At 42.4% G+C, this 288,358-nt stretch overlaps 3 protein-coding genes and 1 long non-coding RNA gene across 5 annotated transcripts in view; 2 read left to right on the forward strand and 2 right to left on the reverse strand.

Moving 5' to 3' along the window:
• Nucleotides 1-12,616: 12,616 nt before the first annotated feature.
• Nucleotides 12,617-14,370, reverse strand: LOC146439949 (uncharacterized). The gene is made up of 3 exons (XR_014850985.1): nt 14,117-14,370; nt 13,714-13,871; nt 12,617-13,441 (listed from the first exon to the last, which is right to left on the reverse strand). It is a non-coding gene; the product is annotated as an uncharacterized LOC146439949 (long non-coding RNA).
• A 178-nt stretch (nt 14,371-14,548) lies between these two features.
• Nucleotides 14,549-71,841, forward strand: SEC63 (SEC63 protein translocation regulator). The gene is made up of 21 exons (XM_085056215.1): nt 14,549-14,683; nt 31,277-31,376; nt 32,206-32,320; nt 35,950-36,062; nt 38,342-38,403; nt 41,716-41,774; nt 42,508-42,558; nt 45,106-45,214; nt 47,691-47,785; nt 50,358-50,490; nt 51,613-51,705; nt 57,270-57,424; nt 59,226-59,373; nt 61,162-61,244; nt 62,889-62,948; nt 63,174-63,332; nt 64,193-64,351; nt 65,166-65,267; nt 69,835-69,933; nt 70,768-70,872; nt 71,418-71,841. The coding sequence occupies exons 1-21, from the start codon at nt 14,560-14,562 to the stop codon at nt 71,559-71,561; spliced, it is 2,268 nt and encodes a 755-aa protein (XP_084912341.1). The 5' UTR covers nt 14,549-14,559; the 3' UTR covers nt 71,562-71,841.
• Nucleotides 71,842-86,399: 14,558 nt separating this feature from the next.
• Nucleotides 86,400-153,048, forward strand: SCML4 (Scm polycomb group protein like 4). Its single transcript, XM_085056216.1, has 10 exons — nt 86,400-86,554; nt 87,208-87,354; nt 109,117-109,322; nt 117,019-117,148; nt 119,707-119,907; nt 123,066-123,260; nt 137,550-137,816; nt 147,928-148,073; nt 152,407-152,579; nt 152,807-153,048. The coding sequence occupies exons 3-9, from the start codon at nt 109,122-109,124 to the stop codon at nt 152,530-152,532; spliced, it is 1,266 nt and encodes a 421-aa protein (XP_084912342.1). The 5' UTR covers nt 86,400-86,554; nt 87,208-87,354; nt 109,117-109,121; the 3' UTR covers nt 152,533-152,579; nt 152,807-153,048.
• A 36,329-nt stretch (nt 153,049-189,377) lies between these two features.
• Nucleotides 189,378-288,358, reverse strand: part of SOBP (sine oculis binding protein homolog) — a 113,675-nt gene continuing 14,694 nt past the window's right edge. Inside the window, exons 4-7 of one of the 2 annotated variants that reach the window (XM_085056217.1) lie at nt 278,930-279,081; nt 239,742-239,837; nt 204,206-206,160; nt 189,378-191,320 (exon numbers count right to left, since the gene is read on the reverse strand). In XM_085056217.1, the coding sequence (XP_084912343.1) occupies nt 204,208-206,160; nt 239,742-239,837; nt 278,930-279,081 (2,201 nt within the window). In that variant the 3' untranslated portion in view covers nt 189,378-191,320; nt 204,206-204,207. The remainder of the gene's footprint in view (nt 191,321-204,205; nt 206,161-239,741; nt 239,838-278,929; nt 279,082-288,358) is intronic. The other variant, XM_085056219.1, reaches the window with a different exon arrangement.

A 288,358-nucleotide genomic window follows, 5' to 3' on the forward strand; every position in this document is an offset into this window, starting at 1 on the left:
GTTCTAGTGCCCTGCTCCCTGCTAGTTTGTGCTTGGAAACAGATTGACTAACATAATAGAGTGATTTTGTAATCTGTCATAATACCATAAGCTACAGATCCACAGACTTTGACCCCTTGCAGGTATAATGAGCTCCTTTATTCAGCTGCACATGCTCTCTCGATGGGGGAGAGAGAGGGGGGCTTTTTTCTAATTATATATCCAAAGCATATGTTTTGCCCAGAAACAAAGCATTATATTCATTAGTGAAATCCTATAAGCTAGGTTCTTTTTATTAGCCAGTTAACTAATTGACAGTTAAGAACATGTATTAATATCATGGTGTAACCATGCAGTCACTTAATCTGACAGCTTTATTAAAATCATAGCATTGCTCCTCTAAGTTGCTAAAGTGAAGGGCTGTAGCATTTGCATTAGAAACCCTGGTGTTTGGAGATATAAAGCTCAGCTGTGAAAAAAAAAATCAACATAACACAGAAAGTCCCAGCCAAGTGTTGGTCTCTGTTAATCCTTTGTCAGAATTGGAGAAGAGCACTAAAAATCCTTGTATTGATCTTTAAAAATCTGCTCAATCAATTTAAAGTAGGTTTTAGGAGCCTTCAAAAACAGTTGTTAGTACATTTTCTTTTTCCCTTACGGCTTCAGAAAATTGCAGCAAAATGCAGAGCATTGCACATCTGAAAGAATAACGCAAAACTCTGGGTGCAGTTCAGGCAGGGTGTGTGTGTCACACCGGGGACAGGGGGAGCACAAGTACAGCCATGGATGTGGCACTGAACACAGCCCTTCCATTTGCTATGGTAGTTTAAAAAGGTAAGTGACCTGTAAATGGAAAAGCTCAGAAAATAAATACTGGTAATGGAATCAATGTCATCATGGTATGATGACATTGTACAAATCAATCTTACATCCTCACCTCACCAAAGTAATAACTCTCTAGAGTAGCCCATGTTTGAAAAGGTTGAGGTGGCAGATTTTTGTCACGAAGTGCAGTGCTTTCATGAGGAACGAGAATAAAAGCTCTACAGAAACACATTACTCCTTTTATTATGCTTGCATAGTCTCTGCATTTGGTTTACAGATCTTTATTACCTGGTGCCTGACATCTAAGATGGAGAATACAAAACAGCTCTGGGTTTGTCAGACTGATAGCTACAGGAAAAATAAAGGAAAAAAAATGGAAATCAGTGAAGAAAAAATAAATATGAAAACATATAACGGTATTTTTACAGATCTTTACTTCACACAGATTGACAGACATCATGGTGGAAAACCCAAAAAGCTTTAAAATGCTCCCCCACAGAGCAGCAAGGCTGCTCACTGTCTGGGCCTGCCTTCCCTGTTGCAGCTGTGAGGGTTGTGTTTGGCTGGGCTGGAGCTACTGTGTATTTACTGGCCTGGTGTGAATCACTCTGTGGTCAGGACCAACTGGAGTGGTGGCCTGGCATTATTCACAGCAATGATGTGCATGTTCCCAGCCCCACCAGGCTGGGATAAATCCTTCTGATTCAAACATTTTCCTGCACTCCCTGCCCTCTGTGCCTGAAATGCCCATGACCCTTATTTTAGCTCAGCAAGCAGAGGACCAGAGTCCAGCACCAAAGGCTATTCTTCTCCTGAGGCCCTGGGAAAAAAAGTAGTTTTTTGAAGCAAAGAAACCTCTCAACGAGAAGTGGGCTGAAGTCAGTGGGTACACATGAATACGAGCACATGTTGGTGCTTTCACTGGGCAGAGGCTAATAGGAGAGAGCACACGAGCCTTGCCACCTCCTGCAGTCCATTGCCCCTTTTCTCTGCTGTATCTAGTGCTGCTGTGATGTTCAGGAGTATGTCCTGGTCTAGTCCTTTTAGTATGCACCCATGGATCTTTTGTTCATCTCATTCCCTAATCAACTTGCTGAATCCATTTGACTCCCCCAGCTTTAATGTAGCTGCCATCAACACAAGTTCACTGCCATCAGCCTAAAGAATGACTGTTTTAAACCAATCTCCTACTGGTTTCCTCCAGTTTCCCCCATGCTGACATTTGTTGATGCAATATTTGTGAGTAGCTCTTCCACTTGGCTGTTGTTGCAAAAGCTTTGTAAACCTCCAGCATATCCTTTGCCAGCCACCTCCTCTGCACAATCCTAGCCTGCTTCCTTTCTCCCCATAAGATAATCTCCAGATGATCTCCTTGATTTTTTCAGTTGCCCTTCCCATCACTCCTCTAGTTCTATACCAAGGGAGGTGTCTACTCCAGCCACTGATGCCAAGTGTTGATCAGTTCAGCCAGGTAGGTACAATTTTAGAAGTCCCTTTTATTTTTGCCATGACATCTATTAGTTATTAATTGCTTTTTAATCCTAATGAAAAATAATTTTTGTCCTTTGTCTTCTGACATGTTCATCTAAACCCAGACACTGTTGCCCCTTAAAAATAAGCAATGGACAAAGTAAATCAGAGAACTGTAGTTAATTATAAGTCATTAATGAAAGCTGATAAAAACCTCTCTGGAAGCCAGCACAAGCCTCTGTGCATAATATTGATGACCAGTGACAGGACCCGAGGGAATGGCCTGATGTTGTGTCAGGGGAGGTTTAGGCTGGATATTAGAAAAAGGTTTTCTACCCAGAGGGTTGTTGGGCACTGCAACAGGCTCCCCAGGGAAGTGGTCACAGCACCAAGCCTGACAGAGTTCAAGAAGTGTTTGGACAATGCTGTCAGGCACATGGTGGAATTATTGGAGCTGTCCTGTGCAGGGCCACAAGTTGGAGTCTATGATCCTTGTGGACCCCCTCCAACTCAGGATATTGGTTCTAATTTATGATTCATGGCTTTCATGGTTTTACAACTATTTCTTGGACAAATCTTGCAGAGGTAACAGCCAGGCAATGGTGTCAATGTGAATTTTGCCTGATGACTGGTAGCATGATTTGAGATCATAATGAATGAAACGTCAAGGAAAGACTCTCTTAAACATTCAAACAACATTCATTAAAAAAGCTGAGGCATGGTGAACAGATGGCTGCTGTATATCAGAGCAGAATTGTGGGGAGGACCATAATATCACACTTCCCAAGCATTTTCTGAGCAGCAGAGGAGTAAGCAATACCTCTAATGCGAAATCGGAGGTAAAATGAATTAGGTGGTGATAACCCTTGAAAAAGAAAAGGTATTTTGTGAGTTTCTGAGCAAAGACCATTTGAGCTCTAAGCTTCATAATCAGCTTGGAAAATAGTTTAACCCACAGGAATCTTTGTGACTTACTTCTGTCTTCCCCAGTTTGCAAGGTCAACTATCAAAACAGATGTAGTTTGGAGAGTTTTGAGTGTCAAGAAGTGAGCATAATTTACAAATGATCTTTGATTTCTAAAGGCAGTGCTACTGCATCATTTTTAGGTCGTTTAACAATATAGCATAAAATAGTTAATTTAAACAAAAATGGGAAACTCAGAGGGAAAAAGGGGGGTACGGACTTCTCAGATAATCCACTTACTGCATCTTTGTTGTGCCTATCCTCATAATACCCCTGAGTCCCAGTTGCTGGATTTAACTGTAACACTTACCAACTTCCAGAGAGGCAGCAGCCGTGCTCCAGCTTTCACTGCTAATATTCCCGGCATTAGTGCCCTGTGAAGCCCTGTGGCAAAGCCTGCACCTCCTCAGGGTGCTGGCTGCTCGTGGCTGCTCCCTGTGTGCAGCTAGGTGAAAGGCAGAGAAAAAGGGAGCTAGGGAGAGAGAGAGAGAGAGAGAGAGAGATAGAGAGAGAGAGAGGGAAGGAAGGAAGGAAGGAAGGAAGGAAGGAAGGAAGGAAGGAAGGAAGGAAGGAAGGAAGGAAGGAAGGAAGGAAGGAAGGAAGGAAGGAAGGAAGGAAGGAAGGAAGGAAGGAAGGAAGGAAGGAAGGAAGGAAGGAAGGAAGGAAGGAAGGAAGGAAGGAAGGAAGGAAGGAAGGAAGGAAGGAAGGGAGGGAAAGCAGAAAAGAGAAATGAAAAGGGGAGAAAGGGCAGCATTTTGGCCCTAGGTCAGTGGAAACCCTCAGCTTCTAAAGCACTGCTCAGCTTCATTATCGCATCCTGACAGTTACTCCCTAGCATGCCACAGGAAAGAACAAAGTAGGCCAAAATGCCAACCAAATAGATTCCTGGTCTAACTCAACCACTGGATTTTTGCTAAGGGTAAGACTCCAGGAAATCACAGTCCAAATGTCACAGATGAATGTATGAGGTGCTTAAGCTCTTATCTTCCCACTTGCCTGGCTCTTTTGGCACTCCACTTTATTCAGGAGCACTGCGTGGTTTTGAGCTGCCACTAACCTCTACACTACTGAGATATAAGCTGCAAGCAATCTGCTCTAGGACCTTTTCCCCAAATTTGTCACCTCTCAGCAGAAATACCCTGCAATTTACTGTCATCTGAAACTACCCACTGCACGAAGTTCTGCAGTATTCAGCACACTGTCTAGGAAAGCTCCATTTTCCCATTGTCATGGTTTTGCCTGGAATACAGTTAATTTTCTTCACAGTAGCTGGTTTGAGGCTATGATTCGGATTTGTGCTGGAAAGAGAGCTGATAATTCAGGCATGTTTTAGCTAGTGCTGAGCAGTGCTTGCACAGAGTCAAGGCCTTTTCTGCCCCTCACCCCACCCCACCAGTGAGGGGCCTGCACAAGGAATTGGGAAGGAATACAGCCAGGACAACTGGCCTCAACTGACCACAGGGATATCCCATGTCATAGGGTGTCATGCTCAGCATATAAAGCTGGGGAAGAAGGAGAAAGGGGGGGACATTTGGAGTGATGGTGTTTGTCTTCCCAAGTCACTCTTACGTGTGATGGAGCCTTGCTCTCCTGCAGATGGCTGAACATCTGCCTGCCCATTGGAAACTGTGCATTAATTCCTTGTTTTGTTTGCATGTGTGACTCTTGCTTTACCTGCTAAATTGTCTTTATCCCATGCATTTTCTCCCTTCTGCTCTCTTGATTCTCTTCCCAATCCCACTGCAGGAGAGTGAGTGAGTGGCTGCTTGGGGCTGAACTGCCAGCTGAAACCAGCCCTTGTTCCATCACCGATGCATTTTTCCTGGGTAATTTTTACTGTAATGGGGTTAACATGCACAGAGCAACCATAGTAGTGATGACACACAGTATTATACAGCAATTGCTCACCACCTTCTAACCAAGGCCCAGCCAGCTTCCCTCCCATAGTGTGTTTCCCCTCATGAAAGTCTATTTTTGGTTCATGGTTCTTCAGGTCGGTCACATTAAACTTTTGACTGGAAGTAATTGGAAGAGTGGACCATCTTGTGTCATAGGACAGACACAGAGAAAGAACATTTTTTAAATAACTGGGTCAAACACAAAGACTTCTGTGTGACACTGCCTGCAGAGCAGACCAGGAGCAGAATCAAAGTAGGGATCTGTGAGGCCACCCAACATGGCTGGGCAGCCTGAAGTGGATCCCAGCCACACACAGTGCAGATCCTGCTGCCTTTTTGGTGTCTGTAGCTTTTCCATGGTGACAGGTTCTTCTGAAGCCTTCACAAAGAGCTGTTTTGTTAGCAATGCCCATTTCAATGAAATATGCCATACAAACCTATTATCTTCTCTCTCACCTAAACCCACTAAAAGCCTTCTTCTTTTGTTCCTTTGATGGCCCAGGCATGCTAGACTTACGTAATGCCATATTGCATTTTACTGGGAACTAGGATACCTACAAAACTGGCAAGTAATTGGAAATTCATCACCTTCTTATCAGACTTGTTTGGCAACATCATAAGCTGGAGAACGTCCCAGCATTGTATTGGATTGCCATTGTTGTAGAAGAAATAAGAAGAAATTTAGCACTAGCAGCTTAAACATTAATAGCCAGAGTGCACAAAGCCTACAGACTGTGGCACATGAATCATAACAACCATATTACAACATGCCAAATAGCTAACTGTGGAATTGGCCAAAACTGACCTAAGAGGATGTGAAATAGGATATAGAACTACTGTATACCGGATAAGAAGATGACCACTTAGTACTGAAAGAGCAAGATGCAAATGCAATCAATGCAACCCCAATGCAAAAGCAGAAGATACCAGACCTCAATATTATGGCATGAGGGGTGGGGAGTCTAGATTGCAAGGAAATAATTGCTCAGGGATACCTTTCTTTGGGGTCTCTCTTTGGAGGCACCCTGCTCAAGCTGTAGTGCTATTAATAAAAAGGGCTATATAGAAGAGTCTCTGTTCAGTTTCATGATTTGGTGAAAGCCTAGAGTTGAACCCTGATGGGTATAATTTCCATAGTAGTTTGGGGACCCAGATGGGAGTCTAGGCATCCACCACTAGATGATGGATGCTCTAGTCTCCAAATGTCCAGCTGCTGGCATCACCAGGGAACTTTGGGGACAGGAGGCACTAACTGATGAATGCTAAAATTCCACTTCTAAATTCTGGATATTCTGGCTTCAAGTGGGTTCAGGTTCTAGCTCAGAAGCATGGTCGAAGAGGTGTGCATGGCTTGATCAGAGTAAAGCACATAAATTTGGCATGCAGGCATGGGGAATGTACCCAGCATAGAGAAGGGGATGCCCTGAACTGAGGTATAATTTAGTGGAAGCTATTACAGCTTGTGGAGAATCTGGAGTGAACTAGACCAAAGTACAGGAATGTGAGCAGAGGCTGTAGGAACACCCTAGTGATACTGGGGATAGCCATGGTGGAATTTATCAAAAACACAGAGGAATGACCATACAGAACTTTAACTATGAGCTAGTGGCAAGAGTATTTGTTGATCAAGTCACCCCACATACACAGAAATATTTTAAAGAACATATGGCTGGGTGGCAAGGGAGGACATTTCAAAAGATCCTAAGTTTTATGGTTATGTTTATGTGGTGTTTATGTTCGATGGATTGGAAGAAACACATAGAGCTGAACTTGCAAAGAAAAGGAAACAGGAAAAGCAACAAGAAGCTAGTCTTTTAGTGGCAGTACTGGCAAAGAGTTTACAACTAAGAGGGTGAAGGAAGGGATTTCTTCCTTGAAGAGAGGGCAGAGATAGGTCACGTTGCAGATTTGAAAAAAGAATGAGAAGGTTTGTAAATAAATGGGAGGAAAGGTGTCATTACTGCAGGAAACTTGGTTACTGGCAAAGAAAATGCCCACTGTATCCAAGGGGGCCTCACAGGGAAATGGACATGGGAGATGTAAGACCGGAATCATGAAGCAATCTGCAAAGACTGAAGGAAAGGTTTCAGAATACTGTGAAAATTGGAGTCTATGGGATGTGGAAATTACTACAAAAGATAGGAAATAAAGGGAAGTGGGGAAGATTTTTAATAGCAGAAGTGTCCCTGTCTTTTTAATTAGGAAGCGATCTCCTTCAAACCCTGGAAGTACAATTACATCTATCACTTGGAATATCGATTTGACAGTCACGGGGGTCTGCATAACATCTGAAGCTCAGGAGCCCGACCTGGAGATGCCTAAACCCCTGGAAGTGGTGCCCAGGGAATTGCAGAGTCAATCGGGAACTGATGTGAGACTGCCGAAATACGCCTGAAAACAAAGGGAGGCGCGCCCTCTGCTGTGAGCAGCATCCCAGCCCGGGGAAGCAGGGAAAAGTCATCAAAAACAAGTAGATCAGCACCTTGCCCAAGGAATCTTGGAAGTATCTGAATTTCCATATAAAACCCCAGTGTTACCAGTTAGAAAAAAACAGATTGTATAAAGATGGGGATCCTGGGTTTCGATTTACTCCAGATTTGAGAGCCGCTAACTGGCATGTCATTGTCTCACACCCCTCAGTGCCAGATTCCTCTCCTGCACCCTTGCAAATCATGAATTGGGTTACATGTTTTACTGTGACTGATTGGACTGCAGCATTCTTCAGTATTGCCACAGATGAAGAAAGCCAGCCCTCGATTGCATTCACTTGGAAGAGACATCAGTTGATGTGATCTCATCTTTCATAGGGGTTTAATGGGTCTCCCACCATATTTTCGTGGGATATTAAAAGAAGATTTAAAGGATATTGAGTTACCTGGCAGATCAGTTTTAGTGCAATATGTAGATTATTTACCAATAGTTAGTAGAAATTGTAATGACTGTTTAAAAGATATTAAACATTTATGCACTGCCTTAGCAACCAAGGGCACATCTCCATCCAAGCTCCAGCTGTGTCAAATGGAAGTGAAATATCTTGGATTTGTTTTAAAGGAAGGACAGCAAGTAACAGATACAGAAAGAGTAAAACTTATAACTGGAATTCCTAGGCCAGTTAAAAAAACCCATATCCAGCTATGAGGGTTCTTAAGTGGGTTTTGCCAACCATGGATACCAGGATTAGGGGAAATAATGTAATCACTGAGGGAAACAACAAAAGATGAAGCAATAGAACCCATTACATGGGGGCCAGAATGGGGAAAAGCCTTCAGAGCTATAAAAGGGGCCTTGGCCTTGACTCCAGCTTTAGGACTTCCAGACTACACAAAGCATGTTGATCTGTATATACATATGAGAAAAAGAGTGGCTAATGGAGTGTTAATGGAGAAATTAGGACCTCATCAAAGACCTGTGGTGTATTATTCTGTCCAGCTGGATCTCGTGGCAATTGGGGCTCCAACATACATTAGATCCATGTCAGTGGCAGCTACAATAGTGGAAAAAACTCAGTCTTTAGTATTAAGGCACCCAGTTACAATCTATGTGCCACATGAAGTTGAATTGCTTCACAAGCACTATGCGACACAAGCCTTTTCTCCCCCATGTGCACATAAATATGAATTTAAATGTAGGTGTGTGACTCTACCTGGAAACACTACTATCAATAGCAAGAGAAGGGAAGGAGCACCACTGATGTTACACGGTAATTCAGACTATTAGTAAGGCATGAGCAGATCTCACAGACAAATCCCAGGTCTTGTTTTATTCACAGATGGATCATCCTACTGTTTACACAGGCAGCAAAAGCCTGGCTAGACAATTGTGGAACAGTGGCAGGTTCCAGATGCCACAGACCTTCCAGCAACAATTAGTGCTTAAGGGGTAGAGCTAATTGCATTAGCCTGAGCAGCAATGCCTGGGAAGCAGAAAGGGAGTAAGTATTTATCCACATCCAAGGTATGCTTTTGACCTATGCCATGCAATGGGCATTTCCTGGAGAGAATGGGGGTTTCCCACCTCCTCAGGAAAAAGTGTGACTAATGGAACAGAAATTTGGTACCTGTTGGACGCAATTCAACTTCCCAAAGAAATTGCTGTGGTTTGCTGTCCATTCTGTACAGAGAATGTCTCAACTGATGCAGCAGCAAAAGTTGCGGCTCGTCAGCCTATGCTGAACATTATGGCAGTTACTTCAGACACGAGCTCATGGCCTGATGTTGACCATCCAAAAGAATTATAAACAATCAGGTGTGACAAGGGAAGAAAAGGAACAGTGGGAAAAGTTGGAAGCAGTGCAAGACTAAGATGGCATATAAACAATAGGGGGAAACCTTAAGAAATAATGGATAACTGGATGGTTCCATGACGAAGCCCTTGGAAGAATGGAAGCAGTGACTAATCTAGTACAGCAAGTATGGGCAGATCTGGGTGTCTGTGCAGCTGATAAAAGAATTATTAATACCTGTCCCACCTGTCATAAATCCTTACACATAAAACCAAATTGTGAAATTGACCATGAGCATTTTTCCATTTCCAAGGATTGCAAATAGGTTATACAGATACCCCTGCAGTGTGTGGATATAAACACTGGTTAGTGATAGATTAATTTTGTTAGCTTCACAAGGGGAGGCATGCACAATTATCAATACCAGTTGTTGCATGTACATTGACCAGAGTGGAACGACTTCAGCCAATGTCCAAAACTGTGGGAACAAGTAGAACTAATACATAAAATATAACAGGACAATATTTCAGCAAGATTCCAAGAAGTATGGTCACTTCTTCACCAATACTTCACCAAGAAATATTGGGTCACCTCCTAGGTACCAGATTAGGAACTTGGGCAAAATGAATTCTTTATAGGTTATTCATTTTTATAATGATCTTTGAAATACTGTTTGTTTGTATTAAATGCTGTAACATTTGCTGCACTTAATACTTTAGGGTATTCTCCTCCCACATATCAGGAATGTTAATAAAAACAAAAGGAGGACTGTTGTGGAAAATGTTAGTTTCAACTTAGCACTGGCAGCTTAAACATTAATAGCTAGAGTATGCAAACCTTGTAGATTGTGGTATATGAGCTGTGACATCCATATTACAGCATGCCAAAAAGCTAATGACAGAACCAGAAAAAACAACCTAAGAGCACGTGGAAGAGGATACTGAACCACTGCATATTGTACAAGAAGATGACCACTTATAACTGTTTAGTAACAAAACAGCAAGAAAATCAATAAAAAGCAAGAAGACCCCAGACTCCAAGATTACCTTCAGTCCGAGCTGTCATGTGAGGGGTGACCTTAGATTATAAAGGAATAATTGCCAAGGGATTTCTTTCTTTGGGGCCCATCTTTGGAAGTGCCCAGTTTGAGCTGTAGCACTATTAATAAAAACGACTTAATAGAAGAGTCAGTTTTTGACTAACTGGTTTCGCCTAAGCCTAGAGTCGAACCCTGTTATGCTGCCTGCTATGCATAATTTCCACAGCACCATCTGCCGGCCAGTCATTACTCCTGGAGATCCCTGCTCACCAGCCGGTCAACTGTAGGAAGGCAGTCTATCACCTCACAGAAGACTAAGAATGTCACGACATGTGGGACACAAATTCCCACAGTGTGCAGCATACCTGCTAGGTTGTAATTTCCATTTTACAGTCATAAAATCTTCTGTTCTGTTTGGAAAGTAAATATCTATTAGAGCTGAATTGTTCCAAGTTTCACCACTCCTACCCACTAAAACAATCTGATTGTCATCTTTGGCACCATACAAGTTTTATCACTGCTTTTCTTCCACAGAGATTTTGGGACCTTGTCAAAGAGTACTTTCTTCTGCCTGTAATTTAGGCCTCTGTCTTGTATGGTTAGGGATTAAGGTAGGATTGAACTCAGTCAGCTGCATTTTTGCAACTAAGCCTGATAAAAGCCTGAAGGCGTGGTAGAGGCTGTCAGCAGCTGACAATCTCCCATGAGATCAGAAACACCAGCAGGGAACGTGCAGGAGAGGTGCTGGTGACTGCGAAACCACTGTGCAAATGACTGTGTGTGTAACGTGTGTGTAACACTGAGCAATTTGAACCTAATGTGGGGTGCTGAAGGGAAGCCAAGTGTTAGCAGAAGTGCACCATGAGATGCTAAGGGCAGCCCCCATGGCTGCAGAACCTACCTGTGCAGACCCTGCTCATGTGGAAGGGCTCATGACAACTGCTAGTAGCATGACAGAGCTGAGTTGCAAAAAAAGGCACTTCTGTGAGTTGACAGGTCCTTAAAGTATTTTGAGTGCATTTTGGGATGATCAAATTCCTCTAGGTTACAAATAGCTGTCTCATCAAGATACCCTGCAATGTTATCTTCACCTCTAGTGGACCACATTACTCTGTAAAGCCAGGGAGCTGGGGTTGTTTTTACCTGGGTGACCTTCCAGACAGGCCATGAGCAGGAAAAGCAACATTGCTTCTTCCTTTTCCCTGGGAAGTAAGGGATGACATTACTTGTTAAAAGGAAGTTGAGTGTGTAAGGAATGGCATTCAATTAGCCATTGGGATTTAGGCTAGAATGGTCTCTGCTCACTAGTGTTCAATTATGGGGCATCCGCCCATCTGGCTGGCAACACCTGCATACTGGAGCTGATGGTAGGAATTAGTTTTCTCAGGCCCTCCTTTCCAGTGGCTCCTGGCTAATAGCTGGAACAGGCTGGCAGGGAGAAAGCAGAGACAGGATAAGGCTGAAAGCAGACCCTTTGGATTCCCTCACTAGGTCAATTAATGCTATGGGCAACCAATCCCCTCACACACCAATGGGGCAAAGGAGCAATGTTGCCAACAACAGATATAAAAACCGTAACTGGGTTCCAAAACAATGGCATTAAGAAACTATCTGATGATCTGCAACATGAGCTATGCCTGCTCTCCTCCTGATCTAACTCCTGTGATCTGCTGAATACATTGACCAGAGATTTTCTACAGGGCACTTACTGATACTGCATCCTGCGAGGATTTTACAGTGCCTAGTAAGACCTTGGCTCACCCACTGCTGGTCCTTCAAGCTGGTGCGCTCACAAGCCTTCCTCATCTAACAGGCTGCTTTCACAAAACCTGCAGGAACATAATTGCCTGTGAAAGCTCTGTCCCTTTATCTGACTGAAGTAGCAAACTCAGCAAATGAACACAGCTGGAGGAAGAGCATTTCCTCTGCTTACAAAACCGGTCTGATTACATGTGTATGTTTTTACCTGTCGTGTCTTCTTTACTGTGCACAGTAGCTTTTCGCTGCCTCCCTGTAAAACATTAGGGATTAGAAACCCAGAGGGAGATGAGTTTTAATGCATTCAGGGATCTTCCAAAACATCTACTGCAAGAGTTTCTATCCCTGCAGGGAGTGTCCAATATTCAGGGTACATAGCAAAAGACATAGAAGGAAATAGCTTACACTTTGTCTATGAACCTTACAAGGATCTAACTGGAAGCAATTATAGAGAGAATCAATGAAAAAAATAGAATCTTTTACATAAAAATTTAATTAACACAAAATTCTTTCCAATAAAAACTAGAGATTTTATCCATTCATAGATTACCATATCATGGCACCAGGTCATTTGGTGCTAGTCATTTGTTGTGGCATTGTATTACCTTCTCTCCACTTCCTACATCAGTCTTTGTTAATGTTGGGACAGAACTTCTTTCTAAGGTATCCCTGATGCTTCCCTTGCATCATCACTTCTGTGTCACAGTTCCCAATAGCATGAACTTACAAGCAGTGAAGCTTGTGAGATTTGTCTAGGATCACAGTTAAGAGTGGCTGTGCACTGGACCATGAAGCTGTGGAGATGGGCATATTCCCACGAATGAACGTGATTGGCAATCTTGTCTGCCTCAAAGAGGCAACTTGCCATTAATGGTGTGAATAGGATCATGACAGTTCCTGCCTGTTGATTTCATACCTTTAGGGTCACAACTCCTTGTAGAGCATGATCATTCATGAAAATAAATTCAGAATTAGTGACATTTGAAATGTTTGCTCTCGTATGTCTGCTGAGGGTCCACCCTCTGAATTCTGAGAGCTCTATTATATCTGAAATACTTTCCTATTCCCAGACTCTTCTCAGTGAAAACAGAACAAGAGGCAACAGGCAGAAATTGATCCACAGGAAGTTCCAAAGAAACATGAGTCAGAACTTCTTTATGTGTGGTTGACTGAGCACTGAAACAGGTTGCCCAGAGAGGTTGTGGAGTCTCCCTCACTGGAGATATTCAAGAACCACATGGATGCAATCCTGTCCTGCTGAATGGATTCAGAAGGACCTTGATAGCCTGGAGAATTAAGTAGAGAGAAACCTAATGAGGTTCAACAAGGACACGTGTAGGATACTACATGTGGGGAGGAATAATGTCAAGCGCCAGAAGAGGCTGAGGGCTGACGTGCTAGAAAACAGCTCTGTGCAGGATGTGGGATTCTTGGTGGATGACAAGTTGACTATGAGCTGGCAGCGCCCTTGTGGCCAGGAGGGCCAATGGTATCCTGGGGTGCATTGGGAAAAGTGTGGCCAGCAGGCCAAGGGAGGTGATCCTGTCTCTCTACTCACCTCTAGTGAGGGCACATCTGGAGTGCTGTGTCCAGTTTTGGGCTTCTCAGTACCAGAGAGACAAAGAGCCACTGAAGAGAGTCCAGCAGAGGTCACAAAGATGAAGAGGGGTCTGGAGCATCTCTGAGGAGAGACTGTGGGAGCTGGGCCTGTTTAGTCTGGAGAAGACCGAGAGGGAATCTCATCAACGGATTTAAATATCTCAAAGGCATTTGACAAGAAGATGTGCCAGACTCTTTTCAGTGGTGCCCAGTGACAGAGTGAGGATGGCCACTAATTGAAACACAAGAAGTCCCACCTCAACATGAGGAAGAACTTCTTTACACGGAGGATGGCAGAGCACTGGAACAGGCTGCCCGGGCAGGTCGTGGACTCTCCCTCTCTGGAGACATTCCAAACCCACCTGGACGCGTTCCTGTCACCTGCTCCTTGGCAGGGAGATTGGAGGAGATCCAGAAATCCCTTCCAACCTTAACGAATCCGTGATTCTGTGCCACGCGCTCTGGGACAACCCCGCTGCAGCAAGGAAGTTAAACCAACCAGCCACAGCTGCGCGCCCACCCAGCCCGGCCGGCGCTGCGATTCCCTCCCTCCGAGCTCCCGGGATTCAGCGTTCCGCGAGGGGCGGGATTCGCGCCGAGCCAATCGGCGGCCGGCGGGGGGCTCTGGGCGGGCAGGCCGTGACGCCACCGGGCTATGGTGGCTGAGTAGTGACACGTCTCCTTGCGCGGCCTGGCAAGGGGCGGGCGGCCGAGCGAGCCTGGGATCTCGCGGGATCCCGGGGCGGCGACACCGGGGGGCCGCCGGCGGTAGCAGCGGCGGCGGGCACGGGCGGCCGGCGCGGCCATGGCGGGGCAGCAGTTCCAGTACGACGACAGCGGCAACACGTTCTTCTACTTCCTCACCAGCTTCGTGGGGCTCATCGTCATCCCCGCCACCTACTACCTGTGGCCGCGGGACCAGCACGCCGGTGAGCGGCCCAGCCCCGGGCACGGCCGGCTCCTCCGCCCGCTCCGCGGCACAGCGGGGCCGGGCCGGGCCCTCCGCCGAGCCGCCGCGGCCGGGGCGCCCGTCCGGCCCTGCCCTCGCCCCGGGGTGCCCCTGGAGGGGCGGCGGCCCCGGCTGGGCTCGCCGGCAGCCATTTAGCGGTACCTGGGCCGGGGGAGGGTCCGGGGGGCCGCCGCCCCCGAAGCGCGCCCGGCTCGGCGCCTCGGCTCCTGCAGAGTCATCGCTGCGCCGGGCTCTGGGGCTTTGTTTGGGCTTCGGCTTTTCCCTTGTGTCCCGGAGCGTTTTGGGGCGGATGACCTAAATTTTAATCGTGGGGAAAGAACAAGCTATTGAGTTGGGACCAAAGAGGAAAAGTTACTGGGCTTTGCTTTTATGTGCCGTAAGGTCACAGCGAGTGCGAAAATGGGGATTTAATTTTTTCCCATTGCGAATCTCGGTTAAATGTCCGAAGAGCTACATTTCTGTTCCACCCGTCGGGGTTATGCTTTGTGTCCCCGAACAGTGTTGCAAAGTTTCTTTGAATAGTTCAGAATCTCATTTCCAGAGTAATTTTCCTCTTTGTTTTCTCCGCGTCCCTCTATTCTTGGGAAGGAGAAGGCATTTTGGTATACAGGCTGCACAGGAACACATTTTCAGCAGCAATTCTGAGATTTAAAAGGCTGTAGAAATTGTGTTTAAAGGCTGGGTGGTAAGCGCTGAGTAAAACAGGGATGCTTGATGATGGTTCCCCTCGCAGAAGCCTACTGACCTCTTAAGAACACTTGTTCTTTGCAGAACAAAAATCCCTTTTGTTCCTTGCATCTTTTTATGTTCAGTATCTGGTGGTTGCTTAGTGGCTTTCATGCCATTTTAAATGGCTTGGCAGGCTCTGCTTAACTTAGTTTTATATGTAAAAGGAGTACTCAACAATGAAATCTTACTCCTGTACATTCTAGGAAGGACTAAGGTACAACAAATGTTGTTTTGGGGCTAAATCACAGCTGTTCAGAGCCTTGGTTGCTGACAGACGTGCCTGTGGTTTCTGACAGGGCCTTGGCTGGAGAACCTCTTTGGAGGGTTGGTCTCTGCCCTCCAGGTACTTACTACCTGTTGTGCAGCTGCGGAGTTAGTTCTCTCTGCTGGAAGGAAAGGGTTCTCTGCCTCCTCTTTCTGTGTCCTGACTGTTGCAAGAGGGAGGCGTTACTGTTGTTGAAGACGTTTTGTAATCTTTGGGTTGTTCTTGAGGAGCGGGGGATCAGAGAGAGAATATTGCTTCTGTAACCTTTTGCCAAACCTCAAGATTTTTGTTTTATTTTTATTCTGGTGAAGGGTGGGAGGCAGTGGGGGAGAAAATCACTTTTTCTCTTGAATAATAATGCTTTACTTCCTCCGTAGTTCTTAGAAGCTGCTTTTTGGGAAAATGATTGTGACTTGCTTGAGATGCTGTGCAGAATGATATGGCCAGCAGGGACACTCTGTGATGTTAACATCAGTTTCAAGGGGCTCACAGAAGCAGGAAAAGCTGTAGACATGCTGTCAAACTTGGAAGCACTTAACTCGCCTTACACAGCTGATCTTCAGCTATCCTTACAGAGTGGCAGAAAATGAAAACTTGACTTTGGAATATGGCTGTATGGATTTAATCCAGTTTCCAAATAGGCCCACCATTAAACATTACTAATTTCTTTCCCTGTAGCCAGCATTGTCCACTGTTTGGAGGGCCTGCTGCATATCATTCTGCAATCAGTGCTAGATTCTTACAAAGCTGTATCAAACCATACTTTCCAAAACAAAACACAGATTTTGTTGTGCTGTTGGTGCGAAAAATTGAGTCAACTAAGTGAAAATCACCAATGGAGATGAAAGAATGATTTCTGCTTCATAATTGTCTTAATGGATTTTAAAATGTGAATGTAGTCCAATTTTTAGCATATGCATTAATGGCATGCCTGCAGTCTCCTGATTGAATTCTGTTCTGCAGGCTCTTTTTAAACAAGTAGTTGAGATGTTGTGCAGATCATCATTTGCAACTAATGTTGATCTACTAAATAAGATCTTATGAAGTAAATCTGCTAAGAAGTAGAACATTGTGATATTTAAGTTTTTTAAGTATATGGCTCTTAGGTAAGTAATTTCCAGCAAAATCCTTTCAGTATTTTTCTCACAGCTTTTTGTAGGTATTCAACCGTAGCTGTTCCAGCATTTGAACAAGATTTCAGGAATAAATTAAAACCTTGTGATGATGAAAAATACTAATTGTTTAGCCGCTGCTTCTTGTTTTCAGAGTAATTCACTAGTTTAAAAAAACAACAAAACTGAAAACATGTATTTCAGAAGCTAAGAGAGGGCCTATGTCTTCAGAAAAGAAATCTTCTAACACTGCTAACTCCTGCTTCCTTTAATGAGTAGAAATATCTGGATATTGATATGAGACGTTCTTTTGATGCTAGTTTGGAGTGGGGTTTCCAGTACCGAAAGTACTGGAGAGAAACCCCAGGCACAGTACTGGGTCAAAGAGAATAAGCTCTCCGAAGACCTCTGTCCTCTCTATGTAGGACCAACTAACACTTTTGTTCTGGAGTTGTGTTTTGCCCTACCTGTGCTAGAGAGCCCAGCCTTTGTGGCCCTGGGTGGACTTGGTGAGATGCAGTTGACTTGTGAGCACTTTCAGCTCCGACTGCAGGAGAGCCTGCAGGGAGTGAAGAAGACTGGATCAGAAGGAGCTTTTGAAGCAAATCAGATGCCTGTCCTCCTCACTTCAAGACCCTTTTGCAATGCAAACCAGAGCATCCAAAAGACACAGAGCAGATTCCTTTTTTGGTAAAAACTAGGTTGGAAGATGAGCTTCAGCCACGTTGTTTTGTAAGAGCAGGCTAGAGCTAGTGTGAAGCAAGAGTGAAATGCTTATTGCAGGAAGGCCGAGCCATCAGTGCCTGCTCTTTACTTCTACAAATGCACTGCCATGGGTTGCTGGTGTGTGCTACAGTACAGAGTGCCAGTGGAGGGAGAAGAACAGCAAAAATCTGGGAATTCCTGATTGCCTGTAACATTTGAAGATTAGTTCTGTGCTGTAGTTTTGTAGTAGAGGCTCACAGAATAAATAAAAACCCCCAAAACTCAGTGTTTGTTTTTGCCATAGTGAAGATTGGGAACTTAGACTGTTATCTGTGTTGCTTTACTATTTCGAGGAAACTCAAAATGTGTTACCTAATGTCAGATTTGTAGTAGAGTCGTTTTTTTGGCAAGCCATTAAGACTTTGCTTTTAGTTCTTCTTAAAATAAACTTTTGGAAAGCCTTTTCAATACTACTGTCTGGAAGAACAGCATGATGTAACTTATGTCTCTAAAGTCCTGAGCAAAATTTGAGCTGCTTTTATTTCCTGAGTCTAAACCTGCTTTCTTCAGGCATTCTGAAAGAGCCTACATGAAGTGTTGCTGCAGCCTGCAGTAGGGGTTGATGCTAATATTTGGAAGGGTTTTGCTGTGGTGTGCTAAACACCTTGTGAACTGTCCTGTAATTTCATTACCTCAGCTTTGATAAACCAAACAAGCAGGTAATTGACTTTGTAAACTGGATTTGTCCAAATGACTTTACCTCCTTGGTGTTCACTCCAGAGCTAATAAGGCTCTTATAAAAGGTTAATTGTTCAGCTTTGTGTCTTGGACTGAAGTTTCATAATTGTGTTAAGGTAGCAGTGCTCTAACAGAAGTAAGTCTTGTGTTTCTCTCTCTTCCTTGTGCCAGATAGAGCACCTGAGCTGTGAATGGGAATGGAAGAAACTCATTTTAGCTAAAATTAATTTTTGGCCTTTGTTCTCCCTTTCTTCTGTGTTACTTTTAATGTGTATTAGCTTCTGTGTAAGATTTTGTGGGTGCCTGGGATGGTGCAGGATGTGACTGAGGGAAGAAGACTGGTTCTTTCAGTGTTGGTGATGGCTTCAGGTGATGGTCAATATGGCTTCAGGCTATATTTTTTATCCTTGACTTCTATCTTTAAAACACGTATGTGTGTATATATGTTTTATTGCTAGAAGAGTCATATTTTTTCTGGATTACCTCTTTTTTTGGAAAATACTGGTGTAAATATAGTTTAATTACTTTTTGAGTAGTAATTAAACTAACTCAAAATTTAGTTTTGAGGAAAAGCACTGCAAGGACTGCTTTTGAAACAAAAAATATGGCTGCTAAGAAGTTATTCTGGTGCAGATTCATTCTTAACTAAAAAGTATTTTCTACAATGGGAATTTTCAAGTTGTTTTTCAAAAAGTTAATTGTGAGAGTTGAAGAGAAGGTTTTTTTTTCTCAGCAGTTAGGTGTGGAGGAGTGCCCGTCAAAGTATCATCCTGTTGTTGGACTTGCTTTGAATCAGTTTCAGTGTAAGCTTGTGTAGATTAAATATCAGCATCTAGAAAGGCAACGGAGAGCAAGGGGTGAATTTAGTTGGATAATATGGCAGTTGTTGCACAATGCTGAGGTGTTTGCTGAACTTTGTGTACTTTTTGACTTATACCTGTGCTGCTGAATTGAGACACATAATTATAAAGCTGTTCTGAAACAGGTGGTCATAGATTGTGATGTGCTTTGTAGTCAAGGATGTGTATCTGGAAGCTTATTTCATCTTGAGTTTATTTAGGTCTGCATTAAATAAATTATCCTGTTTTAGGGCATTAGGTGTTCATAACTTGTTACAAAGCTGATGGAAAGAATGGAAGTATCTATCCTGAGCCTTTTACAGTAACTTGAACAAAACAAGATGTTGAAAACAGTTTGAAGAATAACAGCTGTAAATGCAGAGATAACATTAATACAAGTTTGCAGTCTTCTGTCTGAGAGAAAAGGGGCTGTAGGAGCTATTCTGTTTGGAATGTAGACCTTCCTTCTTGAAGTTTAAGAACATAAAAACCTACTGTAGGGGAGGAAAAAAGCCCAGACGAATGGCTGCATTTTTGTATATAGAAAAAAGTATTGGTATGAAATCGATAAAAGCTATTTAGTTGACATTCATTGTAATACAAATTCATACAAAGTCTATTTTTTGTTTTTAATTTATCTGTTTGGCTTTTGTTTGTTTCTGGTTGTTGTTGATGTTGCTGCTCCCCAGCCCAGCTGTATGTTGTCCTGTTGCTTGCTAACACTTTTCCCTTACACCCTTTCAAATATTTCTGTGTGAGCTATAGCTAAACTTTTCTTGAATAACACTGGGCTAATACGAAGAAACAAACAAAAAGCTTAAGAAAAAAAGATTGACAGCTATTTCCTGCTAATCTTTGAAGTTGCCAGCCTGTAGAAAGTAGCATGGGCAGTTAGAAAACCCTAGTACCTGCCAGCCTTTTTGCATTGAAGCTGGGCAAAGTACAGAAATATTTAAAAAACACAGCTTACCAGGTGACTATTAAAAGGGAGACTATAATGTCGTGTTGATACTTAATATTGTTTTGTTATTTTTTTACCGTTCTGATGATCTGAAGCAGTGGGGTTTTTTGTACACTTCTGTAGATAGTAGTTGGCACTCACATTCAAAACCTTGAGCAGAAGTCCTGAGAAAGTTCTTTGGTAAAGGTTTGTTGTATTAGGAACCACACTTCCCAGTGTATCTGCCCATTATGCTGGATATCTCTATGTAGTGGTGTCAATACGAAGATTTCTCTGTAATTTTTTGGTGCATTTTTCATCTGTGTGTGTTGAGGCTGACCTCAGAGATTCATTAATCCCCTGCTTTAAGATGCAAGTAGGAGAACTGAGGCTATGAAGTTTATTTGGCACTCCTAGGACAAACAATGAGTGTGCAACTTGGATGTGATTCAAGCCAGCGTGGAGAATGCAGGCACCACTTCTGTTTTATCTGTAATGGAGTAATGAGCATTTGTACCTCACAGCAGCTGGGGGAGAGGAAGCAGCATTGCTGCTGCTCCGTCTGGATAAAATTCTTTTGTGCTGCTTCTGATCCTCTGGTGTGAGATAAGATTGGTTGGAGTGGGTTAACAGTGATGCCTGTCCTTGCCCACAGCTCACTGAAATCTCATTAACCTCACTCCAAAGTATTTCGCAGCATTTTGGCATTTGTAGTGCAGAATAAAGTACAGGATGCTGGTAAAGGACAGGATAAAAGGACAGGATAAAACCACAGGATGCTATGCTCATTGCTTATGTGGTGGATAAGCACGGGTGTGAAAACTTGATATCTTTGAATATAAGCATTTTGTGCCCATATGTATGTGCTTATCCTTTCCTGTTATTATAACCTTTCATCATTGTGTCAGGAAGTGGGAGGAGAGCCAGTGAAACTCAGTTATGCATTTAAGGACTGTTATTACATATAAATTGAGATTTTTGAGAGATTGAGTGTACTATGGTTGATTTAAACCATTTCAAGTTCAGAAAAATACAGTTTATTAGGTGATTGTTAAAAGGCAGAATATAATGTAATGGCGATACTTAACTCAATTTTGATAATCTTTTTTACTATATTGCTGTTTTGAAGTGGTAGGGTTTTTTGAGAAACATTTGAAGAAGGGGCGAACATCATATGTCACTACTAATGCCTAGCAATTATCTCTAAAAATATTTTTCAAAACAAAGTGTTTGGACAGAGTTATCCAAACAATTCTGTTATTTGGAAAAAAAAAAGCCTATCTTTTAATGGAATTTTTTAAAGTATTGTAATCTTACTATAAGCACTGTAGCTTCCTAGCAGTAAAATAAAATTAATAGCCTTATATTAGGGATTAGTTGAGTAGCTTCAAGACTGTCCAGAACACAAAATGCTGAAAAGCTTTTTTGTGGCAAGTTAAAGATCAAGCCATTACAAGAACTTTCTATTTCATTACATGTACATAAAAATAAAGTAGTTTCTATTTTTGAAAGATTCATCTTGTGTTATGGAAGCTTATGAAAACAGTGTACTGAAGGTTTTATTGCACGCCTTGTTCATTTAATACTTGCTGCAAGGTTGTCTTGACTACTCACACAGATGACACTAAACTACCAGGATATACAGGCTATGCATTAGGGAATTAGATTCACTTATGGTTTCATGGGAAGCTAAACCATTCTTGGAGAAGAAGCAGGAATTTTGAGAGAGAGGCAATGTAAATTACAAGGAATGGAATCAATAGCGATTCCATAGTTTTGGGGTTTTTTGATTCATTGGTTGGGGTGTTTTAGTTTAGGTTTTTTTTTTTCTTTTTTTAATTAGTGTTTCAAATTCATGACTGTCAAGAAGGATTCAGATCTGCAGCAATTTGAACAGGTCTAGACTGGGGCTGCTGCTGCATCCTTGCCCCCTGTCGTGCTGCCTTCTCCCACTGTGGTGTTTGTAGGCCTTTCCCTCAAGTATTAGCCAGGATTTGACACTTGTATCTCCATTTCATTGTGAGGAGGGTTGTGCTGGCTAGAAATATCAAGAGCAGGGAAAGGCACAAAATAGGTACTTAGTTTCTTTCCTGAGCAAAAGGATTAGTGTCTGCAGCTGTTTTTAAATAAGTATACAATTAAGAAGATTGAAGAGGTGTTCTCAGATTTTCACCTAGTATTTCTCTTTTACAGAAATTGCTTACAAACATTTTAAATTCAGAAGATTCTTTTATTGTGGTTGGTTGGATGAACTGTTTGAAACTAGGATATTTGTAAGCATTGTGGCTTCTACAAAGGCTTACCAGTAAAGTTTCAAATACCCTGTTTTCTTTAGAAATAAAAGAATGGACATGCTGGGTCAGATCAGGTGGGGGTTTTTGTGTAGTATTACAGAAGGTAATGCCTCAAGGAAGAAATAACAGGACAAGCATGAATGGTGCTTCCTTTGCACGTTCTCCATTTTTCCAGTTGTTTCAAGTACAGTAACTCTTTTGGTATCACATCTCTACCATTCTGTGTGAGGGAGGTCACCAGATCTGCTGCCCACACTGCAGATAATCACTTTGGTTTTGCACCTGCTTCTGATGTTGCTTAACAATCCTTATTTGCTCTACTGGAAGAGGCAGTAAACATTCATGTCTGTCCTGGCTGTCACTTAGGTTTTTTACAGCCTTCCATTACCTCTTAGTGCACTTTACTCTCTCCCAGCTGGAAGATTTGTCGATTGTATTTTGGACATAAATCTTACACGTTTGATGGCTCTTGTTCACCTTAATTGAATGTTTTCTAATTGCTCCTCTTCAAGAGGTGGGGACTAGGACTGTGCATCATACTTGAGGCATGCACAACCTCAAGGTTGGACATACCTTAAGGTTATGTGGGTGGAGCAATAATCCCTTCCTTTTCTCATATGAATGCTTTAAACCCTTGCTCTGATTTTTATTAGTAATAAGCATTAATCTGAGGTTTACATAAAACAGTTTCTCACAACATCAAGATTGCATTCCAAAGAGGTAATGGTCAGCCTTGAGCTCATCCTTGTATATATAAAATCAGGATAGTCTCCACTGCTCTTTACATTTTCATACTCTTAATTTCATGTGCCGTTCAGTAGTGCACTTCCTTGATCTGTACAATTCCTCAGGATGCCCTTGTCCTTGTTACCCAGAATAAGTTAATATCATCTAGAAGCTTTATTTTACTTCTCACCCTTTTATTCAGATTACTGATTAGTGAAATGTGAGTGTTGTACTTCCAACACAGAGTCCTGTAGAGCTCCTGGCCATTTCCTTCTGCTCTGTGAGAATTGGCCATTCATTCTGTCTTCTAGTCACATCCTTATTTTTGTAATAGTTAGATGGTTGTCCTGAAACACTTCTAAAAGGAACCTTTCAAAAGCCTTTTGGAAACCACAGACTCTATCAGAAGAATATGTTCCATATGTTTACTTCCTTTAGAGTACTTTACCAAAGCTCCACTGATGATAAACGAATGTGTATGGCACTTATCCTTGTGTCTGCTAATTCTGTCCTTTCTTAGAGTTTCTTCAAGGTGTGCATCAGAACAGTACTGAATACAGGCATTTTTAGTGATTGGTGATATGCTAAGTGACTTCTGTCTGTTTTGGATTGAATGTGTTCTGGTTTCCTCCCCACACCAAACTGGTAAAATTAAGCTAATAATTAATAACGTGTAATCTTGGAGCCCAGCATTTTTGTTGGCTTCATCTGAAATTGCTAACCTTGACTCATGTGGGTGTTGTTGCATACTAAAATCTCCAGTTTTATGATGCCTCTCAGATTTTGTTGAAGTGTTGCAATATACCTGTAGGTCCATCCCTACTATAAATTTGATAATTTAGGTGACAGAGTTTAGAAGTTAGTATAGTTAGCTCCACTGATAGTTTTGTCAGTGCAAATGAGACAGTACACTAATAGGAAGGACAAGGTTGGGAAGTGGCTTGATTAGCAGTAGTATAATGTGGAACTGTACCCAGAGATGAGCATGGCTGACTGTAAACAGAAAGCTTGAGTAAGTAAACTCTGAAAAGATGGTAATTTTCAAGATGTTGAATCAACTTATGTTGCTGTTTTTTAAAGCTGTTAGTAACAAGTGCTATCTTTTGGTCAGCAAATATGTGTGGAATTGTGGGAATGAAAACATAGGTTACTTCTTGTTCCTTTTAAACTTAATCTAGTTGCTGCAAAACATGCTCTGGAGAAAAGCTGCTTCCTGTTAAGTCTTTTGCAGATCTCTGTAGTTTATGAACTGCTTGGGGTTTTAATACTTAACATGTTACTCAAAACACATGATATTTTTTGCTTATTTATATGAATATTTACTAGGCAGAAAAAATCTCTTTGAAAACAAGTAGGGTGAGATTATTCAGCTATAAATGTTTTAGTGGAGAGGCAACTTGGATATGACCTCTTTATAGATAAATAATGAGGGTAATGAGGACAATTCTTATAATAATAGACATTAAAGTTAGAAAGCATCTATTAGTTCATTTAATTCTTCACTGCTATGATCCTTTCAAAGTCCTGAAACATGCTTTCCATTTTTAATTTTTTAAAAATAATTTTAATGGAAACAATAGTGGTTATTTGAAGGCTTTTGGATTTTAGCAACTGCATTTTAGAACTCTTTAGAATCAATTTAATTTGCTTCATGCCTCTTAATTTGGGGTTTTATAGTAGAAGTCAATCCTATTATAATAAGATTTGAAGTTGCTTAGTACTTTAGAGGAGTTGCCGACTTTGAGTTTGCTGTGAGTTTGGATCCTGCCTCTTAGTCGCTGGCAAAGATGGGTTACTGCTTTTAAAACAGTTATTAGTGTTTGTCAGTGACTTTTTTGAAAGTAAGTGTATGTTTTTTTTCCTCATCCTGTGATTTTTTAAATTATTCTCAGATAACATACTTATATCCATGTGGAGTCATATTTTATAATTATCAAGGAAAATGTCAGAGTTAAGCAAGATGGCCTAGTGAAGCAGTAGGGTAGCCTTTTCATACTTCATCTGTTATCTGAGAAATGGTTCAGTGCTTGAGAATTTGTTCAGAGAGCCTCAGTTCAAGACCTTGGTAAACAAATTATTCATACAATTATTTAATTTCTGTTACTGTTGAAGTAGAAAAAAGCCCAGAAGTTCAGATTTTGCATATGTATGTGTATATGTATACATATACATAAATGTTGAAAGTAAATAGGAAGCTACTTAGTGTGCAGTTTAGATGATTAAAACTGTAGAACTCTGAATAAAATCCAGCAAACCCAGAAACTCCCAAGAGTGTTTCGACTGAACCTGTTGCACTCAGTTTTAACAGAACAGATTTAATGCTTAGAGCCATGGTACCTCTGGGCTGCAACCTTTACTCAAGACTTGCATGCTGTGTGTATTACTTGCATCTCTTGATGCTTTCCACAGGTACAAGTTTTCCATTCAGGTGTAGAGAGAGGATGGCACACTACAGATGAGTTTTGTGAAAGTCTGGTTTTAAAGTGATCTTGGCATAGAGCTGCAGAACTGTGTCGCTCTGTGTTCCTTCCTGAAAGAAGTAATTTTCTTTCAAAACCATTCTCCTTTGGATGAATTGTCTGCAACTTGTGGGCAGAATGTTTCATGTGCACCTCCTTGTATTTCTTTTTCTGACAGAGTCCACTGGAGCTGCATTTTAGACTATGTGACTTTGGTTTTCTTAGTAGCCAGAAGATAGAAAGAACACAGGAAGCTAGGACGTGTTTCTGTTCTTCCTTGCTGTTTGAGGTGGAATGATGGAAAACTGGAGGCTTCCATGCATTCTGGATATTAACTTTTTGTTTTCTTTTGGCTGTCCTAAAAATTGACTGATACTTTAAAACTTTTATATGCTTTAGTTGTAAGTACTGATGCCAATAGTCTTATCTGTGGTTTTGTTTTTTTTTTCCTAAAACTGACCTTTATTTGTTGCAGCTGAAACAAGATTCTGGAGATTAAAACTTTTCAGTATAATTGCAGCTGTACCTCTTTCTGTTCTCTCTCTTCTAGAATTGCCTGTCTCCAATAACAATAAATGTGTAATCTTCTCTTTTTCCTCAGTAGGATGAAAAAGAATCTCCCTTTAGTTTTTTGGGGGGTTTTTTGAAGCACTTTTTGGAACCTCCAAAACCTGAAACCAAAAGATTAGGTCTAGTTACGGATCATCTGTCAAACATTCCTAAGGGTTCGGTTGTATCCTGTTTCTTTAGAAACAAGCATGTAAAGTGGGTGAGCTTCAAACCCAAATTTAAGCCAAGCATGGCTAAGTTGTAGACACGGGTTGAATGTATTCTCTGGAAATGACAAATCAAACCTCTAAGTAGCCTCCTTCTGTGTTTGTATGTTTATGTTCTGTGTCCTCACCGGTTGTGTGATTAGTAAATGAACGGAGGAGACAATGAACTTTCTGAGACAGCTATGAGAAATTTTTGCCCCATGAGGATGATCAAACTGTAGAATAGGTTGTTCAGAGGTGCAGTGAGCTCTCTTTGAAGCTACTCAAAAGGCTTACAGCCAGACCTTGAGCAGCTGCCTTCTTGACCTTCCTCTGAGCAGCAGGGTTGGATTAGGTGATGTCCCGAGGTCTTTTCCACCCTTTCCAACCTGTTCAGTTGTTCTGTTTTACCCAAGAACTGTGTGGTCTGCAGAAAAAGCAGACACCTCTGGCTTAACGAACTGGATATTCAAGAGGCTTGCATAAGTTCTGACCAAGAGAAGTCGATTGTTTACTTAAATATTCTCTACTCACACCTGTGTTGTTGCCTTGACTACAAAAGAAGTGACTGCACCAATCAGGAAGGGAAGACCAACCTATGTCATCTACCTAAACTTTTGTAAGGCCTCTGACACAGTCATGAAAGAGATGGCACTCAGATTTTCTTTTGTATCAGTACTAGTTGTATTTCTTGATGTTGAAAAGTATATTAAGTTGTAGTTTTGGTTGGATATTCACATACATTTTATAAGTTATCATAATAGGCACTTGTGAGAACCCTAGTGAGGAAGAATTACATTGGTGAAAACCTTCTTGTGAATGTCAGGAACTTTGGATACATCCAGAACATTTACAGATTTTTTCAGATTATTTACAGAAAGGAGCTGGCAGTTTACATCCTCATCTGAGAGGGATGCTTTAACAATACCTTGATGCATGGGTTAGTGTTAGTGAGATTAACTCAAAAGCTCACAGGTGCATTGTGCCTTTGCTTTCCAAGGCTGTTTAATACCTATTCTAAAAACTGTAGGAGAGATTCACTATTGTGAAGGGTTTTGCCTATCGAATGTAAAGTGATTTTGACTAGAAGAAAGACATTTCCCCCACCGCACACGTACTTGTCTCCTGTTAATCCCATGTCAAAGGATGTTGTCTGAAGTGCTCTTACACTGTAATGGGGAGCCATGATCTGGACTGAGAAGAAGTAAGAGAACTCTTGTCTGCTTTTAAAACTCTGAACCTCTTTTCCTCACAAAATACAGATTCCAGAGCTAAAATCCAAAGAAGGTACAATTCATATTTCCCTGCAAAGCTTTACCTTGAGCAGTATGTAATGTATTTACTCCTGTGTTGTCAGGGTCTACAGGATATTGCAGGGCAGTATGCGATTTCTGTGGCATGGTAAATCCACTTGTGTGAAAAGGAAGCTTCTTGGAAGACAAAGGCAAAGCAAAAAAGATCTGATTTATCCACAACTTGCTCATTAATAAGTTGCTGCTTTTGTTAAGCACAGGAATTATCTGGTATTCTGGCCTTTGCAAGCCTTTCTTGTCTTTTTTTTTTCTTAATTTTATTATTTTCTTTTAAAAAATGCCTTTTTAAAAAAAAATTTGCTCTTTTCTTTTTTGTTCTCTCCTTTTGTTTTTTATCTTTTTCCTGCAGTCATTGTCTACCTAAGATAAGTATTTTCTCTGGTGCAATTGCATGCTTTATCTGTAAATAAACAGGAAGCCAGTTTTTCCTGGATACACTAGGAATATAGCTTTCTTAGTATGGTATTTTGCCAGTGGCTTTCTTCCTAAACTGGGAGTTATGCTGTCTGTATTGCTCCTTCTTTTTCCCAAGTAGCTGCCTGGTTTTGAATTCCACAGATTCACACATGTTAATGATGACATGTGACAGAGGAAGTGCCTCAGGATAGCTGCAAATAATTTTGAGTAGTCTGGACTTCAGCCTCAGTTTGGGTGGGATTTGATTCTTTCTTTATGTTCTGAACACATAACTGTAAACAATCATCTTTTCAGCACCCTGTTTCCTTTTGGGGTTGTTAGACAAATGAGACCATTGCCATTCCAAGATCAGAAAGAGATTAATAAGATACTTTTGCTTTGATACTGCTTCATCAACTGTAATTGGATTTGATCTAGAGTTGTTCAGATGCATGTGTAAAAAATGCAGTGGCTACTATAGCGTCATGCCTTAATTTGGTGTTTGGCTGAAGAGGTCCCCTTGTGCAGCATAGCTGTTCTGGGACTCCATTTGCCAGGTATTCATTTTTGCTCACACCACATGCCTCAGGTTGGTTTTTTTGTTTTTCTTTTGGTGCTATTGTCAGACTGGTCACAAAACGTGTCTTCTGCAGCTGTTACTGGAAAGCTGTTCCAAAACCTCAATTCAGTGTTCATTGTAAACCACATTTAGTGGTCAATTTTTATTTGACTCCATGCCAACTCTTCAGTTTATCTTGCTCAACTATGTTTTGTTTGTCCAAGGTGCCTTCCTCTAAGGCATTTTTGGAAGGTTTTTGGCATGATAAAGGTAGAGGGTACTGACAATTCTTGCAGGGAGGATGCAGGGTGAGAAAAGGAGAGGGTCGTCTGGTACTTGGTACTTGGACAGTTGGCAGGTTTGGGAAGTGTGGCATTGTGGCATAGGTCTTTCAAGTCAAGGTACAGCAGCTTGTTAAAACATCCTAGCAAAACCCCTAAAAGGCTTAGGTGTTGATCTGGGTCCATGTGGTTGAGCTGATGAACAGTTGGTTTCATCTTGTTTCTACACCAAACAACTGAATTGATTTGACAGAATTTGAAATAAGTGATTTAGGCTTCACATAAGCACATGTGTCCTCTGTGAGTCTTCTGATGCCTGATTTATTCAAGTATAGTCAGTAACCTTTTCATAAAAGCATCACAATATGGCTCAGAGTTGTCCAGTGACCATTTAAAACCTTCAGAATGCTTTCTTCCCTCTTTCTGCTGCAGAGGTTTTTAGTCCTCATAACCTAGTTGTCAGTGTAGTATTTAATGGCATGAGGTTTTGAGGTTTTTTTTCTTTAAATGCCAATTCTTTGTTTAGTTCTGTAGTTTTGCTTTAAATTTGTAGTTTAATTTTAAGTAACAATTATCTTCTGGTTGTGGTGGATCCAGTTTTGAACCAAGAGAGATCTCCCACAATTGTTGTCTTAAAATAAAAAAAGCAAAGACAAAATGCCAAATGAATTTGCATTCTACCAGTAGGGATTGAGTGTTGCATTTTCAATGTTTTCATTGTCTGCTGAATTTTTCCTTCACAGTGCTTTCTAAAGCCTTACATAAGTAAAAGTAAATGGGGTATTACTTAACCAAATTTTATTCCTATCCTTTTTTGTTTAGAAAGTTTTGTGTTTTAGGTATTGAACAATCTTTGCAGATCAGAAGAGCTGGAAAATACTTGTGTGGTTTATCTGTTGCACAAAACAGTGAGAGAAATTTGGAAGCTTATTTTGAAGTACAGCAAGAGTTGAATCAGATGCAAGGGATTGAATTATCCTTGATTATCTCTGTCTTTGGGAGTGATGGGACCACTAATATAATCTTCTCAGGAATTGCATCGAAGTGTTATATTGAGTTTTGGGGAAGCTGTACTCAATATAATTAGGTACTTCAGAACAAGCTGATAGACCTTTTTTCTAGTTCCAGTACCTTGTTGGTGCAAGCTTTAATAGTTGTCTACTTTACTAGTTCTTGGGTGGCCACATGTCATCAGTGTTCCCACTTGATTTCTGCCAAATCAGCTAGAGTTTGAAATACCATCCAGTGCTCATGTCTGATCTTCCTTAAATCTGAACCCATGGCTAATGTGTGCACAATGGTCATGTTTCTCCAGCCTCAAATATTTGGTGATTGCAAATTGAATTCTACATGTTTCATCTGAATTGTGTGCTTGCTTAGAAATTTGAGTAGATCAACACCATATCCCACCTTCCAACACCTTCAGAATAACTAAAAAGAGGTTCTCACTGTCTTCCACAATTACCTTTTAGAAATCAGCCAAATAAAAATGTTTTTGTGCATCAAAACTGCTGTTTTAGCTGAGTTCAACACCAGGCTGGATGGGGCTCTGAGCAACCTGGTCTAGTGAGTGGCATCCCTGCCCATAGCAGGGTGGTTGGAAGTAGATGATGAACCCAAACCATCCTGTGATTCCATGAGAGCATCACCTGGTCAAAAGTGCAAAGTTGAGATTTAAGACTTACTAGGATATGACTGACATATGACAGCTTTGGTGCCTTATCATGGTTAGTTTTACAGTATAAATACAATCTGCTTCCAGCCCCATCCTTTCCTAAAAGGACCATGACAGGAAATCTAATTGATTACTTTGTCATTAATGCAAATACTCCCTTGGCAAGGGCATGTATTACTGAGCAGCATGGCTTACAAGTAACTGTTATCCTAATCTTCCTTCCTTTTCCCATTCAATGGAAAATCCTAAATGAAGGCAGCTTTTAAAAGCAGATGTCACAAAGAAAAAGAAAATGCATCATGTTTTGAATTGAGGAAGGAGCTGTTGCTCTTGCTGTACTCTTTATTTGTATACAAACACTAGTTTGCCTGTTGGTTGCATTCTGTCTGTTTGTTTGTTTGTTTTTCCTGCATGCAGTAGCTGACACACTGAAATGGGAAACTTGTTAGAGTTGAGTGGCAGAAGCGAAGTTTACAGGTGCATGTTAGACAGGCAAAGGCTGGGTTCACACATGATGGTTACTGTGTGGCATATGGAAGACAGAACGGATTCCTTTTAGGTAGCAGAGAGTAATCTGACCGACTTGTTATGTTTATGCATGTGCAGCATCACTTCAATGGATAAAAAGTATTTCTTCTGGTAATGCTGGACCTTTTGTTAGTCCTCCAGCTGACCTTGTACTGCCTGCTTGGGGTGAGGTGAGCATGTTTGTTGTCCTGTGTTTTGTCAGCTTGGTTAATTACAATTTATTTCTCTATTTTTGTAGAACAAATTCGATTAAAGAATATAAGGAACGTATATGGAAGATGCTTGTGGTACCGCTTGCGACTGCTAAAACCACAGCAGAACATAATTCCTACAGTGAAGTACGTAGGTTCCATTTGCATGACTTTCCATTAAAGCAATTCTTTCTTTTTTTAAAATAAAAATATATTGGTTTGTAATCAAAGCAGCAGGAATTAGGTACTTTTGTGTCACTGAAGAGACATTTGCAGTGTGCTATATTTGAATATTTAATAGGTAATCATTGTTATCTAGTAGAACTTGAAATCAAGATGTATGCTGTTTGTCCTATACTAAAATCTGATAAATGAGACCAGTGAGCCTCAACTGTTTAAAAAAAAAAGTAAACATTGCGTTTATTTAAAAAAAAAGTTCTCTCTCTATAAAATTCCTTGTGCTAGTGCGATCTTTTGATTTAAAATTTGAAGTGTATTAAAAGTATGTGAACATTAAAAGTATGTGAACATATAAATTCAAATATTAAATAATAGTAATTTTGTATATTTGAAGGTGAAGGCTTTATATTCATAAGTTTTGTATTACTCCCACCCTCAAAATATTTTGCTCTCTGTTTTGCACCTCTGTCAGTTTTTTGTATTTAGGTCTTTTTAACACTGACATTGTCTAGTCTAGGATCCAGTTAAAATCATCCTTTAAAAATAGGAAATACTATTGTATACCTGCTGAGGACAGACAGTTAAAGAACAAGAGGAGACTTTATGGTAGTGGATTGTTTTTGTTAAAAGCTAGGAGGAAAGGGGGTATGAAAACTGAAGCACTAATACTTGCCTTAATGTTTCTCACTGTTTTATTACTGTTTCTAGAAGACTGATATCAAATGGCTTTTAATGTTATTAGAATCATGCTAGAGCTAGTGAATTTGTGTATTTAAAAATTGTTTCTTCCAAACAGGAAAATAGTCCTCCTTGCTGGCTGGGCATTATTTTTGTTTCTTGCATACAAAGTTTCCAAAACGGACAGAGAGTATCAAGAATACAACCCTTATGAAGTGTTACATTTGGATCCTGTAAGTAATACCATCTTCCACCAGTCTGTACTACTCTAACTGTGTATTCTGTGGCTAGATGTCTAAGTTGACTTGTTTTTTCCAACAAAGTAAGTTTAGTGAATGTGTCTTAGTGTTTTTGTTCTTTTTTGGCATGTGAAAGTTGCTACTGCATATTATAAAGTCAGTCCTTACATGTTTTTGCCTATATCTGTACCAATTTATAACTTTTGTATTTAGCTCCTTCAAAATTCTAGTAATGTAGGGAGGTGGGCTTTTTCAATCTATTTTGAATATTACTCTAATGTTGTTTTCCTCTCTTTGTACAGGAAAACAAAAAAAATCTGCTTTATATGCTCTGTGTAAATCTTCTCAATAGCTACTTTTAGGAATGCTGAAGAAACTGTATAAACAAGAATGTGAATTCATTTGATTTACAGTTTTTGTACAGAGCAATATTTTCCTTGTAAATGAAAGGTTTCACTGAAGGGCGTTGGTGATGCACATTTTGACATAGTACAGACTAGCTTGAATCTCAGTTGTATCTGTGAATGCAAACAACAAATTCTAAACAGTGATACCAACCCGTAGGTTTATTAAACTGGGATAAAAAGAGATATAGTGCTAATCTAGAAAACAAATGCAGTGCTTTGTTGATATTGAAGGACTGATTGAAAGTGGGTGCAAAAAATTACATGTCCTAAGGAAAGACCATCTGTACTTTTTTTAAACTCTTATTTAGTCCTGTCAAACTCTTAATCTTAACCACAATACTTCAAGCAGATTCTCTTCTTATGTTAATTATTTCCTGATCCAAAGCTTCTCCTCTGAATAACAGTACAGTCACCTTTTCAGTTCTGGAGTCTGAGGTATGTTTCACTCTCGAGTCTAAAGAAGTACACTGTGGATCCAGCTCAGCACAAGATTATGAATGAGCTTTGGATGTACCTGTTTTGATTAAACGTGATGTGTATTGTTAACGTGAGAGAGCTTAATATGTATGTGAACATTAGCAAATGCATCTCTTGCCATTATGTGATGTGACTTGTCAGCAGAGAAAAGCAGCACCTTGTGTTTTGAAAGCTGTTGTAAGGTGAATAGTCTGTAGCCTATTTCTGGCTAGGCAGGTAGAACACTTGCCTGTTATGTCTAGAGCCAAGTTACTACAATTGAACCCCTGCTCAGTTCCTCCATGACTTGAGTTCTCTCACTGATGCACAGGAGGGAGCAAAACAAATTTTTACTGTTGAATGGTATCTGATAATTCCATGCAGTTTAAATGTTCGTATATCTGGGTTAACTTTGATTAAAAAAATCAGGCTAGGGATTCGGTCATCAGAAGATTTTCCTTTGTTATCTTTGGGAAATTTCTACAAGTAACAACCCAGAGGGGAAGGAAAGGAATGTATGTAGGGAGTTACAGCTTTGTGTTTATTGGTGAAAACCTGCAACATTCTGAAGACACATGCAACTCTCCCAGGCAAAGAAACCAATTCTGGGATGTTCAAGAACTGAGGGATGGAACATGTTCTCAAAAGGACAAGATGAGTGAAAGCCAGAAATTTTAAAAGGGGGATGAAGAGATGGTTGTGAAGATAAATGGTTGAAGTAGGGCTCAAGATAAGAGTTCAACATCTCAGAGCCCGTCTCTCATATATTTCTTACTATCAGACAATATCTGTTAAATCTCCCTGAAAAGCTTCTAGTTTGGACTACATGAAAATTAACAGCTTTCTTCTGTTACCATTCAACTGGAACCTTGATAGTTGTTGCCAGCTGTGCTGATGAAGCGATACAGATGCTGAAGTGTAGTTAGATAGCCGAATGTTTACTGTTGTTAAAAAAACCCAAACCAGCCAAAATCCCCCGAACTTAAAAAAATACAAGGGTTGCAGATCCAAGCACTTTAAAGTTTTGATGCACAGTAATTAGTTTATTTTTTGCATTTGCACTATAGTCAAGATTTTTATTTTATTTTAGCCTATCAGTTTGTTAAAAGCTTTTTTTTCTCCAGAGAAGAATCACACCACCGACAGATGTACATAATGTACATACAGCTGATTTTTATATATAATATCAGCACTGTGTTTTGGACATAGAATAGCTCTTTTTCAAGTACATCACTTAAATTCACTAACACATAAGGCACTCAGATATGAATGATTTATTTAATAAGTATCAGTACTGCAGTTTTGGAGATGGGATCCAAGGCATAAATACAAAGCTCAATTGTGATTATAATTTTGATTTTTTGAGTAAGACAGCTGGGACATTCATGTTCCTTTTTTTGCAAGTATTTAATATAGGCATGCTCTGTGTTCCAAGCAGACTGACACCAGCTGCCCTAGGCTACTAAGCATTTCTGTAAGTCAGGCCTAACCTGTGTAGCCTAATTTGGAAAATTAAGAGTAAGCAATTAATGTAGATAGAAATCTTGCCATTAAGTTACCAGGTATCATATGCACTCTCTGTGTCAGTGAGAAAAAATCAGTTTTGTTTTTTTTATGTGCAGCATTCATGTAAACCATGAAAACACATCTCAACTCAACCAACTTGTGGGTTTTTTTTCTTCCTTTTTTTCCCCCTACTTTCTAGCTTCTGCTACTTATCTGGCATTCTTCACTTAGTCTTGCAACACCTGGATTTTGTGGAAGTCTACTTTATTACGGAGTAAATTCATCCTGTGCATTAAATAAGGCAGGCATGCTGTTGAAAAATAGTGTTGGAATATGATAGACTGTATAAAGCGAGATAAAGTAATGGCAAGTGAAGCCTCAGGGTAGTTTAATTTCTTGTTTAAATTTATTGAAACAGTACCGTCATCTGTAAATAACTTCTTGTGTGTTTACTATGCAGTTAAGATCAGCATGCTAAGCTTCTTTGGTGTAGAATGTTGAAAAGTCTTGTGGTAATTGTGTCAAAGTTAGCAGGTAACATATTAGAAAAAACTTTATCTGAACTTCCTATAAAGTTTTGTGTGTTTTCTTGAGTAGTGAAGTTCACAGTCTAAGCTGAAAGTTAATGCACAGGGGATTGTGTTGGTGCCATTTAAGAATGTACTGGAGTAGAATAAAAATCAGTCTTTCTCAGGTATAGGTAATGTATTCCCTTTGTTCAAGAAGTTTGAAATAATTTATGGTAGATTGATTGTAGTCAAAGGCATTCTTAAGTGGCAGGGAAGTCTGCTGCTCCTGGTGACTGACAGATTTATTTCTGCATACAAGCTGCAAGTGGACCATCAAACTTTATCTGTGAACTCTTGGTTAAATAGAATATTGTAAGTGAGAATTCCTTGTAAATATGTTTGAGATTTGTAAAACAGGTAGGAAGTCCTTCCTTTTCTTTTGTTCCTATGGATAGATAAGCAAAATAATCCGGAATAAAACAATATTCAGTCATCTAAATATCTTTTAGTTAGACTGTGACTTCTGTCTTCATTTGAAAACATAATAGTTGTAAGAATGTTATTAGAAAAATAATATAATAATGTTTTCATGAAATATATATATGTAGTTTCATGATCCTATGTTAGAACATAATTCTTCAGAGAATGGTTTATAAAAATACTATGCAATGTGTGTTAGGAGCATATATAAAAATGAATTTTATTTAAGGTATTTATTAATAAACACAAACCTTTCCTTTTGAAGGGAGCAAGTATATCGGAAATAAAGAAACAGTACCGTGCACTATCGCTAAAATACCATCCAGATAAAGGAGGAGATGAAGTTATGTTCATGAGGATTGCTAAGGCCTATGCAGCGTAAGTTTCTTTTTTGCCTGTAAAAAAGGGGAATTGTAATACTATGGGGAGAGCAGCCTTTACAATAAGAGCAAGGATGATCCAAGCAGGCAGGAAAAAGTGTGTTTAGATCTGGAACAAAAGTCAAAACTTGTCTTCATGCAGTGTGTGTTTGCTTTGTACAAGTTAGGAAGGTTAATATGTTTTGCATCTGTCAGAATACTGTAAGGTGTTAGATCTTTGTGTTAACTTTGATTTCAGCTAGGAAAGGTCTTTCCAGAATAACACACATTAAATCTTAAAGATGACAAAGAACAAAATGGGTGTTGTGGTTTTTAACCAACCAACTCTGTCATAGCAGTTTTGAAGTGATGCTTAGAAAACAAATAAACTATACATTTCACCTGGTTATAAAGCCAAAGAGTAAAAGACAGTATTTTAACTCTGTTCCATCTGTGAAGAGGATGCTCCATTCTGGTTCTGACTGTTTTTTCTCAGCTCGCCCTTGTCGCTTTCCATTTGTGCTTGCCCTGCAGTCTTGATTTTTTACTTGGTGACTGTTTCATATTTCCTATGTAGTTTTTAAAAGCTGAGCCCTTGAATCTGCTTTTCCTCTAGAGTATTTTTTGGTCTTATCTCTTGCAGCATTTTCTTTTTTTAGTATCTGAGCGATGTCTAATATTAGAATTTTGTATAAAGGAAATCAAAATACAGGAATTTCAATACACAGTTCAGTTACAATACCAGTGGGATTCCCATTACTGGTGTCTCTTAATACACTCACTGTCACAATGCTGGTGGGAAGGCATGTGTGGCTTGTAGCCCATTGTTCTCTTCAGAATTCTAGTTGTCTAGTTTTTATACGCTGTTGGACTGAGCCAGGTATTTACTCTCCCCATGCTGGTATCTCAAACTTGAGACATTCATACTTTTTTAATGTGCCCAAAGAGAAATGTTTATGCCACAAGTTGATCCACTCAGCTGTTGATTGGTTTTTTATGTAAAACAAAGGTCCCCTTTGTGCTGAGGTGGAGTCAGCTTCTTTGCAGCAGCTGTGCTGAGTCACTGTGTTCACTCAGAGCTTCACAGCATGTCACTCTTGCCCATCTGCCCTGAGACTTCTTCAGTTATTGAGGTTTATTGGGTCAGTCACATCATCTGAGAACCAAGGAAGTTAGTGATTTCTGCTGTGAAGTCAGTTGTGTGTGTGGTTAACCTTACTGATTGAGAGTACTGTTTGGGAAGAGGTGAGAAGGAGAACCAGCACCATACTGGCTTGAGCAGTTTGGAAATTATACTTTTGGTTTAAATACATCTCTATCACTTTGAAGATCTCTCCAGTAGAAGATTCTGCTATTGCTTTTTGAGCTCCTGAAACATGTAAGTTTTTTGCTTTGCAAGCCAGTACTCAAATACTTGGGGCTTCAGTTCAGTACTTCAAACACTAATGCAAGGGCTGTGGCAGAGGTGTATTGTGAGGTAAATGATGGTGAAATTCCTCAGCCATGCTGTCTTGAAAGAATATAAGAGCTACCCATTTGGTGAGTCTGCTTGCCGACAGATAGGAGACTTAGACACGATCAGGAGAGACCTGACTTTTTCACTGGGGTTCTTGCATGAGACAAAATCTTCCATATGATGAATGCCTGGTATTCTGTTTTCTAAAGCAGAATTCTTCCTTCTAGTAACAGGGATTCTGTTGAGGTGGCATAAAATTGCCAAGAAACCTGTCATTACTGAACAGACACAGAAACTGTAAGATTTAGGAGGTGGTATCTGATTTAGTAAGAGAGAAATAAGTTATGAAACTAGGGAGTTCCAGGAAAAAAACCCAAGAACAGCCAAACACAGGCTGTCAAAGGCTAAAGGTCTAGAATAAGATAAGGCCCATATGGACTGCTGATCTATCAGCTCATCTTTTATATGTACCCTCCTTCCAAAAACAATATAAGTTTCAACCTGTCTTTCAGAATTTACTCTACTGTAACCTGGCATCAAAAAGTACTGTGTGTTGGTGGGTATGCAGTCATTGTCAGGAAAGGGAGATGTGATTGTGCATGTGCATCTTCTGTGTCTGATTTCTTTTCCTGTCAGAGAGCTTAAAGAATTTGCTTGTGTATCAAGGAGGAATATGGCAGTGTTCTTTCCTGTTAGATTTCATACAAAAAAATAGCAGAAGCTGTTTAGCTTTCCAAACCACCTCTATAGGGTAGTAAGACTGTAATGTTTTAAAGTTTCTGTTTGTTAATGATTTAGATAAATGTCTTCTATATTAACTTAATCTCTCTTTTTGTAACTAGTCTAACTGATGAAGAGTCACGAAAAAACTGGGAAGAATTTGGTAATCCAGATGGACCACAAGGTAACAATTATGAATGACAGAAGTCCTGTAATCACTGTACATTGAGATGTGTAATACCTGATCAGTCAAGAAGCACTCAGAACTTTAAATGACTTTCTCCTGTGATTTGAAGCAATGCATCCAACCAATTCTTTTCTTGTGAAACTGGCTCGGGGGTGGGGTGGTGGCAGGGAAAGGCAGGAAAGAATTTGTTTTCACAGTTCTCAAACTTTTATGGTTAAAAGGGAAGGATTTTTTAAAATTAGTCAGCTTCAGTAAGTATCTAGAGAGGCTTGCCAATATTAATGGAGGTATAAGCAAAAAATACAATAGTACTTATCAGAATCTTGTCAATTTTAAACATTTCTTGGTATTTATGATCAAATACTAGACGTGTATTGAAAAGTTAACAACTAGCCATAGTGCAATAAAAACTCTTTGAAAAGATGTACATGGGGATATTGTTCCTGGGCAGATAGCTACATGAAAACAATCCTGATTATGGTGTGTTGAAGTTTTACAGTAAGTGATCCAAACAAAACCATTTAAGACTGAAAGTTAATAACTTTTTCCCTATTTGTATTTGTATGAGTTGCTTGTAAAACATCTTTGTGACTATTGTTTAAATGGCCTACTAAGGAAAAATGTTGCATATTTCTAGCTGATACTCATTACAGGCAAAATGGAAAGCTGCCATTTGCTGGGGCAAGTTATACACCATATCTGTGTGGAGTGACTTACGGCCAGCTTGGAATGGAATTTGTAACTTAATTCTGAAGATACAGGATGACATGAGGGAACTCTGTGCTGGACATTCTTCTGAATTATATCCATCCAACACAGGACATTAATTTTTAAAGGAAAAAACACCAACCCCAGCCCTTGAACTGGTGTTTCAAAGAAATGAAAAAGATACCTTCCCTCTTCCTTCAAAACACAAGCTTTGCCAACTAAATTACAGTCTGACAAAGGCATTTCTGATGGACAAAGGTGATGGATCAACTTCTTTAATCGCTGTGCTTTATAGCATAACAGATTTCTTTCAGCTCCTAGCTACTTTGCACAGCAAGTAAGAGGTGTCTGTCCCTCTTGCTGCAAAATACAGATAAAATCTTTCTTCAGAAATGCTGTTACAGTATTGGCAAAATGGTACTGTAAATTTTAATAGCTTTCCTAGGACCTTTCTTGATGGTAAATTGTTTTTCAAATCCATAAACTACTCACTTAGTGTTGCCAAGGCATAGGATTTGAAGTTAGGCAGTGTGTCAGTGTCCTTGGATGGACCTGAAGCTGTGACTTCAAAATAAAACTCAGCCAAAACTTGAGAATTAAACAGCATGAAGATCCTTGGTTGCTTAGTGATTGCTTTCACAAACCTAAGAGACTTTGGATTCCCAGAGGGCAAAATGAAATGATTTTTTGGCAGGGTAGCAGTTTGTACTGTCACTGTTAAGCCTCCTGCTCTTCTGAAAACCCTACCTCAGACTGCAGTGGAATTAAAATTCTATCGTTTATTTCTAGACTTCTCCTTATTGTTTGAGACATCTGAAGGGTGGGAGAAGTCCCTGAAATTTTCTCTCTCCATCTTCTTTTCTCTAACCTTGTTCCACATTGAAGTGTCAGGGGCTTTCTAATTTAGTGAAATTCATCTTCTCTTTATTTATACATCTGTGGTGTAAAAACCTGTACCCAAGCTATGTACTTTAATCTTCTAGTTCTGTATACACGAAGGATGGACACACTCCTCATAGAGGTATTTTCTGGAATAAGATGAAGCACATCTGGATTTAGAAATGTCCAACCAAGTTTGCTGTGGTACATCCTACCTTCTATGCCCAGCACAGAGGAACAGGGAGCAGCCTTCTTTATCTAGCTGAGGCAGTGTGAGGCCACAGACAGGCAAACAAGGTTTTTTTTGTATTTGCAAAACTTGCTCCTTTACTAAAAGTAAATGCAAAATCATTCAAGGAGTGTTTACAAGCAGGTGAGGGGGATCTGAAGCATACAAAGATAGTCTACTAAAAGTGCCTTACGATTAAAAGCCTCTTTCCTGTTGGCATTTGCTGGTGCTTCAGCTCAGTGAGTGTGAGTGGGGCAAGGAGACTCAGACCAGAAGAGAAAGAACTTTTTACTGAACTACTTCTGTTCCTGGCACAGTTTGAAGCTACAATCCTAAAGGTCAAAAATATTGTAATAAACTGAAATTTATTCCATCAGTAAAAGACAGATTTTTAGTAGCTTCTTCTAAAAATCCATAATCTTTAACATGTAATAGTCTGCAGACCTTCCTTCTCCAGAGCCAGGCATTTCCTGTAACTTAATGTGGTAAATTCACTGGGTGTTACCTGATTGAACTCCTAAGGTTGAGGTGTGGTCACAATTGTCACATGTTTGATTGGAGACTCAACGAATAGTAATTTTCAACATATGGAAGTCACATTAGATTTGTGCTGAACAACTGTTTGGCTGAATTGATGGCTGTCACAATCTGAGATAGCATCAGTGAAATGCCTAACTGCATAGGGATCCTACTCTGTCCTTATTTAAGGTATTGGCCCTCATGGATAACTGCTAGTACTGAGGAAAGCATGTTGTTTTTCTTTTGAGCTGTGGTCCTAGAAATCTATAAAGTCTTACTTTCTTTTCTCCCCCATGTTGGTTTCATAGAACTCTTAGTATTGGGATAGATAATGTTTGCAAAGTTTAATTTATTACCACCAGTATATGAAGACAAGCTATTTTATGCTATTCTCTGTTGGATCTGTATGCTGGAGATGTTAGAAAATCATGTCTTCTGTTTTCTGTAACCTAACTTCTTTTGAATTGAAAAGTGTTCCTTTTTCTTTCTTACCAATCATACAGAAATTTGAACTGACAGAGGGTTTTGTGATTACAGTTTACAGCTTAGAACATTTGCTTAGAGGGACAAACCAATAGAACTTCCCATAGAAGTCATTTGCTCAGACCATTTTCTTGCAGTTCATTTGTTTACTAAACTGTATGCATTTAAACTGCTGAAAACTGCAATGCAAAACTCATGAATCTTACAATCTGTGAAATATATATATCTTGCCTATATGTTGCTATGTTGCCTATATGTAAATCTTGCTGCAACATGTTAAGCTAAAAGATTTGGTATTTCAGGTGTTGGATTTAAGTAATTTTATTGCATACTTGAGTGTATTTCTAATTTATTGCTTGATTTTTCTTATTGAAGTGATAAACATGAGGATTTTCTTGTGGGTTGGTGGTTTTGCTTGTTTATTAGACATAATGTGGCTTTAAAATGTTTCTCAGTGTTTCACAGTGAACTTCTTTTCTTTCATCCTGCAGCTACAAGCTTTGGTATAGCTTTGCCAGCTTGGATTGTGGATCAGAAAAATTCAATTTTGGTGAGTCAGCTTACTTAGCTCAAGATTTCAAGGTGAACTTTCAAGTGTTTCTGAAAAAAAAATGCTTAATACTGCAAATTTTTAGTCAAAACACATAGTTAATACTTTGGTCCGAATGCACATCTTTGAAGCAAATTTCAGGAGTCAGAAGTATTAGAGTAGCTTAAATCTGGCCTTTGAGAGTGAAGTATGAATATCTTTGGACAGATCTCATTCCAATGATAATGAGGTTCTACTGTGGTCACTGCTGCTACAAAGTGTGTGTTTTTTCTTGCAAGGAAGCACATTTAGTGCTATGTTTCTCTAGTTCCATTTGGTTTGTTAGTGATGCTCTCATCATACAGTATCTAAATGTTTTTCCTGTTGCATTTGTTGCTGCAAGGTGTTTCTTTAACCACTTGATTTCTTTTAATCGTCTATCCACTGCATCACAGCTTAACTGCCAGCTTTTTAATTATTAAAGAAACTGACCTGTGACAGTGTGTGAATAATTTAAACTGATTCATACGTGAACCAAACTAAACTTATAAGCCTCCTTCTTTAAGCCTACCTAATTATATTACTTGTAAGTTGCACTTTAGAAGTAATGATAGCTATTATGCAAAAAGCTTGTGTTAATTTGTAGTAAGCTTGTGGTAGTATTATTTGACTGCATTTTAGAATAAAGTTCAAACAAGAGTGGTATTTAGTAGCCACAGTAACTAATGCAGTATGTTATGTATTTTTTCTGTAGGTTTTGTTTGTATATGGATTAGCATTTATGGTTATTCTTCCAGTTGTTGTGGTAAGTATTATCTGATTAATATTCTACCCTCTTTAACCAAACTGTAAACAAAGCTGTCTTAGACATAGAGTTGTTCATTCTTGCCTTTCATAGAGAGAGACAGAGTGCAAGGGGGCTTTTTTTTTAAAGGTGGTATTTTCTTTTCTTGTGAAAAAAGTGTAGCTGCTGTAGAGTCTCCAGAAAAATTCAGTGCCGTGTTAGAGAGGGGACGGCAGGGAAAATATTAGGTATCACAAATTTTACTAAGTACAGAGTTGATCTTGTACCTTTTTTCATTCATTTCAAGAAAATGAATGAGTTGATGAACTCAGGAGGATATTCAGTGGTGTTACAGTAGAGCCAAGGCCAAGATGGCTGTAGCTGGTGGTCCTAGAATGATTACTGCAGGTGGAACAGGTGGTTGATGTGGTTTTTCCTGGCTGCCTTTGTTTTCATAACTTCAGTTTTTATTGATCTACTGTACACCATGAGATGTCTGCCCTTGAGATTGCTTTGTGTGAGGAATCAATTGCTAGGTGAGTGTTACTTCAGGGCTCAGGTTTGCTCTACAGTATTGCTTTTGAACAATGTCCCTTATCCAATCAGAGTGCATTTACAGTATGGCATGAAGCAAGATTCAGAAAATTGACACCGGAAACCTCTCATGTTCTTGAGAAGAAGATTTTAATTTGAAAAAGTGTCCTGAAGTCTTGGCAGCTGTTTGCATCAGTGTGTGCAGAGACTGAGACATTATCTCTTCGAGTCTTTGTGTAATTGAAGATTTAGTTTAGAAGATTAAGTGTGCTGATTTCAATAAGTTGTTGAATAAGAGGTCTAAAGTCCAGGGTGCAAAATTTTTTCATGCCTTTTGTTTTAGGGTTCAGTTAATGTCTGTTGATGGTTTTTGTATACACATACTTTTAGTGATTTATACCAGGTTTATCATAGCTCAAGTGAAAGGAAAACAGCATTGCTGTTGGTACAAAGAAGTGTTCTGAGCACAGAAAAAATGGTCTGCCTCTTCTTGCCCCGTACCAGATGTAGACTTGTTCATTCAGGCTTGTCACTGTAAATTTCTTTTATAGTCAGTGAAGAGGAATAGTCATTTTATGGAGCAAGTTATTTTATCATTTTGTTTTAAAGTAGACATACAAGATAGTTCATGCCTTTAATGGGCCTGTTTCTCTTTCATGAATCAATAAAGAAGCTGAAGTTAAGTACAGTGTAGTCATCCTATGTTTGATGGGCATCTAAAATAAAGAGAGGCTACTTCCACTCTGAAAAGGAAAATACTGATAAGTCATTCTTTCCAGACCTCCACTGACCTAAATAATGTCCTGTACATGAGGCAAGAGACAGGAGCTGTATCTGCAGAGGCAGTTAAGGCAGCCTTTTTCGTGTAGATTTGTACTGGTTGTAGTTACATTTTTCCTCCAATACCTGTACTTGTACTGACACTTGATAGCTGTGAGATTGTTATCTAAATTTTTATGCAGAAAAACATTGTAGAAACTTGTGTACTATTTTGTGTCAGAGTTCATCTGTTCATGGAGGAATCAAACCTAATTTATTAAAAATTTTGTGGCAGCCAGTCCATGAGCATTTCCCAAATAATTAAGTAGATTCTGTAGCAGGGGAATTCACTATTAAATTAATTGTAGTAAGCATCACATACTACTTTACTGCTTGTTGCTCTTCAGTTATGGTAAGCTTCACAGTAGATTGAGGAGTATCTTTAATGTTTTTTCTCACGTTAAGTGAGCTTTGCTTACAGGGAGGAGTTTAATGAACAGATTGCCATTTATAACCTAGCACACCATTTTTCGAAAATATTTTGGAAAGTACAACCATTGTAGAGTTCCATAATTTGAATCAGTGGTGTAATGCTAATTAGGCAATTATCAGAGTGTTGCTGAAGGTTTGGAAAACATTTTCTGTCAGTCTGAAGGTGTATGGCTTAATTCTGAAAATTTACAGCAAGGGCCTCATGCCACTTCCAGATTCTTCTTTGAAAAGCATTTTCTGGTCAGGTGACTTAAATTACAGCTTTGCAAATTCTCCCATAGTGAAAGAAATTTCTTACTTGTTTTTGGTTTGGCCTTGGTCTGCAAATTTTCCCATAGTGAAAGAAATCTCTTACTTGTTCTTGGTTTGGCCTCGGTCTGCCTAATCTAGATTTGAATGCTGTGTTGCACTGTAAGGAGTTACCACCTATATAGAAAGCGGTAAGTTGAGTGGATTTACTGCTTAGTGGATTTATTAAAACAACACCAGAAATAAACAAGCAGTGTATATATATGCATGGGGGAATTCTCTAGGCTAGAGGTCATCTAAAAATGTTTAGCATTGGATTCTCTCAGATGAATTTATCAGTGTGCTTTTAAAATTTGTGTCAGCAAATTTTTTTTTTTTTTGTTTCCTCTCCCTTTTGAAATTCAGTTCACCTCAACATAGGTAAAATCTGTTGGGCTGAATTACCTGGTTGTTGACAGACATGAGGTTGTGCAGTATGGCTCTTTAGATGCTTCCTTGTAGCTGACATCAGTTTGTTCTTGTTGAATGATTCAGGGTTCCTGGTGGTACCGATCAATACGATACAGTGGAGATCAGATTCTCATTCGGACAACTCAAATATATACATATTTTGTCTATAAAACCCGGAACATGGACATGAAACGTAAGTAAAAGGTGTCTTGAACGGTAGATGTGTTCATCTGGAAGTGTCAGTCTGCTGATGTTAAAATACTCAATTAATAAGCTTTATTTAGGTTAAAGTAATGCTTCCGGTTCCTTTAGAATGTTTTTAAAACTTAACTCTGTTGCAGGTGAAAAATACTCTGTAAGCAGACTTCAATATTTGGGAGAAGGAATTGTATAGATCTATATGTATGTCTGTCTATACATTAAAAAGGAAAAGGGGTATTGTATGTTGGGAAGAACATGCTGACCTGCTTGTAGCCCTCAGTTGCCAGGTGGAGCCAACCTCGTTATGTGTGTTTTCTTCTGTTAGTGTACCAAAACAGGCTTTGGAAATTTTTTAGGGGCTTCATAAAATTTTTATATGTGTAAAGAATGAAATCGCACTTCTAGTTCTTAGATGTTAGAATAGAGCTAAATTTCTGTTTTAAAATTTTGCTGTCAATTTCATGTTATTTTGGTACTTATCTGTAACTTTCAATATACTTACGTCTCTTGTCTACTCCTTTATTTTAAAGGAATAAACCCCCTATTTTTCTGGGGAAAACTGTAGATATATTATTTTGGCACAAAATCATATCTTTCAGCTTGGGGGCTGACGTGGGACTGAAGAATTAGCACAGTGCTACTAAGTTCTAGATTGGATTTAACTAGATTGCATGCTCAGAGCAATAGAAAAGCAGAATAGAAGAACCCTCAAAACCTTTTAAAAATGGTTCATAAATATATTTTCTTACTCCTTTGAATTGACTGTTTTGCAGCTTTAAATTTGCTGGAAGATTGCTGAAATTTGCTCTTGATCCATCTTTTTCCTACTGAGCAGAAATGCTTCACAGATGATCCAAGAGTTGTAGGGGATAACAGTATGGAAAGATAGCCTTCTATTCACAGGACACATGGATTTGTGTGTGGGATTAGTTCAGACTGGTTTATACTCTTTCCTTTGTCATACTCCTGTGCTTTTCCCCCTCTCCAGCTAGGTGAGAAAAGAGGAATTGGGAGAGTAGGTGAGGCTTTAAAAGTTTAGGGAGAACATCTTCTATTGACAACAAGAGAAGATTATTTCATGCTGAACCTTGCTCAGAACCAAGCTTTGAGGTTTGCCTTGTCTCTCCTAAAGATTGGTTAAAAAGTTAACTCTAGGTTTAAGTGGCCTTGTTTAAGGACTTAACATTTCTAGGTAGTTCTAGCATCAGAGACAGGTCAATTTTTTCTACTGAGGTCTTTTGTGCAGTCTGAATGAAAACTGAGGTGCAGCTGAGGTGGCTTAGACAAACCACACAGTGATGAGGTAAGGCTTTTGCTTGGTTGTGAATTCCACTGTAGTGTGGTGTATCAGTGTCAAAGCTCAAGGCTTAAGCCTGAGCAAATGTAATCAAACCAGGGTAGGGAAATGATGAGACAAATCTGCATGACTTGCCTTGTTTTAAGGTATTTTTTTCAGGCTTCAGGACAAACAAACCTTTTAAATTTCCTTTCCTGGAAATTCACAGTTGTTGATCTTAAATAATGGGAAGATATTTATAGTGATCTGAAAGTCTTCAATATACTGTGCTGAGGAAGTGAATGGATAATCAAGCATGGAAATGAAAATTGTTGCTCAGGGAACTTGACTCATTGTTAGTAGTTTGAATTCACTGGGCACTGCAGGTAGGCAAAAGTAACTTTGACTTGCTCAGAAGAGAACTTGCTCAAAATTTATGAAGAAAGCTTGAGTAACTACAACCAAAAAAGTTATTTTAACTAGAGCAAGTGATGCTGTGAGCTCTCTCTGACTGTCTGTGGCTGAGGGGTCTGGTGTGTTCATGAGCAGAAAGATCACAATGGGACTAAAATATCCAGTTGTCTAGGGCTTTCATTTTAATTACACTACAGAATGTTTTGTGGTAACATGTATTTTTGTAATCACATTAAGAAAAGAGCAGTCCATCATCTTTGTGCAATTTGTTTGCAGGATTATTTATTGAACTACTTTTCTAATAATTAAAATAATTTTTTAGTGAATTTTCAATGCTGACTGAACAGAAAATGGAGCTGGAATTTTATCCTTCCTGTCTCCCTCATCCATACACAATGTGGTGCTGCTGCAGGCGCATGGATTGCTGAGAGGAAAGGTTCTGTGAGCATGCAGAAGTAGTCAAACTGCTGTGCAGTGATGTCTGCTGGTCCTAATGAAGTCTAATTATGTTTTTTTTCAAGACATTTAGTGTCAAATGCTGGACTTGATACCATGCAAAATTGAGCCTTGAACAATCTCTTTTGTCTTGTGCCAGGCATTGATTCTTTCCTCCTTTGCCCTGTGGCAGTAGTAACTGATCCATTAAGTAGAGAATATGGATATTCATGGCTGTTGGGGGAGGAACAAGAATAAGTTTTATGGCTGAAAACTCTGAAGGAATCAGTTGGTGGCTTAGGCTGTTGATGTTTTCTTCATCTGACTCCAATTATCTTTGCAGGGCTTATCATGGTTTTAGCAGGGGCATCTGAATTTGATCCGCAGTACAATAAAGATGCGACGAGCAGACCAGCAGACAACATCCAAATACCTCAGGTCAGTTATATCCAGAGATGTTTTAACTGACTCCTTCAAGGGAAGGGGGAGATGGTGCTGCTAGGTGACCAGCTGACAGAATTCAGGTTCTGTAGGCATTAACTTTGTAGAGAGGCAGCTGTATCCCATCAGAAATAGGCATTAGAAGTTAGACTTGATTTAAAGTTCTTTAAAATAAAAGATAACATTAATAATGCTAATGCTTATTTTAAGTGGAATTGGTTTAATATATAGGCTGCTGCATTGGGCTTTTGGGGAGGGTTAAGTAAATAGGAAATTAGAATGTTAGTCTTTACAAATTTTGAACATTGGCATAAGGAGGGGATAATTTTTTGGTGTTCTTTTAAAACATTAACACAGATCTGGTTGTGTTAAGAGTGAAATAAAATTATTACCTGATGTCTGAATTGGTAATGTCTTTTATATTGTAAAGATTCCACCATAAATATCTGTTCCCCTCTGGTTGCTTTTTATATTCATTTCCATTCAGTGTTTCCAACAGAGATGCAATAAATGCATACTGTGGCAAATAATTATTATTAGCAGGGTTGTAGGAAGTCTTATTTATCAGAAACCAGCACTTTGATTTTAAGAAGTTTAAAGCACAGTATATAAAATGCTCCAATGAAAATGTTTTGAGTTGGCAAAAAGAGGGGGAAATAGTCTCACAGATTTAACCTTTGCATGCACACAGTTGAATTTTCCTGTTTTAAACACGTCCTAAACATAAGAGCTATCTCAGTCTGCTTTATTTTACTTAATTGTCTTTGACTCTTTTACAAATTCTTTATCAGGTTGTGGACTTTATGAGTAGAAGATGGAATTGCAGTCAAGTGGGGTTTTCAGCAATGGGAGCAAAAGGCTGGAAAAGATCACCTTGATTAATGGTTTTTCACCCATGCTGTTGCCAGCATGGGCATTCTGCAAGCCCTTTTACATTTAATCATTCATTATTTAATAGGCAGTCAAGCCTTCTGTAACCATATCCTACTGGGAAGCAGTTCCAGGACTTGCTGTTCTAGTGATAGGAGTCTTGTTTGTGACCAATTTATATCCTTGGTTTTTATCATCACCGTTCTGGAGTCTAAATGATTCCTGCTGTGTATGTCCTTATGCATCTATAGACAGAAGCAATAGCCCATTAGTTACCTTTTTGTCTTTATTTTGCCAAACTAGAAAAGCTGCTCTTTCATTCCTCTCTTTCCCAAAAGGCTAGTTTTCCTCCTCCTGCTATGTGCTGAATGGGGTACTGTTCCCAGTTGATAGATTTTTAAATTTTACGTTGTTTTTTATCAGCTTAGAATTTTCCATGGTAGTCTGTGTTAGGTCTTAACAGTGCCTTAGTTGGTGACACTACTGTTCCTAAATTTCTGTAGGGAATGAATTTCAGCATCCTCTTTTCCACAGCTGTTTTATATGGTGGTTTAGTACTTTCCAGATTTCCCCATCTTAGATATCTCTGTTTTCCAGCTAACAGGCTCCCATCTTCGAGCTGCAGTTGTTGTTAGTATGCAAGTGCACGACTGCATTTTATGACAGATTTTGTTCCCTTTCTTAAGGTCCAATAATCAGTGGCATCTGTGGCTTTTTTTTCTGACTATATGGCAGTACAATTCTCTGAAGCATCAGTACAGGAGGGTGTTGCTAATAACTTTTGCTAGTGTATCCTGCCTTTGGGGCCATGATCATTGCACCCATTTTTCACAAAATTCTCTTTCCTAAGTTTTACTTGGTGTGGGGTTACACCAGGATGTGCTTAAAAGGAGCTTCTTCTCAGAAGATCTTTTTTTCAAGTGTGGGGACAGACTGGTCAAAGGTTGGTGTAGCTTAGCTGTAGATACCCAAAGTTCTCTTTTTGTCTTGAGATTTTGGAATTTCTATCTCTCCTCAGATAACTTTTTGACATAGAAAGTGAAGCTTCTGGGCCAAGTACCGATGCTTCTTTATCTGAGCTACTGTTACTCAGACCTGTTTGAACTGTGGGTCTTGGTCCTGTGGGGATCAAGAAAGGTCATCCTGAATAAAGAACACCAAGTTTTTTTCAAGTTGGTGAGGTTTACAAACAAGTTAAAATACTTGATTTTCAGCCTACCAGGGATTTCAGGCTTGTAAGCGTCCTTCCCCTGAAATTATTTCTAGGAAAGTTTGCTGTGTCTTAGATGGCTGAAAGGTCTCAAGGTGATGCTGTTGCTTGTGCATATTGAGTTTAATGTAAATGCCTTAGAAATATGGTTGAATCTAGTAAACCTTGGCAATAAAATCAGTTAATAAAAAAATTTAACCATCAATACAAATTTACCTAATTCTATATGAGACAAGTTTCTCGTGTGCAAATCTTTACAACCCCCTTGTTCCCACATTGAAACAAGGCATATAAAGACACTTTTTTACTTTTTACAGCTGTGCTTTGAATAAAAATGGCAAATGTTCACTTCTGCAGAAATTTCCAGGGAAAAGTTACTTAAACTCTTGCTTTTGTGAACATACCTTTTTTTTCTTTTTGGGCTGTTCTCCTGTATTTGCTTCTCTTTAACAACAAAATAGCTGTTTGTGTTTGACTATTTTATTTTAGCTAATCAGAGAAATTGGTGGCATAAATTTAAAGAAGAATGAGCCTCCTCTCACCTACCCTTACAGTCTGAAAGCCAGAGTTCTGCTGTTGACTCATCTTGCCCGGATGCAAGTTCCTGAAGCCCTTGAAGAAGGTAATGGCTTCTCTCCATATCGGATATTATTGGAAACAGAGCAAGGTGCTGCATGTTGCAGTGCTTTCAATTCTTGTCCTATAAAGAGTTGAATGGATCTCTGCTCAATGGTCTCTATGCAGGCTGCTTAGTTTTTCAACTTTAATGACCCTTTAGAACATTTACTTAGCATTTCCTCACTCTCCTGACAGTCCTGCGATACTGATATTTTACTTTTTAATGCTTTTGGCTGCAAATACGGCTTTAGATAAATTGTTTTTGATCTTTTGTAATAGAATAAAAAGTTAAGCATGTGAAGTATATTTGCTTTTCAGAGCAAAGAAATCCAAAACCAGCAAAATGCTCTCTCTGTAGCATTTCCATGTGTATTTATTTTTGGAGGTTTATAGCCCACTATGTGAAGTAAAGATGACAAGATTAGAACTTTAAATATCAGTTACTGGTGGGCTTCAGTTTGTGTTTAGGAATTTTTCATAATTGTAAATATTCAAACTGAAAAGTTTCTAAATGCCTTTCTTAAGTTTCAACCATGAAAGCCATGGTTTTAGGCTGACCAGCAAAGTTGAGATGTTCCACATATTAATGGAAATAAAAAAAAACCCACCCAGACCAGCAAACGAGGGGAAATGCTTTGCTTCAAATTTTTCAGTTTCTTTCGAAAGAAAAATAACCAGTTTTAAAACAAGTAATGAAAAATGTGTAATCTTTCCTTTAACTTAGTTACTGTTTGTACTTAGAACTTCACAGAACTGCATTCAAAAGAAGTTGATACTTTACAAATAATTTTTTTTGCAGAACTGATGTTTCACTTAAAAATCCTGGTTTTAACCTGTGATTACCTAAAGAATTCATGCCATTTTAATATGACTAATAAAATTGTCTATACAATCCTGTTGCTTCTTTTTAGGTACAAAAGTTGTTTCCTCTTAGCACTTGCATTTACCTGCTTTTTTTAAGAGATGTTGCAGATGGATGTGTCAGCGAGAATAAATTGGCATTTTTGGTAATACAAGAATGAGTGGAAGTGAGGACCATGCCATTAAATGGTCCAGTTCATGTGAACTGTCTGATTGTTTTTCCTAAAAGTAGTACAGCATAATTGCAGCCAGTTATATCTTTCAGATCAGCAGTTTATCCTTAAGAAGAGTCCTGCACTACTTCAGGAAATGATTAATGTGATCTGCCAACTAATAATAATGGCTCGAAGCAGAGAAGGTAAGAAAACAAACTGTAATTAAAACCAGTAAATATGTTTCTTCATTGTGATACTTTATCAAGTCTTTGGTTCTTGTGTGAAACATAACCTGTGATATTTAGAAATGACTAAATGTGCTTTTGCTCTTTTTACTGTAATGAGAGAGTTCTCTATTTTGAGGATTGAAATGCTGCTGCTGCTGCCAAGCTCTGCTCTGAAATCTTGAGAATGTGTGTCCTGCTTGTAATTTTTGCAATTAAAGTTTCTCCTTAACCTTTTCTTGAAGATGTGGTTCATTTTCAGTAGCAAAGCATTTAGTATAAGACTTGTGTTCTTTCCATTTGCACTTTTACAGTTTTTTCTCTCCTCTTATAAGTACCTCTTGTTTTTGACATAATTTCTTTGCCATTCTTTGTATGTTGCTCGTATTTCTCCATTTCAGAATTCTATGCTCTTTGGCCTGCTAGGAAGTTTTATTCTGAACTTGTAGGGGCAGGTGCTTAGCTGTAATTGCCATAGAAATTATAATTTAATTGAAATATTATATTTAAGCTTTTTTATTTTCACTGTAAAAAGACAATTACACAGAAGATGGTTCCTTGCAGTGTAAGGAGGCAAAGACTTGGATATAATTTCTTTGTTGCACCAAACATAGTCAAGGCTTTTTTTTTATGCCAAGCTGGTGATCATTGTGTTTACTATAAAACAATACTTACTTAGTCCATCTTTACTGGACCAAAACTCCTTTAATGAGCATTGATAATGTCCTAGTAGGAATGGTTTTGGGAAAAATATTTCCCAGAACTATTGCAAGTGGTACTGGAAATGATGTTCCATAACAAAACAAAATGTGAGAGGGAATATGAACAGATAAGGATGATGTGTGCTATCTTAGATTATTTTTTTAAAATTTGGATAATATTCTATGAAAAATACCTGAACCTCTGAGATACTGTAAAATACTTCAAGGCTCTGAAAAATGTGTTTTAAGATGGCCTAGATGGCCTATGTATACATTAGTCAACTAGCAAATAGTTGTTTTCTCTTGTGCAAAATGAAACCAAAATAACACAGGCAGAGTCTTTTTTTATGCAACAGAACTAGAAGTCTTTGAAAAATAAGAAAAACCTATAGTTCTTCATGTAAAAGCTGAAATAAGGTGCTGAACAGAGTTCATTATATACTTTGCATCTTTAATGACCTTCAAGTAGCTATATTCTTCTTCTCTGGTTCTGAATATACACAGAATGTGAATATACACACTTTCTTAATTTGAAAGCAAAACAATTATTTATAGATGCAGTGTTTTTAATAAACTGCTTTGAAGTCCCGGAAAATTTAGATTTTACCTTAATTTAACATTAAAAAAAGGAAACAGTAGTTTGAAATAGAGTGGTGTAAATTAATTTTCCATTAGTATGTGAGGTGGTTAGTTATAAACCAAATCTGAACAACATCGTCTACTAACAATTTCTAGAGATTATCATTATCTCTTCCAGCCTCAATCATTTTCTGACAGTGGAAGAGAATTTATAGCTGTCATTATGTATGGTAGAAATTACTTCTGTAGATTTGGAAAAAAAGTAGGAACATGTCATAGGTATAATTGAGGACTTGTCTGGTATTTCTCTAACAGCTTTTCTCAAAATTATTTCCAAAGTTTGAAAGTGTCAGTGCCCAGAAATTTGTACCAAACAACTAGACATTTCCTCTTGCTTCCATACCATTGCTCTCAGCACATGCACATGGTATTAAAGAGAAGGCGGTACCCAACAGTTGCCCATTAACAGCCAACAATAATGAAATTGGGGATTTCAAGGTAAACAGTTTCAGAATTTTAGTCTAAAGTGGTCTTTAGTCTAAAGTGAAGTCACTGCTTTTACGACTTACTACTTAGCAAATGTAATACATTGACCCTATTTTTGATGACTGTGTGTGGAGAGAGCTGTGTCGCTCTGCCGACTGCTGGGAAACAACTGGACATTGTAAAGGTGGCATTGGCTTGGTTTTGTATGGTTTATTTGTGTTTTTTTAAGATGAATACAACTGAAGTTAGGTATTGAAATTTTTGAGAGAATGTTTTGCGTAAGTGTATGTTTGTCGGCGTAATTTTAATGGGCTTAAAACTTAACTACAGTTGTTTTTGGGGTTAGTTCTAATTTTCATGTAAATCAACCTTGACACAGTACATAAAATGATCACGTGCTGCAATTAGCCATAGATTTGCAGCAGTCCTGAACTGTGAAAGTACAAAGGTGATGGCATGTGTTAATACTATCTAAAGAACTATTTTGGGGACAAATTGTACTTTGTGAAACCTAAATTTATGGTGGGATGAGTAATCTCATTTTGTGCTGCATTCATGCATTTCAGAGATTCTGAAATATTTTTGTTATTATTATAAGTTTAAAAATGTCTGCAGACATTTATATTACCTTGTAATCAGGTCTTTTGAAGAAAGACACTTGGGATGAGTCTTCACGATCTTAGCACTTAGCTTTGCTTTGTGGCATCCCTTACTTGCATCCATTGTTTTGTGGCAATTTAACTGATAGCTGAGAACCAGCAGGTTGTAAATTATTTTCATGGCTTCCTTGAAATCATCCTTAATTATGATAAGTAGATAGCTGCCTTGCCAAGTGAGGTGTTTGCTGCCAAAATCATGGAATGTGCGCCAGTAAGTGTTTGCAGAAGCAAGGCATCAGTTCAGCTGTCCAGTCAAATTGCATTCCTTAATTCAGGTTGGAAGCTGCAGTGTAATGAAGAGGAGGTTTGTGGCTTGACCCAGGTGTATGCCAGTCCTTCACAAGTAACTAAAATTTGCATTTAATTTTGTGATTGACTAATTTAATGTCATATGTTGGGTTAAACTGAAAGAGAGTGGTTTTAGATAAGAATGAAATTCCTTGCTGGTGAGGGTGGGGAGGCACTGGTGTGGGTTTCCAGAGAGGCTGTGGATGCCCCACCTTGGAAGTGTTCAAGGCCGGGTTGGATGAGGCTTTGAGCAATGTGGACTAGTGGAGGAAGATGTCCCTTCTCAGGGCAGGGGGTTGGAACTAGATGATATTTGAGATCAACGCAAACCATTTTATGATTCTATCTTTTTGGTCTATTTTATAACCTTAGATTAAAGGTCGTCTTGTATTGTGCAATTTGACAGTCAGAAGCTGTCAAAATGTGTAGAGCAACGACATTAATTTTATGGCAGGGGCATTTGGGGGATGTTAAAAGCTATGCTGTCCTCAGGTCCACTCTCGGGGAATATAAAAACCTGTGTTCTTTTCAGGAAACCAAAATAATATTTTCCAACTTTAAAATATTTTTCTACTGTCATATGGATGATGAGTCAATCCTTTAAGAAAGAGAATACTTTCTACTTTGGCTAGTGCTATGTGGTCTCAAAGCTCTAGGTGAATTTCCTGCAAAAGACAGTTTGTCAGAGATTATTTAGGATTCTTTTATTGACTTGGTTTGCAGTGTGTTTTTTTAACTTAAAAAAATCCTGTAACTTACCTTAGCAGCAGCCAAAAAAATTACAGGGGAGGTGGAAGCTGGGTGAGGTGGAAAGTAAATGTGGTGTTATTTGGTTGGGACATTAATCATTATTACTTTTTCATTAAAAGTTGAAGTTACATCTTTCTTAGTTACCTGTCTGTCTAGCCAGGTAGTTCCCTTTGTGTGTTATATTTCTCTTTGCATTGCACATAATTGTCACATGTCCTTCCACGTAATTTGATTTGATAGCTGAGTATATTTATAGCTTGGTGTAATTAGCAAAGAAATAGGCAATTTGAAGGGGAGAGAGGCAGAGGGAACAGGGTGATCTTCTATGTGCATTTAACATGCCCTCATAGCTGCTTATAAATCTGCAGCAAGGTGTGGGGAGTGGTGTAAAGGAAGGAGAAAACATACTGAAGACACCAAATTCATGGGGGTTTTTGGGTCAAACTTACTACCTTTCTATATTTCTTCTGTTAAATGTTTTACAATTAATTTAAAATCGCTTTTTTGTCAAAATACAAGGTAAGTGTTTAGCAGTTGTAGCTTTGGTACCCTTTTGTTGAGGTGCAGGCTGTAGCTTGTGTGCCTTCTCAGCCAGGTATCAGCAAACCTGCTTTTATCTGCATCTCTCGCTGCCTTGATAGCATGGCAAGCTGGATCACACAGCCCTGAGAGAGAGGCCATAGTCCTTCTGACCATCAGTGTGATCAATCTGTGATCAATCAATTGAGAGATACCTCTGTACCCCTGTTGTTGTGTCCTAAATACACATATTTGTATACATATATGAGCATATCCATATATGTACCAAAAGATATTTGTGTTCATACTTACATTTATATGTTTACATGCAGAATATATGTGTAACAGTCAAGGTAGTCAAAGGCTGATTGTTTCTCAGAAAAGATTTTAAAGTGTAGGAGAAAGCATAGCGATTCTTCAATGTAATTACATAATACCTGTTTTAAATGGCCTTCACTTCTTTTTTATGCCACACAGAAGTTCAGAAAAAGATTTAAGTAGCTTAAGCTCCTTTTGGCTCTTTGAAGAGGATCTAACTTATTTTTTTGTTTCATGGTAAAGTGTATACAGAGTGACCCAAGCATTGCCAGTTCTGGACTTGCAGCAGCTCTTTAGCTGTGGGAGAATTCTGAAATGAGTTCTCTAAACAGGTTTTATGAGAAGTTTTATTTATGAATGAATGGTTGTCAAATGAAGTTATGTTGCAGTTTGTGTCTGCTTTGCTTTTTCATTTCTTTGCAGATGTGATGAAGAGTGTTAAATTACTAAGTGGGATTTTTTTTTCCTTTTGTTCTATTCTGGCTAAGACTTTTTCTCCTTGTCTATTTTACAATCATTTTAATTATGAGACTGTAGGCCTTTTTGTACTTTAAAATGTGAAAAGAATTATAGGTAATTTCTAAAAGAAAAGTCAAATAGGTGTTTGCTCTGATATCCCTTTTAACCATTAGGTTTATTTATAAAAAGTCATGCTTTTGATATTTTTACAGCACTTCTTACTGCCTTCTAACATAATGTAATATGCTCTGCTTAGCTTCAATTACAAATACAGGTTTTTTTCTTGCATGTAGTAGGCTTCTACCTATATGTTCGTTTCTCAAGATGAAAATGTTATAAACAATATATTATGTTGTAAAAGATTAATGATTAACTATATTAAATGATACACTAAACATGTTATACAGACACATACATAAAACATACAAATATAAAATAAGTTTGTTTTGATGCTGCACTTTTTAAACTGAATTGGTGACGTTTCTGTCTGTAATAACTGCATAGATACGTTGTGCAGTTGTTCCCTGAGACAATGTTAGATGGAAGTCTTTTCCTTCCTTAGTGTTCAGCTGTGGCACCCTAAATAGAGGGAATAAAATGTCTGCTGGTCTGTGTGACTGGAGTGAGAGTAAAAAGGCTGCCTAGTTAATTATACTGAACATTTTAAGATTTTTTCTTTTGCTTGGTGGACTGGAAGTAAAGTTTTCTGTAACACAAGTATATATTGGAAAAGTGTAAGAAGAAAAAAATTTAAAATTATGTCATTTGTTTCATTCTCCCCAAGAAAGGGAGTTCCGTGCTCCATCTTTGGGATCTTTGGAAAATTGCATGAGGCTTTCCCAGATGACCGTCCAGGGACTTCAGCAGTTCAAGTCTCCCCTTTTACAGCTGCCTCACATTGAAGAGGACAATCTTAGGAGAGTTTCCAATCATAAAAAGGTATAAAAATACAAATGATACTTGGTAACTCTTTAAAATGCTATCTGCTACTTCTTTTACCTATTTGTGGCTAAGGAAGCAAGGTCATGAACTAAGAGAATAAAAATAGATTTATTTTTCAGGAATTCAGTACAATACTTCCTAGATGTTCTGTCTACTTTTGGTTTTTTTAAAGTCCATCTCAGTTAGGAGGTGGGAATTATGATCAGAGATCTGGTAAGTGTAAATAAGTGTAAAAGATCAGTCTGTATTGACCTAACAGACAATAGAAACAGTTTCTCTCTTATTGCAATGTACTATCTCCTATTTAATATTCTTCCAGAATATGTCTGGAATATCCTACTGGGACTTTTTTTTCTGGGGATGGGTGTGGGGGGTCTTGTTTGGCTTTACATCATTCTTAATCTACTTTGATAGAAAATGTATTTGGAAGCTTACACAGAGGAGATCATAAAAGAAAAAAATAAGGTTACTGTGGGAAGTAGTTCAGGTTTTGTGATCCTTTGTGTGAAAGACTGTCTTATAAAGCTTTTGCTGTGTAACTGTAGTTGGGTAAGTGTTGGTATTTGTAGAATTTAAGGACTGAAAGTAACAGTCTTGTCTGAATATCTGCATGTGTTTCTTCACTTTGTTCAGCTGTCTTTGTGTTCAAACCTGCTTGTTTGTTTGTTTGAGTCTAGTCTATCTTCTGGGAATGCCTGGTTCGAAACAGCACTTGCCTTCTACTAGAAGCTATTGACTTTTCTGATAGTTTTATTACAGTGGTTAATTTGAATCGATCTTGAAAATACTCTTTTTATCTGATGGAAATTTTGTTTGGTTTTAACTACAGCCTTAGGGGGTGTTTAAATGCTTCTGTGTTAGTGTGAAGACTAAGAATTCTTAGGTACTGCTTTTTTTTAATCTCCTCAGAAGATGCTTGGTCATCAAATATTCAAGTAGTCATATCCTTTGGATAAAGTAAAAGATTCTCTTGTAGGTATCATTAAAGACTTTTTAATCCAGTCTTAAACCACAGGGAACATATGAAAAAATAAGCAATTTTAGATGTATTTTTTGACATGTGCATTGTAACTAAGTAAAAAAATTAAGAATTTGGCTATGTTATAATCCCACCTGTGTTTCCCTGAAAGGGGGAAGAAACCAGTTTATTACGTTAGTTTGTACAGGATTCACATGCATTGAGATCTTCAAAAATACAGTGCCCTATATGGGCAGTATGATTAATCTACCTGGATGCATGAAATTGTTTTTAATAAAGTACACACATTTATAATGGTGAGGTAATCAAGTGTTCAGATCTTTCCTTGTTTTATCCTTTTAGTTGTGCTCTGCAAATCTTAGAATGAGTGAATTTAGTTTTGTTTGCAGTTCAGTACAAAAAACCCCCTAGACTTGGATTTGGTTGTTTCTGCTAATGTAAATCTGAAAGACCTGAAGTACTCTATGTAGATAAAAAATAAATAAAATCCCCTATTAGTAAGATTTCTTGGCTCAACTTTCTGAAATAACAATTTTATAAGAAACTATAAAGTGCCATTTTTAAGGGGTTATATACTAAGGAACACACCAGTGTTTAAGGCAGTGCTATTTAATAGGTTTGAGTGCAGCCTCTTTGGTTTATTGTTTCTCAAAACATATGTTTGCTAGCTTCCTAAAGTGTGGGGTTTTTTTTTAAGAAGAAATGGTGTGTATGTATTTAGTAACATGTGAGGATACCACTGATGTACTATCAAGAGTTTATTTGTGGACTATGTTCTGTGCTACCATGTGACTTCCTTTCTTCTTTTTTCTGTTTCAGTATAAAATCAAAAGTATTCCGGATTTGGTGAGTTTGAAAGGCTCAGATCGTCGCAATTTACTGCACTTCCTAGAAGATAAGAAATATGAAGAAGTTATGGCTGTCCTTGGCAGCTTTCCATATGTCACTATGGATATAAAACCACAGGGTGAGTGAGAGGTCCTTTTGTTCTGTGTATGTCACTCTTCTGACTTTCTGATAGTCTGCTGGCAGTAAGCTTTTGGAGGATGCTGCAACACAACTCACTGCTATTTATGTGACCTGGAAATTACATATTCTTTGGAGTGGTGGGTTCTTTTACATGAGATTTATAGTCTGAGGAGATAAAGTACATTGAAACATTCCATTCCATTCCCAAGCCAGTAGTAGTTTCTCATGCAGGAGCTTATCTGATATTTTGTCTTTTGATTTTAATATTTCATGAGCAATGTGGAATTCTGGTTGAAATACCACTTTTATTAGCTATCTTAAACAGTTACACTTATTTCAGAATTTATGCTCAGCTTTCTCCATTGTGGAGAGTCCTTTGTGAGATTTTTGAGTTGGAGACCTTGATGACTAAATATTTATGGGTTCCTTTGTGATAATCCTTGTATAGTTTTTATATCTGTCAGAATTTGTCTGTGCTATGCTTAGCTACCTTTTGTATGCACTGTTTCAATGAATGTATAATGCTCTCCCTCTCTGAAGGTTAGGTATATTGTTAAGCAGTTTCTGTTAGACAGCCTTGCAGTGGGAAGTGAACTGGTTCTGTGGTCTTTTTTTTTCTGGAAGATCAGTGCTAGTAAATGGGTGATATTTGAAAGGTTGTTCTAATTCTTGTTTCTAGTTTATATTGTCGTTGTGATAGAAATGATCACATTCAAAATGTGATATGCTGTGTTTGGGTAGCCTGATCGTAATTTGGTTTATGTGTAGTCCCCTGTGAGAAGCAAATGTTAGAAGAAATACCTGTTAAGGAAGCAAATGTGTGCTAATCTTGGTGTTTCTAAATGTTATTTGTGGTTTTTGTGGGTTTTTGTAACAACCAACCAAACAGAAGACTTTATCTTATTGTAGCACAGGATTGTACACAGTCCTGTTAATCTGCTTAACATTCAGTCTTGGAGTACTCTCCCGTATTTTGGCAAACAAACTTTTGCTGCCTGTAGTCTTCATTTGTCACACTGCTGGACTCAAGTGTGGTGTGGAGGATTACACCATGCATATGCTTTTCTGTTTAGCTCAGTGTTGCCATTATATAAAATGTATATGTAAGACTAGTGAATAGTAAAACTGCTTTCTCAGGGAGGGACTGGAGGGGAATAAATAAAATGTCTACACTGGGTTAAACTCTATTCCTCTCCTACCTGGGACATTATCCAGTTTATAGGCTGGAGATATAAACTCCTCAGTGGCTCTCCTGTGGGGTTTGTTTGATGTTTTAGTTAAACTAATCATTGCTGTTCTTTTATTTTTCTTTGCCTTCTCCTTAAAAAATAATTAAATGCATGATTGTTAATGTGGCATTGAAATTGAGTTGTTAATCATACGAAAGTCAGGAAAATGAAAATTATGATTCCCAGAACAAATATAACAGAGTCCCTCTGGTCATGTGTGGTATTTTGTGTTTCTGAAGTTTTATGCTTTAATATATAATGCATGGTATTACAGGGTTATGGTTCCCACAGCAGCCATAACTTTGAATTTTCTAACTTTCATGCAATTAAAATTTCAAACTCAATGTTGCAGTTTTATAGTCTGCTGAATTACCAGCCCTCATCCTCATAGTACATTTGAAGTTGTAGGAGACTTATTAAATAACATTTTGAAATTATTTTTTGTTAAAAATTCTGGCATTTGTATATTTACGTTTAGAATTAGCAGAAGCAATGTTTAATGGAGAAAAGGAGTTTAAAGAAATCTAATGGACGTGTTCCCTTTCTTTTTACACTAGTTTTGGATGATGAAGACAGCAACAACATTACAGTAGGTTCACTTGTCACTGTTCTGGTCACACTAACAAGACAGACCATGGCAGTAAGTATTAAGAATACTTGTTCTTTCAGGGTAACTGCAGGTATATTCTAGTAGACAGGCATTTCTGGTTGTTTTGTAAACATAATTTTAAGGTTAAGATTTGAAGTTGAGAACCTGTGCTCTTAATCCATCCTTATAGTTTTGTTTCTGAATGAGAAAGTTTTCCTCGAATAAGACCAAAGTTCAGTCTGACCCATTGCTGTTGTCTAGGGAACAGTAAAAGAATATGGCAAGTGATACTGCTCTGAGGTTTGTAAATAACAGGAAAAGAGACATCAGAAACTTGGTTCTTGAACTAAAATAAAATATTCACTCAAGTCCTCAGGACAGTGTTTGATTTCACTTTATGTGGGCTCATAATGTTATAAATCTCTTGGGTGTTTTAGACACTTTTATGAAAGAAATGCAGTCCAGCAGAATGCGGAATATGCATAATATAAAGGAGAGGTACACCAGTGTCAGATGAAGCAAGTGGACTGCTGAATAGGGAACAGTGACATAACCAAACCAATACTACACTCTGGTAGTTAAATTTCTGACTTGTGCTTAAATTTCTGACTTGTGCTTTTTGAAGTGGAGTACTGCCTTTCTTTGAACAAAAAACCTTATTGCACAGAACCTAAACAAACTTTGACATGTTAAAGACTACAGTGTCAATTTTTCCATCTGTACTAATGACATAATTATCTAAGTAAACAGAAGGTCTGAGTTACACCTCTAAGGTAAGGCACACAAGCCTGAGTATTACAGGTGAGATCAGACTGTTGTAGCCAATGCAGCAGAAAATCTGTATATGTAAGTGCCATGTGCTCATGCTGTGGTAGCTGAGGGTGCAGCAGGTAGAAGGTAAAAGCACTGTATCACTATGCTGGAATTGCAAAATGAAGGAAAATGAAAACTATGAGGATATTGAACTGTACTTAGAAACTTAAATGTCTAACAGAATATAGAAAATTCATTTGAGATCTTTCCTGTGGCAGTCTAGGCAGTCTGGCATAGAAATACACGACAGCAGAACTAGAGCTAGCCTTTTGTATGATGCACTTTTTTTGTGGTGGTATTTCCTATTTGCCATCTTTATATTAGACATCTCCTTTGTGACTGTTCTGTTTGGATGGGGTTTTTTTAATGGTATATAGTGTCCTTTTAAAAAGAAATGCATTAAAAAATCCATCTACATAGAGATGTCCTAGTCTACAGAATACTAACATTGTGTTGTGTCTTAATGTTTCACATTTCTGTTTTGATTTGTTGTTTTGTGTCCCTGAGTAGCAGAGCAGCTGTTGAAGTTTTTAGTGCTCTGACAACTGGAGCAGAATTAGCATTTTACTATTGCTTGCTTTTGTGATATAGGATTTCTGTGCTTTATAAAATAAATAGATTCTTTGGAACAAGATGACATGCTGCTACTAAATTTCTTTATAATACTAGGGATGGAAAAATGTGAGACCAAATGTTTGAAATAGTGTTTAATTTTGATCTGTTAATCCCCTGTTGTGTCTGTCACTGATAAAAGAATTTGCCATAATAAGTAAAACATTCAGACCTGATTAAGGTGATTTAGTTTAAGTTTGAATATGAAATAATAATTTACTCTTTTGGTACAGAGAGGCATTAGTAGTTTTCACATCTTTCTCTAACCAGGAAGTGTTTGAAAAGGAACAGTCTATATGTGCAGCTGAAGAGCAACCAACAGAAGATGGGGTAAGTGAAGAGTGAATGTTCCTCTAGCTAATTAAAGAGAACTTTCTTTCAGATCTTGAATTGCTAATTGTGCACTTCTCAAGCATTTTTCTCAGAAATGCCTACTGAAGTGTCCTTTGAGCTGTGCTTTCTAATTTTGGTTCTCAGCTTAAAATGTTTAAAGTACAGTTAAATGACTGAAATTTTATGAACAGAATAAATATTTTAAATACTGCTTTCCTGCAGCAAGGAGATGCCAGCAAAGTTAAGAGCAAAGGATGGCAACAAAAGAATAAAGGAACCAAGAAAGCTTCAAAATCAAAGAAAAAGAAGCCATTGAAAAAGAAACCCGTGCCACCTTCATTGCAACCACCGAAACAGCAGAAGCAAAAACAAGCTAATGGGGTAGCTCATAGATTCAATGATACAGTTTTATTCAGTTTATCACTTGTAATCTGATGGGAGGTTTTGTATCTGTCTCTTATATTTCAGTTTATGCTTTTGTGAAGTGTGTCTTCTGAAATAGCATTTGTTTTCTTTACATTTAAAAATTACCAGTGGAGCAATTAGAGAACCACCATGCTAATGTTTGCAGTAGCCTGCTGAATGTTCTGTTCAATTATTTTAGAAATTTGGCTTCACAGACCTTATTATTGTTCTTGTTATGCTGCCTTTTGGGAGGTGAATTGTTCTGTAACTTCTACTTTTTTTTTTTAAGATAAAAACGGAAATGAGACTTTATTCTGATAAATTAAGTAGCTTTAGTAATATTATGTTCCTGTTGCATGGTGTTTTCTCCACCTCATGGGCTATGTCATAGTTACTTTCTTAAGTTCTCTGTAATTTTCTTAAGACTTTATGAAGTTTATTCCCAGAGTCATGGAACGGTTTGGGTTGAAAGGAACCTTAAAGATCATTTAGTTCAACCCCTCTGCCATGGGCAGGGATGCTGCTCACTGGATCAGTTTGCCCAAAGCCCCATCCAATCTGGCTTTGAACACTTGCAGGGATGGGACATCCAGTCTGGGAATCAAATACTGCTTTTTCTGTTCCTATTGTGAGTGCCATATGGAGAAGGAAAGTTGCTTCCTTCCTTCTCTTAGCAAATGAGTTGAAAAGGATTAATCTTCACCGTAAACATAACTCTGTGACACAAGAAGAGCATGGATGGTGTGACCTGAAGGCAGGTGCTGTGAATTCTGTGTATTGCAGTAATGCAGACAAACTAAGTTAGAGGTGTTGGGTTTTTTTTTCTTTCCCAATAGGAAGTTGTTGTGAAGGAAGAGGACGAGGAGGTCTCTGATAAAGGAAGTGAATCTGAAGAAGAAGAAACAAACAGGGACTCTCAAAGTGAAAAAGATGATGGAAGTGACAGAGACTCTGACAGAGAACAAGATGAGAAGCAAAACAAAGATGATGAAGCTGTAAGCCTTACTTTTTCTTGAAGGGTAATGTTGCCTCTGGGGCTGAGAGAAAATGCATTTTAATCCTCTAGCATCCCCTCAGGCTAGGCAACAGTAGGATGAAGGAGTAATAGCAGTACTCCAGAGGTTTTCAGACCTCCTTCTGGTGTAAGAGCTTTGTCATTGCAAGTTTGTTTCAGAGCGAGTAGCGAAGATTCTTTGCAGCATAGTTGGAAGACATAGAAATGACATGAGAAAAATGGCTAAACTTCAGGAGAAAACTGCAGTATTTCTTTCAGCTTAATTTGATTACTAGCTGCTGCAGAATTTTGACTTAAAGTCTCTCCCTTGAAATGTGTTCTTCACAGGCAGTGGCTGATGCATGCTGCGTAGTGCATACTAAGCATGCAGTAGGTGAACAAACTTGTACAGGGGCTTACTGAACTCTAGTAAATGTTAAGTTAGTTGTTTGAAACTGTAATTGTAATTGAGAGTGAGACCTTGTGGTAGATGATTTCTCTACCACACGTCTTACAGAACAAAACATGAGTGACAGCTGAAAGTCCCATACAGGGTGAGATGAAGCTTCTGATCAGAAAAGAATCATCAAACTTGTAATCAGGACTCTTATAGCTCAGGTAGAGAGCTTATAGGTAGTGCTGTAGAATTGAATTTTGAAGAATGTGTACAAGCCCCACAGATCTGCTCTTTCCCTTTATAATGTTTAGTATAACACAAGAACTTGTCACACATACCGTTTTCATGGACCATTTTCTGTCTTTTTAATGCAAAAGATGGCTGGTGCACAGTAATTCTTTAACCTTATCTTTGACAGGAGTGGCAAGAATTACAGCAAAGTATACAGAGAAAGGAACGAGCCCTTCTTGAAACGAAGTCAAAGATAACACATCCTGTTTACAGTCTCTTTTTTCCTGAGGTCAGTCATAAAAAATGTGACAGTTGTGAAACATGAATATTTATAATAATACAAATTAATTTATCTTTTTATATTTTTACCGTAAATACTGGACTTTTAAAAAAGCTTAATGAATGGAAAAAGGATCTGGTATTAATTTTATTAAGTCTTAACTGATAAAATTAAACATTTTCAGATGCTTTTCTAAAAACTTCTACATTATTCTTTCTACTCAGTTCCCAGAGGCTTGCCGATATGTCTGAAACTTAAGGTGAAGTGTTGGGGTGTTTTTAACTCTAACTGCAAGTGCCTATGACTGGGGGGAGTCCTGACCCCTCCTGTGCTATGAGTAATGGCAGGAGAGTTTGGGAGTCATTCGGATCAGCAGATGGTTTTGGCTTACTGGTTGACTTCGAGTCTCAGCGCAGCAACATAGTGGCAGCATGGTGTGCAGCTATGGAAGATAGGGGTGGTTGGCAAAGCTGTCTCTTTCTACCACAGTGTAGTCTGGAAGTGACAGAAGCCAACTGTAGAACAGTCTTTCCTATAGAGCTCAATAATACAAGTTCAGGTGTGGATGAGTATCAGAGGGAAGGGATGTGATTGAGAGTGGTGACTCAGTATAGGCTGAGGTGTCTTTACAGCAGCCTTTGGTGTCAAAAGTATGTTCTGATATATCAGTTGTTACTTGCCCTAACAGCTAGCCACTTAATATTTGTCTGAGAATCCCTTAACAGCAGTGGAACCTTGAAAAAGATGGGATTTTTCCAGGTGGAGAGTTTGTGTTCTGAGCAGACAAGTTAGGTCCTTGGAGGTGCCCAGATTGGAGCCAGGAGGAAGGAGTATTTGGTCATACTTTCTTTCCAGGCCAGTTGTTCAGAGGTTTCCTTTGCTTCCTTGCAGTCTGAGTAAAGAGCTAATCTAATCTCTTCTGTGTTGCTCTGCTATCTCCAGTAACGGGGATGGGATGCAAGGCTTATGCTTCCCCTTGTGGTTTAAAGAAGGCAATTAAGATGGGAAAGAAGAGGAAAACATGAATTAAAAAGGAAGATACTGTGTATATTTTCCCCCTCTTCTCAGTCTCCAGGGCCCTTTATTTCTATACTCTGTACAGCTTGTTGCCTGTGCAAACATATTCCATTGTCCACATGCTTGTGAACACATTGTCCCTGCTGGTTTTACCTGCTATCAGCATTAAAAAGCAAATTGTAGGAAGCAAGACTTGTTGCTAAGGACCCAGAGAGGACATGAGGCAAATAAATTGTCTTCCTGAAGGCCTTAGCTGACACCTAGTTTTGTAATGGCTGAACTTACAGCTGTATTTTCCTGACAGTTAGGTACGCTTCCATCTCTCAGTACAGCTTCCAGCAGTACACCAGCATAATGTATAAAGGTGTACTGGCATTCTGCTCTTCTGACTGCCTTAGATCATGTCAAATGTGCTGCAGAATCTTAATACCTCCTTGCTGCGAAGGCAGCTGGCTTTGGTCACCAGTTGAAGCTCACAGACAGCAACTAAGTGCTGTGCCTGGTGCCTCAGGGGTGCTGACTATTTGTATTTCTCTTTCACTGCACTAAGGGTACCAGTAAGTGCTTGTACTTACTCTGTATAAAGCTGCATAAGCTTCACCTGTGTGTAACCAAGTTACATACTGGTTTTATGATAAAACCTACATACAGATCATTGCTAAAAAGAAATCTAGGGCTGAACTGAATGCTTGAACTTGAAAGATACACACATATCCTGTCATGGTAGTGCAGTTGTAAATTTTCCAACTTTTCTTCACTGATTTTGTGAAAGTTGAATGCAGCTGTACTTGGAGCATGTTCAGATAGAGCTGATCTGCAACATCTGAAGAACAAAATCAAGCGTACTCTGATTTGGTTTTATTCATCTGTTATTTAGAGTATTATGTATACTGTGGTCATAGCCAGTTCAGAGATACAGCATTTTATCTCTAATTTTATATTTCAGAATTTACAAATGTTTGAGTGTAGCTGAGCCTAATATACTTGTTCTTAGGAGGCAGCCTTTGTGCTGTTTCATCCAAGTTTTGGGCCAGTTGATTACTCTGCCAGAGATGTGTCTTTAATCTATGCAGGTTCCTAAATAATTATCTTCTGCTTCTGCATCCATGGATCCAGAAACTGCACAGATTGTAGTTTTGACATTTTTTAGGTAGAAACTGGCCTTGGTGTTCCAATTTCATGAACATACTGGTTCCCTGGCATGCCAAACCTTGCACCCATCTGTTAAAAGGCATTTTGCCCACTTGCCTGTTAGTTTGCCAGATTCTCAAAGGCATAAACTTTAAATTCCACCCAATAAGCGAAAGGAAAATGACACTCCTGCACAGTTGTCCTTTCTGTAAAAAAGTGATGGCACTTTGGGGTCAGGAGCTTTTACTTCCAAAGAGTTTACTCTGTAGATTCCTTTGAGCATTAGATCAATGAATGTCATTTGCCCTGGTATTTCTTCTCCCCTTGGCTCTTATTTTTACCAGTTTTTGTGAAAATCCACTTGATGGTTTTGATCTTTGTCTATGTTTCCAGCACTCTCCATGGCAAGGAATTTTTTTTTTTAAAGAATAATGTATAGTAAATCAGCACAGTGTTTTTGTAAAATCAAAAATAACATATTGATACAACTGCAGGTCCTTTTTATTATGGTCACAGTTGTTACAGGCCCAAAATGGTGATTAACCATTTCTGTAAAGGATCTTTACAGAAATGTAAAGATAGCTCTTGTTCATCTGTACTATTTATACTGTTCATCTTTCTATTCCTAGAGGCCTCTTGGCTAGGAAATAAACACTTTGACTAGATAAAAGTCATCTTTGCTACAGCTGTCAAGAAGATTGACAATATATTTACTGTTGAAACTTACAGATAAAATAACTTATGCCTTGTAATCACATGGGATGGTTTTCCCTAAAGCAAATCACTTGGAATAGTTTTAAGAAGGATTTAGAATTCTACATATTCTGATCTTAAATAGTATGCGAATAGGTTTTTGTCCTGTTCTCTGTGCCTGTTCCAGAAACACGAGGGAATGCTGTTGCTTCACTATGATGCTTTTGCTTTTATACACTTTAAAATGGGTATTTAACATGTTGACTTAGTTTTACATTTCTCTGTTCTGGGACTCAGGAGGGCTGATTGGTATTTTAATTGTTGGTGTGAGTGTCTTGTAAATAGTTAAATATTTCCGTGAGATTGTGATCGTTGTTACTAGTATAATTAGCCACTTCAAAAGAGAAAAGGAGTTAATTTGGCTTTTGTAATTTTTCAACATGCATTATTTAAGTTTCAGATCAGCAATCACTGACTTAATGTTAAAAAAATCTAAAACTATTGAACTTTTAACTCTTACAGTAAAACCAAAAATTCTTCTAATTCTACATGTTAACAGTATTTGCTTTCCAGCACTGGAATGTAAAAGTTGCTCAGTGGTGGTATTAAAAGTCTACTGTATCTTTCATTTAGTCCTTCTAATCTGTCAGACTAAAAATTAAACTAAACAACCACTTTTTATGGGACACTGAAGCAACTGCCTGTTTGTTTTTGGTGTAAATGTATAAAAATTGTCTCCCTGGTTTGGAGCTTTTACTTGTAACTGTAATAAGATGCAATTTTAGGGTTCCAGTCTGTTATAAACATGATCAGTTACCAAACTGTCAGGGGTAGATAAAAGTTTTTTTGGAATAAAGTTCAACATTTGGGTTGTCTAAAAAGAATGTGTGTATTCCCCTTTTCTTCCTGAAGGGTAAGATTATGAACTGTCTTTCCTGTTTGAGAATGGTTGTGTCTGTGCTGCTGAACTGACCCACAGTCTTAAAATTCTGACTGCACTTGAAGGAAAAACCCAGTATTTTTGTGCAGCGTTGCTGTCTTTTATGAAATACCACACTAATTTAATTTAGGAACTCTGCTTTAGCATCTGCAATGGCAAGATCTTGAGACCTGTAGCTATTTGGAAACCTGTGTGTGATAGGGGGCTGTTTTGGTGCATCCTTTACAAATGTAAATCAATAGTGACTGATACTGAGTCACTTCCTTGAAGTGAAATCTCAGTATGTTCAAATGTCATTTCACTTTTTGGAGGGGGGAGCAGTGGGACAGAGCACACTTGCCTGAAAACGACTTTTCTGCAAAGAGTTCTTTATCTGTCTTTACACTTTCCTTGCTTTATATGTGGAGCTTTTTATCCAGGCTGGATTTCTGTTGAAGGACCTAAGGTTGTTTTATGTTGCGTGAAGTTGCTCGTTAATCCTCAGTGGACACAGATCTTCAGGATGGTTCCATCTCCCACGTGGTAGCTGAAGTTGAATACATGGGATGAAGCCTTTGGAGAACAGCAGTTACTTGTGATAACCTGTTTGCTTTCAGGGTGTAGTATACACTGTATTTTATTCATGCACATCCAAGAGTTTAAAAACACCGCCGAACACAAACCACCTCCTTTCTGTCTGTATTACAAAGACCAGTGAATCCTAATGACCTGTTATAAAGTGTAGGGGCATCTTTTTCTATGACTTCAATAATCCTGGTGCTTTCTTTCTTTTGTCTTTTTCTCTCTTTATGAAAGGAAAAACAAGAATGGTGGTGGCTGTATATTGCAGATCGGAAGGAGCAGATGTTAATATGTATGCCATATCACGTTTGTACACTAAAAGATAAAGAAGAGGTAAAGTACTTGGAGAGTTTTCTCTTTGGGGTATTACAAAACTCTGTTGAAGTGTCTATGGTGTGCAAATACACATAGATTTAAATTTTTTTATACTTAGCTTTTAAGGTGGAAAACAAATTTTACTCTCCTGATAAAAGTAGAGAAATGCCTTTTAACTGTGAAAATTGATAGTGGAGGAAGAAAAAGTAATTTAAAACAACTTTCAAGTTTCTTTGAGGAATATGGTCTTTTTTTTCCCTCTGATATCAAAAGATGAGGAAAACCAGTATTTATACACAATGAAATTCTTAATGTTATTCAAATTTGTTAGAAATATTAAGTGTTCTCTTTTTGTAAAGCAGAGACTATGACAAATTAATTAGCTTTGGCTCATAAGAACTTTACTAACTTTTGTCTGTGTTCTTCTTCTGAAAAATGAAGACTTCATGTATTTGTTCTTCCAACGTAGATGTTATTCAAATAACAGCGGGGTTAAGATAATACTTTCAGCAGACTAAATATTTTAACCTGTTTAGGTTTTTGAGGTTTAGCACAACAGGGTGAGTTTGTGTACTTAATGTGGTAACTTGGCCTAATTCAGAAAAAAAAAAAATCAATGATTGAGTGACTCAATGATTATTCGTCTTTCATGGCAGGTATTGCGTTTGGGTATTGTGACTCTTTTGCAGGTATTTCATTACAATGAGATTTTCAGAGAAGTGTCCCTAGTAAGACACAGAAACTTTCTATTATTTTGTAGTCATGTTTATTGTTCGTTGGAGGACTCAGGTAGTTGTTTCAATGTGTCATTTGAAAGCAGTAAAAACTTATGGTGTGAAATCCCTTTTGTAGGTAGAGCTGAAGTTCCCAGCACCAGGCAAGCCTGGAAACTATCAGTACACAGTTTATTTAAGATCTGATTCATATATGGGATTGGACCAGATTAAACCATTGAAGGTGAGGTTTGACTGTGTTATACATTTGTAGTACATTGAAAGCTACTTCAAATGGTTATTAAAATGCCACAAGTCCTATTTATAAGAATTCAACCTATCCTACTTTTAAAAGAAGTGGGAAGGATGGACTTGTAAGTGGTTTCTGCCTAATGTTAGTAGTCGTAGTTTTGTGATGGATTAAAGGGAACTAAAATTCATGGTGCTTTCCCGTGCATGGGTTTTTTAATTCATGTTTTTCTAATGTTTATTCAGCTTTTGCAGTATGGTTGGCTGTGGCTTTTTACACCTTGAGGTTTTCCATGCCATTTCCCTGCCCTTCCTTAGTCATAGATTCATCCAGTTAATGAGAAAAATCTGTCATGCCTTGTTTCTGGAAGCACTTCTTGGTTTTGTTTTTCATCTGGGGAGTAGGATGGGATTTGTTTTGTTACTTGGTTGGGTTTTTTAACTGTCCTTTTCTGGGTTGCTTGTTTGTTTTCCCAAATTGCTGTTTATTGTCTGTAACCCTTTTTTCCCCCTCTCTTCTTTTTCCTTATCCAATTACAGCTGGAAGTTCATGAAGCAAAACCAGTGCCAGAAAATCACCCACAATGGGATACAGCAATAGAAGGTGATGAGGACCAGGAAGACAGTGAGGGCTTTGAAGACAGTTTCGAGGAGGAAGAGGAAGAGGAGGAAGATGATGATTAAACACACTATTGATTGACTACAATATCTGCACACACTGCAAGCTCTTGGTCTGACTGTGGAACTTGTACAATTAACCAAGAAACACAGTACAGAAGCTTTGAGAAGGCTGAGTTTAAATTTTCTTTACCAATTAAGAGTGCATTATGTAACTTCTCAGTGGAGGTGAAACAAATCTGTTGCCATTGATACACCTTGGAATATGCTTATGGCTCATTATAGCCTTCAAAGTGCAGGATGGTGCATTTGTTTCAATTGAAAATAAAAGCTTTTTTATTATAAATGTCTGAAAGTGTGGGCTATGTATTGTCTGATCAGTTTAGGGTCCAATTTAAATAAAAGGTACTATTAGCTAGGAGCAAACTTTCAATCAATTTTTCTGCATTAGGAATTTATTTTAGAAAATGTTTTGGTATATTTGACATTACAAATCTCTGTTGATTGAAACAACATTTGCTCAACTTTCAAACTTGATTGGTTCTGTGGTATTCATTAACTATTTTGCTGTGATACTGCTCACATCATTCATAGCTTTAAGAATCTGTTTTACTTAACTTGATCATTACAAATTGGCATCATATCCATTGCCACATTCCATATCTTCTGGAGGGCTGCTTTTTTAGGACTGTTGCCTTTTTATGCCCAAGATTATAATGGAAATCATAAACTTTCTTGACTCTGCCATAGGATACTTATTAATGGCTTAAAACATTTTTAAGCCTTTATTTCATCAGATCAGCAGGAGATCTGAGTCTTTTGATAAACAGAATGTGTGTAAGTAATTTTGGGACCACATGTTATGTAAGTTAGTGGCTTTTGTGTAATACCTTTATAAAAGGTACATGCTGAAAGCCGAAGTATATTCTTAATTCTGAATCTACCTGACACCGTCAGAAACATTTTAAGGGTAAAATACAACATGCAGAGAGGGCATGTTTTGTATCAATTTTGAATTCCCATCAATAAACTGGACAATTTGATGGCTGTTTGCATTTGTAATAGTGTGCATCTTTGTCTGAGGTTGTTGGTTTGTTTCTTTTTTTTTGTACCCCAGTCTTCTGCAAGGCTGTAAACAAGACAGTGATTCTGTTCCTACTCCTGTTAAAGAAAAAAAATCAAGTGTAATTAGAGAATAAATTCAGGGAGGAGAGAATCAGGGCTATTAGTGTATTCTGTGAGACTTCATAAAAGCCATGGATGGATTCTTCCTCTTCTTCCTCTCAGTAAAACAAAGGAAATGTTGCATTTCTATACTTCAGAAATACCTGCAAGTGTTCTGCAAGTAGGAATAGATGTATTTCTATTCCTGTGTATTGAAATATGAAAATACAATGCTGCAAGATGTGACAAATTCTCATACTGGAAAATTTCCATCCTATAAAAATTGCCCAAAGCCAGAATAGGTGCACACTAATTTGTGACTTTGTTTGTTAGAAAGGGTTGTCACTTGAAATGCAAATTTATATTGTTATATTCTTTGTAATTACAATAGATGCAAATAAAATTTGAAGAAGTTCTAATGAGATTATGGTATCTTTCAAAGTACTTCTGAAGTGCACATTGTGCAGAAAAAGCTTGTAAACCATAAGCAGTGTCAGGTGTTAAACTCAAGAATGAAGACTAGGTTTAAATTAAATAGCTTGTACACCTGAAGCCTTTTAACTCCAGTTTTAACTTGCAAAATACAGTGGAGAAATAAAGACAACAACGCTCTAGTTTCATTCCATAGGCTTTTGAGCCAAATATTGCACCGCTGAGAGAAATGATACTAAAGAGTCTGGTGACTCTTCCTCAAGCAAGTAGGCCAAGTGAACACTAAGATGACATTGTTCTGCCAGAGAAACTCGTAGTGAAAGTCTGCACTTGTTAAAAGTAGGGGAGTGGTGATAGTCAGGAGGTGTAGTTTGTAATTAGAGCATTTGGGTGGGTTGGGCTGTGCTCTGACCACTGATCCCTGAATTTTGCTGTTAACAGTCAAGATATATACTGGTAAGGTGTGAATACGTTGAAATGATTTTAAAAAGAAAAAAACCAGAATCATGTCCCTGGTCTGAATACTGAACTGGTTTCTTCTTCAAGATTGAAGGTGACAGCTGGGGTAACACTTCGAGTCTGCAAACCAGGGATAATTCTGTTGAGCCAACAAAGGCTAAATCTAATACTTCAAAGGTGTGTCTCTTGTATAGTCAAGGTAACTTAATAGAAAATGTGAGGAGAAAAATTGTGGTGGTATTGGAAATCTTGATAATGTGAAGAAGGCATGCTGATACTTTTTGTCATAGAAATCTCAGCTGTGTAGCTTTTTGCACTCACTGTTGTATAAGCCTCATTTTTTGATAGGGTTTAGGAATCAATGTAGCCACTTTTCTACCTAAGTCTTCTGAAACTCCAGGCTAGTAACTGAAGGACAAAAAAACAGTTCAAGAAATGAAATCTGCTTTTCTGCTGTGCTGTCCATGTGCAATAGTGACCCAAGCATAATTGGGAAGCAGCTACTGTTCTTTCAGCCTAAATAGATTTATTTCTGCCCTTTTGCTGTTGTGCTATTTTTGTAGCCCCTTGTTCAAGGCCAGAGGAGGTAACTGCCCCACTGTCCTCCCAACCAGAGATGCTGGAAGTGCCTTCAGGGCTTGCAGCACTTCCAAGGGGTAAAAATGGGACTTTGCTGGAACAGGCAGGAGGGTGAGGCAGTGTGACTAGTTCAGCTCAAGGATGGATATAGTGACTGCACTTAGTAAAGGGAAGCACCATGGTCTAGACCTAGGGCAGATAAATGCTGCTTGTTGAAGTAAGTAAGTGTAGGTACAAGGGAGAAGTTATAAAAACGAGATTTTTCTTTAGTGTTTTGTGGAATATTATTTAAGCGTCTGTCTCCCCACTTCTGCCAACCAAACGTTGGCAGTGTTTGATTAATATGAAATGAAGTAACTGAATAGTGGTGTCTGTGAGTGGGAAAAGCCTTGAGCTGTAGGGGAAGAGCAGGTGCTTTTCCCAAGGAGCAGCCGCAGTTCCCGGCCGCGCTCAGCAGGGGGAGGCAGGGGCATGGATATCTTCGGGAAACCCTGGGATTCTTCCCGGGGATACCTAGCGTATTTTGAGCTGTAGGTTTGGTTTTGTGCACCCCCTTTTTGGAGGGGAAGTGGGCTTAGATAGAAGTTTCTTTTATATTTTTTTTTTCTATTAATCTATATATATTTTTCTGTGGTTTGTTTCCCCCCAAACCCCTTGCTGACTATTTAAAACCTCTGAAGGTAACCCATTTTAATATTGGAATGATGATATTATTACATTGTTTTAAAATGAAAAAGTGGCAGAGAAAGAAAAGCAGAGCTTCCTTTTTTAGCGGCAATTGGGGTGTTAATGTGTCCATTTTGAGCTTTAAACATTGCTTTATATTAGTTATTGGGAAAATGTTTGTATGAGATGGTTGTTGTGAAGGTATCTCCACTTCAGCTGTGTTTTAGGCTTTGCAGGGTGAGGTCCATGAGGTGGTTGCATCATGGGGATGCCCCTACCTTGAAGAGCTGATTTGTGGGGTACCTGGGGTGCCTTGTGGGTACCCACAGCACGCAGTGATCGCTTGAGTTTTCAATTATGTGCAGACAAACATGTAAAAATGCCACTGGCAGCAGCAACTTTAAAATCTCTCTTCTTAGGGTTTGTCAAAGGCTTGACAGAGCACCCAAGTGCTGGATTAAAGCAGGTGTTTGCTGAGAACACAGAGAAAGGAGAACTTTGGGTTGTTCATGTTCAGTATTGAGCTCTAACCAGATTTGTTCACACTGTATCTATTGAAATTCATGGTAGCAGTTCATTTCTTTCATGCAATGATCTTTTGTTTTAAGATGCAGTTTGAGCCAACACAGACACTATTGAGTTGGTAGAAATAATTTTTTGCCAAAATTGTTTATCATTCAGTTAAATAACAGAACTATTACCGGCAATGTTTAAATGAAACCTATTAATAAATCTAATTTGCACAATAGATTGTAAAGCTAATGATAATATTTTTAAGCCAAATTGCATAAACTCTACCTAGAATTTGATTTCTAATGTGTGCTGAAGCAGGAAGCACTGAATAATTTTCAACCTGTCACTGTGTGTAAGCCTTACACATATATCTTCTCACTATTAAACAGGGAAGATGTTACATTTATATTGCATGTGTGGAACTTAACAGCACAAGGGAGATTGCATGGACCACCTTGAGCAATTGTTTTTAATTCATCCACCTTCACTTTAAAATAAGGTGGGAGTGCTTTTCTTTTAATGTACACAGATAGATGCTTCATGTCATGGAGACACTCGGGGAGAAACCCTAGAAGAGCTGGATATCTTGTGGGTATCTCCTGCAGGGTAGTCCCTGAGCTGGGAGGATGCTGGTGCCTCTGGGGCATTCCTGATACCACATGGGTCAGTGAGGATCACCCAGGCATTGCTTTTGGCTTTGCTGGGGCACAGCTATTAGATGCTCCAAAGTCCAGGCTGGTATGAGACCACCTTTAACACAAGGTAGCTGAAAATGCAATGCTGCCTTTGCTGTGAAAGGTTGTCCTGGTTTTTAGACATGGTTTGCCTTTGCTGTGAAAGGTTGTCCTGGTTTTTAGGCATGGTTTTCCTTCGCTGGAGTTGTTCATGTGTATGTCAAAGATACAGCATCTTTTGCAGCCTTTCATACCCTGTGCCACTGAACTCCATCAACCCACTCTGCCCTCTCTGATAGATGCACACCCCAAATGCAAGCAGGGACCAGAATGAGGCCATACTCACCAACATGCCAGGCTGATGCTTCCTGCAGCTGGAAAACAGCATAGCAATGACACCGAGACTTTGCCTTCCACCTCCAAGCATCCAAACAGAGACATCCAGATTTATTTGCGTGTCATCCTCCCATTGAGGAGACACCTGCAGAGCAGGAGGTGTGAAAGGCCAGTGGTGAATTGTTTACTGGGTGTTTTATTTTTTCCTTCCTAGCACACAGCCCTTTCTTTGTGCCCAGATCACAGCTATGGAATTTGTGCTTCCTTAATATATGCACATGCAGTAAATTAAACTCAAATTGAATGACCAATTTCATCGCCGCTGAAGCTCCGTTAATTACTATGTGTAAATCACATAGGCTGAGATTAGGTTATAATGGCTGTAAAATAGACACAGGCCATGACAGGGTGGTGAGATCTGGAGGCCCAGGTGACAATCCATTTGGCCCCTTGAAATGAATGACAGAAATGACACAGCTCTTGCTTAATTTTGCAGCCAGATGTTGGTCCACCCATGTGGCCCAGCTGTGCAGGTCCCTCTGGATCAATTCAGATTCCAGGGAGCCTGTTGTTCTCTTGGCCTCATGTTCAAGGCAATGGGTGTCAGCCTTCCATCTCAAGGCAACTTGAGCAACCTCATTTACATCATTAGCTCTCTTAAACATCCCAGGGCAGAAGGGACTGCTGCACACAGGTACTTCTTCCTGAAGCTATGAGGATTTACTCTTTGCAGTTAACTTCCCCACATAAGGTTTTATTTTGGTTGTATCTTTTTATGGTTCCCTCCTGATGTAGATTTGTTAGGTGTATTTGATCTCTTTTTTTATTATTTTTTTTGCCTCCTCCATTCAATCGGGACTGAGGAGCTCATTCAGCAGATGAAAAACTGCCCCATTGTATTTTACATTCAAATTCATATTTAATCTGTAGTATGTACACTAAAAGGTACTGGTTATTTGAGATATGGAGATGACTATACATGGGCTCTTCGTTCTTCTTCTGTCCCACCTCTCAGCAAGCTTATAAGACTTGGAGATAATCAGGGAGAGCAGCTGGGGCTGGACCTCGCAGTGGGGAGAAAGTGGTCTGTGGCACCTGCTTGTCCCCCAGCCCATCCCCATCCTGAGAACCAGTCACAGGAGGGGTCAGGCTCTTTTAGATGAAGAACTTCTCTCCCCTTTGTTGTTCTTTTCAGGTATCCATGGAAGTCAGGATGATGGTCACCACCGTGTGAAGGGTTGTCTCTTGGAAAGAGGGTGTGGGACAGGGGTGGCTGGGTGCTGCTGCCATGGTGTGTGGTGACTCCAGAGCTGGCTCTGTCAGGCACACAGCAACAGGCAGGGTGCTGCACTGAGCACTGGGGGAGCAATGAGACAAGGAGAGAGAGGGATGGGTGGCAAGGCCAGGGGGATCAGCTTTGTTATGAGCTCAAGAGAAGGAGGCTTAAAAGAGAAATACCAGGAGGAAAGCAGCTTAGTTTGTCCAGCCCATTGCCTCCTTGCAATGTCAATGCTGACGTTATCCCTGCATACTGTGCCTCTAGCTTCTTCTGCCAAATCTGATGTCTTGAGTGGTGCCTGTGGGATGTCACTGGGGTGTCAGTGCCAGGCAGCAGCCATGGGTCAGCTCCAGCTGCCCACACACTCCTGGACAGCACTGCCCAGCACAGCATCTTCCACACTCGCCGCTAAAAGCCAATTAAAACAAAAAATAGAGCGATATTCTTCAAGCCCCAGTGTCTCCTAAAAGGGAAGCACGGACCTCTTGGTCAAATGTGAGCCGGGGAGACTCGCAGGAGTGACAGCAATTAATCACCATGCTGCTTTGAGTCTTTATGTAAGTGCTCAGTGTTAAACATTACAACGGCACTGATGTGGAAGCTGACACCAGCCTTTGTAAGCCAGGTCTCTGTAGATGCGAGGTTGCAGGCTAGGCAATAATAAAATAGTTCAGCTCGTTAGACACAGGCAAGGCTTTTTGGTATGCACATCATGCTAGCCTCAAAAATGATGTATGTGTCAAAATAGCAGAGGAAGGAAAATAGGAGAAAAACCCTAAATTTAAGCCTTTAATTTGAAAGATATCACTACTAAAATTAGATTAGTTTTGTAATAACCACAATATGATTTCTGAAGTTTAGCATGCAAGCAATTAATCAGCTAGCTCAGAATACAACTGGGAAGTATGTTTTGGTTCTAGGGTTATTTTTCACCCTTTTTTTCTGTTGGCAGCTATTCCACATCTGAAAAAAAAGTGACTTCTCTGGAATACAGCAGAGGTCACTTGAGGAGTTTAAATCTATTTTGCTAGTTCAGCTAACTGCTCACCTGTGACAGGAACCAACAAGTCTCTGCAGAGTTACTTGTGGATGGAGGACAACAGAGCCTGTCCTGGGATTCTGAATTTCACATGACTTTTGGGTGCTTTAGGGCTAAACTATACTAAAGTACTTCCCTACCCTTCAGTGAAACAAAGTCCAGATACAGGTTATCCTCAGAAGCTAACTGAGTGCTGAAATTTTGATCTATTTCTGATCTCTGCTGGTGTTATTTTTTTGTTAGAGGAAGTTGGTGTGTGGCTAAGAGATGGTGTCAGTTTCCTCAGTGAGGCGAAGGTCTGTCGGCACCACAGCTGCCTGGGTGGCTGCACAGCTGCATTTCAGCCCTGCTGCCTGCTCTGCTCACAGGCTGTGCCTCTCCCAGCCACCCCGACCTCCAGGCTGTTTGTGGAGAAGGGTGTCTATATTTCCTCCTGGGGACATGCACGATGTACCCTGAGCAGAAAATGGCCTTTGCAGCCAGGGTCGGAGGTGGTGCTTTGACCAAGGAGGGACACCTGTCCCATGTGCCCACACGTCAGGCTTTTGGCAAGTGAAGTGCAGCATTCCTGTTCTGAAATCCATGCTCATCACTGATGTGCCCCCTTCCACCCAGGCTCTCCTTCCCTCCTCCAAGAGCTGTGAAATTTGAGCCCTTGGTTGAACAGGCTCTAAACTGTCCTGAGGTTTGGCTCCCGGGGAAGGTCTGTACCTCCTCAGTTGTACAAGCAGATGCTGTGTGGGGAAGTTTCTTGACTGAGTTTGTATGCAAACAACATACAGCTCCTGACTGCTGATGGCTATCCAACTCCCTGGCAAATTAAAATCTATAAACTATGCTGGCATATGTAATTTAAAAAATAGCTAAGCTATAGTATGGCTATGCATGCGTATTGACTAAAAATAGCACTTGCCAAGAGAAAAACAGAGATAATTACAGTGAATTTGGATTGCAACTGATTTTATTTTTTTATTGAATTAGGAAAAGAAGTATGCAAACATAGCTTATATAGAGACACATATTTTTACTGCTCTTTTTGCTGTGGAGGAAAATAAAATCTGCTGGACTTGTACATTTGATAAAATTTTATTATATTAAATTTTTCCTGATGGCTTTCTCTTTGATGAGCTTTGCTTGAAGGTGGCAGCTGAGCCCATCCTGCTAATGAGATGCAGTGCTCCTCTGGCAGGAGGCAGGAGATGGCACCATCACACCTTGTCTTTCCTGTCTCTCTGGTGTGCGAGCAAGTGTTTAGTCTGGGGAAGAACAGCTTTCCGTGTGGCATGGCTGTGCAGTGGCTGCTGGGGGGGACTGTGGTTTCCTCTTTGCAGGAGTCTTTATGGCTACTAAACAACAAACTTTTGGGACTGAATCCTTGACTGGGAATGGCTTTCTTGGCCTTCAGTCTCCTCAGGTGTGACATGCATTGTCCATTAACATCACCCTACCTACATCTTTAACACTATTTCTTTCAGAAGTTCTATGCTAATTTGCTCTCAGGAGTGTCTTTTTTTTTTTTTTGGGGGGGGGGGAAGAGGGGATGGGGGAGAGGGGTGGTGTGGTTTCATAACATCTGCTTTCCTAGTGCCAGACCAGTTTTCCAAGCCTAAAGGAAGGCAGGAAGCTGGAGAGGGCGTGATCCTGCCCTTACTTGAGGGGACAGAGCTCACACAAGGGCGTGGCATGCACTGTGGCAGCTGCTGGGGAGGGAGAACACCCCTCTCCACCCACCTCCTCCGCTGAACAAATTTCTTCTCTTTTAATCACATCCTTGCAGCAAGGGCATCTCAGCAGCTCGGGTTTTGCATCTCTAAGGCAGGGCCAGGCACACAGGGAAGCAGAGCACGGGCATCTGTGCTGCCCTCCTGCTGAATGGGGGCTGACCAAAGAAATCCAGTGGTACCTCACACAGCAATGGGGCTTGCTGGCCAGAGCCTCTTGCTGCAGAGCAGGGAGCTGCCGGCAGCTGCCAGGCTGGAGGTGTTTAATTGGTTAAGTGCCTGGGGAGGATCTGGGATGGAAATGACTGTAGAAACAGCAGAGTAATCCAAGGAACAAAAACCCTCACCTGGAGGATTTTTTTTAATTACTGTTCAGACCCAGTTATCTCTAGTGCAGAAAGGGAGGCTCTTTGAGACAAATTATTTGAGAGAGATGCTCACAGATGCATCCATGCAGGGCGATCCCTCTGCTACCTCTGCCCCTCCACAGGGGGTTGTGCTGGGTTGCCCACAGCACAGGGGAAGCTGTGCCCAGCTGCTGAATGGCTGATCCCCCGGGGGACATGAACAATAGGGGAAGTGAGACCAAGGTTGGAGGGGAGAACAGGGCTCCTAAATATTTGCAGATAAGCAAGTCAGTGTTTCACAACCTAGGCAGCACCGATGGGAGCTCCTTGCTCTGGAGCTGGAGGCTCATCACTGTTTGAGCATCACTGCTGACACTGGCCAGAGAGAGGTGGTCCATGGGCAATCACCTCAGTTGTATAAATAAACGTATAACAAATGACCATCTGTGTCAAGCACCTTAAACTCAGGAATGAACAAGGTTTCTTTGTTTCTTAGCTTCAGCAGGTTGCTTTGAAGCTCCAGAGTTTTGGCTGCTTTGGTTGTTTCACTTTGTTCTACATACCTGCTCTGGGTGCAGGGGATTTTACCCAGGCACTTGCTCTTTTGGTTGTGGTTCCTCTCTTGCTTGAAAAAAGCTCGAAAGGGAAGGAGAAGGCACGATTTTGGCAGCTCAAGGGATTATTTCTTTTATCACTAAGGATTCTGTGTGATTTTATTGCCTTTTTGAGCTCTTTAACACAGCAATAAACGAGCCGTTAAAATATTTTAAAATCAATAAGTGTAATAAAGAACCAGGCAAATTACAAAGCTGCTCCTGATGTTTAGTGATTTGGGAAATAATCATGTCCTCAAGCGAGCAGTGAGTTGGGGTAGGGAGGTAGCTGGGGTGACCTTGCAGGGGCTGCTGCGCCAGGGATGGAGGAGGCAGAGCGGATCAGGAGCTCACCCCGGGGCAAAGGGGGCTGTGGGGTGGGCAGTGGGCACAGGCTGGGCTGGGTAGGGGTCTGAGCAGGATGGGAATCCTGTATCCTGCCACCCCTTGCCCGTCCTGGCTGCTGTCAGCCTCATACCTGGGCTTTCTCTTTGCCTCAGGCATGTGCTTAATTTTCAGCTCATCCTCCCGAGCTGACCGCTGGAGCGCATCTGAAGTCTCCGCGGCTTTACTCGCATTTAGCAAGGAGCCTAAACAAAAGGTGACCTCCAGCGCCGGGCTGGGCAGGGGGTGACCATCGGGTGGTCCTGGCAGCCTGGGGAATTTCTTGCTTGTCCCAGCGCTGCCATCCCACCTCGCCTCCTTTGCCGGGCAAGCTGGAAGGAGCCGGGGTGGGAGTCGCAGCTCATGTTACCGCTGTTTTCAGAGGTTCACGCGTCTAAATGACTTCTCAGCAGCTGTCCTCCCTGGAGACCCGCTTTCTTGAAAGATGATACTGCTCTGGTAATTAAGGTAATTGTTTAAATTCATTCCCTTAAACCAGACCCCATCATAACTTAACCAACTGTATCTGTGCAAGCGTGGCGGGGTTGAAGAGGGTCGGGGCGGATGTCACGGGATTGATTCATCATCCGGAAAGATTTATAGGTAAAAATCTTGTTAAACTGAAATGCCTAATAAAGATGCAGGGGAAAATCACATACAGGGCATAACCTGGGCAGGCAGCTGCCCCAAAAGACCTGCTGATATCTCCTGTGCTGTGGTGACTGACAGGGTGAATGTCACCCCCGCAGCCAGGTGGAAAGACATGCTCCAAGCCCCACCCCCGCCCCGCTCATCTTCTCCTCAAATAGCAGATTGGGCTGCACTCACTTATGTCGTTTTGGGATATTTAATTTCCTTTCTCACTTACCCTGAATGCTTTCTGATTTCATGGAAGTCTGAAGGTAATTGAATGTAATTGTTTAAAGAATCAAATTATTTAAATTATAGGGTAATGTTTGAAATAAAATGACGATCTGTGGGAGTTTATTAATGTTGGTGGTGGATGGAGAGTGGCAGAGTGATGTGTGCCACCATGCCCAGCACAGGGCTATAGGGCTGGCTGTACGAGGGAGCCACAGGCTGGGGAGGGGCGATGGCTCAAGGCCAGGATCCAGTCTGGTCCTTAGTGGGTGACAACCCTCTGGGATACTTGTCCCTCCCTGGCAGAGCCCGAATTGTGGCCAGGTTTGTTTTCCCTGTGAAATGGCTTGAGCAAAAGCTGGTATCTCAGTCGTTCTTTGAGGCTGTTTCAGGACATCTGTGGGGAGTGACAGAGATTACCCTGGGGATAAGGGCTTTTCCCCATTGCCACATGGATTGCCCCATGCCCATACCCTGGATGCCAGGCTGCCTCCTGGATGGTCATTAAAGCCTTGGTCTTCCATCCCTCACCATACCTTTGCCTGCCTCAAAGGCTTCACTTCCATGTCAGGGGTCTGTTTCTCCTCAGAGAAGGCTGTGAGGATGAGCAGTGGAAGGAAGGGTTGAAAAATGGTCAGTACAAAATAGGGGAAATACAAATATCAGGACGCTGCTGAAAAGAGTGTGAATAGGATTTGTATTTAAAAAAAATTTTGGAGATTGATGGTGGCCCACAGGTCACATAGTTGGGGAAGCAGTAACAGGAGGCAGGAGGTTTCAGTTGTTCTCCTTGTTCTGCTGCTGCCTGCCTCTTTGTGCAGAGATCCTTAATATTTCTCTGCAGTGCCATTTTCATTTGAAAACCCTGTGCCTACAGAGGAAAGTGTTTCAATGGCTTTGAGGCTGGGTGACAACCAGCACCTTAGGTAAAAAAGACCTTTTCCTTTATCCCCCCTGCTTTATCACCTTTTTCACTTCCACTTGGAAATGAAGCAAGTGATTACACTGCTCAACCACATTTCTGGTGTTTGGTAGGCAGATTTACTTGGGCAGTGATTTGAAGCTTCCCTACCTCCTCCATCCACTCTTCCCCTCACCCCACAGTCAGGCATGTCCCTCTGCACCTGGGAAGGTGGTGTGAACCAGCTTTGTGTGGAAGGGCCAGCCTTGGGTTGAAGCCACCAGAGGGTGACCATGGCTGCTCAGGTGGCCCTGACACTTCATGCACATGCCACAAGCATGGCAGGCAGTTCCCCTGCACCATCCTGGGCACAGCCTTCCCCTCAGCTCCACCTCAGGCTCATCTCCATTTGCCCCTCCTGGGGAGCCTGAGATTTGGGAGTGAGCCTTGCATTTTGACTCCATAGCAGATGTAAGCATTTCAAACCATCCCCCCAACACTATCTCATCCACCCTTGCTTTTAGCTGTGATTTAAGCTGCTCTCCAGACCAGCTGTATGTTTTAAACCAAAATGCAACTCTTTCAATTAAACTTTAAATTCAAGGCTGTCAAGTAAGCCCTGCAAAGAGCATATTCCAAGGAACTCTGCAATCCTTCACTGTGCAACATTTGCTCCCAAAGCAGTGGGGAATTGGCCGGTTTGAGATCTGGTTTGGGTTTTGGCTGCAAAATTATACACATCATTAATAGCAGCAGTGACAAGAAAGCAAAATTTCCAATTGCCTCCCCAACACTTTGCTCTTGTGTTGCATTGTACTAATATGATATTTTTTGTGAGAGGCCACAGCTGATGCCTCCGTGCTGTGAGGTTGTGCCAGCCTGCCCGTGCTAGATGACATTGGTAACGTGGTGTGACACAAGAAACAGCACCGGGTGTGACAAGCCACAGCAGCAATGGATCTGCAGAGGCAATGTGAAATGACTAAGGGATGGCTAAGACTCATGTTCAAAATTTTAAATGGCTTACAAGAGAGGAGAGGCTTTTTAAAAGAGTCTGTCACAATTTTTCCTAATTACTAGTACTTTTCCCTGTTTATCCTATTAGGGAACTTAAAACAGGGATTTGCATGGTGGTCCAGTTCCCTCCATTTTACCCTGGCATGGGAATCCATGAGTGCTGGCCCACTGATCCTGATTTTGTCAAAAGAAAAAAAAAGAAACAGAAGAGGGAAAATGAGGGATTACAGGTCTTTGCCAGGATGAAGGCTGGGATGAAGAGCATTTGTGTGCTTCGTTACTAGCAGGTTTGTGAGCACCACGGGTTTCATACACCAGTAGAATAAGACAGAAAACAGTTGTTCCAATTCTGTGCTGATAAAATATTTTTCACACCTACCATATCTGTCAAGTTTGTAGCAACGCAAGCCAAAAAAAAACCAAAAAAGAGGCTTAATGCCACCTTGTTTCTCCTGGATCTACCAAGCCACATTTTTTTCTTTAAATGCACAGAGTTTTCTCTAGCCATGACTGTAAGAAACAAATAATACCATGACCATCATCCTGACCTTGTGCTTGCAAGGGACTGCTGGAATGAGCTTGAGCATCTCACCTTGCTCACAGTCACTGGTGGGCAAGTGCTTGCCCTTCACCCCACTGACAGGAAAGGGGACCAGCAAAGCCCCAGCTCTTATTAATGCAAATAGCCCAGGATCTCTGCTTTCCTGCTTTTCCTCTTCTTGCCTGGTAAATAAAACAGGCTTAATATTAATCTCATCTTCTGTGGTGGCAAGTCAAAAGTAACTCCCCTAAAACCCAGAAAGACCAACTATCACAAAACTGGTGTGCAGGGACCACAAAACCAGCAGAACCAGTGGCCACGGCTGCAAGCCTGTCTGGTGAGGCACTCATGAGACTGGAAAGAAAGAGAGATAGGGACTGTGTTTGGCTTGCCATGAATACTAAATAACAATATATGTAAGCGTGTGAAGTGGGCAGCGGGGAGCTGTGCAACACTCACAAACAACTGTGACAAACTCCTTTGCTGGGATAATTTGATCTAGCACAGTCAATGGAGCATGGCAGGATTATTATGACCATTATTTATCATATGTACTACAGAATTTTTTTTTTTTTGGTGGTAAGAGCTGCTAATGCTGTGCTAAACACGGGAAGGACTGGTACTTTCTGTGATGAATGACTGGAAATTCAATGAAAAGCCTCTCCTGCATTCTGCCCATGGCATGGCAGCCATAACTGGTAATGCTGTGTATTATGGATATCTTTTCCTGGCCATACCTGTAAGATTCTCCACAGAGCCGACTTTGTGAATTTGTGTACAGCTGCATGTGTGTGTGCATGAGCCACACTGCATACACACACCCTCAGTGTAGCTGGCAGAAAGCTGCCAGGCACTATCCCCCCAATTTCCATGTAAATTACCAAAACCGAAGTGACTGGTCCTTCCCATCCATGGCACATCACGTAAGCTCAGCATCAGGCCAGGCTGCTGCAGGAGTGGGACAAAGGGCTGATGCTACAGTCCGGTTTCCATGGCAACAGAGGAGGGGTAGCGAGACCAGAAATGTTGCAAACACCCCTTCTTCTCACTGCAGCCCAATGCACTGTACTGCAAAAGACAGTGCTGCTCTGAGCGGGGGGAGAGGGCGCAGGAAGAGTCCAAATGTCTTTACCTTTCAGGTTGCGGAGTTTCTGAAATAAAAAGAAATGGCAGTTTTTCTTCTCAATGTGGTTGCAAAGGGAAAGGAAACCCGCCACGCAGGCCTTGTTTTCTGCGTGTAAAATGCGTGTGTTCTTTAAAAGGCAGTGGTTGGCTGCTTTTCCGGACATGATGTGGTAGAAGCTGTCATCGTAATGGAAATTCATTGCTGTAGCTATGGTAAATCGAGTTTTCTGCCTGTGCTGAATGCATTAGTCTAATGAGATGTTTGCAGCTGGAGAGCTGAGCTGCTGGAGACTTACACTGTGCTAAAAGACAGGGAGAAGATGGCTTTTGCTGGGGTCCTTGTGACTGTGCTGAAAGTCCTCTGCCCTTTGGGTCCCAGTGCCCGAGCTCTCTAAAGACTCTGCTCAGTGTCTTAGCCTAAGCAATAGGTAAGGGGAAAGCATGCTTCTTCTTCTTCTCTGCCTGGTGTTTGTTGCTGAGCCTTGTCAGAGCAGTTCTTGTTCTGCTTGTCTGTATGTGGCAACTTTGCAGCTCCTCAGCTGGAGACTCTCTTCACCAAAGCACATCATTCCCGAGCCCTGGGAGCAGTTCCCGTGGGGAGAGGGGCAGAGATCAGCCCGTGCTGCTGGCGAGAGCTGCGCGGCAGCGGGAGAGTGTCTGTGTCTGTGTGTGTGTGTGTGTGTGTGTGCACGAGTTAGTGAAGACTTCTGACTACAGAGCACTCTGCATGCAGTGTGGCTTCGGGCTTTTCCAAACCTGAATCTAAGTGGTCTTTTTTTTTTGCTGCCAAGGTAAATGTCTCTTCCATTTTTAAAGTGACTTATATTGCAATATATGTGGCAGACAGTATATGTGTCACATGTTGTGGGTTTTTAGTATAGTTCATAGAGCAATGAGTTTAATTATAATATTCTCGTATCTTTAAACCAGATGTTAAGTTGAATTTTTATGCCTAACTGAAAACTGGAGGGAGCAATATAGTTTACAGGCTGGGTTTTTCCTTCAAGACTCACACGCATCCAGCTTCTGAGAGACACCGAGGAGCACATTTGAGCAGAGTTGTTTGTGTTTGTCTTTTCAGGTGTTTTAAAGCTAACTTTGAGGGAGCTGCAATGCCTGCGGGCACCTGGCTAGCCCTGCCGCTCCCTCCCTAGCCCTCCAGCCCCCGCTGCCGCCCCAGCCCGCAGCCCACCGTTTGCTGACAGAGAGTGAAGCCCGGCGTGGTTCAGTGAGTAATTCCACCTTTCCATCGCTGCTCAATGGCTGTAGGGTTTATTTTTTTTGCCTGGGTCTCATCTGACAGCAGCAGTCTGGCAGAAAGAAGTTGCTTTTGGGTTTGGTGCATGTGGGGCTTGTGGCAGGAATAAAGTTAACCTGGTGAGCTGCAGAAGGAAAGTTGCTTGAATGCTCTGCTTGGAGGGGGATTGCTGTTTAATCCTGGGTTTATTTCAAAGAGGCTTCTGAACACGTTTTTCTCAAGGGTAGACCAAGGGCTTTTCAGATTGAATAAAGGCACAATGGGAGAAGTAAAGCAAAGAAAGGGATGTTGTTATTTGTGGGAGCAGGGCTTGAGTCTGAAGAGTGTCTTTGTGCTACAGGAGTACTTAGAGCATCCTCCACCCCACAGTGCTGCTGGTGCCCGGTGCAGCTCAGCACACCAGGTTCAGTCAGCCACTGGTGTAAATCAGCATGACTTCCCTGGCTCCAGCCTCATCTGACACCAGCTGAGGATATGCTCAGAGATTTGCAAGTTCGGGTTTTGTAATTTTATTTAGAGGAGGTGCCTCCCAGTCTCTCTGGCTGCAGGTGACTTTGTAGTTTAATTCAGATGTCAGTGATTTTCCCCATCAGGCAGAGCCCCTCTGCCCCATCATAAAAGTTAGTTAGCTGATGCACCTGTTCTTTAGATTAGAAAGGCAGCCAGGGGCATGAGTTTTTCAGTGATTGAGTGTGAAAGAGAGGCTGGAAAAAAATTTACCAACAGGAAAATTGGTATTGAATCAGAAACACTGCGGAAGGTAGACGTTGAGAAACGCTTTATTGGTGAGCACAGTAACTCTGACGTTTCTGTTACTTTGTCTACTGGAAATGTTTAAGTCAAGAACTTCCTCATGTTTTGTGGGAAAGTGTGGGTAGAAAGTGGCAATTTTCTTTCTTGGGTACTCAGTGACTTGCCATGAGGCTTCTCACCTGCAGGGTTGAGACATGACTGCTCAGGTGCTTGACAGTGGCTATGGGACCTAGAAAGAAGAAATTGCAATAAGATGCTTTTCCCTCAGCCATTCCCTTGGTTCCATGCATGAAACAAAGATTTGGGGGTTTGTTAAACATTAAACTTTTTTTTTTTTTTTTTTAAGAAAAACATGATATAGCACCTGTTTATGGTACTAGAGGTTCAGGAGCTTGAGATGTGTCCCCAGCATCTCTCCCTCCCTCAAATGCAGGTAATATTAAAGAAGAGGGAAAAAGCAAGAGAGGTCAGGCTGTGGGGTGTGGAACAGTTGTCCATTCCCATCGTGGTCACAGGAGACAGGCAAGCCCTGCCAGCTGGGCTCCTGCCTGCTCCCCCATCTAGCCCTGTTGTGGGGAGGCAGCTGGACAAGGGGATGTCCTGCTGGGACATGGGCTGGCCTCAGTGGGGATGCATCCATCCTCCTCATCTCTGGCCATGCTGGGACCTGTCAGCATCCTTGCAGACTCCCCCAGCACCCAGCCCTGGTGGGAGCCAGGTCAGACCCAACAGCAGAATATGGGATGATTTAACTAATTTAAGTTGAATAGTAGAGGTTGGACTTCAGTGATCCTTGTGGATCCCTTATAACTGAGGATATTCCATGATTCTCTGATTCTAATTCCTCAGCATCACCACTTCTTGGTGGGCTCTGCCCAGAGGTGCTTGGGGGCTCCTTTCCTGCAGTGAACTGAACTCACATCACTAAGGCTAGCCCATATTCCTAGCATTATTTTGGAAACACCCAGGGTACTTCCAATTGGAGACTGAGGCATGCTCTCCTCCTGCAAATGGAAGGGAATCCATACACACCTGGCAGGTAAATAAAAGGTGTAAAAGAACATTTTGGGTAAGGAAGACCTTCAGGAAATAGTTGATATGAGCAAGACAGCAATGATTTCTGTTGGAAATTGAAAGAGACAAAATGTTTATATTTGTTAACACTGAAGTCAGCAAAGCCCTGTTTTCTTCAGGGGATTTTAGTTCACTTTCATAAACTATACTCAATAGCCACATAGTGTCTTTAAAAAGAAAAAAAAAGAGAAAAAATACCCCAATACCCTCAAATCCTACCCTACTTCTTTCTTTACAGCTTTAAATTGGTGCAAAGGAGGAGTTGGCTTTATTTATATAAAACATTCCCAGCTGAGTTCTCCATCTGACCATTAAGACCAGCTACAGTGTTTAACAGGGGATGGCTCTCCACAGTGAGAATGAACAATAATTAGTTTACTTATGCAAAGAAAAATATTCCAGGCTCACCTTGGAGGGAAAAATTAATTACATGTATTAATTCTGTCATAACAAGTTGCCTTATGAGGAATTGGTTTCCTGTACCACTGGAAATAAAATATTCTCTTTATTTTGCTGAATATTAGAAAAGAAACTTGATTCAAAATTGTGTGTCGGGAGATTATGCACTGCACTGCTGAAAAGCATCATTATATATTGGTGCACTAAAGGTACTGGCTAATTTGCTATTGACTAATAAAATTGAAAAGAATTTATTATCTGAGTTAGCGTCTTTGCATCAAGTTTTTCTATTGATGAGAATGAAGGAATTAACAAAAGAAAAGATGATGTGCAGTGAAGGTGGAGTTAAAATGTATTAATTAAAGATCTAAACTTCTGATGTTATTTTTTTAACAAATCCTTATTAAAGATGGTGAACCTGTAGTCATTCATTAAGATTGACTGCTCCCTTTAGGAAATAGCGTAAATTTGGCTTGAATAAAGGATTGCCCAGAGACAGTCTGGAGGTGTAATTATATTCCACTGAAGGATGAATAATTCCTCTTGAATGGAACAGTTTGCTGTTGCCCTGCAGTTTATACTGACCTCATCTCTAAGGGTAATTTTCACCATACAGAAGAAATGGTGCTATAAATGCTAGCCTTTCCCTTTCCCCCTGTAAGAGTTTGTTACTCTGTTCACTTTGGGTGTGAGATGCAAAGGATGGGGTTTCCTTTCCACCATCGCTGGCACTGCAGCCAGGATTATGCCTCTGCTTTCCTGCTCCTCTTCCCTGGCATGTGCATGGAAGCTGGTGTGCTCGGCATTCGAAATGTCAGACCAAAAAAAGCTCTTGCAGGGGCCAGCTGTTGCTCTCGTTGCTTCAAGTATTTTTATACATGGGGCTCCCAGGAGTATTTTCTGGCATTTTCTTTATTTACGACAGGTGTGACTGCAATGGAGCATTCGGAGCTGTGCCCTAAATTGCTCTGAGTGCTTTGGTTGCTCACAGAGGGTTCACTCCCTGCCTGCCCCACGCAGGCCCTGGGTGCTCACACAGCTCTGCTGCAGCTGGAGCAGCAGGGAAGAGTCTGCATGTGGCACAGGGAGAGGGAGGCTCAAGGCCTCAGTCCTCTGTAAACCCTGCCCTGGCATGCAGGCACTGCCTGCTTTCTGCCACCACGCTGCAGCTCCAAGGTCCTGGCTTGGGACATGGGCAGCTGGCTAAGGCCACCTGCAGCTCTGCCCCAAATACATGCTGGTAGAGTTATAGTTTTGCCTATATCTGGGGCTGGTGCTGCACCTGAAGCAGTGATTGGCCCTGTACACTGGGTCCACCTCAGCTCAGGGTGCCAGGGCGTAGCAGCAGCTCAGCTGCTGGACTTCTGCTGGCACTTGTGCAAACCTTGCTTTCCCAGGGAGAACTACAGGGAGTTAATCCCGCAGTGTGTGCAGTGATAGGTGAGTCCTCGTGGCATCCTCTGTGATCTCAAGCAATTTGTAAAAAATCAGTGTTTCTGTGACACTCCCTGGACATGAGCAGCATGTGTGCACATGCTGCCTTTTGCTGAGGTATGGTCTCCGAGAGCTGCCCTACATCTCTGTTGTGTAAATCCCTTTTCTCGGTGCTTGCCTCCATCTCTCCATGCTTCCACTTTTGTGTCAATGGTGTGAGGGAGGTGCCACAAGATGTATCATATTGTACTTGGTGGGAGGTGCAGGGAAGGTATGAGATACTTTCGTATTTCAGCCCATTTTCCTGCATGTGTCACACACCTGAGGTTTCATTAAAAGAGCTAACTGTGAGTAACATGGAAACAACCATGTCCCCAAAATGCAGGATAAGTCCCTGTTGACCTGAAAGCCTGTAAGCAGCATTGGCCCCCAACGATTTCTTCCTGCCTGCCTGCCAGGAGGACACCCCAGACAGGTAGGTTTTTAACCCAAGACCTTGTCTTGCACCACAGGCAAATTTATTGAGAATTGTGGTAGTTGCCATCCTAAGAGGATCCGGTGAATGTTTAGGCACTTTATAAACTCAGTCAAACAGTCTATCAAGACAAGAGAGGAAAGGTGGGAATGAGGGATCACCTCTGGTCTTGTTTGCTGGTTGTCCTGTTGCCACTTCCTGTCCCCCTGCCCAAGTTACCTCTTGGGTACCTCTGCTGCTCCCTGGCCCTACAGAGCAGCCTGAATTTGGGGTAGAGTGGGCACACCTGAGCCATGAGACCAGCACTGCACCTTGGAACAGCAGTGGAGGTTCTCCTGGGGATGCAGCGAGGGGACAAAAGCTGCTTTCTGGTGGAACCTCTGTTTTACAGAATCAGTGTGTAAAATGATCTGATTTCCAAAGTGCACATCAGAGGTTTGCAGCCATCAGGACCTGTGGGCACTCTGAGGGGAGAAACATGACTGGAGGCAGGAGCAAAGATTTGGGTGGGGTCTTCAAACCTGGCCAGAGAAGGCACTCCGGTAGAAGAGGTTCTGGAAGGAGTGGCAGGTGCTGAACAGGGCAAAAGAGAGCTCTGAGGTTTTAGCCAAGGACAAATCCCAGTGTTACAAGTAGGGATTCCATATTAAAGAACCAGAGACATTGTGAGGTTTTTTTTTTGTCTCTGCTATCAATTTTGTTTGAGGCTGAGCTGCCTCTGTGCCTGGCTCTGGCTCTGCAGGGAAATGCCTGCACACCCTCAATGCTGTGCTCTAAAGTTTGGACAGGGATTCTGGGAAGACTTCAGGGGTTTGTTGGTGACTCCTATGAAAAACCCAACAGCATCAACAGGATTGCATTCCAGCAAATGATGTGGAGTCCAATGGTCAATAAGGCCTTTTAATATATGTATCTGCATATTTCCATGAGTTTGTATGTGCATGGGAACTATGCTATTGAACTGTGCAACATAGATAGAGAATTTTCCCCTGTTCTCCATCTCAAAGAGTAAAGTGAATCACTGTTACTTCATTTATTACCCCAGGAAGAAATATCTGGTGGAGGACACATCCATTTAGCATGGCATCTTAAAAATCATGCATGGGGAACTGAAGGAGGACTTCAGTAATACCTTATGTGGTTGATTTTTAAGATCTGTTTCCCATAGAAGATATCTGTTTTCTACCTCAGAAGAGCACAGACCTGGTGAGGGCTTTTGTGTTGCAAATATCCACTGCAGATTCTCAAGAGAGCATCTGTGAGAAGAAGCAGCACAAAAGGTCTCACTTCTCTTTCCTGCTCCAGGTGACAATAGAGGACAAACTCGCTTTTTGATGCTGAAAAGGGAGCTGTAGTGGGTGGCCCACCTCTCCAAGGTGAGGATGCTCCCTTCCTGCAGCTTGTGCAGCTGCCAAGGAGGTGGTGAGTGAGGGAGCAGGGATGGTGCATGGCCCTCCTCTGTCCCTGAGGGACAGTAGGGACTCCAGTGCCACTGTCAGGCAACAGCAATGCAACAAATTGTGTTCAGCATAGATGTGTAGTAAAGACACACACAGAGTAAAATAAATAGAAGAGAGGATGTCTTCAAGAAACTGTTTATGATCATTATTTATGTATATGTGGGGACTCAGTACACTGTTGCCTTAAAAAAATGTTTATAGCATTTATCTCCCGATTTAATCTGGCAGTCTCCATCTATTTCCCTGTAAACGATGAATGAGATGTGCCTAGTAACTATCTCTTATGGCTCAGTAAATACTTGAATTTATTTGCATATTAAGTTGGCCACATTTATATTGCGCTCGCTAAATGCAGCAACACGAACTACTACACAGAGGAGGCTCATGGGCCATTAATGTGCTGAGGATTTATGTGAATGACTCCCTTTAACATTAATGGAAGTTATCTGCACAAATCGCCTTCCAGTGGGGGAATAGACCATAATGTATGTAAATACATATTACTCACTGCTGTTTAGTTATTCAAGAGGACGCTTAGCAATCTAAACCACCGCTCTGGTGCTGATTTATGAGCAGTTTTCCTTAAAATGCAGGAAGAGAGGGTGCTGCTTGTCATGCAGGTTGTTGTGTCACCTCTGAACTGGCACACATTTGGAGGTGGTTGCAGCCCCTCAGGCTTTAGTGGGATACAGAGGAGGAAAGTTTTTCAGGATTAAATCCTTTCTGAACAGGTGTTTCATGTAAGAGTGAGGACATTCTGCTGGGTGGGAGACAAGAGCTAGGAGAAGATGGGTTCCTCTGTCTCTGTAACACTCTCAGTGTTACAGAGGCTGTGCTCTGTGCCCTAGTGCTGCTACCTTTCAGGAGGGGTTGCTGTGACCCTTCTGGTTTCGTCAGGCTTGGCTCTCCTGCCTTCACCCCCTTGCTTGGGAAGTCCCACTCATGTAGGTCAGTGAGCAGCATGGCTGGGCTCTATCCATCTGTGTGATGTAGGATGTCTCCCTTCCCACAAAAATGGATGTCCCCCTGCACACTGGGAGCTTTGCTGCCTGGAGTCCCCAGGGCAGCTGGATGGGTCTTGCCTCACTGCAGAGGCTGCAGGCATAGGCAAGGTGTGCTCTGGGAAAAAACTGTCATTGTTCCCTCTCTGCGTGGCTTTTTTTCCACCTTTTCCATATGTGTGAAAGCCAGCAGTGTGCCTGGGGGGATGCAAGCCCTGCTGCACCCTCAGCTCAGCTCAGAAACCTTTGGACACACATTTACATGTTGTGCTCCTCATGGGATTGTTGTAGTTGTATCAGGCCACTGAAGTTAATCCTGTGCAAATATCCTTCCCTCTCAGAACATGGGCTTCTTGGGTGATGCTAAAAAACAGAAAACTTAGCTCTTTTCTTCTTAACAGCTGACTAGATGAAGGTGAATTTGCCCTGAAACAAAAAATGAAGTGATTAGGCTGATGGGACTGACCACGGTGTTGCTATTCCAGCCTGCTTCCTACCCCTGCATGACCACAGGTTTGTGTGTTTCTTACACATCACTTGGAAGCTCAGGTGTGTCAGGGCTGCAACAGACCCAGTAATGTGCCAATCCCCTGGGATGGTTAGTTTGGGATGGAGCTATGTGGTCTGGGGAGAGACATCTGGGAGGAACCTGCGACTCGAGAGACATTACTCTTAACAAGAATATTAGAGATGGTGAAATTCCTTCAATCTCAGGTGTTTTGGAATTTATATTAAATTTACCTGCCATGGTTGTTACCTGTGATTTCTAATTAAATGTGGTTATTAAACTGGGACACAATACTGCAAAAAATATCATTTATTTTTTATCTTTACCCATTATTTTTACACACTTAGCAATGGCAGCCTCTGCCAACAGCAGGGACCAATGCTGAGATGGCAAAGAAACTCAAGGATCTGTCTTTGTCAAAAAGAAAGATCTGCTCAGGCAAGCTACCATTAACCTTGTGCCAGGGCTTTTGTCTCTCTGTGAACTTAGAACACATGGAGCAAGAGGGTCTGCCCAGGGAAGGGCTGATGTTTAGTGGTGGACTTGGCAGTGCTGGGTTAGCAGTTGGACTCGATGACCTCTGAAGTCTTTTCCAACCTAAATGTTTCTATGATTCTATGCCGTAGCTATTTATTTGCCTGGGTAGGTAGTAGGCTGCCATATGACAAGGAGAAAATGAAGGGTGGTCAGGCTATGTGATGTGGAGGTAGGCAGGCAGGAACATCCTCCTCTGTGAAATGAGGAGTGCAGGACTGATTGAGACTTCTGGTGGGTGATTTATTCTAATTAATTTGGAAGCTGGTGTGTTCTCTCAAACTCATTAATATCTAGCTCTGCAGATAAAGAGTTCTCATGCAGAGGGACATACGGGAGGGGATGATGAGCACACAGAAGCCCATCCTCCTGCCTGGGTGAAAGCTTCAGAGCAGACAGGGAGCTGGGAGAGGAAAGACATGAGCCTGCAGCCCCTCTCAAGTGTGCTCAGGGACTCAGAGCACGACTTGGAGAGCACAGCTGACAGCAAGCCCTGTGAGAGGTTGTGCCAAGGGAAATGGTCCCTGGGGCCAAAGAGGGAGAGAGCTTTCCAGAGAAGGCAAAAATTGCCATGCATGCCCATCTGTGTGCTTTAAGAGCTCACAGAAGCTGGTTTTCCCCAAAATAACGTGAGGCTGTAGGAGCACGGGATATACAGGTCCAACAGCAAAGAGGCCATGTATGCCACTCAGTTATTTCTCCCGTCAGTGCCAGCATGCAGGAACATGTACTGCTATGGAGGCACTTGTGTCTGGCACTTTAACAGCTAGATAGAAGTGCAGAGGAGCTGGAAATGCTAACGATGGTCTTGCTGTGTACTCAGCCTGTGTCCCAGGCTGCAACTGCAATCTTAATTACTGTTCGATGAAGAAGTGGTGTTAGTCAGAGGTATTGTAATTATTTATTGTTAGTAGGTCCAGGAGAGTGTGCTACCATTAATGACCTTTTTTTTTTTTAAACACAGAAATAAATGGCAGCAGAATAAATAAATAAAGTCAGCCTCTGAAAAGGTCACATTTGCCTACAGTCACACTCCATATGCCAGTTTCTTATGCTAATTTTGGGACAGTGAAAAGCCTGACACTCTGGTCATGCTGTCTGGTGATTGCTAGAGGGGGCAGATCAGGTTGGTCAACGCAGAAGCATCAGAAGAGAAAAGATGGGCTGGGAAGGCCAGGAGACCATGTTCCATAAGGGAATGTAAAATTAGAGGAAAATGGGAGGCAAATTAAACAAATAAAGTCTGAAATTCCTTCAGGTACTCCAGAGGCTTCATTCATCATGTTCTCTGGATGGCACTGTGCCACAGCCCCTTGCAGGCTCCTTGCAAGTGCAGAATATCTCCCTGAATGAAATATGTTAAAACTACCTGTTCCCAGAGATGATAAGGGAGCAAAGAAACTTGCAGGGGAAATAGGATAAACTCTGAGTAGAGAAAATGGCTTCAGACAGAGAATTTGGGGGATGATGACATTGATGGTATTGGATCCTGCATGAATTACATCACAAGAGTAAATCTGACTTTGGACTTTAAGGTGCAGAGGGAGGAGTTTCCAGTGGGCCACTTTGCCTGTTCTGCTGTGGGCATCTGAAACACACCTGATCCACATTTAGGGACAGCCTTGGATTTTCAAGAGAGACAAAAGAAGCTTTTCGGTCTGCCTTTTCCTTTCCTTTGCAATATCACAGAGATTTTATGAGGAGATACATACTAATTGTCTCAATCACTTCTCCAAAGAGTTTATAATCTGTCCATAAGTGATGTGGTCACACGCACAAACAATGAAAAAGGATGACTTACCTCCGTCCGATGTGACCATCCCCTGCAGAGGGACAGGCAGAATGAACTGTGACCTGCAGATGTTTTATCTGTCTCATAATCACTTGTGCTTTCTCACTGGCAGAAGAAAGAGGCTAAAAGCTGAAATGTTTTATCGAACAGTTTTGAAATTACTTTGCAGGGAAGTGATGTGCCTGGGGCCAGGAGGGGCTTTATGAAGGCTTCTGGATTAGGGAGATTTGTGGGATGGGGGAGCAGAACAGTTCACCCTTCTGGCCAGGGCTTGCACAGGCACCCTGAGCCCTTCTCACCAAGTGCCCACTGCTCCTGGCAGGTGCTGGAGGGAGGTCTCCCTTCCTGAGGGAAGGCAGGTGCCACCAGTCCTGGCTGTGTTGTTTCTCTAGTGATCCTTATAGTGGGACAGTCCTCAGGCACTGAGCAGCTCCCAGAGCCCTTGCTGCCCCTGAGTATGGAAACCTCTGTGGTACATCAGAATATGCTGCTGAGGCTGGCTGCTGTCAGTCCCAGATTGCTGTGTGCCTCAGCCTGGGCATGGAGGCATTTCTTCCTTGGCAGCCCCTGGTATCTCCACAGAGCTGTGAGGAGCTGTCTTTGCTACCCGAGTTATTGTCTCAACGAGTTAAACAAAATGTAGCCAGCAATGAAAGACATTGCCATTCTAGAAATCTTTTTCCAATTTTGTGATACAGACAGACAATAGGAAAATAATCAGAAAAAATAGGAAAATACCTTGAGAACCTGTAAACAATTCAGTGCTTGGAGGGGAAAAAATTCCTGTGTGGAGGGGCTGAGCATGCAATGTGAGTCCTTCCCTGCTCCCCCAGAGCCCTATTCCAGAGGTTTAAGCTGTACTGCAAGAGCACATAAGCCTTCTGCTGGTGCTCTGTGTTTGCTCTCAGCAGCCACTGTCAGAATTACATAGGGGCCAAACTCTGATTCCATAAAATGTCTGAAAGCTTTCTGTTAGCTGCACTTGGATCAGGTTTGGAAGTGTGCCTTCCACTGACAGGCCCTTGCAAGCACAAAACAACTGAAAATTCATTCAGAGGGACCTTTCATCTGGGGCGTGTGTTTTCAAAGAGCAGTGAAAGCACACATTTAATCAGTACAACTTTGTGGAACCTATTGCTGAAGGTATGCAGGCTCTGACATATTAGCCAACTGGAGAGGTTTTGCTCTGAATATTGGGTTTCTAGGTGATGAAAACAGCGCTGTTGCCAAACACAGTGTAAAAACCATCAAGAAAACAGAAAATGGTATTTTTTTGAGGACGAAATGGATCAAAACAGTCCTGAAAAGTGAAGGTTATATATTTATTTAGAAAATGAATTACAGATACAGTCAAACGGGTGAATATTACTCTAGAGATCTGTGTCCTTTAATAATTAGCCCCAGTTAACAAAGCTTTGCTCCCTAGTCACAGTGAGCTGTTCCTTGCTAACTCACTGCATGATATTCTCATGGTTCAGTCTTAGGTCCCGAATATTTAGCAGTTTCTCAGCATGCTTTTATTCCAGATGTATCTAATCTGCATTTTGAGAGCCACCTGCAGCCTCCCCCAGAGACAGATCCAGTGTCCAGGCAGAGGGCAAGCCTGTGAGCAGCCACAGCTCACCTTCCCAAGAAGGGTGTGCCAGAAAAAAAATCACAGCTGATGGCCTGAAACATTCCCACTAACCTCTGCCAGCCTGCCTGGTGATCACTTAGGCACCAGAGTTTTTCTCTTGGAGTGGGAAGCATTAGCAGTGGGGTGACCATCCAGTTCCCAAACAGTCCTGCTTAAAGCAGCAAGCTCTCACAAGAATTGCACATGCTTTTCTTATTCCTGAACTTAATTAAATTAACGTCCTTTTGTTTATGCTGTCCAATTAAAATGTTAAAATGTGATTTGAATATAAATGCATCTCTCAGGCGTGGAAGTGGAAGCTTTTAGCATCTTCAGAATCTGTGGTCCCTGAAATCTCTAAAGACAGAAACATTTGAGCTACTCCAGTTTATGCCAGAAAAGGATGAATCTTTTATAAGTATTATTTCTCAAAATGTAATATAAAAGTGCTTCAGATCCCTAAGGAATGAAGTTAACTTTATGTGAGAAATGTGTGAAATTCCTGCCCTCTGTCCAAAAAAAGATATTTCCCTACTGACTTTTGTAATATCTGTTCTTCAGATTTAGGGAGCTAATTTATTTCTTGGGACAGATATCTTTGGTAAGCACACCAGCTCTGGCATGCATGATCCAGTCAAGTGTAGTGGTGCTGGACAGAAACCATCACAGTTGGTGGCTGGCTGTTACTGGTGGTGGAATGGGGTGCAGCACATGGGCTGGTGCAGAAGCAGAGAGGCTGGACACGGCTGCTGAGCACCTCAGGGTTCCCCAGCATGCTGCTGGGATATCATTTGTGTGTGATTGGAGAAGCAGTGGACTGCTTCTTCAGTGCTCAGACTGCCCACAGAGCACATCTCAATGGGAAAAAGGGGAGATCCACACCTTTTGTTCCCAAATGGGGACATTAACCCTGGTGATTTCATGTAGTAGATACAATCTGGTGAGGAAGGAAGAATGGAAGCTTTATCCCATTTGTGGGCTCAAGAAAGGTGGGGAACGATGGCAATTGTACTCAGGACAGGTCTGACATGCTGTATCTGTGTTAGAAACATACTTACTTGGCAGAGTAACTCAGGATGGCAGCACGTAAGCCATAATGAAGCACCTAGAGTAGCACAGGAGGCAGTAAATACCAACGCAAAACATCCAGACCACCTCAAGCTGTTCACCAAGACAATTTTCTCTTTTATCATATAAAGTTTGCTTATATTTCTCATTAAAATGAATCTGGGGAAGACAGCCAGTTTTTCAACTTTTCACCAGTTTCTGTGCTAGTGATTCTTCCTGTTAATTACAGATGATTTCAGGGATCAGACCAGGCTGTCTCCCTGGAGTCTTCTCTTCTCCAGACTGAACTCCCTCACCCTATCTCCTTAGGAGAGGTGCTCCAGCCCTGTGGTCATCTTTGTGACCCTTCTCTGGACTTTCTCCAACAGGTCCACATTGTTATGTTGGGATCCCCAGAGCTGGGTGCAGCACTCCAGGTGGGTCTCACCAGAGCAGAGCAGACGGACAGAATCACCTTCCTCACCCTGCTGGTCATGCTGCTCTGGATGAGCCCAGGATAGAGTTGGTTTTCTGGGATGTGAGCGCACACTGCCAAATCGTGCTGAGCTTCTTGTCAACCAACACCTCCAGGTCCTTTTCAGGGCTGCTCTGAATCCATTCTCATCCTGTGTGTGTGTTTTGAATTGCCCCAGCCAAGGTGCAGAACCTTGCACTTGGCCTTGTTGAACTTCATGAGGTTCACACAGTCCCACCTCTCAAGCCTCCCAAGGTCCCACTGGATGACATCCCTTCCCTCCAGTGTGTCCACTGCACTGCACAGCTTGGTGTCATTGGCAAATTTGGTGAGGGTGCCCTCAATCTCGCTTCAGTGTCACCAACAAAGATGTTAAATACTGACCATCTCAACACCCACCCCTGAGAATTGCAGTCTTCACTTATCTCCACATGGACATCGAGCTATTGACCGTAACTTTCTGAGTTTCAATGTCCAGCTAATTCCATAGTCACTGAGTGGTCCATCTACCAACTTCCTGCCTCTCAAGTGTAGTGGTAAGGATGTCATGTGGGACAATGTCACATGATTTACACAAGACCAAGTGATTAAAGCTTCTGGCTTCTGCACAAGACAGAGAAGATGAGAAAGGAACTAACTGAATTAGAAAGATAGATTGGTGCTTTCTTTGCTGGTCTAAAGGTTGTAAATAAATAAGATATTGCTTTGTGTGCCTGTGGTTCAGGAGGGTTAGTTTGTTTATTGCACAAGTTCCCTGGTAACTAATGGCAGGAGAGGACTTCTGGAAAGCAACTTGTAAATTACACTGGCAAGGTGTGTGATCAGAAACCTGGGTATTTCAACTTGGCTGAACACGTGAAACAGGACCTGCTAAAATACAAAACTCAGTTTAAATTAAATTGCTGGTTCCGAATCACAGCCTCAGTTTTATAGGTTGAACATCCACATATTTACAAATCAGAAAGATTTGTTCCAGTGTCATATAATTAATTAATTAATGTCAGACATACTGGGCATTTTGGAACCTCCAGCATTTGGAGCTGAGGAAATTGGAGCATCTCGGGGTTGGAAATCACACCTGGTAGGTCAGGGAGAGAAGAATTATGTGCTCTGCGTTACAGTCCTCCCAGTCACTGGAAAAGTCACTTGGTCCCAGACTGCATATGGTAGAGGCAAGGTAGCAGAGAAGAAAGTTGGAAGCTGATTGCAGCCTAGAAAGGGAACAGCCCTTCATTACGCCTCCCTAAGTTCTGGAGGGATGCTGGGAAAGGATGCAGAGTCTCATGAGCCACCTAAGCAGGATTATAATGGCTGTGGAGGCAGTGAGGGAGAGAACCTATCTCCTTTGGAGACTTTGCAGCCTGTCAGCACCAAGGGGAGGATGCTCTGATGAGGTGGGGAAGGTGAGGAGATGAAGTGAAGATAGGCTGATAGGAAAGCTGGGCAAGCACAGCTTGAAAGTCTGCAGGAACATCTACTTGTATAATAAATACCAAAATTATAACACTCAGCCCTCAGCCTTAGCTCTCCATACTGCCTCTTCAAGACCTCCAAGGGAGTTTTGTACAGCTCCTGGACAGGTTGCCCAGCAGTCCACTTCATTTTACCACCCTCAGGATTTCAGGACAGGGGATTTTAAGAAGGTCTTTTAGCAAAATAAAATGGCATCTGTGCATACACAGAAGCTGAGGCAGGCTGTCTCAGGGTAGTGAGAGGCAGGATCCAAGTTATTTTTTGGGACCTTGTCTTGCAAATGGTAAACCACAGCCTGAGGCAAAGAGCTGCAAGTGTAACCCCACCCACTCCTGCAGCTCACCAAAGGTGGACACTAAGTCCAGGCACTGTTTTTCTTCTTGTTTCTCTGCAATATCATAAGTGGGGCTACTAGCTCCACATAAGAGAGACAGAGAAGGAAGGGATTGCCTTTGCTTTGTCCCTTTTTTGTGCACATTTGGCTTGACGACCCCAGCAGAGTGACCCCTGCCACTCACATGGCCTTGCCGCATCCATTTTTCACATCTTTCCTTTGGTGCTCTGCCTGTGCTCTCTCACTCTCCATAAAGTTTCATTCCCCCAACTCCCTGCTACAGGCTTCTCATCTGCAACAAAAACGTCAGGCCAAATGAAGAAAGGTAAGATCAGGAGGCGAGGCTGGCCTCAGCTGCTCCTGGGGGTCCCATTCTCGCCAGGGTTTTCAAGTTCTTCTGGCTCATTAAGCAAACCTGAGTGAGAAGGGGCATGCAGCTACTGCTCTACCTGCTGTCACCAGGGTGCTATCCTTCAAAAGAACACCTCCTCAAGGACAGTACTGTCACTGCTGATGAATTTAACTTAAAAAAAAATAATCAGGCTCTAAGAAGACACTAGGAACCATTTTCCCTTTCTTTTGCTCTTAATAACAACAAAAGGCACAGACACCATCAATACTTTTTGTCTGGATTTTGAAGAATCCTGCGTTTTTTCCTATCAGCTCCCTGTCTCTTCATTAAGGCAGCCAGATGGTGAGAGGGAGAAGAGGGCAGGATACAGCACAGACACTGCTTGCATGATGTCCAGTCCTTTCCCATCCCAGGGCAGCAACTGAAAATAGCAGGACCTGCACTCAGCACCTGAAGAGCAAGCCTGCTGCAGGATGCCTTCTGCCAATCCTGAGCCAGGAGCAGCCAGAAAAGCACCTGTGGCAGAATCATTGCTGGGGTTTTGCTGCACTGAGACACATTTGCAAGAGTGAAAAGGTGTGTCCTTGCTTTAACTCAGTTTGATTTGGATCCTCTGACAAATTATTTTGTAAAGTGCTATGCAGTTGCTATTGGAGGGTAACCTTCAGCACATGCTGGAGACATACAGGTGGAAAGAGCTGAAAACAGCTGCAAAAAGAAATGTGCCATTTTCCAAGACGTGAAAGCCAAGCAGCAGAGTGCCACCCATGCCCAGACTGGTTGCTGCACCTCCTTCATCTCCCATGGGGCAGGACACAAAGTCTGTCACAGCATTTAAAAGAACAGCCCTAGCTAGTTTCCTGAGCAGAGGAGAGAAGGATGCTTGGTTGTCTATAGACTGATGACATTGGTGACCTGTAACTGCCTGATTCTGGTGTCTGAGAGTCTGTAATGTCTCACAAGATTTTTTCCCAGCATGGAAACTTTTATACTGTGTATTCTGCAGTCATTGTCTGTTAAGAGCACAACTGAGGTCTCACATGTCTGTCTCTTACACATTTCCACTACACCTGCAAGCCTTTGTACCCATTGCTCTTGTGCTCCATGAGGTCTGTTTGAAACAAGTCAACAAGCTCTAAAGTCATGTGAGGACTGAAGGAGAGCATGAGTCTGTGAACACATGAACCCTTACTCTGCAGGAAAGTAGACTAAATAAACAAACCAGCTTCTTGCCATGCATATCTCAGTCACAAAGTGATGTCACTGAAGGAAAATTGTCATCTCCCACAGTGCCTCTGGCTGACATGGTGGCTCCAGGGCAAGGAAGGTCCACACAGTGATGGATGCCAGTATCTATTGTTTTGGATGATGCAACTAGTTTCAGTTCTATCAAGGAGAGTTAAATTTCTTCTGTGCTGCAAGGAGATGATCATTTAGGGCTACCACCTCTAACAAGAGACTACAGCTCATTAGAAATCCATGACTTTACAGTCCAGAACATAAACACATTCACCCCTCTTACCCAGGAAGCTTGGATTTTTGCTCCCAAAAAGGCAGTTCTTTCCTCTGCAATGCAATGTACTATTAACCAGGAATACAGGACAACACAGAGAACTGACCACTGCACATTGGCATGAGAGAACACGTGGGATTCACATGGGCATTGTAGATATCTAGACATTTGTTTTTCTGGACTAATTTTATAATCAGAAGAAGCAAGCACACATAGGATATGATAAACCTCACCCTAGTGTAAGGTATAAAATAGACAAGTCAAACCCAACTTTTAGGAATGAGATAAATTCTGGTTTAAGATACCTAAATACAGACATCTACAAGGAATGGACAAACTGGACCTGATCAGTGGACCCTAGAGCCACTGAAGCCACAACAAACTACATTTAAATCTGGATAGCTGAATGACTTCATACCTTCAACCATATTGGCCACATCTCCACTGGCACCATGGCAGGTCAGGCATCCAGCACCCATTGAGACACCTGTGTCTGTGTGTCTGAATGTAGACATTCAGGTGTCCTAATCTGTTACTGAATTACTCCCTACAGCTAAGTCTGCTTGTCTAAAACAGTCATGAAGTGCCTCAGATGACCTGAGGTGTGTAAGATATTCTGGCAGATGTGACATAGGGTATCACATTAAAATGACCAGAGGCTCCTGTACTGAGGTGAAGATAAACTGGGGTTTTGAAATTAGGTGGGATGAATCCCATTTTTGGTTCCCATATCCAGCACAGATATTTGTGTTGTTTCTTTTCTTGAATGATTGATTTGGGAAAACAGGCCTGTCTACTTATATCGTGTTAGATGGAGAGTCTCAAGAATTTTATACAGAAACACTCTTCTTGGGGACAAAATCAGCGAGACAGTCTCTCAGAGAAGCAGCTTCTCATTTCAATCCCCAAAGCAATAGGCAAGAAAAGAGAAGAGGTTTGCAAATCACTGTAAAAGAACTTTGGGCCACAGATCAAAATTATCCTGACCTTTCTTTGAGCAATGGTGAAATGGGTGTTCACCATGAGAGGTCATTAGGCAATCACATTCAGACATGCAGACAATATTGGCTCAATGCTTTTATTAGTAAAAATTCCTACTGTCTGCTTCACTAAACTCTTACCTTTCATGTGCTCTGCGGTGCTACTTTGGTATTCACGATGAAGAGATGCGTAATGTGTCATGTCCCTGAATTCTCCCCAGGAGGAGCAGGCAGGTATAAAGCTTGGCTTCCAGATCTGACAGTGCTTTTCTTTTTGCTCACCTACTCCTCAGACCATCATCTCTGAGCGGTCACAGTCAAAGGGCTGCCCTGCTGTGCACAGAGGAAGAGGGAAAAATAGTCATGTTACTGAGTGGAAAGTATCCCCTCCCTCTTGTTTAACAAGGTGATATTCCCCCACAAATGTGCTTTCCTGAACAATATCAGAAGAAAAGACAGACAAGATCACAAGTTTACCTCTTTTCCACACACAGCTGTTGGATATGTAGATCTGTGAGACAGGAAGCTCTGGGGGAGTCAAGAGTTGGAGGCAGGGCTGCAAACCCTGACAGGCACTCCTGGGTCAGAGTCTTTCTGCAGCTGGGAGCAATGGGTGTAAGGGGAAGGAAGGGTAATCTCCTTCAGCTGCTGTGGAATGGGCACATTTTCTACTTGACTGCATCCCTGCATCTTCCTTTGGCTTACAGCAGGAATTGCCTGTTCCTTCCCTATGTGTCATCCCTGTGCCAGTCCAGGCACAGGTTCGCAAGAGACCTGGTATAAACCAAGTTTAAATGATCATCCCGTGGAATTACCAACATAAAATTTAATGTGGTATTTTTACCTTCAATCCTTGCAGTTACTGGAGTGCAGGTTAAAAGCTGCATTTACTGCAGACATTTATTTTTATTAAGAATGGATCTTTGCAGTCCATCAAAAACACTCAGCTTGGGATGAAATGCACTGCAGCTCCCTCTGCTCTCAGCTGTAGTTTCCAGCACAGTAATCTGCATTGCTAATTGTACAGCATATCCACCAACACATGGTGCAAGGCATGGATGGTGCAAAGCATGGGCTCTTAGAAACATCCTACAGCTCACCAGTGTTGGCCTAGGGAATGTTTTCTCTCCACCCCTGGCATCCCACGGGGGCAGACTGCTGTGCACTGGGTGCTCCTCAGGATCCTCTGAGGTCACAGCAGAACCTCTGCTGCCAGAGGGGATGAGACTTCACCCTTCCTGCAATGCTTGCCCAGGTGTCAAGGTGGGGAGAGGTGTTTCCCTGCTGCCTCCTCTCTGGGATCTGAGAGCGCAATGTGGAAGGCAGGGTTGGAAATTATATTTCCAGATGACAGTGTTTGAGAGACAAGTAGGGAGAGGTTACCCTGTGCCTAGCCCCACATTAAGTGACGAGAAGCCATAAATGTAGTTTCCTGCTGTTATTTTTAAACTGAGAATACAAAAGTGGTAGACCCAGGTCAGACTGAACCTGCACCATCCTTGGCCATCCAAAGCTAATGCCTTTGGGAAAGTGCAAGGACAGGGCAAACATATACTGATTTCCCCCCCAAAGCATTCGCCCGGGCTATTTGTACTACAGTGATTTCCTGAACTGAGGTGGTGCCTTTATCAGTAGCCTATAATTTGCTTCCTTGAATTTGCCCTTAAATTTCATCCAACTCTCATAACTTGCCTTGAACCCACCAAGCTTTCCAGCACTGAGCTGCAGGTCAAGCTCGGGCTGTGGCAGCAGTCAGAGCTGCCCTAGGAAAGTCATTCCAAGGTAACATCCTGACTTTGTTGGGGGGCAATCAGACAAACCTCTGTGTCCCTCTGACCCCTCTGGCCAACCTGCAATTTGACTGCATTTTTTTCCAGCCTGCCCCAGTGCCTCCTCCTGGCTGTCAGGGAAGGTCGTGCTGTCACCCCGCACTGTCAGGCAGAGGCAGTATTTGCATGTCTGCTGCCCTCCCCTGCTGCTGGGGATCTGCAGCAGTGTGACAGAAAATGCTGCCAAAGGCACTCACAGTTCCCTTAGCACACAAGGAAGGAGAATCAAGTCATGGTTGGGCTTGTAATTAAAGGTATTAACAACAGCGTGTATACTGAAGTTGACAATGCCTTTGCTATATAAATTCAAGTACGCTACACTGATATCCTTTTGTGCACAGTTCATCTGGGTCTTGTGTGTCAGTGCATGTGCTGAAGAGCTCTAAGAGGTTTTGGAAGGGCTCTAAGAGGTTTTGCACAGTGCCACAAGTGTTGGGAGTGGAGAAACAGGACAAAAACCTGTGATTGCTAATGTTTAGCAATTTCCTGACCACCAGGTATTTAATACCTCACCAGCTGCAAAAAGACATTTCAGCCAAAGAAGTGCCCTGGGTCAGGACCTCTTTTGCTTTAGGAACTGATAACTCAGAGTTGCTGAGGTGTCACGAGCTACTTGTACCACCAGAGGAGAATATGACACAGGCAATGCAGTGTGGTGCTCAGTGCAGGTGCACAGCCTCTCTCTCACAGACCCATGGCCACCAGTGGCCCCTTCTGCAGGAACCACTCCCTTTCCCAAGCAGGGAGCAAACCTGGGCTGGGCTTGTCTTCCTCAGCCTCTGCCAAGCTCCTCTGCAAAGGTTCATCTTGCTAGGTTTTATGTTAAGCAGACCAAAATGCAGAGCTTGAAGCGCTGGGCTTTCAGTGTGTTTTGGTGCCAAATCCAGTGTAATTGTTGCATTTCCTTTCCCTGCTGACCTCCCTGCCTGCAGACAGCCTGTAATGTAAGATCCTGGGAATGTTTTGTTTTGGGAGGTGGAAGAGACACTGAGGATGTCTGTCAGAAAGCACTACAGGGAGGAAAATGAACACTGCTGAAGAGAGAAGGAAAGCAGTGATGCTCAGGATAGACTGGGCCTTTCCATTTAACCCCTGATGTGGCAAGCCTGATGCTTTTAGTCCTGAAAGGACACTCTCTGAGACTTTTCTCTGGTAAAAAAAGAGCCCTGTGGCAGGCTTTCATGGGGTTCCCGAGCTGGCTGAGCATGCCTGGAGAATGAGTGCAGCCACAGTGGCTCTGGACAACATGGTAAATCAGGTACTGCAAGTTTGCTCTGCTCTGATGTTTGACATTCAGTATTTGCATGAGAGTTTTAGGCAGGTGGGGTTGAAGACTGGAAATTTTATAGTCAATCTATAAGTGCCACCATATTTAGTGGATCTGTCTGAACAGAGCAGATACCCCTAGCATTATTAAAACCACACAGTGTTAGCATATTGCAAATAAATACATTTACTGGAGGGTCGGGCTGGGAGCCCCCTACTTCTTTATCCTACGGGAGATTGTGTAAACTACAGAGGGGATAAGACCAGAAAAGTGTGTTTCTTTTTGGTTAGTCATGCTTACAAAGTTTTAACTAGGCATAACTTATTTGCCTTTGAAACAAAGAAGCCCCCTGCTGCATATACTTGTCACCAGAAGCCCTTACCAAGTGGTACCCTTCCCACTATGTGAGTGAGCAACCCCAATTTCATTCCCAGCAATGCCAGCTCTGATCACACTGGGTTCTGAAATTGTGAAATTTGAAGTGCTCTGAGAAATGTGTAGATTTTATGGTTTACAGATTCTGTAAAAAATTGTATTTGTTTGTAGTAATAAACAAACCTTTATTTGCTTTATGTAGAGGATGCTCTTGAACCACATCTTTAAGTTTTCCCCGTTGCTGAGAAAGCTATGAGCCTGCTATGTAAAAAATTCAGAAAGCAGGGAGTCTTCCATTATCACTGACCTGAGGGAGCATGAATTTGAAAACATTAGCCATTGCAAGGCTTATCATAAAAGTATGAGAATTGCTTAGTCCTTTATATCTAGCAATATATGCAGGCAGGACTGGGACCACCAGTCTGCCCACTTGCAGGAAATCAAATGTCTCGACAAACCAACATTGAAAACATATTTCTACAGTTGTTGTTGGTTTTTTTTAATTAACCTTTGCTAGTAGGTGACTCTTACTAGAAGCTGTGACGAATGCCATCTATTCCCTTGGTACTCTGTGTATGGCTGTATATTTGTTTTCTTTATTAAAATCTGGACAGAAGAAAATGGCCCAGATTGTACTCCATTACCCCTGCTCAACTTCAGCAGCTGCATGGAGTTGTGGGGAAGTAACTGTGTTAATGGAGTAAATCCAAAAGCTCACTACTACCATGCTTGGTAACAGATGTTACAAGATTGCAGAGAGGAAAAGCTGGGCAATTTCCCTCTCCCTCTCACCATCTACTGTACTCATGGTCAGGAGAGGGGAATGGCAATGATCAGGGCTTTGTCCAGCTTTGGAGAAGCTGAACCAGCTGTGGTCAGGTGAATCCACCCAGGATCACACATCTGTGGTGTGTTTCTTGCCACTCTGATCAGCGGTAACAGGGAAAATGACAGAATTGAGAAAAACTCCTTCAGATTAAAAACAAAAATTAAAATGAAAATTGAATAAATAATTGGTGTTTGTTTGCTTTTTCTCTCCCAGGGCAGATGAGCCACCCGCCGTGCCTGGACCCCAGCCTGGCTGCCGGGGAGATGCAGTCCCCCAGGATGGCAGGGAGGAAGCGAGGGCGGCCCCCGCTCCAGCCAGCGCCCATTAAAATGGCTGTTCACAACCTATTCTCGGCACCAGCCGGGGCTCTGCCCGTCATGAAGATCCCAAAGAAGAGAGGGAGAAAACCTGGCCACAAGGTAGATGCATCACTTTCACATTCCTTCTCCAACTCCTGCTGGTTTTCATACATTTTCTCCTAGAACATTAGCTGAAATGCAAGAACTGAAGCAAAGCTGTGCAAGCCTGGGGCAGAGCAATTAAAAAAAAAAAAATTTAAAAAAAAAAAAGTTTCTCTTCTACCCGAGCTGGTGAAAAAATCACAGAATCATAGAATGTGCTAAGTTGGAGGGGATCCTTTAGGATCACTGAGCCCAACTCCTGGTCCTGCACAGGACACTCCAAGAACCACACCATATATATTTTTCAAAGTTTAAAACAATTTTAATTTGGTCTGTTTGAAAATAACTTGTCTCCCACAGTGTTGGTTGGGATGGCTGCACACCTTCAGAGAAGTGTTTCTCATTTGTCACTTTTTTCTTCTCTCACTAACAATGATTAGAAATTGAACAAACTGAAGAGAAGGAAAGGAATACGGGAGAATGGAAATAAAAGGAGGGGGGGAAAGTCAATTTTCAAAGGAAAAAAGAAAAGAGGGGCATTTCAGAAAAATAATTAGATTTCACTTTATTTGTCTGCTCACTGCCCAGCTCTCTGTGCAACTCTGGGGCAAAGGAAGAAATAAAGAAAGACAGGAACCCCTGGTGCCTTAAGCCCCTCCAATGCTGCCAGAGGGCTGAGTCTCTCCCACCACACCACCTGCAGTGAGCTCAGTGATGCCTCACTGCATGCAGTGCCACTCTGATGCTTCACACCAGGCAAAAATGGGACTGTGATGCTGGGGGGAGGAGAATTTATTCTGGGGAGTGAAATTGAGCTACATCGTAGTGAGGGGTCTTGTGGTCAGTAGATTGCTCTGTTAATGTCTTTGTCCCCAGCCAGCTCAGGGCACTGTACATGTTTGCTGTGCCTGTTCCTTGTTTTTCACAAGGGTGGGTACAGACATGCAGGCTGTTACACAAGGAGGGCAAAGTGCTGACTGTTAGAAAATAAGAGCTGCTTAAGTTCCTGGTGTCAAGACAGAAAAGTGAATAAAACAATCAGGGTGTGCACAAGGCTGACCCTGCCTTCCCTGGAGAAGGTCTTGGCCAAGGTGTTGCCTGTCTCTTCCCTTGGTTTCTCCTGGTTCATGGGAGGCAACAAGATCCCATGCACGGTGCTGCTGGCTGAGTTTTGGACACAGGGACCAATTGTTTGGTTCCTCTGATCCTTGGATTTGAGCTTAATCTAGAGCAGGTTACCCTCATCTTTGCTTTTCCTCTCCTGCCAGACCTTCTTCCTCCTATCCCCTAACCTCCATCCATCTAGCCTCCTCTCTCCTTTCCAGGCAAGCCCTCTTCTCCACCCCTCAGCATCTCACCTCTAGAATTCCCTAATTCTCCACACGGCCCTGTAAAACAACTTCTGCAGTAGCTGCCAGTCCCTCAGTCCTTATGCTTTCTCCTTATCCTCTGCCCTCTCCTGTGTCTTTCCATGCTCTCCTGTCTTCATCCATACTCCTCTCTGCTATGGGAGCACATTTCCATGTGTGCTGCAAACACACCTTGCATGACCAAGGGACAGTTCCAGCTGCAGTTTCCCATTTGAAAAGCTTTCACTTTCGTAATGGGAATGGTGTAACAGCAGTGGCCAAGCAGAGCCAACCTGGCAGCAGTCTCAGGTGTCCCTTTTGGGAATAAACATGAATTTTATAGCAGGACTCCAAAATAGAGGTCCAAGCTAAGACTGGGGCAAATGCTCAAGTGTTTTGTAAAATGTGGGATATGGAAATACTTTTTATTTTTCACTTCCATATCAGGATAAAACTCCAGGATGGAAACATCTGAATTGCTTTACTTGAGGTATTTGTTATAACATGTTTATTATTTATTATACTTATTTATTTCAAGTAATTTAGTTATTTTCAGTAAAGCTGAGTGACTTGTAGACTCTTTAGACCAAAGCCATCCAAGTCTGGATAATAATACTTGTAGATGTGCTGAAATTGAGTCTTTGAGGTGATTGAGTGATTAGCCAAATACCACAATGACCTTGTATACAGGGTTTTGTCAAACCCCATCCCTTCTGTCCCTGCTTGTCTTGGTGACCCTTACTGCATTTATATTTGATTTGTATTTTGAACAAAAAAAAAAAAAAGCTGGGGATTATGTTCTGTTCTACCCCAAATATACCCACCCACCTGGAAAAACTCTTTCATCAACAACCACATATCTATAAATGGGAGAAGTGGGAGACTTCAGTTCCTGGAAATGCTGCAGTGACACTGTGCTTTGGACCTACATGGCCAAGCATTTGGTTGCTCTGTCCCCCTCTTCTTCCAAAGGGAAGTTTTTTCCCTGGCTGGGTACCACACACTCCTCCTTGTCCCCAGGCACTTAGCGAGTAGGCAACAGCATCCCTCCTTTGGCAGTGGATCTGTGATGATGTTCTTTCTTGGTGAGCGTGGCACATCAAAAGCCATCCTTTTATAACCAATGGCTTAGGTGGATGGAGCTGACACTCAGGAGCTGCACATCTGTGGCATCTGGCCTGATGCTGTTGATGTGCGCTGAAGGATTCGTACGCCAAAGCGATGTTTTCCGTGAGGTGCCTTTGTACGCTGTGTGCTCAGCTGAAGGGAACCCCTCTCCATCAAAAACACTTCCCCAGTGTGAGTCAAAGATTACATCTTTTGATGGGGAATTCTGGCTTGATTTAATTAGCTTGATAATTGTATGACTTTCAGATACCATGAGACTTAAATGCATTTTAAAAAATGACTCCCTGCCCAAATGGCAGACGACCAAGTTCTTTATAGCAACCAGATAGCTGAATTATTACAGAACAGATGGAAAAATACTTCTGAATTTTTAGGAAACTAGGAATTTACAGCCTAGATTTAAATTTATTTTGACTGAGATGTGAATAACAGACATTTTTAATCACATGCACTTTATAGACAGGTGACCCATTGCCTGTTTTCATTGATACTAGAGCGAATATCTATGTCTTCCTGAAATGACATTTCATCACACTTCATCACCAAGAGAAGTATTTTCCTTGCTATCCTGTTTATTTTTTCACAGCTTTGGCTATAAAATTTCATCAGCTGTTTTTCCAAAAACTGTTTTGTACCTTATGTGGAGCTATTTGCCATAAAATGTTACATTTCCCCAAAACACAATATTCTTTCTGATTGTCAAAATCTCTGGGAAAAAGCCTATTCTGGCAGCCGGGGGGGAGGTTAGTAGATGGATGGGTTTTATTTCTCTGGCTGTGAGTGAAAACAGCCCTGAAGAGCTGCCTGGAAAGCCTGCACAAGGGAAGGGGTTGTTAGAATCCTGCAGGGATTCTCTGTGTTAGAGGGCATTGGAGGGACATGCACACGGGGCAGCACTGCAGCAAAGGCCACCAAGTCCCTCCCAGAGGGCAACAAAGCCATGGGACCTCTGGGCAACTTGAGGGCAGTTTGTCCCTCTGTGCAACCAAAGCAGCTCCCACCTAGGGAGGTGACCCCAGCCCAGATCAGCCAGGGCCTTGCACAGCTCCTACCAGGCGGGGTGGGCAGTGAGAGTCACACGTGTGGAGTGACAATTTCCATTATGGGGCATTTACCATTCCCTGGTGCCTGAGAAGTCAATACTAATGATGACAAATAAGCAGTCAGGATTTGGACACATTTGGAATGAGATTGCACAGACAACCTTAAAGTGTCCTGTTTATTCACCTGTCCCATGATACAGCCTTGGATTTCAAGGTTGTATACACTCCTGCCAAGGTTACCTGCCTCATTCACTGTGAAATGCTGATGGGATGTAGGAGGCTGAGTGCATCAAATGCTTGCATCATTTGCTGTGCAAAAGGTTATTGCATGACACAAGAAGAAAAGGTGGGAAAGACCTTGGACTGTGTTTTCCCTTTGCTAGCTGACTCCCCATCTCACCCCCAGTGACTGGGCTTGTGTTATGCTGAGCCTTCTCACTCACAGCCAAATGCACAGAGCCATGGTCCCCAAAACATGTGCTCAGAAGCTCTGTGCTTCCCTGGTGTAGGTTTCATGGCAACCTTCTGTCCAGCCATCAGAAGTCCACATGGCTTCCAATGTGCAGTAAGGCTCAGACACTCACCTTACTGCACATTTGCAGGGGCTGGAGATTGTTCTCTCTCCAGCAGCAAAAGCTCTCATTGCCAAGATATGCCTCTGCCCTCCTGTCTGGAAGGAAAAAGGCCCATGGGGATGGGGTCAACCCCAGCCTTTTCTAGCAATTGTTTTTTCAGGACAAGGGACAACTGGTACAGGGGAGCAGGGAGACATAAAAATGAGAACCTGTATCTAAGTTGTTTCAGAAAACTGCAGGGGAAGATTGTATTGTGGTTCATCGTGTTTCTTTTCCATGTATTTTACTGTACAAGCTGGCAGAGAGCTTCTTCAAAATTAAAAACAAGTTGCCTGGCAAATGTTCTTCACCCTCTTTCATTTTTTTTTGGTGTGGGATGACAGAACTACCAGTTAGATGAATCCTGACTGCTCTGAAGAGGTGTGCAGACTGTAACAAAAACTCCAGGATGAAGCAAAGTCTTCCCCATCCACAGCCACTGCATACTCAAACAAACTTGTAGCCAGCATCGATGGCACAAAAGCCCTCTTTCTCTGCATCTAATGCACGGTGACTTTGGTAAAGTAGGCACACTTATTTCCTACCCTAAATCCCTGACCAGCTTTCTCTGATCTCTTTTCCATGGTAAGAGTGGGGGGTTGGTTGTAGATCTTATTTTAAAGCAACCACTTCTTTTACGTTGCATGCTGTGCATATTAAAACTTATGACATTTGATAGTCAAAAGCTGATTCAAATGCCTTACCACAAGGATTTCCCAAAGTGCTCTGACAGATTTCCTCTGTCTCCTTTGCTCTTTCTCTTTCTCTCTTCTTTGCTGCTTTTTTTGACTCTCATGCATATGTGCTTTCTACTGGCAAGCTCTCAGTCAGTCAGCTGGTTGGTTGGGTTGGCTTTTTGAGAGGGAAGACTCAGTCCAAGAAAAGACATCTTTAAATTCAATACTTTGAGATTTACACTTCATGATATTCAGGGACTACTCAGGGTTTCAATGGCCAGGAGGTAGAAAAGCTGTGTTTTCTTAGTGCACTGTCTCTTGCACTAATCAGGCATTGTTTTATTTTGATCTAACAAAGGCCAGATCTCTACCACCCCTAATTAAATGACATTTATCTGTACCAAGAGGCTGTAGAGCACATTTTGTTGCAATTAATTTTGCAGTAAATTGTTCACTAAAACATGAAACTGCCAAGACGGCACTTCCACACTACAGAGTTTACACAAGCCTTGCCCTCTGTTTATTTGCTCTTGAACGTAAACCTGTCTGGGCTTCCAGGATCTAGGAGGAGAAAGAGGTCTGATGGTGCTGGTGGGGCAGTGCACAGTGTTGGTGGGGCAGCACACACTCATGGAGCTTGGGGGCTGAAGAGGGCACTTGTGTGCCTCTGTTTGGGACCAGAGGAGTGTGAGTCAGTAAGGATATTAAGGACCCAACATGCAAGTGAAGCAGAATTCATCAGGTGTACTGTCTCAAAAATAGTATGCAGATAGAGAAATATATGTGTGAGAGCATATATAAGTTGCTAGAACCTGTCCAGGGAAGGACAACAAATCTGTGAAGGGTCTGAAGTATCGGTCTTATGAGCAGCAGCTGGGACCTTCACTCTTTAGCCTGGAGAAAAGGAGGCTCAGGGGTGACCTTATCACTCTCTACAGACACCTGAAAGGAGATTGTAGCCAGGTGGGGTTGGTCTCTTCTCCCAGGCAACCAGCAACTGGGAAAAAGGAAATGGCCTCAAGTTGTGCTAGGGGAGGTGTAGATTGGATTGGTTTAGATTAGTTTGGAAAAAATTCTTCACTAAAAGGGTGGTCAAGCATTGGAACAAGGGAAGAGGTGTGATCGCTGTCCCTGGAAGTGTTCAAAAAACATGTAGGTGTTTAGGGGCATAGTTTAGTAGTGGTCTTGGCAATGATAGGGAATGATTGGACTCGATGATCTTAGAGGTCTTTTCCAACCTGAATGATTTTCTGATTCTATTGCAGTTACAACTTCCTTGTGTGGGGAAGAGGAGGGGCAGGCACTGATCTCTTCTCTCTGGAAAGAGCCAAGGGAATGGCCTGAAGTTTTTTTGGGGGAGGTTTATGTTGGATATTAGAAAAAGTTTCTTCACCCAGAGGGTGGTTGGGCACTGGAACAGCTCCCCAGGGAAGTGGTCACAGCATCAAGCCTGACAGAGTTCAAGAAGTGTTTGGACAATGCTCTTGGGCACATGGTGTGACTCTTGCGGATGGTTCTGTGCAGGACCTTGATGAGCATTGTGGGTCCCTTCCAGCTCAGCATAGTCAGTGATTCTTTGAAAACAAACTGACAGCACTTTGCTGCTGGTCATTCTTGATCTCAATCTGCAGCCAAGACAGCTCTACAAAAATAGGACAACACAGGCAAGTGAGAAATGGCACTAGCCAAGGGCCAGCTCAGGGTCCCTCATAATCTACAACTGCCATACAGCAGGATGTCAAATCCACAGCTTGTCTCAGAAGCATTTATTGAACATTTTCACCCTCTTTCAGACTGAAAACAAAGGGATTTAGCCTTCCCCAGAGGAGGTGGTGGTAAAAACTCACCTAGATGTCCCTAAGTCCTACATACTTTGTTTTCCTTTCTCCCAGCTTTCTGGTTTTACCATTATACTGAAACAGTGACCATAATTTTAAATGTTTGTAATTCATAATCATGGACATCATGAATCTTCACCCAAAACGACTTCTACTCTCCACCACGGATTGCTCAAGATTTGGTTTGTAGGCAGTGGTCTGACTTAATTTCTACTTGAAATATACTTTGTACATTGTTCACTGAAAAGCAACAAAAGGAAAAAATACCTGCCAGAAGAACACTTTGGTGTAGTACATGTAAATATATAAACCAGCAAGCTGCGTATTTGGCTCACTGCTTTCCCCCTATTTCCTTTCTTAGCAAAAGGAAAAACAAGAGTGGTACCTTCAGGTCACATCAATCACATCAGTCCTTTTTAAATATGAGGATCTGATCATCACTTGACTGGTGAGATGTTGCCAGCATAAAGACATAATGATATTGCACCATAAATTCCCATCACGTTTCCCCTCTCCAAGATGGGCTGCAGGTCACAAAGATCACTGGGTGCAACAGTGCAGCAGTTTGTATTTACTAGCTGGTAATAACACACTCTGGACCATGGTGTGAGCTTATTTACATGGGTGTCAGCCCAGAGCAGTCTCTTGGTGCCACTGGATTTACACAAAATTTACACCCCTGCAACCAAGAGCAGAATTTAGCCCTAAATTATGATGCAGTTAAAGACCCCATGTTTCTGAGTTGTGGAGCATTGTTTACACCCACACGAAATGGGTCGTAAAATGCCATTGCACTGATTTGTTGGAGTGTTAGACTCAATTTGCTCAGGTGTAAATAACTACCCAGTGGGTGGCATAATATTTGCATCGTGTAGCTTAAGGCGTTGCTGTCTGCTGCAAATCAGTCAGGCTTCAGGCTCCAGCATCCTCCTGGGAGAAGGATGGATCTTCTGGCCTGGAGAAAGTGATGCAATAGCAGATTGCTAATGAGAGGGAGTTCATGGGGCGTGACATACATAGAATAAAATTGGAATATCTTGTGTATACTTTCGTTATTTTTTGCAGCTGAAATCTCGTGTCCTGATGACTCCTTTAGCAATCTCTCCGCCGAGAAGCACTCCAGAGCCGGATATCAGTTCAATCCCCCAGGATGCAGCTACGATACCCAACTCAGACACCCCACAGGCTCTCACAGGTACTCAGCCTCAAGTGCTCCTTGACCAAGGGGTGAGCAGGAGCCATGGGCTGACAGCCAGATGTCACAGCCAGATGCTGTGCTTTCCAGAACAGGAGGGGCTCATGAAAATGGGGTGTTTGCAGATTAGTCTGGTGACCAGTGACAAGGAGCAGAGATGCCCTGCAAGACTATATTTTGACTGCCATGTGTTGAGTTTAGTGGAGATGTCAGCTCCATTCCTCTTGAAATGTGAGCATCAAAAACCCATGAATGCTCCATTTTATACCTAACATTCACCCCATCTAATACGTTGCAATGACCAGACTAAATCCCTGTGTGAATATGAAGCATCTGTTACAGCTGTGGGGAGAAGAATGGAGGAGCCATGGTCTGACTGTAGGCAGGGCTACCAGGATAAAACCCCCAATGCCTTATCACAGCAGCAGGCGTGGTCATTTCCAAATGTAGTCAAAAAACACAGCCCTACTCTTTCTTTTTGCTTATATTACCAGAAGTAACATAGGTCAAGGCTTTTAAGCTGATGTGAATGAGAAGAAAATCAACAAGACAGCTGATTTACCCTGACATTTCAGCAGAGAAGTGGATTAGATAACATTAGAATCTAAACACAACACATAAATCCCATTATTTCTTAGCTGGGATGCACAGAGGAGAAGTTTTCCATCTGCTCTGGTGGCAGAATGATACTAAACGTAGCAACAATGACACTAATACATTTTATTCTCGTTTATCCCTTCACATGCAAAGTCTGCAAAGCACTTGGCAGACACCAGCTGAGTGGATAGAACTGCCCTGAGAGGTGTGCCCAGGGCTGCTTTTGGAGCAGGAGAGGGAGGCACAGACCACCAGCCCAGCCAGATTGCCAAGGTGGCTGCAAAGGCAGAGGCTCTGTGGGTCATTTCAGCCTCAGTGGATGCAGTGCCCCACACCTCTATCTGCCCATCTTCATGCCATTGGCACCTTTCTCCCAGCATCTTCCCAACAGTGTGTGCAGGTTCCCACCAGAGCAGGGTTTGCAGGAGATGAAGGGGAGCTCAAGCCAGCTTTTACCTCCCTCTCTGCTTCAAAAAGATTGTAGGGACCCTGGCTCCCCGGTGGGGAACTCAGCACACTGCCTGCAGGCTGCAGAGGAGCCCCCACAGAGGAGCCCCCACAAAAGCAGTGGATTGTCACGCACAAGCCACATTCTGCAGATTTGTCAAGGTGTGGCACTCTGGGAAAGCTGCACTCTGCACTCTGTCCCCCTGCAATTCCTTCATGCTGCTGCTGTATTTCAGTGCACTATCCCTTTGTTTGTTTGGCACTTGGAAGGTGTAAAGTGGTATAATGATAAGTATGATTGCTATTATCCTCCTGTTTACCCAGGATGTACTGCCTGAGCCCCTTCTGCTGCTCCCTGCGAGATGGGGGAGCAGAGTGCACTGTGACAGTTGCACTAGATTTTCATTATGGTGATACAAACTGTAAATTATTTCCAACTTTACACAGCTGTCATCATGTCCTCCACTCTGCTTGATGGGGTTTTTTTGTCACATATCTGATTTCTGTCAGAAGATAATGTTATATTGTTTGAGAGATGACAGCTCGAGCACACTCAGGCAGCTATTATAATATGTCTCACTTTAGCCTGACTCTAGGCTGTGTCTTAGTCGCCCTTAGTTACTGCAGTGCTATCCCTGCTTTCCCTGAGATGCAGTTAGCCTCAGCCAAGCTTAAAATAAGTTCATGGTAGCGAGGAGAACACTCATTTTTTTTTGGGTATTGCTGGATGGAATGTAGAAAAACTGCCTTTGCAGCTTATGAGAGCATGCAGGGCTTGGCTGTGGAAAGGCTGGGGCACACAGTCTCGCAGACCCCTGTGTGGCAAATCCACGTTGTTGCAATCCCAAAATGTAGCACTGCACACCATGTAGAGTTTCCCTCAAGTTGATGCAGCTTGCAGAGTGCTAGGTTGCACATGGAGGGTTAGGAAGCTCCCAAAGACCAGAGTCTCTGCTGTGGCACTGTGCAGCTCAGTGCAGCATAGCCCTCCAGAAATTACACGTACATTAGGGTCAGTAGAAGCAAGGATCCAAAGTCTTTCCCAAACTCATCTCAGAGCAGTGTTTCTCACAGTGGCTCTCAATGAACCAGTCTGAAAATGCATGGAGGAAAGAAAATAAACAATCTGAAAACATACCTCAGGCTGGCATTCCCTCCTTGCTATGAAATCACCTCTGGTAGTTACTGTCCTGCACTCCCAGGGCATCTTTTCTGGTCACAAGTTGCATGGACATGATAGACTCAAGAGAGCAGATCCCAGGCACACACAGGAGCTTTTTTAGATGCATATAGGTTATCCTAGTCTGTGACACTGAGACAGGCCTAAGCTCAGCCTGCTTTGCTTTGGCAATGGGTCATCAGCAGGAGGAAGTCTGGCTCGGCCATAGTTAACAACAACAATTCACCAGTGAAGGAAGAACTTGGGAAATAAATAGAAATGTAGAATGCTAGCATTTCCTAGGATGCTCTCAGGACTGTTTTGTAATAACCTGGTTGGGATTTTGTGTCCACAGTCTGCATTTATGTCAACAAACAAGCGAACCTGGGGCCGTACCTTGACAGAAAAAAGGTGCAGCAGCTGCCGGAGCACTTCGGCCCGGAGCGACCATCGACGGCCCTGCAGCAGGCAGTGCAAGCCTGCATCGACTGTGCACTCCAGCAAAAGGTGGTCTTCTCCCTCATCAGGCAGGGCTACGGAGGCGAGATGGTGTCAGGTAAAGCATCTTTGTAAGGGGTTTGTGGCCAATTGGGAAGTGCTTGAAGTCTTAACTTGTTCCCCAATCTTGACTGCCCTGGATGTCCTGTTCCCATCAGTGGGATGGCAACCAACTTTGAGTGTCACTTATGCCTTTGTATTTTGAGCTGCTGCAGGAATCGCCTTGGTGTCAGATGAAAGAAGGGGTAAGGGGTACTGCAGTGGTGATTCAGGGGAGGAACATGCACTCCAGAGTCTGCCTCTTACCTCTCATTGGAGCAGCGCTGAGACCAGGGCTGGGAGCTGAGGTTTCCATGCAGACATTCAAGAATAAAAGCATTGCCAGCCCACTTCACGACACACATTGCCACCTCAAGCCTCATGTGATGAGTGTGGCAAAACTCTGGAACAGGTTGCCCAGAGAGGTAGTGGATGCCCCATTCTTGAAAATGTTCAAGGCCAGGTTGGATGGGCCTCAGAGCAATGTGATCTAGCCAAAGATGTCCCTGGTCATTGCAGGAGGGTTAGACTAAGTGACCTTCAAAGGTCCCTTCCAGCCAAAACCATTGTCTGTGATCCTATGGTTCTCAAAAGCACAAATTTAATGGAGTTTAGCTCTTGGTGTGTCACCTGCCTGCAGTTCATGAGCCAAACCTGCTCTCTGCTGCAGGAATTGCAAAAGTCCCAAGACAATTCTCCATGCAGCAGGATTACACAAATATATCAGAGAGAATCCAAGATCAAGGGGAACTTCCCAGGAGCTTCTCATCTTCCCTCAGGGACACTTCTTGCTGTGTCCTGATGAGCCTCCCATGTCCCACAATGAATCCCCTGGCCTGGTTTTCAGCATGAACATGAACTTTTCTTCTATTGCAGCCACAGTTTTGTGTCACAGCATTGTTTTGGCTTATGGGAATGCAGTGGGAATAAAACAATGATGAGAATATGGGAACAGCATTCTCCAATGAGCTGCTGCAGATGAGTCAAGCACAAACACAAAGCCAAGGATTGCAAGTCCAATCAGTTTTGCAGGGACTGCAGATGCTCAGTTGTGCCACTGGGACCTTCTTGTGTGGGAGCCCAAGCTCTGGCCCTCTGTGCAGCATATAAATTGTGCTTCTTCCCTCTCCTCGAGTTCTCTGTAATCACAGGTGTGCCTTCCCTAAGGGCCATCAGAAATGCTCTGAGAATGATCCAGACTTGTTCACAGAAACACAAGACTGAAGCAATTCAGTGCAAAGCTTCATTTTTCCTAGTTCTGCTGCGTATATGATTTTCATTGCAATCAGGAGAGTAATATTGTGCACTAAGCCTGCCAAACTCCTTGGTCTCAGTTCCTCTGAGCTGGCTCAGCTTCAGCTTCACCTGAACTAAAAGCACCTGGTCAATATTTCTCCCAATTTCATGCTTTTTCTAGTCATCAAAGAGGGGTGAATGGCCTGCTAGTCATGGCATGGCTCTGCAATTGCACCTCACTCCTAGCAGTGCAGATAAGTTTTGTCAGGGGCTTTCCAATCTTCCCATGGCTTGGCTCACAGATGCTCAACCAGCTGTGCATGATGATCCCTCACAGCACCTCAGGCCAACAGGAAATCTCTGAAGTTATCCTCAGAATTATAAGTCTAATGTTGCAATTTTTACTTGCTAGTAATTATGGGAGACTGTAGGATTGGGAAAAAACCTTCCAGGTGGAGGAGTTCAGGCAGCCATATCATGTAGTCCTCCCTGCAAACCTCTTGAAACTGAATGTGTCCTACTACAACTGATCCTGGTGGGTCTGTTTTGACCACTCCACCTCTCCCATGGCTGCGACTTTATGTCCTTTTTGATTCCTGGCTAAATATGTCCCCTGACAGGTTTACCCATGAATTTTAATTGCTCTGTTCTTGCCCTTAGATGTATTTCTAAGAGAGCCACCCTAATTCTGCTAGGCTGAAGCACACAGCTCCTTTCAGGTGAGGAAGGTCACTGGACCAGTGAAAGGAATGCAAGTGTGTTGCCACATTCCCACACAGCAGGATGGTGATGGCTGCAGTGCCACAGGGGAAATTTCTGTTCCCCAAACATCGATGTGGTCTGCCTCTGCACTTCTTCAGGTGTGAATTCACCCTTCTTCAGCCGGGATGACCAGAATGATGGCCATCAATTCATCTCAGGTTTCTCCAGAACTTTGTATAGCGGCTTTAACACTCCATTTTCTCTCCTGGAAATGTTTTTTTTCCCACACTTTCTGGAAATATATCTGAGTTTTTCATGACTGTGTCACCTTGCTGTTTTATGGGTATCTGATGAGCTTGTATCGTCATTTCTTCTCCCATCAGGTTGTATTGAGTCTCCTCAAAGAGTTATGGATTTCTGCTTACTTTGTAGATTTTTTCACTCATTTTTAGTATCACAGAAGTCAAAGTTGGTCAATCCTTTCTGTGCAATCTCCCAGTCCTCTTGTCCACTGATAATGTCTGCCGTCCACAGCATCCACAAAATCTTTTTGTGCCAGCACACACTGCTGCTGGTTTCTCTCTGGAACTTGGGGTCTCCTGCCAGCAGACCCTGTAGTCATTTCTTGATCCACCTTTCATATGCAGTAATTGCCAGTTTAATGAAAGATTTCTCCTACTTTACTGAATTCAGGATAGACCACAACTGCCAACCTTCCCTTAGCCATAAATGCAATTAACTCAGTAAATAAAGATCAACGATAAAGCTGCTACTTCTCTCTTCACTACAACCCCAGTAACTTTCATTCATTCACAACCATGTCTTTAATTCTTATCTCCCCATTATCTTTTAAAACCTTGGGTACTGCTGAAGTCAGCCTAATAGCCCATCACTATTAGTGGTCAGTGCAGATCTCTTTCTTTCCCCTTCCTTAGACCAGGCTCATAATTGGCTCCTTTTAATCACACAATACAGTTTTCAGACGGATGCATATATTAGAAAACCTTGCACTGCTGGCCATGCCAGTCAGCATCTTTCAGTTCCCCTGGGGGAAGATGATTTGGGCCACACAAACTCAGCTCCTTAAGCTCCTCCAGTTTGTTGTGTGCATCAGGTAGGGTAATTTTGCAAAATATTTTGAGACATACAAATACTTTAGTAAAATTATTTCCCCATCTCTCATTCTTCCTCCTGCCAGGCAACCATGGGTATTAAGTTGCTCCTGTTTTTGCTTTCCAGTTTCAGCTTCTTTTGAGGGGAAGCAGCACCTCCAGAGCCTGCTGGTAGTGAACAGCATTGGGTATGTCCTGCGCTTCCTGAAGAAGCTCTGTCGCAGCCTCCTGTGTGACAATCTCTTCAGCGACCAGCCTTTCCAGCAGCACAGCGCCGTGACGGAAAGCCCGGAGGGGTATGAAAACAGACGGATGGAGGCAGGTAGGCTGCTTGATCACCTTGGGCTCAAGATTTAAAAGAGCTGACAAAGTGACTGTTTTTTTGGTGCTGTGCTGTGTGTGATAGTGAACTCCAGGCCCCTGTGGGACCTTTCCAGAGGGAGGCAGCAAGCTTCCTTGTGGTATTTTCCCAGTGGCTATAGAGGACATGTTTGGGTGAGAACCACTGTGTTGAGGTGCCCCAGCAGAGGAATTTTGGGCCAGCATGTTATGTTTGCATAAACCTAAGATATATATTATTAGCTGTAGCACAGTCAGCCTGGATTCCAATCTGCCACCTCCATCCATGAGTATAAACCTAAATGAGTTGTGACTGCTAAGTGGTTTGCTTTGCTACTTGCAGAAATATTTCTCCTAGCTTGAAACCCTCTGGGACCAGCAAGGTCCCAGCCTTGGTGCTTGGCTGTGTGGGGCAAAGCCTGGAGGGGCTGTGGCATGGGGTAGATGCATCCAGGGATGGTGGTGGTCCTGCAGGGCACCTGCCCTGAGCACCACTGGGCTCCCAGATGGATGGCACTCCTGAGCTTCCTTCTTGCTCGCATTCTGGGCCCCACACAGCCCCCATGGAGCTGGAACATGCCTGCAGCCCCATCTGCAATCAGTGGCTGGAAAGCTGCCCTGGGGCCTTACTAGGGCATTGCAAAAGCTAGTTTAGAAAAAAAGAAAGATGTAAATTATGGGCATGAGCCTTCATTTCACCGGCAGGCTTCCTCCTGACTTAAATTATTTTTCCTTTTCTTTTATTAACAACACTGTGGGTGTTTGGGGAGCACACTGTCTCTCATGCATTTAGTTTAATGGCAGATACGTGCTGATAGGTAAGAGAAAGGTGTTTTAGTGTCCACAATTATGATTTTTGAATCACTTGTTCACCAAGAATACCCTAAGCGTGCGTTTTGCACACCAAAGCCGGGAGAGGGCTGTGCACACGGTGCAGAAATCATCTTTTTGTACAAAGAAATCCAGCTGCCACTCTTACACATGGGGGAGGAAAGGCAGGAGCCCAGACTGAAAAGCAGTGTTTTTCTTTCCTCTCCACTAGGACATTTGCAGGAAGCTGAATGTTTCCGAGAGGTCAAGGGATTTCTGTAGCACTGAGCGAGTGCAGCCCAGGAGGCCTGGCATTTGCGCTTGCATTTGCATTTTAATTTGCATGTACATTTGCATTTACTTTTGCACGGCAAGGCTGTATACGATAGAAGGCAACTCCACAACCGGAGTTTTTACTGTTGCTGTTACACTCTGAGCATCTCCCTCCCCACAAAATTCCAATGCCCATGTCCCTGACACCATCCTCACTGGATCTCCCCAGACACTGAGGTTTGGCAAAACATTATTCTTCCTTCAGACAAGACAGGAGATGTGGGTGTAGGCGAGAGGGTGTTTGTGGGTGTGTGCAATTAATAGCTCCCCAGAAGCAGCATGGGCTGGGCAGCCTGGGCTAGTCAGGTTTAGATGAGATACTAGGAAGAAATTCTTTACTGTGAGAATGGTGAGGGACTGAAACAGGCTGCCCAGAGAAACTGTGGATGCTCCATCCCTGGAAGTGTTCAAGGCCAGGTTGGATTGAGGCCCTGAGCCTCTGTTTAGTGCTGCATTGCCTAAATCTCCTTCATCTCCCCAGGAGGCAGCATTTTCTCTGCAACAAGGTCAGCACAGGGGGTTCCTCTGCTACACAGAGCAGAGACAGGGTTTCCCCACAGTACAGTGGAAAGGAGGACTGTAGGAGCTCTGCTTGCACATGGGTCTGTGAGGGCACTTGTTGGGATAAAATTTGCATGGAAGGAGCAGGGCCATCATAAAGCACCACAGGAAGCCATGCAAAGCAGCTGCATTTTTCATTGTGTCTGTTCTCCATCTTGTAATTGAGATGTCCTTTCTTTTAAAATCATGTGCTTTTCAGCCCCTTTGCACCAATGAATGTAATCCATGTATTGACTTTGGTGCAGTTACTCTTGATTTACACCGTCAGAAGTGAGAGGAGCAGCCGGCATCGTGTCCAGTCATATCAATCCACTTACACCCTGTAGCAATCACCTTTTAACCTTGCCCCAAAGCACATGCCCCTAAGCCATAATTCACCTGTGCTCACAGCAAGCTGCCAGATGCTAATGGCTGTGTACAGGCCAGGTGGGATTTGTTGACATATGCATATATCACTTACAAGTATGTTTTACATGCCTGGGAAGTGCACACTCATCAGGCTGTGCCTAGAGCTGGCCTCTGCAATGAGCCTTGTTGGCTGTACATTACCTTCCCTGCACCTGAGCCCCATGCTCTGCCTGCCTTGCCAGTGCCCCTCATGTGTCTCATGTCTCACATGGATCATTTCCCTTGGCTCTGTCTCAGCTGTGAAGGGGCTTTCTGGCTCATGAGAGCAATTTGTGGGGTGCAGTGGTGGGATGACTCCCAGGCCTTCATCTGGGAAATGCCCAGCTTCAGGTCTACATCACAGCAAATCCTGACACGTTACCTGTCCCCACAGCACCTGGGTCCAAAGCACCTCTGGCCCTGCACCCCAGAATCTTCTAGGGGAGGGTAGAGGAGTTTGAGCTATAATGATGGCAAGACCTGGCTGACCTGTGCAGAAAATGCTGTGAAGTGTGCCAAGGGCTACTTGATGGGAAGCCAACAGAGTTCCTGTAAGTTGCCTCCACTCTGCATTCAGATTTCATCATTTGTTTCATGCTCAGCTAATGGAGGCTTGGATGGGAGCATGTGAAAGGGACATTTCTAGGACACCCCTATACTGTTGACATGCACCTATGAGATATTAGACTGTTTTTTAGAGGAAAGTATGCTTGCTAAAAAACTTCTGGCTAACCTGTTGGTGGGCACAGAAATGGAAGTAGTTTCTCTTATGCACAGTGTGAAATTTGATAAACATCTACTTTCCCTTTCTGTCAATCCTTCCCTTGTTCTTTCTGTCCCAAATCTTGGGGTTGGGCTGTTTTGTGCTGTTAGACAATTGATGTCTCCACAAAGAGCATGGCTGCATGTGGCTGCAGCAAAACTTCCTTTATGCAAGAACTTCTGTGGCCACCCTATATCGTTCTCATCACAGGGGGAAGATGCAAAGGTCTGTGAATAAGGTTCCCAGCCTTGCGATTCTCCCCAAGGCCAAATCAAATTTGGATACATAGATACCATTTGGAGTTCCCTACTACTGTCCACAGGAGAACAGCATCTCTTCTCATGGCACTGGCTGGAAGTAGGGATCTACACAGAGCAGAAGCACAGCAGGATGTTAGTGCCTCTGTCTGTAGGTCAGTGAGCTGTTACTATCCACAAGCCCTTGAAAAGCTGCTATGAGAAGCACAACAGCAATGCACAATAGGAGCATGACTAAGTAGGCAAGACACTGGTCTGGGAGCTGGATTTTTATAAGAGACTTTCCCATTGACTGTGTGGGCAAGCCACCCTTCCCTCCTGTGCCTGTATTTGAATTTTTGTTGAAGGAGGTCAATGATTCTTGCCAACATGTGCAAAGCCCTTCTAAATCAGATAGGAAAAAAAGAATAATATGATAGGAAACCACATATTATTACAATCAATATTTTTTGTTCCAAGCACCAAATAAACAACAGCTCAGAAGTTTCAAGCCCTGGGAAGGAAAGAAAAATGTTGTCTTTCCCCTCTCTAGTATTGTGGCTTGTTTAATCTTGTCTTGTTGCATGCTATGAGGAACAGTGCTCCTGGCTTCTCAGCACACTTGGAATAAATGGCTTTTATGGCTATCAATAGCTTCAGTGCTCCTCAGCATTTAATTACCTGCAAAGGCCATTTATTGCCTCATATATTCCTCTACCAAGATCATTATCCTTTAAACAATAAATAAAACATTAAGGTCACTCTTAAAAAGGGAGCAGAGCCATCCAGCCACAACAAAGTATAATATAAAAAGTTTATGTGGTCTTTGTGGCTTTCAGATTGATGACAGAGCCTGCAGTACAGTCAAGAAAGGGTGGGATGGCTGCATTCCTTTCCTTCCTTCCTTCCTTCCTTCCTTCCTTCCTTCCTTGCTTCCTTCCTTCCTTCCTTGCTTCCTTCCTTCCTTCCTTCCTTCCTTCCTTCCTTCCTTCCTTCCTTCCTTCCTTCCTTCCATCCATCCATCCATCCATCCATCCATCCATCCATCCCTGAGTGCATCCATCAGCAGGCTGGGTGCTTCTCCCTCCCCACCTGACACAGCTGGCCACAGGGCAAGGCAGCCCACCGAGAACCCTCATGCTGAGGTCCTGCTTGCATCTGGAGCACCATCCTGAGGATTGGCTTCCTGAAACGAGGTGTCCAGGGTGGTAACTTTGTGGCAGAGGCGAAGGCAAGGCAAAAACCTGGGGAGGGACAGGAACAGCTTAGGATGGTCCAAGGGGTAGGAAGTAAAGGCAGAGGGTGAAAGAAAAGAGAGAGTCAGTCAGTGCTCCTGTGGAGTGGTTTCATGAGGGTGGAAACAGAGGCTTTAGCATTCCTACCCTTTAAATTTAGATCAGAAGGAACTACTAAAATGTACACTAAGGAGCTAATACTGGCAGGAAGAAAAATAAGAGATGGATGGGAGAGAGAAAATTCAGCTGTGATGTAATTTGCTTGGACTCTATAGAATTGGCAGAATTGGATAAATTGAACTTTCTGACCTTTAAGTTGTGAGATTACTGTTTGCTAACTCACAAATGGAGAAAGACTCCCTTTCTGTTCCTTTAAGTTTATGAAATTGTATCTCCCTGTGGATGCTAAGCAATGAAGCTGTAAGCAGACACCCCTCCAGCAGCCAGCCCAAGGGAAATCCTCCTTCCCACATTCTGCTGGGCTGTTTTACCTTCACTGACTTGAGGGGGTGCAAGGAAGTTAATCCCTTTTGCAAAGTTACCTCTGTGAGGGTAAGCACCCTGCTCTCAGCAGTGAATAAGGAAAAGCCCAAAGGCCTTTTCGTCCTTCAGCCCAAGATGTGCTCAGTGCCATGGCACAGACACCAACAGTGCTGGATATTGCCTGGGCTGTGGCCATGGAGGTTAGAAAAGAGAGTCAGGCTATGAGATAGAATTTAAGGAGGCTTTATTTCTCCATATCAAAGGGTATATATAGGGAAAGTGGACGAAATGATGGGTATAAATGCATGAAGCATGATGGATGAGATCATATCCACTACAGAAAAGAATACCCCTGGGCCTATGCATTTAATTCAAGCTTTACAAGCAGAGTCATGTGGAGGAAGCATGGCCACTTTTAGAGCCTCAGTCAGGTAAATCATGTGATTGTCACTCTGTTTTAGCTCCAGGTTTAGCATTAACTTTGTTTCAGCTGGTTATGACTTTTCCCTAGGGCTATGTGATTCCTTTAGGACCTATGTGAAGTTAATAGTCCAGGCTTTTATTTTAAATAGCTTAAATTAAACTTGAAACAGGAATTTCCATTCCTGAACTTTTAAAATATTGATCCAAATGCCTGTGATCCAATATACTAGAATTTCAGGCAGTCAGATGAGCAGGCCACAAGCCAGAACTGGTGATGAAAAATCTGGTGATGTTTGCAGCACTATGCAAGTGCTGCAAACATAAGCCAACATGACTCACCTGGCTTTTCAAAGATGCAATTGGGAAAAAAGATGGTCCTCGGGATCCAGGACTTATTAAGTAAAAGATAAAACAAGAAAGGGTTTTGGAAGAGAGTGGAACTTTTGCTTGTGAATCTAGATGAGAGGGCTCTTGCTTCTGGGACTGCCTGGTAGGTGGTGACTTTGGCAGCACCCGAGCTTGCACCTCCATGGCAGGAAGCAGAGACAGCTGAGAGTGGGGAAAGGGAGTCTGGTATTTAGGCTGTTTCAATTCCACACGTCTCAAACAAGATTCAGAATTTTTTTCACAGGAAATCACTGATTTTTGCTTGGATGTTTTTCAGTTCTTCGGCTCAGTTTTTCACCTTCCCCATGCTGCTCTCTTTTTTAGTTTTTTATCGTCATGCCTCCCTTATCTGTCTTTATCTACCTTCTGCTTCTCTCTATCATTTTACAGCTCACTACAAAACAAATGGAAACCCACAGACAATGGCATTTCCATTTCCATGGAAATAAAACATCTACTGTTTTTCTTTAAAAGTCTTGGCCACTGTTTAATCAACAGTGCTCCCCAGTTCCTTAGGATTTATTTGTTTGCAGTAATTATATGGAGCACATCAAAATGCCTTTCGGAAAGTAGTAACACACAGCATCTGCCTGGAGAACATTAATCTGTTGGCAAAATGAGCACAAAGCAGGGAATTAAAGCAATTAAGAGAGCACCAGAAGCAAATTGTTGGTGGTGACGTGCAGTTTGGTGGTCATGCTGAGATGGTGCTGCCCAAGGGCAGCAGTGAGCAAGGTAAGGGTGAAAGGCAAGGAGTTGCACCACCAGCAGCTGGGCAAGAGAAATACATCTCTGACTGAAAATTAGCTGCAAATGGTGGCTTGGGGAATCAGAGCCTTTGTGGTGCATTTATTCATGGAAGAGATACGGTTACAGAAGTGACTTAAACAAAAAGGTGGCAGTGGCTTGATGATCTTCATCAGAGAAGCTGCATTTAAGGAAAACACAGCAAGGCTGGGGATGAATCCTAGGATGAGGTTCCAGGGTAAGCCCAGCTCCCCAGCAGCATGGCACAGTGCAGCACAGCGATGTGGAGGGAAGCTGGCCCTGTGGGAGCATGGAAAGAGGAGGGGATAAAAAGGCTTGACAAAGGGGAATTGGTGAGTTCCTAGCTGCTGGGATTGAGGTCAACCAGGGATGTCAGAAGCAGCAGCAGAGAAGACAGGAAAATAAAGGTTTTGTGAAGGGAAGCTAAGACTTCAGGGTCCATATATGTTCTGCTTATATGACAGAAGAAATATCAGAAAGTTCAGCTGAGCAGCAGCAATGGGCAGGGAGAAATGAAGCAAAGACTTTATAAAAGATCTTATACCTGCATACAAACACATGCACAGGCTCATGCTTCCTATGTACTATTCTACCTTATTTCCAGATAAGATTATTATATTTATTAATGAGCAAACACACTTTATTTTGTAGTTACTGCATTTTGCTGTAGACATCTCACTTCTTGTGTCTCAAATTATTTGTTTTTCAAACAATAAAAAAATTACTGTTAAATATTTTAAGCCAGTACTAAGCAATGTGATTCAGAGACATTCATCACAGTGGTAGAAAAGCAGAAATGCACTAAGCACTTAATCTGCAGAGAATCCCAGTACATAATACCTTGAAATTTTCAAATAACACAGTAATTTTCATCTAGTCTATTCTATATACAGCTTTTTCTGACTTCTATCAATGCTGATTTATAGGGATATGGAGTGCATTGTAAACTACCTTGATAGAAAAGTCCCTCTATCTACTGCCAGAAGCTGGAAACTGAAAAGATCGATCACAGCCTCTGCCATCTCCCTCTGCCATTGCAGAACCATTGCTGTGTTAAGACACAAAACTATACAACCCTGATAAATCTTCTTCTCATGATGTACACTTTGGTACAACATAAAGGCAAGGGAGAAGGGAAGAGAAAGGAGGAGCAGGTCTGAAGTCAGGTGGAAGAGACCAAAGGAAGACTTTTTCTGCAGCCTGGATCCCTGTGCCATTGAAATCCCTTTGCTTTCACTTGTGGGTGTGCCTAAACAATTTGCCTGTGCCGTAACACAGGACTGAAACCTCTCCATTGTAACACATTTACTCACTCCTCCCCAAGCACTTTAAAAATGGAAAAAAATTCCTCAATGGGTTGTTTATTCACATGAGCACCTTTTATTATTAAATCTAATATATTTGTCAGCAGCTAGCTTTTGAATTTAGTCTACCTTTTTATTCAGTTTGGACAATAAAACCATGTTGATCTGTTCCCAACTGGTTTCATTCCCTGCTTCTACTGCACTAAACACAATGTGGCTGTTGTCTGGGCTGCAACACTCAAGGGAAATTGTTTAAATAATGAAAAAAAATTGCTTATGCTGAAGACCTTGTAATCAGGACAACATTGGATTTTGGAAAATTCTCTAAAAAATTTAGATTCTTGATGTTAACTGACTAGCAGCTTCTCCTTGGGGGACTCAGTATTTCAGTTAATGCAAAATATTTTTTAGCAGCTAGGACACAGCTAGCTGATACATGGTGCAGTCAAGCTTCAGACTAAACCCTGGAGAATTCATGGCAGGTTTTATCTCCACAGTGTGACCACGGTTTCAGTGTTCATAATATCTGCATTCACAAGTGAATGAGGCATATTTACATTTTCCTGTTCTGACTGACTACCAACCCCGCCTTTTTTCCCCTGTGGATGCAACTGTGTGTTCCTATAACCCATGCAAAAGTTCTCCCGTAGACTGAAAACCACAGGCGTGACAGCCCTGACCTGCTGCTGGCGGATGCCCTGGGCTGCCTGCTCACTCACTGCCTCTCTGCAGCAGCCTCAGGGATGCTGTGACTCCCTGGGGATGTGTCACCGTGCCACTCTGCCTTGGCAAGCAGCGAGCAGCTCGGCTCTGCTGCCACAAACCAGATGTCATTCCCTGTAATATTTTCCTTGTCCAGCCAAACTGTGGCAGCCACGGGTCAGTGTGGAAAAGGTCTGGTCCTTGCCCAGCTGTGTAGGGTGCAGATGCATGCACCAGAGAGTGGTGTTGACACAGTGTAGAAACATCTGCTAAGAGGTGACATCATATTTTTGTTGTGCTGCATGTCTGGATGGGCAGTGGAGCTAAAAGGAATGGGCTGGTGCTGTAATCCCAGAGTAAATCACAGCAGGCAGAGCTGGAAAGTCTTAATCCATCACAGGGAACTCTTATCTTTAGATAGATGCATGCAGGCTCAAACTGCAGGGAAGATAAGGACCGTGGTACATTCCTGACTGGACAGAAATGTGTGAGGCTGTTTGGAAGGCACAGAAAAATTTATTTTAAAATCTTCTAAGGGTTGATGTTTAAAACAGAAGATAGCAGTTCAGAGCCAAGGCAAATCTTTCACAATCATAAATACTGTTCATATATTTCTGCTCTCTCCCTCTCTGGCTTACATTAGGTGGAACTGATGGTTAAATTCACCTGAAGGATTTCCTTTTCAACATTCGCTTTTTGTGTTTCCCCACTTCTATTTTTCCTGTCATGGAGGCTGAGATGCAGGGTTTCTAAACTGCTGCCTGAGACTGTCCCCTCCCCTTTCTCCCTTCCTCCTTTCTCCCACTCCTCCCACCTCTCAGACAGGGCAAATGTCATGCTTGTGCAAGGGACTGGAGCCAGGCTCAGGAACTATAAAATACAGGCAAAGATAAAACCATACAAAAAAGGAGTCTCTCGATAGGATTTTGACACTGTGGCTGGCTCGTCTCAAAATGGGAGATGAAAAAAGGCTGTCACTGGCTGGGAGAAAGGAGAGGTCTGAGGAAGCTATGATATCATGCTGCTTAAAATATGGAGTTCACATCTGGTCAGCCCATTATAGACAATATATGGTAGCACTTTAAAAGGTACAGGGAAGGGTCAGAGGGCAAAGCCCATCACTAAATGATATGAGGAATAGGAGAAGACACAAAAAAGGAATAGTGGGGGCAGAGAAAAGAAAGAAATAAATCTGTATTGACTGTGAGGAATAGAAGTTAATGAGGAATTTAATTAAAGCAAATACAAATGATTGAGCGTTGCAGGTGGTAAAGTAAAAGGTTAAGAAATGACATCAAAGTATTGTCCTAGAAGGAAGGGCAGCTGTCCTGGGAAGCTACTGGTGTGTAAAAGAGGACCTTTTGAGGATCAGTGTCCAGCATGCTCAGAGCCAGGGGTGTGTGTTTCTAGCAGTGCCTCATGCAGCCTTCACCCAGATGCAGCCACTTAATGGCTGTGCAGGATATGGCTGCTAAGTGGGAAAAGGGACTCTGGTCCCAGTTCACTGCTCTACCTTGGACTCTGCTGTCCAAGCAGCAAGCTGGGGATGAACCCAGAAAAAGCCATGGAGGTATCAGGGAAGGGAAAACTGGATCAATGAAAGAGTGAGACAGGTAGAAGGGGAACAGCCTGGGGAGAAAATGGCTATGCAAATCATGTGTGGGAGGAGGGAGAATAGAAAAGAGAGACAGGGAAATAACTGGCAAAATGGGAAAAGGGTGATGTTGTAGGTGCAGGAAAGCGGAGTTAGAGCAAGGTCTCTTCTAGTGCTAACATGACAGAAGAAGAAGTAGGAAGAGGTGATGGGGAAGAACAGAGGGAGAAGCAGGTGGAGCATATGAGGAAAGAGAGCCTGAGAGAGGTAAATGGAGAGAAAGAGGTAACATGAGCAGTGATGTGGGAGCAGCAGCAGGTGAGGAAAGCAGCTCCAGGCATGTTTGGCCTGGGAGGAGAGAAGGCAGAATAGAATGTCTCTGGAGTTTAGAAGGAGCTTTAACCTATAGGAGAGATTCTAACAAACTAAGTTTGGGCTTTTTTTAAGATGTTGAAGAAAAAGTAAGAGATTAGATCTGCTCAGGAAAAGGTCAGCTAGGGATCAGATTTCCCATGTATATACTCCTCTTCATTTCCTGCTTGACTTGAAATAGATTTTCATTGGCTTTCCTAATGTACAACAAGAGTAAATTCTTTGGTTTTTCTGGAGTGTCTCTGTTCCCAGATGCTACCAAAGGCCCAGTGTTTGTGTTTTGCTTTCATACATGCAGTATGCAACCACGTGGAATGCCGCAGCAGCAAATGGATACTGCTGGGAAAAAGAACTTAACATGTTACAGAAGTGAGAGACGAAACAAGTATTTCCCTTCATCCTAATGGAGAACTGAGCTCCAGAGGTGACAGATAACCTGACCAAGGTCACTCCAGAGGTTTGCAGCAGAGCTGGGAGGTTAGCTGCAGATTCTCAGGCTCTTTTAACTCTCGGCTGACCCATCTTCAGGAATTTGGCTAGGAACCTTACAGGCTGCTACTTTAAAGAAGCTCAGCTAAAGAAATGCGCATTTTTAAATTGGGAAAGCAGCTGTGGCTTTTTTCTCTCCTCCTTTGTTGCTTTTTAAGGTGAGCTGGATGTAACAGCCTTGGGCTTTTCAATCCAGCTGCCTGTAGACTGTTCATGGAAAGGAAAACTAAGCCAAAATGGCTTAAGCATCTCAGGGTGGCAAGCAGTTGTAATAGAGACTACTGTGCTCAGAGCAAAAGCTCGAAGCAGCTTTCTCATAAATCCTGCTTTAAAGCATCGTGTACTAGTTTCTCACTAATATGTGGAACTGACTACCTACAAAATAAAATATGAAAGTGTGACAGAATACAGAAGGGCCAAGCTACAGATTTATGAACTGTTGCATTTTCAACCCCAGTAGAGACTTATATTTTATTCTATTGTCTTAGAAAATATGGTTTTTTCCTAATTGGCCAAAGTGGGATTAGAAACTGTGATGGCCATACACTTTACAAAGCCTTCTGGGAGCTTACAAAATGCAGATATTTTCATGCACATCATGAGTGGGACCTCAACCCATGCAGCTTCTCTCTGGTACAAACTAACAAAGAGCTGGAAAAATAGGAACACAAAGAGTTTCCACACATTTTTTTAGCTTTTGGGCAGTAGACTGCTTGAGAAAATCCCTGCTCCCCCTGGTCCAGTGAAGGCATTAATATGACTTTTCAAATTCCCAGAGCACCTTCCATGTTTCATATGGTAATGAATGGAGGTTCTTGCTTGGTCCATAGCAATAGGCATCATTACTCCCATTTTGGAGCCCAAAGCAGAGATGTGGAATAAATTGATCTAGATCAAGAAAAGAGTCTTAAGCAAGTTTAGGAACAGAACTGAGAGAGATTGGCTCCTTGTTATAGTCTTGTACACAATTCATGGGTGTCTTTCCACATGGAGATTTTATCTGCACATGTCTTATTTCACACAGAATGTTGAGACAGTCTGACATCCATCAAAAAATCCCTGGTGTCTGCTCAAAAATTTTGGAGTAATTTACATCCATAGCAATAAAAGCTGTATGCTGTTTATTTAGCAGGGCTCTTTTAATGTGCTGTTTGTTGTTTTGATAGTCTATGTCTTCTTCATATTGTAATCATATTAAAAGAGCATTCTTTTCCTGGAATAAAGAGGTAATGATTCACAAGAGGCATAATTATTCCATGCAGTGCAGGCAGGATGCTGCAGAAAGAGCCATCTTCTTTGTGCATAAGAGGCTTTTATTGCAAGTGTTCTACACAGTAATTAAATTCCTTTGAATGAGGAGGCTTGATTGGATTTTCTTTGGTTTATTGGGAGGAGTTTGAAAAGCAAGGTATTTAGCTCAATCGCTATATAATTTTGGCATCTGTTGGAGGTTAGGGAGAAAGGTTCAGAGTGTCTGATTCCCATTTCTCTTATGTGTTACGTTATCTGAACTCCATTGAATTCAGTTGAATTACACCCTATCTGTATTTGTATGAGAATCAAGCTCAGAAATCCCTGGCAGAAAGCAGCAGGACACCTGAATGCATGCTGCAAGAATCCAAATCATCTAAGGGAAAAAAGTCTTGCTAAAGGAAAGTGACTTGCAGTTGCAAAGGCAAGTTGCAGTTGCAAAGCCCAAGAGCGAGGAAACTTCACATTTGCAGCTTTCCTTCAAATCTGTTTGCCCTATGGTGAGTCCAGCCTTGGCCCAGAATGGGACAAAATTTTAAAAGACAGAAGTAATAAAATAAAATAGTGTAACAGAAATCTGTGCTGTGGTCTGACATACAAGCCAGGATGCTGGCATGGCAGAACTCTTGAGTATTTGAGTTGTCCAACTAAATCATGTTCGTTTAACATCAACTACTGCACACAGCTGCCAAGTTGTGTTGTTGCTTTTTTTTAAGGAAAAGAGTAAAAACGTAAATTAAAAGGAAAACTTTGTTACAGCCTCAACATCTATTAGCAATGGAGTTTGTATTTTATGACATGAATTACAGCATTGATTCTTCCTGTTTCTCAATAAGGCTGCATAATACATCAGGAGGATAGTGTTGCTCAGGCCAGGAAGTTGATGTGTGGCACCATGGAGGAAATTTCACCCTGCTTAGATGTCTCTGGAGGGAAAGTGCACATGATGAGGAAAGTGTCCTTTTCAACAGCTCAGAGAAATGTCATGGTGCAATGGAAGGCACTGCCCTAATCTAGGGACTCCCTGCCTGCCAGGTGGGAAGTGCAGGTTGCCAGCAGCATTCTGTGAAGGTTGAGATCTCAGAGGTTTCCAAGGGCTCTGCTTGTACCCCAGCAATGACACTGGGGCTGGGCTGGTTTTACAGGGAGAACAGCAGTAGGAAAGAGGAGGAGGAAGACCTTTGGCCATCTTTTGTGAAGACAAAAAAATGTAATCAGGAAAGACTTGGATATGAGGAGACTGGAGGAGGAGGACAGTGACACAGGCATGGACGTGTCAGTCCAGACAGAGACAGACCTGAGCCTAAGTCTGAGGGGCAAAAAACATCTGCATACTGCAAAACCTGGGGCTAGACCTGCCTCATGCTTGTTAGACCCTCAAGCAAAGGGGAGTATAAATCTCTAAAATGGATCTTTAAGTGCAAAATTTGTTTTATTGGGAGGAATCTGAAAAGCAAGGTTTTTAGCTCCTACATAGCATGAAAAGTGCCATGGAGAGAAAAGGAACCATAGCCATGGTTTGCAGTTATCTGTGATGCTGGCACATTCATCTGAACCTGAGTCAGGTCCAAGTGACTCACACATAACACATATCTGCCCATGATAAACCTTGGGTGTGCTCATCAGTCATCAAGCCTATATCCTTGTGGGATACCGGGCCTGATGGATGTCTGCAGCTGAGGACACTTCTGATTAATTTCAGTAATTGCAGCCAGAGTGCTTTGCTTTATTAGCTTCACTCCTTCCTGCTGGCTGCCAGGCATTTTGAACCCAACAAACTGTCTGTCCCTCCTGTTGTCCTCCTCTGTCTCCTTCCTTTCAATCCTCTAGTCTCAGTGTATTTGAGGACCACCATGAGGCAAATGGGACCTGCCAGTCTGTGGCCCAGGACTTTATGGAGAATAATATTGTAAGCTGACATGGACAACTCATATCAAGCCATAGTTTCCCTCTTGTGACTCTACTGACTTTGAGTGGTTGTGTTTCCCTTCACTGTTTATTAATTCTCAGCAAGGATCTCTCCTGGGGCCAGCTGTCTGTACACCAGTTTGAAAATGGAGTTACACTTCTTGACTAAAAAAATTGAAATCTTGGCCAAAAATATTTTTTTAAGGTTTGATTAAAATAGATTCTGTTTTACTGATGTTTATTTTGTGTCTGGGCTTCCTGAGCAGAGACAGTTGTACCTGAGGACTACATGGCTGATGCCCCGACCAGGAAGCAGTACAGTGTGGATCCTGCCGACGCTGCCTTGGGTTCCATGGGCTCCATGTACCCCGTGCGCCAGAGTCCTGCAGATGGACATCCTGCTGGAGGCTCCTCCTCCTCCTGCAGCCATCGTCCTGCCCAGGTGTCTCCAGGGGGATCCTCATCTACTGGCCTGCGGCATCAGAGCTCCAGCCCAACAAGGAATGGGGCTTATCTTGAAGGAGACAGAAGTGGTAATGCAACATCTTCCATTTAGCAATGTGTGCTGCTATGCCGGTGCTGTGCTGAAATTTTAACTCACTCCCAAATTCCCAAGAAAATTAGTAAGGTGGTTCTGTGATGGAATCCATCCAGACCACTCATGCTTCCACTTAGAAGGGGAAATAATAACCTGTGTAAACACAAAATCAATCTGTTCACTGTTACGTAAAAAGGTGAAGGTCTTCTAATGCGTTTTCTAATGTGTAATCACATGGCAATCAGAGCTGTTATTATCAACTTAGACATATAGGTATTAATATATAAGGCATTCCTCCCAAAGATTGACACTGCCTACAGGCAGATACCTGTTATTTGTGTGACACCAGCTGTGTATAAGACATGATGCAGAGCAAACCCAAACATTAGCGATTACCTCAAAGCATTTTAGCAAAAGGTTTTGATTCCTAGCTGTGTGGCCCATCCTGCCCCTTTAATCACAAACCAAGTCAGCCTTTGCTTGAAAAAGACTCCCCACCAAAACATATATATTTTTTACATCATTCAGCTCACTGCTCAAGGCTCTTTTATTCTTCAGAAAGCAAAGTCACAAGAAGTTTATCTGTAAATTCAAGAAATGCCATGGGAATGGCACTGAATGAATGCCACTGCATTCAATGATTCTTCTTCCTTTTCTCTGAATCTTTGTCCAGTTACCATGCTAAAATTTACATTTGCTGGGGCAGTTGCTCTACCCATCAGCTACAGTTCCTATTGGCCACGATTTTTTTTGCCTCTAGAAATTACCCAAGTTCATCAAATGGGTTAGGCAATTTCACTGAACTTCAGTTGACTTTGTTTGCATTTTCCAAATTCTCAGTCAACAGACCTTTATTGGTAGTGATGCCAACAGTGTCTTCACCCCTTACTAATTATTCAAACTTCATGTATGCATTTTTTATTCTGACAATACATCTAACAAAGGAGTTGAATGTCTCAGCCATTTTAAAGTCATTAATTTTTTCCCTTCCTCATTTATTAATGGAATCTACTGCCATTCTAGTATTTTTTTTTTTAAATCTTGATATATTTGCAGAAGATTACTGGTTCTCCTAGCCCCTTTGTCTACCATTAGTTCATTACACTGTCTTTTTGCCCTTACATTTCCCTTGAAAACTTCAAATTATTCTGAATATTCTTGCTTGGAAACGATTCCAGAGCATCTTTTCAGTATCCTTTGCTTAATCTTTGCTTAATTCCTTTACATCCCTCACCTCCCCAACACCTGTATTATTTCTTGTTCCTGAACTTTCACTATTTAATATTTCAGAACATTATTCTTCCAAGATACGTATTACAAGTATTTATCCTTCTATTTATTTGTTTGTCTAAGTTTGTCTTCTTAAATGTTCAATATCCACCCAAACCCATCACTGACTTTGCTATTATTTTCACACACTAGTTTCCCTGGTTTAGCCCTCTGTTACTCTATTAGATAGACCACTGATAAGTGTTTGGTTCTCATAATTATCTCATTCTTTACTTACAGAGTCAAGTTTAGTCAAGACAAAGTGGATAGTATAAAAATTCACTACTGCAAACAACTTGTAAAATGTTGTAACTAGGAACTGGTAGCCTCAGTTACAAAGAAAAGGAAATGAAACCCACTTTCTTTCAGATCTTGTTCAGTGCCTCTCAGGCTGGCATAATCAGGTGTTGGGAGCACAAGAGGCTCAGTGTGCAGAGGACTCATTTACCCCTCTCCCACCACTTCCTTAGAGCCCCCTAGCAGAACTGGGACCTTTTAATCAAGCTTTATAGTCAGCAGCTGTGAGGAGCCAAGATTTAACAATGTTGTTACTTACTTGCTTTAAAAATCTTTATCATTCTGCTTGGGATCAGTCATTATCTCTCTGCAGTAAATATGAAGAGCCAGGGCAATTCAGAGCAAAGGTCTGTCTAGCCACACGTCTTGTCTCCAGCATGAAACAGCAGCATGCCCCAAGGAAAGGGATAAAAGCAGAGATGGTGGTACATCCTCACTATCCTCTCTGCCTTCAGAAATTTGTGGCTCAATGACTTCCTCAGCCAGAGGTGGTAGATTCATACTTAGTAACCCTTCACAGATTTTTCTTCTCTGAATCACTTGATGGCTTACTGTATACATCGTGCATTTTCAGCATACACAAAATGTCTGCGCTTAAGAATGTGTTGTGTGGAGAAAACCCTTGGTATCAGGGGACAGAAACTATGTTCAAGAGACTGAAGCTTAACATCAGAGCTTCTTAAGCTTGTTCAGCTGCATTACTTTCCCTTTTTGTTTTTGACTTTGAGTGTCACCATTTCCCAGTCTCAGCCAATGTCTTGTGCAACCTCCATGTAGTCCTGAGCAGGAAGCTGAGCTTCAGGAGACAGCTCCATCTCTCTTTTTGTGACTTCCCACAAAATCCGCAGTCTTTACAAAATGAAAGGCTGAAATGTGGCACATGTTTTTTCCAGAACTGAACCTACAAAGAAGTCACTGAGTGGTCATGCAATTGGCTTTACAGGTCTTTGCATTTCTCTAGCTTAAAATGCACTGAAGCACTTAGAGGAGCAAAGAGGAAGAGATTGTTTTTAAACCATCTATCCATGACATGAGTGTCTCTGAAGCAGTCACAAGTTACTTAAAACTGCTACATATAATATCTGGAGTTAACAGAACTCATCCCAAAACAGCTTAGTAATTTTTGTGTGACAATCACTTGACACTTTCATAGCCTAGTTCTTCTGGGATCCTCTGGGATCTCTGGGTCATTTGGCCAGCTCAGCAGTAAAGGCTTCCTAAAACAGAGAGGCATGCAGTGAACATCATTAAAAGGATTATGGATTCATTTATATTGTTGGGGTTTTCTTAATTTTTAGGCATTTATTAGTCCTGGTATCACCCACGGTAGATTAGGGTGTACCACAGAGACACATGGAAACCCATACAGGGTTTGCTGCCAAGGTCCCTAACAATCCCCTGTATCAATCCCCTGTGCTCCACCAGTGTATGGCAGCACAGACAGCCCATGCTTGTTTGTGTCACCACCATCCATCACACTCCCTCTAAACCTCTCAGCTGCTTTCTGGAGACTCCAGCAGAGTCTCCTGCAGTCCATAGCAGAAGCTGGGTCCATTGAGGCAGAGGAGAGGCATTTGCTCTCAGAAAGGCAGTTTTCTGTGGCTGTGGTGGGCAACACAGTGACATCTGTGTAGTCAAGGTGCCCACACATTCATTACAATATCACTTCCAGCATTAAGACACTGTGATGTTTCCAGTCACAGCCTGATTTCATATCTTTCATTATTTGCCATGGTGTCAGCTCTGTAACACTGGAACTGTCACCAGAGTCCTACAAAGCATTACCCACTCCTCCTTAAAGTTAGAGACTGTATTATTTCACAGAAAGAAATATCTTCACCTACCATGTTGCTTCCGCTTCTACTGGCAATACCAGACTTTTAATATACACCTTTCTGCAAATGCCATAGTGCAGCTACACTGGAGTTTGATTACTGTCTTCACAAAGTCTGTCTTGCAAAGGTCTTTGGAATCTGTGTGTGTGTTTTTTCTTCCTTCTAGGCATAATTTATATGTTGCTGAATCATAAGTAAGCAAAGATGAGTAAGTGGTGCGTGTCAGTCTCAGTTCTTATCCTCTTCAGTTTGTATACTTACAAGGCAGAGATGGGCTCATTAAAAAGAGGAAGAATTTATCTCTGAAACCTCAAACCAATCCTATTTATTTATGGATAGTTTTGAAAGATAGCTTGCCTTATTTATTGTGGTGAGCAAATATAATGGAAAAAACCATAATCATAAAACATATCTCCATGCATAGCAGAACATGTCTTTCAAGTGGAATGGATGAGATTAAACCTCAAAGCTCTCATTAATGCGATCGGAAGCTTGATGCCTAATTCTCCTTGATTATGCTAAAAAATTCTGAAAAAAAAATTAAAAATCTCATTTCAGAAAGCCAGTTGGGGCTGAAAACAGATAAACATGTGCTTTCCTGTCATCGTTTGCCAAATTGAAGCTTTTAAATCAGGGAAGGAATAGTCAAGGACATCATAAACCTTTCCAAGCCTGCTTACATAACAGACAAAGCCTTTATCACAAGTATGAAGAATTGTGTGTTCAACCATAATATAATAACCTTAACCTTGCCCTGTAGCTTGTTATTTTTATGGAGATTTTATTATCCAGTATTAGCAGTTAATTATTATCACCTGAGGGTCTTTGTTAAAGAGGCAATCCTGCTTATTAGTACACATATTTCCTGAAAACATTTGGGAACATGGGGGTTGAAATTTCTCCTTTTCCAGAATAATGCTGCAGGGGGCTCATGGGGGACAGATCCAGCACTTCCCCAAGGCAAAGGAGCTGCTGATGGCATTGTGAACCTCAGCACTGTATTCAGCAAATACATCCTGCTTGCTGATTTTTGAGGACATTTCAGTCTGAAAGTTTCAGTGCTTTCAGTGAGCTGCCTTTTTGTTTCCCCTGCAAAAGAGAGGCAAAGCAAGAAAAGCCCAGATCAATATTTAATGTCCACGGCCACGTCTCTTGCAGCTGGATGCTGGGCTGCTCTTGGAGGAGCACCTGCGATGTTGCATCCCCACACAGTGTGTGCTGTGCTGTCAGCTGGTGGGACAGGGACAGGGACTGGGACTCTTCTGTGACGCGTTGCAAGGTAGCCCCTCCCCCCGCGTCGGTGGGCACTCCCTTCGGTTACAGATCCTTCCCCATCTGAGTGTTTCCCTTCGGTGTGGGCCCCTCCTCCCATCCTCTCAGGTGTTCCCTCTCAGCCAGAAGCAGCTATGGCCTGGCTGGGAGCGGAGCCGCACCTCCAGTTGCCCGCGGCAAGCTCGGAGGAGCCGGTGAGACTGCACCTCTAGCTCCCCGCGGCAGACACTGCCCCCGAAGCCTAGTAGAGCTGCGCCAAAACAGTCCCTGTAGCTGTGCTGCTGTCCGGCCGTGCTAGAGCCTAGTAGAACTGTTGCAGACCCGGCAGAGCCACAGCAGGGAAGAGCTGTGTGTCACCCAGTGGAGCTGCGCTGCATCCAAAGTTTTCTCCCTCTCCTAAGCTGAGAAAGACTTCGGTGACAACCCCATTGCTGCTGCAAACCCTGCCTTCATCTTAGCAACCCCAGCAAAAGAAAAACAGACTACAAACATGACTGCAGTCCGAAAATTCAGCCTGTACTGAATTCCAACATCAAAATCAGCCAGCTGCATCATCGTTTTCCCCATACTCACAGCAAAACTAATTTTGTTATTGCTTTACATTATGTTGTTTTACCATTTTCCTGTTGTTTAAAAATTTGTTAGGAAAGTTTTTAGAAAAAGCCTTTCCCTCTTTAATTTAGTAAAAAATGGGGAAATATTGTGATAATGGCTGCAAGTTCCCCACACCCCTTTCTTAACGACTGTCCTTGTCACCTATTGTCCTGCCTTCCCTACTCCACGTAGTCCTAGCCACGCCCCCAGTTTTCCCTATTGGTTCCTGTACCCTAACCCCACGTGGCCCTGGCCACTCCCTCGGGTTTCCCCTATTGGTTCCTGTACTCCTAACTCCGCCCCTGTACCTCCCCTGTACCCAGAGGTCACTGGGCCTGTGTGCTGTCCCTGCCCCTCTCTGTTTCCCTATAAAACCCCTTACCCTCCGCCATCTTGCGGTCTATGCTCCACGTGTGTCTATGCTCCACATGTGGCTGTGCATGTGAGGCCTTTGCCCTCGAGGCATCTCTGCCTCGGGGAGGTCGTTGGCCTCTGCTGCACCATGCGAATAAACATCTTCCATGGACACAACGCATAGACCCTCCTCGCCTCCTTTATCACCGCCGGTTGTGGAAGCAGACGGACCAGAGCTAGCCTTATGGCTCCCTGGCTGGTGAGAGCGCAGTGTCCAGCCCTGGGACAGAGGGTTTGGAGCACTGAGGCGCTGAACCGGGCTGGGTAGAGAAGCTCTAGGGTAAAGTCTGCTGTAACATCCTCGAAACCGCAACAGAGGAGCACCTGCGATGTTGCATCCCCACACAGTGTGTGCTGTGCTGTCAGCTGGTGGGACAGGGACAGGGACTCTTCTGTGACGCGTTGCAAGGCAGAGGACACCAGCCAGGTGATGCTTGACATGTCCTGCAAGGGCCAGACGGTGCAAATAGATGTGCTGAGCCTGATCTTCTTTGCAGAGCTCTCTGCTGATCATGGCTTGTAAGCCACAGTCCCCTCCTCAAAATCCTGTGACTGTGTTCTCCCAGACATCTTCTGATGCATCTCTTCTTCTCCTGCTTGGTGTGCCCTAGATTTTTAGAGAAGTATCTTAAAACCTTCCTCCTTTCCTTGTTTATAGTGGGTGATGGTTTGTTTTTTAAAATAATTCTCATTTCTCTACGCCTTTGAGGGTCTGCTACTTCTGTTTAGTTTCAGTAGATCTGCTGCTCCTTATTATCTGCTCCAGTGCAATCAGAGAGAACCTTTTAAAATTTCATTCCTACCCCCTTCCCCTGAGGCAAAGAAATCATTTAGGCCTGCAGCAATATTAAAGTTCATCTGTCACTCCCTTTCCACTCTTATCTATCAATGACTGTACTCCCTCTGGGCTCTGTTTGTTTGCCAAGAACATATTTAGGGAGTCTGTTATTTGTCTTTCCTCCTTTTGCAGGTTTAACTCCATCTTAGCCTTTTATTTCCTTGTCATGCCTCTGCAGCCATTTGGCTGTTGGCTCTGTCTCCATTCTCTTTCTCAGGAAGGTCCAGAGATTTGAGGTGAATGGCAGAGAAAATCCTGTGTGGGGTGAAAACTCCAACCAAATCAGGCCACCTCTTTCCCTCACCTGGCTTTGGCCACTGACCTGGTGATTCCAGCTGTTTCTGTGTGAGCAATGGTCTTGACTGGGATGCCTGCAGACCTTCCCCTGCAGAGGAGCCTCTTCACTGTCCTTCCCCAATATCGTTTGAAGCAGGAGGGGAAAGTGCTTCCCTCTGATTACCTAAATTTCCATATCCCATTCCATTAATTTGACAAATTTTTGCCACCTGTCAAAAACAGGAAATTGGATTTGACCTAGATTATGATCTCTAAAAATAATTATTGGTCGCAAGCACTCCCATCTCTTTGTAATCTGAGTATTCATTATCATCTTGATTAATTCTGATGACAGGATGGCATAGGATACCCGGGAGACATGAGACTTCCTCATTTATCTAATTCTTAGGTTAAGTGTGAATACCTTCAGATGTGAAAAAAATGTATAGTACTTGCCCTGCTGCCATCAAACACTTTTGTGCTTAATATAATCTTTCACCAAAGTGATGCTGTTGAAAGAAACCCCATGCCTTTGTGTAGACATGAAATTATCTATCTTCTTTTGTAAACAGAGAAATTACACTCAGATGTGTAAACTAAAATATTAAAATGCCAAACAAATTAACCAATCAAATGAATTATAAAATGTATGGAAAAACAGATTGTTTCCAGACTCACCAGCTACAAATGGATATTTTGCTACAAACGGGGTATCTCAGATTTATTAATAACATTTAAAGCTAGCTCTTTTCACACAAGTAAAATAACACACCTTAGTTAACAAAAAAGCATCAGAGAATCCAAAACTTGATAATAAGTAGGTAAAGAAAGACAAAAAAATATTCTAAGAATCAATATCAACACACAATTCTTGTTTTTATATGACGATATTATACTATACCTCAGGCATGGATCTGAAAGGGTTATCTTCACCTTCTAGGGTCTGGAAGAGTTCTAGCTATGTAGTCTCTTTAGAAAGGTCATTTATATATTTGTCTTTCAGAAATCACATTTATGCTATTGATTGCTAGATTGCAAAGGAGTGAATAGATTCACCCTGTCATTTCAACCTTTTCTTCTCATCCGCCTTCCTTTTATTACAGATACTTCCAATACCTGTGAAGGCTCCCAGCTGCACTCAGGGCTCTCTGCTCCCCTTTGCCCTTTCCAGGGCAGGTTGCAGGCAGGAGTCACTGGGCTGCAGGCTGCCCTTTCTTTTCCCAGTGTAAATCCCATGCTAAGTCCTCTGGGCTTCCTTTATATTTATACAAATTTAAGGGAAAAAACATAATCCTTGGTAGCGACACAAGATCTCCCCTGACCATGTTATAGCACTAGCGTAGAAACTTCTGCAATCTTTTGGACACATCCAAACCTTTCTCTTCTCCCTCTATTTTCTGACTAGTTTGCAAAAGCCTGGTCTTTTTCCTGACCTTTGGTTTGAGGTGGTGTAGTGCCCAATACCTCCACACATCAGCTGTCATCCAAACCACTGATGGATCACGAAGGGGAGAAATACCCCTCTGTCTCCAAGACAAGTCTCAGTTCTCTCCCTTGTCCCTGACAAAGTTCCTCAATGTTACTGATGATCCAGGGGTTGGCCAAGATTACCCTGTTCGTTTTGCACTCTCTGTCTTCATTGTTTCATGCCAAAGGCTCCAGATGGTGCCTGTACCCTTGTGTATTGTGTTTATTCTGTGAGCAGAGCCCATACGAGTCCATACGAACACCGAGGACCTGAGTCCATACGAACACCGGTCCTCGCTGCCTAATTAAAAGGATCTGCGGCTGTTCCTTGTCCTTTGTATCCAGAATAGTGACTTAGCAAATGAGAGTGCAATTATCATGATATTTACATCTCATCTCATTATGAGAACCATTGACCAGATTTGCACATTCATATCACTGCTGCTTTCTGGAGTTCATCCTGAGTAACTGCAAATATACCTCATCACATTATACTGTAAGATGAGCATTGTGGCAAGAAAAAAAAAGGACCAATATGCACATAAAACCATTATTGGGCATATATGGGCAGAGACTCAGCTAATATAAATCAGCAGAGCTCTATTGAAGTCAATGGAATGACAATCTACATAAGCCCCAAACCCAACCCAGCACATTTACTCATGTGCTTTAGGATTGTGTTTTGAGTCATGCGTGGGGATTCTCACACATCTCATCTGTCTTTATAAGATCAGTATTTCTCTGGAGAGCTCATCCCTTCTCTTCTCCGCAGTTCTGATTGCCTCTTGGCTCCTTGGGGCATTTCCAGGCTCTAGTTTAGGTATCTGTGGTCTCCCTCTACACACACTCTTCTGTTTGATTTCTGGTCTTCTGTAGTGTATACTTGCTTGCCATTTGCACATGACTCATTAAAAACGGGGCTTTGACAGAAGCAGATGTGAGCAAGTAACATTTAACACATCTGTGTGCTGCTGCCTGCTAAGGCAAAGTTTCCTTTGTGTGGATATAAACAAATGGAAACAGCTTTCCTGTAACCTAGCGTAATAATGTTCTCGTCGTAGAGAAGCAGCATAAGTGGGGGTACAAATTATATTCAGGTGGAGATTGAGATTTATAATTCTGCAGAGAGCAAGAATAAAAACATAAATGCACTTTCATTCCAATGTGCCTTTATTCACTTGATTTAAAGCTACAGCAAGCTGAAGTCACCTTAAATCATCCAGGGCTTACACCATTAAAAAGTCACATGTGCAATGTTCATCTTCACATGTTTTAGTAACTTTCCAAATTGGCATTCACTGGGGACCATCAGCTTTGTGAGAGACTAAGATTAGGGAGATATGGACTGAAAACCTTCTGCTAAGCTCTAAAACAAGTATGAATATCTAAATGCAAAGAAAAAACTCTGTTTGCTAAATTGTGATTTTATCCTCTAGCTTTTGCATTCAATGGCAAACTCCTTTGTTTAGTGCTGAAGAACTTTCTCTCCAGGTGTGAGGGTAGTGTCTTCTTGAGCCAAGATCCCCACTGCTGCAGATCAGACAGCAGGGACAGCTCAGTTTAAGAGCCTGGCAGCTGGCACATTTTTCCTTCCCCAGCAGGGACCTGAGGGTTTCATGTTTTTTAACACAATTCACCAGATGGGATCATGTCTTCCAATAAGCAGTCAGATTGCAAACTGCTCCAAGTCCCCTTTTCTCCCTGTGCCACCATCTCAGGCTGATATTGCACAGATCCAATGTCCAATGCTGCAGTGAGGCTGCCAAAGCCCTGCACACTCACAAACTGAGGAAACCTCTGTGTGCCATTGTAATGCACTGTTGTGGGCTTTTTTGTACCAATAGCCTCAAGTCCTTCACCTGAACGACAAGATGCAGCTCGGCCATCAAGCAAGAATCCTTTGACCTGGACGGTGGATGATGTGGTTTGGTTTGTGAAGGATGCAGACCCTCAAGCTTTAGGCCCTCATGTGGAGCTCTTCAGAAAACACGTATGTAGAAGGCTGCCCTTACCACTTCTAGGTAATTTAAGTCACAGGGGATAGCCAGGATGTCACACACACAGAGCCCCTCAGCTGCACTGGGCTGCTATAGGCAGTGTTTTGCTCAGCCAAGTTGAATGCAGGTCCTGGCAAGGAGTTCAGTGCCTCTGGGGGGTTTGGGCTATAGAAATTTCACTTATCCCTTGAGGTGGTAGTTAAACACTGGAACAGGCTTTGTGAAGAGATGGACAATGGCCCAAGGCTGTCAGTGCTAAAGAGACTTTTGAGAAGTGCTCCTAATAACATTGTGCCATTTGGTCAGCCCTGAATTGCTCTGGCAGTTGGGCTACGTCATTGTAGGTCCCTACCACCTGAAACAGACCTATTCTATTCTATTCTATTCTATTCTATTCTATTTCATTCCATTCCATTCCAATTCTATTCTAATTTTGTGCTATACTATGCTATGCTATGCTACTCTATTAATTTATACTTCAGTGGGGAAACCCTAACAGTGTCTTTAGAAAATGCTCACTATTTGTTTCCAGCTACTCCAGCATAAATTGTTTCTATGCCAAGCCGAAGAGAAAGCATTGAGGATCTGATGCTCATTTTTCATTGTCAGATTGGCACAAAAAAGCCTCGTTTCAATGACAACTTTTTCACAGGATACATATGATTCTCCTCTGAAGAGTATTTTTTATGTGTCTCTAGATATTTAGCAGGAGAAACCCAAAACAGACAATATTTTAATCTTTTTCCCCTCAGTATTATGTAACTACATAACCAAATTTAACAGACCTGCTGACTCACTAGAGAATATGATAGCTGCTTTTGTGAGGCAACCTCCAGTGATGGGAATTATGTTACCCTTAATTAGTAAAGGGGAAGACAGTAAACTTGTCTGATCTGGAGTTTCTTGTTCTGTTGCTGTATATGGAGTCGACACCAATGTATGTACTAGCATTTCTGGCCTTCTCCATCTCTCCTTAATCAGTTCAATCTGGCTGTGAAAAACTGATTTAACCCTAAAAGTGACTTGTTTATGTGCAGCTGGAGGTCATAACTTTTCATGTAAGTGCCTGGAGCTAGGTCTAAATGAGAATTGCTCCCCAGCACTCAGTCCTGATCAGCACCCCCAGTGCTGCAGAGACAGCAAGAGGGCTTGGTCACTCCTTTCCCCTGTGCCAGCAGAGACAAGTGGGGCTGTGGGGCTGCAGACAAGAGCTAAGGGAGGTAAATGGACCTCCAGCTGCTTTCTACATGCAGGGTTCCAGATACTGAGCAGAGGAGGTGGCTGAAGAGCAGATGAAAATGAACAAAAGGGTCTTGGTGCCTGCTCACCCTAGGAAGGTATGGCAGCCATCTGCTATCCTGTAGGCAGCCTATGGGATGAGAACAACAGCAGGCACAGTGGTGTAGGGCCAAGTCTGCAAGTACAGTCAGGTGTTGGCTTACTTTTCCTGCCTTCTGTTTTATAAGCTGATAATGAAAACATGGCTTATATGGGTCATGTGGGCAACCAGGCAGATAAAAAAGCAACCTTCAGATTTGAAGGAACTTGCTATAGAATGAGTTTCGGAGAATATCAGAAGGGGCTGTGCATCAAGAGAAAATCTTCATGCAGGGGAGCGAGAATTGACAGGGTCTGATGTACCATACAGGTACATCCCAAAGTTAAAATACCCAACTTTTAAAGCTTGTTGTGTAAATATGGAGTGTGCTAGGGCACTGATTTTGTCTAGTTTCCCTTTGTAGCAAAGTATGGCACAACGTGCTTTTATGTAGCAGCAGGGTAGGGGAGCACTCCAGGCAGTCATGGGCCAGCTGCACTGGAGAGTGCCATGATACTGCAGCTGCTCTGCGACCAAGGAGATCGAGCTAAATTGCCACTAAAGGCTGTCCCTGTCATCCTTTGGTGCACACCCAGCACCCATGGGCTCTACTTATCACTGGTTTCCTTGTAAAATATGCTATAGGTGTGAGAACCTGGGTATGATTGCCACACAACTCAATTCAATTACACCTTTGAGTTATATATGTCCCTGCAATTTTTCAGCCTTCAAACCTCATCTGGATTAGCACAAAGACCCCAGGGGTGAGAGACAAGTGATTAGTCCATTAACCTCAGCCATATCTTCCTGTATGTTCAATCTTTCTGTGCAGCAGGTGCATAATTTACTTAGAAGCACTTACTGTCATTGACAAGGCCCAGCTATCACCCGAAATAGTTGCATTGGCAATCAGCTCATCTGTGCTGGTAGGGAGAGGCCGGTGGGAGCAGCAGGAAGGAAACAGCTGGAGGATGTATCCTGCATGCAGGCAGTGTGCTTTCCTACTGCTCTGTTAGGCCATTTGGGTGTTGACTTCAGTCCTTGCAGCCAACTCTTCCAGCATGCAGCCCACAACCTTTGCAGCCACAACAGGCTCTGCAGGCTGTCCTGCCTCTGTCTGCTCTTCCCACCAGGAGCAGAAGCTTTGCTTCTTGCCTAGATACCCAAGGAGCTCTGTCACAGGTAGCTCCTGAGAGTGTCCACCAAAGAGAAACTTCCTATTAGCTCCCCTCTGCGGATCCCTGCTCCCTCAGCACATCTGTGTGCCAAGGACAGCTGAGCTCATCCCTGATAAAGCTTTTGGTCTCATGGAAAGGAGCCACTCCCTGGCCAGGGACCTTGTAGCAGCACTGTGTGAGAGCCTATGCAGACTCTATCAGCAGGAAAGACTTGGTAGAAAGACTGGGGGAAGGGAAAGGTGGCTTAGATGGCACTGAATTTTGCCAGTTCCAGATATGGCTCAAGATCTGTTGGGGCTATTGTAGATGTAGGATCCACGTTATCAATGTCTTCTTTTTAAAATTATTTTTAAAAGGGCTGACACAGTAAAACTGTAAAGAAGTCAAGCCAAGAATCTGTGCAGGGAAATAGCTAATATGGGATATTTAATTGGATATGAATGCTCCCTCTGGCATACTATTGTCATGGAGTTTAATTTTGACCCCTACACAGTAATAATAATGGAAATAATAAAATGCTGAACTCAACATTTAGAAAGAGCTGCCTCCACACCTGACCCTTGACAGTGTTTTTACCCTATGGCACCACAGATAAAGGAGTTCTTACTTTTTTTCTTATGCAAATAGTAATTATATGTAACACTTATTCTTACTTTACCTTAGCTTCCTTAAAATAATGGCAAGGAGAGCGGGGAGGTGAAGAGAGTTTCTATTATGGATAGAGTGGGGGTTGCAAAATGAAGAGCATTAATTGATTGAGTTAATCAGAAAGTGACCTTAACTGCTCATCAGATAAATCACCTACTGAATGGAATAATAATGATCAGGGCAAATTAGGATCCATAGCATTGCTTAATAAGTAGGCAATGGATCACAGTGGAAAGGTCTGACCATCAAAACCATAGAATACAATCTGTACAGCATTGGGGTCTGTATCTGTGAGTATGCACACACACAAAGCACTGGGGATGTTTTAGCTCTGACAGTCCAACTGTGTGAGTGTGCTGGAAACTGTGGGAATGGGTAGTATTTTTTGGCAAATCCACTAACATGATCAGGTAAACCAGACAAGCTGTGGGTCCATGGACAGTATAGCTGAAAGCTTCTGTGTTCCACAATCCTTAGCAAAAGAGAGTCTGTTTCTCTGTGGGCTCAGGCTACTTTTGCAGTAGCATTTTGTAATTTCAAAAGCTTTTCAAGCCAACAGGTCTGGGATAAACAGCTGAACTTGGTGGCAATTTCTTCCACTTACAGGAGGGTTAAATTAAAATTTAGCAAATTTTATTAATAAATGCAATTAAATAAGCAAGTTACTACTGTCTTCAATTTAAGAAAAACCTATATATATACACATACTCACATCACTGGATGTAAGTGTACTGCAGATATGTGAACCATGCAGATAGCTGGGGACAAGCCTGGAACTGAGATCCAGAGGTGTACTGTTAGCAGTTTAATGTGGCTACATCCTTCATACCATCATTCATACCTTTCTCTCAAGGCTGACTGGCTTCTCTCAGAATTGTGCTTAGAGCAAACCCGATTTTTTAAAAAATCTCCTTTTAATTGCAAAATAAATTGAAAACCTAGACTAATCTTATAGTTCCTTGAAGAATAAAAAGTAGTATTTAATTAAACCTTCCTTTACAGCGTCCTTCTGTCACACCTCAGATTTCAATTTTTTTAATGAAATTTCAAAATGCATGACATTTCAGGTAGTTCTACCCTAAATGACATGCTGTTTCTAATTCACCTTGTTTAATGTGTCAGGACATAGCACTTAAAGGAGGGTTAACACATTTTGATTCTCCTCCTCTCTTTTGAAACCAGGAAATTGATGGCAATGCTTTGTTACTGCTGAAAAGTGACATGATCATGAAATACCTGGGGCTGAAACTGGGACCAGCGCTGAAACTGTGTTACCACATTGATAAGCTCAAGCAAGCCAAGTTCTGACAATTACTTGAACAGAATCTGAGCTAAATCTAGATGGAAGATTAAAGGTAACACGTTGCCTTACAGAATTGCATTCATTTGCAGATTACTTTTCCTTCTTTTTTATCAAAGACTTAGTCTTTTTTAACATTTGTGCATTGTCACCTTTTTTTAATCCAATGGGATCTTTTGGGCTGCTTTGTGTTAATAATTTGCCAAAAAGTATATAATTACAATAATTATTTTGTATCATTAATATTATTATGATTATAGTAAGTCCTATTTTTGTAATCAGAAGTGGGAAATCAAAACCAAACACAGCTCCAGCATATGCTGAGGACTGCTAGAAGACAAACCAGGACTCCCTCACTTACCACGAGCCTGCCTCGGAGGAGTAATCGCTGACCTGCATTGCCTGGGCACCAACTCCACTCTCCATGCTCAAAGGCTGGGAACGTGCAGAGTTTGGTCACCTTTTGTCCCATGGGAACTGCCCCGTGTCTTGCACTATCCGGAAAACTTGAATTATTCACTAGAAAATAAAAAAAGAAAAAGAAAAAGAAAAAAAGAAAAGAAAAGAAAAGAAAACAAAAGAAAAGAACAAAGAAGAAGAAGAAGAAGAAGAAGAAGAGAAGAAGAAGAAGAAGAAGAAGAAGAAGAAGATGATGATGATGATGATGATGATGATGATGATGATGATGATGATGAAATAAAGAAAGAAAAGAGGAAGAAGGTTTTTTTCTCCAGCTGAAGTACTTTTTCCCGCTAGAGGGAGCAGCCCCAGCAGCCTTGAGGCTGGAGCTCTGGTGCTGCGGTGCTTTCTGTCGGCTGAGCTTTGACCGTCATGACTCTCCTATCGAGCACATCCATAACACCGCCAAGGAATCACAGGCTCCCAGCAGGATGCGCCCGTCGCCGTTTGCAGCTAATGAATTCAAGCAAAGCCCGAATGCAGAGTGTTTGTGACAGGATGTTTCCGTGGCACCGAAGAGGGGGCGGATGGCTCCCACGGTGTCTGGCGCGCACAGCTGTCAGCTCCCTTCCCTGAGCCACCTCGGTCTGGCGCGCCGTTTGTGCCACTCCGAGAAAAAGCTGAATTCCTGGGTTTGTTGTTGTTTGCGTCTTTAGCAAAAACAGGAAGCCGGGTGGGATTGTTGCTCACAAGGAGCTGGGCACATCTCTGGGCTTTGCAATGACGGTCAGGCTCGGGACAGATGCTGTAGGGTTGTTTCCTGACTGTGCTGCGGCTTTCAGTACACAGACAGATGTGCTGGACTTTCAAGTGAATTAAAAATTCACTTCTGCCTCTTACGCAAATCTAAAAGGTGCTCATTGACACTCCTTGTAACTGAGGGGGAGAAAACAGGTCTCAGGCTGAGGAAGTAATCTGTGGAATGGGTATGTCCTTGTTTTCATCCACAAAGGACGACTATGAAGGTACACATCCATATAGTTCAAACCCTTAGTGGATGACAAGGAGAGGTAGCAAGTGTTTGTAAGTCATGCAGGTGATCTTAGAGCTAGTTAGGTCAATGGAATTGAGAAACAGGGTCCTGATAATATGCAAGATTACCCTGTTTATGTAGAAAAGAATGTTACCAAAAATACCTCATGAAATAAAACTCAACTTGATGCATGTTGCTAGACTAGAAATCCTTTAAAAATATATCCATTCAAGGGCCTAATCCTGGAAATCCTTAAAAAGAGGAGAAACCATATCCTGCAAGATTTCCCCTAAACTCCTGGGGACTACTCTCCTAATTTAAAAATCTTGTCATAAATTTATAGGATTGGATCTCTACAGGACTGACCAGCTTTCAACAAATCCTGTCTGCATGCTGAAACACCCTAAATAGGAATAGCTGAACAACTGTATTAAATGAAAATTCATGTATGTCATTTAGTGATGTCTCATAGGGAACCCTAAATGTGCCAATGCTTGTAACACAACACCCATCCACAGCACTTTGTGTATGTGGTATGAAGAATGGAAATCTCTTCAGTCACCTATCTAGTTGAGGCAGAGGTGACTTTCCATCAACAGCAAACCTGTACAGTTAATTTTTCACTCTTACATTCCCAAAATATGTAAAAATCTTGCTGTATTAGTAATATTACCTTCAGAGAGTCCTCAAACAATCTCTTTTTTTCCCCCTCATAATGATGAACTTAGTTAACCTCTTTTCTTTTTCAAAATGTGATTTTAATTCCTTCACTTAAAACTCCACCTCCACCTGTAATATATCAGTAATCAGAGCTGGCTAGACTTTATCAGATGGCTTCAATGCTGGAAAATCCCACTTTGTCAAAATCAAAACTCTTCATAAAAGCATGTCACTTTCTAACATTAAATTCTATTTAACTGAAACTACAGCTTTCAGTAGTGTCAAAACATCATTTTGACATTTTGGAAGTGGAACATTTTTGTTCCAAGAATATTTTTGCATTTTATTGTATTTTCCTGGAGGTTCTGTAGATTCACATTTTGTTCTCAGAGTGGAGGAAAAAACCACAAGCCAGAACTAGACTTTCCTAAGGAAGAATCCTTCCCATTCTGTTCTGTGTCTCACCCCTTCTTTCCACACTCTGCCCCTACTCTGGATGTTACAGCTGAGAGGTCTGATCATACCAATGCAGTATGAAGAGACTCCATGGTGGTAATGATGTTCATACACATGACTTGATGTGCTGAAATAGTTTTCATGTGTGTATCTGATGCACACAGTCATTGGTGCCATCTCGTTTGATATCACACTTGTAGGTACATCAGGACTGTCCAGGCCATGATATTTGATGTTCTGTTTTTCACAGGGGAGGCAGTTAGTGGAATCATTTTACATGTAAGTAATGCTTGTGACAAGAAATTCCTCACTGCATGTTGCTGGGTTTCTTTTTCACTAAGAGGCAATTAGGAGACAAACATTATTGCAATTGCAGTAATATAGCAGTTGTACCCAATTTTTCTCTTTCAGGTCTTGTCAGTGAAGGGAGTTAAGCAGCTCTGCTCTGCTGAGGGTGTCAGGCCATTTCCTCAGAACAGGCACTAAAGAACCATAATATATATGCATGTCAGCTGCTTCTCCATTGGCTGCTGCTTTAGATGTCGCTTGTACAAATTACTTTGCTTGCTATTCCTTTCACAGATCTCCCTTTAGACTGTAGCCAACCCAGTTGTATTTTTAACTGTTCCCAACAGGTGGGTGGATGTGCGACACCTTTAAAAGCAACACATGTGCCTCTTTTCTACTTCTAAGCACTCACAGCTGGATCAAAAGGTACTTTGGTTGCTCCAGGCAGTTTCAATTCTTTGAGAGCTTTCACTTTTTAAAATTTTTTTCAAAAGAAGCAAGCAGTCAAAGTCCAAGGACTTGGGGACCATCCTCCCTTGCTTGAGTGGTGCTTACCGGGTATTGGGAGCACAGAGCCAGCGCTCCTAGGCAGACCATCTTCTTGGAGCTCATGTGGCTGACCAGCTCAGCCTCAGCTGCCAACACAGGCCAGCCTCTCTGCCTTCCCATCCACCTGCCATCACAGCCTCTTCTCTCACACCAGCAAGTGCCTCCTTCCTCAGCCAGACCTAATTGTCTCAAGAAATGCCTCTGGGAATGCCTCCACCTCTCTGAGCCCACTGTCTTGCTTGGCAGGCTGAGGAGTGCAGCAGCCTTTGCAGCGTTAGCAGCTTCGCTCAGTGTGATTAATGCAGGCAGGCACCCTTGGGACCAGCATGTAAAGCATCACTCTGGGCTGTTACTGCCCTTAAACTGATGGCTGAATTGCTATAGGTTGTCAGCAGTCTTCATGAGCTACACTTCCTTGCTTCATAATGAACGGATGGCTGTGAGAGATTAAATGGAGCATTATCAGCAAAACCAGCAATAATTAGCAAAACAACAAGAAAATGGCTGATAAAGTTTTTGTGTGGAAAGGATGCCTCTGTTGGATCAGCAGGAGCACACACAATTCTCTGAAGCCTGGTCCTGACTGCAGCAGCCATTCCTCTCTCCCTGGCACAATCACCCCATGGTGCCTTCCTGCCCATGGGGTGCAGCACCCCTCCATCTCTGGCTGCATGGTTTGGAGGCTGCACAAGCTCAGGGAGGAATCTGGCTGCTCTTACTTCCCCAAAACATACACAAACCCCTCAGTTAATTAGTTAGCACCTTTTTTTTTTGCCTCCCTTCTGTCTCTTTTTATTTGAATAGCTTCTATTTGAAAAAAAAGACATCATGAAGGAGATCCCCCAGGTCCTTCAAGCAACCTGTGAATGACCCCTCAGCTCACCCTGCAGAGGAGCATCTCCAGGGTCAGACATCCGCCCGGATACAACTGATCCTCCCTCGGCACCAGAAAGGCAGGCAAGAATTAAATGCCCCCTTTTTATTAATTAAAATTAAATGCTTTTCAAACCTTTTCCCTCTCCAAACTACAGCCTCCCTCCCCAGGGCCAGTTGCTCAGTTCTTCCCAAAGCAGCAAGGAGGGAGGCAGAGGAGGTGCCAGAAAGGACTGGCTGCTGCTGGCTGATCCAGCAAGGCAGCAGGCATGGAAGGACCAAAACCAGCCACTACCCTGGTCTGAAACTGGTTTGGCTGGAGAGAGCTGTCGTGCCCAGAGATCTGGTCTGGAGGATTTTGCTGTTAGATGTATGCAGGTTGCACCCCAGCGTTTCAGGCTGCACCTTTAGTCAGTTGCATGCTCAGCCTGTTGTGGTGTGGATTTTTTCTCCAAATTCACCTTCTTGAGCTTGTGTTATGCGACTGCTCTGCTGGCACAGGCTGCTTCCACATCAACAGGCTTGGGGTTGCTAGGGAAGTAAGTCATAACAAGCACATTGGGGGTGAAAATTCAGGGAAATGGCAGGTCAGCAAGATCCTCCTTGCCTTTCCAAGCACTTCTGTGTGCAGAACTTTACTGCAGCAGCTCCATAATTGGGCGGAATGTGCTAATTTTTGGCTGAGGTAGAGTTAAAACACGACACCCACACACTGTTACACCCTGTTGCTGGCAACTGGGTCATATGGAGTCATAGGGATTTTCCTTTTCTCACCAAGAAATATGGTCCCAAATTCACACACCTTTACCAGAGAAAGTGGGCAAGTAGCTGCACACACTTACTCTGATGCCTTGAAGTAGTTGCATGCTGTTCTCCCATCCATGCTCCCTTCATGGACAATCGGAAATCGATGCCCTTGGAAATCTAAAATTTTGCTTGAAAAAGAATCGCTTTTATTCACTGCCATGAGTTAAATATTATGGAAACACGACTGCTAACAATTTGCTTCGCATAATTTGTACTAATGCTAATAAGCAACAGCTGCAACACTTCCTGTTGTAAATTCTTTTGTGGTTGCAGCGGAATTAGCACATCTGTACTTCACAAATCTGATAGACTCGAGCACAGCTAGCTCATTCTGGCCCCAGCTCCAGCAAATCCCTGTGCCTCAGAAGTACAGCTAAAGAAACATGTATTTACAGTCTCTGTATCCCTTCAGTCCCAAAGCCTCTGCTCCCTACCAGGTACCTGGAACAAGAGGGATTGGGGGGGCATGGGGGGCAGAGATGTGGCAGCGTGGGGGTCAGCCAGTACAGGCACAGTGTGGTTGGAGCAGATTGCTTTCAGGAAAGCAATCACTGACCAGCCAGGTTTATTGCAGTTCAAGCAGACAGGTTTTGGTCAGAGGCTAAGTGTGGGAGAAAAGTGATTTATTAAAGAAAAAGAAAGAAATATGAGCGTGCAATACACTGCCACCATAAGACTTAAGCTGAAACCCAAGAATCCTTCAACTGTAATCTAAAGAAAAATGTTTCCCTCACTCAAGACTCTAAATAAAGCATGTTAGGCCAAACCCAGGTCCCACTGAGGTCTGCATAAGTTTTTCTATTGAATTCATAAGACTGGGGCTTGGCTCATAAACCAGGTCAAGCTTCAGCCATGTCCCATAGTAACCAGAGCCTAACAAGCTATTCCATCCTCTCTTACAAAGAGCAGAGACAGCCGCTGCTGGCCAGACCCCTCTCCCCTGCTCCCAGGAGAGCTACTAGCTTACTGGAAGAGAGTTCTTCCAGCTGCACCTCTACCTGATCCCAACACCTTCTCCTGTTAGCTCTGCATTTTAGCTATGAGTTTCATGGAAGGTGGTTTGGGTTTTCCACTTTGGAGCAAACCAAAGCCCATGCCCTGAGGATTTCAGCCGTGCCACTAGGCAGAAACTCACCCTGATTTGAAAATGACTTTTCTGGGAGATTTCCACATGTTCCTGAGGCAAAGGCTGAGGTGGAACTTAAAAATAAAACTTTTCAAAATGAGTCTCAGTGACCCACAATTTTTGGCTCCTTCAGCATCCACCACACTTCATCATACTTCAAATGGTCAGGTCTCTTGGTAGTGCCATAATTGGACAGGAATAGCTGACAGGGCTTTAGAAGAGACTCCACCTCTGGCTACAGAGCCTTGCTCCTCTTGGTCTGTGGGCAGCTGCCAAAAGGCAGGATTTGGGGAGAATGTGTGAGTGTCTGTATGTTGGTCAGGGAGGCTTGCCTGGCTGCACAGACAGGCTGTGAAGTGAGTGAAATAGTAGCTGGACAGAGCAGCTAGGAAGGATGGATTTTAAAAATGGGAAAGCCCCAGGCTTAACTGGGGTTCCCATGGAGTTTTTACCCTGTCTCCAGGTCTGTACTGAATTTGCCCTGCATAGCACAGTATGTCTTTATTACCCAGAGTCTTCCCTTAGTGTTGTATAAAACTGGGATCGTGCTGCCCTTTGTGAACATTAAATACATGCAATGAACTTCATTTTGTCAGACATCTCTAAAGAAGTGGAGAGTTGGAAAAACCTGAAGTCCAAATAATAGAGGAATGAGGACATTTCAGAGTGGAGCAGTTTTACAAGTTTCACTGTCTTTCAGCTGAAACACAGAAGGAGAGAAAAAGAACTTCTGAATTGCAGTGAATGCAAGCCAGACTAGTGATTAATTTTATCCTTCACTTTGGTGGCTTCCTGATCTGTAATGTATTTTATGGCCCTGAGCATTTGCTGTAGTGGCAGCGTGGTGAATTGATCTGCATGTCCAGGTTCCACTCAAACCAAATGACTGTCTCTAAAAACTATCTGTCTTCTTCATGGCTTTTCTAATATACTGTAGCATCCAGAAAGCTTCTGATAAGCTGGGTAAGAGTCAGTATTAAAAGGAAAACATCTATTTTTTTTTCTTTTTAAATCTCGTGGCACAAAAACTTCAGAAAGCAGCTATAGCCACAGCTGTGTAGCAGGTCAACATACCCAGCTTTTCATTTTATGCCTCTCAGAAACCTAGTAGTAAAAAATCTGTTGCTTACACAGTCTATATGCACACAAGAAGCCAACCTGGATTCCAGTCTTCCACTGACATTGTAAATGGAACTGTTAAATATAGTAAAGTTATTGACACTGTAAATTTAGTAGAGTTCTTACACGTTTTTACCAGTGTAAATGAAGTCAGTATCTCATTTGATACCGTCTTCTGACAATGCTAAAGGTTAAATGCAAGCTTGTTTGGCTTCTGTTATTAAAACTTGCTACTGGTATTTGTGTCACAACATGTAGGGATTGTGTCCAGTGCTGTGCAGTGATACTATGAGGTGCTCAGCCTGCCTTGGAGAGTTGACAGCTTCGTGAGGCAAAAGAGGCAAAAGGAGAAAGCTTTCCTAGAGGCAGTTTTTCTTTCCTACTGCAGATAAATGCTGAAAACGAACAGAAGTCAATGGCATGAATTTCCCAAAATTATGTGAGTGGAAAAGAGCAGAACAGTGAGAAAAATGAAGCAAAACTTCCATGAAGATGAACAGCATTGCCTTCTTCCCAACAGTGTTATGCCTGGCCTTTGGTGAAGCCAGGAATCTGACCCCAAGCCTCCTGGTTGAATCTAGTGCCTTACACACAAGACCATCTACTCTCACTGTATTCTGGCTTTTCTCTCAGAGCTGTCTACATCTGTGTCCTCACACAGCCCTTACCTACACCTTCCTTATGCACATGCAAAATAGCACCCAAATGGGCCTTTAAAGGTCAGTTAGTCCTTCACCCTGCTGTCATTCTTTTCCATCTCAGTCTTCCTCTGCTATCTAGTCTTTTCCTCTGGATATTCCCACCCCTTTCCATTCCTATCCTCCCACTGTAGTTACTTTCCTTTTTTCTCCTTGGTTCCATCCTTGCAGCATTGCTTCTTTTCCTTCCTTTCTCCCTCTCAATAACCATGTACGTGTCTCCTTCACCCCTGCTGCAACTTCTTCTCTACCTTTTGGCTCTGCTCTTCCATTTCCCCTCCCTCTTTGTCTAGTTTTCTGCAACCCTTTCTTTACTTTCAATCAAGTGCCCTTCACAGGGTAATCTTGTACCAGTTCTGCTGTGACAAAGACTACCATGCACTGACACATTTGAACTAGGTTGTCTGTACGTTTTTTGACACACCCTTTATCTCGCACAAAAACTCTTCCACTGCCTTCATTCACCAGCATGAAAGTCACTTCTTGAGGATGGTTTTTAACAAGTTGGCTGATGACTATTTGCAATAAATACCTCATTAAAGACTCAGCAGTTTTATGCAGGGTAAGTGCAGTTTCCCCCTCTAGCTTCCATCTTTTCGTGTGCTGCCTACTGATATCCAAGCTGCTTAAATGCTCCTTGTTCTGAACAGGCCCAGTTACACTGCTCACTGGGATGAATCCTTGGCTCCCACCCTGTTGCTGATGGCCACATGGACCAGGCTTGGACCTGTGAATGGCACACCATTAGGCAGGTGTGAGCACTGATGTGTACAGAGCCACCAGCATTGCTTCCCCAGGCCTGGAGAAGCTCCAGATTCCTTTTCAGCCAGCATCAGAAAGTTGGTTGGAAAGAAGAGGTGCCCATTGCCAATGACAAGGGCAACAGAAGGTGGGAAAGAGCCATGCGGCTGGAGGAAAAAGAGAAGTGACATTGGCCAGCTGGAAGGTGGTGGTGAGATAGACAAAATCAGCAGTGAGGGAAGGCCATGCTTGTAATGAGGGAAGGCCATGCTTGTAAGCCTATATTAAGAATGGGAAAAAATCCTTGTGGCAACAGGCATTTCAATATTTACAGCACCATCCTTCATACTGAAATACGTGCAATAATGCAGGGCGGATTCACACATGGGTGCACAAGTGTGAGTTTAGAGTAATGACTGTAGCTTCTGTGGGGCTACTGCATACTTCTACCAGTAGGAATGAGATCAGATCTTGGCTCTGGGTCTCTGTTTCCAAACAGTGCGAAGGATGAGAGCAGAACAGTTTCTATCCAGCTGGAAAGTGGCAGCCTTAAATCAGGCCACAAAATAGAGCAACTCCTGCTCGCACTTTTTTTTTTTTCTTTAAATGCTGCTCTGAGTTCCCTTCCAACTCCCCAGTATTAGCTTCCAGGGTTAGCGAAGCATGTACAGGGCTTTTTTGTTGATGTATGTACAGCTATCAGTTTTTGTATTGCTAATTGGGCTCAAAGCGTGTTAGCTTTGATTTTTAATGTTCTGTAATTTGCTAGATAAGCCCCAGTTTCTGCAGCAGCTGTATTAGTAGGCTGCTTTCATCACATCTTGCAGATATTTTATAATGTTGGAATTTTTTATATATCTAATAACCTTGAAAGGCGAATGACAACTCTTTCCCAGTACTGTACAACCTTAGGAGTAAATATTTTGTAACAGGCATCAGATATCAAGTCATGATAGAGTTATTTTAATTTTTTCAGGAATACACAGTATCTGCTAGAGAGAGTAAAATCTGAATGTACAAGCAATTTGGTAACAATCAAGAGTTCAAACTCACAGTCTCACATTCTGACACTCCCAAATTTATTACAGTCTATACCACTTACTGTTGATAGACACAACATCTCCACATCTCACATCATTAGAAAAACTCATTTGTGACTGCTCTCATACAAATCCCAGCAGAGATACCACAAGCTTGTCCAGCACACGGCACAGGCTTCTCCTCAGTGTCTGCTCTCAAAAGAGAGAAATCAGTTCACATACAGTAGCTCACCAGGATTCCTTCACCTGCCAGCCTGTATATTAAAAATAGAATGTAAATAATTAGATTTCCTATTTAATAAAAATGTGTTGTCATGATAAGATTATGGGCTTGAATGATGCTGATTTGACTCAGCCAAACAATTCTGTGACTCTGTTCTATAACTGTGTGACTCAATGTGCAGCGTATATAAGGCTGAGGACTTTCTAAAGTCCTTGGCGCAGATTGTCCCCCTTCCTTTCATTACCCTGTGTGCCCGTGGTAGTGCCATTTTACTTGGCACTACCACGGTGGTGTCACCAGGCTCCTCCTCTATTCCTGATGGCAAAAGGCAGCAGGGTTTGTTTGTTTGTTTGTTTATACAGGCAGTATAGCATTGCTAGCAGCAGCTCTGTGGGCTGTGACAGGAGTGATGGTGAGTGAGTGCCCCCTCAAAGAAAGAAAAGATCACATTAACTCCTCTCAGTGATCTCCCATCCCCACACCCAATGCACGGTGCCACACAGCTTTACAGGGTGGTTGAGCATGTCCTGCTGTGTAAATCTTCTTTGCTGCTTCTTTCCTGATGCTGATATAAATCTAGATCATCCCCACCAGTGCGAGGCTACCCATGGCACATTCACTGGTGGGAGAACAGTCAGGGTTTCTGTATTCATCTTTTACACATCTTTGCCTTAGCACTGTTTTGTTTTGCTTTCTTCCAATGAGAGAGGAACAAGAAAGCATCTTAGCCTGTGAGCAGTTTCAAGGCCCCCATGCAGCAATGCAGTTCTGTGCCAGTCAGTGCCAAGCCTGAACATTTGTATCACTGCCGTAAGTCTTGAGCTTTGTCTCAAGTTGAATGCTCAACATGCTGAATCAAGGTAATTTCTGATTCTGGAAAGACTAATGTTCATTCTGCTGTCCACTCATTTTACTTAGCACCACATTTTAACATTATTTTTTCTCTTATTGTCAGGACATGATAAACAATTTGAGTTGCTTAGATGCCTACGTAGATTTAGATGCCTACAACTCTTCTTAATACAAGCTTTCTCCATTTTTGACCAAAAAGTCTTACTAAAGACGACATACAGGATATATTATTAATTATGCCAGGATTACCATATGATGCTAACAATAATCAGGGAAAAGACATCTGTCCCTTAGTTCCACTTATTGGAAAAACAATGCAAACCCTTTCATACTTTGCTGTTTCTCAGCTATCAAAACCTCCCCCAATAAATAATTTCTAACAGTGAGCATTGCATTATATTAAACCGTTTTGTATTCATTTTGCCAATATGCAAACAAGGGAGAGCTGAGGTAAAATGAATGTGGAACTTAGGAGTGGGGATAACGTGCGAATAAAATGCCTGGAGTCCCAGGAGTGTTTCGATTATGACAAACATTGTATTAGTATCACTCTCACCCTGCCTCAAAGGGTTTTATTGAAGTGATTTGTCTTCAGCTGTGGAGGTGTGTGCCTTTCTATGTGTATGTATGCACTGGTCTGATGTATGTACACAGATATGCACCTGCCCACCAGATGTACACCTCATACATATTCATGAATCTGAGCCAAATAATAACTCAATTTAGCATGTTCTGTATGGGTGGGTCCAATATATTAATTCTTCATATATACAGTGTTTCAATATGTGTGCAGCCATTTACCAAATATAGTGTCAAACTGTGATTCTTTTTCTATTTCTTCAGACATTGTTCTTTATTAACTGCAACTTATTCCTTCCAGTGGATTCTCTGTCACTATTTAGAAGCATGTTTTGATGTATAGCTGTATATTGCCTGTTTCCTGTGCTATATGATACTGTTTGCATCTTAAATAAGCTGAGTATTACTGGTTTAATTGTATTTAATTTTGTACAACAGACTTTTGCTTGGGTTTCACAATTTGATGCAGTACATTTAAGAATGTAGAATGGAAGGGGACTGGCTGTGATGAAGAAAAAAGGTCCCAAATCTTCAGATTTATGTTTCGTATGAAAAGCCAGTACTTTCTTTTACTATTGCAAAATGATTTCTGTATTTTTTAATAAAGAATTGGATTTACTTGGTTCTATGTATGTTTTGTCTAATAAACCTTATTTTTTAAATAAGGATCTGGGCTCAGTCTTTACACATCTGCAATGTTCATTGTGTTCAACACAAAGCACTTTTACCTACCACACTCCCTGAGGCTGAGCCTGCAGCTCTCCCAGTGCCAGAATTACCTCCTATCCTGACCAGTGCAGAACTAATTTCAAGTATTTATTCACCTTTCTCTGCTATGCAAATAAGAGATGGATACCGAGGTGTCAGTCTCTTGATAAATCCCCACTGTGATACATTAGCATCAAGGCTCATTTGCAGGGCAAGCGGTTTCTTTGGTTCTCCACTGAATTAAGGCTGGGGTGTCAATTTGAGGCAAGGGTACAACACACAGGCAGACGCCTAATCCCTCAGGCTGCCTCTGCTTGGGCAGCCTCTGCTCTCATTTGTGTTGATGTAAATCTGAGGTGGCTCAGCTGAAGTCATTACTGTTATTCGGGATTTACACTGGGGAGAAAACAAGAGCAAAATTTGTCTCAAGACCATGATATTTCAAGGTTGATGTGCCCCCTTTACACACTGGCAGCTAGCAGAATACTCTAGCAATGTCTCAATAAAAAGCCTGAAAAAGAGCCAAAAAAATCTCAGCTCAACTACCATTAAAAAACTTCCCCTAGAAAATAAGAAATGCTTTCCTTGTTATGTAGAGTCAGTTCTAGCTATCCAAGAAATATATTGCATTGGATGATTCCCCTCTTTTTTGCCCTTTAATTACACTTTCCTCTATGATGCTATCAACTCTACAGCATGATGAAGTTTCCCTTGAAGTCAATTTGCCATCCATGTCAGTGAAAGTGAGTACAGATGCTGGATAATAGTCTTTGGGTCCTATCTGCTTATTGCTCTCTGTGATCAGATAGAAATCACATGCAAAAACTGATGTTACAGAAAAGGTTGATGAATCGGGACACCACTTGATTTCATTGACTCTGGACTCTCATTATGAATCCTGAATTTAGGGTAGATTTTTTAAAAAAAAGTGTTAAATTTACTTCTTATGCTATGCCTTTGCATGCTAAGACCAAAAATAAAGGCTTGTGAGACACAGCAGCCCACCTGCTGCTCATCCTCAGCTGTTGCTCGTCACTGCACTTCTATTCCAGGGACAGGAGAAGGAGCAGGAAAGTACATATCCCAGTGCTGAGAGGCCAAAGGCCTTGGCAGAGTTGACAGGAGGCCCTGGGCCAACTCCTGCTGATGGCCAGAGGTTCTTCTGCCTGATATGCCATATACTCTGAGTGGGTCACAGAATTAGGTCCCAGTTCATACAACAAGCCTGACTTAAGCCATATATTTCCCTTGTGCCCTTAAACAATCAAGTGCAGCATTTTGGCTCTTCTGACGAGGAGAAATTTGCCTTTTATTCACCAGACAATTCTTTTATCTCCAGGCTTTAAAGCCAGAAGAAAGTTTTCCTTCAAACTGAATATATTTAGAAGCTGTCTGAAGTCATTTAGAGCCTGGTTTCTGAGGTGAAGCAATTTAACTTCATCGCTGGTTTATGTGTCTGCAAAGGGCTCCGTCGCCTCAGTTTGAAGCTCAGACACTGTCTGTAATAAATAGTGGGGGGAGGGAGAAAGCTCCTTCCTTTGATTATAAGGAGTGTATGGAGTAGACTGGACTTCAGGAAGCCAGCATTGATCTTGAAGATCACTGAACAACATGGGCCACAAGGCACTTTCATTTGCTATTCTGTCTAAAGATCCCAGCTGGGCCTCACTTCCCGGCTCCACAAGGAATCACACAAGGAAATGAGACATCAGCATTCCTGCCTTGCATGGCCAACAGAACATGATTTAGGTTTCAGGCAATGGATGAATATATATATATATTGTGTGTGTGTGTGTGTGTGTGTGTGTGTGTGTGTGTGTGTGTGTGTGTGTGTCAGTGTCTACACACCTACAGAGATATGTATAGAAAAATATATACATGCATATATATGGAGAGAGCGAAACACCGTTTGGCAAAACTGGCAGTGAGAAACAAACAGAAGATCTGGATGCCTTCTATAACTATTATGTAAATTGTTCTTTTCTTTTTCTTTCCCTAATTACCTGGTGTGATGGCAACAGTGACCTGGTTGTCCTTCCCCACATAAGAAATTACCCCATATAGGACTCTATGAGCCTCTTGCTCCATGTAGCTCTCTGCCTCTTGCACATCTGTCAGGAACCTGTGGTCCAAGAGCTGGGATATGGAAGGTGGTGACATTTTACACAGCCCTCTGCAGAGACTGTTCATCTGGTTTTACCAGGCAAAAAGAAGAGCATAATATGCCAGGGTTGTTCCAGGTTTTTCATATCTATGCGAGGAAAGCCTGACCACCATTGCCACAGTAATTTACACTGAACGCATCTGGGAAGGATTTTCATATTTTGATGAAAACTTCTGGTTAAAAAATATGTCCAGACAAGATGAGTTATTAAGCTGGAAAAAACTATTGGGAAATGGGAGTTGCTTCCCATGCCCTTGCCTCACTCTGCACATCCAGGAGAAGGATCAGAGAGCTCCAGTTCAGCAGAGATTTACTCTAGAGGCAATGTTGTGCACTTTTGCAACACTGTAAATAATTCCAAGATCTGTCTGTATGAGAGCTCTGGGAGAAAAAAACAAGCCCTGTTCATGCCCCAGCAATGAGACTCATTCCGATGAACACATCTATCTGCCAATGCCTTCTTAATTGCACCCATGCCACTCACGGCTGAGCAGGACTTCCCTTCCCAGCTGTGTTTAGGCCTCTTTGACATCTGGTACAGAAGCAGAAAACAAGAACTTACATGTCCTTTGTAGACTTGCTCAGTGCCCTATTAGTGTCTGGAGAGCATGAAGGAGAAAGACACTTTTCTGAACAGGGTTGCTGGGTCTGAGGGACAGGGTAGAAGGACAATGGACAAAAGCCTGGAGATAAATGAGAGATTGGGAACTGGTGGTATTGCTTGAAACCAGGAGAGCGTAGGAAAGACAGGAAATGTAAACAAAATGGGAAAATGCTGAAAAAACAGAAAACCAAGTGGGACAAGTTGGTGAAGGTATTCTGAACAAAGAGTGAGGAGATTGTGATGGCCTGTAAGAACACACAATGGTGGTTCTAGGGTTCTGTGAACCTGGGAATCACTACAGGGACCTGGACAGACCATAAAGAACTGCAGCAGCTACTGAATTTACATGGGCTCCTGCCACTAGCATTTCAGGACTAGCTGCAGCAGTGATTGAAGCCCTGCAAGCCCACAAACACACTCTCCTTGTGACACCGTGCCAGCCCAAGGAGCACAGGGCACTCTGGTGCACTGCCACCCCCCGCCCAGTAACCCTGGTACCCCTCTCCTGGTCCCATGCAGATCCCTGGCCTTTCCTGGCCAGTGCTGATTTTTCCATTTCTCTCTTGAATTCATTTTTATCCCTCTGGCTTTTTAAACTGATGGGAGCTCTTTGTTCAAAAATAAGCCCTCTTTTGAAATAGTGTTACTTCTCTCCTTGAACTTTTCCCTGTGAATGACTTGACATTAAGCTGATAGTTGCTCTTAACCAATTGTTAACCTATTAGTGGAGACCATAAAAATTACTGAAAGGCCAAGGCTAAAGCTGTTTAAATGAGAAATATTTCTACAGAACTCCCCTGAGACGAAATAAAAAAGCTCCTGCCGACAGAGCGGCTGCCAGTTTCAGACTAAAGGGTTTGAAGATGATGTTTTGCTAACAGCAGTTAATCAGCAAATTCCCATTACTAATAAGGCCATCACTCTTGGCTGAAGCCGCAAATTACATGTTATGTTTCTCAGTGCTGAAGATAAAGTGTTCTTTAAATTTTGCATCTGCAAATGTAATGTTTAGGACAAAACACCATCAGGAAAAACAAGAGGAAAATTGAAAAAATGTCACAGCCATTCTGCATCAATTTGCTTCTCTGTCACTAAAATTACATATCTTTTCTGTTTTGGTATTTATTACCACCTTGAAATTTAGGAGGGGAGTGGAAACCATAGGTGCTGAGTTTTGATCTCTGGCGTGCTGCTGCTGCATGAGAGGCATCCTAAAGTCAGACACAGCATGATGTAAGTGAAATCAGAACTGGGTCCTGTCACAATGAAAAAGAAAACAACCTCAAAAGTTTCATTATAATGCTGCATCTTGATTGTCATCCAGATCTTTTGCTCGCTTACAGCATTGCAAGCCTGGCTTGCTTCCACTGTTGCAATCATCATTCCAGATTTCAACTCTCTTACTAGAGAGCAGGATTTTTGCCATCAGTGTCCAAAGAAGAGTACAAAAATGTGTTTTATTATGGTTAGAAAGCTGGAGGCACTCCTTGATTACCAATCTCTTTTGTACTGCTTTCCCTGTCCCAGACAGCCAAATTCAGAATTCGTCCAGTTGCTTGGAAATGAAAGATGAAAATTGCCAATAGCTAACTCAACAGCAGGGCTTTTTTCCAATATGAAATGTTCTTTATCTACATTTCCAGAGACAGTCATACAAAAGTCAGCTGCTTTAGGCAAAACTCCTCCCTCCAGCGCCAAATGAGGTTTGCAGGGACATGGCAGCCTCACTTCTGCTGCCCACTTACTTCATAAGAAAGTGCCTCCATGCCTGACACCCCTCCACAACCTTCAGCAGCAACTTCAGACTTGCTGGCCTGTTGGTAAGAGTGGGATTTTGCCATGCACTCTGCATAGGACCGGGTGCACACATTCAGGCAGACATATGAGAACCCCACAGCAGTGACTAGGGTCCCACTTGGTATTGGTGGATATTGGCTGGACTGTGAGCACATTGTTCAGCCTCTGTGCTTGGGTGGGTGCGGGCAGGAGGCCCTGGCTATTGGTGCTGATGGGGGTGTTTCCCTATTCTCCCCTCTTTCCCTATTAGTATTGTGTTTGGAATCAAACCCCCCTTTTTTCCAACGCTGCTGGGCAGCCACTTTCTGAAGCATGCACAAAACCCTTCCCCCAGGGAAGGAGCAATGGTGTAATGGCATACAGGCAGCAGACAGGAAATTCTGTGCTTTGGTTCAAGGGAAGTTTTTCCCTCACAAGGAAAAAGCTGAAAGACAACAGTTGTTTTGAAGGAGAAGCATATGTGGCCCAGGAGAATACAAAATATGTTGTGCGCTCCATGGTATCCTTGCTGGAGCAAGCCCGGCCTGTCAGAAGTCAGAAAGGGCTCAAGACCAGAGGGTCAGAGCCTGATACCAAAGTGCCTTTTGAATCCCTGGCACTGTGTTTTCTTGGCACTGAAAAACTCGCCTGTGATTTTCTCACTCAAGATGATGCCGGCTGGTGATGTCTGGTGTTTTCTTCTTCACTTTCATTTCTGTTAACACATCTTCTGCTTTCTCTTAGAGCTATGTACAGCTTCCTTTTGGGCAGAATTCTGTATTTTTTGGCTGTGTTCTACTTTCTACATTTTCTGCACATATTTTCCCACTTTTGCTTGCACCTCTGTATCCTTTTCTCACTTAGGAGCTAACCTTGTATTAATCATTGCTTCCCTGTCCTTTGCTCTCCTCACTTAGGACAGCTTGGTATTTCTCTTACAACTTTGTATTTTCCACTAGAAAATCCACCTCCAGGTGGATCCCTCCTTCAAGATCACTGTCTAGGAAAAAAAAATGTTAGCTAGGAGTTTTCTGCCTTGAACTGGGAAATGCTGACAGCCATGAAATTCAAGTTCCAGGGAACAGGTCTGGAAAACTGGGAGCTCATTTTCTGTTGCAGCTGAACAATATGAAGGCTATAAGTGTCCTCAGAGAAGGCCAGTGACCTCCATGCAATTCTCAGTTCTTCTCTTCCTATTGCCAAGGCGTTCCCTCTGCTAAGTTACCTCAGCTTTACCTCAGTGCACCTACCTGCACAGGGCACTCAATGGCAATTCTTCTCTCAATGAGTAATTTTAGACATTATTTCTCAGCTGCTGGCATCCATCTGAAGTTTTAGCTGGTACAAGCTTAAAATTAGGCATAGTGAAGTAGAACAGTTACTTCTACTTCACAGACAAAAGTCCCAAACTGTGATCCTCAGGGCTGCTTTTTAATGTCACCTCCATCAAAAGGTGGCCTGAAGACTGCAGACTTCACCAGAGAAGTGTCCTGGAGACCCAACAACTTAATTTTGAACATGGACAGTTGTTTCTAAGCCTGCACTAGAATAAGAATCTCTACCTCACTCAGATTTTCAAGGTACACAAAATAAACATCCTTCTGCCTTATGTCACCTGGCAGGGTTTTTATAAGCTTTCTCCTGGGAGATGCAGATTCCAATCTCCTCACTGGTAAGCATGCAAAACAGAGAAATCAGAACACCCCTCATGGGGGCAGTAAATATATGATAGCTTATTCCACATCTCAACAAGCCATCTAGCCACCAAATAAAAGAGCTGCCACCATGTCACCAGGTTGTCTTTTGGAAGGACTGGGCTCTTCTGAGTTTCTGAACAAAAAGGCTTTGGCATCTAGGAGGATTTAGGCTATGAATCCTAATAGAAATAAAGTACCTTCCTCAGCAAATAGTTTGTCCACTCTGGGATGAGGGCATAAAATTTAAGATGAGCCTTTGTGATGCTTCTTCTCAGCAAGCTTCACAAGATCTCAGCCTTCACACACTCACAAATGAAGGGGCATCTTATGCAGTGGCAGGAACATAAAAGTCAGATCCCAGAGTTTTGTGTACTGCTATGAAATGGATGGTCTACAAATCTCCTCCTGGGTATTTAACAGAGTAGGATAGCCCAGCTGAGTTGGGAGAAAGCCCTCATCTGAAAACAAAAAACTCTCAGTCGACTGCAGGGATGGGGGAGGCAGGAAGGAGGTAGTTTTCCTCCAAATTTCCAGATCTTGATTTTCCATTTCCACACATGAAGCTGTCTCCTATGTTTTATTTATCCAGTTTGAAGTATTTCGACTTGGTCTTGATTTTATTGACTTGAGTATTTTTGTTGGCTCTACCGTCCCTCATCATCAGGGACTGAGAAAGGGTCCTTCACAGCCAAACCCATTCCTATTACTGCCTGTGAACAAGAAGCAGCAACAGTAGCCATGGGTAGCAGTGGTCTTCTGCCTTCTCCAGAGAAAAACTGCCCAAAAGAGTATGTAAACCTCCAAGGCAAGCCGTTATATCAGAAGGAAAAACCCCTCCATTAGAACAAATGGAGTATTCTGGGTTTCCTTTGGTGGTTACCAGCAATGTTAATGAGGTGTTTGGTTGCTTCTTTTGCAGAGAACTGTGAAGGAGGGGTTTTCAAATGTGAACGGGTTCATTTTAAGCCAGCTGTATAGTTCCATACACCAGCTGCAAGGACCTAGAACTGCAACCCTTGTGTAGCTCAGAAACAATTTCAAATGAGCAACTGGGGTAAGAGACCCTCCAGTTTAAGAAGTAAACTGAATTAGAAAACATGATTAATTGCTACAGCTTATTTAGCTTCAGATTTCTCTGCTTTGCATGCTTACCATGGAAATCACAGCACCTACATTTGGTGCAAATAAAAACACTATTTGAGTTAATGGATTTTTATATTGTAAATTTATTACCTAGAGTTTTATGCTACGTGGCCACATGGTTTAACAGTCTGCAGCCCACAGTTCTGGCTCAGAACGGATGCTGGCATTAAAGCTCCACGCAGAGAATACTGCAACTTCAAGACCCACCACAACACAGAGTCCAGCATAGCAGAGGTTTCCCAAATTCACCAGACCTGCCCTCAGGTGACAAGCAAATGTGCACTGAGGGAAGAACCCTTCTGGTCACAGGAACCATCCAGGCTCTGGCTCAGGGGTTTGAGAGGAGCTTCAAGTCACAGAGCCTGTGTCAAGCCTGGAACTGTGGACAGAGGGAACAGAGAGCTGGAGGCTGAGCAGCAAAAGGCAGGCAGCACCGCTTAAAGATGCCTTGAGTTAAAAGGGAAGGGTACGGACAAAAGGCAAGTAAAAATCAGTTATATCTCTTAATATTAAAAAATTATTTGGAGATTCATCCAAAATTCAGAGTGTGACTAATTTCTGAGTGCGCAGTTGCACTGTTTGCTTCTATTAAATCTTTTTCTCTCTTAAATTATGACCTCTGCCTGTTGCCATTTCAAAAAGAGCAGAACCATTTTTTCCCTCTCTTCTAATTTTTTTCCAACTTTCCACAAAACTCTTCACCTCCAGCTAGAGTGGAGGCCTGGAAAATTTCAGCCTTCTAGGTGAAACTTTTGGATAGTTGCAAGCAAGTGAAAACAGGGAGTTATAACATAATGGAAACACTTTGGCAGCCTCAGCTATAGCTGTCACCAACGTTCCAGCCTTAATGAAAACTTTCCTGAAGCGAGGCTGGGGTAGACACATTAACCCAAAGAGGGCTTTTCCTGACCTCGCTGCGGTTTGCAGGCAGCCTGAGCCCCCCGAGACAGAGAGAGCTGCTCAAGCAGCCATATTCCATATTGGAAGGGGCTTGCACATGTAAATCAGGATGTTATTTCTGCCCAGGATTTAATTCCCTTCACCTTGGGGTGAGAGGCCACGATGACTTACCCAAGACAAGAGCTTTCTGCATTCCTGGTTTGCAGAAAATCCTGTCTGGTAATCCCCGAGCACCAGCAGTGCAGTTCTGGCCAGTTTCCCTGGACCTGCCATCCCACCGCCAGCCAAGTTTCCATGGAAAGGACACTCAGCCTCACCTGACAGGAGACAGAGATGTTGTGTGCTAAACTGCTGGACTCCCAGCAGACTCAGACAAATAAGCCTCAGCTCTTGGCTCACCTTCCCTCACAGGGCACCCCTGCACCCTGCAAGGTCAAGAGCATGAGCCTCAGTGCAGCTCCCGAGCCAAGCGGGAAAGGATGCACCAAGGCTTCTCCCACCACAGCTCTGTCCATGGCAGTCCCAGACAAGGAAACAGAGCTCCACCATGTCCAGCCAATCCAGTTCAGGGAGTAGGCATTCTTAGCCCCCAAAATCTCAGCATTTGCTCTAGATGACCATCATGCTTTTCTGAGAAAGGTTTGTGAGCATTCTGCTTTGTCAGCTGGTTTGCAATATGTAGAAGTAAAACATGCTCCAGGTTATCAAATCATAGAATATCCTGACTTGGAAGGATTGATGACCCACAAGGATCATCAAAGTTCAACTCATATTATACACCACTGCAATCCACACCAACTGCATGGCCTTGAAACTCCACAGCACTATCCCAGTGCCTTCCAGGGAGAGCAGAACCCAACCAGCTCTTTACTCATCACCACTTGTAACTCTGTTACCTGAAAATCTCATTCAGATAAAACAAGGATGTTGATTTAGTATTTGTTATTTAAAATAATTAATTTTTGGCCCAGACTTTTACAGTGCTGATCAACATCAAGAATTCAAATAAAAGAGTTTTCCTCATTGTTTTGCAAGTTCCTGCACCTGGGCTGGGGAAACTCCCAGAGTTAACACAGGCTGGGGGATGAAGGGACTGAGAGCAGCCCTGTGGGAAAAGACTTGGCAGTTCTGATGGCTGAGAAGCTGGACATGAGCCAGCAGTGTGCACTCACGGCCCAGAAACCCAGCAGTGTCCTGGGCTGTATCAAAAGAGGTGTGACCAGCAGGTGGAGGGAGGGGATTCTGCCCCTCCACCCTTCTTCCGAGACCCCACCTGGAGTGCTGCATCCAGGTGTCCAAAGGAAGGACATAGAATTGTTGGAGAAAGTCCAGAGGAGGACCATAAAAATGATCAAAGTGCTGAAGCACCTCCCCAATAAAGATGGTCTGAGATAGCTGGGGTTGCTCAGCCTGGAGAAGAAAAGGGTCCTGGGAGACCTTGAGCACTTTCCAGTACCTAAAGAGCTTATGACAAAGATATAGGGACAAATTTTTTAGCAGGTTTAGCACGGTCTGTAGCAATAAGACAAGGAATAATGGTTTTTACTAAAAGATGGTAGACTTTGATGAGATATAAGGGAAAAATGTTTCACAATGAAATTGGTGAAACACTGGAACAGGCTCCCCAGAGAGGCAGTGAATGCCCCATCCCTGCAAACCTTCAAGGCCAGGTTGGATGGGGCCCTGAGCAACTTGGTGTCATTGAAAATGTCCCTGTTCATTGCAGAGAACTTGGACTGAGTGACCTTTAAAGGTCTTTTCCAGTCAAAACTATTCTATGATTCTATGATTACTTTCTCATTATGTGTCTAATTGTCTTATAATATACCTAATTTCCAAAGTGGCCTGAGGGCTGATTCTGAAGAGAAATAGCACACCTTCCTGCTGCTGAAGTGTTTGAGAGGAGAAATACTTCTGTTGCTAACACACCCATATGATAGGCTTAAGTGGCTGCCCCATGAACATGCTGAGTACCTTTCACTCTTTTGGGGTCTTTTCTCTATGCACACACTGCATCTTTACAGACAGGTGAATATTGGTTTCTATATGGTTTCTATACACACAGATTTTTTTTTTTTGGTGCCTATCAATCAGGAGTGAGTCAGACTTGTGGCGACAGCTGCCAATTTTGTTTTGTAAATGCAATTGATCATTGATTTGGAAGAATGTAGTAAGAAACAACAGTTTATGTGCTGTTCCTCCTGTCCCCTTAAAAGAGGGGAGTTTCTGGCCCCATAGGTTGAGGACTGCCAGAAAAACAGTCGATTTTGCATCCAACATAACTGAGGTATGGGAAAGAACGTGTAAAGGATCCTCTAACAGCAAATCTACCATGGGTGGAGAAAGTTTCTATTGTGTCAGAAGCTGCCTGACACAAGACTGCTTCCTACACTTCACTGCTCATTTCTGCTTCCCCCCCCCCCCCTTCCTCCTCCAAATCCCTTCCTCCCCCAGGATGAACTGAACAGCAACAGTGATTTTTGCAGAGCTAATCCAAGGCAGGGCTAAAAGCTTCCAGGAGAGGTTTGGAACAAACAGCTGGGGCTGCTGGCAGAGGTTAGAGGCAAGTGTAAAATAATAATAAAAAGCAGTTATCATTTGTAAAAGGTTGACTGGCTACTGTTTAACAACCTTACCTGTGGCCAGGATGACACTAACACTAAAAGCAGGGATATCAGTGATGGCAAGTGCTTGGAAAACATTACATTTAAGCACAAAGGCTCTTAAAGGATCAGTTCACATCTCGCTGACATACAGCTATCAGGCCACTCAGAGTCTCTAAGATATATGAAGCAATTGAAAGGACACATACTGTAATTACAGGGATATACAGATATGCATGTTTCAACCTTAGCTTCAGAGCAATAAATCCTTGTGAGGTAGATAAATCTTTGGTTGGTAAGAGAGGACTCTTGCCGCTGGTTCCTGTAAAGTAAACGTGCTTTCACATTAATAAGCTTTTAAAGTGAATAGTTTCATTGATTTTGGTGAGGTTCCTTGCAGAAATGAGGATTGTAATGTTTCTTCCTAAGAAATCTGACCTGGACACATTTTTTACAATGTATTTCAGGCACATTTGCAGTAAAATGTAGTAACTTTTCCAAATTGAGGGGTCAGTGTGTTTCTTTTTCATTATTAAGCCCCTGATCTATAACAGACAGCATTTTTCTACAGAGTAGTCCTTGATACATTTCCTGCCAGCAGGTAAGACATGATGGTTTTCCTATCACACAAGGGAATAACTATGCCAATATTTTTCTTTCTTGCATCCTGCATTTACTGCACCAATGGGTGAAAAATAAGTGCACGAGGTTCACAAAATGCCAATTACCGTGTGTTTATCTTCAGGGTTTACCATTGTATAGTCAAACGATTTACTTCACCTGGTTTTAACGTGTGCAAGTGGTTGCCTTAGCCATGGCAGAATTGCCTAGAAGCTCCAAAACCATTTCAGACCATAGCACCTCTCTGACTGGCACTCAATGGAAGCATCAGATGATGCAAAGACCACAGATATACCCAGTTTTTTTGCCAGTCACTGTCAGCTAACAGCCAAAAACCTAACTCTGTTTGTTTTTCTGTAAATGTGTTATCCTTTTAAAAATTCCTCTGCCTCCAAAGTACTGTAGCAATAGTATCCTCAGATTAATATGTAATGCTAAGAAATCCTCATACTGACTTTTTAATTTCTTTCCCCACTGTGAAGCATAAGTAGCAATATTTAATCTACACCTCCTTTGCCATTATTCCGTGATTCTCTTCTTGCAAGGATGGTTGTATCCATAAAGCTCTCCTTTGCATGTAAACCTTTTTACACTTCCAACCATTTTTGCTTCCCATCCGTATCACCCATTTATTTCCCTCACAGTTATGTCCAGATAAGCAGGTTCAGCTTAACCACGGCATGGGCTATTTCACAGTATTCCTGTGCCAGTCTATATGGAAGGGCTGGCATTCATCTTATTCTGTGTCAACAAGCTCTTTGGATTGGTTTTTCCTATTCTCTAGACAGTCTGTGACCCTGAGGGGCTCAGTCACCAGCAGGGACTATTTACAGAACACAAATAATTAACCCCTAACTAACTGAAACCTCCAAGCCAAGCCAAAGCTTTAAGCAAGGCTTAAGTTAAGCTCAGTGAGGTTTGGGAAGCTCAGTAGTTCGCAGAATTGTCTCTTTTTTTCTCTGAAGTACTTTCCCAATTAAGCAGTAGTTCAGAAGAGGCAGGGGAATTTGGATCATTATAGGTGACAGTCCTTGGGAGCTCTGAGGAAAGGGCCGGAGGGAATAGTCCCCTCTTTCACTTGAGCAATGAGGTGACTGCCCTGGAAATCACTTCTTTGAGTGCCTTATTAGTATTCTGACACACTGCTCATCCTATTAAAAATTACCTTGTCACCGGTGCCTTTACTAACTGTCATAAGCATGGATGGGGCATTAACAGGCAATTCATTAGCTGTGCTCTGTTCCAACACTCTGAAGCTATCCACAGCTGCTGAGGAAGGGTTTCTTCTACAGGAGATGGAGCCTGCCCTAGAAACAGCTATAAAGATGCACACACCTTTAAATAGGTGGCTTGGGGGTCAAAGCATTATTTCCCCAGAACAACATCAGGTCCATTTCCCCTCTAAGTCAGAAAAAGTGGGGAAAGCCATAAAAATAAAGGGACTGTCAAGGACATGGGCAGGACAGGGGCAGAGAAGTATTTTGAACAAACAGCATCACTGCTCTTCACCCCAAATCCTTCTTGTATTTTTTCAAAAAGGATTCCTGGAGGAACAAAAAAAAAGGTGCAGAAAAGTATTCCATTTGGCCTGGGAATCCCATTTAATGAATTAATTTTTCTTTTCTTTTAAAGACAGTGGTTGTTAGTATTTTTTAAATTAATTTTAATGAGGTGGATTAACAGTACAGCTAAAGATACAGAAACTTTACAGCACTTTTTAAAGATAAAGTCCCAAAGAAGTGTGTGGGAACTACCATCTAAAGATCTACATTCCATTTGTAACTTTATTAGAGCTGTGGAAATAACTGTTTTTCTCTGTTCACATTTACAATAATAACTCTTTGGACATGAAGAAACATTAATTTTTAGTTTCTTTTTATCTTTCAAGTTGCTTTCTACATCCAGTTTAGGTTAGTTCTGATCCTAAAGTGAAATTTCTTCTATTAGTTTCTCTCTTTAAGGTTGTGGTGCCTTGAACACCCCACCTGACTCAGGGCATCCTACAAGAAGGCTTATTTATATATGTCTTTGGTTTTGTTTTTGTTTCTATGGAATATAATCTGCAGGAAATCTGCATATGCCTTTTTATTTGGTAAGAGGAAACTTCTTCAGAGAGGCATTCTCTGTGCTTAAATACTTTGGAGAAGAGAGTATTAAGGCAGTTATATGGAAGCACAATCCAGAGTGATCCTCTGCTAAAATCACCATCTCAGCTCTCTAGCTGTAACAGACCATACCTGGGGGAAGCAGCCTTCACCCTCTGCTCTACAAGCATAACTCAAAAGGAGAGGCCTGGAGAGATCATCCTGACATCATGTGGGATTAACACAGCTAATCCAAGAAATCATCACATGGAAAGGGTTCTTTGGATCAGATGCATTCCCAGAATGGGATCGTTTCCTTTAAAATGTGCTCTGCCTTCCCTTCCAGGGTTTGCATTTCCAGGTGCAGACAAACCATTTTCTGAGATCATTTAGCCACTCACAGTCCTGCAGAGGGGTAGCTGTAGGTTTATGCACAGGAGAGGACAATGTCAATCTGCAACGAACTCTATAGAGTCCATAATGGAGAACAGTTGAGAAATCAGTTTCCTGCTCTTCACCTGGGGGACAAGGAACACTGTTTTGGGACCTGGCGTCTCAGTAGACATCATAAATAACTACACACAAAGCACTCTCTATTTCCATGAGTTAAGCACATACTTTAGGAATAAGTTAATCACTCTGTTGTTTCCTGTCTCCTACCAATAAAATGAGACATTTTAAGTATAATGCATACTGGTCTCCAACAGAGCCACTCAATTTTTACAAAGAACTGTTGGTTCATGTTAGCAAAATCCACCAGCTCACTGGTTCCAGGTTTATTGGAGCTGCCAGATCCTGCGTGGTAGCTTCTTAGCAGGGAATCAAGGTCAGGATAATAGAAACCTGCAGGACTGCCTACAGGAATGAGAGGTATCCCACGGCAGGGACCTTGGCAATGTCATTCCTTAGGAGACCCAGCATGCCTTTAGAGCCCTGCAAGAGATGCACCTGCCTGCAGCAGGCGTAAAGCCCTGCAGCCCCACAAACCTTGGTGGGATGATGTTTCAGGGCCAGTGGACCTGCACTGCGAGTTCAAAACACGGCAGTGCTGGTCCCAGCGATCTGCGGTGGCATTTCTGCCCCTAAATCACACACACCCTGACAATATCAGGGTCCCTAATTCCTACTGACACCTTAATAATTTTGGGGGTTTTTTCCTCTTCATGTATCTGCAACTTGGTGTAGTTCTGTGCTGTTACAGAATGCTGAAAACCTCTGTTACCAACACATTTAACCAAAACAAAGCTCTCCGGATAGAGATTCAAGGACCTATTCATTACCCCACGGGCCTGAAAATATGCAAACAGTGGAAAGGGGGGAGCAGGGCCTGGGGTGGTCAATATCATTGCCTGAAGGTGTGATTGGAGAATTAGGGACCAATATGCTAATAAGACAAAACTTATAAAAGGTGAAGAGTTCATGACCCAGTGTCCATTTTGGGTGTAGTCCCCAAGGGGGGCTTTGCTTGCCCGAGTCTACCTTGAGCACCTTGAATAAATTTGTCTGCTTTATACACTCCTAATTTGTCTTGGCCTCTGTTTCAGGTAGCCTGTTTTAGCCATCACAACGGAAGTGCTTAGCTTCCTTGAAACCTCTCAGAGGTTTCAATGCCTTTGACGCAAGTAGGTTCTTCCACAGCTTGGATGGATCCACCCTAAACACCGAGCTTTCCGTACCAGCAGGAGCCCCGGCCATCACCCACGGCCGCCATCTGACGGCTCACAAGCCATCCTGAGCGCAGGGGCTGCAAGAAGCGTCGCTCGCTGCCCATCACTCCCCAGGGAGAAGCGGCGGCGGAGGGGGCGATGAGCTGAGACACCGCTCCGCTCCGGGCCCGCACCCCGCGGAGCAGCCGTCGGGCGCAGCCAGCGGCACGGCCACCTGCCCGGAGCGCGGCTGACACCTTGTGGCTGCCAGCCCGCACGTCGGCCGGGGGCGGGCCGCGGCAGGCGGCGGCCGCGGGCTCCCGTGGGCCGGCGGGGCCGGGGCGGCGGCGGGAAGGCCGCGGGGGATCCCGGTGCTCTGCCGCCACCCCGGGCAGCTCCCGCCGGAGCCCGCTGTGCCGCCGGGTGCGGCCGGCAGGTGGCGCCGCAGGGCGGCGGGCGGGGGCGGGATGAGCAGCGCTCGGTTGGGCGCAATTCCTCAGGGAGCTTCCCTGCCGCTGCCCGCTGCCTGCCCGCTGCCTGCCCGCTGCCTGCCCGCTGCCTGCCCGCTGCCTGCCCCCTCAGCCCCGCGGGAAGGCTCCGCGCTGCCTCCAGTCCTTCGGCGGCGGAGCTGGGACGTGGGGAAAGGCGGGACACGGCTCGGGGGCTCTCTCTGCCTGTGGCGGTGGGCTCTCTACGCTGCTGCTGTTCCCCTACCTTTTCTCTGAACCACACCTTCCCGGTGCTCTAGCGGCAATCTGCACCGCAAGGCGTCCTGGAGATTTCGGGAGCTAATATTAACCACAAAGATCGTTTGTGTCTGTCTTGTCAGAAAGCACAAGAATGTGGCTTGGCTTTCTCATCAGAGATATCGCACGTGCTTTGGACAAAAGAGCCTGGTTGAGCATGGGCTGTGCCATCCTCCATCTCTTTGGGATCCTGCTGGGAGCTGCTGGTCTTTCTTTTCCTCATTATTTACCAGCAGCATCTGTAACTTAAAGAAAAAAATAAATAAAAAGACATTTTTTTCTCAGCGGCGTGATGGTTATATGTCCACACTTTGCATTTGGAGCGCAGGAGCAGTGCAGACTGTGGTAATGAGGCCGGCTGGCCGTCCCCAGCCCAGCTGGGATGAGTGGCAGAGCCTGGCAGAGCAGGCTGGCACATTCTGGGGACATCATGAACTCAGGTGATTGCCAGACTCCGAGGTGAAGTTACAGAGGGGCCTCATCTGACTTCACTCATGTGGCGTTTCATTAAAGGACTTTGTGCCGATCAAAATGATGGAGCATAGGCCAGCATGTTGGCTCTGCGGCTAATTAGTCTCTCAGACCTTCTGCTCCTCTGGAAGTCCCAGCCCGGCTGGGCAGGATGGGGCTTTGTGTTGCTCGTGTCGAGTGGCCAGGTTCCACATCTGTGGTGCTGGTATTTCACTGGTCTGCGGGGCTCTCATTTGGCCTGTAAACCACAAACATCTGCTGGGGTTATGGTCGGCTTGTTGGCTGATTTCAGCAGGGGTGGTGACCTGCTGTACTAGTCAATCAGTTCTGGAAGAGCAAACTGGATGCAATGCGGAGGAGTTTGAGAGAGCAGGAAAAGCACTCAGCCAGTTAAAAACAAAAACTAGGTTAAAAAAAGAGCTGGGAAAATGGTAAAATGCTGCAGCTTAATAGGCTAGGCAAAGCACACACTTGTGCCTGGGTGCCCTTGGTGTTTCCCACACATTGTCTCCCTCAACAGCTAGATACTATTTTTTAATGCATGTTGACAATCGAGCATGTTAGTTTATCAACCCAATAAGATAAGCAATAGAGTTACTTAAGAGCAAGGAAATTATGGGAAGAAAATGTGCCTCATGCCTACATTGATAAAGTACTCTTAATTTGATTTAGTCGGGGAATAGTTTATTTTAAAGTGGTGTAACAGCAATAAATTCACCGTAATAGCTCAGATCACAATGACATCTTCAGCTGTTAACATGGATGTCGTGTGTGTCTCATAGAAATGGCATCATAGTTTGGCAGTCTGAGGAATGACGTATAAGAGACTAACTCTGCTCTCCATCACAGCAGTGCTGGCTGGAAGAATTTCACTGACCCTTCCCTCTACTTTCATTGGATTGACACAGATGGACACTAAGACAGGAATGGACTGTCAAAGCTCTCAGTGTTCAGCCTCATTCCTTTAAAAAAGAAGTCCCTGCCACTGGTCTGATTCACCTCTCTCCTGTGCCAGGGCAGATTCAGACTGATTCTGGAGGATTTGCACTAGCCCACAACAGAGATGTCCTTTCTTAAGTGAAACATGTAAAATTCTTTCCTTGTAAATTCAGCTTAGATGCAGGAGTTTGGGTGAAGAACTGTTGAAGCGACTTATCCCACCAGTTATCCTATAGTCTCACTGAGAATTTATTTCCAGGTCAAGCAGGGCAGTACAAGCCAAGAAGGCAAGGATGGAGCACAACTCAGTGTAAATAATACGTTAGGGCTGAACTGGCCCAATTTCTGCTGGCAAAACAGACTCTTTTTTCAGGAACTTGGTCCAGTTGGGACTTCCAGCAAATGAAAGTATTTTATACGGCAACCTTGTAAACTACTTAGGGATTTTGAAAATAAACAAATAAAAGCAAAGATACTGTTCCCTGTTCCTCAATGTCTGGTGATTTTCCAGGAGCATGGATGGCTGAAAAAAGATCTCTTTTCTCGTGGTTACATACCCTGCTATTTCAGGGATGTCACTCACTGGACTGCATTATCAAAAACATTTAATGAATCTCCCCTTGGGTTTGCATTCCTGAAGAAAGCCACAGCAGTCCAGATTGCAACTCATGGCAGCCCAACTGCTTCTTGCGGCCATGCTCACCCAGCTGGGTGACTTCCTTAGGTCTCCCCAAAATGCTCAGGAGTGCTTTATCCCCACAGGAGCCCTTAGAAAGCCCAGCCAGAGTATCTGCTTGCACGTATCCCTGTCAAAAGACATGAGCTGGACAGGGGCAATGTGAGGAGACTTCTGTGAAAAGCAGTCTACAAACCTTTGAACTTAATGGATAGTGAAATACTTGATACTTTTTTTTAATCAACTGTTGTAAGTATTAGAGTAGAGAATAAAAATTTCCATTAGATTCTATATGGTGGGAAGATTATCTCTTTCCTTGAATTCTCCTGGATTTTCCTGTGAGAGCAAATGTGTCTGACTGATAGTGTGTGGCTATCAGACACAAGGAAAATTATCTAATTTATAACTTGTACTGAGAAAGTTACCAGCAGCAGAATAAAATCGTTCTCCATATGGTACCATAAAGCTTCCAAAAACTATAGTTAAAGAAAACAACAATGCTCACAGAGAAATTCTTCTTTTGTATATCAAGGAAAGGGTTACAGCAACAAGGCTGGTAAAGACTCACAAAAAGGAACGATGTCTTTGATTGTCTTAGATGAAGTTATAGCTTTTATGTACAGGATTACAAGTATTAGATGCATCTTTGTGCTAACAGGGCTCATGTTTTGAAGTACAAGAAAACTCTACAGTTACATTCTGTGGAGGCTTCCACAGTTTGCCAAATGGAAAAACATTTGGAGGTTTGGAAAAATCTTGCACATAAATTACTAAAGGCACGAAGCGCCTGAAAGATGGATGAAATCAGAAGCCAAGGAAAAGCAGTGTGTGTGCCAAGGAACAAAAAAAAACATGTAATGATTTCTTTTAATGACTCTCCTGCAAAATGGAGAGCAAGCTTCCAGGGCATGTCATATTCTCATAAAAGCAGCTTGCCTGGGTGATGAGAAATACCCTGTAAGTGGTCAGACCGAGACCAAATATTTCATCCTTTCTGCACGTAGCTCTCCATTGATTATGTTAAGTGCTACCCACTGGTTAAAAACACAGCAAGCTCATTGTCTCTGCCTGTGGCAAAGGGCAGCTACACACTTGCTAATTTCCTGATTTATGACACCCTATAGAAGGAATTGAAAGTGGGCACAAGGCGGGGGGACACACACATGCTATTAGAACAGAGGGAGATCAGGAAGTTTGTGATAAAGAAAAGGCAGGCTCTCGTCTGATATGTAATCTCTCTTTTGGCTTGAAGTAAACCTGCTCCTTCAAGGCTATGCCATCAACAGGGCCTGGCTCAAGTTTCACCACCAAATCTGAGTCAACAATCTCTAATCTGGACACTGGGCTCAGGATTCAGGCTCAGGTTGCAGTTGGAAGCAGACAACAGGGACACAGGGAGGTGGGGGTCAGGGGGAGTGGGGAGAGGAGGAAAAAGACAATCTTTGTTTCTCACTTGACTGTCCACATAAGGCTGAATTGAGGCAATTTTTTTTTTTGGTCATCTCCGAGATAAAACTTTGCACCTCTCTGGCCTTGAAGTTGCCTTCCTGACACTTATATTAAGTACAGAAGATATATGTCCGAGAACGGGAGACATAAGTTTGTGGAGCAGCTCAGATTTGGAGTTCTTTTCATCTTTCTGACATGTGATACCGTGACATAAGCTGCCTGCAGTGGGGTTGCTATGCAGATATACAGTTTCTGAAAAGTTACACCAGGAAAACTAAAACCTACCGATGGATTTAGCATTTCACAAAGAAGCGGGATAAAATGTGAGGCAGTTAGACTCAAAAGCTAAAAAAGGTGAATTAAACTTTCATGAAAACAATCTCCCTAAAAACCCAAAAAGGATCAATAAGTATAAAAGTATCTTGTTGCATTCCTAGCCTTTGGGCTGCTGACTTAATCCCGCTACTGTATATAATAAAGGGGACCCTGTGTGTTTAATGGCAGGGACAGAAAGAAGAGGGAAATACTTGGGTACTGTTCCTCCTAATTTCACCCTCTTCCCCCTCTTTGTTGCTGCTTTGCCATAATTTTATTTTGAAAAATAAAGACTAGAATAAAAAATATGTTGTCTGAGGCTTCCAGCCAAAAATGTGCCAGCACTTTCCCTTCCCACTGCCCCCCCAATCCCCCTCAAACTCCTTAGGCCAAAAGCCTTAACAAAAGCTGTTTTCTGTTTGGAAGATCTCCGGGTCCTGCGCTCTCTTTCCTAACCCCTAACACAGGAAATGATTTTATAATTCACGTTATTAAGGAATTCGACTCATGCTCCCCCCTCTTCCCACCTCGTTCCCTGGATGTCGACCGACAATAAGCCTGTGGGCTGGCACCCATCCTCTCTGACCCGTCTGTGTCAGCTCCTCTACCTGACCCTACCCATAAATCATCCTGCTGGACCTCTCATGAGGGTGTGAGGGCGGCAGGGAGCTTTTCCCAACATCCAGCCGAACTTCAGCACCTGGGCACAGGCTCAGCCTTGTGCTTAGGAAGATATCTGGGAATTATATAGTAGGCTGCTTCTCAGTCCTGTGTGTGTGTGTGTGTGTGTCCCAAACATTATTTTTCACATAATGCCTGTCATGCCAAAGACCATGCTAGCAACTGGAATGCAATAAATCAATCTCCTTTGGCAAGAACTAGAAACCACCTCTCTGTCCCGAGGTACTCAGGAGAAGGCAGGTAATGCGAAGGCTCAGCGTCACCCAGCACATGTGGGGCAAACATGCTGGGGCAGCCCTGCCAGCCTGGCACACTCCCCCACTCCAAAGCTGGCTGGGTGATGCTGCCAGTGCTGCTGCCCCGGGGAGATCTTTGGCTGCCTGCCCTCCCTGCCCTGCCATGCTGAGGGCCCAGGAAGCGTAGAGGACAGCGGGGCTGCAGCATGCTGAAGTGAACTCCTGGAGCTGGCTCAGGGAAGGCTCTCTCTGCTTCAAAGGTGGACTCTGTAATGGGTCAGTAAGTGGCAGCAAGTCTAAAGCCCTTTTGGGAGGAGGAGCAGATGCCCTTGCTCCAGGAGAGAGCCTCAAGCACTAACTGGAGGACTGTGCTTCCTTTTCCCTGAGAAGTGAAGAGAACCTCTCCTGCCTTTCTTGGCATAGCTTGTGTCCCAGTAGACAAGCCAGGACAGATTGTATCACATCGATTCTGGCCTGGGACATGGGAAGGGATAACAGCCTCTCTCAACAGCTTGTTTTTCATATGCCTCTGTGGGCTCAATTGCTTCAGCTGAATAAGGGGAGTGAAGCTGAGTCTCCCTGTCCCTCAGCAAACCCCCAGAGCACAACACTTTTCTGGAAAATAAGGCAGCATTCCTTCTTCCTCAAGCCTTTTCCGTTTACTCAATAGGTGCAGCAAGGTCCTTCAAAGATAAAGTAGGCCTTCTGAGAGTAGGGAATCATACCACATCTCTGTCCTCAACTATCTTATCAGTGAATAATAATCAAGCTTTCCTTCCCAGCTGGGGCAGGATCCCACCTGCAGTGTGGGCTGCCTGGATGCCAGAGAGGCCCAGGAGGGAGCAGGTGAGGCTGCCCTTCTCCTGTGACAGTCATGTGCCTGGGCTGTTGATGCAGGGACACACAACTTTTAGACATTTGCATCACCTGTAAAGAAACATCCTGGGCATTTTGCTGCCTTTCTGTTTTGCTGTCTTACATATCCTTGGAAAATTATTTCAGTAGAGCAGTGGATGAAGTGGCCAGGACACTTTCCTGCTCCAGTAGATAGATGATGCTTTAGAGACCAGGCAACAGCTTGCAGAAAAGAGACTGTCAGAGGCCTAAGTTACTCTTTTTTTCTTCCTTTAATCAACTGTTGTAAGCATTAGAGCAGGGAATGAAAATTTCCATTAAATTCTATATGGTGGATTCTATATGGTTATATATTCTATATGGTCTATATATAGTCTATATGGTATATTCTGTTCCTCACAGTGTCACAGAACTTCAAGTCCCAACAGGTCTTGACTGGCCAACACAACAGGCTGCAGGGCACCCCTGTATCAGATATCCTGTCCTCCTTGGAGGTGCTGCAGTGCCCTGCAGCCAACACCCATTGCGCCTCTGAAGGGCCATGCTCCCACCACTGCTGGAAGCAAACAGCCACAAGCTGCTGTTCCACTGTGTTTTTCACAGCTCTGTGTTTTGCTGGTGCATCCCAGGTTTTGCGCAAAATGTCCCAGTGTTGCTCAAGGTAGCAATGCCATTTATTCATCCAGCACCACATAAATGACAACTAAAATGTGTGTAAGCCTATGTAAATCTGTTCTCTCAATTTCAAAACATTTGAGCTGTTATGTTCAGTATGAAGCAGGTTCAACTCAGTTCCTGATTCTCTCTCCCTCTGCTGCACAGGTCTTGATACTGAGTACCACCTTTCCTTATTCACAGATCCCAAATATCAAGTCAGCTTCCAGTGAGAGTGGAAGGCAAAACAACTTAAGAGACTGCTTCCTTTTTGAGATACACCTCTGTAAATCCAGAGCAATTCCAGAGGAATCAACCTGAACCAGCATCAGCAAATTTGCTCTTAGTTTGCACACAGAATGTTTGTCATAGTTATTATTAAATGATGTCTCTATATTCCAGGTCTATTTTTAAAACAAAGGCAATGAAGTTTGGGCATCCAGTTCTATATATGGACACTCCAAATGGCATTGAAATGCCTCATGCATGTGTTTGGCTTAGTGTTGATTTGAGTGTCCAAATATGGACCTCAGAATGGGATATCTCACTTGGATAAGCATCCTTGCAAATTTGGCTCACAGCACTTATTTGAACAAAGCAAATTTATTTCTATCATTTAGCACGGAAAAAGCATGAATTGTTTTCATTTTGAGGGACATCCTTATTCACAGAATTGGGCCACTCAAAAAACTGTCATGTGTAGTAGTTCTGAAAAAAATAAAGCCCTCAAAATTTTCTTAGATAACACAGGAGGAAATTAAGGCAGAGTGTTTGCAGCGCACAAACCCCCTTTTATCACAAGGGCAAAATTCTCGCTGACAGCAAGAATTCAGTGCTAGCAGAAGGGCCTGAGCAGCTTGATCACAGCAAACTCCCCCTCTGCCCCGGCAGTGTGAAGGGATGCACGCACGGCCGGCTGCTCTGAGACCCGAGGCAAAGCCGCCTCTCTCTGCTCATGGAGACAGTTTCTGCATCCCAAAACCATACATGTGCAAGAGCTGGAGGGATGGCTGTTGCACGCAGCAACCTTCCCCTGTATCTCCCAGTGCACAGGATTTTCTTTGTCTGGCTCCTTGATGGTGAGTTCTCCAGGAAAGAGCTTGGCTTGGCTATTAGGTCTTAGTGCTTAATAAATAATGTCAGCAGCAAGCAAGCACCATTCTGCAAGTGTTTGCTGGGTCCCTGTTAATTGCAAAAGACCTTTACGTCCTTTGTGTAATTCCATTCATTTTGTTGGCATCATACAAGGGATGGATTTGGCCTCAGAAATAAAGCAGGTTTCTCTTGAATAATGTATTGTACCATTTGGTCTGCATTTTCCTCAAGGTTTATGTATAGTTGGATATTTCTCCCCATATATGCAGCTGGAGATATTTTTTCAATAGCAAACAATGAACTGATTCAGCTGTCCAAAGCAGTTGTTCGCATTCTGAATTTTGGGGTAAGATGTTAGAAAGTCTAAGGTGAGCAAATTCTCAGGAAGTCTAAGGTAAGTTTGTGATCACTGGAAACGTGAAGCCAGCTCTAGCCTAGATCGCTTTCTCTACCTCTGCTGTCCTGATGATTTTTGACAAGTTGATTCCATTTCTGGAAAAGAAAACCAGTTCACCAGAGAGAAAGATTTCTCTAAAGAGTCTGTTGTTTTTCAGAAGAGTGAAAATGTGTGCTAACAATTCTGGACCACTGACAAAAGCAAAATCAATACACACGGCCTTCGTTTTACAGCCAAGTTCAGATGAATAAATAGAGATGCAGCAAGCTGTTTACTAGTGAGACAATCTTTACTCTACATGCCCTTCCAAGCAGGCATGCTTAGGCTGTTGTTGTTTGCCTTACATGGCTGGTTAATGAAATCAGTCAAACAGTTCCAGAGCTCACTGGACATTTCCAAGCCCTCCATCAGCAGTGCTGGCTGTGCTGGCCAAGAACTGGGAAGCAAACACTATTGTGTGAGATAGCTGTTGCAGAGGTCTAGGGGCACCTGGGAGGAGTTTGGTCCTTTGGAGAACCTCTGATTTCAGGGGGAGTTAATGCACAGGAAAGCCCCATCCTCACAAAAGGCAGGCAGAATACCCTCTGTACACTGCCCCAGATGCTGCATGAGAAAGCTGTGCTTGCACAGATCCCTTTGAAATGAATGAAGCTGCAGCCACTGCATCAATCCAGGGATCTTGTCCAAGATCAGGACCTAACTCTGCATTGTGTTAAGTGCAGGGCTTTTTCTCCCCATGCCTTAAACACTGCATAAACTGAGAAGTGTCGAGGGAGGCACGAAGATGGAAGGGACATAGATACAGCTTTCAAGAACAACTTACACATATTTTTCTGTGGTTTCAGACAGAGGGGTCTTTTTGTCTGTGACCAGGCAGGTAGAGGAATGAATAACTGCATGCACAAAGAGGGACAAAAAAGAAAAATAAAACAACAGCACATTTAAGTGCATTTTTTTTTTCTTGGAGATTTATTTTGTTTTAATAAATCTGACACCAGTCAGGGAGAGAGAAAAGCATTGCAAGACCAAAAGGAAAGCAGAGCACACTGAGGGTGCTTCAGATTCTTGCTCTCTTGAAGATGTTTCATCAAAATGTCTTTGAGTTCTCTCCCTAGACTCAAGAGTTGTTGGATTCCCCCCACCCGCCCCCTTTTTTTGTTGGTTTTTTTTGTTTGTTTGTTTGTTTTTTTTAAAAAGCGAGCTTACTCGCCCGGTGTGATTTCCAAGCTTTCACAGCTCTAATAAATAAGGAGCACCTGTAAAACAGTAGCTTGACTTAAGTGAATCTGTACAAAGGAAAATATAGAAATACAGTATATACATAGTGCTCATAGTGCACCATCACTACAAGGCTCTGGTTCAACTGACTCTGCTGCCCTCCTCCCAACACTGCCGACACAGAGACTCTGCTCCTGCAAACTGCTCCTCTCTTCCCCACAGCAGCCTTATAGAAAAGGTGTACTCTGAACACTCAAGAGTGAACAATTGCTTTATTCGAGTTAGTAAACAGTTACACTGAATCACAAGGTGATCTGAATTTTTTTTTAAGTTTTTTTCTTTCTTTTTGATTTTTTGTGGGGTTTTTATGGGTTTTTGTGTTTTTTTTCTTTTCTTTTCTTTTTTTTTTTGTTTTTTTTTCTTTTTTATTTGTCAGAATGGGATACTCCACAACTCTCTTACCAATTCAGTGCCAGTATAACATGCTCTAGTGTACTTTTGGACTCTTGGCTACAACTGTACAAGTGCACACAAGTAAATTCTACCCTGTTATCCTCCACCCACTGATTGAGGATCAAATTGCACATTTCTCTTAACCATGACAGGAGAAAGCAAACAGTGAAACAGAATCATGGGGGATCTTTCTCACTTTACCCTTGTTTTCATTGGTTTGTCCATACCATTCTAATTATCATGAAAGGGCTATGCATATGGAGAGATTGTCTCACTGCCTTCCTGGATCACTGAAAACCATCAGGGCTGAAATTTCATCCAAGTCTTTCGTGACGCCCAGCAAATATTCCCCTCAGATTATTTTACACCTTGAGGGAATTTTGGTCTTTAGTTCAACACTCTTGCTCTGTTCCCAAATGGGGCGCTATTTAGGGGAATTTAAAGAGAAAGCTGAGAAGAATAAACATTTACTGAGTTCTCTTGGCATTCAGTCTCTGAAAAACCACAGTATAAACTATTCATGCTGCTTCTTACATCTGTCAAATCAAAAATTAAAAGCCATAAAAGTGTAACACTGAAAATATGGCATTAGAAAGGATAAAGGTGGCCTTAGTAAAAATAACAAGGAAAGTATATTAGCCAATAAAATATTCTAACTCTTCATTTAAAAGTGCATCATGGGTAGGACAGAGATGACTCTGAAGCGTTGCTACTCCAGTATTACCCCTTTCCCCCATCAAAACTTGAATAGGTCCAAAACCATACAATGCAAATCACGATTCTTAGTGTAGCAGCAAAACCACAGCAGTTTTTCAAAGGAAAAAAAAATTTAAAAAAATCCGTATCATTGTCCAGTCCCAAATATCTGAACTTTGAAGTCAGTGAGGGAAAAGTACCTATGTTGGTCCGTGTGGTTTTTGAAACCTGGGTGAAAAATCCCCCCCAGCAAGAAACCAAGAGGAAAAAGCGTTCCGAGAGGAGAAGAGGGGTGGTTGCAGGAATGCTGAGCACACTGTGTGGATCCATGATGTGCTGTCTTCTGGGTCAAAGGCACCCGTGGGACCGAGACTTCCTCGGAGGGGCTTCATGACAGGAAGCTGCTTTCTTCGCTGGACTTTCAGCCAGAGGGGGTGGTGAGCGGACCAGCTGGTGTCATTCGGTGGAGTGACGTGGTTTGCTCTGCTCCCTTTCTCCATGCAAGGTACCCTGTCAGCGAGCGCTCCTGCAAAGCAAATAAGCAGAGGAGGTCAGGGGGAACAGCAGGAGGTTCACTGCAGGCAGGCTGGGCACCATAAGCCCATGTCCCACACAGCCTCACACTGGGCACGCAGCCAGGCTGAGGCACAAGCCCACTGCTTCGGCCTCGCCTGCCCCTTGTGCCTCAAGGACCATTGGGACATGCAGCCTCCAAGGTTGCTGGAGAGGAAGATGAAGGAATTCCCATGATAAAACACTGGAAACTGATATAATCATAGTTCATTCTCCACAACACCCTGGCAGTTACAAGCTCCTGAGTCTTAGTTTTTCTAGGGGATATTGGGAGATACACCATTGCCTTGTGTGCTTCTGCTTCCCTTGTTAGTTGACCATGTAAGCTACATAGCAGGGACTGTCCTCTTTCTCCCTACACAGTGAGCTTTGGACTTTATCTCCTTGAATGGGACCTGCTCTCCCCTACAGATTTGGACTGAAACTCTGCAGTACTTCTCAGCCTTAATTTTGGTGCTGGGGCACATTTTCCTTCTTAGTCTCCTCCACAGTCTCCTCTTCACACGGGCTACTTGGCAGTCCCTCTAACAATGTGCATGTATCCCCTTGCCAAATCTCCACTCTCCTCAAAGCAGAGACTGGAAGGCACATTGAATATGTTGACCAGCATAAACTTCCATGGCATGGAGACCACTATATCTAGGTTAAGGAGTAATGTTTGTGCTTTCAGGCAATGTGCCCAGCAAGATGATGTCCTCTCTTTGTGTGTACTGAGAGCTGTAAACAGGAGCTAGACTGAGAACTGGGATGTATCCACCTACTAAGGTGAAGTACGCAACTGCTTTCTGTCACATTTTTTGGCCTGAAGTCTTGGTGTAAAAAGGGAAGCAGAGAAAATTAAACCTGCAATGTGTGTATGAAGCCTCATTCTGCTCCTGTCTTTCCATAGATCAACAGAAATTAATTTCCACAGTACAGACTGATAAGGGATTTGGGAGGGAAAGCATACAGAAGTTCAATTGCTCTTGATGCTTTCTGCCTGGAGCAGTCACCTAGCTGTGTAAGTTCTATTTTCCCCTACTGCAGATGGACTCAGTGGAACAGGGTGTGCAGAACGGTGAGAAGGACCTTCCCTGACTGGCTCATATGGCAGTAATTGCATTTGATGAATGCATCTTTGTAGCAATCAAATTACAAAATAAAAATCCGTATCAGGCATGGCATGCAAAGTTCTATAAAGAAATGAGAACACAGTAGTCATCACTGCTTCAGAGTTCAATGTTATGCACCTCATGCCAGCACTCGCGTGCATGACCAGCACAATAAAGTCAGCTATTTATATCTCCCCCAAAAAAACCCAAATTACTTTTTAGGAGAGCAACGTATGCTCTTCACCCTAGCTGAACCTGCCTTCAACACACATCAAATATTGCTGATCAGATAGAAAAATTGCATCAACCACAAAAGAATTTTCATCAGGATAAAGCCATATAGTTGAGCTTATGTGAGTTGTGCTGAAGTAAGCACACTGGGTTTTGCTTGCTTTCCAAAGTCAAGTAGGGCTGGGCTGATCCTGGGTTGGAAGACCACCTAGAAGTTAGAGGCAGGCTATAGTTCAAACTCAGGAGGCAGCATGGAAAAATGAGAGAAAAAGAAAGTATAAACCTCATTTCTGCCCTATTTTTAAGGCAGGGGGAAGGAGAATAAGTCAACTGGATGATGACCCAGCTCATGCAGGTGGCTTGGAGGTTCATCTGTGTGGGCTCAGATAGTGATGCAGTGCTTCCATGCAATAGCTGGGAGCTGCACTGGTGCCCTGTGTGGCTGTTTGTCAAAGCCTGAGCAATCAGCAGCTGTGACACAGGCTGCACACACCCACATAGAGCTTCTTCTTTGCCTGATGCCTGATACATGAGGATTTAAATCCTTGCTCAGAGCACCACAGAATTAGAGCATGGCAGGTCATTTTACCAGCTAAGGCAAAGCCTCCCCACAAGTATCCCTGCTCCCTCTCTGCAGTTATCCATCTTTTTCCAGGTGCTGCTGCAAAGCTAGAGCCCTTTGTCCTGCGTTGGGAAGCTTGGTCCTGCTTGGTAGAGCTAAATGCTAGAAGTGTTCCTCACTTCCCTGTCCCTCCATGCTGAGGAGCTGGGTGGCTCAGCCATGGGGGCATGTCCTCCTTCTGCTCCCCCACACCCAAGCACTGTGTGTTGGTTCCCAGCACTGCCCCAGGTGACAAGCATGGCAGCATGCTCCTGCTGGCAGTGATGGCCACCAGAAATAGCTGCTTTTACAGTGTCCCCCCCCAGTCATGTCCTGCCCCCTCAGAGGGGCCACATCATTGACATGGCTTTGGACTCATGCACACATCCAGACACACACAAGTTTTTTCCATGGTTGTTTCCTTGTCATTCTATCCCCATTGAACATTTCTGTCTCCAGATTCACATCTTATTGTTCAGGAAAAATTAGAGACTGGGTGGGGAAGGCTGAAGCAACCGTTGATGTGGACTGGCACGGCAGAGTTTCCATAATTTAGCACAGCACTTAATTCACGCAGACAATGAACGCTGATGTGCTAAAAGAGGCCTAGCTCATTTGGGACATGCATGGCCCTAGAGTAAAGGCACTGCAATTATTTTCTCAGGGAATCTGCTCTGAAGATAAACCACAAGAGTGCAGCTAAAGTCAGCATGGGAGCAAGCTTAGCCCTGGAAACACTCGGGAATCATCTGTTACTTGTAATAGTTCTGTGATTTTTTTTTTTTTACAATTCTTAAAGCAGCTCAAGCTTCTTCATTAAAACCTTCCCTTTTGAATAGTCTATGATTTATCTTTCCATGAGCTAACTGAAGAGATGCCACATTGCAAAAGTCAGGGAGGACTTCCAGCACGAATGGGAAAACAAGCAAAGTCCTCAAGAACCAACTCTGGATTTCTAAGATAGTGATTTCCTTCTGCTCTGACCTTGTAAACTAAAGATCCTCCTCAGCTCTGGGTCATCTATGGAACTCAGGCTCTCCCTTCTACTGAAACATGAGCTGCAGTCTGAGCAGACATTGTGACTTTAGGGAATGAATCGAGGAAGAGCCTTGGGATTTGCCTTTTATGCCTAGGCAGAAGTGGTAAGGACACCCCAAACTCTATGAATTGCTGCAGGGGTGCACCAGAGCCTGTATCTACAACTGTATCCAGTTGCCTTGTAGTCAGGGAAGCACCCTGGGGGAGAAAGATGAAAGCAAGTCTGTTTTATGCTGATTCCTGCTTCCCCAAACTAATTCCTAGAAAAGCTTTTGGGGAAATTTCACCAGTTTATATTTACATTCCTCTCCTTGCTGGTATATTTAGTACCATCTCTAACTAAACTCTTTCAATGTATGTTAAATTGAAGCCTGAAACCCACTGCTGAAGTTAAGAACAGGGATATGTGTCACCATGCCCTTGCTAAGTAGCAAGGAAATGGTGGAAATACAGTTCCAGGATGTCCTTCATGCTCCTGCATGGCTCAAGGGAAAATCGCCTCTTAAAGGAGGGACCAAAGGAACTATCACTGTGGAAGAAACCCTGGGAGTCACCAAGAGCATGGGGGGTCTGTTCTTCTGGATTTACCAGCCAGTTCACTGAAGAGAAACAAGATAGGAATTAAGTTCTATCTGCCTCATTCAAAAATGGTGGCAATCATTCAAACCCAGCAATCTAACAGCAGAATCTGCTCCTGACTGCTTTGTTTCAGCCCCAGGCTCCATGGTTTATATTTTGGGGCATTATGAGACATGTACATGGATCATGCAAAGAGGAAAATGCCATCATGGTTCTGGATTTCTAATCTCTACGTTGGAAGTGTCCCCTATAGCAGGCCACGGAGCCTGCCAGGGCCAGTCCTGATTTTCACTGGGGTAGCTGGGTCTGTCTGCACAGCAGCAAGGCAGCTCAGTGTCCCCCAGTTAGTGCAGCACCAGTTGTGCTTTGCCAGCCCTGTAAATAGTGTGCTTTGCCCCACCAGTCTGCAGATGTAGCAGAATAGTCAATCTGATTTTCCTCTGAAAAAAAACCCACCAAATTTTCAACAAATTCTCCCATTCTAAGCTGGAATAAAGCCGAAACTTTGGAAGGATTTTTGGGGGATAAAAAGAAAAAATCCAGACAGTTTCTACTCTCCTTTCCTGAAAACAGGCAACCACTGTGATGTGATAACCCTTCTTTAAACCTCCGATTTTGTCTGAATCAGAATAGGAACTTCAACTTGCATTTCAGTGGTCTCCTGTGGCCCCAAACCACTAGGCTTTTGGCTATTCTAAGGTGCTTCTCAGTTTTCTTATTCAACCTGATCTCTCCAGTTAACTAGCCAGAGAAAGGCAGTTTAACTGTTGGTAGTGGTATGCAGGATGGTGAGGATGGGTGTCTTGCTGAGCCACAGCCTGTACTTTCCTGGGAGAGTTCTCCTCCTCACCTGGGCTACATCTGGGACTGGCTTTTTAACCTGAAATGTTCTTGTGGGCCACAAAATTATAACAATTATAACAACAAAACTTTCTGAAGCAGCAATGAATCTTCTTAGTGAAAAGTTACAGCATCCTGTTTCAGGAAGCAATCAGCATTTTCCCATTTTCCCATGAAAAACTCCACTGTCCATAACCATCCAGGACTGCATGCCTGGCACTGTCCCCATGGGGTTTCTCCCTGGTTTTCACAGCCCTCGTCCTGGTTCTTTCCAAGTCTAAGGAAGAGCAGATGCAGACTCATCCTAAAGCAAGGGGGCATGCTCAGGTGGCAAAAATGTCATGTGGGTTATATCGTGGGAGAAGGAAGAGGAAAAACTCACCCAGAACACATAAGGAGCAAGTGGGTGAGACCTGGCCTAGACCTCAGTGCAGTGCCAGGCACCTTAGGAGATCTCCCTTATGCCCAGCACTGCTGGGCACTGAAAAACCTGCATTGGGCCCAAACACTGCTTTAGATTTTCTCTATTTCCCACCTCAAGAAGACAGGAACAATACTTTTACCACCAAGATAACCATTTCAGCAATAATTGGTAAAATGCTTCAAGTAAAACTGAATGGGCATTTTAACTGGTCTTTGGAATTTAGGATCAGAATTCAAATTTTCAGTGACTTTGTCATGTATCTTTTTGAGTCATGTTCAAGTTTCTCGCAGTTGGAGAATTCCTGTGGGAAAGGGCTTTTTTTTCTCCTCTTTTTGGATAAGGAACTTAGAAGTGGCAGCACAAGTAGTTCATGAAACCTTATAAATATTTGGAGCATAAGCAGGCAACACAAAGTTTTACATTTAACCACGTGGGCTCGAAATAAATAGCTGAAAATTGCTCTAACCATAGGTTTCAATATCAATTGCCTGATGATGGGATGCAGATCTTTCCAAAGAGGTCAGAACTCCATAGCTATTTCACTCAACACTACCCAATCCCTAACCCCCCTATTTCTTAATTTATTTATTTTTTTAATATCTGCCTCCATAGAAGATGATTACATTACACAGCATGAAAGCCCAAAACTGGGACTGGAAGATGGAGCACAGCAGGGAGTACGGGTGTCCACTCAGCAAATGCAGTTCAGCCTCTTTGCCTTTAGATAATTTGTTATTGAAGGTTGGCTTGAATTTAAGGCAGCAATGTTTCAGAAACACTTGGAAAAGCAAGCCAGCTGCAGGGCGGATATCATTACAAATTGAGACACATGTTGTACAGGAATACCATTCTTTTCAAATACCAAAGTTGCGTCTGGGGAAGTAAAGCCATGCAAAGGAGTCGGAGGCAGGACCTCGATTTGTAACGTGCTGAGGGCCTTCAACTTGCATTAGAGGCACCAAGCACTGAGTGCACACAGTACTGAGCAGGATCAAGCCCAGATATTTAATCAGCTGTAATTTTCATGGTAGAAGCAAACATTAAATAGTTGAGGGTTCTGCAGAATGTTAGAGGTTACTTCGATCCACGCCTCTCACGAGATGATCACACGTTTCCAAATACAACTTTCAGTCCTGCGAGTGCAGTGCAGCTCATTATCAAAATAATGTAAATAAGGTCATAATTAGCAGGTCTCAGGCGTGAGGCATTGACCGGTAGAGGCACCCAGAAACATGCTTATATTGCTTGTTTTTCTTTATGGGACCTAAAAATAGATAGGAGAGACTCAGCAGGTAATCTGGAAACAAAAATTGCTTCAGAAAGTCTTGCTTGCCACCATCTGATTTCCTCCTGACTTCTTGCTCAAAGAGCTTTGTTTCTACTTTGCTTCCATCTTCCATTGGATTTTTTTAACAAGAATTTAATTTTATCCTAAAATCTGTGGCTCACTGCTTGAGTATGTCCAACTTTTTCACAACCACTGTCCACAAAAGTGTTTCGCTCCTTTCTCTCCCACTTTCAGGTACTGCTCGTAATACTGAAAAATAGTTTATAAGCTCCTCACGGTTGTTCAGAGCTCACTGCTCCGCACTGAAGTTGGCCATGGTGTTTCAGGGTCAAGCTTCACAAAAGCTGTGAGGTGCTTAGCTCCTCATCAGATTTCAGTGGCAATCAGACACATACCATCCAGCATCTTGGCCCTGCATGTCAAGGCAACCATTGTCTAGATGATGTTTTTACAAGTGTTTTTACAAGGGCCTGTTTTACTATGGTCTTTGTTGTTCGGGACTCTGTATTTAATTATGAGTTGTGCTTTCCTCCCCACCCCCATAAAATTTCCCTGCACTGCTGACTTCAGTAGCTCGACAGCACAAGGACAGGCTGATGGAGAGCTTGAGTTTCCCCATACGGCTGTTTCACACTTAACACTTTTGAGTGCAGCCAGACCTGCTTTGAACTAATTTAAATAAGAGGAGCAATAGACCTTATGTGTATGAAAGTGCCTGATCAGTCTTTAAAGCTTGGCAAAGAATTATGAGTAACTCATTGTTTCAATATGAATGTGGGTTGTTTAGGGAACAGCATGGATGAGATGCTTATTTCAGTTCAAATTATTTTAATTTCATAAGACAATCAAAATTAATAATGGCAAGTAAGCACCAAAATGATCTCTGAAATCGGTGGTCTCAGTTCCTGGGAGCTGTCAGATAGACTATAGTTTGTAGGAGTCACTGGTTCTGCAGATTTCTGTGGGTCTGTCAATCGAGCTATGCCTTTTTTTGCTGTCTGAAGTTCTGGCCATGTGTTTTGTTTGCCAACAGCCCTAGATTCTTATTACCTTTACAAATCAGACCAGGTGTAGTTATTTTCTAAACTGAGTTCGGGAATCAGATTTCATATTTGAAACATATGCCCCAGGAGGTTTTTTAGAAAAGCAGGAGGAGCCCATCAGAAACCAGCACTTGCTCCTCTGATTCAAAGAGTGTGCAGTGATCTATGGCAGTGTACCACGAGCCTGCTATTTACTGCTGCTGAGACGGAAGTTAGCACTCCCACACCCCGGCAGCAAGATGTGGGAGCTGAAAGCTACCCTGGAAGTATGTCATTTTATACTTCACTATTTTGAGAGTCTTTTTTTTCTTTCCTTTTTTTTTTTTCCCTCTGGGAAATCCTTTTTCTGATTTAATATACCTGAGAAGGTATACAGGCAATTTTGAAACGTAAGATCACACTGCCAGAGTCAGGCAGCTCTCAAGGGCAAAGCTTCAGTTCCAAGCAAATGTGTTTAAGGCTTTGTGGTGTTAAAAGACTCTCCTCTCCCCTTTTGGATAAATGGAAAATTTCTGTAGGCTCATAAGAAGCCAGGTGAAGGAAAACTTCTGAAGCAGAAGAGTAGGTGTTAAGTGTATGAGTCCAATTACTCTGCTGATTTAAATTAGTTTGGCACCAGTGGAACTATATCCAGTTAAAATTAGCTAAGGCTCTGGCCTGTAGTACCATGTCAACAAAGATGACTAACATAGAAATGTGTTCAAATATAGAAAATCTGTTTTCAAGTATATCTTTAAGGTCAAATTTTGTCCTGATCATACATAGCAAGCCAGGCAGAGGTAAGATGTTGGTAGATAGATACCACAGTGGCAAAGGAGACATAAAATCTCTTAGGCAAAAAAAAAGAAGAGGTTAATAGCTATGCCCCTTGCCTCAGGAATCCAGACCAGAGCAGGAAATCTTGTGCTGGACCATTATGGGCCAAGGAGCTCATGGGCAGAGGAGCTCAAAGTGAGATAAATATTTCTTCTGCTGTGAACTGAGCGTTCTGCATGCTGTATATTTTTATGAGTAAAATGCATAAAGACAGCTGAAGGTTTGGGCCTTTCACTCAGGAGATGCTGACCCCAGGACACACAGGTTGGCTCTGCAGGTGACCATACACCTACTATTTCCACTACTTCTGGAAGAACTTCTGCTGACACAAGCAGAAAAACTCCTTCCTTTCCTTGCCCCTCTGTCCCCAACACAGGATTACTCAATATACACACATACACACAAACAGAAGCTAGTTGTGAGTTTAGCATGTGCCACTTCATTTTCTCATTTAGTTTAACATAACTGTCATGTTAAATCCAAGCAGACCTCAGTGTTTTCATTTCTTTGCTTTAGGAAACCTTGACATCAAAGCTGGCGGGTTAAAACTGATCCCACCAGGGCATAAAGCATGTAGGCAGGCAAGACTAACGCTGCTAAGTTTAGAAACTCACGTTGCTCAAACTTGAAAATATAATGCTCAACAGAATATTCTTCCTAGCTTCATTCCTGGATCATAGCAGGACTTTGGCACTGAGACATCTTTTGCTAGTTCTTCAAATTGTATCAAGCTAGAACAGCTTGACAGTCCACGTCCTGATGGAGAGACTAAACTTTAACATCAAGGATTATGTTGCTGATTAGCACTTTCAATAATCAAGTAATTGGTACATTAAATAATCCAGAGATTGGCAACTTGCCCAAAAAGGTCACGCTTGCATTGATTCCTTTTTAGAGAGTCCATGTTGCTATTACATGAATTCAATCTGTCTGTCCAGAACTCTAGCGTAAAAATATTTGGCTAATTTCCTCCTTGTCACACAATTTGATGGGAAATAAAATCCAGGAAAAATTGCACATTAGGGCAATATGTTCAGATTTTCCAAATAGGGAAGGTGAGAAGCAAGAGAGAAAAAGACAATTGGCTGGACTTTTTTTCTGCCAGATTAGTGTGGCCAGTGCAATCAATACAAACCTCCAAGGGCCCAAAGCACCACATTTTTTAGTGCAGCTTCTACCCTGTTTGTACTTTATTAGAATTTCTGTGAGGTTGGGTGTCTCTCTTAAAGGACGCTCCCCACAACTGGATTGTTGAAGGAGTAGGGTTTTACCTCTCTGCTTCCCTAGGCCTGGGCAGAAGGATCTAACCTATGGGCACAGCAGAGGTTGGGGCTGTGGTGCAAGAGGCTGCACTGATGTTCTCCTCCCCCTCTTGCCCCCTCTACATAGACATGGACAGCCTCTGAGCCCTGCACAGTCCTCACAGGCAGGGAGGGCAGAATTCTAAGCAGCCCTTTTGCTCCCCCAGATTGGCTATGACCAGCAAGACTGGAATAGCAAAAGGGTTCTGCATGAAACCAGAGAGTCCTCACCTCAAATCCACCATCAGAGCTGCATGAGATGGCACTGTGCATGCCTTGAGAGGCTCAAAACCCACCTGTATTTCACTGAGGTACCCACAGGAATGAGAAGGTTACCATGCTGGTTATTTCTGCAGAGTATTTGGAGGATCCTCTTTCCCTTGGAGCACCTAAGGACCCTGGTCTCACATCTCTTCTGCACAGAGGCTACTTCTTTTCTTTTACTGGAGAAATGAGGGGATGAGCACAGATTGACTAATAACCATCACCATGCCATGCTATGGCACAAACACCAGAGATCTGGCAGACACCTAGGCTGGGCTTCTTAACTTCAGTGTCTATGTGGACATCTATGCTTGTGCCAGTCACCTTAAGTTACCCTCGTTGCAGGCAGAAATAGGCACTCCTAGGGCACAATTCATCTGAGCCTAGTTGTTGACTCCAGGATGAGCTCAGCTGTCTCTTTGAAGTGCCTGCTTCTCTAGGTTGATTTTAAAGAGAGTTTAGACAATTAGCTCAGCTGCATCTTTGTTCCAGATGTCTGTATTGGGTCAGATTAATCTTGCCTGGCAACCTGAAAACTTTCCTGTAAGACAGCCCTTACACTGAGGTAAAGAAATATGTAAAACTCAGGATAAAAGGGAAAATGGTTATTCCTGGGGATAATCACAGTGGCAGTTATTGACATTTAGAGAATACAAAGGGCTGAGGACAGTAACTGAATGATAAAGAATCCTTCTTGTCTTTCCAATGCATCTTGTTCAGTTTGCCCACTTCCTTTCTCAAATACTATCCATGAAGTGATGTCATGAATAATCACATCAACAGGCAACAATACACAACTTCATGAAGCCAGAACTCTCTCTGAGGGTTTAAGCTCTGGCTTTGAATGATACTAAACTCCTCTTGGGATTGGGACCTCGAAGAGGTGACATTGCTGCAGCCTGGATGGTCCAGGCAAGCAGAAATAGATGCTAAGAACCAGCCTGTCTTTGACTACAGAGTAAGCACATAAATGTGCAAGTCTTCTAGCACTGTCTTGAAATAAGCAAGGAGCTTCAATGAGGTGGGAAAGGAAGGGTTAACCATGGCACTCCTAAAATTTTACAAAAAGGATACAGCCAAATTGTAGCCTTCTCACTCAATCAAATCACTACCCCTAGGTAGAAGCATGCATATATTTATGAAGGGAATCTTTCAAGCTCCAAAGGTAACACTGGGGTTTGTAATAAAGACATCATTGCTGAGGGATATACATTCCATCCATATCTCAGGGGTGGGTAGGGGGATCCCCACTAGTAGGACCTAGGAGTGTAGAAAGATTTTAAATATTCATTTGACTTCTGAGTTATTGTATATGCTGTTTATTAGTCCAAGAACGTGATAGTTGTCCTCTATTCTTATTAGTGTATCTTTTAAATGTGTCAGCACATGCTGAGAGCAAAGAATAATGGTTGTGTTCCACTGAAGAAAGTAAATAAATACTGTTGGTGATCAAGGGAAGTAATGTTTCTGTCCCTGCAACCAGCACAGGGAATGCAGTGCTAACAAATGAGAAGAGAGTCCTGACTGTACTATATATCTTTGATGGTGCAATTAGCCCACAGTGATGGAGCAGGGAGATACTGCAATGGCCCAGATTACACAGCCTGCTGCTGCTATCTATGGCTGTAGGTGCCAAACACCACTGCAGTCACTATTTGTGCTACCAGGGACAGGGATTTACTGGAGGCTACAGAATATTCCACGGATTGTAATGAAATCTGGCATGTCACCAAGCCACATCCGGCAAACCATCGGTATTTTACTGCTGAACAGATTTCTTGCAACACCCACCATTTCCCCTTTTCCTGAAAGAAGCTCTCCGTGCTTGTGAATCTAAACAAATTCCATTACATTAGTTTTGTGAAGGAATACATTCAGTGCAGGTAGCTCAGCGTGCAGCTGCAGTGCCAGCTGCAGGTTGAGCTCTGTGGGGGCAGAAGCCCAAGCCTGAGCTCCAGGCAAGGGGACAGGAATGGGTGCTGATCCTTTCCGTAACAAAGGACACAGAGACCTGTGGCCCAGCCAGGTGATCAGACACTCACTGCCAACAACCCCCAGAGTTTCCCATGCTTAGACTGTGAGGGTATAAAAGGTATAAAAGCCATGGGATTCCTTTGTTCTGGATCCTTACTCAAAGGCTTCAGCTCGAGCTGTTGTTTTGTTGTTTAGTTATTGCACCATGATGAAATTATTTTAAGGATTGGGACATCTGAGAACTCTGCTATGGAAAACTTGGGGTTGAGCCGATGGGGGAAGCTGGTCTGACTGTGTGAGTGTGGAGTGTGTAGCTGTGGAGGGGCTTCTGTCCCAGCTCAGGTGGTATGAGAGTGACTGCCAGAGTGGCTCCTAGATGGTCAGATAGGGAAGATTCCTTAACACTTTCTTGCTCACAGGTTTGAAGCATCAAACATATATTAAACTAAGCGTTTTACAAGAATGCTATTTTATCAGACGGATTCAGTAAGTTGGGAACAGGGAATGAAGGATGAGAGGTTTCTGCACCTGGAGCATTGTCCTTGGACAAGGCATGGGGGTTGGTGGAGTTACCCATATCTCTGCCTTGCTTTGCAGCCCTACCAGGAACCACATGCATATTCCAAGCGCAGGGCTGGGGGAAATCTCAGCTAATTTCTAAGGTGGGAGACTTGCACCAAAGGCAGATAGGTAAGGCAGTAAAGCCCCATGGCAGAGGTTTTGCCGCAATAAGCTACAGTGGGCAGGTCCCAAACAGCAGGCAGTCCCTAAGCACCAATACAAGAGAAAGGAAAGCTCGTGGAGAGGGAGTTCAGCCTCCAGAGAACATCTCAGTGGAAAGCCTGGGTGCAGTCTGGAGGCAGACCAAAGCAAGATGGTTGGAGGTGACCGTTTGCTAAGTCCATTGGATCTGAGCTAGAAGGAAGCAGCTGGGTCATCCAGCTCTATGCTGTGCTGCAGGGCAATTTCAGTCATTGCGAAGGCTTGAGTTGCTGTGTAACTCAGCTGGAATAAGTAAGCAGATTAATGGCCCAGACCTAAACCATATCCTAGGCAGAAAACCACTGACTTTGACATACACAGCACAATAGCTTCACAGCCAGAACCATCACGAAATGTTCTGTGAGCAAAAGTGTAATGAGGCTGATGAACGGAGTATTGACAAGTACAGATGCAATACAACACAAAAAACAATACTAAAACACAAATACCAATAGTTTTCTGAAAGTGCTCATAAATTGGAATTTGTATATTTTTGTTTCATATAGGCCACATCCACACGAGTTTGACCTCATACCTGAAAATACTGAATTCTATTCACACAGAAGGCAGTAGTGATTACACAAACCTTTACTTATTCTGATTTCGAATTCGGAGACACCTCCTTTTCAAGGGTGGCTCCAGATCCTCTGGCCCTGTGCTGAGTATTGGCGATGAGATAATGCACGGCGCTATAGCAGTCTTTTCTGCTGGCTTTGGCACAGGCTGGATCACGCAACCTGTCTTGGGCAGCATCCGCAAAGCATACGCATGGTCCTCGTCTGCTGGATTGTTAAGGTTTGGGTCCTGTTTGTCTCCCCCAGCCAGGGGCTCTTCCCCAGTCTTCTTGCCAGCATCTCCCTCGAGGTGGCAGTTTGACGCACAGTTGTTCTCCTTAACAGACTCCAGCTCACTCACCGCCAGCTCCTCCGGGGGCTGCGGCTTTTTCGGCTCCTGGGGCGGCTCCGGGTTCTTGGAACCCTCTGTGCTCTTTGTGCCATTCACAATGACGTTGCACACCGCTGCGCCAGCTTCCAGTCCCGGCGTGCCAGAGGCCAAGGAGACGGGACAGCAGTGAGCTCCGTCACTGCACGGTAATGTCTTTGAGTCAACTGGGCTGCAGTTGTCCCTGCAGTCACTGCAGTTCCTTTTGTCTGAGCTACCAAAAGCCAAATTTACAACACTGTTAGGTTCTCGTTCAACTTTCACTTGGGTGTGTAGAGCCCTGTGGATGACATTGTGCAGCCTAGACCGGTGGCCTACTGTTAGGTCTATCACACCATCCTGTGGACCCTGTAGCACACTGGGGAAACCAAATTTACTGTTCATTGGACTACTAGGTCTGACAGTCAAATCAACAACTTCATTTTTACTGTGCTCCTGAAGCACTTGAGCTTGATTAAGGGACTGGCCTGAGCAGCTCGGTGATGAGTCAGAGGATTTAGATGATCCTTGCTTTGACTCTCGAGGGGATGAAGAGCTATTGGTTGGCTTTGCCCCAGGCGTCTCGCTGGAGGTACTCGGAATGAAGCTTTCGCCGTTGCTGGAGAAGCCGTTGGGGGGTTTGGAGTCGTTGATGTGAGGGATGGGGATGGGAATGGGGATGGGAACGGGCAAAGGGACAATGACAGGATATGGCACTAGTAGAGTTGGTGGTGGCACCAGTGGGGCAAGGGATGGCAATCCAAAGTTCATCATCTGTGGCATAGGCATAGGACCATTTGGCATCATGCTGACAGGGGGGAAGGGAAGGCTGGGCAAAGGAGCTCCGGGAGGGGGAGGAGGCAACAAGCCAGGAGGATTCCCAGGCATGGTAGGTGTTGTGGGGGGATGGATATGGGGGGAAAGCATTGGCCTGTGCATGGGGCTAGAGGTGGGACCCATATTTCTGGGGCCACCTGGTGGGGGACCGATTCCAGGAATCATTGGATTTGACAGAGGGCTGTTAGGATTTGAGGCGTGGTGAGGTGGCCCACGAATAAACGGTGGACGGATTTGCTGCATAATTTGCTGTTCCATGAATATGGGCAGAGGAACTGGCCCACGGTTTGTCATCACCATGGGGGGGCTGCGAGGTGGGACACCAATTGGAGGCACAATGCTAGCAGGTGGCTGGACAGAAACTGGTGGAATATTTGGATTCTCACTGATGGGAATAGGTTTGGGAACTGGCGTGGGGATTTTAGTGACAGAGCAGTTGGCAGTGTCAGACGGAGAGGCAGTGGTAGACACTGATGGTCCAGGGCCTTGAATTTGGCCAGCTGCAGACGCTGGGGATGGGGCTTTTCTCCGAGCATCTGCTAGCGGTATATTCCAAGAATCTGGAGTCAGCAGCTGCACCCCAGTGCCTTCTGCTTTATTTTCGACTGGAGGATGTAATGTACTGCACAGTCCAGCTGGAAGATTGGCCTGTGTCTCTTTGTAGAAAATGTCCATTTTGTACTGATTGAGACATTTTGCACTGCAGAACTGAAGCCTTCTTTCCCCGTCCCCAAAATCCAGATACTCTTTTGTGTGTCTTATGTGCTTACACCAGTCACATACCTACAACACAGCAATAAAATCAAATCAGGTAAGAAAAGCAATCTTCTCTTCACAGAGTTATTTTAAAAGTAATTTTTCAGTTGCTAAATATATTATTTTTCTAACAGGAAGAAAAAAAAGCTACATCTGTGAAAACTGCACTTTTTTTCCTCCAACATATTAATGAATTGAATGCCACTCCCTTTTCTGGCTCCCATGATCTCTGTTCTACCTTATACAATGCATTATATATCTTAAACCCATAGCACAGAGAAGAATCCTCAGCTGGCATAAACTGTTATAACACGCATATGTAAGTATGCAAAATCCATATGAGTATGGCTGTGATTACTCCTTGATGGTAATCTAAGCACGCCTGTGCCATCTGAGATGCCATACTACACAAGGAGTGTGAGAACTGGAAAAGAACTCAGAAAATTGCTGGAAATGAATGCAAACCATTTCTGCTAAACTGCAGCCCACAGTAACATTTAGTATTCTACTAAGGGTATCAAATAATAAGTTGGAATGAGTGTGATATTTCAAAATGGCCTCACAAAGCAAAAAGCATCATTAATTCTTTGCCCTTCATTCCAAGGAGAAACTTGGAAAAAATCAGGATGTTTGTGTAAGGTTCGAATAGTCCCAATTTGTGATGTTTCAGCAAGCTGGAATTATTTTCTGAGCTGTTTGCCCACTCTTGTGTACAAGTCACTTTGAGTAAAACTTCTTGGCAAGCAAGGACCTGTTTAGCAACTTTTCAAATACTACGGCAAAAAAAGTTTGCATTGCAGGCTCAATTTTATTTTGTTTCTCTGCTTTCCATTTAATCCTTTTCTGTGTTACTCTTGGTGTGGTGAAGGCATAGCCAATTTTTTTAAAATAAGGCTGCAGAACTAATTAAGCTGTGAAAGGTTTTCCCAGTTGTAAACCACTAGACACCAAAGTTCAAAAAATAGTCATTCTAGGCTTCAGAATCCATTACTTCAGAGAAATTATTGTGATTTCATTAACACATTAATTTTGCAACACCAACAGCTCTCACAGATGGTGAAGACATGATCTACAATTCAAATATGACTCTTGTTTGCACAAATGCCTTTCCTTCATATGGCATTTTAAACAAGAATTAATATGAGTAATCTTGCCATAGCTATAAACAGATAAACAGATGTCAGATTTTTCAGTGCCTCACTTTTTTGACAGAATTTTACACACACAAAACCCCCCCATTTTTTTCATTTACATTAGTTCTCAAAATACTCCACTGACAAGAGATTTTTGGTGCTTTCTATCAGCATGTTGAGCCTATGACCATGTCAGAATATATCCTGGTATTGTTTGTTCTGCCTTTTCCAAATAACCCATATTAGCTTGTTTTGAAATGACTCTATCTTTTGTACACAGGAAAAAAAACCAAAAACCAACCCACCAAAAAGCCCGAAGAAGACTATGATTGTGAAAAGACTGCATTAAAAGGATAATTAATTTTAATAACTATTGGCCATATAAACAATTCAAAACAACATATGCTGGGCATCTGATTACCCATCTCATTTAACTCTCAGCTTTCCTTTAATATAAACAGTGGTGACATTCTTGAGTTTTCAGTAATATATCCTTAATGTATATATACACATTCACACACTAGTTGCTATAGCTAGTAGCCCATTTAACTCCCAACCTTTTGGTTATCCCATCAGGTTGCTGTTTGTTTTCCTCCTGCTCCCCTCCCCATTCCCACACTCACAGATACACACACTCCCTCTCTTTTATCCCAATATTTAAATCAAAATAAAAGATCGAGAAGTAGCAACTACTAAGTCACTCCTGAAGTTTGGGAATGCAGTACCCGGATTTTTAGCATGGCCATACAGACACTGTGCCCTGTGGGATAAAGCAAGGATGTATTTCCAGCATGATGCCTCGCTGCAAAAAAGGAAATTTCCCAGCACAAACAAGTCCAGCTGATGCCCTGCATTGAACACACAGCGACAATGTCACACCCTAAAAGACGTGGACAAAAAGGCTGTCAAAGGCACAGAAGTGTCGAGATAAATGCCTGCACTGCCACGGGGCATGCATCCCCCAAAGCATGGGGCAGATGGGAAAGCAGGAGTGCAGCAAGTAGGGCAAAGAGGGGGCAACCCCACTTCCAACGGCTCCTAGGTTTTACCAGGCATCAGCTCTCCATCTGCTCCCCACAGGAAGGCTCAGGGGCCATCACAGACACCACTGGAGCTCGGCAACCCCTTGCTGCAAATAGTGCAAACACACAGCAGTGGGCACTGAACCATCCATGCGTATTTGGCATGGATATGGGGTTTGCCACCCACCTGGCAAGCCAGCACACATGATGGAAACATCCTAAAATCACCTCCTGAAATTTTCTGGCTTGCCACTGTTTTCCAAGCAGACAAAAGGGGAATTTGTGAGTCTACACCATGAGGTAAAAAGGTACTATTTAACTCAGTGGAGCTGCTGGATTTACCTTAATTTTTGATTGAGCACTCCTTGCTGTAGCCATAAAATGGTATCTATTTTGCATGTATGGAATCAGGATGTGCTCCACCACACTCCCTCTGGTGCTTGCAGGGTCTGCTCTTGCCCCAAGGACTGGCAAAGATGCAGAGGGTCTCCACATGTACCCCAGGAGCTGCACAAAAATGTGCTAGGAGCTCCCAGTCAGCTCCTGAGGCAGGCTGGTGCAGGATTCATGCCCACCCTGGTGCACCACCATCTATTTGCAGTGGAAAGGAGGAGGCTGGCCTCAGAGGTGTCTGCAGTAAGGGATGGAGCAGGACTTCACATGCAGCTGCAGTGCAGACTTGCCTTTCCTTTGGGACAGGGAAGTAAACCAGCTTGTAAGCCTGCTGCCAAAGAAGCACCTGAGAAATAGGAGAGAGTAAACCCAGTCTCCTTATCTTTCTAGGAAGAGCCCTGTCCGTGACCTTAATTAAAGGGACTGAAAGAGAAATACAGCCCCACAAAAAATTGTGTGGCATCTTTTTTAATAATTCAATTTTATTAGATAGCATTTGAAAAATTGACTGAAATGCTTCACTGTATTATTGCTGTATTGATTTGTTTATCTCCAGTGGGCTCCTGTGTCTCTCCTGGCTAAACAAATATTTTCTCTTTCTCGGTAAAATATTTAGAAATCCTGCTTACAAATTCTCTACTGATTTCTCCTGTTTTCAATAATTCACTGAGGAGCAACAAACTCTGAAGTCCGCCTGCCTCACTCACATATTGATCACAGACCCTTCTGTATATTTTATCACTAGATAAAATTAATTAAAGTCACAGAAATTAAAGGCAGAAAATCTGTTCCTCTGAATATCCTGGATAGACCAAATATTCAATAATTATCTCATTGATTTCTTGCAATATCTCAAAGTGTTGAAGCTACAACATCAGTGAAAAATGTCCATCTTCTGCATTCAGGCATTTTGTAATTTTATTTTGGTTTTTTTCTCTTTTTATTTACGTAAGCAATCAGTCTGGGCTGCTTAGTTAAGATAAAATGTATAAAAATGTGGGACTCATATGCAGGTAATATGAACGTAATAAGACACCTCACAATACCATACTAAAAGGCAGAAAAACAGTCTCTACAACAACAAGGAAATTACTGGAGGAGAAAAAATGTCACTTAAGAATTAATGAATCAAGTCTGTCTTACAGAATTGATCATTTAAGATGAGGTCAATGAATTTATGATACAAATGGCTATATCACTAGAGGTAATAAAATGGAGCAATATCATTCATTTTACATCTAACTAATGACGTGCTCAGAGTAATTACAGACTTCTTCTAAAAGCCTACACTGATTAGTTCAGATATGACAGGTGAAACATATATATTCATTAAAATAACATTTTCTTATCTGTAAAACACACAGCTGATGTCTTATTTTTTAAAGTGTTTGCATTCTGTACAGAATATCACTGTTTTTCACAACCAGCTCAGAATTTCTCTGCTCACGTATTCCTTTTCCTTCCCTTTTCCTGCCTCATCCCTTCCCTTCATTACACAACCAAGAGAAGAGCTAAACTGTTGCAGAGTGCTTTTTAACGCTGCACATTGGATTTGGTAGTGCTTGCACATGGCAGCAGCTCCCTGGGTTTCAGTGGGATTAGTCACAAGTATTAATGCTGTAGGATCACATGTGGAGGGCCTGACCCAGCACCAGTGGAAAACAATGAAGAGACTTCTCTTCAATGCAATCCATCAGCTTTGGGTCTGTTGCTTAACACTGGATCCTGCTCACCCTGGAGTCATCAAGAGCTTTGTTCCCAACCCCAACAGCAGCAGAGGCACAGACAGGGATTTTGGAAGGAACTGCAGAAGAAATACCCAGGAAGAAAATAAGTGCCATGAGACTGAGTTACAGACATATCCTAACAAACACAGGCAAAACCACCATTTTGTACATTTCTACCAACAGGAGGTTGGACCAGTGGCCTTGTGGTGTCACTGACAGTGAGTGTGAACATGTCTGAGAGACAGGGTCAAAACTTGCAAGTTGATAACAGATCCCCTCTACACCTTCATCTCCCTTGGAAAACACTTCTAGGACTGCTCTGGGGCAAGCACACTTCACACCATGAAAGCCAGAACACGAATCCTGAATGACAGAAAGATCAGTAATGAGATAATAGCCTATCTCATTCAGCTGTAACACAACAACCCCCAAGAAGATTAAATTTACCTAACTGGGGCATATCCAAGGCTAAACAACAGAATGAACATTCCTTCAGTACATTTAATGTATTCATATTTTAGTGGCGGGTTGCCAGTGTGCTACTTATAAGCTCAATGACTTGGTATCATTTATCTGCTTTCCTGTGAAACACACAGCAATCTACACCAGGAGACAACTCAGAAGACACTGCATCAGCAGAAACACAACTCGTGCCCAGTATGGGAACACTGAGGAAGCCAGGACTGAGGGATCCTGTAACTCTAATACAAAGAGGGGGAATAAAGCCATTCCTAGCGGCATCCATATCTTTATTTTGACAGAAACATCCCAAGTGGAGTCCAGACACGGCTACAAGGCCACATCACAGGCGCAACACAGGATCCTGCTGTGCCTAAAAGGGCAACACTTGGGCTTTTGGCACCAGGTAATTAATACTTAAATCAATCACCTGTCAAATGCAGACACAAAGTTCACACATTGGTGCAGTCCACCACTAACCTTTGAATAATAATCTAGTATCACACACTACTTCATTAAGAAATACACTTGGCAAAACCTGTTTGCAGAGGTGTTTACATCAGCCTGAGAGAAATCAGCAACGAGTAGCAATGGGAAAAGCCCTACTGCAATAAAATAGAACCTGTGCCTCTTACATGATGCTTTGGACTACTATCAGGTCTGTGGCAATGCTTAGCAAGAGGACAGAAAGTGGTCACTAGGGCAAAGACACACCATTTTCAGTTTCTCCAGAACCAGAGGGTGACAGACAAATCTCCTGTCCTTGCTCAGGAGAACACCACTGGAGGATGCCTTGCACAAGGGAGGGCTGAATCACATCTGAGGACCAGGCCTTTATCAAAGATGCTGAACAGATGCTGAAGATTATCAAAGCCTTGCTTCCTGGCATGAAATCCATGTATTCGATTTTGCTGAGTAGTTCCTACTTCCTTTTCTCACTGTGGTATCCAACTGCTGTCTCCTTATATACTCTCAGGCATATGTTCTGGCTTCACAAACACCAATGCACATTTCCTATATCCTGTTCTAGCCCTGGTTGCCTTTCCTTTTAGCCCTGTCCTGGAAGGGTCTGGGAAATTCCCTGAAGTTTTCAGTACTGCCACCCAGGCAAGACGTGCAAGGTATGGAGGCAGAGGCTCCCACCCCATCCCAAAAGCCATAAGGTAAGGACACAATGCCTCTCCCCTGCACTCCCTCCTGCCTTGCAGCCAAGTGAGAACCCAACACACCAGCCCTATGTTTTTCAGCAAGGGCTCAAGTTTTCTGAAGTCTGCCAAACACTGGACACAGAAAAAATCTAGAAATTAGGAAGTGGCTTGAAACACACACAGAGAGGTCTCTAGTATACAGCCAAATGAGTCACAGCTAGTGTTCCAACACACAGCTCAATCAGACCATCTGCAGAGCACCCAGCTGCTGCTGCAGCATGGACACTGAGGCACCTTGACACCCAGGCCCCCTCATGAGGCTGTGAGCACTCCCAGCAGGGCACTAGGGGAAAATTCGGTCTATCAGAAGGAAAAAACCTAGATCTGTGTGTCCTGCAGGACTATGTGCCTAACTATCTCTAACAGTCTCAGCTGTCCTCACCAGCTCCCCAAGCCTATTGGGCAATGTGGCTATCTGCACCCTCCCTTCTTCTTTTATCCATCAAAAAGGCTTCTCTTCAGAGCTGCTCACCTAAAAGGTAATCCCCTCATAGATCTTACGTGCAATGCTAATCCTACAAATGGTCCTGTTTCTGCAGTCTGTTGCCTGAGCAAAAACAGAGAAACACTGGGGCAAGAGCTGTACCTCAAGTGTTAATGTATCCAGCACTTGAAAGCACAGAGAAGCTGTGGCCCCAGTGGGCCTCTGGATCAAGCTGAGACATCCTGAAAACATCAATTTCGATCTGTACCTACTCTTCACTTCCTCTTCTGCTCACCTTCTGTGGGTAATGCCTTGCGGAACAGCCCCTCAGGAGTCAAAGCCATCATCAGGCTCTGAGAGTGCTGCTCAGTACACGCTGATTTGACATAAAGATTGTTCTCCAAGACATTGAAGTTCCCTTTTGGCATTTCCTGACTCAGAAAGAGGCAAATACGAAGAAGAGCAAGGTAGGCACACTGACATGCCAGCTGGGGAGGTGGGCAGGTGAAGATCTGCAGGACACAGCCATGCTCAGAAGAATGGAGTCAGAGTGAGGAACAGGGGGGAATATGTTCCACCCAGAGATGATGGAAAATGTCAAACTCCTTTGAGAGGTAAGCAATAATCAGCATAATATCCTAATGCTGTTGTGCTTTTTTCACAGCTAATTGAGTTATCACAAAAGGTATTCAGCTGCCAGCATCCTGCGCCAAGAGACAGAGTGGGTGCAGCCTTGCCAGAAGCCGCACAAGCCGCTGTCGCTCACCAACACGTCCCACATTTCCCTACTTGATCCTCCTCCAAAACACCCATGCTCAGGCTTCCTCCTGAGATGGACTGGGTAGCCTGGGGCACAGCCAGTGCCTGAGCAGGGTGTGCAGGGCTCTGCAAGTCCAGCACTGCAGCCGCTGCACGCTGGCCTGTGGGGCTCAGGGATTTGTCTGGGGGTCCCCAGCAGGACTGCAGACTGTCCCTGAAGGGGAGGGCAGTTCACAGCATCTACTTTGAGGACAACTATGACGAAGTTCCTGCCTCAGCTGTCATGACAGGGAATTGATGCTCTTTCTCTACCAAATGTCAAACAATACTATAACAGGCATAATCCAAAGTGTGGCTCTAAGCAGTTATCCAGCCTCGATCACCATTTTTGATGCCTCATTGTAAAACATTCAGCATGTTTATTGTGGCAAGATTTTTCTATCCAAGATGGCTTGTGATAATTTTTTTATACTGATTGTTCCATTTGAATGGAGTGATTATTATAAAAAACAAAAAGAATCATTCCAGCTGAAACCTGCTGCGAAGGAACCCCGAGGCAGGCTCTAACACACTGTGAATGTGGTTACAATATAGCTCATAGCGATGCTAGGTGTGAAGGAAAACAGATTTTTACAATGTTTGGAGCTTTGTGTAAAAACAGTTGACAAAACAGAACACTGCAGTTGCCTACAACTTAAAACTGTCCTGTGACAAGTTTCTCTCTGTTTAAAAGATACCAAAGCTTGCCTGCCTACTTGTTTTTTCTTTTCCTTTTGTTACCCACCTAAATGTCCTGTCCTTTTAAAAACCTTTACCAGTTTTCTGAGTGAATACTGACTTTCTGTCATTTAAATGCAAGACTCACTCTGTCTCCATTTTTCATCCTAATTATGCAAAAGTCTAAGCTACATGAAGCATAAGGAGAAAATAGAGTTATTTGGTAATTAATGGCTAATGATAAATTGACTCAATTTTTTGAATCATTGCAGTTGTCATCTGTGGTATTTAAAACATAGTCTTTTCAAAGCCCTTGGGTTCCTTTTTGTTGGGGGGCTTTTTAATGTTCCCAGTCAAAAGGAATGAATGTGAGTTATGCTAATGCCCAGTGGAAATCCAGGTTGGGTCTTTTTTCATCAGAATGGCTACATATTTGATTTTGTATATAAACAGCTGAGCTCCATGTTTTCAACTTCAGTCTGAGGCTTTGAAACCATGGGAGGAACTCTGGATCTAAAACCACTGGTGAAGCCCAAAATATGGTGGGCGAAAGTACAGGGAAAATGAATGTAGTGTGAGGTGGGGCTTGCCAAGAGGGATGTTCTTCTCCCCAGAAATGTTCCTGGCTAAAATAACACAGAATGGGACAATAAAACATTTAAATCTAAAATCTTTTATGTAAGGTTTTTACAGGGGTGCCATAGAAGAGCTGAATAAAGGGCATATCTGCATGGCTGTTTCAGTACTGGCTAAGTCTACCACTGCAGCAGTGACAGAAGTCCTAAATAAAATTAATGTGATGCAGAAGATAAAGGGAGGGTAAGAACAGGAGACAGAGCTGGGGGTTAAATGCCCTCAGTAGGTCAGACAGTCTGTCTCACCAAGACTCACATTTCAGAAACATCTAAAGAACACCTCAGTCTGAATGCCCTTTCCAAGGGTAGTGCAGGCCCTGGAAAACCTCATCCCACACCAAGTGCACTGGCCTTTGAGCATAACTGTGTCATGAAAGAGTCTGTGGGGCAGAGCAAACCACAGCTCAAGCCATCAAGTCCTACACTCAACTCTTGAGCTGTCATCAAGGCTCATCACACAGAAATGCCAAGAAACAGTTCTTCCAGGTTTAACCTAGTCTGACAAGAGACCATTCAAGTGTGTCTGTAGCCACCCTCCTGGTGAGGGATCTGTGGAGCCAGCTGAGTGTCTTCACCATTCTCCCTGTGGCCCTTAGCTCATGGGTGGCAGTGTGAGAAGCCAGCTTGACAGAGCAGTGGCACAACATATTTGGTGGTCTGCCAAGCAGTTTGATTTGGATTATGTAGGCATTGGTCACCTTGATGTTTGACACTTGATTTCCAGGCCAACACTTCCCATGATGTGCATTCTCAAATTCCCCTGGTCCTGAAACGATCTGGGAAACAACCCAGCAGCCAGAAGCCAGAAATACATCGAGTAGGTGAATCTGGGAGTCTTGGTGAGCTACAGCCTGTGCCTTTCCACAACAGGAGGTTTTGCTTTATGGTCCTTAAGCTGTTAGTGCCCCAGCAAGAGTTTCACTTCTTCCTAAAGACAACACAAATGAACTTCATCAAACTGCTGTCACTGAAGCTGTGCAAAGTATCAGCAGTGGGAAGCATTGCAAACACCTTGAGAATGGGACAAGAAATGTTGGCTTTGAATGTTCAGGAAGTCATAAGAAAGAAATCAAAGCTAGCATCTGGAAAAACATTTCTGGAGCTTAGAAATACTTCCTCAGATTGTCCAGGCCCTACTGACTCTTTGGGGCAGCAGGGGAAGGTAGCAGTAGGAAGGTCGCACTCCTTCCTCTTCCTCAGAGAGTGGAAATGAGTTTCTTCCTCAGGAGGACGTTCACCTCCATGCCCTTGGAGAAGTTTCTGTATAATCTACATTCCCACATGTTCAGCTACAGGAGGCAGCAGAGCAGCTCCTCCATCCTTGGGGTGGCCAAGCTGCAGAGTTCCACCAGTGCCCAGGATGAGAACTGTTCACAGGAGAGAAAACAGGGCCAGCGCCTCTGTCATGCCAGGAACTCCTCTCTCCTACACAGGGGCTGCAGAGATTAGCTGATTAGCTGACACTGCTAATTCTTCTATTAAATTCTTTTGCAAAATATAGATGCTACTAAGCCAAGAAAAGCTCAAGGGTAAAAATGAAAGGGGCACTTTACCAGTCTCTCACTGATTGACCAAAATCTTTCCCAATAAGAAATCTGCACCCTTAGGAATCTCATGCAACCAAGTCTGCAGATGACTTCAGAAGCCAGATGAAGATTTACATTCTCTAATTAATTCACTTTTTTATTCAGTATCTGAATAAACATGTTCAGTCTTCTTGTTTTCTGATCAAAACTTTATTCTGATAGTATAGCAGACATTGTGAGGTGGAAAATTACCCATCTGTCTAGAATTTATATCTAGTAATATCTTATATGTCTTTTTCCCAGTATATTTTCTTTTTAATATTCAAGAGAATATAAAAATAACAATAAAACCCCCTCTGTTATAGCTCCAGTTACTCATAGATTGGTTGACAGAACTATAAGTGTAATAATGAGGAGGTCTGAGGGGCAGGTTAATGTTTTTTGCTAACATATGATGCTTTTAGCCTAAGGCATTGCTGGAGGCCAATACCACTTCACCCGAAACCAAAATCACCACTGAACAGTCATTAAATCACTCAGAGTTAAATGTAATATTACTGGGTCTAGAGAATAGTACTGTAATCCAGATTTGAAATCTCATTAGTCCATAGACTAGGAAGCAGGAATGCACTCTGAAACCTTGGGAAATCTTTATTTACCTGTAATGAAGAGTTCTAAGACCAATTTCTCCCTCACAACTATTGCCATTTTACAGTGGCATAACTCTCTCAGACTGGTGTGCTGTTTCTTCTGATTTACGCTTGTGCAAGCAAGAAGCTTACAGAATAGAAATCTCTGGGTGCTTTGAAATATATATATATGTGTATGTGTGTGTATGTGTTTGTTTTCCCCCTATCTATATAGCTCAGGGATCTTCAGTTTTTATTATAACATGTTAATCTTTATCACACAATAATTTTTACAGGCCAGGACCCACTACACTAGGTGCTCTAACATATACTTGGCCGTAGCAAGGGCTGCAGCAAAACTGGCTGAGTCTCACAGTGTACCTGATGAAGATTCCCTGCATGTTTTCCCACCTTTCCCAAACATATAAAAAATCCTAGAGGGACTGCATCAGCTGCTAACTTGAAAAAATAATGTTAGGGAAAGATTGACATGACCATTAGTAAAAATGGATGAAAAAAACCACCAAAATTTCCCAAGAGAGGCATTGCTGGGTTTTTGTCTACAGAACTCTGAAGGGAGTCAAAGCTGTTTGAGATTTGAATGCGTGTGATTCACACTTGAGAACTGCTGGTTTCGCTGCTGGTAATGGTACACACCACCCTGGGTCCCACAGTATGTTCTGTTTAAAAAGCAGCCCTCTCTCTGGAAACCACATTTGATTAGAACAGCCCTGGGCCAGATCCAAAATCTGCCTGGATCAGGGAAACATGTGTCACATCAGTTTCAGCCCAGGACTGAGATATGTCACATCTCTTGCAGATTGGGCACAGAGAGTGGAATTCATTTTCCCATTTCCTCTGGAGTTGGGGGCTGCAGAAGACGAAGCCAAGTAAGGGAAATTGCTCTGCCACACACAGAGGAAACATTCTGAGTCCTCTACTTTGTCTAGCTGCAAGGCACTGATCCTGGCTGAAAACCAGAGCCCATTGGTACAGACCCAGCTCCCCTTCCCCCTCCTATTAGCACAAAATCACCAGTGGAGAGAAGCTTATACTGAGCAACTGTTCGGCTCACTCTTGGTCACTCCCATATGGAACAGGGAAGACTGAAATAATAACCAGGGAATAGAAGAGATGGGGATTGTAACAGTCTGCACATCCTTCAAATGAGGAGAGGAGAGGAACAAAATCAGAAAAGAAAGAAAAGAAAAAAGATTACTCTGTAGGTAGGATTTACCATGACTATTATGGTCCCTAGCTATCTGAAACCACAGATTTTCAGGATTTTAACCTTGAAAATAATAAATGAGGAGTTACAAAGGTCTGAAACTGCAGCCTAGAGCCAAACATATGGTGAACTAATGTGTGTGAAAACTTCCTTGTCTTCTGCTAATGCCTCTCTTGTTTTACTAAGAACATTCCTGTAGAGAAGCCAGGCTTCCTTTGACAGGAGCCAAAGGCTGCAAGGGTGACAGACAGCAACCAGCTTTATTTATGTGCAACACCTGAGGCAGGGAGGACCAGCCCTTCACACACCCTGCTTGCCCACTCTGATGCTTTTCTCAGACCCAAAGCATTTGCTGGTTCTCAAGGAATGCAAAATGTGTCTTCTTCCTTGCTGATTTATACCTCTTTCTAAGTAAGGTATGGAAGTGAAAAAAAGGTCTTTCTTATTCAGATGAAAAGGTCTCCCCTGTTTAGAAAGTATTTAACTCTTGAACATACCTGAAACCAAGCTATTTACATAAATCATATCTATTCTTAGTAATCCTGGGATCAATCTGGGATAACTCCACTGAAACCAGTGTTGGTTTTTCAATCTGAATCTTGTAACTGAGAGTTGAATACGGCACAAAGGATTAATTTCTCACTGAGGAGGGTACACTACAGCAGAAGGCATCAGATGGACTATTCAGTAAAGAACACAATCACAGAGGACCCTTTAGCAATGCATTGTGTTACTGTAGATGGCACTCCTTCCTTGCCTGGATGCATGATGCACACTGCGACTGCACAGATTCTATTATGTAAATGCATCATGCCAAAGCCTTTCATACTTACAAGACCATGCAGATGATTTTCTCCTTGCATGACATGCACGACAAAGCAGCTATGCGGAAGCAGCACACCAGGACAAAAGAAATCAACGTATTTAAATCATCACCCTGCAAAGCTCTCAAGAATGCTTTGCTCTTTAGGTTCCCCCTCAAAGACGACTAACTGTCTTGCTTTCTTTCTCCACCCCTTTTCCTTCCCTAGATCTTCCCACAAAACTACTTCTGATAACAGTTTCACAGGGTAGAGCACCACTCGAAATATTCCTCATCAGAGCAGCTGAGATCTGGCTGGCAAATGAAGACCTGCAACCATCACACACAAAGACTTCTAACTGTGCATTTGCTCAATGCGTCTGAAGTGTTTACTTTTCTTTAAAGAGCTTTCCTTTGCATTTATTTTAACATCCATCCTGGGTCAAGTGCTCCTCTTCCAGTGACTTACAGCAGTAGGAAAAGGAAGGTTACATAGCTACAGCACTGAGATAGGACTTGCCAGATTGGTATTAGTCATTCTGTGCAAAGACAAAACTGCTGAGTAGCTTTGGATAATGGGAAGAGTAGGCAGTGAAATCATCCAAATAGCACTATTTTAGATATTAACTTTTGATTGCCCAGCTCAGGTCTGTGAATAGAGGTAGGCATCTCAGGAGGGTGGATCATGGCAAGAACCTAACTAAGGCTCTGAAATGGTCCCAGCAAAACTCTCTCTCCATCCATTGTCAAAGGAATGAAGGGAAAGCAAGCAAGTCTCTAAAGCTGGGAAGCTTGTATGTTCCTTATTTTCAGTATGTATTTTTGATCCTCCATTTAAAGGTGGGAGAAGGCTTCCCATATCTGACTAACCTACCTGGATCACAAAGGTTTTGAAATGGGAATCAGGTTCTCTCACACGTGTACAACATCCAGTACAGTCACTCACATACAGCCAGTGCCTTGATCCACTACCATCAAACAACCAAAGTGCAGTATCCCTGTGGGGCTCTTTCTACCCTTTGGGATCAGGAATCAAGTGGGACTTTGCTCACACTCTGACTTCAGGATTCAGTTCTCTGTGGCTCAGTACATCTGTGCACTCATACACAGCTTGCTATATGGAATGTTATACAGAATGGCTTATTGCAGGATGCAACACAGTAGCTGGGGAAAGGAAGACGGAGTTGAGTATAGTGCATTTACTACTAGACATGACTGAGAATTTTGACTGTTCTTCACATGTACCAGCCACATTTATCACCCTGTGAGGTGCTATGGGAGGGGATGTGACTCAGAGGTGGGGACATGCCAGTTAACCTCAGGCATTTGTCCAAGCACAGCGAGAGATCTGAGGTATGCACGAGGGTTGAAATTCCATTACAGGTTTTAAATAATTAAACACTACATGTTTGGAAACTCATTCATTCCTATTACTTTTTAAATAATTAATCTGTATTTACATCTAGTGAACTTCACGGAGCTATACACATAACAAATTTGAGTCAAGTTGCAGAAGAGAGATTGTTCCTGTCTGACAGCATTACAAATGTTTTCGTTGTATACAGTAACTTCAGCTATTAGGGATCAGTCAAAAACCAAATCCAACCTAGATGCTGTACATCACTGGGGTTTTTTATCAAATTATTCACAAGTAATCAAAACACTACAAGAAACTGCAAATCCCCAGAGGAAAAAACTGTGCTTCTTACATCTTAGAATAGTAAAAACTGATTCAAGTTGGAGGACAGTGAAATGAAAACCTGCATGTACTGTTCCTATTGAACATAGTCATTATGTTCAAGATAATGCTGTCAGTTCCATGTAACCTGTAGTACAGTCTGATTAAAAAATACTAATCTCAAAGCCTAGAATAACTCACGTAACAGTAACAGACTCTAGAACAGGAAAAAAAAATTCTATATCTAGTCCTTCTCTTCCTCAACACATTATTTCCTTCAATTTGCTTCTAGTTCAAGCTGAACAAGACATTAAATACCCAGCAGGTTTCACCTAGCTGGAACTACACATAATGCACCAAAATGAACAACCAAGACTGTTCAAACCTCCAAAACAATAGAGCACTGAAATAGGTGCTTGAAACCATAGCTCTGCCTTGGGAAATAAATTTGTAGCAATGGCATCAGGATTACATATTTATTACACGTGTGATTTCCAGCTCCAGTTAACCTATGTTTGCAAGTAAGCATATATGTATGCATTCACTTATGCAATTCTAGCTGGTATTCCTACAAATTCAGTCCAAAACTAAGTTATTTCCTTTTCAAATAGCATTGCTACTAATAGAAATGCTGCTGGCCAAACAGTTCCTTCAATTATAATAAGTGGAGCAAAGCTGCCTTCAAACTGAGATCTCTGTTACACCTGCACAGTGATTCTGGAAGTTAATTAGATTGCACAGGGGTAAATATGGACTTAATGTGCTCTTCAGAGGCCTCATAATGGCAGAAGACATATTAGGGAGAGAAGAAAGAAACCAACTTGCCTTTCAAATCCCAGGCTGGCTTTGCAAGGAAGGGAGCAAAAACATCTGTACTGTAGGTGAAGCAGTCATGCATTAGAGATCACGGAAAGCCAGTGTCACCTTGTAGAGGAAAGGTTTGCTTAAAAAATACCTTGCAACATTCTTATTTTGTAATTGTTATTAAAAAATAAAGAAACCAATGCAAGGACACCTAAATCAAGGGCAGACATTGGATCCAATAATCACAAGTCTCCTGTTTGCTCCTTTGACCTGTGCAGCTCTAATTCAGAGTCCTGAGGACAGAAGCTGCACATTTCTGAATGGCAGAAGACAAACAGGGCTGCAGAAGAAGGGACCACGAGGTCAGGTTTCAGTGAAAGCCAGGCTTGCATGCCAGGCACAGAGATCAAGGAGCGACTAACTCAAAGCACAGGAAGAATCAGTGCTTCAGATGTCAGCTGTTTCAAGGATTACAGGTCCTCCTGTTTCTAGTGTCAAGGTAATAATCAGAGCAGCGGATGCGCACGGCTCCTCGCAGCGATAGCTGAACGTGCAGCCCTCGATTTGGATTTTGTTTCGTTTTTAGACAAAGCCAGCAGTGCCAAGTATTCATATTTCAAGGCTGTTTTAAGGATCAAAACCCAACTTACTTAATAAAAAGATGAGCAAGATTCAAAGCAGAAAATTATATGGGAGCTTCACATACAGTAGGTGAAGAGGCAGGATTCTGTGACTTTTTGTCAGGGGTATTCATTTAAAGATTGGTGCTAAAAACAGTTTCTTAAAAATGTCGTTGTGTGTCCCTTCCTGCCCCCCCCCCCCCCCTTCATGTTTTCACATAAATCCTGGTTTTGGCATATTACTTTATTGTGGAGACATGTTCTGTGTACTGGGTGGCTTATGCAAATTAGCCAAATGTCCTATAAATTAGTCTTGAAATGCCTGGAATAATGAGCTGCTTGCATGGTGAGCAGTGCACAGTATTCAAAGAAGGACTCTTTACAGGTTGGGAGAGTAAGAGAACATGATAAATATGTCCAGACTGCACAGCAAGGCAGGATGCCTCCCTGGCACTGTGCTGCTCACCTCAAAAGGCAAGGCTGACTGACTGGAACTGAAAAATGCAATGCTAGGAGATAACCAAACATTGAACCCCCCCAGTAATTACCTGGTAGGCAGACAATGTGCCCCCAGCTACTGAAGCCCAAGCTTGCAAATCTTCTCCGTTGACTTGGCCAACATATTTAAACTGGTTGCAGGCTGGTTTTTCTTCCCTGCATAGTTTGGATTCTCACTGAAGGCCTTTTGACATATGTTATGTATGTGGATTGTACTTCATGCAGTGCTTTCTTTTGGAGATATGTATCTGTCTACAGAACTCATACCTCCCTTGTGTTCCTTGCCTGAGATGGAGAGAATGCTTCAAAACTACACTCCCAGATGTATTTTAAAAACAGATGTTTTATGTCACTTGCTGCTATCTTGTGAAGTGCAGATTTAAGAGCAAGCTTTGCACACAAAGGGCTGGTTCTCTGCTCCTGACTCAGGTGGTGCTCTCTGAGGCATGTGAGGTAAATGGCAGTAAATGAGATGACAAAGCAAAAATACACCACTTGCTTTTGGTGTGTGTTTAACTGGCATTCCATATTGAATTTGCATGTGGGCACCTTCCTTTGCAACGTCACAATAATTAAATGATATTAGCACTCAGAGGCAGGTGCATGACAGAAAGTGCTGTTAGGATTACTTTGCAACAATGAGAACCTTAAGGATGCCTTTACCTTGCATTCCTTTATTTTATTATTGTCACAGAGCTAAACGGGGGAGGGTAAGGGAAAGAGGCTGGACAACAGGGATGAAAACCAGAGATGGGTTTTACAAATGGAGCATTCACCTTGCCTCCCTCCCTCTCCTTCTGCTTCTTCCAAGGCCCCACATTTTCTGCTAAGGATCCTGTGGAGCAAGCCCTCAAAGGAAGCCATTTTATCCCTTTGTCCTGCAACAGCCACTGTGCACTCCTGAGCACCCTGCCTTGGAAACGTCTCTTTTCACTGTTCAGAGAGAGCACAGGAAGCTCCTCAAAGCACACAGGACTGCAATGCAAACGGTAACAAATCTGGCTCTCTGCTGTCAGTGCTATTGGGATATGGCGAGTGCCCGGGCCAGCTGCTTGGAGCTTTGTGCTAACTATGGCTAACCCTGATTCGATGTGTTTTATCCCCTCTGACAATTGTGCAGACAAAAGGGATGAGGGAAAGGCAAAGCAAGCAGGAGGAATTCATCGTCGCAATTCCACATGAGCTTCAGAAGTGCAATTATGTCCATTTTATGAATGGAAGCAGAGACAAAGAGAGATAAAGTGACTTGGCTAGGGTCACAGGGAATATCTGGAGCAGAGCTGAGGAAAGAACAGGCACCTCATTAAGGACTGATCTAATACCATGCATCAGGGCAATCTTCCTTGCAAGATATTCAGGACTTGCATTCAGAGACCCACCTAGTTTGGTCATACTGAGAAGTCAAGCTGTGAGCTGTGGCAGGTGACTGACAGGCTTTTAGATGGTAAAGCTCACATGTAGTAACATCTGGGCCTTACAACATTTAGGAAAGAGGACTTGCCACAGCTAACAGCACTTACAAGCCAAAGATCACAGGAAAAAGAGGGGGCTTAAAAAAAACAAGTTACATGATTTATCATGGAACTGAGGAAGAAGATAGTTAAACTGAAAGAAACAAAATATAGTAATGGGAAAGAGAGATATTCAGAAGGGGAAGAGACGCCTAAAAAAAATGCAAGTAGCAGGAAACCAAAAACAAAGGTAAAAAATAATTTAAAATGGAAGAATAGCAGGTGTACTTAAGTGAAAAGAGCTCAGCCAGCAGGGACAATCCCTCCCTCACTGCACTGCCAATAAAAATATACCAGCTTGCATGAACCTTGGACAGAGGATCCTGTTTGTGCTGCAGACAGTCACAAGAGGAGCAGCCCAGGAGACAGGCTCCCCATGCAAGGGTACTGAGGCAGGTGAGGGGCAGCAGCTGTGCCCACCGATGAGCTCCACTTGTTCCCTGCTCAGCCTCTGCAGCGAGTGTAACATCAGCAGTAGCTGTTTCAATAATGGTTTAAACCTTCCTGCCCTCCTTTTCAGAGCTCCAACATGTAGATTCAAATCCCTGGACATTCACAAGCAATTATTTTCTAACGATGCCAGAAGAAAAGCTTCCAGTTCTACAGCTTCAAAAACCCCTGCCCAGACATGCTCTGTGGTTGACCTTTTTCAAGACCTAAATATATATGAGATACCTAAATAAGATAATTGGCCAAGTATAAGGCTGGTGTGAGCTGGAGGCCTTATACCAGAGGTGACAGAGGCCCCCTCTAAGCAGGAGAGAAACTGCAGGAACTCCATCCTTGCTGGTTTGCCCCCTGTGTTCAAAAGCTTCTCTGATGCTTGCTCCTCTCCTGACTTTGTGTGATTTCATTCATGTGCATCCCAGTGTTAGGTTTCACTGTGGATGTACTTAGCTGTACACACTGTGCCAAGTGAGCTTACCAGAATGGCAGCGTTGTGCAGGAGATGGTACTTTTGCAAGGGCAGCCACAAATTTCTATTTTCCACTGCTGCATGAGAACAGCCTATCATGCCATGAAAGACATAAATGTTTTGTGGCCTTGCAGATAAGCTAGACAGATGATCCATCATCATGGCTCTGCATCACCACCACGGTGAAGGGATAAGGAGTGAAAGCTGATGGCTTCTGCATAACAAACAAACAATCACAGAGACAGTGTTTGCTCATTTCAATGTGCAAAGCTGACTTGTTTAAATATGAATATGTTGCTTATAGACAAATTTTAGTGACAGCAGCCCTGTGGCATCTATCACTGTTTGCACTTCTGCTAAAAATAGTTGTGTTCTCTTTGGATTTATTTATTTAGATGCCACAACTGCAGGTAGTTTTCACTTCTTCCACAACATCTCTACCTGTAACCATTTCCTCCACCCTCCAGGGTATATCACGCTTAGGAAAATACTAACCATACAAGGTTCTTGTGGTGTCACAAACACCTGAAATCACTTCCCTGTCCTCACCAAAAGGCTGTGCCCTTTTCTCTCTCTTCTCCTCTCACTTGTTCTCTTTGTCTATCATGCTTACAGACAAGGGGCACCAGGCACAGCTTCAAAATGCCCCCAACTCTTCACTGAAGAGTGAGGTTGTCTAAAAGGCAGCACACACTATGGAGAATGCAGAGTGGTTTCTTGCACACCAGATCATGATAATCATTGCTTCTCCATTTACAGGAAAGTGAGTGATTTCCTCTTCCCCCTGTGTCAGCCTTCAGCATGTTACAGAGGGCTTTAGAATCAAAGCACTGTCTGGAGGAACTAACAGAACCTTTCCATTTCTAAGTTTTCACTGTGTGTATATATTCAGATGAAGCATCTATCTCAAATTCAGGGTGATCTGCCTTAAGTCAGGCTCCTCCCAGAACTCATTTGGGCACTGTGTTTACACCCATGAAAATAAGCAACTCCCACCCAGGAAACAAACAGCAGTGAAAAAACTGTTTGTTTTTTGTGAAGTCAAAACTTGTGAAGTCGAAACACTACTGGTTTCCTCTGAGAGTCACAATCCAGGCACTCTTCAAATCCCTCTTTTAAGACAGAGCTACATGGAGTTCCTGAAGGATCAACATGGTCCAGGCTATTTTCTGCATTCCTCTGGATGGATTTTGGTGCAGGACCAGGGATTTGCACACCAGGGATGTAGTATGCCCTGCAGTGTTGGGACACCATGATATCCATGTGTTCTCGCTGTGCCACTCAAAAAGGTGCTCTGAAAATAAAGTGTGCTCCCCATGCCATGCATGATTTTGCTAGCTCAATACCTAGGAACCTACAAACAGCCAGCAAAGACCATGAACTGCAGCTCCTATAAGTCCACAAATCTTCAAAAAGGCATTTCACCTTCTGCACACAACTCACCTGCACTAGTGGCAATTCTTGACATTTTACAGCTGAACTATTTTCTCTGTGGTGTTAATCAGATTTGTTTTCAGCAGGTTTTTCTAACAGCACAGGGGAGAAATTGGGCCAAACTCCTCTACACAGGGGCTTCTCCCAGAACTCACACTGACACAGCTGAACTGTGGCAAAGAGTGGTGGGATTATAGTAAATTCCATGGACACAAGCACAACATACTTTCCAAATACATGAGCAAGGTACTGCAGCTTTCCCAAGAAGGCTGCTGTGGTCCTCTCAGCCCCTACCTGAGCTCCCACCAGCAGTTCAGAGATATCAAAGGAACACATCTCACCAGAGTGGCATTAGAGAGAAAAGCCACCACACACAGGTCGCTGCAGCTTCGATTTCAGCAAGATCCCAACAGAAGGGTTTTGATAACCAATACAGACAAATATCTCCACTTATGCAAGGAGTACAACAGCAGCCTTTCCTCTCACTGACCACAGTGATCCTGAGCTAATCTCATTTGAACTTTGGACAGCTTGCACTCATCTGATCCTTGGGCATGCCTTTCCCCTGGGAAGAATTTTGGCCCTAGTTTATGCTGGAGGAAAAAGGGACCTAAATCTGGACTGCTGGACTGTGCAAAGACATGAGCTATAACCCCTCGTTAAATGTGCGTGATGTGGTGACAAAGAAGGAACACAGCACAGTGGCAATTGCCAGAGCCCTGTGGCAATACAGTGAGCATACCCACTGGGGAGAGCAGTGCTTGCTCAACACAGTCCCCTGCAATCCCTCAGAAAGGAAGAAATAGGATATGTGTAAGATAAAACTGAGCACATTTCCAGGCCCTGTGCAGCCCCTGTGTCTGTAGGGGTGTGCATGTCCCTGCCGAGGACCCCATTCCTCCCTGGGCACATGCTCTGTGTGCTGCAGCTGCAAGCACACCTGAGAATCTCACCTGCTTGCTTTTCTCATGGCATTAGATGCTTCCAGTTTAAAGAAGAGACTGGACCCTGAAGGATCCAGTGATTTTACATTACATACTGTCCCAGAGATTTATTTATACAAAGTGAAAAATAACTGATAAGAGACTCATTTCCCATTTCTATCTATAGAGTCAATCTCTTAGCTCTTTAATATTTCAGTTTTCAGCATCCTTCAGCCCTCATGGCTGGGGAACACGACATACCAGCACAATGTCCTAGAGATATCTTCCAGCATTACATAAACCTGTTTGGGACAGATTCTCATCCACTTTGAGACTCTGGCAGCTGAAAGGAGCCCCCTGAGTATATTACATACACTCCAACCTTTTAGACTTCTTTCTATTGCCAGAGTGATGAAAAGGCATGCCTAGCTTGGGCCAGAACCTGGTCCTTTGATTAGTGTTTTTAACAAATGAAACTGCTGTTTGAATCCCAAAGACTGGTGGGGGGCAATAGCCAGGTGAACACCAAGTGCTTCTTCCCTTAGCAGTCAGAATTTATGTTGTTATTAAGTGAAAATGTATTGGGATGTGTTACATTCCCAACCACTAAAAAAACTCTCCGAAAAGGACTGTTTCACATCATGACTAAAGAGACATTAATTTCAGTGTCACATTCAGTAATGTTCATTTGGGACAGGCCACAGGTGGTCAATTACTCTTCTGCCTGTCTAGAAGAAGTATGTTTATTCCTCATAATAAAAAGTATTAGTACAATATAGATTTTATAGCTCAATTAGGAAAGTGACATGCAAAGAGTTACAGCTTCTTGTGGAGAACACAGCTAAAAACAAATTTGTGAAACTGAGTGAAATACTACTCTCCTCCCCATCAGACACACAGAAACTACACAGCTGGAGAGGCAACTGACAGGTATTTTAGGGTCAATATTTAACTAGCCTGTACAATTGAATATTGCATTGTATATTAAAGCTCTAGGCTATAACTGTGTTCGTTTCTCTGTTTACAACATTTTTAGCTGATTATTCAGGCCCTGGTTAAAAAAAAAAGGCATAAAATTTAATTTTGGTCCCAAGCATAAACAAAGCTGTGCATTGAGCAGAATTTGAGAACACTGTGCACATGCACACTGATTACTTTGTGGGATACACACACACTACTCTGCTTGCTTCTGTTACTATGTCTGGGCAGTCAAATTATTTTTAAATACCTGTAAGTGACTCTTGGAACCTGTTTTCTCCTATTGTGTCAGATAAGAATTCATAATAAATGAACTTTGCAAATACCAAGGATGCTGTTGCTCACTATTTAGAGTATAATACAACATTAAATAATAGATATCATTTTGCACTTCTAACACTTTAATCTCAAACTCAAATTGCATGCAAAGGCAATTAAATAACAGCATCTCCATTTCAAAGCTGGAGACCAGACATCTAAACATAAAGTTAGCAGGTACCTAACTTCAAGGATACAAGCAGTCCCCCTGCTTGAATTGAAAGGCTCTACCTGCAAGCTTGATGTTAGACACATGCAGGAATATGCAGTTCAACCAATGACTATAGTACCAAAGATGTAGGTGTCATATGGAAGGTATTTATCTACACATATCTAAACATTAGTTTAACCAATTCTATATCAATACCTAATTATTTGGAGCAAATCCCACTCTAGAAGTGCTTGCCCTCTTCTGTTAACCATGGGACCTAGAGAGAGAGTCCAGCCTGGATGCCAAATAGTGAGATGCTACTGCCAGGCATGGGAATGGAACCATGTCTTAAACCAAAGGGTGTTGGGGAACTGGGAAGAAATGTAGCACTGGTGAAAACCACAGTGAAGTGTAGACCTAGCTGAAGCTCAGACTGAAACACTCATCACCTTACTGTGAGTGCAACTGAGAACATCTGATCACCTGAGTCCCACAGGATTATCCTGTTATCCTGAAAGACATCAAGCACAAGGAGACTGGCATGGTATTTAAAAAGGGAAGAAATCTTGGGCATGATTAAGATTTCACTTAAATTGTTAGGGCTAGATTGGTGAAAGGTGTACAGCACGGGAATATTTCAGGTTACTATGAGCAAAAAGCTGTGCTCAAAATACTGATGTGCATTTATCTGCATGTACACCCACCTCAAAGACCCCTGTCTGCAAGTGAAAGCAAGAAGAAGAAAACTTCTTGTAGGGAAACAGACACTTCTTCCCAGGGTGAGAGACAACAGCACATCAAAATCACATTGTGCAAGACAACATTTATAAAAATGTTGATAGATATCATCCTCCGTTTGACTTATAGAGCCATCAAAAGCTCACTTCCACGGAGCATTTTTGGACCCTTTCGTTGACTGAATCACCAATTTAGAATCTGTCAGACTCCCATTATGCAGATTAAGAGTCTCTCCTTGGTTTCATTTGTTATGCATTAATAAGAGAGCATTGGTGACTGTATCCTCTCGCACAACCAAAGCCTTTCTGCCATTACATAGTAAATTTTGTTCTTTCTCGCATTCAAAAAACCCCAACACAACAGCAACACAGCTTAGTTGCTATGCAAAGACTTAAGAGCCACTGCATAGGGATCAGTTCCAGAGTTTGGTTTGATTTGAATCAAGACAGGCAAATTATGCCTGGGTGTGATCTGATGAGACCTTCCTGCTTGCCTGTTTCTCTTGTGTAGCATGTGTTCAGGATGACCCCAGGATCCCCACAAGCCTGTGCAATCTCAATGCACACTTACTGCCTTCCAGCTTGATGCCTGGTACAGTTAAAATTCTGAGTACCAACAGACAGATTTATTATGAATGCTAGTAGGGATCTTTTTTCTCTCTCATTGACTAGATGTGACTCAAAAAGTTAATGGTAATTGCTCTCATCTTCATTTAGCAACGAGAGAGAGAGAGAGAAATGGGAGCAATTTGCAGATATGAGAACAGGTCATTACAGGTGTGTTATATTAGTGTATTCATGAGCCCCCTGGGACAGCCATGCTGTGATATCCAATAACTTTTTTAATGTGTAATTACACACCATTGGACTATAATTGATTAATTGAAAAGAGAATGTAGGCAGATGCTAGGCCAAGGCTGCTGCTGCTTGTTAAATGAATATGTCCTTGCTTCTTTTTAATAAGTTAAGTGAACTACTCAAAAGCAATTAAGTGAGAACTGAAATTCATTAGATTTTATGTAATTGTTGGTATTAACTTCTATAATAAAATGCAGGATTTATATTTTGGGTTTTTCTTCCCATCCCAAAAGCAATATAATACATGTCACTGCTGAGACATGAAAGAAGTGTCTGCCACAGACAGTGAGCCGTGAGAGATGCGTCCCTAGCACTAAGATCTTCTTCAGATAACTGTGTGGCACTGATCTTCCTTCTTGGGATGTCATTCCTGGAAACCCTGCACAGTCCCAGGGATTCCTAATGAGATGGAGTCACACCCTTAATATCCCAAAGGACTCCCAAACCTCCCTGCAGTCCAGCTGAATGGTGGCCAAGCTCTTCTCAACCCTCCTTCCCACTGGCTGGATCTTAACTCTGGAAAATAAAAAGAGCACAGGCTCCTGATTTTCAAAACCCTTCTCTCCTACTGCTGTATTTTGGTTCTAAAAGGGATCAAAGCCTTCGAACACTTTTCCTTTTCAATGGGGAAGACAACACCTGCAGCAAGATGAGACATAAGCCAACTGCACCGTTACAAAAAGTCACACTCATTCATATAGTTACCTTTTCAGACCCGACAAAACCCATTCTAGTTAACACCTTGCATGACTGAGAGCCAGGGTCAGAGGTGCAAAGGGACCTGAGCACCTGGGGACCAAAGCCAGATTTACAGCCTGACCCTGCACTGCAGATATGGTGGTGGTGAGGTGTGTTGTGAGGGATGGCTTCCCCCAGGGAGCTGCCAGGGTATCCCACGGGCCCTACTGAGTCATCTGCATCTCCTCCACAGACCCCAAGAAGAAAATATTTATAGCCTTGGGTGATGACTTTGGAAATTTTATTTCCAATATTTATGGAAGGAATTCCAGTGAATTTTATTTTATTGCACTTCACTTCCTTTGGAACAAGATATATCTTTATTCTTTAAGATCCTATAAAAACTGTCTGAATTTTATTTCACAGAATCACAGAATAAGCTGAGTTGGAAGGGACTCACAAGGAATATCAAGTCCAGCTCAGGTCCTGCATAAGACCATTCCAGAAATCACACCTTGTGCCTGAGAGCATTGTCCAAACACTTCTTGAACTCTGTCAGGCTTGGTGCTGTGACCACTTCCCTGGGGAGCCTGTTCCAGTGCTGAAACACCCTCTGGGTGAAGAACCTTTTTCAAATATCCAACCCAAAGCTCCCCTGTGCAACTTCAGGTCATTTCCTCAGGTCCTGTCACTGTCACCTCAGAGAAGAGATCAGTGCTGCCTCTCCTCTTCCCCTCACAAGGATGTTGAAGATGGCAGTGAGGTCTCCCCTCAGTCTCCTCCAGGCTGAACAGACCAACTGCCCTCAGCTGCTCCTCATATGGCTTCCCTTTAAGGCCTTTCACCATCTTTGCTGCCCTTCTTTGGACTCTCTCTAACCCCTTAATGTCTTTCTTATATTGTGGTGCCCAAAACTGCACTCAGGACATGAACCTCCTTTTTTTGATCAGATTTGTAGAGGCTTGGGTGGTGGGATGGCTGACAAATTTTTCCCAGGCTTTTTTACTTTAAAATTTATTGAAATCATTATTAAGAAATAGTCTGCTAATAAATGCATTTTCATCTAGTAGTTTCTTTTTACATGTTTAAATTTGTGGTAAATAAATAGATTGTGGGGCTTTCTTTTAATATTTAAAAAAATCCATTTTTCAGTTCAGACAACGTTTAATGTGAAAATTATAACTTCAGTACACATAGCAAATAAGGAAAGTAAAGAGTAAAAATAGAGTAATACAACACAGTATTGCAGTGAGGAGAAATTAAGGTTGGAGAAATTATTCAGAGGTCATCAGTAAGTGCAGATTCATTAATGAAAATATTAATGCTTGTCCTGAGAAGGAAGACGACAGATTTGGAGCTGTAAGGCTATTTTAATTATTTGCTTTTTTAACAAATGCATTTTCCTTCTCTTTCAAAATAATAACACTGATGTTAAGAATTAAAAAACATGCCTCCTTTTGAGGAAAGGCAAGCTTGTGCTCACAAACTGTCAAGTGCCACATCTTAAAATAATGCTCCTGTATTGGTATGAAGGAAAATGCTAAATTAGAGGCACTGGGGCAAAGTTGCTTTCTATTTGTAGCTTGATGCAGTGGGAAAGGGGATATGACCCATTCTTTGTTCCGGGAGGCCAAACACTCAGTGCCTGTAGCCATGGTCTTTCCCAAATATGTCCCGTTCCCATTGCCACTCTTCCCATTCTCACTGTCACACCTTTTATTCCATCTCTTTAGGTTCCTGAATCATCCTCCTTAATCCAGTTCACCAGACTGCAAAGACAGGGATTATGTAGAGTTCCTGGTGGTACCAGGCTGCTTGGGGAGGAAGCTGCAACCCCGGCCATGGGGGAGCTTTGTTCCTTTTATTCCTTTCCTTCCCTTCCTTCTTCCCATTCCTCATGCTCCTGTGAATTTCATACCTTGTATTTTATGTGTTGCTGGGAGCTGGCAGAGCCTTGCTGTCCCTGACACTCTCTAGAGAGGCTGGCACTCCCTGCCTACCTCCACGGGAGGCATGGGGAACCCCTGCCCCTCCTTAGTGCTGGAGGTCCTGGTCACTTGCTAAGCCTGGGGATAAAAGGAGTGAGGCTTGGGTCTTATTTCCAGTAGAAAGTCTGCTACCTCAGACTTGCTATGACAGGGCTTTGTTTTCTATAATTTCCTACAACAGGTCTCTGATGACAGCCTTCAGCTTAGGTATTATTAATAAAGATCATGTTTTCGACACTTCAAATTAGCTGTTAGCTGCCCTACTGCAATTTCTGGTCAGACAGGAGAAAGATGTCTCAAAGCAGTCATTCATGTTCTTTTGTTTACAGAACATAAAGTGTCATTCAGAGCCCACCCCAAGTCAACAGGAGGGCTCCTATTGATCTCACTGGGCTTTGGATCAGAGGTTGTGGAGTCCTAAACATTGTTTGAGTTAAGAAATACAAGCTTATTACTTTGGCAGCATGGGGGTGCAGGACAGGGGAAGAGGAACAGAAGGCCTGAAAGACCAAGGGAATCTCTCAAGACCCCCTAGAAGGTCTCTTGCAGTCCAGAAAACTTCCCAAGTTCAGACTATGCTGCCGTAATGTGAGGAATGGCCTTCACTTCCACTGTGGGACAGAAAAATATATCATTAAAAGGCAGGGCAAGAAGGACACAGCCTGTGTGCCGGGCAAGACAGTGGCTGCATTTGTTCTAAAGCAGTAAATAGATCTGTGCAGACAGGCACAGAGACTATCATTTCCTGGGGACAGCGTATCGCGGGGTGGCTGGCAGGCTGCAGCTCTGCGTTATCCCAGCGAGATGCCGATCGGGGCACAGATGCCAAGGCACCCAGTGCCCCGTGGTGCCTACCTGTGCCACAGGCAGCAGGCAGGGAGGGTCAGCTGGAGCTGGGAGTCAGGGCTCTCTCTCCCCAGGGCTGAAAACATGCCTGAGGTCTGAGTGCTGCCTTTTTTCAGTGCATTTACACAGCACCCGGGGACTGCAACAGCAATGTGCATATAAGGCGAGCACCACTTAGCCCTTCATTCAGCCTGGCAGCAATTAAGGACAAAAACCCCTTTAGAGTAATTTTTCCTGGTTTTTTGCCCTTACTTGAAAAGAAACAGAGTGCAAGGTTTTCAGTGGGGTTTTGGGGAGTTTCTTTTTAAATTATTCTGCCATTGCTCATGGACAATTTAGTTTCTGAAAATGAAACACTAAAGGCGAATAATCTACCATATGACCTAAGCGTCACTGTTATTTCAGTCACAAGAAAGGTTGAATTTCATGTGGCCAAGATTACTGAGGTTTTAAGAACATCAGTATCAATTCACTGCTACAATTGCTTTTCTCCATATTTTTGTTGCAGGGCCATAACCACCACTCTGACAGCTCTCTGTGCCTGATCCAAAGTCCCCTGGAAGCAGCAGTGGGCTCTCCGACAGCTGTTATGGGTTTTGCGCAGTCATCTGCTCAGATCCCTGTGTATGCCACAGCACAACTGATACAGCAGGACCAGGTGCCCTCAGACTGTGGTGGCAAACTGAGCAAGGAACTGATGAAATCCATCAGAAAACCACCAAAAAAACAGCTCCAGCAGAGAGACAAACACCGAGTGATGCTAAAACAGCATTCAGGCACGGCTGTGGAGATTTTAAACTCTCATCAGGTTTAGCAGCTCTGTGATATCAAGCTCCACAAGGTATCACAGGTGTCTTACCCCTCTCCCCTCCTGCCTCTCCAAGGTGGCAAAATTGCCTCCTGATCACAGGATTGGTACCTGACAGGCTAGATGTGGCCCTGCGTCCCTCAGAGCTGCTGGGCAGCACTCCTACTCCAGCTTTCTGGCCAAAAGCTCTGCGCATCCCCAATCCATTGCCAGAATGAAGGAAGTGCTTTCCCTCTCCCCCCACTGCTTTGCACCTAACAGGGTGCAGGAAGAGCCAAGGAGAGCACAAGGGGAAGTTCACTTGCTTTTTCTCTCTCCACTCTGCTAGGAATAAGGAGACAGCAGGGGAGACAAAAAGGGTGGAAAGGCAAGAGAGGGAATGAGCAAAGCTGTTTCTCCCAAATTCAGTCCTCCTTTGAAGGCACTGTGATTTTAAATGGACTGAGAGGTATTTTCTTTTACTGCTGAAGTATTAACAGGGAGTGGTTTTGCTTGACACTGGGGCACAGCAAACAGGTCAGGCACCTTAAAAAAATTAATTTAAGCCTCACTTTCTGAAGCCAAAATCTCATAGCCTTCAAAGGATACCAATATGCATATTTACATTTAACTTGACTACAACTGCAAAACCTATTGGCCTCATCTGACCACAAATATTCTCAGTGCTTTTTAATGTCAGCCTAGTAGGTGTGAAATCTTTCCCACATTCCAGTGCCATAATTCTGAAGTTAAACTGCCTTCATCCTCACTGCCCTGTCTGTGTGCCCCACGTGTGCCATTCGTCCTGACTCTGCCTTTAGTACAGGAACAGCAGAGCAGAGCAACACGACTTCAAGCAAAGCATTAGCTGTAGCTCTGGCTTGCCTCAGCTTTGCCACAGCCTCCCCAAAGGCATTTTGCTCATAAGAGAACATTTTGCGTTTCATGTTTCCATTGTAGATGTGTTTTCAGAGTTTTCTCTGCCTCTTTTTGGCAATGATTAAAGATAACTGGCCATAGGTGAGTTAGTGTTAAATCCAATAGCAAGCATGTTTTATTTTGTGTGTTTTACATAATAGCTTCCAAGCACCAGGACTTGTATTTCATCTCATACTGCACTCACAAATTTATCCTTTCAGAGCAGAACCACTAGGAACAGACTTTTTGATTTCGAAGATGAAAAGATCATGATTTTACTGCAGGAAAAGCATGGATTCAACTGTGTTTAGGACTGGAAATGAATTTTTTTCAGGATATTTATGTTTCATTTGGTTATTTGTTTGCTTTACATATAATCCCATAGCAGTGGGTGGTACTCACATCATCTCCATAAACAAATGATCTGGAAAGCAACCTGATGTTTAATTTCCTTAACCCATCAAACCCTCCTTACCTCATACAGCAGCATGCCAATCTGAAACCTTGACTCCATATTCTGAGTAAATGGGGGGAGGAAGGACGAACTGCTGGTTTTTCTTTCCCACTTTTGTTAAAAGGCAACCAAGCATGACTCTTCCTACCCTGACTAACCTGGGTAGGTGCCAGATGGATTTTTCCTTTCTCTAGGCAATGGCTCAGGAATTTCATCCAGTTAGAGCTGGGGCTGTGGGCTTCTTGCTGGCCTTTTCACTCCAGCCTCCCTTTTCTCAGCAGTTAATCCCATCTTTTTCCCTACATCCACTATTAGCTGGACTGTACTGTTCCTTGACAATCAGCTTACAGCAGGGACTAAATTCTGCCTTTTCTTTCTGGAAACAAAGAGATGTGCCTGAAAGAAAAGCTTCCAGCCACTCATGGAATAAGAAATTAAAATCCTGAGGCAGCACCTATGGGAGAAGAACGGATGGCTGGCCAAGACAGCATGCTGACCTGGCTCTTTAAAAATAGATTTTTTTAATGTAGTTCCCAGTATTTATAATGGATAGCTAAACTTTAGACAACATGATTCTTGAAAATACTGAAAAGTCCACAAGGAAAATTTTATGTGCTCATTGATGAGAGCATCTTAACCACTTTGGGTTTTGTGCCCTACAACAAATGCCAGGACACAACATATATGGATTTAGCTTGGGAAATAAGTACCCTGTTCTAATCCCATAACTGCAAGATGGCTTTCTATACTAACCAAAATTTTTAATTGTCACTGTTTTTCTTAATGAGCAGAACTACTGAACACACTTCAGGGGTTTCCTCTGTGTAAATTATGCCTTTCTTCCTTCTATTTCCTACCAAAATTGCTCACATTCAAAAAAGCCAAAAACAAACAGAAAAGCTCAGTGCCTCATCAAATTATCTCCTCTTGTGGTGAGTAAGCAATGAAGAAAGCAAAAAATTTGTAATACTCCTTGTTACTTTTGTAATACTCTATGTGACTATGCTTTCAAATCTCTCCAAGTGTTGAAGAGTTCAAGCTTGCTGTGTGTTCCTGTGAGCTGGGATGTTAAGATTCAGCCAGTGTTGCCTGGCTCTTGCAGAAGAGCCCTGGCATGCAGACCCGGCAGCAGCCACCCAGCCCAGGATCCTGCCTGGCAGCACTCTCCCAGCATGAGCATTTCCCAAACAGAGGAGCTTGCGCTTGCCGAAACAAACCTCCCTGGAAAATGGCAGCTGAACCCTAAAGCAAAGAAAGCACTTTGGAGCTGAAGCGTCCAATTTCACCTGACACACTGTTACTCTATTTACTCTGAACTGCTCTCAGAAAGCTCCAAGGATTCCCTCATTCTCAAAAGCATAAACTAGTTTCAGTTTCTCTTTCATTTAAAAAATCTCATCTTTTCACTCAGCTGGCATCTGATTTGTGCTGTTAGATTCTGGGTAAGTTTTCACCATCGTGAAAATATTTTTTTAGAGGATCAGCTGTCCCCACTCTTTTCTTTCAAGGTTTTTTTTCCTCTCTCTAAGAATACTGATTAGCCTTTAAAAGAAAGAAGGTTTCTTGATGGCCAGTTCCAGTGAAAATAGCTTTTGAAATTTGAGCACATTTTAACAAAGCATTGTTTCCCGAAAAGTAAAATATAGAAGGAATAAGACAACCTCTCTGTGAAACACACAGCATCTTCAACAAATAACACTAGCTCCCCCACCACCCACACCTAGGCTCAACATCATATTTTCACTGAAAGTTCCTAAAATACATCTTTAAAGATAGCAGACGTACATATTCATTATTTGTCAACTATTTTTTTCTCATACAAATTGAGTACAGATTACATGCCTGCCAATTTTGTTTCCAATAGCATAGGAAAAATAAAACTATAACAAATTGCTTTTATTACTTCCTTAAACAAGAATTGAAACTTGTCCAGAAAAGCACATGAAAGACTAACTTTGACGACTTGAGCTTTTGCCAGACACAGTGGTGACATAATAAAGCAAAAACTTAAATGCGTATTAATAGAGGAATAAGCAACTGGGCATTAAAAGAATGCTTGATTTTAATAGCACAAAGTGGGTTAATTGGTTCATTGATGGCTTGCACTAAATATAAAGCAGATTTTCAATGGAAATACTACACGACATATAATGTTCTTGACTTGTATCATCTATTCCTAAATTCTTCCAACACCAAGAAGCCCCACTGACTTTGGGAGCATCTTGGTGTGCCGTGATGGTTCGTCAGGCCTGATTAGCAGCACAGTAATTAAGCATGGCCTTGAAGAAACAGCTTCATTTATTTGGCACAAGAATTATGAGTACACCAGGGAACCACTTTTTGTGTTTGTCTAGCTTCCTCCCCTTAGGGAGCAACACTGCTATGCCTGAAACCACCAGGAACTTCAGAAAGGGCTTAAGAGGACCCAAGACCAGATCTCATGGGTCACCTTGCTTCTGGCTGGAGAGAATTATACTGGGAACAAACTGAACCTTCAAAGTGACACCTGCAGCTCTGAAAACCATTGTCTTTACCTAACCAAGGGCTGGCTCAGCACAGGGGACACTTGTAGGGTAGGAGAGTGTGGGTGCAGTAGGGCAGGTGTGGTCAAGATGCTCTGCGCTCTGGCCAGTGTGGGGAGCAGAGAGTGGCCACCACCCTGGGCTGCTGCCTCCTGGTGTGGGCTTCTCTGACCAGCTGACTGAACCTGGGGCCAACTTCAGCACTGGGTTATCAGCTTGACTCTCACTGCCTGCTGCACCTGGGGCACCAAGAGCAGCGCTTGGCCTTGCATCCTGGGGAGGCAGGCATGGCTTTAATGCAGATAAAACAGAGCTTGCTCCTCCACCGCCACCTGCCTCTGCTCTGGTTACACAGAGAAAAAAAGAAATGTTTTTGTTTCAAAGTAAAACCCTGTGTACTGACTCTCCACAAATACTTCCATTTAGCCAAATGATACATTTTACTTTAGTACAGATGAGAAGAAAGGGGAATGCAAGGGAGAGACCTATCGATGTATCTAAACCTCCCTTTTCGAAAGCCATGCATGAATCTCTTTTAAATGTATTACAATTCATCCTCTGTTTACTTTAGGCAAACAGAAAAACTCATGGTGGAGCACTCATTTTCGCAAGCTAATCAAGAACATTAGGTCCCAACAGATTCATTTAATAGAAATATAATAGGCATTCCTGCTTGCTTTTAATCTCGTCTAGCGGCAAATGCTAAAATGAACAGCGATTTAACCCTGCCTTGGAACAGAGATTCTTTCACAGCTGATATCATCTCTCTTATGGCTTGTAAACACTCCAGGCTCCCTGTATGTGCTTTCCTGGCTTTTGCTCTTTCCCCACAGCACAGGAGCAGAATGGAGAGGAGAGGAGAGGAGTGGAGAGGAGAGGATGCTTTGGATTGCATGCAGCTATGAAGGGGAGGAACAGGCAAGCTCTAAAGGAAGGACTGCCTGTTAGCAGAACAAAGTGCAGCATCACCACCCAAAAACAAGGCAGAGCTAAAAGGTGGATGGGAGAGTGAGTTTTGGGGTGCTTTGGGGGAAGGGTATGGGGCTTTCCGTGCATCACCAGCCACTCCCTGCATGGCTCTCCCTGATTTACCAGTGCAAGACAAGGCCATTCACGTGCTGACATCAAATATAAGATATTTTTCAAGCAATTTGAGATCTTAAACTGTTCACGGATAGCAGAACTAGCATTACAACGCTAAAACAGTAGAAAAAAAAAACCTATCATATTTCATAATGTATGTCATAATGAACAAAAGCCTTTAAAAAAACGGTTTTCACTGTGCTAAAGTAACAATCTAGACTTGTTGTAAGTATGTTATTCTTACAAGTAGTTCGCAGTTATTCTTGAAGGCAAGTCTTGGAGTTTCCTTAGCATAGTGCTGCTGGGGAAAATTTTCAGCATGTCCATCTTCATCTCTAGCCTGAAGGGAAATATAATGGCCTATTTAGGGACTTACAAATAATGGAAGGAAAAAATAGCTAAAAGCATAACAGCTCAGATCATTAAAACAGACGGGAATCCCAAAATACAACATTATTAAAAAGTTTCTTTAAATAGTCAGTACACCTTTTAGATATGAGAACTTGGGATGCTGTTTTCTTACATAGCTTAGATTGAACATGCAAATTCATTGTGGAGTAATAATTAGAACAACAAAAGACAAAACCAAAATGAAATATTTGAGCTGGAAACTGTGAGTAACTCAGGGTTTCAATTTACTCCATTGCATTTCTCAGGATTACATTACATATGTACTCGTTTAAACTTTTTGACATGCTTAAGCGATCCCTAGATAATGTACTTGTATTTTCAGTTTAACAGTAAGGCCAAAAAAAAAGTTTTCATACTCGTAGTTTACATGTAATACTATTACAAATAAATGGATTCCCCCTCCATGTTTAAGTGAAGCTTTAAAAGGAGCAACCATCTAGTGAGAACAATGATCCTTCAGTCAAATGCGGTCAAAATATTTAATGACAAAGATGCATTAAAACTTACTGGTTATTTGCAACTACACTGTTAATTAAGAAAGCTGAAGTTTAAATGGAGACATTACCAGAGCCCATTAGCAATCCTGCTTGCACATAGTATTTTTCCCTTCTCATTTCAAGCGTTTTCTGCTTTTGAGTTAAAGCAAAAGGGAGAAGCAGGTGAAAGGAGGAGTGTCAGCAATACGCTCATTACACTGTTCATTTGAGTGACACTTGCACTCCGTTCCGCTCCATCTCATCTGATTCCTGACTGTTCGCTCTCTCCCTCTCACAGCCTCCCGAAATTCACAGCTGAGCTGTCTCCCTCACATATGGCTTGCATATAATTATGCACATTCCATTTTACACTGCATTAAAATGATGAGCTCCTGGCTCCCTGCCAACCTATTTAAATCAGCCCCTGCCCAAAGAAGCCGGGGAGAGGAGGAGGGCAGAGGCGGGGTGACCGCATGGGGGTGAGGGCTGGGGGCAAAGGCAGCGGGGCGAGGAGCAGGTAGACCTGCTGCCCATCCCTCCTGCTGCCCCCTGTGTTTTCCCAGGCCGGGGGTGTCCAGGGATGCCCAGGGATGCCCAGGTGCAATTTGGGCACTCCTTGGCGGCTGTGGCAGCGCTGGCATATTGCTCGCCCCCCGTGCGGCGTGAACTGCCTGTCGTCGTGTGTCACACGCGCGGCACTCAGGCTTTTCGGCGTTGGCATTTATGAAAGATATTTACACCTTGCAGCCTCCGCGACTTGTTTGTCTTCAAACAGGCTTCTGCCTCTCCCCGAGGAGATGGGGTGGGAAAGGGGAGACGTGGGCTAACAGCACTGCCGATTTTTAGGAAAACATCAAGGGTCTGCACCTCAGTGAAAGCCCCTTGACTCCAGAGGCTTTGACTTGGGCCTCTGCTCTTCAGCCATGGGACGTGAACACAGTCTGCCCAACAGAAAATGCCATTTTTAGCAGTGCAAAATTTCTCAGAAGGTATATTTTGAGGAGTACCTAAAATCAATGATTACTACAAGAACTGGGAAGTGGGAAACAAGTTTATTCTGTATGTTTCCTAGCAGTTTATAGGTATTTTCTTTCAATGCCCTCAATAGTTGTGGGGTGAAAAATGTTTATAATTTTTCATTAAAACCACAAGAAAGTGGATTCCTGAGAGTCTGAAATTGCTTTTATTTGACAAAGATTTAAATGTATTCTTCTAATTATTGGTTTGAAACTGAAACCTCTCTTGCAAAATAAGTCTACCTCCATGCTGCGTGGAACGCAAAGTTCAAATTTGACCGTGTTTTCTTAAAAAAACCCCAAATTCTCATTTTGAAAACAAACTTTGTCCTTTCCTTTCCTCCTTGAAGGAATATGGGCAACTCACTGAAGCTTTTCCAGGTCATCTAGAAGACAACAGGGGGATGAATGCCTTAAAAATGCCTTGCACAAATAGAAACAGACCTGTCAGCTCGGGATCACAGATGCCAATGGGATGCTCAGTGATAGACAGCTAGGGAGATATTGGTGGGGCACAGGTGTTCGTAGGGCTCTGAATGCTGTTGGGTGCCCCCAGACCCCTGAAATTTTATCTTGGCACCAGGCAATACATTGTGCATGTGACGGCTGGCACATTGTAACCTGCCAGTGACCCTCTGGAGCATTATCTTGGTGCACGCACACACCTTGTAAAATGAAATGGATATCAGGGTGTTTGTAGTGCATCTGTCAAAATACAGAGACAAACCCCACTGACCTTGACCCACTTACCAAAATTGCCAGCTACACAAAGGTTATTCACCCCTGCTGATAACAACATACCTCTGCTCCTACTGATCCAAACCTTGCTTTATTTAATTTTAGATGTCACTAAAATTTCCTACTCTCAAAACCTGTTTAGCTACATACTGCCATAATTTGCTCAGGCAGCAGACATACACTGAATTTAGCCAGCTGGTTTCCATTGTAAAAAACACCTATTCTGAGCAGTCAGGACTAATTCTCTAGTTGCTTTACATTAATTCACTACTACCATCTTCCAGTTTTAAACAATTTGCAGAAGGAAACACTCTTACAATGTTCATCACTGTTCTAAGGGTACTAAAAAAGTGGCTCAGAATTTATCTTGCAGCGGTAATATCGTGATACATCTGTGCCTACAATGACCCACTCTCAATCACTGCTGCACACCAGTGACTGCCTCTGTTCCTCAATATCTAAGCTCACTCACAGCAAGCTGGCATCTACAGCTTTGCCATCAGGCCTGGCTGCCATGGGGTGCTATTGTTTAAAAGAAAGCAACTGCAAAAAAACCCAAGCCAAATCTGTGATCATTCTGATTTAAAAAAAATGCTTTAATACTGCTAAAATCATTACAGGGATGCTCTCATCAAAAAAATGTACGTCCAAACTGCTAGATGTGATTGATTGCATATATGTAATGTATGGGACAACTGCTCTCAGAGCACATTTTGTTCCAGGACAAAAAAGACATCAGCTCATGTTCTGAGGCCTGGAACCATGGTTAGCACTGCTAGTTTTATCAGTGCAAAACTGCTGCAACTTCACTGTGGCAGTGTCTCTCCCGGGATTTACTGAATCTCCTAATTCAATACCCTCTACTGGCAGGCAGCCGCCTTCCCGTCAGCTGCATGGGATCCGAGAGGGAAACCTGCCCATCACCAGCCCCTGGGGACACTGGGCTGGACACTTGACAAGACCAGTGGCACACACACACACCACCTCACTACCACTGCCAGACTAGAGCACACTGCCCAAGGAGTGGTGTTGGCAAAGGTGATCTAGAGAGGAAACTGCAGTTGACTTGGTGGAGGTAGTTTGGCGGTAAGGTCAGCCTGATGATGAAGGTTGTGTGGGAAATCATGGCCTTTAATTGCAGGTTAGATATCAGGAAGCCCTTCTTAATGACAGGTACAGCAAAGCACTGGAGCAGATTGCCTAAGGAGACTGTCAAAGCCCCATCACTGGAGTTTTTTCAGAGCAGATTAGGCAAACATCTGCCAGGAATGACATGCATGGAGTAGCTCCTGATGTGGGGAAGCTGGACAGTTGAGAGCATCTCCTTTCCTGGGTCTCTTTTTTCTCTGCTTTCTACTGCTGAGCTTTGAAAGAAAATGGCAAGAGGCAAAAGAAAAAAAAAATTTAAAAAAAAAACAAAACAGAAAACATGATCTGAAAGGACCTCTCTGAAAATAGCACAGCATTTGATGTTCAGAGATATGTGTACTCATTAATAAGTGCATGATGACAACTATCTTTGGCTACAGAAACTGTGCTATTTGTTCATAAGCCAGCCAGCCTATATTTGTGAGAGATGCCAATAGTTTGGAAACAGACTATATATTCAGTCAAGATTCCTTTTTTTAACACAACAGAGGAAGAACAATCTACAGCAGAATTTCCTCCTCTCCAAAGTGCGTGGATATTTGTTTCTCTTTATTCTCAGAGAAAAATTATCTTGATCCAGACAGAGTATTTCTTATCTTCAGTCAATCTTTTTATGCAGCTTTAGCCTTGGAAGAGGAAATCTGTGCTTACATTTTAATATTAAGGGCAGAATCTTACAATAGTATAAGCCACAAGGCAGGCTGAACCAAGTGTTTTATTAAGATGGAACTTGTTAATGCAAAGCTTCCACTAAAATGGGACAATGCATTTGCAATGAAATCCTGCTGCTAAGTCCACAAAACTTTAATGCCACTTAAAAACACCTAACATTAAGAGCAACAGTCACTTGAGTGACAGAATATTAGTCTGCTTACTCGGGATAAAATTGCCACCTAATTTCCATAGATGTCCTTTGAAACAGACGAAACACAGGACTGTTACCCCCAGATACATTCAAGGCAGCAGGCGCTAGCTGAATGTCCCTGGTAGGACAGCAAATGAGCTGCAAGGAGCTGAATAGCGTTGCTATAGCAGTGCAGATAACTGTCGGGGCTCCTGTCCCGTGGCGATGAACAGAGGAAGTTCACATCACCCTTAATGCTATTGTCCCCAGAGGCTGCCTGCAGATGGGAACTGAAAGCTGTGTTTCCGTTTCCACCACAAAGGTTATCTCTCCTTTCACTGAAACGCGAAGGAAATCCTCGGGGAGACCCTAATCCTTGAAATTCTAGTTCCTGTGCATTTCTGTTGTCCCAGATAATCAATTATCATGCTCTCTACATTCACTGTACCAGCAATAGTAAAAATAGTATTAAACTTCCACCTGCTGAGTATATTTTTCCCAGAAATATGAACATACTTGCTGAGGGCTGGGTGGTGAGGGAGTCCAGTATCAGGATCCTGAGTGGTGGTGCTGTGCTGGAAATGGCCAGGAAAGATGCTCCAGAGAGGATATTCCCTGGTTCAGCAACCATGTAGTTATAGGAATGAGCAAGCCCTCAGCTCAGAGAAAGTCCTCCCTCAGGAGAAGCTCCCACTAATATTTGATGAAAGGTTTGCTCCTCACAAGGATTTCAGGATTTTCCTGAATCACAGTGATGGAATAAGAGGTATTTATTTGCTTGTTGCCTCTCTCAGCTGCACTCTATTCACTAATCTCTACAGTTGTAATATTTCGCCACTCCAAACCTCTAAAATCTTCTCAAGCTTTTTGAAAAAGTCCCAGGTATTTTGAAAACATGTCAAAACAAGGTTTCATAAAATCTCCCAAGACTCACATCAGTGAAAAGAAAGGACCTAACATCACACTGCCTGTTTATCAAGTTGTTATCATTTATATCCCACAGAAATTGAGGCTATCCCTTTTGCCTGACCTCCTCCTACAGGTTAGAGGTGACCACCCTACCCAACATTTTCCAGCCTGGGCTCTCTTTACCAGCAGTGGCTTTCTGCACACTTGGTGGTGGTCTATGGAGAGCTTGCAGGTCACATGCTGCTAACTCCCCTTGTTTCCAGCTGCTAAAATGCATTTAAAGACAGCTAAAAATACATTAAATACTTTCCTAATGTTATTTTTCCATGTAAGCAACTGCTGTAGTCACCACAGGAATGTTATTTGATCGCCAAGGGGAGGGGAAGTGGTCTGTGAGACAATCTGTCTACTGGAGGTGATCTACAAAGTTATAAAGAAATTGGGAATATGCCCTCTTGTAACTTCTCTATTAAGTATGCAAAGGAAAACCAGAAGGGCTTTTGCTGACTTGCTGCCTCCTCTTCTCTCCCCAAACATGCCACATGGACACATGTACCAACACACACGTGCACATCTCCACCCATTACTGAAGTTAGGAACTGAGACTTTGTTTATGCTGGAAGAAGGCACCAGTGGATAGAAACCAGCAGAACATCACCTGACAAGTCAAACCTTGGGACTGCACGTGCAGCTCTTCCCAGGTCCTGAGAAGAGGGTGTCCTGCAGGAGATGGGTTTTTTTGCCATTTTGTTACCTGGGATCTCTCCATAGACTTCACTGAAATCTCTCCCTGGCACTCAGCTGCTCCTGGCTCCTATACATTGCAGTACAGACTCCCCAGCTATGGAGTCCCTTTCCCACAGTGAAAGGGTCCCAGAGAAGGAGCAAAGATGTCCCTGCAGAGATGCAGTCCTGAAGCAGAGCCTGAGGTTCAATCCCCTGCAGGCATCCTCAGCAAGACAAAGGTCCCTGTCCTTGCCACAGCTCTTGCTCACAGCTGCTCATGCCTTACTGTGACACGTCCTGTACAGACAGTGATGAATCTTAGACCCAAACCCTAACCTTTGTTCAAATTTTAGTTGCCATTTCAAAAGCAAATCCAAAACCTGAATGTAAAACCACTAATGGCAGACTGGATTAGAAAAACATCTCGAGTCCACATGATTAGGAGAAGGTTTGATGTGGAAGTGACTTCAGGAGCCAGCGATCTGGCCAGTGTGATTGAGCCCTGAGAAAATACATAATTCTGAATATCCTGCAAACTTCTCCACTGTGCTGACAGATGAAAACTCCATGACTTCAAAAATAAATAGTCACCAGGTCAAACCTGCTATTCTAACCAAACCCAGCCCACACCACCTCATCATCCCTTTCTGAACACATGTAAAATCTCCTGACAAACAGGCAGTTTTGCTGAGAAAAGCCGACCCAGAAAAAATGCATTACAACAAAGAAGGAGAAGGTGCCAAACTGTGGAATGATAGGGCAGTGTTTCTGAAATTATCCTTGTCAAAGCAACTGAGGACTGTCACGTTCATTTTCTTGCATAACTGAAGCACACTAAAAAATCCAAACAAATGTGCCTGCAAATCTGAAAAACAGTTATTTAAGGATCTTCTCTTTTTTAAAAATTTTTTGTTAATGCTTGTCTTCCACAGGCTATGGCTTTGAATGGTCCAGCTTTATGTATTACCTTTTTCACTCAGGATTTCATGGTATAAAATTCTCCACAGTTTATGTTTAAAATGCAAGCTGCAAACTCTATTATAATGTAAGGACTATTATAAGTGAATCAAAAGGAAATAGTAATAACAGTACTACTCTAGTGCCTGCTAAAGTAATAACTTCCATCCTACTGCTTTTAAAACTTACACCAAAAAATGGATTCAGATTTCTGGATTCTATAAACCCTTTTCTCCCCTTCCTCCAGTTTTGCTTCATATACTTTGTAGAAGAACCCTGATTTCCTGCTGGACTTCTTATCCTAACAGGCAAACGCAGGATTTTCCTTTTATACAGTTTGCAGTGCTGTACATTTATGGCCCTTTCTACCACAGTCATAAAATACCTAGAAGAAACTGGTGATCACTTTCAGTATCCCAATACATCCAGAAAGAGCAACTGAAGCAAAACTAGCAGTGTCTACTGCCCCAAACCTCTTTTCTAATTTTTGTAGGAAGAGGAGTAGAAGGTTTGAGATGTTAAATGACTCAGACCCACAAGCAAGCCAAGGTGGTACAGTTGCTCATGTAGGGAACAGTCTAATGCTCTCAAGTGAAAACTCTGCATTAAACCTTATATTCCCACTGCATTCCAGACTTACAGACTTCTCTTTCCTCCATTGGCCAATAACCTGGCAGTTTCTGCAGCTTTCCTGCCTTCCACGGAACTGTGCTACCCTTTCCCTGACAGTCCATGGCATGGTGATATATGAGAAATGTTCAGGTGACTGCCTCAAAAGCTAATTTTTCAAACTGCACAAACCTTTAACCACAAAATAAATTTTTTATAACCACTTCCAGATTGTCAAAGAATAAATATCATAACAAACACATAACATTGAAATAATTTGAAATAAACTTTGCTTATTGCCCCTTTGAACATTTTTTCAACAATACACAGCTGCATGGGATCTTCATAAATGTGACCCTATCCTGCTAATCTCCCTCCTGATTCATGACAGGCCTGATCCAGAGACACTAATGGACCATGCCTGACAGTTATTGCAACATATTCAATACGCAGCCTAAAATATGGCCAGGAAAGAAATGAAAATATACTTCAGACTTGCCGGTACCTTCCATTTTTGTAATGGGTAGCTCACACCAGCATAGTCGATAAGCTTTCCCTCTCTCTTCACATTCCCTGATTATTATCATTTATGAGATAAAATCAATTTCCAAAGTATTCTGTGTGTTTCCCTGTCAGGCAGCTCAAGTACCCCTTGTCACTCCTGCCATTTCTACAAGGGTTCCCCTGTCCAGGTGACAAACTTGGACACAGGGCAAGCACACATTTCCAATGAGCCTGCCAGAGAAGCAGGGAAACAAAACACAACACCAAGGAGGAAAAAAAAAAAAAGAAAAAAAAAAAAAACCAAAAGCAAAACAAACACCAGGAAAAAAAGCCCTCAGATATTGGTGAGGGTTAGCTAAGGCTCACAGACCAAACAAATTGCCGTCCCCAGTGAATTTGTTTCACTGCATTTGCGTATTTCAAGCTTTTGCATTGTAAATACCAGAGCAACAATGCGGATTTTCTCTGATTGCAGTGTCACATATATGATTAATCATCTTGACTCAGTGCACATTTTTTTAAAGCAATTGCAGGCTGGTTTAATGAACTCCTCTCCCACTGGCTTTTATAGACTAGTCATGATCAACATACCATTAAGATAAACCTCGTGCCCCATCCCTCCCCCCTCTGACAGCTTGCCTTATTTGCCTCACAACAGTCAATATCCAATTAAGAGGCAATGAATTTGATCGATACAGAAGGTAACAATAAGACTTAAACAGCTGGTAAATTCTACATGTACTCTTTTTCTTCAGTTCCCATCTCCATGGTATATAAATGGTTCTGCGCTTTGAATAAATGCAGAGAAGGAAAAACGATGGCCAGGTCTGGCTGGTAAAGCTTTCCCTCAAACAGGCTGTGTCTGCAAGCTACTGCACAGCCATAAATGCTTGTCTGGGGTCAGTGCAAGACAGGCAGGATCCTGTGCTCTGTGTTTTCTGCAGCCTTTTAAAGGGTGAAAATAGAAATCTCTTTCTGCTCTGGTTATGAGCCATGTGTCACTTGGGCCATTCACACACAAAAATGTGTAATATTATTAAAGCAATCATTTATGAGCTGGGCCAAGGGCTCAGTGGTCTGGAGAGGGGGGCAAAACCCAATAGGAACGGAATGTAGGCAGAAGAATGGGCAAGGAGAGGGTGAAAAGAAAGGAGGAGAAGCTTTGATACAAATGACATATTCTACAACCTTAATATCATCTCCCAGTCTTTCTGCCCATGATGAATGGCTGCAATAAAAGGTGGGATAGTGGCAGATACAAGCAGGAAAAAAGCAAAACCTGCCTTGTGGTGAGGACCATTCGTTATAATTCCCAGCAGCCCAGCCGGAGGTCAGGGACTGAGTTCACAATATCACCACTGTCTTTGGGTCTAACACCAGGTACAGCACTTCTCCCTTGTATCCTGCCACCTTTTTTTGAGGCTTTTATTCAAAGTTTTACTTTCAAAGACATTTCACAGACTACTGGGCTGATATAGTCCAAATGAGGTAGCCCTCCTTTTCCAGGATTTCCACTCTATTTTAAATAAGAAGAAATCCATGTGGGATGTCATGTTCTCACTGACAAATGGAACACTTCTGTGCTTGCTCCCAACACTAGCAGAAATTTATTCCTAAATCACAGTGGCATGCCCATTTTCTCTACTGCCCACTGCAACCCTCTGTCATTTGGAGGGATTCCAATAACATATACCACATCTAAAACCAGGAAACTGTCTGTTTAAACTCACAAGAAAGTTCAGAGCACACAGATATTTTCAGGCAATGGGAGGCAACCAACCATAATTTATCTACCCAACTTGCTTTGGGATTTGAGAAGCCCCATTCTGAGTTTTCTCCTTTCTGTCACAATAAGATGAAGTGTGCTGAAAAACACCTCCATCTTCCCAGCTCCCTTCACTACCATCTTCCACAGGGAGCAGGTGAGAGTAGTTCTTTGGCCAGGTTTCTGAATCTAAAGCAATCCACTTCTAACTGTTCCCAGCAGTTTCCTTCAGGCCTCAAGGTTTATCAGACTACACCATTCTTTTCAACTCTGTGCATTGCTATTCCAGCAAAAGAAAATTATACTACTTAAACTCTTAAAGATAGACTTTAAAATGGGCATGCTTCCACTAGAAAAAGGAACAGAAAGAAACATATTTTTCTGTCATCTGTACTCACTCAAACGGCTTGTCACCTCTGTCCCTGACACACCTGGCCTCTTACCACACAGCAGAAGCCTGCATGTTTTGCCACCTCTCCCGTAATCCTGATTTTGATTGTTGGAATTGATGATCAATTTTGACAGTTGGGCTTGACGATATTAAAGGTCTTTTCCAACCTTAATGATTCTACGATTCTCTTTTCAGCTTCTCACTCTCAGCTCCTGTCTTGAAAACCATCCCTTAGGGCTTCACCAGACTCTGCAAGCTCCCAGTTAGCACTGATGTCTCCTCAGGCATATGCACAAGTATTTACATGCCACCCCTACCATTTCATGGTGGCACTGTCAGCTTTTTTAAACTTCCATGTGTTTATTCCAGACTCCACAATCTTATATTAGATAGCTCTTACTTGCCAGTATATATTGCAAATACTTAGTTAATAACCTTGCTAACAGCCCTGACCTTCTTTAATGTTTCCTCGCTGTTCTGTGGACTATTCAGTGTCACCTCAAATGTGTCACCCATTGTGTTGCTGGGCCAGCTGGAATCCAGCTGTTGGCCTATGAAATAGGTCTACTGCCATAACTCTATCTCATTTTCCTCAAGAATGGAGCTATTGCTTCAACAGGGAAGCAATATCTCAGTTCAGGTCTAAGTTGAAAGGATGTTCCTGTCTAAGAAGAGTTTGGAGAAACCTGCAGAAATGTGGCCTTTGTACTTCCTCTGTGCACAGCTCCACAAATTCCCCATTGTGTGACTGAGATGTAGAGGTCTCTGTCTTGGTCACAGAGCATATTGCAGTAGGAGACAGCGAGGCTTGGAGGAAAATGGTGCTCTAATTACTATCTCAACATGGAAGTACAAACGCATTAAGCAAAGGACTAGTTTGATATAAACACTATAAGCACATTCTTACTTTACTAAATATTGCTGCTATCTGAAAAACTTCACATAATTTTCTACTCCCTATCTTATTTCATCAAAATTCTAGTCCCAATTCTCTTGCCTGCATCCAGACCACTTTGCACTGGGCATCAGCTTTGTAAAGCACAGGAATGGTCTTGACCTCTGCTGTTCTTAGTGCACTTTCTCCATCTGTGCCTGAAGGTAGTCTAAAGAGAAGAAAGCACCTACTTGCCCCTCACTCAATCATGAGTGAAGTTAAGCTTAGGCAAAGGCCAGAGCTAGCAGGATAACCACTGGGGTAGTGACAGATGTTCAGCCTAATGAAAGATTGAGGCCAGTAGACAGGAAAATCCATCTGTGTTTCCCAGTACTGTGTTTCACAGCACTGTGTTTCCCAGCAGGAGGAGCACAGTGTTGGTACCCACCATCTTTCCATTAGCAACAGGCTGGTCAGAGAGAAAAGAATACGAGGAATTGTCTTTTCATATTCAGAGTGTGAGTTCCAGGAATAGAATTACCATTTAAATTAATTACATCTAACTATGTAATTAACGCTCGTGTCAGTTTATTACAGGCATCTTCACCATCGATGCTGTGAAATGCAACTTAGTGACTTTTTTTGTGGGGAACGAGATGGAACAACCATTTGTCTCACTTCCATTGTTTATACATTAATCGTTAAATTGTTACTAATATTATTAATCTCATTATCCTAATTACAAGTGTTCTGTCTTTTTAGAGTAGAACTTCTTCCAGAATTAGACTGTTTCACACATCTCCATTGTTCTTCTCTCTCAGTTTAGAAACTAGATGGGGAATCACTGGCATCGAAGAAAGGTGAAATGAGTATTGAGCACAAGAAGCTGCAACATCAGCTGCTTAGCAGGAAGGGGAAATCTATGAGTGCTCTTTAACAACCGGCACACTTCACAGCATACACTGGCAGAACATTCCACACGGCGGGAGGTGAGGCTTAAAAAAATTGGTCCACTATAATCCTTTAAAAGCAGCCTGGGTCTCTTTCTGGAAGTCTAGGTCATGTGCCTGGCACTGCCTCATATGGTGTCTCTCTTCCGCCATTTGTTTATTTGCTTCTGGCAGTTTTGGCAGTGAGGTATTGGAGTGAAATGCACACCACTCCATACATATGGTGGGAAGAATCTAGTGCATCAGTTGAATGCATACTGTACTGTATACACATTCTGTTTTATCTCTGAGCACAGCTGTGCTGTAAAAGCTTACAAAATGTGAAGCCTTCTGTGCAGCAAAAACATCGACAGGAGAAGCTGGCCTATAACTTATTAGGTTGTGACACAAGCCAAAAAAAGCCGGAGTTACAGCTGACAACTCCTGGCATCGTGATGAAAAGCACAGTGGCTCAAGTTAGAGAGGGAGTGTCAGCCCTAACTCCGTGTTTCACTGCCACGGGTCACAAATAGCATCACTGGTTTGTTCTAGGACAATGATTCTCAATCCCGGTGCATGACTTCCAGCTAGTGACTGAAGCAAATGGGCAAATCATCCCCCAGGTGCCCCACTGTGCTCTCAGGCAGCCTGGACTACGAGGAGGTTCAAGGAGGGGGTAGGCAAGAGCCAAAAAGCTATTGTGCCTCTCTTCCTTGCCCAGCACAGCAGCCTTCAAGCTGGGATCAGTCCTGCATTCCCTATTCCCCCTGCAAACTGGGCTGAAGGTACTGGAAACACATGGTAGGAAACTCCTGCGCTGGTTGAAGCAGATGTCTGGTAAACCTTTTTCCCACCACAATCTTGAAACAGGGACTCTGTATCTAAACCTGAGTAAGAATGGCCACTCTGGGTCAGATCTAAGGTACCTTAGCTCAGGCTTGTCTCCAGCAGCAGCCAGTATCATCCTCTTGAGGAGAATCTGAGGACCAATGGGCTACCAGTCCTTCCAGAGGCACAGACCTGCCGTGAGGGCAGTGGGAGCAGGTGTGTAAGAGGTTTGTAAGTGAGTTTGGACTGCGTGTCCATGGCTCCTGGATTTTTTAGCATATATCTCTGAGAAGTGCTGAGTTAGGTGAGATTGTAGTACATCTCTTTTCCTACCTACTGACGGACTCCATATGTGCATGTATGTGTAGGCAGAGGAAGTGTGGTGAGTAAGCAAAACAGAGAAGGGAAATGCAGGTGAGACGGCATTTTTAGGATGCAAAGGAACTGCCCTGATAAGAAAGCCATGACTCCAGTAATCAGATGTGCTTCCTGATCCCATAGGAATGAATTCCTTATGCAGCTGAGAGCTGGACCTGTCAGGGCTGACCTGTGTTGCTTCCCATGGATGCTGTGAGGGCTCCCCAGCTGGAGAAAAAATATCCCTCCTGCCCAGCCTCACCACTGCTGGAGGTGATAGGAAGTCTCAAGGTGGACCTCTGGCTCCAGCAGCTTCCCTAACAGACACAGGTTGTAGAGAGCCTGGCACTCAGCCAGGGGAATCACACCCTTTTCTGCTCCTCACAGAAACTTATTTTCCTCAGTGAGAACCCCACCTGATTCCAAAGGAAAAGGGGAGCTTAACCCTCCTGTCAGCAGGAGCTGAGGGAGAAAGTCATCCCACAAGGAAGCTTTCAGCTTTCAAATTTCATGAGGATGTTACCACATCCCTCAGCTGCGAGGAGACTTCCTCTGGCACAGTCCTGATGGCACCTCCAAACCCAGCTGCTCCTGGGGGCTGCCCAAAAGGCACTTAGGAGTCCTGCAGCAGGGCACTGGCTCTGCAGGGCATGAAATACAACCCCAGCCAGGTTTAGGCTAGACAGGTTTAGGCTCCCTCTCCTCGTGGGAGCACAGCTGCTTGGCTTTGCCATTGCACTGTGTCCTCTGCCTTCTTCCCTAGCCCTGACAGTGACATCCTGGCTACTCCATGGCAAAGGGGCAGGGGGGACACAAGTCACATTTTGGGAGGAAGACAGACAAGGAAGAGCAATTTAAGGCCCAGCCAGACATTTTGTCACCTCTCCTATCAAATAGATGAAAATAAAAGAGAAGCAATGGAAGGGAAAAATATAAATTTCTTGCCTTAAGCTTTAATTGCTGCTGTTGTTAGTTCATTTTCAACAATTGGCTTTAATTGCATCTCCATACTGGGTAAACTTTCTTTTTACGAAAGTTATTTTAAATACATGGCAGACTGCTCCTTAAAACCTGTCCATGGTCTGCACTAAAGGAAATGGTATTAGTGAAAAGCAATCAGTTGTGGAACATCTCTTATAGAAGATATTAAATAACAAGGACTTACCCACTTAAAAAAAAAAAAAAAAAAGAAAAAGAATGGGTATGATAGTAGTCTATGTAGTATGCTGTATTTTTATGATATCAAAAAACCCTCCCATATTTTTGTTACCAAAACAAAAGCAGCTACTAGCTATCCATTAACTATCCATTGTCCCTCACAATGTAAAAAGCTAGAGGTTCAATACATGTGCAAAAATAAATTTAAGAAAAATAACTCTTTGCAGAGCAAGTCACCAAGCTGGGTGGTGTGCAGGTTAAAACCATGCACTAATCCAGGAGGAGTGTAATGCCTTTCAGAAGGACACCTTCATCAGCTTTTAACACCAACAGCACAAGCACTCCCACATGAGAGTCGTTCCAAGGAGAATAAAACACAGGTGTGTATCTCTTGATGGTACTGGACAGAGACTAGCTTTTCTTCTTATACATGCTCTAGGAAAGGTTTGTCACTGAAGGACTTTGGAAAGCCAGGAGGTCACAGCTTTTCTGGCCTTCCAGCTGTCTGTTCATACCACAAAAAAAATTTCAGCAATCTACTCCTGTTGCGAGGAAGTTCAGCACTTGAAATTCAACAACTGAATATCCTGACTTGAGCCAAAATGAGACAACATTTAGATTTGAAACACATAAATATCCACATGAAAACATTCACATATAATGAGTACAACAGACATAAATTTCACTCTGACTCCTAGTTTCCTATTCTTCTGTTTTACCTGCATTTCTGAGTTCAATTACGTGGTCATCCAGGAAATCAATTTAGATTGCACTCCTAGAGATACACGAAGCAACCAGAAATGTCATCACTCTTGTGATGGCTTTCAGCAGGAGTTTAAATCTTTCTCTCCCAATCTAAGGAATGCGGCGTTGCTCAGAGGAATTCAGACAATTACAAATGAGCATCCTGGAAAACACCACTTCTGGAATGGGAGCTTGCTAAAATATTACCAGCTACTCAGAGACTTTCCCTAAAACACATGATCAGGAAGGGAAAGGCCAGTTAGATATATTAGGAAATTAATTTGTCTAGACCCTCAGCAGGACCTTTAACACATGCTTTACTAAAAATGGGATTAAAAAAATACTAGCCTTGGACACATTTTTAATAAATTGTGATACTACAGTTTTAGTAGTTGTAAAGGACTTTCAAAACCACCTTCAATAGCTCCATCAATTTGTATACCCAAATCCACAGTCTCTTGCTACTGTCAGTCACTTGCTTGACAAAAGATGGAATGTGGGAACATTTATGTAACTCTAGGACATGGAAAGTAGAATGTAATAAAGGAAAATAAGTAAAACCCTTGGCTGTGTGAAGATATGCCATTTCTCTTTACCTGGTTCTGAAGAAAAGATACAAGGGCCTCACTATGTGCATAAATGCATGTATGAACATGAATCCCTACGTTTAGTTCCGCCACTCACAGGAAGTAATTGGAAACTCTAAAGTTAACTAACATCCTAAACATCCTAAAACTACAACTGTTGTGAACCAGCTACAACAGTTGTTTCACAAAAGGGTGGAGCTGCCACATGTAGCTGTGGCTCGTAAAATGCTGTGAGAGCTCACAGAAGCCTAAGTCAGTTTTATTTGCTTTTTGTATGATTGTTCATCCCTCTTGGTCACCAAATGCTGGTTGCTGTGGAAAGATCACTGCAGGAAGCAGAAGTTCTACAAAACAAAACTGAAAACAGGTTTCTAAACCACCCTTGTTGGATCAACTAGATCAGATAAACTTGCTGTTTTGTTTGGGGTTTTTTTCACACCCTTGCTCATCCCCACACACACCAGGAAAACCTGTGTTATTCTAGATTGACTTAAATGGAAAACAGAATAATAGGAGACCCATGTCTAGGCTGTGGCAGGGACAGACCTGGATACTCACAATAAAATTGACAGGCTTGATGGCTGAATGGATTTAAGCAACAGCTGGAATCTGATGAGTCTAAAATCACAAGTAAGCTGATCAGGAGAATAAATCTTTCATGGATTACATTCAATTAAGTGCTCTCACATCACTGAGAGGCAGCTAGATATCCATGCACAATATATGCTAAAACTAACTGGGTTCCAGGTTCACCCACAGAGGCTGAAAGCACAGAATTCTGGGGTTTATCTGCCAGGCTGGGTATTGGACAGTGGCAATTAAGGTGTAAAAGTGACCAACACTCTTGTAAACTCTAAATATCCCTCCAAGGGTATCCTCTCTCCATATGTGAAGAGAAAATATCTTTAAACTGAAAGAGGGTAGGTTTAGATTGGATATTAGGAAGAAATTCTTCACTAGGAGAGTGATGACACACTGGCACAGGTTACCCACAGAAGCTGTGGATGCCCCATCCCTGGCAGGGTTCAAGGCCAGGTTGGATTTGGACCCTGAGCAACCTGGTCCAGTGGAAGGTGTCCCTGCCCATGGCAGGGGAGTTGGGACTGGATGTTCTTAAAATTTCTTTCCAAAACAAACCATACTCTGATAACAAACCAGGTAACATGCAGGAGATGGGCTGATTTCTAAAAGATGCCTTTCAATAATTAAAGCAACAAATTTTTATGCCATCTACCTTTAGCCACAGAGCAGAAAGTGGCAGAGCTGAGCCCATCATGCACACAAATGCTTTCATCCCACAGGCTCCCAGGACACAGGAGATGTGGAGTTCTCAGCAAATCTGAAATAGCTTTCATGGTTGGAGATCAAGTCTCCACAGTAAAATGTTATGAAGCAGTAAAGACAGAGAGGCAAAGAACTGAACTGAAGCAAAATAAACCAACAACTGACTACAAAGAGAGCATGTCTCTTGGGATAAGTGTTTAATTGTGACTGATTTTATGATGCTAATATTTTTCATTCATTCCTTTCATGCATTTCTCATTTTTCACTAGAGGAAAGTTTTAAGAGGAACTGATTTCTTGCTGAAATTTCCCATTAAAAGTATGTCACAACAGTAATTAAGACATGACAGAAGGAGATTGTGGTGTGGGTTCTGGATTTATACAACTGTGTTGGAGTCGAGAGCCCATGTAATTCCCTCTAACAAGGTCATTTGGGCTTGGATTTTCTGAAGACCTGGTATAAGTTGAGCAAACAAGGTCCATTTTTCATTTTTTTTTTCAGGGAAATAATTTGCTTAATTTTGTCCTGTGCTTTCAGAAATTTCAGGCTTGGCAAAAGGAGCAAAGGAAACACTTTCCCTCATTCCAGAGCTGTCATGATGACAGGTCACAAATGCCCAGCTGCATCTGGGCTGCTCAGACGTGGTGTTCCCATGGGGTGGCAGGACACCCTCCTGCTCCCTTCGTGGAGGAAGGGGCTCATGTGGCACAGGACCACCCCCCTGGCTTTCATGTGCTTTGTGGGCATCTCTCCTCTCCTGATGGGAGCATGCAGCTCTCTGACTGCTACAGCTGTTGTTTGGAAAGGAAAACAAAGTGGCAGAAGCCCACCTTTCCTTGGTATGTAGCTGTTTGTTGGTGGGAGAGACTCCTCCCTGTGAAACTCTGTCCAAGCTGCAAATTCGCTGCAGATCTCCAGCTGTCAGCTGGCCAGTTCACAATTACCTTATACACTTTGACCCATACTGTGTCCTGAGTATCCATCAGACAGTGGCTGCTGTCTCAGACCAGCTCAGAAAGGCTCCCCTTTTGACAGTTACTACATCAGATACGCTTGGCTTTGTTTTTCATTATAGCAGTGGCTTTCTGAGGTCAGATAGGGTTGTGCTTTGCTGTCTGCCTTACAAAATCAAGCTGTAACTCAAAAATTAAGCTGTGTTCTTTCAAAGTTTTTTCACTCCTGGTAATAAAAAAATCTATGTGTCAGGCTTTCTTGACCATTACCCCGATGATGCTTACTGAGGTGGGAAGTTCATCTAGTCATTCTCCAGCCACACTGACAGGGACAAGATACATCTGGGCCAACACAGGAAGCACACAGAGAATGCAGAATCTCTTTGTTAAACAAGAAGGTGCCGTTTTCCTAAATAACTGCTTTCTTAGCTACAATCTCATTTTAAGCAGAGGTCACTGGCCTCTATTCTTCAAGGAATGAGAGTAGTGTGATAAAATCAGCACCAGGAAGGACACAGGATTAGAAACAAGGGTCAGGGAACAAGGATTTAGGAAGTTGAGAAGGTGTCCCTAAATCTCAGAATATGCTCACTTTCACCAAACAAAAATCTACTATTTGGGTCTTGAAATCTGAGACTCACAATAGGAACACGAGCTCTGTCAAACCAGCCGGGTTTTTTGCAACTCTGACAAGGAATTTGGTGCAACAGCTCGTGAAAACAGGTGGTGAGTGTCCAGTTCAGACTGGGAAGTAGTGTACTACTGTAAAATTCCCATCTTCCCACCCCTTGATTTAAGAATTTCCGTGTCAAAAAAAATTGGTAAGCTCAGCAAAGAGACTGAACTATCTTGTAAAAGCCTTGTCATTTTATTTGCAATAGCTGTGAAACACACAATGCATCTTTAAGGTGTTACAGTGCTGGTAATATAAAAGAACTGAAATATTTGCCATTATCAAAGTATCAGGCCTGCAACTTATGGGAATATCTTATGAATGGTAAGCCAGAAAGGCTTGCTTTTTCTTTCTTTCTTGGGTCATATTCACAGCAATGCAAGAGTAATGAATAAGCCCCTCTCTCTTTTGCAGAATTGATTTGCTTCATTAAAAGCCAAAACCCTCTTTCTTTTTCCAGCTGAAATAGCTGCCTTTGTATCCTTAAGTGAAATCATTAAGAAACATGTCAGACAGAGAGATATGTGTTTTTCCCAGGTATTCTTAAGCCATTGAGTACTACAAGTCAGCGCTATGAAATTATACTGCACCACTCCAAGCATTTGTTTCTCTTCCCAAACAGAGCATCATTGTTCTTATTTAAAGAAATAATCCTCACAAAGCTGAAATAATTATTCAGCCCAAACAGCCCACAGCAAGTGAAACAGTCTTTAGACAGCTGTCATGGCTCAGTCTTCTGGAAGCTTTGATTCTAATGAAACTCATTAAGGAAAGAAATTAACAGAAATTAACAGGAAAATATCATAATTTGTCTTGTTTCAGAAAGCTTCAATGGAGACAAAAGGCTCTTTAACATGACACGTAATGTGACCAGTCAAAACTCTCTGTGTCGCTGAGTCTCGCAGGCTGAGTAAGTCCGAAGCTGCTTATGTTGCAGCTCCACAGTTTGGTGCAGTGAAATGAAAACAGTCAATGAGAATACCCTATCTTTGGGCACTAAGGAGTCTGTCTCCTAAGCATCTGTACACTGTGTGCTTGTGCAAGCATGCAGGAATGTTCAAGGTAATGAATATGCTACCTGTAAATATCTTAGAGTAATGAAAGATGAAGGGTAATAAACTCTCTTGAGAGGGAAACCATCTTATAGATAGTTCATGACAACTGTTTCTTTTTCCAATACTCTTCAAGGGGGGGGGGGGGAAGACCTATCTTTTCAGATACATATTAGGTACCTAAGTAATCTCTGATTTCCCTTTTAGAAGCACAAAAAGGAACATTTCACCATGGCTTTTAATCTGAGTGGAATTGACAGAGGAACATGCAGTGTTGTAAGCAGCTCAGAAAGGCAGCAATAATAACATTGACACATCTTGGTTTAGTGTCCTCAGCCTCTCCTCTGGCTCTTGCTGGCATGCTTTCTCTTGACTGAGCCTGCTACGCTGCTGCCTCATCCCAGGAGAGCCACACACACCCTTCCACAACATGGGACTGGCATCTGCTCAGGGGCTGGGCTAAAATCCTGCCCTTCTGCAACAACTGAGTTTTACCTTTGACTTTCAAAGAGGCCAGAATTTAGCCTGGAGATAGTTGTGAAAAGGAAAGGGATGGTGCTTGGGATCAGAGGGAATCAAAAGGGACAGCTGGAGAGCAAAAGGGGCATGACAATCCACAGACCACATTCATAAAATAAAACTTTCCCTGGAGTCACCATTATTTCCTCACAGGGACAAGTTGTTTTTCTGAAGAAAACAATAACACCACTAAGAATCTGTTGAAAGCACATATATAAAAGTATTACCTATTTGGCATTTGCCCCTTGCCCCCTGCAGTGGCAGCCAGCTCCTGAGGCAGAGCCATGTTGTGCTGCCATTGTATTATGAATCTACCTGCAACACCAGGGCAATAACAGGGACACAAGTACTATAACTTCCTAGCACAAGGAATTTGTATAAATACATGTTAAAAGACAATTTCGTGCTTCTCAGGAAAAAAAAAAGTCTTAGTTATTTGGAATTTAGAAACAGTTTTCCTGTGATTTCCTGTGGAATTCACAAGATGTGTCAGTGGCATGTAGTCAGGGCAGATACAGAGAGCAGGCATGGCAGACTGGGAAAGTTAAGGGAGTAATCAGAAGCTGTTGGCAGGAGGGAGAGAAGGACAGGCACAGGAAGTCAAGACTAATGGAAATGCTTCTGAGAAAAGTAAAAAGTGTTGGGCCTTCAGGCAAAGCAATACTTGAGAAACAGACAACAGCAGAATGACTCCTCCTTCTCCAGTTCACATAAAGCCTGAATGATAATTCAAGCCATAGAGGATATGGAAACTGGGTCCTATCCAAATGGCCTCAGAACAAGCTGAATCTGTCTAAACTGGAATCACCTGGACCTTCCTTTATCCCAGCTGACGAGGAATCTGTTCCAGCTTTTAGTTAGATAGTTCTCACCTGACATTTATCCAAAATTGTATGCTGTTTCTAATCAAGAATACCAGCAACATCCTTCATACTAACATGCTTAAAGCAATGGTCCACTTGTGAATACAGCTGTTCCAAAAAAAATACTCTGTTGAAATCACTCAAGACAAACTGATTAGAATGACCATATTTCAACCCCACAGCCAATGCTAAACACGATCTGGGAAAGTTTTTGAACTTTTACTCATTCTGTTAAACTTTCTGAACTTCAAGGACTTGAGGAAAGCTATTGAAATTCATCAAAATAGAAAGTACCTCCTTACTCTCAAATTTTGTTTTTATATGCTTTTGTCTAGTAACATTATGATGATGGAATGGGAATAAATAAACCCTCTTGCATTGTAGGGAAATGCCTGGATGGCCTCCAGGAGGTTATTTCTGCCCTCACTAGTTCTATGTCAGAGTCATTTTAGGAATACAAATGAGTGGAGAGATTAGGAATAGATGAATCCTGGAGATCTGACTGCTGTGGGTTGCTCTTTCTGAACTAGCAGCAGTGATTTCTTTCAAACAGGAATCCCCCCAAATTAGCCTCCTATCACCTAGATTACCTTCTCCCTGACTCTGAGAGAGCACTGCATTTCTCTTTCATTGGCACTCTTTCTCATGCAATGCATCAGACTATTTACTTAGGCCCTGAAGACCATCTTACGTGTCCTCTACCACACAAAAGAGTTCATACATAAATGATTCAGGAGTACATGCTTTATCCATTCCTGCTGTTTAAAAACATGTAAGCCAAATGCTTATCACTTACTGCCACTCAACTCAAGCTTACTACTGGCTTCAGCCTGCCTTCAAACAGGCTAAAGATGACCTGACTTTCCCAGATGTGGATGTCTAGCTGTAAGCCCCATCACAGTTCCTGAAAGATGAGGTGTTCACAACATCTAGCAAAATCACATTGTTATGATACAGCTCTTTGTTCCTTGTTTTGCTTATTGTGGTAAGCAGAAAATATTCCACCAAAATTCTTTTGCTATCATGATTTGCTCTCATTTATTTTCACACACAATTCACTGTGTGTTTGGACCATTCATTCACAAGAGTTATTTCAAAATTGCTTGCACTTTATCAAGTTTCCTTTTATATCCACCCTTTTTCTTATTTCAAGGAGGTCAAACATAACTTTTTCACCTTTTTATAAAGGAAGCCTGGAATCTTGCTGATTCTGCCTGATACCTCCCCAATCAAAACATTATGTCCTTTAGTCTCCAGTATTTCTGGTTTTCTGCAATCCCAACCTCTAATCTGTCTGCTCCTGGAGTGATCAACCCAGCAGCAGGTCAGTGACTGTACCTCAGAAGGGTCCCTATGAACTGCTCCATCTCCTGGTTTGGGAAGAGGTCGGCACAACTCTCCCAAATGCAGCTATGGCACAGAGGTATGTGCTGACCCACTTCACGCCCTGCTCTCTCATTTAAGAACCCCACCCCAAGGACAACTGGGAGAGGGACCCATACTTCCATCACTACTCAGGCCTCCATAATACTCAGATAAGGAGACCTGTCTGTTCCTTGAAAAAAGCCGGAAACCATACCAAGAAAAATGTATCAAGAACATAGAGCTCCTGCACATCAAAGCAACCCCCTTCCCTTCCTATTTATATTGGAGACTTCAAAACAGCCACCTCAGCCTTTGCTGTCACTTTAGCTGTTACAGAAGAGCCTGTTCTTTGCTTTCAGACACATGTATTTTATGTAGCATGACAAGAAAACACAGTCAAAAGTTTTCCCAGTCTGAAAAAAAAACTTTTCTTCTGTATTATAAAGGAAGAAAAGCTTTGAGAACTTTGCAGGCAGGTTTGTTGATGAAGTATTTTAAATACAGAGCAGAAAGCTTTCTTATCATGATTTTTTTCATGAGTTTATTTATGGGACATTTTTTTAATTCTGGAAACAAGAGCACATGGCTGCTGCACCTACAATCTTTCAACCAGATTTTCCACCAGTTAACTTCAGTTTTATGGAAACATAATTAAACCCATTTCTATGGGACTACTGCAGTGTAAAACAGGGTGATCCCATGGAGAACTCCTTTCTCAGTGTTCCTATTGTCACTTATTGCAAAAATAGCAAGATCAAACACAGCAAGAGAGTCAACCTTTCAGCAGGCATTGTACACACTGCAGCAGCCCATGATGTAAAACAAATTATGACAAACAAAACTCAAGAAAAATGGAATCGCTCAGAGCACTGGTGTCATTTATGCCTGGTAGTTTGTGTGTGTGCATGCAAGTGTCCTGGATGCAGGTGATGTTGGCCAGTTGGGGATAATGTCTGTAAAACCACAGATGCACATAATACCTGCCACAAGGCTTGCTTCACCTTGGGAAATGTGCTAGGACTTAGTGGAGGCTCACTTTTGCCACTGACATTACTGTGGTAGACAGAGACCTCCGTTCACAACCAGGCCCTATCTTGTATTGGAGCATCTGTGCCTCAGCACTGCCAAACATGTACATCCTTCCTGACGGGCCACTCAGAGCCAGTTAAGCCTGGCAAATGTGTTTGTGCATGGCACTTTAGCAATACAGCACGCACAAAACCTGCTAGTTTTCTTCCATAATATTTGCAAATTCCGTAACAGTTGATTATTTATACATTAACCCACAGACTTCATTTCTTCCATCTTATACCCACCCATTGTAGATGTAGTGTTGTTGCCACTTGCTCTGTTAGGCACGAATTAATGCATCAGAGCCGTGTAATTTATGCATGCTATTTTGTCAAGTCTGTTTGTATGGAATCTGCTTTGGAGAGGCAAGCTGCTCTCTACTCTGGGGCCAGAAATAGTATTAATTTTTCTTTTCTTTTGGGGCCATGGATCAAGGTAACTTCAGAGCAGTCACCAGCAAATCTCTGATGAGATGGAAATTGTAATGTTCTGTGTTTTATGCCATTTCAAGTAGAGATGATTTGTGTGCATGCAGACGTATGATGCTGACATAATAGAAGAAAACCCTAGTTGACATGGATATTCAGGGGGTGTCATTATCAGGGCAGCCAAATGACCAAGGACAAAGCACTGAATTACTAAGTTAGAATATGACTGTGCACTTCTAGGTTTTAAAAATGAGGAAGGAAACCAAACTGCCTGCCTTTCCCAGGAAGCAGTATTACAAGGCAGACAGCTTGTTCCACTTAAATGCACCCCACTGCAATAACAGTATTACTTGTGAAATGAAGACACAACATACAGTCTTTTCTTAGTGCTTTACAATTCTCAGGTCAAGTGCTAATACATATTACAGAGCTCTCCCTGGCAAGTATTGTTAGAGCTGTCACTAAAGACCTCCAGAAGTCTTAGCTGTGCAATTGAAAATATTTCCAAATCCTCTTATCCCAAACATAACAAATCTTGCTGTTGTTAAATCTGATGTTTTGTAAATTCGATACTACTTGGCTTATTGAGGGGGCTGGAGAATTTTTTTTGTACAATAACACAGATCTCCAGAAAATGAATAAAGCATCTCTGCAGCAAGGGAATAAGATGGATCTCTGGGAAGGGATTTATGTAGACCCGTGGAAAAGGAAAAATCAAAGACCACCTACAGTACAGTATGAAGATGATTCTAGGATTAAAAGGCACAATAATGCTACCCAATTACATTTCTGCCTGGGTCATGTGCTATGCATAGCAGAAAGAAGCAAGATGGCAGATACCCTGGGTTATTTTAATTAATTTAATCATGTGACTAATTGGTCTCTGCTGGGTTTCTGTGGTAACTGCTTCCTAAGTGCTGATGGGCAATTGTGTTAAATGTAGCTTGGAAACTGCACGTAGGGTGCAGTGCCTTCTAGAGAGCAAAGGGAATTGTACAGCTGTGTGGGGAAGGTGCTCCTGCTGGGGCACTGATTATCTCCGTGCAGAATGTCTACAGCTGTACTGTCCTCTTTGCTCGTCTGCTTCCCGAAGGAACACGCTTATTTGCAGAAAACGTGCTAGACTTTCTCCCTCCTGGGCGTGAAAGTAGATTTCCTGTAGGAATCTGTGAGGGCACATGTATGCGGCAGAGCACGCGCTATTTGGAAACAAAGGGAGAGCAGCCAGAGCGCTGTGCGTGCAGAACTGAAACGACTCCTGCGTGCACAGTGTGAGGCCCTGCAAGCCAGAATGTCTTCTTAGTGGTGACTGTGTTCGAGGGTAAATCCATTACCAAGCCCTGACACAAACAACGTGCGAAACCGGGTGGTTGGTTTTTTTTCCAACTGCTCCTGCGTCTCTTGTATTATTCATGAAATCCTTAAATCCACACGGGTCATAATTAGCATGGAGTACTGCAAAATGGCACAGAGCTGCCTTCAAAATTGGCAAACATGAAAATGACTTGTAAAAGTCATTCTTTGCTTCACGGGTTGAATTTCGGATCACCATGAACAAGAAGTTGTCATCCTGTTGGATCCAACTTACGCCCGTGTCTCCTCACATGATTAATGTAACAGCAAGAATGGAAAGATGATTAATAATAGCAACCTACATTCCAGCAATCACAATTGCATATAAGAAATGACTGTTTAATGGGGTGGTAAGTTAAACCCCATTAAGGGCACAGAGAAAAAACAACTGAGAATCTGTTCTTCTCAGTACCTTTCACCAAAAAAAAAGCAACCTAACAAAACATCCTTCAGACAATAAAAGACATGCTGCAAATACAGAACACAACAGGGAACAGAAAATGCCATACCTTATCCTAACCTCACCAGTGAAAGTGCAGACAGAGGATAGGAAATGTAGGAAGACATAGCCAGAGAGGGGTTAAAAGTTTGGTAGTATTGTGTATTGTGAAGGCTAGAAAGGTTCCATTTAATAAAGCAAGGGAAAGGATAAGGCAGAAGGGAGAAGGAGGAAAAATGTGCATGACCTCCCTGCTCTGGGCTATTGGAGAGTAAAGAGCTATCCAGCCTAACTGTGGCAAACCTGGGTTTTATTTTATTTAATATAAGTAAGTTTAAATTCAACATACCTTATACAGCTTTATCAGCAAAAAGTTAGAGTTGTGGAGCACAAATACCTAATTCCTTATTTTTCCTGTTGTAATGCCACCACTGGCTTGAAGTTTGTGATTCAGTTCTCATCCTACTTACATCAATGGAAATATTGCCCCAGACACTCACAAGACCAAAATACTTCCTTTGTTTTGAAACTGGTGGTCAGTACCTTACTCCATATTCTGTTCTGCAATTTGTATTCAGTTATTCACGCCTAAGTTCAAGGCTGAAGAAATAAAAAGCTCAAAATAACTACATTTGTCATAAACTGTCTTTAGGAAATTTTAAGAAACAACTTACAAACTAGGAGATATCCTGTAATATCTCTAGTTGTGTTCTTTGGAAAAGTTAGGCATAGTGAAGCTGCAACACACTACATTTTATGCTGAAATGTCCAGATACAATGAATTAGAGCTCTACATGACCCTTCTTTTAAAACAGCCCTTATTGTGTGAGACTGAACACAACCTCACATACCACTTTAGTCTTATTATAAGAAGTCTTTTACACTTTCCATATTTTCACCAACAGCAAATACTAGAAAATACTGACATTTTCAAAATACTCCAAAAGAGCAGTGTAGTGACACTGATAACTGCATTTTGAAGGCTGAAGATTTTTAAGAGAGACTTGAGAATAACTGAAAGTGAGACAAAACATTTTCATTTAAGTGATATAAACAAAAAACTCCCCAGTAAGACTACACCAAATCTATTGCTCCTCCAGACCCAGTAAGAGCTAAATGGAGCTATTATAACTCCTATATTTGGCCAAAATTCCTGATGATTCCAGTAGCCCCATTTATTTTAATAAAGCCACGCCTGCTTACACCAGCTATGTATTTGCCCAACCAAACAGGACATGTCAATTTGGATTTGGATTGTGTCACAGAGCCCTTCATGCTTGCTGTGCCATCAGTGCAACCACTCTGGTTAGGAAGATGGGTCTCAGCCCATTTGTTCACCTCATCTGGCAAATTGCAGCTGACAATAGCCAACACCTGAAGGAATGAGTGAAAAATATCCTATAATCTGCAGTTATTGGATGCATCTGGGGCTGACACAGTGGGCAACAACCCTCATGAACGAGGTTTGGTTTCTATTGCTCTTGCACTTGGTTTAGCTATACGTTTTGCTAATAATAACCAGTTTTATCAAATCTCTGCAACTATACCATTTAATTTCAGTACCAGTTTAACTGTAACTCCAAACAGAGCACTCCTGGTTATTTCAGCGGCTTGTGGCCCAGGCCTTTAACTATTTGTAACAGTTTAGTCTAAAAATGGGTGCTGTAATTTTGGGAAGTAATAACTCCTGCTGAATCCAAGTAAGCTATCCTTTAATTTCTGCAGGAGACAGAAAATACACAGAGGAGGGTGTATATGCATTCTCTCTGCCAGTGCCAGCTTCAGTGTTTACTAGTGTTTGCTTGCTCCAGCCTAGTCAGTCCCAAGCAAAGCAGCTCATTTCAGGTTCCAGTTACAAGTGTTAACACATCAAAGTATTTACATCAAAATTGCAGAAGATGAACCTCTGGCCAAGCCCCCTCCTCCTTCTCCACAGGCTTAACATTTTCATATTCCCTAAATCATCTTTGATTCTTCTGATCACTGAACTCTGCATATCCAAACTCTCTCCAAATGTTGCCACTCCTTGCTCTATCCATATTAGAGCAAGCACCCAACTATCCTCCTCAACACTCCACCACCCCAGACCCTTGGCCATTTAACTACCACTATATATCTGCACCATCCAGCTTATTGCTATTCCCCTATCCTCAGTTTCAGGCTGTTGTCTAGCTTCACTCATTCCCCTACAATATTTTTTTCAGGCAGTTTTTTTGTCCCCCTAAACATACTAACTCACTTTTGTAAAAGTACAAGTTGGGTTTTTTCATTATTTCTAATTCCTCCAGAGAATTATTTTCTGTCCTGTCTGGTATCTGCAACTCCTCCTAGCTCAGTATCAGCTGCAGAGTTTGTGAACTTGTTCTGTGTTCTCTCCTGGAGATCATTAATGAAATATGAAACAAGACCAACCTCACGAAAGTCCCTCTGGCACTTCTCTATCCACAACCTGATATGCTGCTCTTTATCACACCCTTTACTTTATTCCTTGAGCCTGTTTTCAGGCCACTTGACAGTGTTCATATCCAAAGTAATTTGAATTAATCTGAGGGTAAGATTTCATGAGATGCCATTTCAAGTGCTTTACTAAATTTCAAATCCATTAGAACTTCTAATTTGCCTCCCTCAGCTGATTTCTGTGCGTGTGTACATACTAGCTGTGTTTGCTTGGCAAAACCTCTGTTCTCCTCTGCTACTCCTTGCCCATATGGTATAACTGCAGAAAATGGGGATGTGGTTGAGTGGGTTTGTGCATTGAATATCTGCTTTTTGTTGGAAAATTCAACTTTTTTTCTAGAAAACAATTAGTTTTTCTCAAGCAAATTGAATTAAAAATTTGTGTAGCACATATAAAAACATTCCTCAGCATTATAAAGTAGTTCTTCTGTTGGCAGTAAACTTGGGTCCTTTGCAATGCAATCTAGTTTCTGATTTAAATGTCCAACTTCCTATGAAAACGTGGACTGAGGTATGCTGCCATGCCAAAATGCATTCACTGCTTCCTTGGAGGGCAGCAAGCTATCTATAGACATCAAATAACACATGAAAAACAACTAATCTTATCCAGCAAACATGACCCTGAGTCCAAATAACTACCAAAATATCTCTGTCTAAAAGCTGTTATGTATAAAAATTATATCCCAGCTGTTCTTTACAGTGTTACAGCCTTGTCAGCTCATGCCTAACTGAAGTTACTTTATTCTGCTGTTAAGCAAATGAAATAAAAATTACTTAGGAAGTCTCCAATGCTCAAAAAGAAAGCAACCTTCTTACGTGTCCTTTTCTTTTTTCTTTTTTTTTAAGCACCATACAAATGACTTCCAAATTTTCAGGAACAGTTGCTGGTTTTAATGATATATTGCAGATCCTTGTCAATATCTCTGCTGCTTCACACTTTTATTTCCTTAGGAACACTCGGCAGAGTACCATCTGCTCCTGGTGATTTACTGCTCTCGAGTTGCTGAAGTTTCTCCATAACTTCATCCTAAGAGACTTCAATTGCTGTTATAAGGCCACACTCTGATTTCCTGTGGATAGTGTCCTTGGGACAGCGATTTCCTTATCATCCTCCACGGTGAAGATGGACATAGGAAATTTAATTTAGTTCCTCTGCTGTTCCACCTTTTCAGAAGAGGTCAAAGTCATGGCTGGATGGCCAAGAGGCAGAGGGGACTTACAGCTGGCTTTTTGTTTTCTACAGAGCCACTTTTTCTATACTTCCTACAGTGCCTGGTACCTGCACCTTTCAGGTAATTTGTGCACTTCATCTCAGGAGCCTTTGGTTATAACTGATTGATTGTGTCTTCAAAAAAATTTTTAAGGAGGTTTTGTCTTAAAAAGGGAAAACATTTGGTATTTCTGCTACATGTATGCCTAGGACCCTGTTGGCATTTCCATCATTTAACAGCCACGCTTCCAATTCAGAAAAAAACGGGTTTTTCCTCTCTTGCTGTGTGAAAAACCACAGAAACAATAGGAAAACAGACCAGATGCAAAATAATTGAATTGCCTGTACACAACGTACAGGGCAAATATGCACAGGGCCTAATCTAAAGCTAATTACAAGCAATGGGATGTCACCCACTATGCCAATGGAATCTGGATCAGGCCCAAAGGAAGTACACAAAAAAGCAGAGGGAGTTTTTTGTCTCATCTTTCAGTTACAGTAATCATAGGTGTCGTTTGTAACAGTAGTAGGTAACAAATTTTCCAGCAAAAGTGTGATTTTTAAGTTGACAGTGTCCCTTTAAGCTTATGCACTTCTTCACTTAACTATGCCAGATTTACTCTCCCCTTTCTACTTTTTCCTTGCTCAGAGGTATACATACCATCTGTGCATCTAATATGGTGTTCTTAAATAGCCTCCAGAGTGATTCAATGCTTCTTTTTTCCCCCTTTTAAAACTTTTTCTTGGTTAACCCTTTTCCTTGGTATTTTAGAACCTCCTCTTTCAGAGCTCCTGGTCCTTCTCCTTTAGGATGAAGTTACCATTTTCACATACTGAAGTCAGGAGTGCAGCTACTTGTTCTTTTAATGCTTGTGCATTAGTTAAAACTCATGGGGAGTTGCCTTATCAAGGCATTGATATTGATAAATCACTTCTGCAAAAGGAGGCATGAGACTGAAACATTCAACAAAAGCCAAAGTCGACCATTATTAATACTACACAATGAAATTATTCAAACCTATCTCCCCGTAAATATTTAAATGTTGGTGCACTGTTTAATTTCTAGATTAACCTTTCAAGACTTAATATTAAGTTCTAGGAGCTCTCTTCCACCTAATTTTTAGTAGCACTGTGCACAACAACTGTGAAAGCCTGGGGGCTGAATTAAAAATAAGAAGGGCAATTGAGACTCGGTTGATTTCTAACTCAACAGGCTTCCCTTTTCATTTGAGACTCAGAATTTCAAGGGAAAGCAGGGCCACAGGCATACAGGACACTGCAATGCTGTGTCCATCTATGTGATATGAGGAAAATTACTGCATTCAGCCAGTCTGATGGAGATGCTGAGTCCTCAACAGTTTCCCACACTCCCCAGTAAAGCTGCACCAGGCTACCACACCCCACCCCACTAAAGACCCTTCCCCTTGCAAAGCCCAGAGAAGAGCCAGAGAGATGTTCTGCTCTGCTTCTGAAGTAAATGGACAGCAAGAGAGCCACATCTCCCCCTCGTCCCATTTTTGCCAGCCAAAGGATTGGTTCCTGCCTCAGCATCTCCACCAGTCCCTCTGTGTGACGGAGGCAGGGTCTGGCCTCCTGCTTCTTAGGCTGGAGAGTAAATAAACCCAAAACATCTGAAGGCACACACCTGCACACATGCTCCCCACCCCCAAACCCATTAAATATTTTATGACTGTTTCTAAATATTATTAAACAGATGAGTACATATATTTTAGATACAAAATTGCACCAAGTTTGACAACTCACAACATATGTTTAATTTCCATTTAAATTCAAATAAGTGAGTTGTAAATGCTTGGGTTTTTGACGGAGCACAGCTGGTCACTGAATTTATCTGGTCACCAAGCGATCAAATATTATTGGAGAAACAATTTTCTACAGGAAAGATACTCTACATTTTCAGACCTTTGCCCTATAAAACCCACCTCATTCTTCCATCAAGTTTAACACTTGTGCAGTGAGCACGGCTTGATTTATGGCAAGAAACTGACTTCAACTAACAATCCCCAGTAGTACATTTTCCTGTTCATCCAGCAGATTATAAGTTATATCCATTTGGCCTCTCCTAGCCTCATTTAAACTCACAAGGCCAGATTCAAGGTTAATGGAGGTGTAAGAGTTTCTTCAGTCTCCCCATAAACCAGCAGATGTTTGCAAACAAACCTAAAAAGGTTGAAACTCTCCTAGCTAGAAGGGGCCAAAAAGATAGACAAGGTGATTTACTCCCTTGGTCTGATTCAGATTCATCCTTGAATTTATTGCACAATTTCTATGGCTGATGGAGAGGAAAGTCCCCACACTGGGAGAGTAATACAGTGATTAAACACAGACAGTCAGCTGACAAGAAATGTTGCAACCCCACTGAACTGCTGCCTCACCTGCACAAATTATTCACCACTTGCGAAATGTGACAGCAATGTCAGCTCCTGAGACACTTTAGGGCTAGAAACTACCTTCCACCTTCAGCTGGGCCCCTCAGGGTTTCTCCTGCTGCCCACCATGGTACCCTGCCTGGGCAGAATTTTGCCCCGTTAAACTACACTATTAATTCCAATTTCTGTAATCCAGAAATCGTGTCAGAAGTGTGTACGAATGGTGTTGCTCACAACATTGTTCCTAATCCAAACACAGTTTTGAAAACCATATTTGCTTGATTTTGGTTTTCAAATAAAAATATATAGAGTGAAAAAAATACTCAACCTCCTTTTTCAATATTTCCCTAAGTTAATGAGCTGACTGATAAATGAACAGATGCATTAAGGCAATAATTTATTCAAATGTCATGATATTTTTGAACAAACATTTAATATGCATTTCTTTATTTGCCCAGCTCATATTAGTATTAATGATTGATGTGTTCATTAGGGAAGAGAAAAGTGGCACCAAATATAGTCTGTGCAAATTAGATTCACTTTGGAGATCTACCCTAAGCTTTTGTCAGAATAAAGACTGTTCTTGATGCTCATTCTGTACTAAGCATGTGAAAACAAAGCTGGAAAGTGCCTAATTTCATATGAAGCCAAGGCTAATCTAAGGCAACCTGATCTGAGACGTGAAGCAGAGGAGAGCAATATTTTTTTGAGCAATTGGCTAGCTCACATAGGTTGGAGCCAAAGGGGTTCAGAGGTCAAGTAAGCACCCATGTGTATTATATCTGCTCATTTTCTGAATGCATCATTGCATGTTACTCATTCAAAATCTTTAATGAAAAATCCCTTGGTGATGTAAAAACGTCCTGGATGCAGATCACGAAGTCTATCTTGCCAAACTTTTTAAAGGAGCAAAATGTCTCTTTATCCTCTAGTGTCCTACTCTCCTCTTCAAAAATTCATCCTAAGTGATTTAAGACCTCAGTAAAGCTCCTTAGTAACCTGCAGAAAAATGGCTATTGGCCATATTTCCCCCTCAGTCGCTCTGCAGGTAGCACCTTCTTTCACTTATCCAATACCAAGGTGTCAGAACATCTATTTAAATCCCAGCCATTGCTCTAAACTGCATTCACCGAGTGTGCAAAAAACTTAAAAGCATTTCCAGTCAAGCCCTAACACAATTAGTGGTTTCTTGTTGTAACATCTGTATGTAAACAAAATCTGCTTCTGGGAAAAAGGAGAAGTGCAATCGTTGAAGCTGTCCAGAACTGATGTGAGGACACCTCGCACAAACTGGTCACTTTGTTTGCATCAAATGCCTGCTCCCCAGGAGGCAGCTGTAATTAGCATATTCATCTTGATAGAACCAAAGCAGCCAGAATGCAACACGACTGATGTAATGTGACACGGTGGTTAAAATTAAAAGTGAACACGCCTTTTAATTGGATTGGATACCTGCTAGTAATTCAGACAATGGGAATTTGATTCAAATTTATAGCATTAAATGGCAGCAGATGGACATTAAAATGTCCATTGAGTTTGCAAACTGACAAGCATGCTGGGTTTGCCAGATCCCTTCATTAAGTCACTGGTGGCGTCAGTCAGGTGCTGCTGCCCTTTTCATTGTTAGCAATGGCAATACATTTTGCTTTGCTGTGGGTGAGCAGTGAGATATTCTGACTGATGGCCTCAGTAGGTTAATTTGGAATTTCATTTGCCTCTTCTAATCATGAAAAACCCTAGCTCTGGTTTAGAGAAGCAGCTCTATGAGATCTCTGGGTTTAGCATCCTGTGAGTTACAAGGGCAGCTGATGACAGCAAGACAATGATGCCAATCTTCCTTCCAACCAAAACCACCCATTTCTTTCACAGTTCAGGATTTTCTTAATATTTCAGTCTTTGTTCCAGATTCTTGGTCACTATGTGTGGCCTTCAACCATCCACAAAATTTACAAACATCTTCTGCATGAGGTTATTTTTCCTTATCCCTCCTTCTCCAGCCAGTTCCTCAGAGAAGTTTGCAATTGTGCCCCACGCTTGAGCTGTTTCCTCTGCAGACTCAGCGTCTCATCTGCATTCACTCATCAGCGCTCATTTATATCTCAACAAAGCAATCATAGCTATGGAGATGTTTGTTGTCTTTTTCCCCTCTACCTTCAAGCATTTGCAAGAAACCTTTTTAATTGGCTGCTGTGGCAAATCCACTGTGCAGGCACACATGCAGATGTGCACACACAAATACACGCACGCACGTTCTACGCAAACCCAAGCGGCAGAAGCAACTTCATGAACCATTTATTAAATCCTACTTTTCTCTACAGCTCCACAGAACCAAACACACACAATCGCATGCAAAGAAGGGAGGACACCTGCTCTGCGCTGACCTTTCTGAACACCTGCTTAATGGAAGTTAAGTCTCTAGGAGAAATAGATTTTCTATTCAGAGCCCCTTGTGTTTCAAAACATATTATGGAAAGGGAGTCTAAAGGAATAGCTATGCTTTTTTTCTTTATTTTTTGGGGTTTTTGTCAGGTCATTATTTGCATCAAGTTGCTTTAAGCAATTTTCCAAATTTCAGTGAATAATGAACGTTTTACAAATTAAATTTTGTAGACGCATAAGAAAGAGATGAAAGCAGCTTTTTTTTTTTGCCATTACTCATTGACTTATCAGTGAGATTGTTAAACATCTCTCATGCATTGTTAGGCCGCACAATTAAGCTTGAAATCAAGAGAACTTTCTCTGACAATCTTCAGTAATAATTTTTGTGAATGATAGCTGCTGTTTACTCCCTGTTTATAGTACATGTTTGTATATAAATGTCCATATTATCACTTAGTGATACACATTAATTAACCAAAAAATTATGCAGGCAGGAGAGCTAAAGCTTTATGATGTTGCATGCACTTTATCATCTTTATATATAGCTTGAAAATGTGAGGAGCTGTCTAATGCAACAGAACTCAAGACTAAATAAATGTGTATGACTTCTTACAGCTCCATTTGATAGTCCACATTCATTTTATCTCATCTCACACAGATAAACCACACTCCCTGCCTGCACTACCAACACACAGTGTTGCCCATCACTATACAGGGAGAAAAGAGTGATCCTTGTTTACATCGTCACAGTATTAAAGAGTAGTTCACTTTTATTTTTTTTTATTCATTGCTTTTTATTTTTTAGTATGAACGAAATTGGACAGCACTGTAAACAAAAACATCCATTTTTCTTCCTAATTGGGAGGCAGTGAGAAACAGCAACAAGGTCAAGTATAAAATACGGCCTGAGAACCTTGCCATCACTATGTCTCCAAAGCCTTAGTCAAATCAAGTAAATTATTCTTTAATAGATCTGTGAACAGAGTTTATAACCTTTATGAAATCAGTCCTACTTCTACATTTGGCTATTTGGTCATAATAAATTTGTTTTCTGACCCATTGAGTCAATAAACTTAATTTCAAAATTAATCTTTTTAGGCTTCAGACTCACTGGATCCAATTATAAGTCTAATCGTTCCCTTTAAATTCCATATTCTGCAACTTGGTGGTCCAGTGCTTTTTGCCCTTATGTGACTCTTTGGTACTTAACTTTGTATAAGTTGGCCTATAAAATTAAATCCAAGAAGGGAGCATCCAAATCCTTAATCTTCAGTTACAAACATTTGTACCAAATGCTCGCTTTTCCTGAAATGGTTCCTTATAATCAGTATTATTAGACACAACAAGCTATCATTATACAGTATTCATTATGTGTATCTGACTAGGCAAACTGGACAAAATGGGAGCAAGAATGCAGATTTGGGTTATTTTTGTTTGGGGTGGCAGTGGTGGTATTTTTAGGTTTCTTTCTAAATTGGATCTTGTCTAAATACTTTGGGTTTTGCTTAATGAGGTAAAAGCCTCAATTTTTTGTTCATTTATTTCTGATAATTTAGGTAAATTTAACTCTGCAGGGAGAGCCTTTATAATTTCAAAACATATATTTCTATTCTTGCAAGGCATAGCTGCTGGCTGACATAATTATAATGGTTATGACTTCAAAATACCTGGAGCAAAATTTGCATTTCTTATGAGAGAAGCAACTTAAAGTTGCATCAGTCTTTCTCCTTACAAACTTCCCATTCCAGGCACAAAACTCCCTGAGAACCCTGGCTATGTATGGACGCAGAAGATGATACTTCTGGAGCACAAGTAGACACAACTCCAGCAGGACAAAAGGCAGGAAAGCCTGATGGGCACCTCTGACTTAACTGCTTGGGTTCACAAGCTCCCAAGGCCAGGAAGGCACCAGCTTATTCCAGTGTGTTGTTACTCTTGCTAAACCTAGTGCAGGAGAGGGCTGGGAAGGAGCTAGAAGTTGGGAGCAGCCAGAACCCAGCTGACCTAGGGCTTTTAGGAGCACTTTCAGGCTACTTCAATGTGGTCTCATGTCAAACCTTTTCCCAGCGGGCAATCTGACATGCAGCACTGCAGTGTGCATTTGCCCTGTGTATGGGAGAAGATTTTTTTGTTCAGATGATTACAAAAGTCCTCATTCTGAACACAGCAATTGTCATTCAGGGATGGATAATTCACAGCATTACTTAGTGCTGTTTTGAGGCATTAGTGATGGCTTATTCTTTACTGCTTAAACAGTCCTATCATTTGAAGCAAGCACTTATTACAGCACTTCTTATCTAGGCGAGGGAGTGAAGACTGCTTAACGTGATCCATTAGGAAATTCAAGCTTTAAATAAAGTGACCACAAAGTCCTATCAGCTCCCAGAAACGCAGCAGCTGTACATATTTAATGTAATACAACACTATATTGTGGCAGAGATCCACTGTTTAAAACATGCACGAGGCAGGTGAAACGTGACTGTTTTGCTCCTCTGTTTGAAAAATGAGAAAGTGTAGAGTGGCATAACTCCTTAAAATACATAAATAAGCATTAGACTCATGGAGAAGACAGGTACACTGTTGGAATAGCAGTAACAGAGCAAAGGTCAGCAGTTAAATCTGAAACTATTGCAGCCTGGCTCTTTTGATCTTATTCCTCAAGACTCCACTCTGTTACTAACAGGCAAAGCACAAAACAAAGAAGCATGATGGTCTGCTGAGTTCTACTGTGCTTGTCGTAATTTAACAGCAACACTTCCTAAATATTCTATCCCCAGATCATCTAATGCCATAAGCACACATGCAAGGGGCAGCTACTGATTTCCCCTGTTGAGTCAGATCCTGTGAAATTCCAGGTTCCACAGGTCCAAAGAGAAAGAAAATTTAACTCACTGGCTTAGCTTTGAAGCAGAGCCAATCAACATGTTATCCATAATATTTTCTCACCATGTTTTACCAAGTCCTCCCATATGACATTTTGTTAGTTTGAAATCTCTTAAGTGAATAATAGAACATTTCACAGAGATATGAAGGTATATGAAAATATTAGGAACATCTATTGTGTTTATATATGTATGTGTGTGTGTGTGTATACACACACACACACACACACACACATATACAAAATAATGAATACAGAGAGCTTTCGGGATGGAAATATTCAGCATCTTCCAGAAAAAGTTAGCAGAGGTGTCAGAAAGGGAACCAAGGAGAATGTGAAGCTCTAATTCATGCTTTCTCATAATACAAGGACAAGGAGGCCTCCAATAAAGCACAAGGGTAATAAATAGTCAGGTAAAAGGGAACTTCTCATATACTGCCTCACTGATTAAATTCATGGTCATAAACTACTACTGAATCCTGCTACTAATGAGTTACTAGAAGGCTGAAGTACACCTATGCATTATGTTAATATGCATTTATTTTCATTTAGTGGAGATCTAAATCTCCTATTTTAGGATCTAAACTGTAGGTGAAAAAGAATGCACCACGTTCTTTCATCTGCCTCTCCAAGGTTTCCCGAATTATCTGGTACTCATCAGTTCTGGACACACAGGACCACCTAACCAGGATCACTGACAATGCCTCCATTACTGTGAATTATCTTATCCATGTAAATTTGTGACTGGAAGTCACAGGAGCATCAGCTGACAGAGATTTGTATCCTGTCAGCCCAGAGTGTCTGGGCTGTGCCTGCATGTGTGCACATGCACATACATCCATGAAAATTTATTTTCAAATGAGGAGCATCTAAGGAGTACGTATTTCCCTCCTCTACACTTTTTCTAGATAAAATGAATGTAAACAACACTCTTTACAGAAGACTCATGTGACTTTTACTTGCCTGTCTGCTCCAGTAGACACTCTGAGCTTGATTCTCCAAGACTACCGCTAAAATTCCACTCTACTGATTTTTGCAACCTAATTCTTCGGGCTTTTTTTTTTTTTTTGGCAGGATGATGTGACCCAAATTTATAAAGGAGGTTAATTTGCTATAACATTGCATCTTGAGTCTAGAATCCATATGTACTTATTTGTTATTATGACAGATGTAAAAGACCAGATTTAGAGACCTGAAGTCAGTTTGAACTTGACAGGCTTGGAATGTTCTGAAGCATGAGGGTAAATGGCATCAATTAGGAAACTAAAATGAAAAGGGTTTTATGAATGATAAACATTTCTAAGACAATAAATATATCCAAAGGCTCACACTATTAAGTACCAAAAGGACACAGCTACTTTTTTAACAACTAAAAATTTGAAGTGCTTCTTCCCTGTTTTTCTTTAAATGACATGTTACAAATTCTGCTGCAGAAAAACAGCTGCTGAAGTAACCTAGGGGGCATTTTCAGGCACTGTGCTTCAGTGATTACAGCAATTTTTGTAGACATTCAATATTAGGATTGCTTTCTAATTTTAGACTGAGTTAAATTTAAATTGAGTAGGAGGAGCTTTCACATTACTCTAGATGTTCTAGCATTGCTTACCCCAACCCAAAAACTGTATACTGTCTGAATTTTGCAGCAATGATAATTTATTTAAAATTTTAAAGAATAAAATTAGAGCTTACTAGCAGCAGTGAAAACATGTCCACTATTGTGATGGGACTGAGATGTAGGCCCTAAAAGCATTTAACCATTGGCCATGATCCCAGTGCCATAGGACTTGGTGGCACTGTCACACACAACCCTCCTCTACTCTATTTCTATGATACCTCCTCTTAGTTGTGTATATGTAGGAAGTATCCTGAGACTCTGAGGCCAAATTTGGAGTTTTATGTTAATGCTTATAAGTATTTAAATTCCCTGGCTCTCACAAAACCCAAGTATCAAGCTGAGAGAAACTGAAAGAAAGAAGGTTAGTAAAGGGCTGACAGTCCAACAGACAATACAGCTGGAAAGTGGAGGGACTAGGTGAACAGAGAAAACAAAAGAAAAGAGTTTCTATTAGATGCTAAATGAGACTCAGGCTGGGCCTGATTAAAGCCATGTCTATGTAGTTACATCTTTCCTTATTTCTCTTACCTTGTTTCTCTTGAAATATGCTCTTCGGCAAGCTGCAAAGCACTTCTCGCTGCAGAAGCATTTCACTTCACTTCCCATACTCAGGGAATAGCGCTTGATTCCAACTTTCTGGCACCAGGCACACATTATTTGTACATTTGACACATCATCTTCTACAACAAAAATATAAGAAAAATGTTTACATGAGATGCAAACACCTTCCTCAGACATCTGCACGCTTACTCTTAGATACAAACAGCACCAGCTCATCTTATTTCTAACTCCTTCACTGTCAGAGAGCAGAACTGCTCCTCCCTGTGATCACCAGCTTCATCCTCAGGCAGCTGGTGACCTGTGCCAACCAGACTGGCAAAGCCTCTAAAACAGCTGGAAAAGATGATTACCTTCAAAAATGGTGCACTGCTGAAAATCTCTGGAAATCGCAGAAACATTTCAGCACATTTCAGAGTGCGCTACTCTTTATTAAACGAGTAACCAAGACTGAAGGTTTAGTGGGTATTGCTGCTTTGTTCTTGTTATTTACAGTCTGCTGTAGTGAGTCCCTGAGATGCTCTGCTCGGCAAGCTGGTGATAAAACACAGCCAGAAGGTACTGCACCAAGGCAGGTCTCTAACACGAGCCCTCTTCTAAGAAGGAACACGAAACACCCCTTTTCTGCATTGTTTTGAAATAATGACTAGTGGACAAAACAGGGAGCTTTTGTGTGAATTCAGCATTCATGGAAACACAGACTTGAGCAAGGCAGAAGATGCAGCACTGTTACTGCCAGGTTACTCTTCAGTCATTATGTTCATTGGTCAAATTTTAATTCAGGCAGAGTTGCCAAGACTCTTTGGAGCTTTTCTCTAATGTGTGTTACGAATGTGGCATGCATGCCCTCTGCCAAGTAAAAAGATCCCAGATCTTATTTACTAACTTGCAGTAATATCCTTGTGTGGTCATCATTCCCACCTCAGCTTCACACTGGATAGTTAAGCCTATGGATGGCACTGGATAGTTAAGCCTACTAAACAGATCAGGGCAATAAAGTAGCAGGGATCTTTCTGACTTAAAAATCAGAATTCTTCAGTTCTTATGTCCAGTTTATGATACTGGATGACCTTTCAGTTACAGACAGCAGCCATTGTCTAACTTCTGGGAAAAAATATCCCTGGAGACTAATTGTTAAAGCAGTTCCTGGTCCATGAGCTGTGGAGAATTCATAGCTTAGAGATTCTGTCATGCAGCCATCCTATTTCCCTATAAAGGATTTGTTTTTGAAGCTACACTGTCATCGTTGTGTAAAATTATTGGCAAACTAATTTTTAGCAGAGTGATTTGGCTCCTTTCCCTGACTATCATAACTCAGAACTACGTGCTGCATTTTACTCACCTTATTGGAATAAATATTGCCAGTTTAATAACTTTTTTCCTTCCACAAATTGTGTTATGATTTACAGCTACAAATAAAATTCTACAATGTAAAATAATGACCTTTTAGTTTTAATCAGACCGTCTACCTTTACACCTATATTTAAGGCTAAGTTATAGCACCGATTTGTGTTTAATGTATTGCATCACTTACCCTTTAGAGTGGGATTTGCCCATATTATAAGCGCCCTCATATACTGAACATCAAGGGAAATCAAAACAATTTGGCTAAAGTTATCACTAGCCATCTCTAGGGTCACAAAGCCTGCCATGAGCTGGCAGTAACATCACACAGGCATGCAGGGTGCTGCCATGGTGGTTTTGCATGTGGTCATCACAGCTTTTTCTGCAGACTGGTCTTGTCCAGGATGTCAACTCCTCCAGCACAGACCAAGAGCTCTTCCCCCCATTTTTATCCTCAGCCATTTGAAGTACTAAGCTTTTACAAAGGCACCCTGATTCAGCTACTTCTGCACCATAATAAACCAATTCCTTACAGACTGAACCTGCCCCTTTGAATGTACCAGGACAACAGAAGCTCCTCTGAATCAAAGGAACCAGACAGCAGACTCTTGTTTCAGATAACAGTAACATATATTCTCCTACTGATAAGAAGCATTTTATCTCTGGAAAAGAGAAGATCTACCAGTGATACCTTTCTAATCGCCTTCATTTCTGGTGAGAGGAACTCTCATAAATGAAAAAGGAATATTACAGAGCTGAAAGAGAGTTCACTGGCAAAGTAGGCACTGAAGTATCTCTTTTTGAAGCAGGTTGGCTTGTCTGGGGCACAGTTTTTAAGGGGAAACACAGAGATCTACCACTGGGATTCTCAGGGGCTTTCATGAGTGATCTGATAGGGGGAGCACCTCAGCCGTCATTCAGTTCCTATTCACTGATCCACATGGACTCCCATCCATGGATGATAGGAAAGACCCACACAATTGTCCATTTTTAATTACACAGGCTCCCAGCAGCAGCTGTTTACATGGAAAAGCCACATTATTAATTCTTCTGCACTTTTCTGCCAGCAGTTATGCAGGACAGTCAGAATCAGTCCACCTCCTTCTACAAAAGACTTCCTCTAAGATACATCCTGGCAAGGAGAGGACAGGAGAGGAGAGGGAGAGGGACCTTCTGTGTCAAGTTGCTGTCTTGCCATGCCCTGTCCAGCAGAACTTCACCACCAACTCACAGGGAATCCTTTGAAGCAGTATTGCTTCACTTGTGGTCCACGGATCTGATGGTCCAAAAAATAGCAGATAATGGTCTACAAACTACTACTTCCACCCTCTGTCTGCACTTCCAGGAAGTGATATGTGGTATCCCAGAGGCAACATCAATATTAGTCAAAATGTTCATCATTTTGAAAAGAGAAAGGGAGGGAAATAGTCTATCTACTCACAAAGAACTTCAACTATTTCTCTATTTCACTCCTTTCTCACCCTAGCTATCAAACAGTGTAATCCTTTTCATGGTAACAGTAATAATAGAACTAGATGCCTCTTCAATTTAATAGACTTAGGAACACTGCTATGAAAGGATTAACAGAGTATGGCCGTGTGAAGCAGCCAGGAAACAGTAGTACTTTGAAAGGGGGTTCAGAGTACACACTTCCTGGGACAGAACATTAATAGATGGCTTTTTAAGTTGTCTTTGCTCCCTCAGGTGTACATTTGCCCAAGTCAATTTTGGATGCAACTCTAACTTTTTGTAATGCAGTTCATCAAGTGAAATAGAACACATCCAGTATCACATGGACCATCAACAGGAGCCCTGTCCAGCCCAGTGGGAGGTAAAATTTTGTCTAAAATCACATCTTTTCTTTCAGCTACTACAAGTGAAGTTAAGAACAGCAGGGAAAGGAACCCATGCTTGATACCTGGAAGACTAACCAATGGACAGCAACAGCCTATGGGTGTGGATGACAGCTAGGGACAACGATAAACATCCAAATCTGACTGCCTGCTTTCCTTCTTCATACCAGTTGTGGTAGAGATCTGAGCAGACCTTGTGAAAACAGCTAATAGGAATGTTTTGTTACAGTGTATTAGGCTTAGTGACACAAAAAAAGAGGACTGCAACACTAACAGTAAGTAGTATTTCATATATTTCTACCAGCAGTGGGAAGCAATAATGCAGCCTCAAAACATTAAGACTGGTGAAATAAGAAAAGACAGAATCTTGGGATTTAAGTGCTGTCATCTGCTAAACACACACTGGAATAATCTGAAACCAGAAATTCGTATCTAGCATTCCATTTGAGATAAAATTCCTCTCATCCTTTCACAGACCTTTGTTTTTCAAGGCCAAATTCTTTGAAAAATCACTTTACCAGATTCCTGCCCTGCTTTCAGGAAAATGTATCAAATCCCTGTTCCTAGAGCACTCAGCTATAAGAACTTGCAACAAAGAGATCACAGGGAAGCAGGAAATTTCAAATCCAGTGGTTTAAGGCTGGTTATCTGTCTTTCAACATTATTCTAAATCTTTTCCTGATTAGAAGTGCACTAAGAAAGCTTCTCCACAATAATTGTACCAGTACATTACATTGGCAATGCTCTCCTTTGCTCATAGTCAGACTTTTGCTGGTCGTCTGGCTTAGCATATCTGCTTAAAGTAACATGAGCTCATCCTGACACCATGCCTACATCCATCATGTGAGCTCCCACTGGAGCAGCTCTTCTGATGAAGATCATTCACCATCACTTTCAGGACTCACACAGCTATGCTGACACATGATTGTAAAGCACAAAAATATCATTTGCAAGTTCTGGCACAGATCATTTTGAAATGAAAGAAAATACTTTTTGATAACTGCTTTTTTTCCTCCCTCCATCTGGGCCTGCAACTTTATGACCTGCTTTTGCAAAGCGTTTAGCATGTTCTCAGATCTGTCACACTTATGGCAGGTAGCAAGGGCACTCTTACAGGTGAGACAAAGAGGAGATGGGACTGACACAACTGAATAGTAACAGGAGGGTATTCAGCACAACATACATATTGCTGTCCTCTGTAATTACACCAGGTAATAGAAAGGTAAGTTTTTTCTACATATTCTACAAGATCTAAATTTCCAGCCTCTACTTTTCTTGAATTCTCAAGTCTTCACAGGGAGAGATATTGTGGGAGTTACGATATTGTGTTTTTCTGCCTCTGGGTTGTGTCATTACAGGTGGAAGAAGTACTCCCTGCACCCACCACACAGATACTGTTCAGTTACATCTCCTTCTGGTTTTTATCCTGTGTATTTTTCATAATGAACAATGCAATAAACACAGAGTGTTTGCAGTGTTAAATCATGTTCCCAAAGGGAGTAGTTTGTATAACAAGATAAAATTATCACATTATAATAACTAAATATGCATCAGTCTAAAGCATGCTTCAATTAATCATCAAAAGTTTGCACCGCCTCTTTAGGTCTTAATTAAGCAGAATGTTTGGTATGTTTTTTCCTTTCAAACCAGTGTGAAGGAGCTGCAGAAAATTGTTCTTCTTAAACCCGATGAGCAGCAGTTTACACTAATCGATCTTATATGGAGCCATAATTTAAAGAGGTGGGGGAAGTGAAGGAAGGCAATGAGTACAATAGAGTAAATCCATCATGTACAGCCCTGCCTCTTTATCTAAGCAAACCAGCGTGACCTACAGTGTTTAATACAATGTTCCTAAAATCCCTACAATTCTGGAGTTAAATCCTGATCAGTTTACTAAGTTTTAGGTTGCAACACTCTACTAATACCATTTTGAACCATATGAGACATATTTTCAGTTTTAACTCCAGTTTCAAAAAGTTGGGTGAAACTAAATGCAGTTACAGCTCTAATCCTGCCTAGTATGATGATTCAAGGGCAGGTGCTTCAAAACCTTCTTTTCCATATTGCCTCACAAGAAATTCAGCAGGAGATAATCAATTCTTCTGGCAGGAAAATAACATCTCTCCTGAAGATGCCCAACCACAGTACTGTTGTGCAGAAGGAAGACCAGGAGGATGGAGTATTTGGGATTGAGACCTCAAGTATGGAGCCTGGGCTGAGTGAGCCTTTGTGAAATGGGTACCTTGACTGTGGTTGTACCTGTGATTTGATACAGAAAATATTTTGGCATCCCATCCCTCCTCAGTGCCTCCCAACCAACCAACTCCTCTCTAGCATGGGTTTCCCTCCACTACACTATCAGAAGCCATGTCTCCCCACTACTGCTTTCATCCAATTCCTTCTCTTTTTCTCTTTGCTGCATCCCAGCCCCTCACATAGGCAGTTTGAATTCCAGGCTTTTTTGGGTAGGGAGCTAAAACAGCCCTTTTACCTTAAACTGGGAACTATGCTCAATCCACTGGTATATGCACCTTTAAACATTCTAGCTCCTTTCACTATTACTTTCTAATGAAAAGCTGCAAAACTTCCTTTTTAAAGACTTTAGATCTTAACTTAACTTGAGCATCTGCAGCAATAACAGTAAGGGCTCACTGTTTCCACTGGGACCTGCCAGGATTTCAGAATTGGGTAATTCTGAGTTACCCACCAGCTGCTTCTGAAATCCCAGATCACCATTGAGGAAAACCAAGTAGCATGTATTCAGATCCCTCATTCCAAAGTAGTTCCTGAGGTTGTTGATCCCAAGCAAGGCAGAAGTACCATTACAGTAATTTTTCTTACACCTGAAATGCTTTACCAAATTAATCTCAAACTAAAAAAGGTGAAGAAACAAAACTCCTGAGACATTGCTGCAGATCCCCTTGTGATATCACTCAAAGTGCTGGTCCTCTAAACAGATGGGGTGTGTGACAAACTTAAGGTACAAAAAAGTACCTTAAAAAAAGTAATTACCAGAGGAAGATTAAAATATAGGGCTGACAATAGAAAGCTTGCTGCAGCCATCGCTATGGAAATACCTCAGAGCCTTGACAATGCATTTCCTTTTAAGGACCAGTCTCTCCAAGTTCACTACTCTGCCAATAAAGCAAAATGTCCCAGCTCCTTTTAAAAAAGCATTTTGGGGAACCACAGCCTGCCTACGTTCTCTATGCATGAGCTGAGGCACATTCTTACTGAATGCACAACACAAAAGCTAGCATTTAGGAACGTTTTAAACATGCAAACAAAAAAAAAGCGCACCCCTTTCAGCTAATAGAGGGGGAACTCCCAGTGTATTTTGAATATATGCTATTAAGGTGCATAAATGGACTTTATGATTTTCTTCTTAGCACACAGGAACCACTTGGCCCTCCACAGAGAGCAAAAGACATCAACAGCAGGCTAGATGGGGCAGGCATCCAGGCAACCACTGGCATTTAAAGACCCGGGCAGTAATAACCCTATGATCAGTGTAAATTTGATGATGTTTCAAACTGAAAACAAGAGAAATAATTTGAAGAGTAGTGACTATAGGGTTTTTTGCAGTGGTCTTTATTGGAGGAAAAACTTACAGTTAGAGAAATTGCAATGCTGTTCAGCAACCAGAAGATTTTTGTGAAATGCTGAAGAGGGATCCAGAGCATGGTAAAATGAAAGTCTCCTCCACATAGATCTGATGGTGTGGTCTTTACTTAAGCAAAACTGCCTCTGGGTTCCACCTAGAATCAAACCTCATGGTAATGTATTCATAGATCAAATTCCTTGGTGAATTTTGACAGATAATCTTGGAATTCATTTTTACTGGCCTACTAACCACCATTTAAAACATCTTTTATGCTTTCAGATTCCTCCAATGCAATTTAAATATTGAGAGTGGTTACAGCAGACAGTTCCAGAATGTTTGTAGGACAGGAACTCTCCTTATTCCCATATGTTGCACAAAGTTACTCATCTGCTCTTGTATTTACAAAATCTCCTATAAACTTTAATTCTAAAGCAATGCTAAACCATAACACAGAAAATCACTCAATCCTTTCTATAAAATAACTAATTACTTGCTTTAGTACTTGAATCTGACATTTCTTTGCCAGCTTAGGTCACAGACTGATTTTACAAGGTAGTCAGCACTGAAAATGCTGCTTCTTCTCCTTTACAACACTTGCCCTCACCAGATACAGTTCCTCCAGCCCAGTCCTCCTTCACTTTTACAAGTTCTGATAACTTCTGGTACATTATAATTTGGTACATTATAATTCTGATATTATTATAATTTGGAAATCACTGAACTTAACATTATGTAGAGACACTCATCTGTGGGTTATAGGAATAACATCCCCTTTCCTTCTCCCAATGTACTTGGTATCTTGTGAAAACCTTGGGAGGGAGCATGTACTTTTACCCCCCATGAAAAGCTCAGTCAACTTCATGTCATCATCCTTTATGCCTCCCTGTCTACTGTGTCCCTTGGCAGTGACCTCCCCTTGCAGCACAGCACTGCAGGGAGGTGGTCCTTGTTTGGGATGCTCAGAGCAGCAGGCATCCCCTGTACCCAAAAGGAGGCAGGAAAGGGACCTATTTTGTTGACCCTCTTGCTCAAAGAATAGATGAACCAGCAGTTTTACCTTCCTTACCAAGGCATTGCCATGGGGATCACAAGATAGAGTAAATCAAAGAGCACTCAAAGAAATGTGAAAACTGAGACACCATAGCCTCCAGCAGGTGCCATGGGAAGGAAGCTGCTTGTTCTCACCCACATTGAAAGAATTTTTTGCATTCTTCTTTGACTACTCTTGATTTTAGCCTTTCTTCATCCCAGGTAACAAGAGTTGTCCAAACTTGCCTGAGCAAAAGGGCAGAGTCACCCTAAGTGCCCTCACAAATTTATTCTGTCATTAAGGGCTGCAGAATAACAGAAGGTTTGCACACTGCATACTAAGGCCATATACCCTGCACAACTGTGGTGAGATTTCTAGTTCTAGGTCATTCCTGGCTACTCTACTTCTGTTCCTTGCTATTTCTACACAACTTTGAAATTGGAAAAATAAACAAACAAAAAATCCCACCAACTTTCTGTACATTGCTGTGCAGAAAATAAAAATCTTCTAACACCAAGTAGAAGCAATCTTAGGATCAGTTTGTTGCGCCAGGCTGTACTCAAGACTAACCCTGAAAATCACTCAATCTGCTGCCAGCTCTTAATGTAGTTTCCAGCCTGCTGGGCAAGATGGACACTTATCAGCCACAAGAAGACTCTTACACCAACTCTCTGGAGGCTGCACTGACTTCTTATTTGCTTCCAGATGCAGGTTGGATGGCTGCTGCTGACTTATAAAGTCGCATTTGGGCGCTGCTTGAGTGTGATCTGTCTGCCTGGTGCTGCAGATCAGTGGAGTGTTCTTGCAAAAAGCCTCCACACCTGAGTAACTTGCATTCTTCTGGTGGAGACTTCCCATGACTGGATTTGGCATCCTACACTGACACACCATAACCTGAGTCTGTAGACACTCAGGGCACCACACAGGGACCAAAGCATTTAACTCAGCCTTTTTTGGGTTTAATTCTGAGGTACAGCAAGGACAGAGTGCCTTTACTGGAGCTGTTTATATTTGGTTAGTAGCACCCAATGTTTTCCAGAATCATATAAGCAAATTGGAACCTAACATTTCATTTGACTAAAACAGAAATCTGAACAGCTTGAAGATAAAATTTTAGTCAGACTGCTCAAAATTATTTGGTTTTCAAGTAAAAAAAGAAACAACAAAACAAAACAAAACAAAACACCACTTTTCTACAAAATAGGCATGAGGGGAAAAAAGGTAATTTTGTTAACTCTTCAAGGTTTTAGCCTGGTCATACAAAATACAAATGTAGGTAGGATACTGTTCAAAGTTTTCCAGCACACTCAAGGAAAACCTAATCTGCTGAAATCTTCAGTGACAGCTTCCTAGACAGTTTAGGATCAGCACTCCTTCCTCCTCTTTTTCAAACTGATAGCTATTTCTGAAAAGAACCATATTTTCCTCCCTAGAAATCCTGTTTCCCTTGGCTTCCTGACTGTGTGTTCCCCAGTGCCTTTTCTACCTCTGCAACTGCTACGTCAGTGCACATTGCAGAATACCCTTCTTGTTTGTCTTTTCGGGTTTGTGAGCATCGTCCATGCTCT

This window comes from Lichenostomus cassidix, chromosome 3 (genome assembly GCF_008360975.1).
Source record: "Lichenostomus cassidix isolate B80296 chromosome 3, HeHo_3.0, whole genome shotgun sequence".
Lineage (NCBI taxonomy): Eukaryota > Metazoa > Chordata > Aves > Passeriformes > Meliphagidae > Lichenostomus > Lichenostomus cassidix.

Bases quoted from the DNA above. Each gene is read 5' to 3' on its own strand.
- SCML4 (XM_085056216.1), top strand. From the start codon at position 109,122: ATGAGCCACCCGCCGTGCCTGGACCCCAGCCTGGCTGCCGGGGAGATG. The intron at 109,323-117,018 runs GTAGATGCATCA...TATTTTTTGCAG, and splicing joins GGAGAAAACCTGGCCACAAG to CTGAAATCTCGTGTCCTGAT. The intron at 148,074-152,406 runs GTATGTAGAAGG...TTTTGAAACCAG, and splicing joins TGGAGCTCTTCAGAAAACAC to GAAATTGATGGCAATGCTTT.
- SEC63 (XM_085056215.1), top strand. From the start codon at position 14,560: ATGGCGGGGCAGCAGTTCCAGTACGACGACAGCGGCAACACGTTCTTC. The intron at 32,321-35,949 runs GTAAGTAATACC...TTCCTTTTGAAG, and splicing joins AAGTGTTACATTTGGATCCT to GGAGCAAGTATATCGGAAAT. The intron at 45,215-47,690 runs GTAAGTAAAAGG...TTATCTTTGCAG, and splicing joins CCGGAACATGGACATGAAAC to GGCTTATCATGGTTTTAGCA.